This window comes from Numida meleagris, chromosome 6, assembly GCF_002078875.1.
Source record: "Numida meleagris isolate 19003 breed g44 Domestic line chromosome 6, NumMel1.0, whole genome shotgun sequence".
Taxonomy (NCBI): domain Eukaryota; kingdom Metazoa; phylum Chordata; class Aves; order Galliformes; family Numididae; genus Numida; species Numida meleagris.
The window spans coordinates 56,579,938-56,823,730 of record NC_034414.1 but is presented as its reverse complement, the minus strand read 5'-3'; the positions used below and the strand labels follow the sequence as shown (position 1 = coordinate 56,823,730).

The 243,793-nt window shown below is 43.2% G+C and overlaps 6 protein-coding genes, 1 long non-coding RNA gene and 1 other non-coding gene across 26 annotated transcripts; 4 read left to right on the top strand and 4 right to left on the bottom strand.

The window, feature by feature from the left end:
• C6H14orf37 (chromosome 6 C14orf37 homolog) lies at positions 327-52,089 on the bottom strand. 5 transcript variants are annotated; one of them, XM_021403093.1, is made up of 8 exons: positions 46,095-46,183; positions 44,186-45,585; positions 42,427-42,636; positions 40,986-41,204; positions 30,350-30,601; positions 5,947-5,978; positions 2,293-2,427; positions 327-2,085 (listed from the first exon to the last, which is right to left on the bottom strand). In XM_021403093.1, the coding sequence occupies exons 1-8, from the start codon at positions 46,166-46,168 to the stop codon at positions 2,017-2,019; spliced, it is 2,391 nt and encodes a 796-aa protein (XP_021258768.1). In that variant the 5' UTR covers positions 46,169-46,183; the 3' UTR covers positions 327-2,016. The 5 variants fall into 5 exon arrangements, with proteins under 5 accessions (XP_021258768.1, XP_021258769.1, XP_021258770.1 ...); XM_021403094.1 differs by having other exon boundaries at positions 327-2,082; XM_021403095.1 differs by lacking the exons at positions 327-2,085; positions 2,293-2,427; positions 46,095-46,183 and adding exons at positions 4,449-4,697; positions 51,988-52,089.
• On the top strand, positions 60,997-69,459 carry ACTR10 (actin related protein 10 homolog). The gene is made up of 13 exons (XM_021403236.1): positions 60,997-61,262; positions 62,320-62,392; positions 62,817-62,899; positions 63,501-63,609; positions 64,858-64,965; positions 65,311-65,378; positions 65,541-65,620; positions 66,001-66,036; positions 66,672-66,751; positions 66,842-66,915; positions 67,340-67,421; positions 68,080-68,281; positions 68,975-69,459. The coding sequence occupies exons 1-13, from the start codon at positions 61,078-61,080 to the stop codon at positions 69,154-69,156; spliced, it is 1,362 nt and encodes a 453-aa protein (XP_021258911.1). The 5' UTR covers positions 60,997-61,077; the 3' UTR covers positions 69,157-69,459.
• Positions 70,034-70,106, bottom strand: TRNAK-CUU. Its single transcript has one exon. It is a non-coding gene; the product is annotated as a tRNA-Lys (tRNA).
• Positions 70,206-80,923, top strand: PSMA3 (proteasome subunit alpha 3). Its single transcript, XM_021403237.1, has 11 exons — positions 70,206-70,365; positions 70,755-70,837; positions 72,024-72,147; positions 73,097-73,198; positions 73,332-73,405; positions 73,979-74,051; positions 74,828-74,893; positions 77,773-77,819; positions 79,955-80,022; positions 80,162-80,226; positions 80,745-80,923. Exons 1-11 carry the CDS (start codon positions 70,345-70,347, stop codon positions 80,787-80,789), a joined length of 768 nt encoding a protein of 255 aa, XP_021258912.1. The 5' UTR covers positions 70,206-70,344; the 3' UTR covers positions 80,790-80,923.
• LOC110401781 lies at positions 81,064-90,872 on the bottom strand. The gene is made up of 3 exons (XR_002440595.1): positions 90,519-90,872; positions 88,680-89,524; positions 81,064-83,456 (listed from the first exon to the last, which is right to left on the bottom strand). It is a non-coding gene; the product is annotated as an uncharacterized LOC110401781 (long non-coding RNA).
• On the top strand, positions 91,304-136,055 carry ARID4A (AT-rich interaction domain 4A). 7 transcript variants are annotated; one of them, XM_021403230.1, is made up of 25 exons: positions 91,304-91,523; positions 92,061-92,132; positions 93,247-93,357; positions 95,766-95,831; positions 96,711-96,801; positions 106,308-106,387; positions 106,491-106,585; positions 107,199-107,331; positions 108,932-109,011; positions 110,883-110,959; positions 112,524-112,690; positions 119,757-119,829; positions 121,987-122,081; positions 122,234-122,331; positions 123,772-124,000; positions 124,980-125,230; positions 127,221-127,418; positions 128,690-128,774; positions 128,945-129,140; positions 129,350-129,412; positions 130,227-131,357; positions 131,550-131,654; positions 132,368-132,583; positions 133,485-133,631; positions 134,201-136,055. In XM_021403230.1, the coding sequence occupies exons 2-25, from the start codon at positions 92,127-92,129 to the stop codon at positions 134,302-134,304; spliced, it is 3,897 nt and encodes a 1,298-aa protein (XP_021258905.1). In that variant the 5' UTR covers positions 91,304-91,523; positions 92,061-92,126; the 3' UTR covers positions 134,305-136,055. The 7 variants fall into 7 exon arrangements, with proteins under 7 accessions (XP_021258905.1, XP_021258908.1, XP_021258904.1 ...); XM_021403233.1 differs by having other exon boundaries at positions 112,521-112,690; positions 128,945-129,071; XM_021403229.1 differs by having other exon boundaries at positions 112,521-112,690.
• TIMM9 (translocase of inner mitochondrial membrane 9) lies at positions 141,365-148,940 on the bottom strand. Of its 6 annotated transcripts, XM_021403238.1 has the most exons (5): positions 148,807-148,921; positions 147,148-147,267; positions 145,318-145,383; positions 144,914-145,009; positions 141,365-143,001 (listed from the first exon to the last, which is right to left on the bottom strand). In XM_021403238.1, exons 2-5 carry the CDS (start codon positions 147,238-147,240, stop codon positions 142,867-142,869), a joined length of 390 nt encoding a protein of 129 aa, XP_021258913.1. In that variant the 5' UTR covers positions 147,241-147,267; positions 148,807-148,921; the 3' UTR covers positions 141,365-142,866. The 6 variants fall into 6 exon arrangements, with proteins under 6 accessions (XP_021258913.1, XP_021258915.1, XP_021258916.1 ...); XM_021403240.1 differs by lacking the exon at positions 147,148-147,267 and having other exon boundaries at positions 145,318-145,378; positions 148,807-148,940; XM_021403241.1 differs by lacking the exon at positions 147,148-147,267 and having other exon boundaries at positions 148,807-148,932.
• KIAA0586 (KIAA0586 ortholog) lies at positions 148,509-211,626 on the top strand. Of its 4 annotated transcripts, XM_021403226.1 has the most exons (31): positions 148,509-148,645; positions 149,095-149,392; positions 150,162-150,241; positions 151,129-151,207; positions 152,221-152,287; positions 152,988-153,165; positions 153,546-153,779; positions 154,046-154,214; positions 155,474-155,594; positions 156,467-156,611; positions 157,656-157,697; positions 158,395-158,621; positions 159,463-159,535; positions 159,864-160,124; positions 160,562-160,736; positions 166,331-166,519; positions 167,368-167,555; positions 168,492-168,599; positions 169,865-169,945; positions 174,984-175,180; positions 175,384-175,502; positions 176,130-176,314; positions 176,759-176,918; positions 177,488-177,701; positions 178,223-178,464; positions 178,951-179,018; positions 179,774-179,908; positions 181,486-181,666; positions 183,690-183,829; positions 188,512-188,593; positions 211,257-211,626. In XM_021403226.1, exons 2-31 carry the CDS (start codon positions 149,101-149,103, stop codon positions 211,400-211,402), a joined length of 4,578 nt encoding a protein of 1,525 aa, XP_021258901.1. In that variant the 5' UTR covers positions 148,509-148,645; positions 149,095-149,100; the 3' UTR covers positions 211,403-211,626. The 4 variants fall into 4 exon arrangements, with proteins under 4 accessions (XP_021258901.1, XP_021258903.1, XP_021258902.1 ...); XM_021403227.1 differs by lacking the exon at positions 148,509-148,645 and having other exon boundaries at positions 148,946-149,392; positions 183,693-183,829; XM_021403225.1 differs by lacking the exon at positions 148,509-148,645 and having other exon boundaries at positions 148,946-149,392.

Below are 243,793 nucleotides of genomic sequence, written 5' to 3'. Positions count from 1 at the left end.
GAGAGCCTGTCCTAGAGGGACAGAAGAACGGACACTGCCTGGCATGCCAATGGCTTTCCCCCCAACCTGCTTCCCACCACCCAGTGGGATGAGTGTGCAAGGGCCACTCACAGCTCCAGGACTGGAAGACTAGCATGGGTAGCAGCATTTTGAATACAAGTAGTCCTGATGGTCCTTCTCCAAGTGACTCACTGCATGGGAGGGGAAGGCCAGCAGGAAAGTACCTGGGCTCTGAGGAGCACTGCTTCTTTGGAACTGGACGTCCATCTGATGACCTAATGTCCAGAGGACCCTCTGAAAAGAGAACTCAGCTTCAGACTCTTCTGGTGTGCCCTTCTGAATGTTGTTTCTACCACCCAAACCCATTCACACGCCTACGAGACATAAGCTTACCATCAAGTATATCTATCCTCAGCACCCTGACAGCCTTTTCACCGTTACTGAGCATGAAGTCCTGCATGGGTGTCTCCTCATGCACCTCTTCCTCACACCTCCCCGAAGACTCAGTGGGACTTATCTCAGTCTGACCTCATTTCTCCAACCAAGCCTCCTTCAGCGACAGACGCTGCTCTCTGTATGATGGATCATTCCGCACACAACAGTGATTTCCACCTTGGAAACACGGATATTTTGCATAAACAGAAGATCAAAGAGTCATTTCACAACTGGCAAGAGAGAGAAGTAACGCAGCCCTTTGTTATTAGCTATTTTGACTGTCCAAAGCACCATTAGCTTCCCCTGCTCAGTTCAGTGATGTCAGACACTGCCTGTTTCCCTCTGCAATTTGGTGCCAGCAGCACAGGCAGCTTGCCTTCACCCCACAGCACCATTAGGATCCATCTCCACAGCCCTCCACAGCCACCTGTCCTACACCTACACCTCTTCCCCACGGCCAAGAGTTCCCAGCTCAACCAGCTCCCCTCCCCTGGACGTGCCTCCAACTGGGGCTGCTGCTTTCCAGCTGTCCCCCCATCAGCCAGGAGCCTCGTGACACCCTGACAGCTCAGCCACCTCTGGTGCCTTCCTTGCTTTCAGTGGCACGGAGACAAGACCCATCAGCTCTCCCAAAGCTTCTGCCACTCACGGAGCTTTCAGGGGCTGAAAATGCAGCTTGCAGTTGGGGAAGGAGACATGCTTCACCGCCGTGTCGACGTGAACGCAGCCATGTGTTAGAGGCAAAGCAGCCACTGGTGCCTACAAACAGAGGAAAGCTCCCCTGTCTTTCCTTTTACCTACCTGCACACTGAACAAAAGCTAAGGGATCCATGCAAGACTACCCATCGGTACGTGAGTGCTGGTATTTATTGTGCTGTAACGGACGGTGCTGGTTGAAAATGGACTAAAATTTTTGCTGTGAATCAAGTGTTGAGGCCATTCCCACGTGTTTCCAAGAAGCGAGGAGCAGAGCTTGAAGGCAGGGGTTGTAAAAGAAGGGGGGGGGGGAATTGGGGAAAAGAGGATAGAAGTGTGCTTCAAACTGTATCAACAGCACTGTACTCGGGCACTTCTCAGACGATGAGGGATACAGTCCAAGTGGATAATTCATTAATTAAGCAGAGCAGCTAATCTCAGCACTAATGAACTCTAGCTCAGGTAACGTTAACATTTAAAATTAACAAATTGGACAGAAGTCATTCACGGTAAAGATATCCATTCCCAGGTTAGCTGAGAGCTATTGTTAAGATTAGATTACTGCCAGCCAGGACCGAAATAGTACAGCAGGATAATAGGAAAATAATCATCCACACGGATCAGCTCCCGCTGCAGCGAGATGCGCTGTGGATCTGAATGAGGCGCCGGGTGCGAATGTGAAATCTCACTACTGTATCAAAACAAACATCACCGCGCAGTACATGGAGAGCATAGCATGCTGGTTCGACGGGGTGGTACCAAGCACTGCTCGGTGTTTGGGGTGGCTGAGAGCAGCGATGCAGCAGAAAGTCCTTCCTTCTTTTCTCTTCCTCCCCTCCCTCCTTTTACAAGTCACTGGATATCGCAAGGGCACTGCAGTTCAATTCAAAATTCGTCTTCAGAGCTGTCGGCTAGGAGCATTACTCGGTCTTGCATGCTGTTAAATTCCCTCTGCTGGGGGTAAAAAAGAAATGTTAAAGAGCTCCACCTACAAAACTAAAAGGAGCAGCAGCTGGATCCCTCCCCCAGCACTCCAACTGACAGCTCCAACGCGCATCGCCCCGGAGAAACCACCCCCCATCTCCAGATTACAACCACGATGATGAACTGGAAAGTGGTGGGGACAGATCAGGGTTCTCCCCTCCTTGGCAGATGCTCTACCTTTCTTTTATGCCTCTTTGAGCCGTTCCTCCTCCGGCGATTCATAATCTTAATGCTGTAGAGTGCTCCGAGGATGAAGAGGGCTCCAGCTATCCCGACTCCTACGGGAACCAGCATCCCCGACATGTATCCTGCCTGGTGGGAGAGAGACAAGCTGAGCAGCACTCACAGCACCATCCCTTCAGAGTCCTTTTCCACCAGTCCAGGACCGATAGAACCCCACACTTTTCTTACACTTTATTGTATTTGAAACCTTATCACCACCTGCATGGGACGAGGTCTGTTTCCAGGAAGGGCCGCAACGTCTGGGGCTCTGAAAGAGCTGAAATGCAAAACCAGCTGTGTTCACACACCATGGGGTGAAGATGAGGGTAGCCCCGGCCAGCCCACCTGGAACCCCCTTGGCTTCTCCAAATCTGTGAAAGCAATGCTTTTGCTTTGCATGGGAAGGGGCCACTTGGAGCAGGACGATGACTGTGGGGGGCACTCACACCTGCAGCTGGCCTTGTTGCAGAGCAGATGCATAGCAGCTCTAATTCAGTGGTTTTATCCAGTTGTTTGCATTGCCCAAAGCTTTATAATGACGATTTTTAAAAAATGTATAGCGTGAATAATACAGAACCATTTAAAATCCTTCGGAAAATATTCCCAAGTGCTTACTATTTTACTGTTCAAAAGAAAATTGAGATTTAAAGTGCCAAATTGCTACAGCATCCTCACTTAGCTCAGGGGTCTCAGTGGTGCAGGGCAGGCAGGTGCATCTCACATCCTATCAGTGCTGCCTTCATTCTCTGCAGCTTTACCCTTCCCATCTACACATCCAGAACAGATTCTACGCCTGCTGAGGGACAGATGCACAATTCATGCGCTTACCTGGAGAATGAAAACAACTGCTTTCATCTGGGACAGACGCAATGCTAACGAGGACTGTCTGGCTCTCACAACCCCCTCCAGATCCTGCAGGGCGCTTTAAATAGGAACACCTTCATGCCTGGATCCCAGGGCTCAGGGCTGCACCCCGCAGTGCCTCCCAGCAAAACCAGCCCCCGCTTTGTGGGGAGTTCTGGGTGGCACCCGAGCTCCCGAGAAAGGAGGTGAGTGAGAACACGGCAAAAAGCCTGCATCTCCACCAGGCAATTAAGGCGTCTTAATCGGGTGACCTAATTAGTGCAGCGTGGGTAGCTCTATTTCTGGGAACAGCGCTGCTGGCATAGGAGGCGAGGGGAGGTTGGAAATGCCTTCTTAGCTGCTGTCCAGCTGAGTTTCTGCATCAGAAATCATTGGTTTTAATACTATGAACTCTTCAGGAGCATTTCCAACCTGCTCAGCCCATGCCCTTTTACAGCCTTCCCCAACAATAACACCAATGGTTTGTACCCCAAATGCCTGCACTGTGAACCAGCTCCAGGACCTGTTCCCCCAGCCCTCCTGCATCACGTGGCCCAGCTTTTGCATTTGTTTGATATAAAACTCCATTCTACAGGCAGCTCCAAAGCCACTTTCTCACCCATTGCCCACGGGGAAGATGAAATTTCTTTATGGACCCCAGTCCCTCACTGTGACCTTCCTGGCAGAGAGGACGGGGAGGGTCAGGTTGGATATTGAGGAAAGGCTCTGCCCCAGGGGGTGGTGGGCACAGCCCTGAGCTGATGGAGTTCAAGGAGTGTCTGGACAACACTCTCAGACATAGGGTCTGGTTTTTGGGTGGTGCTGTGTGGAGCCAGGGGTTGGACTCGATGATCCTTATGGGTCCCTTCCAACTCAGGATGTCCTACGGTTCTGTGATAGGACTCTGCCAACAGCGCATGGAAAGGGCGGGTATTAGGGCTGGTGCTGACAACAAGGGAAAGGAGGAAACAGGGTGTGCAGCTGTGATTTGTGAGTGGCTTGGTTCATCAGCACTTGGCTGCTGATGAGGAACGGGTTTTGCTGGGCTTTTCTGAGGGAAAATGGCTAAGGAAAACGAGCAAGATGGAAGATCTGCCTTCCCCAGTGCTGCATCCCGCATTGGGGAGATGTCTCTTTTTGGTGCACACTAGCAGATCCCCGGTTATACCAACGCTGCAAAGGATCAGACCCTGCACAGCAGCTCTGCTGGAGACTGGAGCATGCACCCCCCTCGTGGGGACATAAAAAGGTAGCCAACAAGAAACCAAGTGAAATACACGGCTTCAGTGAGAAGGCACACGATGCCCCCTAGCTCGCGTGGTGCTGCTGGGTAGCTCTGGTGTGAGCAGGTGACCCATGTGCATGCTGCATTCCCTCCAGGCACCCAACCAGCTTCGGTGTCTGCTTTTTACCTTTGTCAGGAAAACCATTCTCTGTCCTTGCAACGCTCGATCTGGCTGAATCCCAGGCCAGGATGCTCTGCTATGAGCAAAGTTGATACTAGACATGCCTTGTTCCTATTATGGGCAGAAAACCAACTCAACGAGGGCTGGGCACAAACCCTCCTCAACCCTTTCACTCCTCAGTCCTGGAAAACTGACACCCAGACCCATTCTTTCTTTTCATATTTGGTGCTGCTGAAATTTGGTAGGGATCATGTGGGAGGGCTTTGCTCACTGGGTGACAATCTGCTCAAACTCGGCCCTGTAGGGGGACAAACTTTTTACACAGGCAGACAGTGACGGGAAAAGGGGGAATGGCTTTAAACTAAAAGGGGAGAAATTTAGGTTAGATGTTAGGAAGAAATTCTTTACTCAGAGGGCGGTGAGGCACTGGAACAGGCTGCCCAAAGAAGCTGTGGGTGCCCCATCCATGGAGGTACTCACGGCCACGGATGGGTCCCTGCGCAGCCTGAGCTGGTGGGGGCACCCAGCCCACAGCAGGGGTTGGAATTGGATGGTCTTTAAGGTCCCTTCCAACCCAACCATTCGATGATTCTACGTGTTTTCAGGGGCCAGAGTTATTCATTCCTCGTGTTTTTATCTGTATTGTCCCTGATCCTGTTGAAGAGTTCCTAAGTCCTACTGAGCCACAAAATATTACTGTTTTGAAACACTCCTGTCACTTCATTTCCAGCTTCATTGCTTTACTGTCATCAACAAAGCATCTGGAAGGCTTCGTGATCATTTCAAAATGTTAATATTTGCCACAGGGTAGCAGAGCCTGAAAATTTATCTGTCTGTGGCTGGTACAACTCATTATTCCACATACCACTGCTCCATAATGTCAGGGAGAAAAGATCAGGGTCAGGTATCTTTTCAGTCGCCCTATGTTTACTCCCTCTCCTTCTAGGACGTGGCAGCTCCTCCTGCACATGGGGCAGGAGAGGTCTGGCCCCGAGGTGATGCTGCAGCACACAGCCAGAGCCAAGCTTTGAGCTGAGAGAAAAGGGGTGGGGGAAACTTAGAGGGCAATAAAAAAGTAACTCAGGTAGTTAGAAGAGAAAGTGACCGTCTGGTGCAGAGAAGTCCATCCAACGCTCCTGTCTTTTGTCCTGCTCTTAGCTACCTGTCAGTGGTATGCTGTGGATTTACACCAATCTACACAACAGCAGCAGCTGGTTCACTGTCTCCCAGTGGAAATGCTAAGCTCCTTCCCAGTCGTCTTTGCAGATATAGCGAACTGCACTGGCAAAAGCTTATTTATTCCTGCAAGTAAAAATGTTTCTGCTTTGAAAGTCATTGAGAGAAACACTGAGCCTCATACCTTATCTTTCAGCTTCTCCATCCAGCTTCTCACTGAAAAAGAAGACCAAAAAAAAGTTATAATCACCTTAGTTATATTAATAACAGATAATAATCATAGAATTGAAATAGACACTAATTAACTTGACAAGCTGATAACATTTTTCATTAGATTTCCACTCTTCTCGTTCACGAAGAAGAGAAAATGCAGCAAATCAACAAGAGAAACTCTTTTCGAACTAGCACTTCTCATCCACGCACTGGGATGTCAGACCAGGAGATAGCCTTACAGCATAGGCTGTCTCCTTCACTTGCCTCCTCCACGCAGATCTCTATCCTCTGTTAGGCATAAGCCTGTGCTGACACCGAAGAAGGCATTATTCCATGTCTTCTGCAGCCCTGCTTTTCTGCAAGCAGCCACTGCCTGCTCTGGCTTGCCACCATGTACCATCTGAAGACAGGGAGAGTGCTGGAGGGGCTGAAAATACCAAACCAACGAAATTCGTACTGCCATCACAGACACTTTCATTTCCTAACAGTCCGTAAAAGTCCCATGAAATGGGATACCCAAGAATTAGAAGTCTTTAATGGCATTTGCTTGGGGAGGAAATCTGAAGCTGATAACAAAGAACTGCAGGTGCCTGGCATTGAGTGCACGACTCAGTGACTCCATCACCGGTTCTGCATTTGTCTGCTCTGCATGGAAGACAAAACACTGAGCACTTAAGGCATCACTTGTTGCTTCAATGAATTCCTACTCATAGGAGATAGTCAAGAAATGAGTTAGAGGTATCAGGGTTCAGCAACTGTGCTTTAAGCCCTGGGCAAGGATCTCTTACTCCATGGGGACACAAGTGGAACCTTGGATGCACTCATATCCTTCAGCGGGTTATTACCCCCAGGGTATGTTAGATCCCAAATGGAACACGCTGTTTATGGAGGGAGGCTCTATTTCCAAGCCTGCCTCATATAGGACCTCCCTTCCAAGCTTTAGTTAGCAACATTAGGGCTTGCATGTTGGTATACACGTGTGTCATAAGGGGAGCCATCCTTCTGCAACGACAGCACAGTGGTGAAGGTGCAGCAGTAGGAACATCAGCAGATCATTTTCTAATGCCTCACATACAATACCAAGAAGAACAGTGGTTAGGAAGTAATAAGACTCAGCCCACATGTCAGCACCAGTGAACTAAACACAGAGGGTGGTGACGCACTGGAACAGGTTGCCCAGGCAGGTTGTGGATGCCCCGTCCCTGGAGGCATTCAAGGCCAGGCTGGACGTGGCTCTGGGCAGCCTGGTCTAGTGGTTGGCAACCCTGCACTCAGCAGGGGGGTTGAAACTCGATGATCTTTGAGGTCCTTTTCAACCCAGGCCATTCTATGATTCTATGATTCTATGATAAACTAAAAACGTTAACAAGTTTTAAGGAACCAGAATTCTTCTTAAAACCACAAATAATGCAAACCAAAGGAAACCATCCCAAAAACTCTTGCCGAAGAGCCTTCTGATGACTCTCATTTATTCATGATACTGTTGCATCGTATACCAGGAGGACTGGTGACTGTGAGTCAAGGACACACAATAACAGCCACAGCTTCAACATCACAGTGCGTGCTTGGAAGATCTTGATGGATGTCGTTGGTGCACACGTACAGTGCATCCCCACAGTGCATGCACGGTGCACGGCCACAGCTCCAGCTAAGCACAAAGCCTGTTTTTATATGGCTTCCACAGTAATTACACTGGATCGGTGATCTCGTCAATAGTCAACCCACTTTCTCGCAGCTGAACAACGGTGCCTCTAAAGCAGCAATTAACTCTGGAGTACCTCTGACAGTTCGCATGTAGGAGCTGCTAGTTCCACCGGGGACATGATCTAATAATACTCTGCTTTCAACAAATACAAATTCTGGCTTCGTTCCCCTCTGCTCCACGAAACAACATCAGCATGTCCGATGGGACCCACAGATGCTACGGCACAGATTCACATTTGCTATTTATACAATTGCCTATTATTAAAACCGACCTTGTTTCCAGCAAGGCAGAGCACATGTCAGACACCTTCAGGAATCAGCCTGAGAACAACACGACATGGTTTGTGCCACGCTGAACGGCTCTGTGAGATGCTCTCACATGGCCACAAGCTGCTGGCTGGCTCTTGTGACGAGTCAGCGTGCACCAGTTTGCTTTGTGTGACAAACACTTTCAATGCTACTCATGCACGGAACAATTTTAACATCTCTGAGGAAATGACAAGCCACTGTGTCGTGAAAACCAAGCACTTTCTGTTCTAATTATTCACATATATGTGGATGCTAAATGTGGGGATCAAGTCGGGATTTATATTTACGCTTAACAGCTGCCATCAATTGATTCCAGACTGCAGCCTCTCCTTTGGCATAATTATACATAATGAGTATTCTGAAGTTGGTCTTGGAAGAGGAACACTATGGATGGCAAGTTCTCAGAGAAACAAAAAGCTCTCCAAGAACACCAGGTGACTTGGCAATGAGGCCAAGCAAATAATTGCTGACAAATACTCTATTCCATGTATTTTTCATCCTCTTTTTTTTTTTCCTTCCCTGACCACGCAGTGTCCTGCACAAATGGCATCAGTCTCTGGGTGTAAAGTCACTCCTACAGGTCTGCAGTGCTTGCTCCTCTCCCATGGCTTTTTGAGGATAGCGACCAGCACAGACTCTGCCTCGGATTAATGTTGAGCCCCGAGCTTCACAGGGAGCTGAGTCAGACCACCGTGGAGCACTTCTGAAAATTGCATGTGTAATCTGACATTTCCTCAGTGATTTATATAATGTCTGCATCTCTTCAAATTAATTTTAAACATCATCTAGCTTAAGATTATCAGCACAGGTCAGCCTGGGCAGCACAGGGGATGACAGGCCCCAAACACGGAGCACAGCTGGAACCGGAGTCTGAGCAGCAGGGATGAGTTCAGTTGCAGATGCATGGTGCTATTTTTAGCCCTTTTTACCCCTCAAAAGTGTGCAGGCAGACATTAAGAAGCCACAGGGTCAACACTACGGACGTTGTGCTCATTGGACGAGGTAGGCTGCTGCCTGTGGTGCAGGAACGGCTCTTCCTTATGTCTTCCTTACATCCTTGTTCACTGCAGGGGAATTGGGCTAGACGACCTTTGGGGGTCCCTTCCAACTCAATCAGTTCTATGATTCCTTGGAGGACTCCAGCCCAAAGGCAGAGTCAAGAAGACCCACGAGCAAACCCTTCCAGCTCCTTACGTCTCACATGCCCGTCCAGGGCTTTCTCCCACTGATTTGATCTGTGGTTTCAGAGGACAAAACAGGCAATTTGAGACTACAGATTATTCTTCTCTGAGGTATTTCTGACCATGTTTCCCCACCCCTCAGCTTTCCACTGTGTCCCGCAGCTTTGCATCCCCTATAAGCTTGGATTCAGCCAGCATACACAAAGCTGCTCATTTGCTGCTATTTTTTCAGGGCTCCTTTTGAAAGAGGGAGTGATCAGGTTTAACTTACAACAGAGAATTGAAGAGGAATAGGTTGGGAAGCTGCCCGCGCTCTCCCTTCCCTCAATCCTTACAGGTGGCCTTTGCTTACAGCCTCACTTCTTGCTGCTATTCAGAGGACTGCTCATCTTCAAGTACATTCTTCTCCACTGGCCAGGCCTCTCGAATGAAGTGAGAGCACAACTCTCACTTCAAACCTGCTGCAAAGCACCAGCACAAGTCCTCCAGGCTGCATGCTTTGACAACTGGGAGTAATCCTCACTGCCTAATTATCCACTCCAACACCATGATAAAGTTGCTTAATAATTCTGTTCACTTCTCGTTTTTTCCCTCCCTTCCCAAGATAAGAAAATGCAAAGACATCCTACTGGTGAAGATCACAATCAATAATTCATGCCCTCACCCCATCAGTTCCAGCTCTCCCTTCTTCTCTTGAATGCCCTGCTATTTTATCTTCTCACTTCAGTTTCCACTTTATCAGCTTGTTTTCATCATATTCCTTTTTTTATCATCTAAAGCAATTCTGTTTTTCCATGACAAAACAGCACATTCTCCCTCTGACCTGCACACCTCGCTGTATTTTCACACCCAGCCATCACATCTTCATCCCAGAACGTGTTGATAGTGATCTGGACATCCAGCACCTTCCCTCTTAACAGTTCTCCACCACAAACACAGCAACTACTTTTGAAAGCGTGGCACCCAAGTTTCCATACACACTCCAAAGGGCAGAGGCAAGGCCTGAAGGACGGCATGTCATGCTCCTCCTGCTCAGTCTCTTTGCTGTGCTCCAGAGCACAAAATCATGCACCAACCCCAAGCTGCCCAGATCTTAAAGCCTTAAAAATAAAGAATAGATCGATTGCTTTAAATCAGTCTGGAGACATCGGGCAATCCATTCTACACGTCACAGATTTCATCTCTTTCTCTTGCAGGTAAAACTTGCTTTTAAATGAGAGTAGAGAGAGCAATTTTGCAGAAATGCTCCGTGCTTCGTCTGCTCAGCTCTGACAACTTAATGGCACAAGGCTGCATCAGCTCCTTTTCCTTAGAAAATACAACTGCCAATTTACTTACAAGCACAAATAAATAACAGAGAAAATGGCATTCTGCTGGAAGGCAGCACATTTTTAATTCCAGAAGAAAAACTATTTCTACTTGACAAGAATTCTGATGAATTTCTGCCACAGCCACGGAGAGAAAGGGAGAAGCTGTGGAGAAATAGCCCTGTACACCCAGCAAGCAGAAGCTGAGGTGCACTTCCTAACTCCTGCCTCTACTACAAAGATGCTTTCGACACTGCCACTTCCACGGCACGCAGTCTGCTTTCTCCTGATTTTGCCCTTTTTCAGCCATTTTCCGCCTTGATCTTTGAGGCTGGCAACAGCACTGCCTTTCAGCCTTTGCACTTCCTTGTAAACTCAGTTCTGTGGTGCCTTGCAGTCACTTGCTGGCTTAGATGAGCTCTTAGTCTTTCCCTCAGTGATCCCAGGCAGGCACAAGACATTCAAGCGCAGTGAAGGTATAAAGCTCTCAGCATCCAAAGAGTGCAAGGCGTCAGCAGGATGCTGCTGCGTGCAGGCTGTCACAATACACTGTACAATTAAACATTTATGGGATGGCACGGCGGACAGAACTACACGCGCTCTGGGAGATGAGATGCAAGTGTTGCTTATGGGAATGGCAGTGCCTCTGCCAGCACCCACACTGGGGCAGGTTCTCTCCACTCTGCACAACTCCTGCAGAGACATGCGGACTTACCAGCAGCAAGAACCCACTCTGCTTTAGCTGATCTCACTTGCCATACTTCTGTAGTACTAATTGGATTGCAGTAGGTAAATAAACTACATGCAGAAGCTATCTTAGGTTATTACAGCTGAAAAGTCACCACTCGTGAGTAAAGAAGTGTCCCCCAGTAAAAAAACTATAAGCCACTCTTTTAGCTCTTTCTGGCACCAAGTGCCTTAAAATCATCAGTGGTTTAGTCTGTGCTAAAACTGTCAGATTTAACCCCATAAGCTAGTAGAAAACAAATAAAATGGAAATTCATCTCAAGCTACTTTTTAATGCCCACTTTTCAACAAGCCAATTTTCCACTCCTCAACCCAGCATCATTCTCCATAATCTTGGAAAGACTGCTACCTTTTGGCAAATTAAAACTGGATGCTGTGAAAAGGGGAGCAAAAAAGGCAGAGATAGCCCTGTACATCTTCCCTCTGCTCTACCAGCATCCCAGTGCAGCTGCAGGACAACAGCAGAGCAACAGGCGCTGATATTTGGCCCAGTACCTTCAAAACCTCCAGCTGAGGCCACGTGTTCCTGCCATGTACAGCAAGGAGAGGTTATGGTTTCAAACTAAAAGAGGAGAGATTGAGACTGGATATAAGGAACAAGTTTTTTACAGTAAGGGTGGTGAGAGACTGGCACAGGTTACCCAGAGAGGTGGTGGGTGCTCTGTCCTTGGAGACACCCAAGGTCAGGCTGGATGGGGCTCTGAGCACCTGAAGGAGCTGTGGGTGTCCCTGTTTGTAGAAGAGAAGATGACCTTTTAAGGTCCCTTCCAACTCAAATGATTCTATGATTGCTCTGTGCCGCTTCTCAATCCACCCTTCACTTCACCTTTCTCTAAATGCAAGCCACACAGACTTCCATGTCCCCCTAACACCTTCTTATCTTTCTTAGAAGAGCAACAGTTAAACTGCAAAACTTCCCTCTGTGTCTCAGTTTAAGTCTAATAATCATCAGGCTCTGAAAACGTTCTTGGCTTCGTTGTTTTTTCCTTCTATATGGAGCGAATGTACTTTTCAGAATCATTTTTCCTGGGGACACCATATGAATGATCTGCCTGCAGCAAGCAATACTGAAATGGGGCATTTTCCATTTTTGTATTTAAGACAAATAATTTATTTTTCTTATTTCAAGATCTGGCCTTTATTTTGGCTGGAAAGATGCAGCATTCGTCAAGAAATGACACAAAGATCAATAAAGTGCTAAATGGTTGGAAATAAAAATGATGCAGTTGGCTTTCAAAGGAAAAAAGTAGATATTGAACTGTTTTCAGCAAACTATTATTCTAGTAATTAAACCACAAAGCCCTGAGCATCGATTGGACGCTAGGAATAAAATCTGATTATCTCAAAGACTCATTTTCATGCAAATTCAAAGGAACAACAGCAGACTGAGCATCGTGCACTTAGTCTCCAAAGGAAAATGTATTTGCCCATATTTGGTAACAAAAAAGAAGGCTGATCCCACATTCCTTTTGCATCGATTCTCAGTGCGATGCAATGCCCTTGTGCTGCAACACCAAACGGGCTTATGGCTCCTGACACTGGTTCGATAGCCCTGCAATTGACTTCTTGTAGAACCACAGGAAAATAAATTAATCTCTGTTACTCCTTTTAGTATCCTTACCATGGGAATACTAAGGGTACATACATTAATGTTTTGTTTCTCTGTTTCTGTACAATTCTGCTGCAGGACTGGGATAACAGACCAAACTCAGCCTCCTCCTCAGTGGTGAAACTCCACTAGCTTCAGCAGAATTGCAGCATTTCTGCCAGAAAACGTGCCCTGTCCAGGTATGCTGCCACATGATATGCCTGTAGGGTCCACTGGAGCCTTCAATAACGTCAACAGAACTGTGCGTGCCACCAGGAGAAGCCCAGCACCAGGGAGGAGGTGATAACACTACTGCTACTCATTAGTGTGAGCCTATCCAAATTTCATACCGGGTGCTAATGAAGAGTCCATGAAAAGACACTGCTTTATTTAATTTGCATAATGCCGTACCAACTGTCCACAGAGGTCAACATAAACCTGGCTGAAGACTTGGGCTATATATTAAGCCCCAGCTGGTTAATACCCGTTTCCACTTATGGCAAAAACCACAAGCTCAAGTTCCAGTAAGTGAAGCGTCTTTATCCAGCTGGGGAAGAAGAGAAGAAAAATCCAGTAGTTTCAGTAGGCAAAGGAAGTGAATGCGTTTTCTCAAAAATTCTCCCAGCCCCTGGTGATGTTTGCATCAGGCCTATGGGTATGGCCCCTAGGAAAACTGCAAAGAGAGTAAGTGCAGAGCAATAGAGAGAGGACATGGAAATTGTAGGATCTCACAAGTGTGAGATCTTCCAACTCACACAATTCTATCATTCAATGAAATGAGGTATATGTAGATCTTCCAAGTGTGTTTACACTCACCAGTGATTTATTCTCACTCTCTACAAATGGCCTCCATCACTGGGAGATTTTATTCACTAGAAACCAGAAAAATTCAGGAAATTCTGGCTCTGTTCTGAGGGCAGGTCACTGAGAAGGTCGCAGGAAAGCCAGGTACCCAGGAGGCTGCTGATCAGCCCCAGAGCTCCAGGAGAGCTCGAGCTCAGAAAGGCTTCGTGCCTGGAAGGAAGGCAGACGGGGAGGTAATGACAGACAGTATCAGGCCAAGGTAGCATGAATGATGCCTTCCACTTGCTGCAGTGCATTTTGAATGAACGCCACTATCCTAAATTTTTAGTATGTGAAGTGGGGGGAAGTCCTCTGTGTACATCCCATGAATTCAAGTAAGAGCAGGCTAAACTGGTTGTCCAGAGAAGTTGTGGATGCCGCACCCCTGGGGGTGCCCAAGGCCATGAATGGGGCCAGGGGCAGCCTAAGCTGCTGGGGTCACCCAGCCCATGGCAGGGGGTTGAGGCTGGGGGGATTTAAGGTCCCTTTCAACACAATCCATTCTGTGATTCTGTCATGCTAGGATTCTACAAACTAGAAATTAAGCAACAGGATTTGATGCATCTCTAAGTATTAATACAGCACTGACTACAATGAAAAATGGGGACACAAGCCCCACCCTTGACGATGATAACATCTGCTTTATCACTGAGCAGAACAAGCTTGGAAGCCTAGTGCCAACTGAAAAGCTGGCTCCAGCTAGGTTCTGCTTTGTAGGCAATAAAGGAAAGATGCAGCCCAGAAGCAGCAGTTCAGACTGGGCTCCAGGGCAGTAGGAGCTCTGCTGAGTGCCCAGGGCAAGTTATTTTGTGTGCCTGTAGCTCAGATCCCCAGGTGCAGAACGGGGCTAATGAGAGCAGCCTCTTTGTGAAGCATCCTGCACTGCAGAGGGAGCTGGACACTAGTGCTGGTAGAGCCTCCCCCAGAGCTGCACAATGAGGATAATTACTCAGCTCTTCTATTTCTAAAGAAGCCAAAGCTTTGCATGTATTGATAATGTGTTTGCCATAAATGCAGTAACTATATCCAAAACTCTTCATTAACATGGAAATGCCAAATGACAAATTAGAATCAAGTACCTACAATTAGGCTAAAAACCCACAACAATGTGTTATCCGTTGCAAGAAATCATTTTTCATACCATTTATTGCAAATGAGGTCTCATTACCTAATGATATTCAGCTCTTCCACTACTTTGCAGCTTTATTAACTGCATTCACAACAGCTCCCTAATATAAACAAGCAACGTTACCTTCATTTATTGACTGGGAATCCAGATGTGAGGTATGCAGATCTGGGTATTTACAGCCCAAAGGAGGCAGAAGGAGCCAAAGCCAGTGGAGAAAGCAGGGGCAAACCTCTTTAGGACAGACACAGCCCTTCACCTGAGAAGCAGAATTTCCATTTCAACACCGAGAGGTTCAGACCAGCGCAGAGTTCTGCCAGTCTGACCTGAAGCTCTATTTTAATGTCATAACACAATTATCCAGATGACACTTCCCCTTCAGCTAATAGCAAAGCTTCTTATTGAAAGTTGGGTCACGAGAGGCAATGAGTGTTACAAGTCAGTGGATTTTTCTCAGCAATGATGACTCAGACACATGATGACAATCAAACCAAAATGGTTTCAGTGAGCCTGTGTTGGCTGAGGATGAAGCCAGGCTGGCTGATGAAAACTCTCCTAGGAGGCAGAGCATGACAGTCTGATGATGGGTTATCCAAAAAAGGAGCCACATGAATACCTGGTAGACAAAGGTGGACGAGCCAGCTCCCTTCTTAGCCTTCAGAGGGGGAAATATCTCATCTCAAAACTGAAAACTCTCTGAAAGGCACTGGAGAAGCAATTTTGTTATATGGCCGGACTGGCAACTTCAAGGTATGCACCCTGGTAGGACTGTTTTTGTTCGGTGTTTCAAAACAATGTGAGGCCAAATTCAACTCCTGAAAGATCAGGCCTGGCTCCATAGGGTTGATGGTGGAAAGCCCTACCTCCACATCCTTCTGGCCTTGTGCTCTAACCTGGGTCCTCCTAGATTAATTGCTATGGCTGTTCAAGGGCAGTGCCCATCAATAGTTACGGATGAGGCTCTGCGGACAAACAAACATCCCAAAATCTTGTTGAGGTTTGCTGCCACACAGCACGCACTGTAAAATCATCACCCTCCAGCCAGCTCTGCTCGGTCCTACAAGTGAAAGGGTTAATTTATGCTCAGATCAACTCTTATCTGCATTTTCCAGTTCTTTCACTAGATCAGCTAGCTACCTGCATGCCAGCTCCCTGGTCCCACTCAAGCCTGACTTTTAGAAGAAAAATCTCCCCAGGAGGACAGGGATGCACTGAACAGGCTAGGATGTCCTTGTGCTGTTTACACTAACAGCGTTCTCAGCCTTCAAAATCCCTTAATACAAAATCAGTGAGTTGTCAGAGGATGTTTTGTGGCATTTTTTGTCCCAGTCTTTCTGCTCTGAAATGAACGGGTCTGCTGTTTCTCCAAGCAGATTTAGATAATCTCTAACAATTTACTTACACTGAAAGGGCATTACTCTGATTGGAAATGGTCAGAGACCACCCTCTGATTAGGACAGTGATAAGATGTGGCTGTAAGAAGACATTTTGGAATATGAGCCTCTCTGAATTAGCTCCTGATTTTGCTGCCATCATCTGTTCAAATAACAAAGATACAATCTGACATACAAGAACCTTTATGAAATTATCAGGATAAAGCTTCTGAACCAAATCTGCTGTCAAAGTAGCAGCAAATGTTTACCATCTAAAGGCCGATGGCCACTGCACAGCTTCCAAAGCCCATGAAACAGAACTGAAAGTTTTCTGTTCACTTGACAAATGTTGGGCTAGGTTCCCTACGAAGGCAAACTCTGCAGAAACAGACATACAGACAAAGAAGTTACTCACAAGCCCAAAGGAAGGCATAAGCAGAGGACTATTTCTAAGCTTATTTTTGTTGTGGATTGATTGTACACTGGTTTTAAAGGAGAGCAGATATACTGAAGAACTGAATTCACATATACTGGCATTCCAACAACACATATACCTCATTTCATTGAATGACAGAATTGTGTGAGTTGGAAGGGACCCTTAAAGGCCATCTGGTCCAACTCTCCTGCAGTGAACAGGGACACCTACAGCTCCATCAGGTGCTCAGAGCCCCATTCAGCTTGACCTTGGGTGTCCCCAGGGACGGGACACCCATCACCTTGCTGGGCAACCTGTGCCAGTGCTGCACTATCATTATTGTAAAATTTTTTTTCCTTATATCCACTCTATTGCAGATGACACCAAACTGGGAAGAAGTGTCAATCTGCCTCAGGATAGGAAGACACTTCACAGGGATCTGCGCAGGCTGAGGCCCATGGGATGAAGTTCAACAAGACCAAGAGCCAGGTTCTGCACTTTGGCCACTACAACCCCAGGCAGCACTTAGAGGCTTGGGCAGAGTAGCTGGAAGACTGTGAAGGTTATGGACCTGGGGGTGTTATTCAACAGTCAGCTGAACATGAGCCAGCAGTGTGCCCAGGTGGCCAAGAAGGTCAATGGCATCCTGGCTTGTGTAAGAAATAGTGTTGCTAGCAGGAGCAGTACTCAGCACTGAGGAGGCCGCACCGTGAGTACTGTGTTCAGTTTTGGGGCTCTCACTACAAGAAAGACATTGAGGCCCTGGAACACGTCCAGGGAAGGGCAATGAAGTCTGGAGCACAAGTCTTACGAGGAGCAGCTGAAGGAACTGGGATTGTTCAGTTTGGAAAAGAGAAGGCTCAGGGGAAACCTTATCGCTCTCTACAATGACCTGAAAGGAGGTTGTGGTGAGGTGGGGGTCAGCCTCTTCTCCTGTGTAACTAGCAATAGGACAAGAGGGAATGGCCTCAAGTTGTGCCAGAGGAGGTTCAGGCTGGGTATTAGGAAAAATGTCTTGTCCAAAAGAGTGGTCAGGCACTGGAATGGGCTGCCCAGGAAGGTGGTGGAGTCACCATCCCTGGAGGTGTTCAAGAACCATGGAGATATGGTACTAATGGACATGGTTTAGTGTGAAAATATTGGTGGTAGGCGGATGGTCGGACTATATGACCTTGGAGGTCTTTTCCAACCTTGGTGATTCTGTGATTCTATTTGCTCTTGATGACTACCTCCCCAGCTCACCTTGACACACATATGCCAACACACCAAAGCTCCAAATTTTCCCCTCTTCCATGGCCCCATGCACTGGGCATGTCTCATCTTTCACAAATTGATCAGCAGCTTCACACCCATCAGTTGAGACATGAAGAGGGCTGGGGCTCGAAGTGTTCTTCTCCCAAGACCCATTACTATCTGTAGGGCTCTCACTCCTATTGAGACCCTCAGGTCCTTGTCAAATGATGGGATGTGTCAGGCCCACGCACACCATCATACACAGAGACTCACTTGTAGGGAGATCTTTATCTGAACTCACGGAGGGCAACTCTCACCTCCAGTTTGAGAGGTCTGTAGGATGCAGCATCACCCATGAGGAATGCGGATGCAACAAAGGTCAAAAAAGACAAGATGCAGCAGCAGGAGAAGGCACAACGAACTATTTAAGGACCTTTGCCAGGATTTTTCGTCTCCTGGCATGCAGGTAAATCTCCACATTACATGCTAAAAGTAATCAGCCTGGAGAAAGACACAGACGTTTCATCAGACTTCTAGCAGGGGGCTGGTTGCTTATCTTCCAACAGGTTTCACTAAATCCTGCAAGCCAGTCAGTGAGCAAGCTCTAATCTCAAAGCCAACACTAATAGCCTTCCCTGAGACAGAAATTGTTATCCAACACCAACATTTGAGAAATACACAAAGCCAAAAAAGGTTGGGAACCAGAGTTTTCTTTTGTCTGTTTTGGAAGTATCACAGCTTCTTGGTCAGTGGAGCTCTGGGCCTCAAACAGTTGCATTTTCTATACTTATAACAGCAAATGCTCTGCACTGGGAATTTTCTGGGGAAAGGTTTCTTTTTCCACAGCATGAGCAAAACCTCTTCGGATCACCTAAAATCTGCAATTATTTGAAGGTACAGAAACAGTAAATTCACAGAGCACTTCCAAAATTTACTCCTAAACATGGAAGACAAATTGTTGGCTTGTCCTGTAATGTTGTGAAGTGGTTGATAGATTCAGGCAATTACTGCTCAAACCTGGTTAGAGGTTTGATGGAGGGACCAGGTGAACTGCTGACTTAAACCAGTTCATCACAACATCCCGATTTATAAATCTGTCCACTGACTGAGAAATGCCATTTGTCCACATTTATTTGAACTCCCCCGAGGCATACAGGAGCTAAAGACTCCTTTTCAAAATTATTTTCTACAAGATAACAAGGAGATCTACCAAAGCCAAAGGAACAACAAAGCACAGATTTATGGATGAGCTTTTGGACGACTCATAACTGAGGTAGCTGTGGGAACCCATGTGCATTTTATGTGTACAGAAAATTTTCCATCCCAATATTTGTGAACAGTGAGCAAGACACTGTGAAACAGAGCAGAGCAAGCCTGAAAATGCCACTACTTTCCATGCTACTGGCACCAGCTTTTCTGCATTGAGGACTCGAGATATGATGCTGCCTGTGCTGCAAGGGAAATGAGCTCAGCCCAGGTCTGATAAGAGCTGCAGAGCATACAAAATGAAGCTTCAGCAAGGGACAGGGACGACATCAGCTCACTGATATCTGTTCCCAACTGCACATCTTTGGGCCCTGAGCTAAATTATCAACAGGCTCACACCTCTGATTTCAGTTTAAGTGTTTTATGTGGAGCTCTGTGTACTTGAAAGACACTGCACAATAAGCGCCTTGGAAGGTACCTGTGGTCACTGAGTTACATCTCCCTGCAGCGAGCATAAGCAGTTGGTTTCAGGCATTTCTCTCCTTGGAACACTGCTGAGAAATTCAGGCAAAGTTTGTGTTGAAGGAAGAGCACCAAAAAGTAACTACCCAGGGAAGTGGTGGAGTCACCATCGCTGAAGGTGTCCAAGAACTGTGGAGATGTAGCACTGAGGGACATGGCTTAGGGGGCATGGGTTGGCTGTTAGACTTGATGATCTTGGAGGTCTTTTTCAACCTTTATGATTCTATGATCACATAAGAATGGCTGTGTTGGATCAGCAACTATCAATATTTTTTGTTTATCAGCAAAAATAACACAGGGAGAAAGAAGAGGAATTTATCATTAATTATTCTTATCATTGCAACATCTAAAAGCCCACCTGAGATGACACACTCCTGTAATAAATGCTCTACAAACATGTAAAGAGAGACCATATTTGCCCAAAAGAACCTGAATCAATACACCAACACAGAAGGAGTGAAAACAGCCCACTGATGGATATCACGACTCAGGAACAGAAGGAAGGGATTTGCACAAGGTCACATAACAAAGCAGTAAAACTGGCAGCAACGAAACAGAGGAAACCAGGCTCTGCTTACAGCCAGTCTAGGTCAGACTGAAGGTCTGGCTTGGTTAGTAACTCAGCGTCCAACAGCATCTGCTTTGGGAAAGCTTAGGGATGGGACAGTCACACAGCAATGCTTCCCTCCTTGTAAAGAATCCCATTTATTCTTTTGCTTATTCCTTTCAGTTATTCTTTGGTTATTCTTCCACATACGTTTTTCAGCTCTACACACAGAGCACAGAGTGGCACAGAGTATTTAGGATCAAAATGATGTCTGTCATTTTGCTCTCTTTTCCTCTGTTCCCCCCATCCCACCAGTCCCATGTTCCTACTGTAACATCCTCCATACAGTTCTCCTCTCTGCAGCTGTTGGTATCTTTGGAATGGGATACAAGAGCGGACACTATAACAGATGTCTGAAGCAGATTCAGAATATATGAAGAATTATGAGTTCCACTGTTTTTTTAAACCCTCATATTCATCATCAGAGCCCACACATCAGTGACTACTCAGCGCTTAATAACTAATCATTGCTGCTGTCAATTAGCACTACTGAAAAGCTCTATCCCTGCAGCGGAGGATTCAGACTTGGGGATGCCAGCTCTGGTTTAAGGGATGCTGCTGCAGTGGACATGCAGGTCCATGCTCACAAGGACAGCACTGGGAGACCTCCTAGGAACAGGAACATGCAGCAGTTAGGGGAGAGTGCCCAACAAGCACTGAGGTTTAACGCTCCACTCAACCTTCTACACAACACTCCCTACAAATGAAAAATAGAAAGAGACTTCATTTAACCACTTTTACAGATAAAAGAAATACTAATGCCCAAGAGAAAGGTATTTCCCTCATAGGATTTCACCTGTCAGGTCATATGGGTGGTGTGGGGAGAGGGAGGTGATCAAGACCCTCTGAGATCCTCCACGGGCGTTAGACTTGTCCTTGAGCCAAGGAAAGAGCATCAGAGACCCAGGCATGCAACACTTGAAAACCAGTCTGTGTGAACACCTGAGCAGTCAGAGCAAAGAAAGGGAGATGTGGGAAAGCAGCTTGGGAAAAGAACAATGGAGAAACTTGGTTGAGCTCCTGGCCTCGCTTCACATTAATAAAGCCTCAAGTACAATACATTAAAAGAAATGATAGGTTACTGGGAACAGCTTTGCTGAATCCTTTATTACATCCCAGGCTAGGATGAGGTTGTGATTAGGAGTTACTCAAACACACACACACAAAAAAAGCAAAAGCCTCTAATAATTCCCACCATATCGACCCCTCTCAGTGATTAAAGCTGATACCCAACATTTCTGCAAAACACCAACTGCTTGTGGTTTGAGATAATTATTTTATTGTCAGCCAAAAACCCAACCAATTTACTTATTTCCAATACAGATCTCTAACTCACTCCCAGGCAGGGCAGGATTTATTTGTTTATCAGGAGAGAGCATCCTTTCAGGAAGGAACTTAGATCTCATTTGATCCTCAAGTCATCTCAATTCGAACCAGCACCAGCGGGGAGGCAGGGTTAGCATCAGTCATCTTGGTTTGCACTGCCTAAACAGAGAGAACTTATCTACATTCTCATTAGAGAGGAATATTTTAAAACCATCTTCTCCACAAATTGCCATCACTCTCTGCGGTACTGGCTGCAAAGAGCTCTTTTCCTACAGTTTTCTCCTACTTGCTCTGCAGTTGGAGCCAATATTTTAACCCAAAAGATCAGTGTCTGATGCAAATCCCCAGAAGAGGAGAGGCAATTCAAGGTCAATGAACCTTCACATTCCTTTTTTTTTTTTTTCAGAGGGCTGAAATGCCATGAAAATAGACAGATCTTTTGCACCACAGCCTATACTGCTATTAGAAAATAAATGTGATTTCTGCAGCAGAAGGACAAGGCTCTTCGTACAAGGCAAAGGCCACCTAGGCGAGCACATAAAGCAAAAATTAATAACTCTGACCCAGGGAGAGCTGCTGGCCTGCCCACACTCTTCAATCGAGGTAAGTGACTGCTGAAACCCAATGGGAGAGAGGGCTGAAAACCCTGTCCTCTGTCTAAACGGAGCCAAGATTTCTGACATATATAAAGTGAAGGGTAAAGGGTGAGGCAAAGCACTCTAGAATGTGATACATGCCGCAGCACACTGAAACTGCAGACTTGAGAAAGAACTGGATTACTGCAGATTAAAAAGACAGCCAGGACACCAGGATTCCTGTTACAGGAGGGCTGACAGTTACTGGGATGGACAGACTGTCCCAAAGGAGCTGACAGCATCTGGTGATGCACTTAAAGTGCACACACGGCGCTGGGCTCTGCGGTGCCCATACTGGACCCCATCCCTTAATTAAGGCAAAAAAAAAAAATTACATTGAGTAGCACACTGAGCCATGCTCAATAAGATGAGAAATAACAGCCTCAAGTTGCACCAGGGGAGCTTCAGGTTGGATATTAGGAAACATTTCTTCTCAGAAAGAGTGGTAATGCATTGGCACAGGCTGCCCAGGGAGTGCTGGGTTCACCATCCCTGGAAGTGTTCAAGAACCATGGAGTTGTGGCACTGAGGGACATGGGCAGGGGGCATGGTGGGGATGGGCTGGGTCAGGGGTCTTTGAGGTCTTTTCCAACCTTACTGATTCTATAATTCGAGGTAGGTACATCCCAAGACTGCAGTCAGTAGACGGATGGAGATAAAGAGTTGGAGAAGGTGAAAATGCTCAGCTGCTGGTGGGATCCCACAGGTTTTGTGGGCAGGAAGGAGGAGGGCATAGCCAAACCTGCCCTCTCACACATGAGCAAAACCCTCTACACCTGCCCCCAGCTCCAGAAGGCAGCATTTGAGGGCTAATAACAAATGGGCTTGGCTAATCTTAGTCTGAGATGGGTTTAACCAGAGACCCAAAGGTCACAGCAGGGCTGCTGTTTCAAAGTAATGCATCTGAGGATGTTACAGTGCAGCCACTTCTCAATATATTCCAGCAAAAGTATCAAACTGGAGTTTCCTGCTAGAGGTTTATGTGTAGAAAGGTCCCTGCTGCCTTCCCCTTCCTTCTGACAAACTGCAGGCACACGCTTTTTCATCACAAACAATAGCTTCACTGCACCCATTTCTGACAGCCGTTTGCATTCAGAGCTGGATAGGACCAACCAAGCCTCGTATTTTCTGTTTCACTCCTTGCCATTCCCTTCTCTGGGTCTTTATTTCTGCTGTGAGGACAACATATGAATGTGGCACTGCCAACTTCTCACACTTAACATGCGTGGGCTGCGTTGGCATTCCTGTGCTGGATGTAAAAGCACAGCAGACATTCCCCAAAGCAGCTTGGGACAAAATGCGACAAAAGGAAAAGGCCAACCCTGATGTGAATGATTCTCTTTAGGGAGCTGCTCTGGCACTATAATAGCATGTAATAGCTGTTGAAATAGCATATGTCAAAACAAGGCGGGGAAGAGGAACATTGTTGCTGTGAAGAAGACATTTGGATGCATAATTTCTTTTAGCAAAGCAAACCTGATTGAATACAGTTCTGCTCCAGGATTAAGGTGGGATCACAAGCAAATTCTTAAAGCAGTTAAAAAGAAGTGATTCCAAACAAAGTGCACATTCCTCACGAGGAATAGAAACGTAAAATTCAGCCACCAGACTCATGGTGGGAGCTTTGTTACTGCTTTGGAGAGGGAAGGGGAGCTGGCAAGGAGCATATGAAGGAAGGAAGTCTTAAAGGCACAGGAGCAGGCTATCTCCCTGTGCTGCCAGGTGAGCTGATGGGGAAGGAGACCCGTATGGATGAACAGAGAGATTTCCTGAGGCTCCAGGAGAAAAAGAAGGAAGAAGTGATCTTCCCTGTGGAAGAAGGGATGACTAACTTGGGGAGAGTACAAATAAGTTGTTAGGATGTGCAGGGAGAAAAATTAGAAAGGCAAAGGCCCAGCTCGAACTCAACTTGGCCGTGGGGCCAAGAAAACAAAATACTTTTTGCAAATATATTAACTGTAAGAGGAGAGCTAAGGAGAATCTCCATCCTTTACTGGATGTGATGGGGAACACGACCACTGAATAAGAAAAAGGCTAAGGTTCTTAATGCCTTCTTTACCTGCCTTTAAATATCAGACCTGTTATCCTTGGGGTACTCTGTTCCCTGACCTGGTAGTCTCGGATGGGGAGCAGAATAAACCCCCCATGATTCAGGTGGAAAGTTAGAGACCTACTACTCCACCTGGGCTGCCACAAGTCCATGGGGCCGGATGGGATCTGCCTGAGGGTGCTGAGAGAACTGGCAGAAGTGATAGCCAAGCTGCTTTCCATCATCTATCAGAGTTCCTGGACAACTGGAGGTCCCAGAAGACTGGAGACTTGCCAGTGTGACTCCCATCTACAAGAAGGGTCATAAGGAGGATCCGGGGAACTACAGGCCTGTCAGCCTTGGTGTCAGGGAAGGTTATGGAGCAGACTGACTTGAGGGAGATCATGCAGCATGTGCAGGACAACCTGGGGAACAGGCCTAGTCAGCATGGGTTCATGAAAGTAAGGTCCTGCTTGACCAACCTGATCTCCTTCTACGATCGAGTGACCCGTCTGGTGGATGAGGGAAAGGCTAGTAATGTAGTCTACCTAGACATCAGCAAAGCCTTCGACACTGTCTCCCAGGGTATTCTCCTGGAGAAACTGGCAGCCTGTGGCTTGGACAGGTACACTCTGTGCTGGGTAAGGAGCTGGCTGGGGGGCCGGGCCCAGAGAGTCAATGGAGTTAAATCCAGCTGGCGACCGGTCACGAGTGGTGCTCCCCAGGGGTCGGTGCTGGGGCCTGTCCTTTTCAATATCTTTATGGATGACCTGGACGAAGGCATTGAGTGCACCCTCAGTAAGTTTGCAGATGATACCAAGCTGGCAGGAAGTGTTGATCTGCCTGGGGGTAGGAAGGCCTTACAGAGAGATCTGGACAGGGTGGATACATGGGCTGAGGCCAATGGGATGAGGTTCAACAAGATCAAGTGCTGGGGCCTGCTCTTTGGCCACAACAAAGACTTGGTATAAATTTTAGAAACTGCATATTGAGAATGAAACTGACACACTTCATAACCTCTATGTCTTCAATTTCCCATCTACAGAGATGGTCCAAACTCCACTGTGTACAGAATCTCCAAGGGTAGATGGAAACCAATAAGAAATGCTGTGGAACCAGACACAGGATGCTGTGCTGAGAAGCACAGGCATAGGATGATAAGAAACAGATACGATACAGTGCTGGCACTGGGGCTACCATGGCTGTAAGCAATGTACCAGACTTCAGCTAGAGAAATGTAGATCAGGACAAAACTGATTTAGGGTAAAACAAATATAGTATTTAACATAGATAAAAGCCACCATATACAACAAACTGAGATGTATAAAGCCAGGAAAAGGCACGTGTGGGTGTGGCAACTCTAACTGCATAGTTATTTTTACAGAAAAAGAAATAATTATGTCTAGACTAATAACAATTAGACTGTGAATAATACAATTGCATTAGCAATAAATTCTTGGATTTGAGTATATATGAGATGTGCCTTTGCTTTGCCTATAGAACATGATTTTGAGCACAACGGAGTTTTCTCTGTTAAGATTTCTGGTTCAAATAGAATCACAGAACTGTTTGAGTTGGAAGAGATTTTTAATGGTCATCTGGTGCAACGCTCCTGCAGGGAATAAGGTTGTCTACAGCTAGATGTTACCTCATATTAGTGGTGGCCTATGATAAGCAACCAATGGGCTCCACCAACATTTTAAAGAACCAAAGTCCACCATATCAACCCCTGCATCAACAATTTGAGCCATACATTCAAGAAGTCACAACCTTGTAAAGCCTCAAGAAGCGAAAGCCACAGTTGCTCCAAACAACTCCATACATTTTGAATGCACAAAACAAACCACTGCAAACCCCAGAGCAGCAAAATTAAAGGCTGAGTAAATTTTCCTGGTCCTCCTGCTGCTATCATACTACAGACAGCAGGAGCTCCCAGTTACAGACACTGGGACATGGAAGATAGGCAAACACTGTGGCATTAACAAGCAGCTTGGGAGCATTCCCTTGTTCAACACTAGTTCAAGATAAGTTGCTGTGTCTTACTTTGTAGTCTGTAAAATGATGGGGTGGTGCTGCCACACACAGAGAGAGCATAAACACACTCTTAGGAAGTGGGAAAAGAGTATGGTCACAGCAGCTATCACCAGCACAGAAGTAGAAGGCTTTGATCTCCATGGAGTTGTACAACAAAAGTAATCTATTTTAACATTCATGAGGAATAACTAAAGGAGGACCCAGAAACTGTTCATTAGGTTTGAGATCATCTAAACCAATGGGAGTTCTCATTGTAATGCATAAATACTTCACCCCAAAAGAGGAAGAAGGGAAAAATGATGCATTTTTATTCATTCCCAGAAAGCTCAAGTTTCCTGCCCTTCTGATATTCTCCAGACACAAAGTTTGTGTTCACCTACTATGCACCACCCAGGGACAACTCAAACAAGCAGAGGAAAGTTGAAGTCATCTCCCACAATGCAGAGAGGTCCCAGAGTTCTGCCAAGATGCCCTTTGCATCTAAAGACAAAGCATTATAACACCAGCAGAGATCCCAAAGCATATTCAGATGTTCCTTCTCCAGAACCAGAGCCCATAATCAGAATGTTCTTTGGAGGACCAACTTCCATTGTGATAACATCATCTGCTTTATTTTTGTCTAAATCTTGCTGATTAGAGATTCAGCTGATAGACTGAAAAACTGACAGCCTTGTTACTGAAGCATATAAATTGCTTTTGCTCAGCTGGAGGTAATGTAGGACCATCTGACTTCCCAGAATTGACATTCTAATGATTGTTTCTCTGGCATTTTTTCACTAACCACTACAAAAATCCAAACTGTCTCTTCGCTTTGCCAAGCTGCCCCTGGATCAAGTTACTTGTTCTCCAGGGATTTTCCGTGTGTCAGCCATCAGACCAGGTAAACCCAATAATAACTGAGCTGAGTATAGCTACTCCAGTACTTCTCGCTCTTCTGTACTACGGATGTTAGAGATAAATCTCAAAGTTCTGAAGGCCAGAGGACAGAATATCTCCTCAGGAGAAGGAGATATGTGTGAAGCAATTTTAAAGATGGAAAATGGCAACTGTAAAAGTTTGGTGCTTACCGAACAAAAAAAATAAGGAGAATCAAGAAGAAATAACGTTTAATCTCCATTTAAGAAAATCGTGACAGAATCAAACACAGGGCTGACAAAATTGACTACTGTGGGTATACAGCAATTTATCTCCTAGAGAATGTTTAACAAAGCATCTGCAGTAACTTTGCAGGATCTGCTGCAATCTATCAAGCTGATAATCTGCAAACTGAAGTATACAAAGTCATGACGTTCTAGCTGCAGAACTCACTGCCCTGTCTTCTCTGGTGTGCCCTTATCTTGCACTCTGTTGGGTAGCATCACCTTTCTTCAGGTCTTCCCTTGCTATGCCATATCCCAGGTTAAGCAGAACAACACCCCTCTCTAAATCATATTTTGCTTGTACAGAATAGCAAATTAGTCACTCCTCTGCACTGCTCGCAGATCCCAGGGACGAGCTCTGCACCTCCCTTCCTATTCCCAAAACTCACCGTGAGCTGAGACAGGCAGGAGCACCGTGCCCTGACCCAGCTGAATTCAGACAAACTGCGGATCCATCTCCTCCAGGGCTGTGATGTGGCAAGTACAGCGGTTAAGAAGTTGTCTTAAAATGAAAGTCAAGTTAATTTCAGCTTTAGAAGAAAAGCACTTAAAGGAAATGGAGTTCACAGGGCTAGATTCAGCTGAGAAAGCACTTAGAGAAAGAGGGTTTCAAAGAGTCCATGAACACGTCCAACAGATCCAAAGTTTTACAAGCCCTATACAGATGCTCCAGCAGAACAATGTGGGCAGTTCTTTTGGCCTCTTGTCAGGTTTGGTGAATTTCTTTTATTCTTAACAGACCACCTCCTGCTGACACAAGCTATACATTTTCTCCATCCTTGCTGTTCTCCTTTCAGAGTGCCCCTGATAACACACCACACAAAGCAGCATGTAACAGGGCCAGGTACAGGGCATCTCCCATTCCCCACTCCCAACAAAGGACACTCTGAACACCCTCTTCAGTTCCTTGCTTGACCTCAGGTTTTTGGTATGAGTTCATGCAAGTCCTTGGTTTCCTTTGTGCCTCTGTCTGAAATAGGTAATTTCCCTTTCTCTTAAAGCACATTGTAGAAGGGGAAGAAAACAGTATCAAAGAGCCACTTAGGTCGTCTAGACAGAGAAAGAATAAATGACTCTTCATTTAAGTGTTTACCTGATAGAAAAAGGTGGGTGATGAGTGAATCAGAAGCAAAAAGACTGATCCCATTGTTCCCCCTTTCTTCTCCCCAAAACAGCACAGTACAAAAGTCCCACCTAAATCTTAAAGACAACGTCAACTCAGCCTCTCCCTCCTGACTGCAACAGCTCTAAAATGAAGGCAGTCCAAACCATTTGGATCTGGTGACACACAACCCAGCCAGGCGCTTACAGACAGCACAGAAATTCACACCTGCTCTGTCCTCCAGGTGCCTGGCTCAGCACTTGGCAGCTGACCCCACCTGACAGGCTTCACAGCAGGCTCTTCCAATTTGCGCAAGGGTAAATAAAATATAAGTGAGCTAGAAAAAAAAAAAACATCTCTGGCCATACGATTTATTCCATGTCTGAAATTTTTGGAAAGACAGCCTTTTCAAGAAGAAAGAGAAAAGGAGGTAGAGGATGAAGGCTGCAGGATGAAGTAATACTAAACATCAAGAACAGAGCTGGGTCCTTACGTTCAGAAGAAGCTGTCTGGAACAGATACTGTAAGGAGCATCCTCCAACAAGGTTCTGCTCTAGGGCAAGGAGCCCTCATACCCCTGAGGAGAAATCAGTGCCATCTTCCTCCACTTCCTTCACTGTGCATGGGGATACACCTTGGAGTTTGTCAAACACCGCATTTCTTGACCGCAGCAAAACACTGGCACCCTCAGCCAGGACTGGCTCATCCAAAGGTGAAGCCATCCATCCTGGTACACACAGTTCTGACCCAGGCAAACAGTTATAGTTTTCTGAGTACAAAAAACGTGCATTTTCCTTCAAGGCATGAAAGATCCTGCACCAATGAAACGTGTAGGATAACAGCACAAAGCTACCAAAGCAACTCTTACCATAACCCTATGTTTCCTACGCTCTTCCTCCAAGCATTGTCACATAGCTGTCTAATACAGCTTGTCAAAGCCAACCAGAAAGTCATTAAAGATTTAGAATTACTTCTCTTGCACAGCTCCTGCCCAGCCTGGTGAGTTAACAGGACACATGAAACAGACTTGACATGCAAATCATCCAATACATTTTTCAAGCAAGTTAGTGGGACAGGGAGATATCAGGCCTGATGCAAACTCCATCTGCCCTTGGAGAGCAACCCTCCCGCAGGGCTCTTTAAATACACTCTTTGATTTATTTCAAAGGGAGCTAACAACGCTCAAGCAGGCTGCAAATGGGAATACGTGGGGAGAATTAAACATCCAGGGGAAGCAACAGTTCATATCACTCAACACGTTAGAGAGGTTTGGGGTTTCTGTGTTTGGTGAGCCTCTCAGAACAGCTAGATCACTAAGAGCCATGCACACTTCCTTGTGGATGGGGTCCAACTCTCACTGATTCACCATTCTAGGCAGAATAAACTAACCCAGCCATACAGCACAGGGTCTATATGTATAACAGGAATAAACTGGATAATGCTTTATACAGGCCTTATGGGTTTGTCTTGCTTAATGCTTTCACCACAGGGTCCCAAGACTGGACCACACAACCCTGAAGAAATGTCAGTGGTACTTACAAGAACACCACCAAACTAGCAATGGGCAGATTAGCAACTCCCCAGCTCATTTTGTCCTCACTGGACTTGTATGCCTACACCAACCCACCTCAGGCAAAGGGCACTGAAATTTCCCCAGGAATTTCACCTGAGACAGACAACACTAAGCTCTAGGAATGTCCAGGTCTGGAGTATGCAGAGAGGTTCTCCCCCAAACTAAAATTTCAGGACAGATTGTCTGGGACCCGTTCCAATTTGACCAGTTACCTTTGGGGCCAAGGTTTCCTTGGAAATACAGCTGCTCCACGATTAGCCAAATATGTTGGAGGCCTACTGAGACCTCCCAGCATAACGGGCTGTCCCATACAAGGTGAAGAGCAGAAAACATGTCCTCCGTGAGGGTAAGGGAAGAAGGGGATTATTCACTCACCCAACCCTTGGTTCTGCTGCTCCCACTCAATGGTGTCAGGAACCTGGTAGGACACCCCAGCCAGCTGAGCTGCAGGGTTCTCCAGGCCAGCTATGGGCTCCTGGGACGTCTCGCCTGGAAGCGTGAAGCCCGGCAGCTCTGTGTCACCCTCCATGCTTTCGTCCATAGAATCTATCTCTTTGTCCTCTTCATCTTCCTCCTCCTCCTCTTCTTCTTCCTCCTCCTCTTCATCCTCTTCCTCTTCCTCGGCCTCTGGTCAAGAAGACACAAAAGCAATATCAGGAAAGGTCCCACAAAACAGAAGGTTCATACATCTTTATCAACAAGCTCATAATCCCCCTTCCAAAGGCAAGCTACCCTAACAAAGCCCTGCCTGCTTTCTGACATGAGAGACACCTGGAGGGGTTGATGTGGAAGAGCCCAGCCCTGTCTCAAGTTTCTGCCTCCACCCTATTCCTGACTACAACTCACAGCAGAGAAGAGAGGCTTTGAGAACAGAGCATACACCCAGCAAGGCTTCCTACAGTGTCTCTTCCCAGCTTTTAGTTACAAGGAATCAAGATCTTACTGAGTCAAAAGTTTTGCCCAAGCTACTGGTGGAGCTACCCACTGTCTGGAATAATGACGTGCTTTGAATTTTCAATGGTTAACTTTTCAATGCCAAAAAAATAAAGCACAACATTTTTGTGCTTTGATGATCCAGCCAAAGCGGTGCCATGCAATGGAGCAGCTTCGACAGGAGACCTGAGGGAAGCATGCATCATACCTGCTGTAAGTAAAGAAAGCTGCACCTTAGCAATTGCATGATGCTTCGCTCTTCTCCCTTCTGTTGTGGGATGCAGTAGCACAGCTGCTCCTCAGAATAACTGAAAAACTAACTGGGGAACTTTGGGGAATCTATTCAGTGCTGGGTATCTGTCTTACTGATGGAGCTGGCCTAGGGAAATCAATGCACATTATAAAACCAAGCTGTTCACCATGCTGCTACATGGTGTTACCTTTCTTTCCAATTCAAGGATTTGCTTTAAAACATAGCATGTTTTTTCCAGCTCACCAGACAGGACAATTACACTTGCCTCCTTTCAGTTTTAGCCCTGCATTTCTTACAAATGAGCTGCTATTTGAATTTAATTGCATCATCCTGCTATAGCATGTCTTTCAGTGCCTGGAAAAGAACGTCCTTCAAACAATTATACCATGCAGAGCATTGAATGGAGATTACAGGGATGTAGTTAGCCCCTAACATTCCCTTCATGTTTTAGAAGTATATTCTATCTTATAATGTGCCCATCATATTAAATCAACATAAGAATTTTCTCTACCAAACTCTGTGTTTTCATACAGAATACACAGCCTCTGTACACCTAAGTATGGCACCTGGAGAGTGCTTGCAGGATAAGTTAAAGTAGGTCTTGTGCCTCTGCTGAGAGCAACACAGCTATAAGCAGAAGATTTCCCAAATGGAACAGCAAAGGTGCTAAGCAGCCAGCGCACTGGAGAACATGACCATGAGCACATTCTCCCTGGATGGACTGGGTGAAAAAGCAGGCCAGAGAAAACAGGGACCAGATTTTATCTCTGAAAAACTACCTCGGAACAAGGTTTTTAGAAGGCTCCTGTGATTTTAGCAAGCTAATTGGAGACACCTGCCAGGAGCTGACTTTGAGGAAGCAGATATCCATCTCTGCACTTCCAAGCTCCAGCAGGCAGCCAAGCTGAACACCAGAATTGAAAGTGCCAAGACCGCTTATCACGCCTGAAAATCACCCAGCTCCATCCATCACCCCACAGCCACAGCACGAGGATGAGGATAGCGCAGTCCTTGCAGCACAGCTGCACCAGGGGGAAAAAAGGGCTCATTCACACATCTGAAAACAGCTTTGTAACCCCCTGCCCCAAAATGCCATTAGCTTGCCTTCGTGCAAGGCACAGCACACAGCACCACTTGGTGGTCACGGATAGGAAATTGTGCTTCTAAAGAAACACAGGCCACACGCATTAGATCTCAGGGGCACACCAGGAGGACGGCAGGTACAGGCAGGCTGCTCACAGCACCTGCTGGTCCCAGGGGTTAGGGAAGGATGCATGCTAGGATGAGACACAATGGCCTTAAACTGCACCAGGGGAGGTCTGGGTTGGATATTAGGAAACATTTCTTCTCAGAAGGAGCAGGGGCACAGGCTGCCCAGGGAGGTGTTCAAGAGCCATGCAGCACTCAGGGACTTGGTTGGGAGGAGTTAACTGTTGGACTAGATGATCTTAGAAGGCTTTTCCATCCTCAGTGATTCTGTAATTCTGTGTGTCACACAACCAGATCCCAAAAGCTGCAGGTTCACACCTCAGATCAGAGCCTCAAGGCAAAATTATGCTTCTGCTCCTAAACCAGCTCTGCTTTGCGCCTCAGAGACCTCTGCTGCCGCTCCAAAGAGGAGACTGAAAGGACTGAAAAACTGCAAAGCCCTGCAGTAGTAGAAGGCTTTGGGGTTTTTACACACATCTGCATCCCCTTGTGAATTACTTTGTATAGTATGCTTGCATGTACTCAAGCCTTGGGTAAGGTGCTCCTAATACAGGAAGCAAGGTAATCATACAAAGGAACATATCCCACGTCCAACATGCTATTCTTCAGCAAAGAAATAGGAAGAGTTTTCCTGGTACTTGTGTGACACTATCCAAATCAGGCACTCAGATGTAGAGCAGGCACAGTACTCCTACCACAAGTTCAACTTGCTCTATAGCTCTTCTTTAGTATCTCATTGTTTTCTTAGCATACACCAAATTCTAGATCTGACATGCAGTGTGACCTTAAGAAGGCCAAGGTAGAGTAAATCCTGTCTCCTCCCACCGTGACACCAGGACTGCAGCACCAAAATACCATCCATGACATTCCTATTTTCTCCTGCAGTTAAGGGTGATGTGCAAGCAGACTACAGGAGAGTTACCTCATCTCCATGCATTGAAAAATGCAAAATCTGCCCCTCAGCCAGACTAAATAAGCAGTGTGTTCTGTAACAGGGGCTCAGTTCTGCCTCCATTGACGCAGAGGAAGAAAAATTGAGAATTTTAACACCTCCCTGCTGTGACAGCAATACAATCTAAGCAGCAGGAATCCCCATAAAAATGAGATTCCTGCTTCACCTGTCAACAATTCTGGTTTTGAAGGACCTGACAACCTTGTAACGTGCATTGAAATGTTGAGTTTTTGAGAAGCTAGAAGAAGGCACCAAGAGAAGTATGAGACAAATTTTTTTTGCAAGTTTCCACTTTTATTAACATTTGCCAGAAAGAGCAATGGTTTGGCTTTACCATGGGGCACCTGCACCACTGCTGAAACCCATAGCATAGGAGCTGCTACCTATATCTTTTATTTCGCATTGATGTGTAAAACTGTTTGCGTCCTCCAGAAGACTCATACCATTATTTGCTAGATTTTGTGCACAGGAGAAGTATCTCCCTACTCTATGAGCAACAAGGCTCCCTAGAAGGCAATAGTTCATTTGAACTCACTGTTAAAGACAAAGTATAACGAAAGTCTTTAAAAAAAGGGGCAAGACAAAACATGGAGGTCTCAGTCTCTGTTCTTTGCACCAGACCTAGAGGACAGTGGCGTCTAGATGGTAATGCAAAGCATCCTTATGGTTCACAATAGCCTTAGGCTGTGATAATATCAAGTACTCAGCACTGCAGAGCCTGAATGCCTGTGAGCATCTGATGAGCACCAAAGTTGCAAGCAATCAGGAGCCAATACTAATTGGCTTCGAGTGGTGAGCCCACTATTCCCATGACTTCAAGAAAATGGAGCAGAGTCCCCGCCTGTGCTAGCCCTGAGCAAAGCAGCTCAAGAGCTCAGCTACCTACCACTTCAAGGAGCTACAAGGCAGGCCGAGCCCTATCTGAATACAAGCTAAGAAAGGCAGGAGAGCACTATGGAGCTGCAACGCCCACCTGACTGCGACCCACAGAAATGTTATCCAGCACAACTCTACTTTTCAAGGAGTCTGCGCTGGCCAAAACACACCAGGGAACTCAAGGGATCTTACAGAATCATAGGATCACCAAGGTTGGATAAGACTTCTAAGATTCTTCTTCTCTCTTGTAACTAGTGACAGGACAAGGGGGAATGGCCTCAAGTTGCACCAGGGGAGATTTAGGCCAGACATTAGGAAATACTACTTTTCTGAGAGTGGTCAGGAGCTGGAATGGGCTGCCCAGGGAGGTGGTTGAGTCACCATCCCTGGAGGTGTTCAAGAAACATTTAGATGGTGTGTTGAGAGACATGGTTTAGTGGGGTTATTGGTGGTAGGTGGATGGTTGGACTGGATGATCTTGTAGGTCTTTTCCAACCTAGCTAATTCTATGATTATCCAGTCCAACCACTGACCTAAGACCAATATTTCCCACTAAACCATGTCCCTCAGTACAACATCTACACATTTGTCTACCTTGGCACATGCATGCAACATAAGATAGGAAGCAGAGGAGTGCAATTAAGGACAGGACTGGGGATCAGAGGTGCATGACTACAGAAGAGGAGGAGGCATTAAGTAGTCTCCACCGAAGGTTTTCTTTCAGTGCACTTGTAGTGTGGGAACATTGCTCATGTTCTGCACTGCTTTTGTAATCACAGCTAGCTGTCAAGACAGAAAGACCTTTCTAGGAGAACTCCTATTAATCAATTGCTTTCATGTGATCAGTGATAATGCCACCATCTGATGTATTTAAAACACTGCCAAGAGCTATCACTTGTGACAAAGCCCAGCTCGGAAGAAGATGGCTGGCAGGAGAGTAGAAGGGCTCTGACCCTGCCCAGCTTTCTGGGTTGCACAGGGACACCTAAGATGGAAATAGGAGCTGTCCAAGCTCAGCACTGCACAAACACCTCCTGTGAATGGAGGTATTCAATGCCTGGCCTGCTGCACAGGTGAGAAAACAGCCCACTGGGAAGAGTACATCAGTTGGATGGGTTCTTTTCGCATGAAGCAAGGCACTAACCCTAACCCTGCCCAGCTAAATTTCAAGGTAAGAGGAAATTAAACATTTGTTTTCCTGTGACAGGGAACGCTCCTGCTGCAGCTAAGAGAGCAAACAGGACAGCAGGACTGAACTATGAGGTTTCCTTATGAGCTGCAGAAAGTCTTCAGCATCCACTTGCCAAAAAACAGACTGCAGAAAGCACTCCCCAGCAGAGGGCTCTATAAAGATGGTAACAATTTGGATTTTGATCCTAACCTACCTATCTGAGGGGATTCACACTTGCTTTTTTTCAGTCCTGGCTCATCTCTCATCACAAGGGAGCTGATGCACTTGCAGGAAAAAATATTCCAGCAGGGACCACAGGTCTGCTTCTGTATTAAGATCAGAAACAGTCAGTACCAAGAGCTGCATTTCCAACAGCATTCACTACAAAATTGCTTCCACACTGAGCCAGGCTAGAGAGAGGGTTCAGCAGCAAACAGCTATTTTAAAGTGTTTTTTTTTAAAAAAAAAAAAGAAACCAGAATACTGCAGAATACACAGCACCAGCTGCAACAACTTAACATAGTAGTTCACTGCAGAGCAGCTCTTCCAGTCCTGGGTAGGCAGCTGCTGAACTGGACAGTTTTAAGTAGTGATTTATCAAATGAGGGCATTTAGATCAGTCCAGATTTAACTACCATGACCTGTAAGTTGATAGAGCAGAGGAAAATAAAGGCAGAGTTTACTTCTCTCAACAAAATGGTTTCCTACTGAAGAGGGCTGTGAGCACAGTATCTCCCCCTCACAGTCACAAAAAGAGTTCCCAGATGTGAATCCCACTTTCCCTTGCAAAGAAAGCCATTTGAGGGGGTCTCTTCAGAAGTACATAATTTAATCACTCTACTTGGGAAAAGAGCAACTAACAGACCAAGAGCTGAGACAGTGTCTGATTTAAGCTGTTTTCTAGATAAACCCACAGGTATAACCAGCATGGATACACCACATGACATGGGCTTGGGGTGAATGTTATTACAGCCAATGGTCTCTAGGATAACAAGGTTAATGCCAGTCCTACCCAACACCAGAGGGGGGATGACTGGAAGTCCACTCATCTCTAGTCAAAGCCTCATGCCACTCAAAGCGTGAAGCTCCAGCATTATCCTGACAGAAGCTACAAGCCATCTTGGAGGTTTTGAAAGAGCCAAACCATCCTGCAGTGTTGCCTGCCCTGCTCCCCATGCCCAAAGCTCCATGGAGAAGCCTCACAAGCAACAAAGCCCTACATGTGCTGAGAGACCCCAGGCAGCAGCAGCTCAGGTGAGGTGCTCCTTGCAGAGCACTCAGAAGGAACCTGCTTAGCTGAATTCACCTCGCTAGAGCTGGAGGGTGAGCTAATCCCCAGATTAGGAAACAAAAGCCTCATTAAAAAAAGAACCTTCACCCACATCCTAATTACCTCTCAACAGCATCTGTTGGGGGTTTCTGTCATTTTTGTTCAACTGAGAGATAAACCATGGGAAAACTACAACCTTAAAGTCAGTATTTAAGTGAGTATTTTTTAGATAAGTCAGATACAGCTAGGAATTTCAAGGTGCCTGTCCAGAAGAGTAGAATGGGTCAGACTGAACCAGGCCACCTAACCTGCAGAGTGGTGGCAATCAGGATGAGCTATCTAAGAAAAAAAAGTGTTAATTCTTTAAATACATGGTTCTTTGGTACAAAGGAGAAGTAGGAGTGAAAAATCATCCACCAGAAGGAAGATCAAGGTCAGTCTGTACTGAAGGGACAGCAGCTCTCACTTCAGCAGCAGAAATAAGTGAGAAGCAATAGGGAGTATGCACCAAAACCATTTAATTATTAATTCATTTTGCATGTGCTTTGTCTTAAGTCTTCAGATCTTTGCCAATTCAGCTGATATCCAAAGAGCTGGTAGGGAATTATAGCATCAGGCTAGTTAACCATGCTGGGCTAAGTGCCCTTCTTATTTACAACCCCACAACCTCATTTAAATTTTTAATGGGGTTGCAAAGATTTAATGAAGCAGGTCTTAATCCATACAGTCAGGGTCCAAATAGCAATTGAACTCAAAGCCTTGATTTCCATTTAAAAATAAGTAACACTTCACATCAGAAGAAAGGTTCCTTGTACTGCAACAGCTTAGAAGCAAGGAGAGTTTGAAGAGTCATTATTTAAGAAAAAAAGACTGAAAACCAAAGACCAAGTATGTGCCATTAAAATACCATGAGTATATTTTGTGCTATATGATACGCTCCACTGTTCTGGAGCAGCCTTTAATGTGATCGGTAAAACAGAACAGATTCAAACCTGCAGCCAAGATGCAGTGATCAGGTTCCTACAGCTGCAGGACATGGGATTTGCTAACCCCAAAGGCAGGTCCAGTCTCAGAACTGCTGAGGGACTTTGCAGCCAGACGTGGCATTACACAGGCATGCACCAGCTCACCAGGAACAGTGATTTACTCTGACCTACACAGCAGACACTTCAAGATGGATGATCAAAACATCCTACAACTGATTTTTCCCTATACAAGTCAAAAAAAACATGGAGCTGCCAAAGGGCTATGCTTTGCTTAACCATGTGTTGCAGTACCCATGACAGCAGTCTCCCCACTGCTCAGGGCCTGTTCCCAAGCCTGTAACTAGCTCATTTTCACAGCATCATTAAGGTTGGAAAAGACCTCTAAGATTGTTTAGTTCAATCATCCACCTACCACCAACATTGCCCACTGCCCACATCCCTCCGTGCCACATCTCCACAGTCCACAAACACCTCCAGGGATGGTGACCCCACCGCTCCCTGGGCAGCCTGTGCCAATGCATCACTGCTCTTTGAGAAGAAATGTTTCCTAATAGCCAACCTCAACCTCTCCCGGCACAGCTTAAGGTCATTACCTCATTGTATTTCGTTACTACCAACAGTGCGTGGCTCCATGCAGCGGACACAGCCCTAGCACTCCTTGCATTTTCACACCAGCACTCACCTGTGTTAAAAACTGTTCAATTTATAGTTTGTTTTGAGAACCAAGGTGAAATTCTGTCCTTAGTCAAGAGAGACTGTTATTAGTCAGCCTTGACTTGCAGCTTCTGTATACTTACGTATAGAGACTCATTCAACACAATTATTGGCTGAACCCTAGCCCCTCAATGTGCCATCCCAACCCCAGGATTACTCCTCCACCATAGCAACAAGGACTTCACTAGCTACATGTTGGGAGCTAGCCAGATTCACCAGGAGCACCTCATGTTTGAGAGCTATACAGCTCAGACTATAAGTTGCCTGTTTTCAGAGCTATTTGCCTGCTCCTGCCGTCACACAACAGGTAGAGCATCTCCCACGAGCATCCTCTCCACCCAGCAGCTCATGAAAGCTGACCTGTGACAGCAGCTCAGCCCCAGCAGCAGTGCTCAAAGCAGCCTAGATGACTGAACAGGAACCAGCCCTAGGGCTTACATGCTGTTGTAGAGTAGTTTTGGATGTTTTCTTTTTATAGAGCCAATTCAAGAAGTGTTGGGATGCTTATAGAGTGGTCCTGAACAGATAAGTTGAACCCTTTGGATCCTAGAAGTCCCCCAGAGAAAGCTGCAATGCTGAGCTTTCCAGAGAGATGCTGAAATTTTGGGCACAGGTACAAAATGCAGCATTAAGTCTCACAGACAAGTAAGGCTCATCCTCAGCTGTGTCCTGTCCCCAAATCCTATAATCCCCTTATAGGATTTCTTCAGCTAGGAAGGGCAAGTAGAACCAGTCTCACTGAACAGTCCAAGCAGGAATATACTCATCACTCTGCTAATCTCTCCAGAGCCCACAGAGATGAGGACAACCCCATCTAGAAAGCTATGCAAAGCACCTCATGTTTGTTTGTGCAATTTGATTCTTAAGTTATATCCAAGCCAGGCAGGTGAATATACTGATGCAATTAACTGCAGGCAGTTTGGCAGATGGTCCCCAGAAACAGCACTCTCCACAGCAGGGGTCCATATTTAATGATGAGCCAGGCCCTCAGCAAGGCAAGGCAGTGAGCCCCACTGGGGCTGTACGAGCCAGCCAAGCTCACCCAGCTGCCTGCACTTCTTCCACTGGTCAGCAAGCACCAGGACTCCCCCCAGGGACTTCATTATATCTGCAGCAGCAACGTCTGACCTTGCATCCACCTGCAGTCTGGGCTGGAGCTCTGTAGGAAAGTACTCCTGAGCATATTGCATTTGGTAGCATGCAGATATTTGAGAGCAAGCACTAGGTACTGTAATTTGGGAAGGAATACATCAACTTTCCAACACCACTCCACCCTGAGGTGGAGGTGCCCACTAATTGCTGTTCCAAAAGGAATTAGAAAACAGCTGCAGCTTAAAAACTTCCTCCGTGCTTAACTAGGGCACTAGCATCTCCAGGCAGAAAGCCTATCCTCAAGTGGTGTTTGCCCCACTTTACAGAGTGTGGATTGTGATCCCTAACACCAGGGGAAGTTCTGGCTCACCACATCAAAGTCTAAGTCATTCCAAAGAGTTTTAGACCACAGAAAAGCTGCGCCAGTTGTCAAAATCACACAGCATACCAAGGAGCACCACATCCCTTGGATGACAGGCACCTGCAGAGCCGTGCCTCAGAGCCAAGGAATCCACATCCCCACACTATGAGAGATCCATCAAGGCAAGGAGCATGTGCTGTCACTCCTGGCAGGTTTTAAAGCCAGCAGCAGGCCTGATAAAGAGCAGGAGCTGCAGCATCTTGCACATTGAGGGGAGGGCTCCCTGCCTCTGCTGCCCTGCAAACTAAACAGGAATTCAAGTTATTGCTTCATGCAGAGAAAAGATGCTGATTAGCTGTTGTCTGTGGCACCCCACCTCTGATCAGAAGAAAACTACCATCTGGCATACCACCCCTGGAGGACTGCCAACCTTTGCAGTAAAATATGAAGGTAGGAGAAGGTCAAGATAAAGGGAGGGGAGCAAAACAGGTGGGAAGATTAATCCCTACCAGGTGGTGTCAGCCCAGACACTCAAGTACAAAACTGGGGATGGATGAGCAAGCAGAGTTGAAGTAAAAGAAAGAAGAGGAAAAAGCAAAGCAGTTCTCTACAGGAAAGTTATGGATGAGCCAGAGATCAGCGACTGAGCTGCAGATAGACTCTAGAGAACCTTGTATGAATTTGCATCACTGAGTTTTGGAGAACAACTGAACTGGAAGAGCACCTAATGAGGGGATGCATTCTTGACCTCTCCCAGCACTGCTACAGGAGCTGGAATACAGCACCGCTCATTCCAGCAAGGCGTGAGGAGCTGCACACTGAGGCAGCCATCTCATGCTGAGCCTCCCCATGCACCAAGAGATCTCTGGCTGTCTGAACACGCTCCCATGACTGCTTGCTTGGTAGGGGCTCCCCAGTGGATGCCCAGCAGCAGCCAGTGATGCACAAACCCAGGCTACTGCTGCTCCTTCTCCAAGGGAAAGCCCATCCCTCCACTTGAAATCAGGCATTCTCCACAACACTGCTCACTTCCTGCACCACCTGGAAGGGGACAGGTTTTCCAGCAATTTTATTATCAACAGTAACACATGCATAGCTGTGTGCCAGACAGACCAATTGGGAGCCCACATTATCAAGGTAATTGCTCCCCTCCACAGGAAGCTGCCTCCCCTTTAGGCTTGGGAACAGTGGTACCTTCTGACTCCAGCCGATCCAGCCCATAGGTTACAGCTGTACTAATCTTCCTCACAACTGGAAGAGCTGTCCTCCTGACTGAAGATGTGACTGATGCTGGAGTCACCGGGACCATCGTTTTGCTGGATGGTTCCTCTGTTTGCCCAGACTGTGTAGCCAGCAACCCACCCGGAGATGGAACAGCCTTCTCACCAGTGACCAGGACCATATCTGTGAGATCTGCAAAAAAAAAAAACCAAGAAGTTTGGCACAACAATATAAAAATCACCATCAGAGGTGGCACTGAGGGACATGGGTTGGACTTGGTGATCTTAGTGATCTCTTCCAACCTTGATGATTCTACAATTTAAGAACGAGCTCCTTAATGAAAGCTTAAGCTCAGGAAGAAGCTACCAAACATTTGCAGCCCTTGCTACATTAAGTGATTCGCTGCAATGACAGCTCCTCCTCCATGACAGCCAGCACAAGAGGTCCCCTTAGAACACCACTACATTTTCCTTCCATTGTTTTGAGGACCCCATTGCAAGATTAGAGCACCGAGACACTAGATGAGGTCTAAACTAAGTGACAGATCTAGTTGTGTATTGCAAAGATGAGTTAATTGAATTTATAATTAAATCCCAGAAGCAAATTAATTAGTGGTAATTGCTGGAAGAGCCTTCTCCCCCTACAGAGCAACCTTACTTCAAGGGATACAGCGCAAATTGATTCTTTCCTTTGATGCCCTGCAATGTAAGAACTAGCAGAAGTGCTGCCCAGCAGCAGTTTCACTGCAGCAGTACCTACTACTACAGAAATGACCTCAGAGATCATTTTGTGCTAAGGGGCCCTTTGCTACAGTCCTGTCAAGAAGACAGGCTCCTGTGTGTACTTGCCAAGGTGACATCAAGCCAGCAGCTGGACAAACATGACAGCTTAAAGCTGTTCTCTTTGAGCTACATCAACTCTGGACACAAGACCTAAGAACTCACCATCACTCAATAGATTTGTGCAAGCTTCCAATGGCTTGCTAGATTCTTACAAGAAAACCCCCCTTTACTCCCTACATTCTTCCCCAAATAAGTTTTTTTTTTTTTGCTCCTTTGGACCAAGCATCAGCAATCCAGAAGTAATTTCCCCCCCAAACAGGAACCAGCTTAAATGCTTAAGGCTAAAAGTCAGCTGTGAACAAGGATGGATGTGGGGGTTTTGCTTGGTGGTTTCTTTGGGATAGCTACTTCATTTTTACTTGGGACAAAGATTATGACCTGCTGGCACGTCTTAACATAACTGATCTTCAAGAGCAGAAAGCAGCAGCAGCCCAGGGCCAAAAGGTAAGAAAAAAAGCAAGTTTGACGCTAGATGCTGATGAGATTTCAGTGTACAAGCACTGAAATTGGTGTGATGCACCACTGTGTCTTTGTGGGAGAGAAGTTTTGCAAAGTTTGAAGCAGAACCCTACCTTCCACACCTGGAGTTTTCACCGTGGAGGTGCCTGCAGCTGTCAGCATCTGGGTGGCACCAGGGGCACTCAGCACCTGGGTGTCCTCCCCACTGGTTTCCTGGGGAAGGCTTGCAGCTCCTGTCCCCTGGGCAGGAGCAGGCGGCAGTGTCACAGCTGTGAGAGCAGCAGCAGCCTCCTGGGCAATAGTTGTCACCTCCTGAGTAAGGCCTGCAACGAGAAGCAGCATCAGCACCAACTCACAGGACAGCTGACAGTAGCAGAACAGAAGTTTGAAGGACTGGCCCCATGCATTATTTCCAGAATCGGGGTGCAAGCAGCAGACCTAGCTGGTTTACAGCTTAGAAACAGATGAGGCCCCACGTATAACGTGAAAGAAAGCAGCAGAGTCAATCCTTGCTTGGTTAGCCACCCCCTTATAGACAAGTAGACCTACCACAGCACTGCAAGTCCATGATATGGAAAGGGGGGAAAAAAAGATAAGAGTCAAGCAAGGCTGCCAGCATGGCACTCAGAGCAGTGAGACTCAAGTTGCGTGGAGGAGTTTATTTTTTACTGCACAAGTCTTATTGATAGCTGATGTTTCCCCAACACCTGGGAACAGCAGAAGGTAACCTGCTGAGAAGTCAAGTGGCTATAAATTAATCTAGAAATTAATCAGTCTGGTTTCAGCACCAGCATGCAATTAGCTTTCCATCTCCTACAGCAGAAAGCACATCTTCTGGATGCAGCACAGAGGAAGTTGTCCCTCTGCCCCTATAACCCATGAAACAAGATTAAAGATGCTCAACAATTGTAACATTCCTCACCAGCTTAGGCACACGTCACTGCCCCACAGCAGCCCCAAACATTTGCCCCAGCGCTCTAAACACCACCTAGAAACATTGTCAGTGAGCTGAAGGTGCCATCTGTGCAGGTAAGGCAGCACAAACACTACAGAACAGAGCTTTGGCTGAAAAGTAAGGAGACAATACCAGGAACTTCTGTAACAAAGGACAACATAGATCTCTGCACAGATTTTTTTGTTGTTGTTTTAAATCTGCTCTGACCATCCTTGCATGGGCAAGGAAGATTTCATTCTCACTCTACTGGTACAACTTGCTTAACATCTCCAGTCAAGGGAGAGGCATGCCAGAAGACTATTCAAAGCAGAATTACATCTGATCGAGGCAAGATGTCTACAATCAAGCTATGGCAACCCTCCTCAACTGCTATGGGAGCACCAAAACTGAAGGGCCTGCTTTGGGGGTACACTGCACATGCAAAGCTTTGCTAAGTCATTAAACGTCTTAGCTAGCATCAAGTTCCTGCTGATGAAATTCTAATTCTCTACTGAGACCTTTATATTCACTTACATCATTCATCCCCAGCTGCCACAGCCTCTCCAGTCTCAGCTCACACATTACTAAACCTCCCCTTTCAGCTCAAGGAGAAGGGGCAGCTTAGGGCAGTTGCTTCACATCACTCTGGGCAGGACACGACCCAGAGGACTACACTAGCTTGGGCACAGGGTCGCTGCATATAGGAACACCCAACACCAGGAGTACCTGATGCATGCAAGTTACTCATTTAAGCCATTACCCCCATGCAAAGGTCCACAGCCCTTCCTTCCTAGGGGAGGGATGTCCCCATCTCCACTGCAAGTAGGAATATCACACCTTTCTCCAATTAAACTCTAGAAGAGCAAGTACAGGCTCTAAGGAGCATCTCTCCTAAACCCACACTTAGAGACAAGTGTCTGTGAACAGGCAGGTTTTACCTTCCAGTGAGCTCTCCAGAGTAGAGGAGAGATCAGATGTTATGTCTGTCATCACAGGAGCCTCTGGATGTGAAGGAGGGATGCTCCTCTCTTCTGCTGTGACCATGTTTACGTTTTCCAGAGAGTTCAGACTACCTGTGTCTACATCTGGCAAGTCCCCTGTGAGAGAAACATCACTGCTGGCTGTGGAAGTAACCAGCATATCTTCCCCATGCATCGCTGCAGGGGTTGTGCAGTTGATCTCCTTTGCAAGCCCTGGAGTTGGTGGAGCAGACGCTGGGGATGGCAGCACTCTTGTCACATCATCCTCCTTTTCCTCCATATCTCCCAGTGGGATCACAGATGCTTTTGTTGCCACTTGGTCCTCTCCCACCTCCTCATGCTGCACGCTTCCCCCTTGACTTGTACTCCCCAGCTTGGTGTCATCCCAGTCTAGGGGCACAGAGTCAGTAGGCAGGCTGGAGGCAGTGCTCACTGCAGTGGGCTGCTCTCCTTGCCCCACACCTGTGTCTGCCCCCAGATGGAGGTTGGCCTCAGTGGTCACGAGGGGGTGGTTCACAGTGGTGGCTCCTTGTGAAGCCAGAAGCCTCAGAGCACTGCCTGTGTTGACTTCTGGTGTTCCCACCTCAAAGCTCTCACTTGGGGCCTGTGCACTTGGGATGATGAGGTAGTCACTCGCCCCTTCCAGGCTGGGAGTGCTGGGCTGCCAAGTGGGCACTTGCTCACTGTGGGGCTGGGGGGCAGCTGAGGGGTACGAGCTGCTCTCTGCTATCTCCTCTGTTGCAGCTGTGACAGAAGGGAGGTTTGCCAGGAGGCTGGCAGAGCTCTGCCCCACCTCACAGTCCTCTGTGGTGGCCTTGCTGATGGGTTCCTCCTGGACAGGAGGGCTCAGGGTGGTCACAGCTGTGGTCAGCATGGCCTTAAACTCTTCACTTTCATTCAGTTCTGAGTTGGTGGGACTGAGCTCCTCTTCTGCAGCAGCCACTGCCCCAGGCATGGTGGTGCTGACATCCAGGCTCTGGCTGCCTAGGAAGGTACGGCTTGGGCTTACAGGCTGCGTTTCTCTTTCAGCAGTGAAAACCTCATTTAAGGGCATCCCAGATGGCTTTGCTGACACTCCAGATGGCTCCTCAGAGAGGGTTTGCTCAGAAGGGCCAAGCTTATTTATTAAGTTCGGCATGCTTGTCCTTTCATCTTCCACCCCATTCCCTGCCCATGAGCCATACTGGGTCTTTGTCATGTCCCTCTCCTCCAGCAGTGGAGATGCAAGGCATGGTGGGCTGGAGGATAAGAGCAAGATGCAGCAGGTGACCACACAGATATTAAATCCTACTGATCTACTCATAGCTGAAGAGGTGTGCACAGGAGTCCACAAGGCTGACAAGTCCAGAAAGCAAGACCTAGGGAGGGAAAAAAGAATCCAGATTACACACCCATAACCACAGATTGACCCAGTACCATAAATAACTGGATGACATAGACTCCTCATTTGGGACTTGTCAGTTTTGCACAGATCCCTCCTAACTATCCCAACCAACGGATCCCTGTGCCTCATTCTGTTCCTGCCCTACACAAAGCCTTATGCCAGACAAAAAAACAAATCTCAATCCAGAGATCAATACAGACCTCCCCAAACTCTCACCCCCATGGAGCGCTCCAGGCTACCCAACAGACATCAGACTATCAAATAAAAGTTGGAGATAAAGCTGTTTGTCCTCCAAGTAGAGAAAGGCAGCATGAGACTTGTCATACATGTAGGCCTAAGGCTTCTGGTCAGCTCTGTGCACAGCTGCAGAAGCTAACTATGGAAGGGGCTAGAATTGCAAGGCTGGCCTATCAAGTACAAGTGACCACAGAGCTCCCCTTGATTTGGCCAGTTCTTGCTCAGTTTCATGAGAACTGTTCTTACCTGCAAGATGCAGAAGGATAGTGGATATCAGGAAGGAAAGGCTGGGACTGCCAGAACCATCCCTTGATCTTCATGGGAATAAGCAAAGGTCACCTTTGCTCAGGGACAGCAGGGTGAGTCATCCTTCCCCATCTCGCTGTACTCTTTGCTTGCACATCCAAACAGCAAGTACATAAATATAAATATTTGTACACACAGTGCAGATATCGCTCCTCCACACTCCATCACACAGCCACATGATGCTATGCAAGAAGTAACCTCTGCCACGGGCAGGGAGGGGGGATTTCAGAAATACCCCATTTGTGCTAATGCATCCAACACAAAGGCTCTGTGTCCCGCTGCTCCTATACATTTCTCTCTTCTTTTGGAAGTTATTATACATGTCCAATCAGCTAGATACAACCAGAAAGCTTATCATAATAGGTCACACAGCTCTTTGTGCATTCTGATCAGAAAATGGGCCTCTTACTCCACACAGAAGAGATTTCTCTAGCTGAAGGCCCCCAGGAACGCTAAGCATCCCAGGATCTATAGGTTTAGCTGTAGCCTAGAAGTCCACCTCAGCATTTAGCCGAGACAGGCTGCTGGAGTCAAATGCTGCAGGCTCCAGGTACAAAGTCACTTTGCCCACTCCCCCTACAGCCTTGTTCATCCACAGCTGGAGCTGCTGGAGGCATGGGCCACACACATGCACCAGGTGCTCAGGCTCTAGGCAGAAGCCACCAAGAAGCTGTGCAACAGCACAGACACCTCCCACCACTTCAGCAGCTCCTGTTCCTGGAAGATGGGAGCCCACCCATCCATCTCCTCTATCTTCTTTGCTAAAAAGTAGTAATTAAGAACTGACAGTATTCAGCAACTCTCTTCAGGTTAATCCTCTATGCGCTTTTGTTGTCAAAAAGCATCAGGACTACATGGTACATCAGTAGTGCCCAATAACATGCATCCAGCTCACTGTATGAATATAAATATATTCACATCACATCCCTTTAGAAGTGGTCAGCCAAGATCAGACAATGAAGCATCAAGATTTGTTTTTAATGCTTTTTTTAAATAAATTGAGGGTGCAAATTGGATCAAAATACAGTTTCCCTTAAAGAAGTCAGGAGTCTTTAGGCTATACAAGATATTTTAGCAATAGTTAAGCCTAAACAACTTCAGCTGTGCATGAAAGAGGGCCACAGTATTCATCCTGCAGCCAGACACATTATAAATGTGTTCATACACATCTGTAGGTTTCCAGCTCTAGGTTTCCCAATAGCCTAAGACACTCAAGGAGGTTGTTAACAGGAATACTGAAAATAATCTCTTCCTCAACAAGCTTACTCCACCCTAATAGAACTGGGAACAAGCAAGAGGGAAAGCTGCTCCCTAGCAGGCTGGATCTTAAAGAGCTGTTAATTAGAATGTTCAAAAGAAGTATTAAGAGCCTTTCCTCCTTCTGGTTAGGAGATAACATGGGTAATGCTCTGTATAAGCCTATCACTGCAGTTCCTAGGGAACTTTGAGCAGCCTCACACTGTTCCTCCCAGGCTGAGAAGCTCTGTCGGCCACAGCTCTGCATGGGTAAAGGGCAGAGATAGCAGCAGAAAGTTCTGTGTTCAGGAAATCCACAAGCATCAGATCTCAGCTAACCTAGACCTCTACATTCAATAAGATCTGGAGACAGTGGCACAGAGCACACTGCAGGATAATGGCACAAGTTCACGCTTCAAAGATTAGTCAGAGCTTAAGATCTACTTTAGGAAGAAGCTGGATTACATCGTGTATGAACAGCGGTGACCTGGCTATCTACTTAAACAGAGTTTAACACCTTGCTGTAACGCTTCCACTTAACACAGAAATGATCTGGGGCTTAGCAGCTGGCTGCAGCAGCCTGGTACTCGGACTGCAATGGGCTATACATCTCTCCTCCTGTCTGGCTATTTATATAGTCAGTTTGCTCTACAGCCTTAGCCCAGTGATAAAGCAAGCTGCTCTGACCAAGCACCTCCTCTATGGTAGGATTAAGCCCTTCCCTTTCTAGCTTGCAGCTGGGGGAATAACCCAGTATTTCACTCCGTACCCAGCGCTCACTCAGAATCCTCCAAGCTAGAGCCCTGGAGGACAGCTACGGAGCAGCAGTCAGGCTCTGTGGAAGAGTAATCCTCGCTTTCAATAGGAAGGTGGCAGGAGACAACACCAGACACTTCCCTTGCACATAATAACAAGTCCCAGGAGGCGCAGCTCCTCATCTGCTAGAGCAGCACAACCACAGGCAACCAAGTAGCTTTATCTTTAGCACAGAGAAAAGTGGCCTTTAACACCCAGTGAGCCTAAAAGAAGCACAAGGGGCTGCAAGGCTACAAGAGGTGCCAGAACAGGGCATTTCTGAGGGCTGCCCAGACTAAGAGCCACCTACTACTACAGTAGGCAAGTCACCAAACTGAGAGTGAATGTAAACAGCTCACAGGGTGACTAAGTCTCAGATTCAGCTGGCTCTTTGAGCCAGGCTGCCTCCTTTCTCAGTACAATCATTCTTAACAGCAGCTGTTAAAGTCATTAACCCCCTCCATGAAGTTTCAAGACCTGTTTGTAGAGTCAGCTCAGGCAGAACCCCAGCTGCTACCATCACTCCAACACAGCAGGTTTGAAGGGGACAAGCACTAACCTCACAATCCCTCTGCCACACAGAGAAGACACTTGTGCTCTGAAGCTGAAGTTCCTGCATATATGATACAGTAGAGAGCACAGGAGATTAGCAGGTCAGCTTCAGACAAATCACTGCCTTGCCCTTGCAGAACGCAGCTTTTTGCACCTCCAGTACAAGCTTGATAATGGTAGCTTCGACTGGCTGAATGCTTCTAGATGTTCAGCCCTGCAATTCATCCACCAGTTGGTATGGAAAAGGACAAAAAAAAATGACACAAATCTCTTAATGTCAAGATTTAGCCAAAATGTGCAAGTGAGGCAACTGCCAGCAATCAAGTGCTATGTTACTGGAGTGCTAACACATGCTATCCAAGCCTTATTACTTGTGCTGAATACAAAAGCCAGCAGATAATACACGGAGCTCTGCAGAGCTCCAACTCCTACTTCTGTGCACAAGCAGGGAAGAATGCCTTCATTTCATCTGCTATTGTCCTCACCCAGTTACATCAAGCCAATTGAGGAGCCAGTGCTCTGACAGCATCTCAACCACCTCCAGCAGCTCCTGATGATTTCCCAACGACACAGCCCCACGCTGGCACAGCCGGAGATGGATGAGCAGAACTATGCAAGCACAGCTGCACATCATGCAGAGGGGCACACCTTCCCCTGGCTTTGAGGACAAATTGTTATAAGCAAAGAGAGGAGATTGTTATTCCTTTAGGGCTGGTAGGAAGCCGGCCTTGCACGGCTCCTTAATGCATAATGCATTACCTCCACTTGGAGCATTTGTGTCTCTTCTCAGTGCTCGTGCTACTGCTGGAAGACAGCATGTTTTAGGCATTATTCCCCCACCCATGAAGCAATGCTTGCTTTGTTCAGAAAGGCATTGACCACCTATGTAAATCCCTATTCAGCTTTGCAGTTCGAAGCTGCACTCAGCCCTCTGTGGCTGCCGACCTGTGCCAGGTCCCAGCACTGCGCGAGTGAGAGGTCTGATAGATTTCTGAACAATTAAAAGGACGGGGAGAAAGGGCGTTAAGAACGGGGCCAAAGAGTCTAACAGTTTGCAAACACCAAAAGCATGGCAATGCCATTCTCCAGGTTCACAGGGAACGGAGCAGCAGCATTCGGGTTCCAACCAGAAAGAAACATTCAGAAATGTCAGCGCCCAACACGATGGACAGCAAGCCACAACGGATCACCTGGGAGACCACAAAGCAGATTAACTCAACCTTGTCGGGCCATTTTCATGCAGGGCTCACTTTGCCTTTTGATGAAGGAACGGGATTAGCAGTGGCTTAAGACCCGACTGCACCAGCACGCCTGCTCACCACACACGGACTCACCCCATTGTTGTCCCTACTTGCATTTCCAGGTTAGCTGGGTGTCAGCACGAAGCCCAGCACCGCCACTGCCCATCGCCATGCCGCACCGACAGAGAGCCGTGCCAGGACCGAGGGACTCTCCCAGCAGCCGCCGGCCCCAAAGGCACCGGGACCACATCACAAAAGGGGCAGGGGGGGAGGGTGAGATGGAGCCGGCAGCCCCGAGCCCTCCCCTCCACTCCCCAGCCCCATCGCAGGGCCCAGCCCCAGCGCCCCGCTCGCTGGGAACAAAGAGCCTGAAGGCGGGTGGAAAATCATAATAATCAATTAAAAATGAGCGAACGCCGGGGGAGGTGGGAATAAATAAATAAATAACCTCCTTAGGGAGGAAAGGGATGTTGCCCAGCCGCCCTCGCATCACCCCCACGTACGCGAGCACACAGCCGGCTCCCCGGACCGCTCCCCCCCGGGCTCACCTGCCTCCCTCCGCCCGCAGCTCCGCTCCGCAGCATCCCGGGGCCGCACGGCCGGGGCGGGGCGGCAGAGCGGGAGATACCGCCCCGCTTGGGCGGACGGCTCAGCCCCGCCCGCCCCCGAGCAGCCCTGGGCACTCCGAGCCCCCCCCCCACCCCGGACAGCAGCTATCAGCCGGAGGTGCGGGGAAGCTGAGGGGCTCCGGGGCCACGCAGCCCCCGTGAGTTGCCCCTAAGCAGGCGGGCTCGGTGCGGTAGCAGCCGGCTCTGGGAGGGATCTGTTGCCCCCCCAGTGGGTTTTCGCCCACCTTCAGACAAAGGGTCCGGTGACTGCATGGGAAAAGCAGGCACTTGGTGGTTATAGGGTGCACGCATTGCTGTTAAGCAGAGGGCACAGGTGTACTCCACCAGGAGGAGCATGGTTCATCACGCTGCTTGCATCACATCAGACTTGAGGTCACACACGGCACATGGTTTTCTCCTTATCTGAAGGAAGTTTCAGCTTCCTTCCAGACCACCTGTTCAGACACCATGCAAGCTGGGCTCTGGGCTGATCTTCAGCTCTTAGTCCAAAGCCAGGACCAGAATCTAACCAGAGAGGCTCCCTGTAGAATCCTCAAATCCTTAGAGTTGGAAGGGACCTTTCAAGGTCACCTAGTCCTAATCCCCTGCAATGCACAGGGACACCACAACTCAATCAGGCTGCCCAGGGCCTGATCCAACCTTGCCTTGAAAGTCTCCAGAGAAGAGGCACCAACCATATCTCTGGGCAACTCATGCCAGTACCTCACCACCCTCACTGTAAAAGATATTTTTCCTTATATCCAACCTAAATCTACCTTCTTGGAGCTTGAAGCTATTTCCTCTTGCTCTGTCACCACAGACCCTGCTAAAGAGGCCGTCCCCTTCTTTCCTGTAGCTCCTCTGACTATCGTAGCAGAAGATTCACAGGAGAATCTGGTCAGATTGAACAGGGCTCTGAGCACCTGATGAAGCTGTGAGTGTCCCTGTTCATTACAGGGGAGTGGAACCAGGTGGTCTTTAAGAGTCCCTTCCAACTCAAACAACTCTGTCATCTAAAAGCAAAAGCCTACAGTACTGTTGGCAATTTGCTGTTACAGATTCTCCTCCAGTATTTTCAACTTTAGAGGTCACCTTCCCTTGATGTTCTCTCTACAAGGAGAACATTTTTTAAAATAGCATCTTACACATAGCTTGTTTCAGGGTTGATGTTTTGATGTTGTTTTGTTTTAAACACCTCTTAGGCCTGGAGGAGAGCCAAGTAAGCATTTTTACTCCTCCTTCCTTCTGCCCAAGTGTTTTTTTTTTTTTCCCCCCCATTGAGAAGCCCGCAGCTAACCAAGCAACAGAAAGTCCAAACATTTACACCATCAGCTCCTAGAACACATAAACACGCTATGCCAATATCAAAGAATTACTGTAACTCAGAAGTTCATCACTTACCCTCAGCAAGAAAAAAAATATATATTAATTCTTCTGCCTTCCTCCTTCAACCAAAAGTTGGAGCACCATGAGGCCATAGCTGCTCCCCTAGGGTTTTATGTGCTGTGCTGGTCCATGGCTTATTCAAAGCAGCAGGACAGCAGGTGCAGGTGGTTCTTGTTGAGTAGGGGCAGGTGAGCAGAGTCTTAACGTGCTTCTTTTGTGACTGGGGGGAGAGATTTGGTGGGGAATTACTTGGAGGGAATAACAAAATAATACAGGAGAGGACGAGGAAAGTCAAACTTTTGGCTTTGCTATGATTGTGTTCTACCACGTGAAGCCAACGAGCAAATCCCTCTGTACTTCCACTTATAATGGTCCACAAAACAAGGCTCCGTTTTGCAGATATGCAGTGAGATCCTACCTGCTTGCACCTGCCAAATGCTTGGCTCTCCACATAAAACAAGTGATTAAGGAAAGCTGAGACATTCCTCATGAAGAATTTGTTCTCTGTAGGGATTTTTCAGCGTTTTGGTTTGTTTGTTTTCTCTTTGTTGTGCTACTGAAAATAACATCAGTGGTTTCTTTGTTACTCTCAGTGTTTCGCTTATCTATTCTTACAGTGCTTTCTATTGGATTCCAACCAAGCTGGAACCCACCCAATTCATTTTGGTGGCATTCTGCATCCAATATTTAAACTTTTAAAGGACAGATTTGTCGTAGGTCAGGGCAATCTTGCTAACCGCTGCATGTGTTAGAAATAAAGCATAAGGAATACCTGTATCAGCAGTCAGGCTGGCCATCCCATCAAGGAATCAGAAAGAACTCCAGAGTTAGAATCATTGAATCGTTTCAGTTGGAAGGGACCCTTCAAGGCCACCTGGTTCCATGCCCCTGCAATGAACAGGGACACCCACAGCTCCATCAGGTGCTAAGAACCCCATCCAGACTGACCTTGAGTGTCTGCAGGGATGGGCCACCCATCAAATCCGAGTCTTTCCAATCTGGAGAGAAGGATGCTGTGTGGGACTGTGTCAAAGTCCTTAGGCTGGGTGGAACAAACCATCAGAAATGATCAGAACAGTCCCTTCTGGTTTTGCATCTGTGAATTGTAAAATCTGGGTATCTATTCATGAATCAATATTTCTAGTGCTGCAACATCTTTATAGAAAAAAAAAAACAGATAACGTGGTAATACGTGAAAAGAAAGGATATTTGGTCTCTTTTGTAAGGGAGACAGAGGGAAAGAAAAGGAAGAGGAAAGGGCTGCATTCCTGTGGCTGTGTTAAACACAATTCATCCCCCAATTAGGGACCCAAAACTCCCCTTGGGTCCATCCTCACCCCCTGTTCCATTCCGGCTGAGGGCTCTCCTTCAGCAGTGGGAGTGCTCGGACACAGAGGAGGTTCCATCTCTGGATAAGGGCAGCGAGATCTTACAGCAAACCAAAATCAATGAGGGCTCCCTTTAAAATGCAGCAGAGCGTGTTGTGGCTCAGCCATTGATTCACCACCAGCTGCTCCTGCCCCTGCACACGGACGCCCCTTCCAGGATGCAGTGCTGTCAGCAATGGGCCCACCAGGCTCCAGGCAGAGGCTTCAGCAGCCACGGTTCACCCCTTGCTATGAAGCCTGATTCCAAATGAGAGGTGCTGTTTTCAGCCCCTTCCACTGTTGTTTCTAATCTCTAAAGGTCTCGGGAAAGTTTTTAAAATGTAAAGCACGTGTGGCTGATGCTCTGCTGTGCTCTAAAGCTTGCAAAGCACTTAATGTATTGGAGAGGTTTTCTCTTTCCCCTTTCATTTCTCTGGGTAACTGACTCTAAACTCAGACTGTATCTTCTCAAGGTTAAATATTTCACTGATAATCACTGTAACCAAAATAGCTGTTTTTTTTCCCCCCATCTGATATTGCAAATCCCCCATACGCTGCAAGTTTCTCTACCCCACATAACCTGCCAAAATCACAGGCTTCTGCATTATCAACAAAAAATCTGCAGGCTGAAAACAGATAGAAGGAGGCACGGGGAAGCAGGCAGAATTCAGCTTGGAAATCCCCTGAGAGCACTGTTTTGTTGCTCATTTCTATGGTTTATTAACTGAATCATCGAACCGCCTGAGTTGGAAGCGACCCTTAAAGGCCCTCTGGGCTCACTCCCCTGCAGTGCACAGGGACACCCACAGCTCCATCAGGTGCTCAGAGCCCCATCCAGCCTGACCTTGGGTGTCTGCAGGGACCACCACCTCTCTGAGCAACCTGTGTGTGTGCTTCACCACCATCAGAATACTGCACCTTACAGTGCAGCTCCTGGCATCAGTGGTGAGACAATATCAGGTGCCTTAATTATGTCAGGGCATGCTACAGAAGGTGAAGGCAATTTTAAAATAGTTAACACTAATTTCTCTGCTGAATGACTTTCCCAAATTGAATATTGGGGACATCCAGCATGTAAATCAGTGCACATCTCCCTCAGTATTTTCGCTTTACAATTCACCTTTATGTCAGCTGGTAGCATCTGTTTTAAGGGGACCTACTCCTCCCGTTAAACAGCAGTCACTGGAACGGAGCAGCAATGAGTCTAAATCAGGCTGATGGGAACCTGACAACAGCATCCCCATGTTATAGGCTGGGAAACAAGCGTACGACAAGTTCACTTTAAAGAATCTACGGGATGTTTGTGGTCAGTTGTAAATGGTGGTGATGGGTTGATAGTTGGACTAGATGATCTTAGTGGTCTTTTCCAACATTAATGATTTGATGATTCTATGGAATGTGATCATCACTGGTGAACAGATTTCTTTTTGCCTCCATCTGCAAACCAAAAAATGCAATCTGCAGTCCAGACTGAATCAACAGAATCTCCCTGGATTCTGTTCTTCTTCCTTGCTGCTCACCATTGGCACTAACAGGAAAGCTGTGGAAAGCCAAGCGGTGCCCATGTAATTCATAGCAATTAGTCCCACCAGAAGCCACAGCTTCTGCTTTCCCAGCTCTCACGGTTCTGCAGTGCTCAGAGAGCAGGAAAGCCATAAAAACTTCCATTTGTCACTGTAGTCAGCAGATGTGACTTGGAGCATGTACAGCAATCAGATCTGCTGAGTAGGAAAGTACCATTTTTACACCGTCACTTTTCAGAGGAGTACCACGCTTCTGCTGACTTGCCCAAGGTCGCTGGAATTGGTTGCAGTTGCTCTGGGAATAGAGCCCAGCAGTACCAGTGCTCACGTCCATAACTGAATGTCTGTACAGCCCTCGCTCTTCCTTCATACCCTTTAACAAAATCGATCCGGTTAATACCAAAGTGCAAGGCATATCACAATTTTCCCAGAGATAAAGTGCTGAAGAAGCCATCCCCATGCATACTGGAGTCTCAGCTAAAATGTGAACCATCTGTCAATTCCCTGTAGCACTTGGATATTTCCCCCCCCCGTCCTACATACTCCATTACGAAATTAGGCTGATAATAGAAAAAGCCATTGACACAGCACCCCAAAGCGAGCTAACCCTTAGCAATGTTCCAGCATCAACCTCCCTGCTTCTTGAGGTTCAACAAAGCCAAGTGCAAGGTGCTGCACCTGGGTGGTGGCAGCCCCCGCTATCAGTACAAGCTAGGGGGTGTAAGGATAGAGCACAGCCCTGCTCTGCCTACAGCTGGCCCTAAGGATGCAACTGCTTTTGTGAGGAAAAGGAAAAAGAAAAAAAAAAGTTATGTGACACAGTTAGCTGTATGTAGGGATTAAGGAGGCTTAAAGGTGAGCACACAAAGCGATCCAATGTGGGGACACACAAGACTGTTACTTTCTCTCCAAGAAAAAATGATGCTATGCCATGGAAACATGTATAGGGCTTAGCTGTAATCCTGTGGCCTGCAGGGGCCCAGGTTGGCATTTCTGCACTAAAGGCAACAGCACGTGAGCTGCACGTGGTGCCTTCTTGCTCTCTCCGATCGAGCCCAAAGTGTTGATGCTGGAAGACGTGTTCTGTTCTGTTTTCAGCATTTGTAAGTGCACTGTGGGGATTAATTCAACCAAGAGCTGCCATGTTTCAGGACTTGTGCAGAAAAGCAATTTCCTTTGTGAAAATCTCTCCCTCTTAGCCCTACGAGTCAGCCCTTAGCTGCCACCTCAAGGCACCAGCATCACCTCCCCCATCGCTCCGTGCGGACGGGCACAGTGATGACTGTGACAGTAACTTGTCTGCAGGGTACTCCAAATGATTATTTCTGCCAATGGCTTGAACACCAGTGGAGTCTAATAAAAAGTCATAGAGTCACTGGAGTTAGAAGGGACCCTTAAAGGCCAGCTGGTCCCAGGGAGGCTGCAATGAGCAGGGACACCCTCAGCTCCATCAGGTGCTCAGAGCCCGTCCAGCCTGACCTTGGGTGTCTGCAGGAATGGGGCACCACCAGCTCTCTGGGCAACCTGTGCCAGTGCCTCACTAAATGAAAATGAAAAATGAAGAGGACTGTACTAGCCAAAAGAAGTGTCCAAACAATTTAATATAAATAGGATAACTGATTCCAATAGGCTGCAGTTAATTCCCAGACGTTTCTGTATGTTTATGCAACGGCTTCCTTGCTTGCAGAGGATACCACTGCTTCCACAAATTACAGGAACAGGCTGCATTCTGAGAGCACTGTCTCACTGCATTAGGGAGATCCCGTGCTGTACACCCTCAACCTGCTGCTTAGTAGCTGCCTTCATTGTCCTACCATCTCCTTAGACTGTGAATCATTTTCTTCATTTGTATTGTTATCTTGAGTGTATTTATACTCATATTCTTAGGGGTTAGCATCACCATCTGTTCCTTCAACAGTCACACACTCCGGATGACACGAGTGCTTTTTGCATTCTGCAAGCAGCTTCCGTGATGAAGCCAGCATGGTGTGGATGGAGTTTGTTATGAAACACTGGCACACTTCTGAGCTCTCTGTCTTCTATTATCAATAACTGTTAGGCTCGAGAAAGACCGTCCATTACATTAAGCCACTTCTAAGCTGCAGCTTGCATTTCAGAACACATGTTAACTGTGATTGATTAAGGTAATTTAAGGAAAGATTTCCAACAGACTATAGGGACAGTGATGTGATTAGCAGCAAGCTCTGATCTTTCCTAATCTAGTGATAACACGTTGAAGAGGAAGCAATGGGCTATATCTTTCAAGTAGGGCCTGTGACTTTTGTCTAAGCTGCTTTCTTTTTACGTAAAACATTGAATATAGAACATAAAAGTGTTGTAAGCATATGACATAGTGTAGCAGAAATGCTAAGTCACGGCCTGAAGCAGTGATGGAGCACCTGGTGGGAAGGCAGGGCCAACCCAGGGGAGCTCAGGTGCATACAATGCACCTGAGTGACCAGAAGGGGTGGAGCCAGGATCTACCCCTTCCCAGACCTCATTTAAGGGTTGGCAGTGGAGGCAAGGGTCTCTTGCTGGAGATCCCTTTGTACCTGAGGCATTCTGAAGGTAAGCAGTTTTTTTTTTCTTTATTTCTGTACTTATGGCTGTGGTGAGTGAGCAAATCCTTATTTGCTGTATTGTGGGACCTTGCTGCTCTGCTGACGTTGCTGTGCTTTGTATTGTGTTACATGTAGTAATGCATCATAAACAGGTGAGAACTGGGATTGGAAAATGTCATGAAAACATCATGCTTGTATTTTACGTTAACTGTAGAAACACAGAACCATTAAGGCTAGAAAAGACCTCCTACAACTCCAAGCCCAATGCCACCATGCCCACTGACCACATCCCTCAGTACTACATCTCCACTGTTCTTGAGCAGCTCCAGGGACAGTGATTCCACCACCACCCTGGGCAGCCTGTGCCAGTGCATTACAAATCTTTCTGAAATGAAAAATTTCCTCATATCCATCCACTCACTGTGAACTGGTGAATTCCAGGATCATTTCTCTGACAGGAAGCACAATCAGAGAAAAGCATCTCACATGTAATGCCCAGTTCAGTTAGGTATAATCTTACTTGAGTGTGAGTTCTTAGTGCAGTGGGGTGTTGCTCTAACATAGCCAAGTTGTCATTCTCACAACAGAATGTTACTTAAACATATTTTCAGGCATGTTTGCTTGCATATGCTTAAAGTTCTGCTTTATTTCCGTATTCTGGAAGAGCATAAGATACTAATCATGAAATATAAAAATGGAAAAATACTTAAGAAATTCAACTCCCTCTCAGGGCATTTAATTGCTAAAGGCTTTTGTTTATTTTTCAGTGTGTTGGCATCCTCCTCTGCTGCCTTGGGAATGATTACTCCCACACCAAGAGCCCACTGCTTGCTCGCTGGCCTCTTCTCTGTTCCTGCATTTCACATCGATGCTACAAGCTTGTTCCTTCTCACTTTCCTCTCCAAGAAGCGGCAGCTGATGTAGTGGCTCATATGAGAAGTGTAGGGGTTTATACTGAATTACAGGACAATATTTGTAGGAAAGTTATAAGGGCTATAAGAGGGCTATAAGCGCTTTGTGAGGAGTCTCCCCAGGTTTATTGCTATAGGGGTCCCCTACTTTACACCTTTCCCACACTCCTGCTACACTACCAGGATTCCTCCAAATATAGAACCCTTCCAGGATGCTCCAAGTGCTTCAGCTCCTTAACTTTCCAGTCCTTCTCTGTAGCTCTACATTCTTGACCCTGCTTTGCCACCCAGAGACATCTAGGAATGCCAGAAGGGCTGTGATGGGAGCAAAGAGCAAATAGATACACTGAGCCACTCTTCCAGTGATGGGTAGCACAGGATTTGCTTGCTCAAAAAAGCAGATGAGCGCAGCAGCAGCTTTTGGTGTCTCACCTCACAGTCTTTCAGCGTTGAACTTCACCACACACCTCTGTCTTCACAGAACTTAAATAGAAACTGTGGATGTGGGACAAACAGCACTCCAACAAAGCACATGAAAAACCTAGTGTCTAGGAACTACTAACAGCTGTGTACATAGTTTTGGTTTGGAGCAACAGAGAACATCAGGATAAGCCTTGAGTTAACTGTGACAGCAGCCTACTTTGAAATCTCACTTCATTTAGAGCCCTGACTCACTGCATGTCACATGCATTTCAGTCTTGTTGGCTTGTCTATCTGGCGTGAGCAAATGTCTGCACCCAACCCACCAGTTAATAGCTTTTTTGCTGTTTTGTTTTCCTGAAAATGAAATGGGTCCCATGCACTTCTTTGATACAAACATCCTATGACAGATTTTTTTTTTTGGGTGTGATCGTGCCTGACAATCCTGTGCATGCATAAACATGCCCTAAGAGCTGCTGGTTTTACGAATGTGGTTATTGTGAGGAGAGTAGAATATGGGCAGAGGAAAGGAAGTTGTTGGGTCTGGGATACCCACCCAACAGCGGGTCTCATGACATGGCTCTTACCAACCAGAAACACTAAGACCATCTAAGCCATGCTGAGTATTTTAGACACTTTGAATAACTCTGTGTAAACAGAAGGTGCTGGCTGAGCTTCCTTGCAGCAGTGTGGGCATTTACCTATAAGGCAAAGATTTAAGATGATTTAGAGTAACTTAACACTTCCTAATTTTGATGGTATCAAACCCTCAGCACTGAGTCAAAGTCTTTCCTTGTATGTGGGTGCATACAGGCTTGCACACAGACAAACATTTTTTTGTTTTGTTCCAAAATTAAGTATATCTTGGTTTCTACAAACTTCACAACGTGGTGGCATGGCTCCACAGTTCTAAGAGTCTAACCAGTAATTCCTCCCTTTCAGTGTCTAAAGGGAGGCAATAAGTAAGAAATGGACAGGATTGTTGCACTGGAAGATAAGGATGGGGAACAGAATAGGCCCTGCATAATCCACAATGAGATGGTTTTGGACCTGCTTCAAAAGCTGGATGCTCACAAGTCCATGGGGCCAGATGAATTGCACCCTAGAGTGCTGAGGGAGTTTGGATGTGGTTGCCAAGCTGCTCTCCATTATCCTTCAACAGTCCTGGCTAACAGGGGATGTCTCGGTTGACTGGAGACTGGCAAATGTGATGCCTGTCTTCAAAAAGGGCTGGAAAGATGATCCTGGTAGCTACAGACCTATCAGTCTCACGTCAGTGCCAGGGAAGGTGATGGAATGGATAATCTTGGGATCCATCAGAGATCAATTAAAGGTCAACCAGGGGATCAGGCCCAGTCAGCATGGGTTTGTGAATGGTACCTGCTTGACAAACATGATTTTGTTCTATGACAAGGTGACCTGCTCAGTGGATGAAGGTAAGGCTGTCGATGTGGTCTATCTGGACTTCAGTAAAGCCTTTGACACTGTCCCCCACAAAATCCTCATGGAGAAGCTGGCTGCCTATGGTTTGGATGGGCATAGGCTCTGCTGGGTGAAACACTGGCTGGATGGCTGGGCCCAAGAAGTTGTGGTCAATGGCGTTAAATCTAGTTGGTGGCCTGTCATGAGTGGTGTCCCTCAGGGCTTGGTGCTGGGGCTGCTTCTGTTCCTCATCAAGATCCAACTAAAGATGTTGGGATTGAGTGCACCCTCAGTAAGTTTTCAGATGACACTGAGGGCTGTTTAGCCTGGGGAAGAGGAGGCGAGGGGAGACCTTATTGTTCTCTTTGAATACCTGAAAGGTGATTGCAGTGAGAGCGGGCTGTTGGTCTCTTCTCAGTGGTGACAGGACAAGGGGAAATGGCCTCAAATTCCATCAGGGGAAGTTTAGGTTGGATGTCAGGAAGAACTTCTTTACAGAAAGGGTTGTTAAGCACTGGAATAGGCTCCCTAGAGAGGTGGTGGAGTCACCATCCCTGAATGTGTTTAAAAACCGTCTGGATGTGGTGCTCAGGGACGTGATTTATTGGTGGGTTGTTAGAGTTAGGGTAGCGTGGTTAGGCTGACGTGGGACTTGATCTTGAAGGTCTTATCCAACCTGAGCAATTCTATCATTGACTCTCTAGCAGGGTCTGTTGTGAGCCACCCCTCACGGCGGCCGCCATAGCTGCCCACAGCCAACGCCGGAGCACAACTGAAGGGAAAACCGCTCCGTCCTCCTTCAGACCGCTCCGGCGGGTGCTCGGGACCCTGTGTCTGGGGGTCAGGGCGGGCAGCGGCCGTTGGGGAGGAGCGACGGGGCGGCAAGAAACGATCAGGCGCCATGGGCAGCTCCCCGAGCCGCCAGAAAGAAGGCCCCGCACAGAAGAAGGCCCCGCAGAGGAAGGCTCCGCCTCTGTCGATCCGGGGCTGCTGGGGCCGAGGAGCCGGGATGCCGCTGTACGAGGGCCTCGGCAGCGGCGGGGAGAAGACTGCGGTGGTGCTCGACCTGGGCGAGGCCTTCACCAAGTGAGTGCGGGGTTTGCTCCGGCTCCCTGTGTCGGCAGGCCTCGCTGGAGAACCGCACAGTGCCGCCGGGCGTTGTGTGCTTTCCTGCCCGCTTTCTGTGATGTTTGCCTTGGTTCAGAGTGGATGAATCCCGGGGTTTAGGTCAGAAGCGCGACACCCATCACCCAAACGTTGTGATGCTTTTGGGGTGTTATTCCACGATCTCTGAGGGCCATCCGGTCCAACTCCCCTGCAGTGAGCAGGGACACCACGGCTCCATCGGGTTGCCCAGGGCCTGATCCAGCCTTGCCTTGAAGTCTCCAGGGGCAGAGCATCCACCCCATCACTGGGCAGCCTGTGCCAGTGCCTGTCCTTTGCTGTAGCTGTCCTTTTCAAAGTTCTCCTGAACTTCTGGTCAGTTTCTCAGAAGTTATCAGGGTGACAGGTAGATCCAACTGCATGTGCGCACTGGGACTGGAGAACTCCTTCTAGGACCAGAAATTAAAAGCTTAAATTCTGACCCATGGCTGTTTTCAGAATTATTTTTGAAATGATCTCAGGAAAATGTTTACTGCTGGTCAGCAGTGAAATGACGTGCAGGACCTTCCACATGATAGTCATCAAGGCTGTCTCTTGTTTCTTTTAAATACATCTCCCAGAAAATGAGGATTTAAACAGGGCGTGAATTAATGCTGCCTGGGAGCACTGAGAGCTGCAGTGAAAACAGGGCTGATATGGAAACACAGAAAGTTATTTCTTTGGGAATTTAACAGGCAGTAAGAAAAGTTGGTGGTGGATGATCATCAGCCAAAGATTGTACTTGGTAGGAATACAGAGATGCATCAAAGCTGAGCTTTGCAGTTGAGTCTTTACAGAAGTAAACCTGTTTTGCTTAATGCAGCTGAGAGGGAGTCGATAAAAGGAAATCTTTCTTGTTCCATCTAACTAGATAGAAAAGCTATATGCAGAATATGTCTTTGTAGTTGCAGAAATATTCTGAATTGATTACTCTTTGATTCACAGGCATGTCTGCTAAGTAGTGACTACCAATTATAAGGTTTTCTGTGTTTTCTTGTAGGTGTGGTTTTGCAGGTGAAACAGGACCAAGATGCATTATTCCTAGTGAAATAAAGAAGCCTGATGTTTCTAAGGTAAGCCATTTCACCTTTACAGTGTTTGGTATATTATGGCATAGAGGGAGTTTTCAGCTACATCTGTTCATCATCAGCTTTTCTTCATGGTGTTACAAGAGCTGCTGTTAAATACTGAAGGTAGATATAAGTATGATACTGACATGTATTAGTTGGTATATCAGCCATATGTCTTATTTTTGGGATATTAACTAAGGTATTTCTTTGCCTGTCTAGGCTTTTTTTTGAAGTAGAGAATGGTAGCTTTGGAAAACTGATGTATAATTAGTATGAAAAATATCATGGTTAGGGTGAGTATTTGAGGTGCATAACAGCAAAACAGGCTCTTTATATGTAGCAGATAGTATGTACTTGGATAGATGATCTATTTCTGTATAATTACTGTCTAATATTTGTGCTGACTAGGGATATTTTCTCTTTACAGCCTATCAAAGTTGTTCAGTATAATATTAACACAGAAGAGCTATATTCATATCTGAAGGAATTTATTCATATGTTATATTTCAGGTAAGAAATCCTTGGATGTTAGTCATGCAGGCCCTAGTCATGGTTTGGGAGATGGAGTCTTAAAGTATAGGATGTTTTTATCTCAATAATACTTCTATTGTATTTTTAGTACTGTTAAAGAAAAACTAAGTTGGAGCTGGTAGTTTTCTCCTTACTTCCAGTCTTTAATTTTATGCAGTAAAAAATCATTGCTTGAAATGTTCTGTACTTAACGTCTTCAGATGTGGGTACTTTTTTTGTGTCCTTTATCACTGATTTCTAGTTGAAATCAGGGCATTTGTATCCTTTCTGTTTTGTGCTTATACTGTATGGCACTGGACAAGCCAGTAATGACTACTCTGCTTCCCTACCGTGCATTTCTTTGTATTGGTTTAGTAATGCATGACATTCAGAACAACACACTACGGGCAGAGAGCTCTATAACTTGTCTTCTGCAAGTCGGTTTCCTAACTTTCTATGAGGAAAGTAGGTTTTATTGTTTAAATTTGAGAAAGAGACTTCGAGGTCTCTCAAAACAAATTAAGGTAGCTCTTGGATGACATGCTTAAACTCGCCAGTTCTGTTTTACACATCTTGATTTGTTTCGTTTTTATTTTTTCAGGCATCTGCTGGTGAATCCCAGAGACCGTCGTGTTGTGATCATAGAATCTGTCCTCTGCCCTTCACACTTCAGAGACACGCTCGCACGAGTCCTTTTCAAGCATTTTGAGGTACGTATTTTACATAACTGCTGTACGTGCTGGGCATAGCACTTCAAGGCAGGAATCTTAGTGTCGATATGGACAAAGGAATGAAAATAATGGCAGAAGAGTGAGAGGAGAAAGAAGATTCAAAAATGGAGGTGGTCATCTGGGGAGGTGGGGCTGGGAGATCAGACTGAAGCCTCTTTTCTTACTGGGTAGCTTGTCATAAGGCCACAAAACAGTAGCTTTGAAGAATCTGAAAGGTTTATCTGGCTTGTATGAAAGTACAGATTGCATCAAGCTGTTCCACACTGATCCGATAGTCCCCACTGAGTACTGCCTGAAGCCAGAATTTATACTTAAACACTTCTTGGTGCTCTATCAGCAAATCTCATATTTTTATCAGCGTCAATATCTTTGTCTAGCACTTAATCTAACCTCTGGCTCTACTTGTACTTACCTGAAATAAATTTTTTCTTCTGCTTAATCAGTGTTTGATAGCTTCTGATTTTTCTTAAAGCTAACCCCTGGTTCTACAAGCAAATGTTTTGGAAGGAGATTCTGTAGTTTTTCAATTCAGAACGAAGATTGAAGTTGTTCTATGAAGGGGTGGAACTAGTTTGTCTGCAGTGCTTCTCCACTATGCTTTCCCAACCCCATTTAACAATTAATTTTCACATTCTGTAATTTTTTCTTACTATGGATAAAGTTTTGGATGACCTGAAATTGCTGAGAGATTTGTATGGGTTTTCTTTGTTCCCCAACCACTGATCCCATTCCAGGGAAAAAATGTAATAATGTCACTGGTAAAAGAAAGTCTTCAATAAAGCACTCTCATGCAGAATTGGTTGTCCAAAGTGACTCATGACTTGGAGAGTCATATTGTGGGGAGAGCTTGTAGTATGATAAGAAGCTAGTTAATACTGGAGGGAGGTTAATTCTCTGGCTAATAATTCCATCTCATGCAGTGAATGAGTGACATTTTAATACAGAGTCAATATTCCATAATTAATGCTTTCTATATGAGTCCATTCCCCCATTAATTACATCTGAAGTGCCTTGAAAGTACCATGAACGAGATCAATGTAGATGTCAGTATCCTGTTGCTTTGTTAATTACTACACTACCATAAAAACTAAATTAAAAATGGATTCCTCAAGCTGCAGTTGATTGGATTTTGCTTTTAGGATAACATCCTGTGAATGCATTAGTGCACTGGGTGTTTGTTGTTTTTTTCCTCCCGTTCTGTCAATTCTGTCCTTGGTTTCCTTTTAGGTACCTTCTGTTTTGTTCGCTCCAAGTCATCTAATGTCTCTCCTGACACTTGGGATCAATTCTGCAATGGTGCTAGACTGTGGATATAAAGAAAGCTTGGTGCTGCCCGTATCCTTTACTAATACAATGTGAAAACTTTCAACAGGAAGGCTGTAATGAAAAGCTGCTGTTTCGTAGACAAAGTGTGAAAATATCAGCCAATAAAGCTTTTGTTTAGAAGATATTATAACTTGAGGAATCTCCTCACAGCTGCCATGTCAAGTCTGTGTCCCACTGAAGCTTGAGAAAGGTGTTAGGGGCTGCAAGGTTGATTTGCAACTCCATCGTTTATACAGTAGTAATTCCTTTTGGAGAAAGGTAGAGAGTGCCAGAAAATGTTGAGGAGAAAAAGCGTCTATTTCCAGCAGGCTGGAAACTCATGACAAAAAAGAGAATTTCCTGATCTTCATATAGATTTATGAGGGAATTCCAATTCTGAGCTGCTGGGGTTCTCTTCCTTTGGGAGGAAAGGCAATCCACAAGTAAGTTCACAGTTACACATTCCAGCTTATGGAGATCTGATCTCCTTCAGGCTGTATTTATAAGAATGTAGCTGAAGTGAGTAAACACTGTATGATAAATGTAATACAGAGTTGTCTTGAGTTGATAGCTGTCTTTACCTATCTTAATTTGCTGTGTTTTAGGGAGCTGGAATATCGGCTGTTGGAGCAGTGCACGGTTGATACAGGATTAGCCAAAGGACAAAGCCTTCCATCTGTAATGGGTAAGGTCTGTTTGCTGAAGTGTGAGTGCTGTGAACTTGCAGTGGGGAAAGAGGATATTAATATTAACGGTGAATAAAAATGTATAGTATTCATCACATCTTACGTGGTCTTCTCTCACAATTTCTTTCTCCTTTTTAAAGTACATTCTGTAATAAGCTACTTGTAACTAAGTTTGAATGAAAGCCCAGATGAAAGTTCTGTAGAAAGCTTTCATTCTCTTTTGGGAGGAAACAAACTTTCTGTTCTTTAACTTAAGTCTTTACAAGCTACAGTCAAAGTGAAACCTTAATGTCCTAAATGGAATTCAAAATTAGTTTGGTTGGAATTATTAAATTCTACTTCCAGAGCTTTTGTTCTAAGTGATTTGTTGTTGTTGCAGGCTCCGTTCCAGAGGACATAGTAGAGGATATAAAAGGTAAAACTTTCTGCCATTGGTTTATTAAATTGCATAGTAGAAGAGAGTGTGATAGCACGTGTTCAAGGCAGTCTGTTTAGGAATTCATTTTTATTGCATTACATTTATTGTATTTTGTGCCTACCAGAAGTACGTGCGGTGTTCTTCATCTCTGAAAGCAAACACCAAACCTCATTAAATTCTCATTCAGGTTTAGCCTTTGTGCTGTCAAGAAATAGTTCGTATTTAGGTAGGCTAATGCAATAGGAGTGTTATGCTGTCAACTTCACAAAAAAGGAAATGTGTATAAAGAGATCTCTGTATGTTAATCAGGTGGGCAAGCTGAGCCAAAGAGTTCATTTACACCAGAAAAACTTAAGGTATATATTTGGGCAGAACTCATATGAACTGATAAAAAAGTTAAATAATTGTAGAAAATAGGCCATAGTAGTGTGTATATAGTGCATATATGGAAACTATCCAAACTAGGAAGAAATCCATTGGTCAAATGCCAAATAACTTGAATGCAACCAGTGCTTGCTCAAATGGAAGTTGCTTTTCTAATTCCTGGTGTTGGAAGAAAGTTTTCTGTTTGGTTCTGGTTTTGATACAGTCTCTATAATCTCTGTTCTGCCCCCTGCTTTTCTTTTCTGAAGTTCGCACTTGTTTTGTGAGCGATCTCCAACGTGGACTGAAAATCCAAGCAGCCAAGTTCAACATTGATGGCAGTGCTGAGGTGAGTGGAGAATGAAACTTCCTCTGGTCCTTTCTGAAGTGGACATAACCATTTTGGCCTTGAAAACAACACATATATTTTTATTTCTAGCGTCCTTCACCACCTCCAGATGTGGACTATCCTTTAGATGGCGAAAAGATTCTCCATGTAGTTGGCTCCATCAGGTGAGGAGTGCTGTAGTGAAGTGTTTGTCTTGAGGAGGATGTCTTTTCAAGAGCACATAGGTTTTCATAAAACTGAATTGCAGTGAAGCAGTTGCATTTTTGTCTCTTAACCGAAGCCTTTGTGCCAGGCACAGTGCAAACGCATGCTAAAAGATTTCTGCTTCCCTGGAGAGCTCGTAGTTGAAGATGAGAGCCAAGGGGTCAGGATGATGGGGTCAACACAAATGGAGAATGAGTAAATGGTGGTGAGACAGCTTTAGTGGAGTGAGTGAGGCTTTGGCACCTCCTGGTATATGCACTGTGTGACAGAAGAAGCTGGGATGTTATGCTGTCAGCAAGAAGTTTGTGGTTGTTTCTAGCCCTGCTGTTAGCTCATAGCGTAGCACTGCTTTTCGCTAATACTCATCTCCTGTCTTTTCAACAGAGACTCAGTTGTGGAAATACTGTTTGAACAGGATAATGAAGAGACATCTGTAGCCACTTTGATCTTAGATTCCCTCATTCAGGTATCTTCATAATATAAACAATAACTTGCACACCTCTAGCCTCAGAGAATCTGCTCTTACAAATGGCTCTTGCAGTGACATCCCCGTGACTCCAGGTTGCAGTCAGCACAATGTGACTCCTCAGGTTGTGCCCCATGGTGAATTACTGTGGGATTGCCAGTCACTGTGTGTCATTCCCTCTGTGACTGGTTTTGTGTTCTCTGGTACACTGCAATTTCTTTGGGATGGTTTTTGGCCCTTTCTGACCTTTTCTGCCTCTGAGACTTCTGTAACATCTTTCTCCCACATGCAGCTGAAAGGAATTCAAGCTCATGTTTCGCAGCTTTCCTGCTCTGAAAGCTTTGGTGTTTCTTCTCCCTGAACTGATGGGAATTCATGGTACTGATACCCTGGTTGTCTTTAGTCTTGGCCAGACTCAGCTAAAGGGATTTCCAGTGACTCACAGCATGCTCCTGTCAGCCTCAGCTGGGTGGTTCCTTAAACCTGGTCTTCTTGTGAAGTCCAGGTGGAAAAGGATGTAGATATTTTCTCATTCTTTGCTGAAACAAGTGGTTGAGTGCCTAGAAAGACTAACTGAATATCTGAGAGACCTTTGGAAGCATGCATGTGCAACTTGTATTGAAGTAATTTTTTTCTTTTCAATTCCCTTTCTTGTTAGTGTCCCATAGACACCAGGAAGCAGTTGGCAGAGAACTTAGTGGTTATGGGTGGCACTGCCATGTTGCCAGGATTCCTACACAGACTCATGGCTGAAATCAGGTACCTGGTAGAAAAACCGAAGTACAAAGAAGTCCTTGCCACTAAAACCTTCAAAATTCACACTCCACCCGCCAAACCCAACTACGTGGCCTGGCTGGGAGGTAAGAGTGAAAGCAGACTTTGAAGCACGGGTACAAAGTGGAAAAACAAACCTCCCAAGGGGGATTTGTAATGAATAAGTAGCAGTCAAACTTAGATGAACTATTGGAAGCAAACTACATCTGACCTCTGTGGAATCATTAAGCCCTCGTGGAAGAAGTCCACTGCCTTAGAGGCGTTCTTGGTGCAGAATGCAGCCACAGGTTTTGGGAACTTGAAACAGGTGACTTGCAATTTGAAATAGCAGGGTGGGAGCAAGTGCAGTGCGTGGCTCCTGCCATGTGGTGGCACCAGTGAAGGAATTCGGGGGAGCAGAGACCTGCTGTGTGCACAGCAACCTGCTTGTTTAAAGAACAAGTTGAATTAGTGCCTGGGGAGCTGCAAGTAGGGGGAGGCTGGAGGCTGTTAACTTCATGAGCATCAGGTTCCCTGATGTTTGCTCTCAGTGGTGCTGCTGGTCAAGCTGCTGTGGTCTGAATCTCCTTGCAGCTTGGGAGATGATCTTATGGCTGTTGTGTTGCACCTTTCCGTGGGAGAGGAGCTTTCAGCCACGTGGTGATTTTCTTGTTCAGTTACTTTCACGGGGCACAAAAGGGAGCAGCTTGGGGCAGACGGGGCTACTTAAAATGGAACTAACTAGATCCTTTCGTTCCTTTTTTAATGCAAAACTGTATATTTTTTTTTCAATAACATAGGAGCCATTTTTGGAGCACTTCAGGACATCCTTGGGAGCCGATCTGTGTCCAGAGAATATTACAGCCAGACAGGGCGCATCCCTGACTGGTGCTGTCTCAGTAATCCTCCACTGGAGATGATGTTTGATGTTGGAAAAGCACCCCCACCGCTGATGAAGAGGGCTTTTTCTACTGAGAAATAAGCACCTAAATGCTACACGAGGATTCTCCTCATCTGTTTCAAGTACATATGTATATGAGTAGGATTTTTTTTAATATTAAGTAATTTGTGTGTAATGCCATTAAATATGACCGCTCTGTATGTTTTGGGGGTGTACAGTGGTACTAACACTATGTTTAAAACCATGTTCATTTATTGTTTAAAAATTAATTCTGTTAACTACTATGCTACACTGTCACCTTCTGGAGAAATGTGTGTGGTCACGAGTTGTAGCTTCCCGAGTTCCTGCTATTTATCTGTGCAGTAAATGACATCGTTAAGGTGATTTGTCTTAAGATGCTTTGATTTAAGGTATTCTGAGAAGAATGAAGGACTGGCTGCTTTGGGAAACATCTGTGGAAGTTTTCACCACTTCATTGTCCTGCAGCAGTATGTATTAAATGAAAAGGCACTACGAGGTTCAGTGCTTAGGAGGAATGTATGCTTTGATATTGACACTGGTTGGGAACTTCGGGTAGTTGGGCTTTAAGCAATTGTTTCTTAGTCCCCAGGGTGCAGGCTGCTGTATGCAGACTCCTGACTTGTCCCCTCTCTGTGCTGCACTGGCAGCCTTGGTAAGGAGCAGGTATTTCATGGCAAGGAGTGGGGATCCAGCTGTGGGGCTGGTAGGGGTGTTCAGGGCCAGGCTGTGCTTGTGTTGCTGTGCACTGTCAGTCACAGCAGTGCTGGTGGTCGGAGTGTTGGAATCGTCCCTGCTGTGATTGCTGGAACAATGCTGCCGCCGAGTCCTGGAGCGTCTGCCGGGGCAAAAGCAGCTCCTGGAGGTTGCGGGACCTGAGCCACCGGGTACCCGGCTCCTCCTCATTGAAGCTCTTTCACGGAGAGCAAAAAAAGCTTCCCGCCCAACGTGGGGCTCGAACCCACGACCCTGGGATTAAGAGTCCCATGCTCTACCGACTGAGCTAGCCGGGCGCTTGTGGAGCGCTTCCCAGCACGTGCTCTTCACCACATGACGAGCGCGTGCGTATCGAAGTGGCCGTTGCCAGCGCCCCGCCCACCGCTACGGCAGGGCCTAGAAACCGAAACCCACCTCCGGGGAACGCTGGTTGGCCGGCGCGGCGGCCAATGGGGTCGTGCGTTGTTGGGCGATCGGGAGCGCGAGCGAGGCCGGCGCGGGAGGGGGGCTCTGTCCGACTGAGGCGGCGCCGCCATGAGCTCCATCGGCACCGGGGTGAGTGCGGGCCGCGCGGCGGGCAAGGGGCGGCTCCGGGCGCTCGGGGAGCGGCGGCGGCGGCCTGCTAGCTCCCTTCGGCAGGGCCGGAGCGGGGCCTCGGCCGCTGCTGAGTCACTGCGGCCCGTTAGGCCGAGCGCACCGGGCGGGCCGCTGCGAGGTTGGGGGCGGCCGCGGGGCCGTACGTGCTCGGAGCGGCTCTGCGCCTTTGGGTTCCGTGCGGGTGCTTGGGCGGGAGCTGACGGAGCGCCGCTGCCTTTGGGCCGCATCGAGCTCCGCGCTCAGCTGCTGGGGGCTGAGCCCGCACGCGCAGACCTACTCTGAAAATAACGGGGTATGGTGTAGCTTTTCGTTTGTTTGCGTGCTGAGCAATACTTTTTTTCCTTCAGTATGACCTGTCGGCGTCGACGTTTTCTCCAGATGGCAGAGTGTTTCAAGTTGAATACGCGATGAAGGCCGTGGAGAACAGCAGGTAGGACACACGTCTGAGTCCCTCTTTGTCAGAGGGCCTTTTTCAGAGCAGCTGGTGGCTTTGCAGATGGAACTCATTTTAGCAGTGAAGCTGCGGGCAGTGGTGTCCTTTCCCTCATTTTGGGAGGCTTCACATAGAGAGTGAGAGCCGTGTGATAGCTTTGCCTGTTTTGCAGCTTGGTAGAAATGGGTGTGTTGTGGAGAATGCAAAGCAAGGCTGGAAACTTAGCCCGGTGTGATAAAGCAATAAATCTTAGGTTGTGGGGCAAGACCTGGCTGCAGAGCTCGTTAGTGTGTGTAAGATGCTTCCTGCTGAGGGAGTGGAGCTGTCAGAGTATCTAAAAACTCAGTGCCTCAATTCACATCCACAAAATGAAGTGCTGATGTGCTCAGAGCCCAGTTAGTGTATGGTAACTTCTGTGCGTTCATTGGGAACCTGAGGGTGTCGGAGTTCTGCTGGAGCTGCTTCAGCTTCCCTGAGAGCATCATTTTTCCTTCAAGTATATGTGAGGCACAGGTGTAGAACAAACAGCCCAGCTGTGCTCTGGTAACTGCAGGGTGACTGATGAGCCAGGTAAGGACTGGATCACCCCTGCTGTGTCTGATCGTGGCCACGCGCTGGCAAATACGGATCAGTGAGACTGTCTGGTGTCATGGTTCTTGTCATGCCTGGTTATTTGTGACTGATGATGCATGTCTGGAGGGTTAGAGAAAAGCTGTCACGTTTCCTGGACTAATAATGAATCTACCAGAAGATAAAGTTAAGAAATCTGTGCTTCTCACATTGGTATTGGTCAGGGTGGTGGAGGGGCAGTGGCTCTGCAGTCGCTACAGACAGTGCTTCCACTGCATGTATTCTGTCCTCAGTTCTTTGGGTAAGGCCTCATCAGCTTCTTTCACTTTTGAAAGCATGTTTATTTGCTTACTCTGTGCCCCCCTTTGTTTTCTTCAGGCACAAATTGGAGAGTTCTAACAGACCTACTTCTGTTGAAATCATGTCACTGTATCATTCGGTCTAGTGGTTGGCAACCCTGCCCACACGGGGCTGGAGCTCGATGATCTTCAAGCTCCCTTCCAATCTAAGCTGCTCTATGATTCTATCTATTTTACTAATGCATTTACTAATGCTTTGTTACTCGTCTTTACAGTTCTGTGTAAGAGAAACTTCCCTTTATCTTGTCTTTCAGTACAGCAATTGGGATAAGATGCAAAGATGGTGTTGTCTTTGGAGTAGAAAAACTGGTTCTGTCCAAGCTGTATGAAGAGGGTTCCAATAAACGTCTCTTCAACGTTGACCGACATGTTGGAATGGTGAGGTGCTGTTTAATTTTTCATGATTTGAAGGGGACTTCCAACTCAAAAATAGAAATGTGCAGGTCTCAAAATCAATAATAAGAGATTGTGGAAGTTACGTTAGGCTTTCTGCATACATAAAAATGCCAGTGGATTTTTTTGGACTTTTTCTGCAGCTCTTGATTGCACGCACATAGAATTCCACACACAGAATTCCAAATTTAAAACAGAAGATAAGCACTTATTGTAAGGCTGTTTAAAATGTCTTGGAAGTTGTTCAGAGTTGCTTGGTTATTAATTTTCCTAGAGGAAAATTCAACACTGTATTGATATCTAATCATATTGACATTTGGAGCTCTTGGAACGAGTGCAGAGGAGGGCGACCAAGATGATCAGAGGGCTGGAGCACCTCTCCTATGAGGAAAGGTTGAGAGAACTGGGCTTGTTTAGCTTGGAGAAGAGAAGGCTCCGGGGAGACCTCATTGTGGCCTTCCAGTACTTGAAGGGAGCGTATGAACAGGAGGGGGAATGATTGTTTGTGAGGGTTGATAGCGATAGGACAAGGGGGAATGGTTTTAAGCTGAGACAGGGGAGATGTAGGTTAGATATTAAGAGGAAGTTTTTCACTCAGAGGGTGGTGACGCACTGGAACAGGTTGCCCAGGGAGGTTGTGGATGCCCCGTCCCTGGAGGTATTCAAGGCCAGGCTGGACGTGGCTCTGGGCAGCCTGGTCCAGTGGTTGGTGACCCTGCACTTGGCAGGGGGGTTGAACCTTGATGATCTTTGAGGTCCTTTTCAACCCAAGCCATTCTATGATTCTGTGATTCTATGACATGTTGTAAGCTTGCTAGCAGGTAAGTTGATGGAACTCATTTGTAAAGACCTTAATAAGTCGTGCAATTAGACTATCATTCATAAGCTTTGTATGAGCAGCGATTGGGCTAGCTGATGGCAATTCTCCTTTCAGGCAGTAGCAGGACTGCTGGCAGATGCTCGTTCGTTGGCAGACATAGCTAGAGAAGAGGCTTCGAACTTTCGGACTAACTATGGCTACGATATTCCACTGAAGGTAAGAAATTGGTGCAGTTCACTTGGAGTTTCTGGCTTTCTTAATCTTGACGCTGGTCGTTAAATGTTATTACTTGAGGTCTACTTATTTCTGCAAATAAATGCCTCCAGTTGTTTTTTCTTTTCCCACTCAGCATCTTGCAGACAGAGTGGCTATGTATGTGCATGCATACACACTATACAGCGCCGTCAGACCTTTTGGTTGCAGGTAGGTCTTTCCAACATATGCTTATTTGTAAGGACCTTTTGTCTCTGCAATGCTGGAGCTATTCATGTTTTCTAAAGTCACTTTTCAACTTTGGTTCTGGTAACCTAGAAGTTATCTTAGGGAGAGATTCCCTTGTCCTTTTTTTGTCTGTGTGTGGAAAAATTGAAGTGAAAAAACCTATATTTGGCTAAGAGTAAACCAGGCTGTGCATAGATTGCCTGCCTGCCCCTCAGTTTTGAAGCTGAGCTGATGTTGAATCTGAATCAGTCTTGAAAGTGGAACTTTTCTCTGTGATCATCCCCTAAAGAACAGGTAATAACTGCCACGTGGCTGTAGTACTGAAGGACTAATAAACTGAGATCTGCTGTCTGGTTATAGATCAAGTAAAATGTTCCTTGTAAACTGTAGATAGGTGTTACGGTAACACCCAGCCCTTCAGACAAACTGCTCATAGAATGTAGCAGGATAGCAGGGGTTATGCACCAAGAGTGTAGGAGTCCTGATTTGATTTAGTTGCCATTGTTCTGGGTGGGTTGGTAGAACAACTGTTTGATTTCACTTTTTCTCAACCAGTTTCATGTTGGGGTCCTACGATAAGGATGACGGTGCACAACTCTACATGATTGATCCATCAGGAGTTTCATACGTGAGTCCTCTAGAAATATTTCTGTCTTGAAGTTCCTCTTTTAAAGGTTCCTGGTTTGGAAAAGAGTAACATGTTGTGTATTTCTTACAAGTAGCGTTGTTTCCATGAAACTAGTTCTTAAAGCTTGCCTCTCATTAATGTGGGAGTTCATTCCACCTGGTTATATCCAGAGGAAAAAAATCCCATATGTTGCCACAGGGAGGTGCTGCAGTGATACTCCATTCACAGCATACTTAGGTGCACAGGTTCAGATAAGAAGGCTGCTAACAGCAGTTCAAACCAAAGTAGATATTTTTCTTAGTGCTAACACAACCAACTCTTCAGCTTTGTTATGCATGGTGTGATACAAGCACACTCTTCTGCTGTTATTTTTGTTCAGTATGTGTAATACCTCTACTGTTGGACAGTGCTGAGGTTTATGTGCTCACACTTCAAAGTATTTCTGTGGTAGGTGGGGCTTTTGTGTTGTTTTTTCCTTTGTATGTTTGTTTCTTACGGAACTTCTCTAATTCTAGTTTGTCTTTAATTATAGTAAGATCTTTTGCAACAAATTGAGCAGATATGTTTCTGCCTAGAGGAACTACTGAGCACTTTTCTCTCAAGGGTGGTAGTACTTAATCTACTAATTTGGGAATCTCATCTGAGAGAGAACAGTACCAGTGTTTTCTGCCTTGTTACAGGAGTGAAGGAGTTGTTATATGCTGTGTAATAGTAAGAATTGTAGAGGACTTAATATTTCATTAAACTTGTACTTTTTTGTTTCTTTTTTTTTTTAGGGTTATTGGGGGTGTGCCATCGGTAAAGCCAGGCAGGCTGCAAAAACTGAGATTGAAAAACTTCAGGTAGGATGTTTCAGTTCTGCTGTGTTGCTCTCAGGACAGATATTTCTACATTATAATATTACCTTTTTGGGTGCCTTAAATACATAAAATACAAGAGAAGCAGGAGAAGTATTTCCTCATACACTGCCTTAGCCTCTATAGCAGCAGTATTTCTGACATCTTTACCCTGGGCTATGGGTAGTCCATAGCAAGCACGCATTTTTCAAAGGGGAAGCACAAACATACGCTCCTATGCATACCAGCAAACAAAGGAATTGAATGATTACAGAAGTGTAACAAAGCTTTTATTTATTTTTTTTTAGTTGTGAATTAAAACCGTAGGTCAGCGTTGTATGGGGTGGTGGAATGTGTTTCATTTCTAAAGGTTTTAGCTGATCCTTTTCTTTAAGAAGTTGCAAAAAAAAAAAAAGCTGGTTTTGTTACAGACAGCGAGTGGAACTGCAAAATACTAAATGACCGCTGGAATATTGTCTCTGGAAATGTTAATTGAGAAAAGTGAAATTCTCCCCAGGTACAACAGTGTTTCCTAGGGGGCTGGTGTTGATGTTGCCCCTTTTTTCTTCTGTTTTTCAAAAGCCTGCTAAGGTAGCCTGTTGTTGAGTGTAATACACTCTCCAAAAACATTTTACGTGTCTGATAAATAGGACTTCAGTGCTGTGAATACTTGGAAGAATGCAACTGTATGGCACACTCAGTGAAATCCAAAAGAGCAGTTTCTGTTTGGCGTTTCTTTCTTGTACAATGCTATAATGAATCTGATACATTACAAGAAAGTTCTGTGAATGCACACTGAAGTTGTTCAGTAGCCTTCTGAATGAGCATGTAGATAGTTGGCTGTGCAGAACTAGTCCACGGAGAGGAGCCTACTGATACATAAGTGTGCCTTAAGCCAATTTAGAATTAGGCTAGAATCCTGAAAGATTTCTGTCCTTGTGTGTTGTAATACCTGGAACACTTGGAACTGGAGACAGTTACCATGGGATAACCCCTACACCTGGCCTGGGTCACTGTATTATTATTTTATACTCTGCTTGCTCCTTACTTACAGCTTTCACCTCCAAATGTGCACCACAGCTGTGCACTGAAGAGCTTAGTTCATCTGGTAGACTCCTAAGAATAATCCATTGGTGGTGGTTAAGCATCACAACTGAAAAATTATGGGAAAAGTTAAACTAATTTAAGACTCAGTTAATTCAAGTCTTGAATCTGGTCAGCTGCTTGAACACCAAATTAAGAGTAGGAATCCTGCAAGATCATCTGATCTTGATACTGGAATCTTGGCATCTGAGAAGTTGTCATTTGAGTTATCATATGTGCAAATTTGCATAAAGATACTATGTTGGGTAATACCTAATTTACCAAAAATATTTTCTCTGCAGTTCTGGGACTTCCAAAAAACTTTTTTTACTGCTTAATTTTTTTGTAGAGGTAGTAAGTATTTGTATTCCTTGAAGCTTATAGCAGGGCCTGTAAATTTAAGTAGATGAGAACAGGGGTGTGCCATACAGCACAGCTGCACTGATTTCTGTAATGGCTTGGCTGCAGAATGCCCTCAGCAGGATCTTGTCAGAGCAGCATGAAGCAAGCATGGTCTTGCATGCTGATGCTTCCTGTTAACTGTAGACTGAACAGGTTCCCAGGGCAGAGCTGATTTTGTTCACGTGAATTTCTGATCAAATGGCAAAACTGAAATGGGAAGAAGACAGAAGTGCAAAAGCTTTTGTGGGGTGACATGGCCTACAGAAGTCTGTTCCTATGATTCTGTCCTGTGAAAGGTGACTGTAAGTGGAAAGTAAGAGGCAGGAATATTGTCATAACCTTGAAACCTGTCTGACAGGTACTGCACACAGATACTGTATGTGGGAGGGGATGCAGTATGTGAAATACTGCAAGTGGAGTATGCTGCATTGATCACACCTGTTGCATCTCATGCAAACGTTTGGTATCTTCTGTTGTGGGAGAATCTGCACTCGTGTGGAGCGTACTCGAATCTTTTCATCTCTTCTGCAGTGCTTCTCACGTTATTTTCAGATGCTCTTTAACACTTTTTGATATATAGACATAACTGTAATAAACTCCTGTGATAAACCATTACAGTATTTCCTATTATCTGCAAAATTAACTAGGATGGGAAAAGAAGAATGATAAAAGGATAAATACACTTCCAAGTTCTGTCAAGCATGTTTACAAAACAGTAGCAGACCTTTGGGGTTTCCTGTTTCACTACTAACTTCATATGCATGAATCCACGTAGCATTTGTTTGCGTGACACAAATGATACATGTAAATAGAAGTCAGTGCTGTGTTAGGGATTGAGTCACAAACGTAAGGGCTGGGACAATGCGTTCCAAGAAGTTTCCTAAACAGACAGACACAAATGTGATGGCACATCTACCTAAGCAGGCATGTTGCATTTTTCTCTGGCCCATTGCTTACTTGGGCGTGTGCCTTACACCCCTAGGAAGTGCTGTGAGACTCAGCATCAACAAAGAACTGTTGTCCTTCACAGGCTTCCCAAAACTAACTTCTGTAATACGGCTTTGAAAACTGGTTGAGAATCTGACAGATGGCAAACTACATACAGCCAATGAGCTCTGCTCTGAGCTTGGTGTAAGATAATTGGAAAAGAAAGAAGAACACTTTGAACTTAAATCTTTTTATGCTAGGGTAAGTCAGTGAAATGTACAATATATTAGACTGTACTTTTTGACTGGCCTCATGAGTAACGACAGGTTTGTTTTTGTGAGTGAGAAACGCATTGTAGAGAATAAATTCCATCCCACACTCAAGCTCGTTAGGCACGTCACAGTCACTTGTTTTCTGGCCTCGTGGAAATGCAAAACAGGATGTTGTCTAAGCTGTATGTTTTTTGTCTCCAGATGAAGGAAATGACTTGCCGTGACGTTGTCAAAGAGGTTGCGAAAATGTAAGTCTGCAACTTGTTTCTCCAACTCAGCAATAACGCGCTCCGGTGAGCTTGGGATGGCTTCAAACTGAAACTGCGTTCCCTTTACATTAGGTACCAGGTTTCACTTCTGTAGCTGAGTGCTCATGCTGACTCTAGTATGTTTTTCTATTAGTATTTTTCTTGTGAGATGGGACCTGCTACTCAGTTCTGAGAAGTGACCAGAGATGCGAAAAAATAAGCGTTATAATCTTAAACTACACCTGTAACACAGAGCAGTTACAGCTGTAGTGTTTAATGCTTAACCTGTCTGAATATAGTCACTGCTTTTCAAGTATAGAAAGCTGGTGATAGATGGGGAAACTCTTCAACACTGATTGTGAAGTAAGGGATACACGCTTTGTTATCAGACTGAACGATGACTGAATGCTTCAGACATTAAGCACCAAGCCAGAAATGAAGCTGAGATTTGACCAAGCCTTCCTCTTTGCTTAAAAGACTCAAGCACTTGAAGAGTTGTGCCTCATTTTCTTCCTGTTTTCATTTAAATAATTGGGTTGATACCCCATGAAAATATGGGAAGTACTGAATTTACTAACCTAAGTGGATAGTTTTACTGTTGCAATTTCAGATGACACATCACTGACCTATCACCTGAACTCTGAGTATAGTGTGCTTACTGGGCAAAGCCATGTCATTCAGTAAATCATGTACTAGAAAGGGGGGGGAAGAAGATACTAGGAAGACCTCTGCTAAGGTGCAGCATAAATTGGCCAGCAGTAATCTTGAAAGTACTTGGAGAATTAACATCTTTTCAAGTAAATACAAGTATCCTTTCAGCTATCTACAGTACTTAATGCTTTCAGGGATACTTCTGTGCTTGTCACAAATCTAATAATATGCAGCTGCAAAAATAATTTCTAGCCTTTTATGGCTGTTACTTAGAGGTTATAAGGAAGAAATAAATGTTTCCATCAATGGTGTTGCAGCGTGTGAGCTTAGTTATGAGTCTGTGTCAGAGGCTATCATGTTAGCTGCTAAAGGAAAGAATGTGTGGGCTCTCTGTTCTTGAAACCCAACAAGGACCTCAAAACAATTCTGAAACTGCACAAATGAGGCACAAGCCTTCCAATGCTTAGAAACCTTCTGTTCTTCAATTCTGTCTCAGCTCGAAAATAAGCAGTAATTCTAGGTAGTTTTGTGGGTTTTTTCCCCAATCTTAAGCCTAGCCCTAGTGGCATTTTGCAAGATACCAAACATTTTAATAGTTTCTTAATCCTAAAACAATTGCCAGAGTCCAAAGTAATACTGTTACAAGCTCTTGAAGAAATTGTATTGTTGCTGAGAAGTTTCTAACCAGCATAGCACCTAACAAAGCCCTGTAGATGGACTTAATCATCATTAAGTCTAGTCTAACAGTGACAGAAGGGTTTCAGAAGGTACACGTACAGTATTTCTTTGGACACCAGTGCAACTTTTTTCTCCTAGGTGTTTCACAATACCAGAAAAAAAGCACTTGCTTTTTCAGTGATGGTATCCTTCCTGTCTCCAGCCTTCCTATGTTGGCTAGAAATGGCTGGTGTATTTCAGCTTTTGTCTTTTTGAAGGAATACTACCCTCTCAAGGAAGGCTGTAAGTGGTTGTAGGCATGGCAGTCAGGATGGAGAGCTCTATGCGCAGGTTGCAAATCAGAAGATATTATGGTGTTCAGATTTACTCTCAAGTATAAGCTAAAATAAGATTTACAGAGGAAATACAGGCTGTTCCTGCCTTACTATGACTAATTCAGCAGAAGCAGGCAATGATGTCATAGCCTTAGTTCTACAGTACTGCAATCTTTAATAACATTTATTGTAAAAGTGATGTTCTGTGTAGGGTTACTCAGCATCTCACCTAGATGGGTAACCTGCATCTTATCTGTAATCATGTAATGTACTGTTTTAGTAATGCTTAACTCCAGAATGTTCTCTGATGTAGTTTTTTTCTCTTGAAATGGGAAGGGCACAAGGGAGAGACTGTAGAGAAAGCAGAGGGGAAAGCTGCTATTACATATAAGAAATGGTATTTCAACAGAGGAATAAATCTGTGAAAGGAAGGAAGTATATTTTGCCTGTCAACAAATCTGTACTAACTTCTACTCTCTCCATTCTTTCCAGAATCTACATCGTTCATGATGAAGTAAAGGATAAAGCTTTCGAGTTGGAACTCAGCTGGGTTGGAGAAAGTAATGCATTTCTAAACTTCTATAAGCAGTATAGAAAGCTTCTCATTTTCTGTATTAAAGAGAAAGTGCAGAAGCAATGTTCTACTTATCACACAGCGCTGGATGAATTCTGCCTAATATGTACTCTTCTTATTTGCAGTAACCAATGGAAAACATGAAATTGTTCCCAAAGACATAAGGGAAGAAGCAGAAAAATATGCCAAGGTAAGGTCTGACATTACACTGGTGTCATTTCAGTGCTCTTTCTGACAAGTCTGGAATAGTATGAATGAACTAAGGAGTAGGATTATAGCATTGTGAGGACTAGAAAAGGTAAAGCTGGACAAGTCACTTATGTATAAGCTGATATCCTGAGGAGAGAATTGTGAAGATCTCTCCATGTAATCCAGAGATAGTTCTTTCTTCTAAAAACAGTGCATGGCCACAGGCTTGCCCACCTCCTTTCTCCTTCAGAAGTAAATGTATTAACTCTTCAGTAGATATATAAGTGAATAGGAAAGTAAGTCATGTAAACTAAAATGTTTTGTAAAAGTAGCCATCTGGAGAAAGCTAGTCCTCCAGCATTTGACAGCTTTATATTGCTTTAAAAGCAGTAGTGGTGCCCAGTATTAAATTCTTAAGTAGAAACCAGGCCGGCTGAATACTAGCCTTGGTATGTGTAGAGAGAATTGTAAAACAACAGCAAAACTCCCTTTTTTAATTAAACTTTTTTTTCTAAATAGGAATCTTTGAAAGAGGAGGATGAATCAGATGACGAAAATATGTAACACATTGTTACTTCAAGACAAGTTTGACTTAGTACAGGTTTGTTTATAATGCATTAGCCATGGGATGCTCCTATGTACTTGCTGGAGGAAACTAAGTGACCAACTTGCACTAATAAATTTTCCATTTTACTGTCTGTTAGCTTTTATTTCAAAATCAAGAATGCATCTCTATTCTAAACTGAACTACATATCAAAACAGTCATTAAGATGGAAAGATGTGATCAGGCTTGTGTAGCTGCTGCTCACTACAGCAGAACTTCTGAACCAGGCTAGACACAGGAAAACCAGCTGTTTGGAATCTGACATGTCTCTTGTTTACAATTGTTCCTGGATTAACCAACCAGGGTCCTCGTTTTTAGTTGTCACAGCAGCAGTTTCCAATTCTTGGCAGAAGAGATAACATATCAAGCTGTAAGTGAGCTCATTATCAGTTTAGGTGATGTATGCAGCTGACAACTTCAGCCAGCCTCCAGGAAAACACTTTAATTGGAAGTATTAAGCCCAGAATAGGACCAATTTAAAATAATTCCAAGTAGTCCTTGTGTTACTGTTTACTTTCTGGTGTTTTTTTCCAGTTATATAGCTTAACAGATCTCAGCTTTACATTTATTCACAGCTTCTCCACTGTAGTTCCCTAAATCAGTTCCAAATCCATTGCTGATCTTCCTAGGAGCTAAAAATAATCTTTCATGCTTTCTCTTCCTTGTTCTTAGGAAAACAAACCAGATTTAGCTTAGTCACTTAGAGTCTTGAAACACAAAGTACCACACTCTTCTGTTTACCATTCCCAAATGGAGATCTTGTACACATAACTAAAATTCTAATGGTCATCTTTAGTCTGAAATGCATGCTTTCCTAACAAATCATATATAGTACTGAAGCATATTAGTAGTGACCAGCCCTTTTAAAACTCCTTTTTGTTTGAATAGTTTGTTTAATTTTAAAAAAGCACCCATGGTTCTGCAGTCGCTTTTCTAATGGGGTTATAGGATACAGGTTGTTTCTTTTGTGTGGCAAGGTGAAGGACATGGAGATAGATGGGTCTGTGTCAATGCTTAATGACTGTCTCAGGCTTAAGTCTGGGCTGGAGTCAAGCAAGCTACATGGAACCCTTTCCTCTCCAGCTAAGCACAGCTGTCATACTATGTTACAACTCTCTCTCAGGCCTCCCTCAAGTAAGATTAATCATGATTGATGAACAGCTTCCTTGACTGTTGTCTCCTGAGGCAACAGTATAGTTGTTGCACAGTCAGGCTTCAGTTATGTTGCATTCAGTCTGAATTTACTACTGAAGCTTATTGCTGATTCAGCTCTTCTGAGTCAGTGAAAGCCAGTCAGTAAACTAATTGGCAGCCTAAAGCATTTGCTGAGGACTCATCTTCCACTTGCTTTAATGCGACAACATGACTCCTTGATTCTAAACCTGAAACCTTGCTGACAAACTGCTAAATGAAAATAGCGAGCTATCCTTGTAAGTGGCTACACCTTTCTAATCCCTTCAGAGCCATTCAAAACTAGGTAGTGGAAATGTAACAGTCTTACAAGTCATGTTACTGGGTCTAGCTGTATTTATAGATACTTCCTTACCCTTCAGGCTTAAACAGTATCTAGGAGTCAGGCTTAAGCTCAGAGATCAACAGCTGACCAGGTACCTAGAAGAAAGATTGGAAAGCTTCCAGTCTCCTGTGGCTGTACACCCAGGGCATGTCTGAGAAAGTACATATGCTCAGCCTCTGCGGAGTGGAAGGCCTGTAAGAACTGCTACCCAAGGCAGCAGCCACATGCTCCCACCTTTTAACATGCCAGGTGACTAGGGCAGCCAAATTAGTGCCTCTGATTAAAACAGATGCAGGCTCAATGTGATAAACTCAGACCTAGCAGTAGCAGCCTGTAACAGCAGCCTCTGAAGGCTCCTAGAACCAGACTTCAGTAGAACCAGCAATGCCTTCCTACAGAAATAGAGCTTGGATCCCCTTCTCTGAAGAAGGGAGCTTGCTTGGCCTGGAAATGGTTCCTTTTGAGTTTATCATAGAAATGCAGAAGTATATTGCATGGCTAATAAACATCCCCAGTAAGGCAGAAAATCTCTGAATCATTGATTGCAGCAAGAGGTGATTCTTAACATTCATTTTTATGATTTCTGCCAAGAGTACTGGGAAGTTTTAGTTTTGAAGATGCCAGAAAGGCATAATAAGCCCACACCACGGCAGCATTTCTTGCTTTGGGCTTAACAAGTAACCTACTTAGGCTGGGCTCTGGCCATTTATGGGAATACATAATAGAACAGAAAGTCACATACCCACTTGGAATGCACAACTGCAGTTCTTGCCATGCTGGAACACAACTTCAAAGCATTAAAGGCAAATACCATTGCTTGAGACCCAAAGTACATGCTCTAATGGAACACAGAAGAAAGCTGGTCCATACAATTGTTTATCTCTGAGCTTAAAGTCATCCTTCCACCACAGAAAGGATTAGAAATACACAGATCCAACAACAAATAAGGGTAGAATGGACATTAAAATCCTTCCTGTCCCAAGGATCACTCACCCACTGATAGTTATTCAGCAGCTGATGAATCACTGCTCTGATGTGATGTACAACTAGGTATGTTGCATTCCCCGTTGCAATTAGTTAGTCACTAAGTCCACATACAGAGGCGTTGTTCTAGAAAATTAAGAAGGGGACTAAGGTAAACTTCAGGTGACAAATCTAAAAATACTCCAATATCTAGTTTACATTTATCCCTATGACTGCACCAAGACTGGTTTTTGAACACTGCAAGTTCTAAAAGCTATCTCATTTAAACTGCATCCTCAGAGTAATCTATGTCCATGGACTACGCTGCTTTTACAGTATTTTGGATAACATCTCCATTCAAAGTTACAGTACCACTGATTAAATTATTTTAAGTCTGAGCTGATTGAGTATCACAGAAGTAACCCATGTGTAAAGTTTCTGGTGTGACAGATAAACAGGAGGACAGCTCCCCAGTAAATGCTACTAATCCGTAGCTGGTGCTGACTCAGAAAGGAAGCAGTTCAAACAATTCCAAGCAGATCTGAGCTATGCCAGGCATCAGGTCATTTATCACTTCTCATAACCAAAAATAGCTCAATGGCCTAAGTTTAAAAGTCCCCCTTCCCTGCAAGTTTCACTGCCCATGTGGGTGCAATAACATGTGAGATGCTATTTGGCTATATAGCCCAGGTCACCTCTAAGGAAGGGGCTAGGATATAACTACAAGTGATAGCACTTTTCCTTAAGACTTAACAATAGAAGGGTACAGAAAACAGGGAAATGCTTAAGATACATTGCTGAATTAGCAGCAAGAAGGCAAGATAATCATAACCCTAGAGTGCAGAATTTCAGGACTCTGAAGAGAAAGACAGAATTCTGAGTCTGTACCACCACCAAAAACAATGAAGACACTGTTCCTTCCCCTTCCTCTTCCTTCTGTTGCACACCTAAGAGGATGACTAGTTCTTACTCCACGCACCAGTTTTTCAAGTTATGTGCACTAAGGAAGTTACCTTTACCTAAGAATTGTCAGCTATTTTGAGACATTTACTGCCTCTAACTTTCTTATTAGATGAGCTTGCCATCTCTTACTTCCAGTTACACAGAGTTGCAGGAAACAGGCTGCAGAAGAGGTAAGGCTGTAGCCTTACTGTCTGGCTAGTAAATACATGACAGCATTTGAGAACACAGGATCTACAACCAAACTCAAACTAAGTCTCATTTCCAGATGCTCTTTCATCTTCAGCCTACTGCTATTAAAGGACTCCGAAGCAGTTGTTTAAAAATGGTTCTTAGGGTTGCTGTGCAAACCAAAAATGGACAACTAGAATAAAGCAGACAGCAGCCTTGCATAGTTTGTAGTTCAAACACATGCATGTAATCAGATACAGGAAAAAATTAAATCCCCTGTAGTTTCTCTTCATGGTAGTATAAGAACTACCCACAAAAAAAGTACCATTTTAGTTGACCTGGTAAGGCCAAATAAAAAGTTTAAATAAAATATGGAGTGGTTTACTTCTGCATAAAAGCAGACCACATGTTATGACATGTACAGGCTGCAAGTCCAAAAAACACTAAGATCCCTATTTCAGCAACAGATGTTGCTAACAGTAGGATAAATCACAGTAGGTTAAATCACATTGAATTCACGCAGCAGCCAATACGTTCCAAACACAGGTACCAGAAAAGCAGCAATGCCTGAATTAAAACGAGAAAAATGTTGAAAGTAAAACACGTCCTGTTTGCAGGGTTTTTAGAAAAGCAGGAATCTGCTACTTTCATTATTTGGGGCAAGACTGAGATACGTTAACAGGTTTCGGCAAACACTAGATGGCTTTAACAGCATGCTTCCATAAAGCACAATTTGAGCTCTCATTCTGTGTGTTTCCACACTCTGCAATGAGTGCCACTTCTGGAAGCTGTTTTTCCCCAGATCCATTCCTGTATGTGCCAGGAATGAAGAAATCTGAAATGCTGTCTCAGGAAGTGGAATCAAACTATAGCTCAGTGTGTTTCTAGTAGGAAAGTCAGTTTAACAAGCAGCTCCTTTCCCCAGCCAAATGAGAGTAGAAATGATGCTCTCATACCAGTTTGTCACTCCATTTTGCTGCCTGCAAGGAAGAAACCATTGCCCCCTAATAAAAGCTACCGTTCGTTGATTCAGAATAGTTAAAACTTGCTAAGAAGACACATATTTTGTTCTGGAAGTCAATAGAACACAGCTTGTAACAGTGGCTCTGTTTGCAGTGCAGCTGTACTCGTGGGGGGACGCTGTGCAGAAGAACTGCAGCTCCTGACAGGGAAGAAACCCAATCCCTGAGGATACAAACCTCCTGTGGGAGGTGCAGTCTTGCAACTAATTCACAGCTTGGATGTGCTAACACAGTGCAGGCTGGTCAGCTACTTCACAAGTGGGCAGGGAATTAGCTACCTGCTGTGCTACCTGTAATAACAGTCCTCAAAAATACAGAAATAAAAAGTAAGTGTTAAAAGAAGGCTTAAAAGTAAGAAAGAGTCAGGATGTAGTCACCGACTAAGCTGTAAATTCTTGCTACCAGCAGCTGTTTAATAGCTAATAACATTTAAATGAGAAGACTGAGAGCATTAATGCCTTCAGAAAACAATTGATACTGACGAACTGCAGTCTTGTTGGCTGAGGCCGAAAAGTAAATTAACTGTAAGTGATTGAAGTAATTTAGACAAGTAAAGGCCCTAGAGAATGAACGTAACTGCTGCCCTCACAAGTTTCCTTTTCCTGAACATCCACGCTTGCATTGGTTGTTTTGCTTCCTTGTGCTAGGCTGCATGCTAATAGTGGCATGCACATTGCTTTCAGCAAAGACTGTGTCTCTGCCCCCATTCAGCTGGGTGATGCTGCTCTACAACCTGCAGCTTCACCAATCCATGATATTAGTTAACAGCTTATCAGCACTGATAAGCTTGCAAGTGACAGCTGTGCTGGTGGGCAACCCACGTCCAAGGACTCAGCATCAGTACTAGAGAAAGAAAACACTGTTCTAAAAGTAGAGAAATACGCGTCTTCGTAAAAATCTCAAGTGAGCAAGCCAGTTATCTGTGTCTGAAAAAGCCTGTGTATATGAAAACATGGCTCTAATCATTATTGCCTTTCATACTTTTTAAACATAGCTACTTCTGCAGAAGGAAGTATTATAAGGGAAAAAAGGCCTTTCAAGATACCAGCAGCAGGAAGCATAAGCAAAGACTCTAGAGGCTGCCCACAATAAATCACTCAGGACATTAGTTTAAAAACATAACAGAAAACCCCCTACCCTGAATCTTCTAACACAAGTATTGAGGAAATAATCCAATGGAAGTTGTTTTTTCAAAAACCAACTCATTTTAGTTCTCCAATTGCCATGAGTGAACATCTTAGGAACAGCATTAGACACCCATTCAGTCTCCATTTACACCCGACCTGGTATCACAGAAGGTTTCCTGCAGGAAACATCTCATCTCACCTTGAAAGGTCAAAACTTCCACTGTTAAACTGCTTACTGCACTCATAAAATCCTCACCTCAGAAGTCAGGAAGAGAAGAGCTGCATACAGAAGTGCTTTGGTAGACAGTTAAATTTTTAAAGCTTGGTGCTAAGCCTACAGTGCTGCAAGGACTAACACACTAGCACAGCTCATATGTGCATATGCAGAGGAGACATTCCCAGCACTAACTAGTGTCTTTGTGTCTGCTGCAAAACGTGTGTAAAGCCTGAACTGGAAGGCTGCACTGCTCATGAGTAACAGGTAGATGCAATCTTCCTCCTTTACTGCTGGCACTTACAGACCAACTGGTATTCTGAAAAATGGACATAAAGATATTATCCTTCAGCAGTCATGTGAGACAGTGTTACATCCAGAGCTGTAACTGAATTCATTTAATTTCAAGTATTAGTTGGAGTTTTGAACGACCCTCTGATCACTTCATTCTGGACAACAGAAGTCGGAGTCTTTCACCACACACTGCAAATACTCATCTTCTACTTCTGTACTACTGCACTACTGCTTTCCAGCAGCACAATGAGGGCAAAGGAATCTGCACCCACTGCCCTAGCATAGTTCTAACAGCCTCGCTGTTGTCATCAGGGGGAATTTGTAGTCATTACAAGCAATACAAGAAATTAAATGGATCTGTAATTAGACCCTTTGCTAGGCAGACTTTTATCTTCAGATACTTTAACAGCACTTGACAAAGTATGCAAAAACTGGCTTTAAAATCCAATGTTTGGTAAACTCTAGCAATGGGCACCCTTCAGCAGTTGCTCTCCTAACAGAAAATTCCACAGCAGAAAAAATAAAAACAAGTCTCTTTGAATACAACTCTTAGGCCCAACCATGAGAGTACCATATCCATCTTAGAAAAGAGAATGTTTTATGTCTGGAATTAAAAGATGGCATGGCAAATACCAAAACACTTCCCCTGGGCTAACACAGGCTAGGATGAGAGCAGCAGTCCTATCGGCTGAGAACTAAAACCTCCTCTCTCATACTAAGCTGCTAATAACAGATCAGTTGGTGCAGTGCTAGTTTCTGCACATCTCAAAGCACATAGAATTGTAGTTAAGAACTGCAGTTGCAAGCATGAAGCCTGGACATGATCTGTTCATTAAGGAGGGGACTGCTCCTCCCTGGCATTCTCTGAAACCAGTGGCAAGAGCCGTTCTGACAAGTTAAACACACATCAGCATTTCACTCGTGTTACTGGAAGAAGCAACTACAGAGTGAGCACTCCTGTCAGGTGCAGAGCTAACAGGAAACTTGGTTCTCCTCATGCAAAGCACTACATAATAAATATTTTTGTGATTATTCATATCCATGCATTACTGCACTGCAGCAAAACATACCCAAACCTGGCTTACAAAGCTACCAGTAAAATTCAGAGAATAAAATGCATTAAATTCAGGTGTCTTAAGGGCTGCTACACTTTTCCCAGCAACGCTCCAGGAAGTGGCAGAAGCAGCATGCAAAGTTACGTTTCAATAGCATCCATTTTTCTGACCACAAGGACAGGAATATTATGACAGTTCTGGGGAAAGGAAGCACTAAGCAGGGATGGTTTTTGTTTCTTTTTAAATACAAACTTTTTTATAGCTATCTCAATTTATAAAAGAAAACACAAAGGAAGTTATTGCTGAGAGTTAGCAGTAAAGCACTGACTAGGAAGAAGGTTTAGCCTTTCATTTTTATAATCTTGCTATTACTGACTGAACTTTCTGTGGCAAACATCACATTTCTTGGGTTTTGTTGCTGTTTTTTTCCTTTATACTGGAGTACTAAGTACTTCACAACCACCTGACACACTCCTAAGAGCAGATTACAACAGGTGAGATAGTAAAGTTCCATGGCGAGCACACACCTGACATTCATTTGTACAGAAACAGCAGTTCCATGCAGACAGATTCTGAACCACGAAGCAGATGTTTGCTCAGCAACCACTGGAAAAATATTGCATATTTAGTCACAGAATAGAAACAGCAAGGGGAAGAATTTCTGAAAAGGAAGAAGTAAACACTAGAAACAGGAAATAAAACGCTTGACGTCTCCTGAACATCTGAAATCTTACGAAGTAACACAATATTTTATTACATACAAAGAAGCTTCACGCTAGAAGAAGAATCCTTATTTTTAGCATTTCAGGAATGTTCATCTCATAACTTAATAGTGAAGGTTAGTTTTGAAAAGATGACAAAGCGGTTCATGACAGAGTGGCTCACAACAGGAAGTTCTGCTACTCATTTTTTCCACTCATGACAAACCCTTCCCTGTAAGAGGTCACGTTCTGAAGGAAGAAGCACAACTGCAAGGATCCGATATAGACAAGCTAGATTGAATTCTCAGAAATATTTAACACTGACACGCAAAATTTCACTCTCACAGTGCAACCTTGAGTTCTGAAGTTCACGTTTCAATGAAAAGTTATTTTAATCCAAAATTAGAAGTAGTCCCTGGCTTGCCAAGAGTACAGCTTTTTCATTCCATTATAGCAGACATCATGCCCATGTTTACGCTGCTTGGCGTGCTGCTGAGCTTGACATTCTTAGGTAGTTTAAATGCCATAAAAGAACAAGTCACCCCTCCTGCTGACTTACTATGCAGAAAAAAAAAAAGAAATCCTTTTGCTCATAGTAGTTAGATGAGTGATGCGCCAAGAACTTCCTGTGCCAAGAACAGCTACACCCAGATGGACAAGAGTTTTTTCTGCTAGAAATCAGAAACAAGACTGATTAGTTTTGTCAGAAACTCTTATTTATTGAGTGGTAGTCTATTTAATACAGAGATACAAACTGTGCCTCCAAAATCCCACCGCCTCACTCATGATTCAACTACTACATCCTAGAGAAGGATCGTAACTTGTCATTCAAAGCAAGCTTTTTGATGTTTAACTAAGCACAAGGTTAAGTTTAATGTGTTCTGAACAATAATTTCTTCTTCAGTTCATCCGCTGCGCCAACTGCAACTACAACACAGAACTGAGGTTACATCAGCATTCAAACAAGCCCCTCAGGCCTTTATGTATCTCATACACATCTTTATATTTACAAAAGAGATCCAAATGCCAGAAGGCTACAGCTGTGCTTTTTGTCCTGCACTACATTTCCAAACGTGTTAGAAACGTCTGGTAATCAGTAGTAAGCATGCTTGGCATGCATTAGCCTTTACTACAGCTTATCTAGGCTCAATAGATTACCTCAATAATTACCTCAATAAAATTCCTAGAGCTGTCTCTTCGCACATCACTTCTTAAAACATCAAATTTAATAAAAAATAAACAGGCATGAAGTTAGGTTTAACTTATAAACTAAGGTAACCACTCATTTCTTTCAAAAACTTCAGAACTACATCGATAGGTCCTTTCAATGCAAGGATAAATAAAGATACATTTTGTAGCTGAAAATGAGCTACTGAAATCACATTTTCATCACTTGGGAGAAAGAATAACGGCACTACACAAAGCTTAAACACAGACTAAGCTTTACATACGAAGCCAAAATGCGAAAACGCAGTTGAAGCCCCAAGAAGGCTTTATCACAGCATCAGCGCCACCAAACAGCACAGCTCCGGAGGGCGCCCACCGCGGGCACGGAACGGCCGGGGCCTCTCCGCCTCTCGGCGGGTTCCCTCACCACCGGCCCCGGCCCTCTCCAGGCTGTCTGACTCCCGGCAGCACCGTGGGAAGGCGGCCCCGCACCCCTACCTGAAGCCCAACGAGCCGCCTCAGCGCCTTCCCGGCCCGAGCGGTTCCGCCGAGCGCCGCCAGAGGGACCCTCCGTGAGCGCTTCACTTCCGGGCCCGGCCGGGCGCGCTCCGCCATCGCGGCCGAGCGGGAGAGGGAGCGACCGTCACCGCCATCACTCGAGGGGCTGCGAAGACGAAACAACGCGCTACCTCTTCGGAGCACTAGAAAGGGCTCGCCGCCCAGGCCTACCGCCTCCACGAGGGCCCGCTGCCGAGGCACGGCCCCGCGGCTCACCACCTTCCCCTCCCCCCCCACAAGAGAGGAACCGACCACTCCCGCCGCCTCCCTGCCGCGGCCTAAAATGGGAAAGCGCCTCACACAAAATGGCGCCGGGAGGCTGACCGCCGCGCATGCGCGTCGCGCGCCCCGGCCCGCCGCCGCCGCAGGACGCCATCTCCGCTCGTCCCCCCCAGTCGCACTTCCCCTCGTCCCCGCCCCTCCGCGTTTCTAAGAGACGGCGAGCGCCAATCGCATCGCGCCGTTGCTCTTCCTGACCCCCGAGCTTGGCCAATCGACGCGTCCACAGCTACATCCGGATCCAGCTCTCACCAATCAGAGGTACGGGAGCGCTGACTTCACTTCAACCGCCGCCAATCGACGGGCGCTGCAGCGAAAAGCCAATCAAAAGTCTCCGTGGCTCTACCTGCGTCTATGTCTGACCAATAGCTTCCGCCTGGCTGTTGGCGACCAATGGGGGTGCTGTCCGCGGCGCCCAATCCGGGCGGGGCAGAGCCCCCGGGGCGTCACGAGGGGGCCAATGAGAGTTCGAGCAGGACCGATTCTGCTCAACAGCTTGTTATTGGGCTCGTCGCTGGCGATCCGCTGTGAGTCCGGGCTGAGAGGAGGGGGCGGAGCGGGGCCGCGCTCAGCGCCGCCGCTCGCGGGGCTGTCGTCGTCGCGGAGGGGACTGCGGCGCCGAGCCGAGCCGAGCCGGGCGCTGCCCACTTCGCTCTGACTTTCCAGGTAGGAGGCAGCGAAGGCGGCTCAGCAGCCGCAACTCCGCCGCCGTCCCGGGGGAGCGCCCGGCCCCGTGAGGGAGGGCCTGGGGCTGAGGGGAGCGGGACGCTCTCCGCCTCTCCCTTCCCCCAACCGTGAAGGGGGCAGCGGGGACAGGGACTCCGAACTCCGCCTCCGAGCCCCTCAGCGCCCGCCCCCGTTCCCCTCAGCCTCGGGTGAGCGGGGTGGGGGGGGTGCCGCGTCCCGTTCCCTTCAGCCCCAGCCGCGGGTCCGGCGGACGAGGGGGGCGGGGAGGAGCGGCTCGGCGGGCCGCGGAAAGTTGCGAGGGCCGGGGAGGGGCGGGGAAGGCGGGAGGCAGGCCGGGCCCCGCCGCCCCTCCGTCAGGAGTTGCCGTCTCGGGGCCCTCCCCGCCCCGCAGCCGCCGCCGGGAGCGGGAGCAATGGCGACGTGACGCGCACCGAGCGGCCCGGGACGGGCGGAGGCTCCCGCCCGCCGCCCTCTGACGGACAGAGACCCTCAGCCGCTCCCGCTCTTGTGTTGCAGCGCTTCCCTGCCTGGCTGCGGCGAGGACAAGGCTCGGAGCTGGAATCCTTCACATAACCGGTAAAAATGAAGGTAGGAACTCTCTCTCTCTCTCCGCTTCCTCTCCTGGAGGTAATTTCATTTTTCACCGCTGCTCTAACTGCAGTTGTCTGGAAATGCTGTGTCTGAGTTGCTGTCCTCGGAGTGCTGCCTTTAAATGCTTCCTGTATCAGCAGCTGCTATTGCAAGTTTGCAAAACCACAGCTTTTGTCCCTCCTGTGCTGCTGCTGGGTTTTTTTTGCCAGTACAAAGGCTCAGCGGCTGCGGGGTAGTGCACAAAAGAGAGAAAAAACTTTTCTTGCCTTCAATTAAACAGCAGCAGAACAGTTCCTTAATGTTGTGCGCTGATTTCCTGTCTCGATGGACGTTTTGGCGTGCTCGTTCTGTCCTTGTTTACCACTTCTTCCACGCCCAATAAAGCGAGGTTTTAAGTAATAAAGTCCAGATTAAAGAAAACACGAGGAGAAACATTTCTTCCTCTTAACAAGCGTAAGGCAGTTCAGCTTTCGTAAAGGATTTCAAGAACAAAATAATAGCGACTGCTCAGAAGACGAGAGTAAATCTCTCTAGAGGTCTCCGTTTAGTCAGCAGGAGAAAAAGTCCTATATATAGAATGGTATAGACGTAATTGTAGGTATTGGTGTGATGGCAGTCTCAAATGCTTTGAATAACCTGCCTCACCGAATTGCTTTCAACAGGAAAAAGTGCAGTTGTCTTTTATGCTGCTGTTCTGCAGTTGAAATATTTCCCTTCTTTCGTTCTTTTGAATTAATTGTCATTTTTATCGATTATTATTACCCTTTTTGTATTGAGATGCTTTAAATATGAGTTCAACGCCCCCAGAGGTATGCCAAGCTTACCGCTAAAGGTAAGAAGATGTTTTTTGTTGGTCCTTTGCATTGAGAGAGCAGTTAGGCTGACAGAATCGGGGATCAGCATCACTCTGTGAAACAAAACTTCCTGTAACTCGTTTCTTAGCTCTTTTTGTTCTTTTTTTTTTTTTTAAAGAGCAATCTGCAATTCTGAATACAGACGTTGTTTGTCACTCGGTGATCAATAAGTTCAGGTGAAAAATGAAATGTACAGTATTATGGCTGTAAAAATAAGTACGAACTAAACTTTGTTCCTATTTTTTGCTCCTTAACAGGCAGCGGATGAGCCTGCCTACCTGACAGTGGGAACGGATGTCAGTGCCAAGTACCGTGGTGCCTTCTGCGAGGCAAAGATTAAGACAGTGAAAAGGCTTGTGAAAGTCAAGGTAGTATGCTGTGGTTTTTGCTGGCTTTGTTAAAGCACTGTGTTGAAAGAGCTGTCAGAGAAGATCAAAATCCTGAAGATTAGGGAATGTTCATTACTTTGCTGTTTGAATTTTAAGAGTGTTTGAATGTTTGTGCAGTTATGATTTTCATGTGTTGTTTTTTTTTTTTCCAAATTTTTGTGTAGGAGGATGCTGAAGCAGGACTGGGCTTAAACATTACCTGTTTGTGCTACTTACTTCCTGATCACAGTTGTCTCCTGTTTGTGAATGCATCAGTTTCACAGCAATCAGTTTTGATGATTGTAATAGAGGCTTATGGCTTTACATGAGTAATAAGGAATAAGAGCAAACTCTTCAGAAGCAAAAATTCCCTTTTATTCCAGCTGACATTTTCAGTTTTACTTGAGAGGCGACGCCATAATAAATCAACGTAAGAACAAAAAAGATGGCAAAAGAAGCTTTTTAGATCCGGTTTTCAAAATGTCCAGGGCATTATTTGTTAGTTTTCAGCACCTTGCTGCTGCTTCCAAAGCGGCATGTTTAACTGTAGCTCAGTTCCTGGGCAAGCGTTGTACTGGCACTTAATATTCATTTATGTTTACAGGTCTTGTGCCAAAACAAACAAAAAAGAAGGTCATTATTTTGGTGTTGCAGTTCTATTGTTAATGCTAATGTGGGGAAACAAGAGTCAGATCTAGTTAAATAAAAGTTAAGAGTGCAAAGTAAATATAGAGCTTGCTCTTGCGCTTTGTTCCCTTAAGTTCTTTCCACTTTGTACTTTCTAGACGACTGTCCAGGATATATAAATAAGACACTAGTGACCCCCAAAACCTTACTACATAGAGATGAAAGCTTCTTTTTATAACTGTGCATCTCAGTTTTCATGTGGTTTAATGCTTAGATCAAGGACGACAAGCTGTCAACCTCTTCAGTTACATAGGTAGAGCACGTCACTTATATCAGAGTTCTTGTCATGATTTAAGAAACCAAACAATTCAGATCTTTCAGTCTTTTCTCCTATTCTTAGTGAGTACTTCTAGAAATCTGTGCTGTTCTTTGAAATCTGTGTGAATGAATGGCTTTCTAGAAAGCAGCGTGCTGCCCTTCCTGGTCAGACATCCTTGGTTTTCCTTTCTGTGTCTTCAGTCTGAGTATCTGAATATTTAGGCTGTTTGTAGATGTGAGTTTCTTTTTCTCTATCGAATGATATGCTTTATTACTCCACGATAAGACTTGTAGATATACAAGGCTGCTCTGACTTGGTGGAAATTCCTGTTACTGCATCTGAATGTAAAATAACAATTGAAGTTGTAGCAATAAGCCTGATATTTTAATGAAGAGTGTGTGGACACATACCGGCATACTTCCTAAGTCCAGAGGATCCATCAGTGTTTTCCTGAGTAGCAGGACTACTTGTATTCATCTCCATACCAATACAGAATTGTAAATAAAAACCAAGTTGAAGTGTGTTATTTTGAATTCATATTACTGCAGACTGCATTTTAGCATGCTGCTAGTTTTTATAAGTGCAGCTGCAATGTAGACTATGTTTAAACGGTAAAGGGAGGGGAGCACAAAAACTGGACATCTTTATTGGTAGAAAGGATGTTCCTTGAATTTTTGATTCCTGGAAAGAGGTAGGAATTTTGGAATTTTTGGTTAGAACACTCTGGGTGCTTAGGTATGTCTTTTTGGTTTAGAAAATGGCAGCGCAGCAGTTAATCCTGTTAACATCTAAATATTCATCTTTTATGTTTCTAAGCTGAGTCTGTGCAAACTCAGGGATTCAAATTGCACAGGCTTATGTTCATTCTGTGTCATCATTCTTACTCTCTCAAACATAGGATTTTAAAGGGAAAAGTGTTTTACTTCCTCTTTTTAACTGATCCTTATTTTAATCACGCTTTTAGTGGTTCACATCTTTACCATAGAAACTTTCTCTTGCTCATGGTAGTAGCCGTGGTGGTATTGCTTCAGTGATTTCTAGATAAGTTTTTAATATAGAGAGCCTTGTATTTTGATTGCAGTTCAGTACTCATTGTGTTGTTAATGAAGTGCTATGGGTAGAGAAAAAGCACTTTAATCCTCTGATCTGCAGGCCTAGTTCCAGGTGTACCCTGGGTTGCATCGATATCTAAATTTGCATCAAAACCTTAAGTTCTTCTCCTTGGAATACCTGATGTTTTATTTGCCCTCTTTAATTATAGTGTTTCAGGCTGGGTGTTCATTGTGATACTTGGGGCTTCCTGTGAATAAAACCATCCACACCAAGGGTTTTGCATTCAGTAGTGTTTGCCTATGTTTGATGGAGAAAACTTTTATTTTCCAAATTACTGTTACTATTCTTAGACTTTTAATATGCCATTACAAATAAGGAATGCATAAACAAGTTTATGAATATCTTTCAGGTGGTCCTGAAGGGGGATAACTCAACTCAGTTAGTTCAAGATGATCAAGTGAAAGGACCTCTAAGAGTATGTATATTGCATGTCTTTTATTTCTTAATTGCACAGTAAATCAACAGGAGGAGGCCTGTTGCTTTTGGTCGGATTGATTCTGAATAGTTAGTCTTAACTCTTGTGATTTTTGGAGGCTCTTCATGTTTCTCCATGTAGCATCCTTCATATGCCAGCAGTATTGCACGTGCTATTTTTGAAGCTTCTTGTAAATAACGGAGATCCTGATTCCGAGAAGGTAAATTCTAGCCTGTTAAGCAATAATAAACATGATTGTTCTGAAAGTGTTTTTAAAGTAGTTGATGTATTTTATATAAAAATACATGTTGATTTGTGGTTTTACAATAGCTGAAAGTTGTCTGCTGGAACAGCTGCATTATAGAACACTGACTGCAAATAGATCTTTTTAGAGATCATCTTTTTCATCTTTTTCTTTTCAGTGTAGCTCCTGCAAGAGCACTATTGCATGTTACTTAAAGTCTGATCTAGCTGATGGTAACAACAGTGAATAAAAATGTTTAGAAGTGTTTTAAAGTGTAAGAAACAGTGATTGTACACACATCAATAATGAAATAACAGTTCCTTTGATTGAATAGTTGAATATTTATTTCTAATTAGCCTTCAATTATTTCTTGTTAGGGGATAAGTCGTGCTGAAATTAGATGTTCCAAGATCCTTACTGCTTTATTGTCTAACTAGAGTTCAGCTTCCGTACTTGAGAACCTTTGTTCTTACCGGCTGTGTAACTACATTTCACAAAGTAGCATTTAGCTAAAATGAATCTTAAACAATCAAAATAAAAACCTAGCTTACTAGAAGAATTAATGCTTACGTGAGTTCTGTCTCCCTTATTTGAGTTCTGGATTATGTGTAACCTTGAGATACTCCTTTTTGCAGGTTGGTGCCATGGTTGAAACCAAAATGCCCGATGGATCCTTTCAAGAAGCTGTTATCAGCAAGTTAACAGATGCTAGTTGGTATACTGTAGGTAAGTAGCCACGTGGTGTTGTTGACAGTCTCTAATCTTTGAATAATACGTTTCTAATTATAGATAATAATGTAAGTAATTATATTCTGTTTTGTAAGAGCTGAGATTTTGAAGGGGACATTAAGTCTTCCAGATCTTGTTTCCTTTTCCATTAAAAATAGAATAATAATTATTTGATGTCGAAGGAGGCTGTAGCAAAGGGCTCAGCACTCGAGTTTTATTTGGCACAACGTCCATATGCTGATGGTGGTTTCACTCAATGGAATTCAAAATGGGTTTTGCAGATCTTAAGACATAAACTTCAGAATAGCACTTCTGGCTGAATATTTGGGACACGTATTGGCTGACTGACTTGCAAGTGTTCTTCCACTGTATGCAGTCTCATAAAAACAGCAGTAGATCCAGTAGATTCTGTACATTTGGATTCCTCTGTTTTGTGTAGAGTTGAGGGTCGTGTTTTGCATGAAGCAACAGAAGAAAGGAACTTCTTTTCTAATTTTGAAAGGAATTGCCATTACACCTAAAAAGAAAAGAGGGGACGTTTTTTTTGTAACTTAATTTTAACTGTTGCCTTAAATCTTTTTTTCAAATAATGATTCTATTTAAAGTAAAATAGAAAACAAATTTGCATCTTCTGCAGGAGGCCAAGTTTTTTAATTACTGACACAAACCTCAGAATGCACAATCATCAACGTTTCAGTGTTGAATAGGGATTCACTGCAAGATAAACTTCATTATTTTGAATAAATAGAATTGCTCATTCTGATCTAGATTTTTCTGAAGTAGTTTTTGCACTAGGATGGCCAGCAACATTCAGGTGATACTATGTAAGCAAACAAAAACAACCATGGTAACTGGATCAAATAGCTTTGCAAGTATCCAGCTTGGAGGAAACCCTCTATTCCTAATTGTACTGTATATTCTACCATTCTACTCCACTGCTTTTGAGATTGGTACTTCTAAATTTAAGTCATTTGTTTCTTCTTAATATCTTTATATGCAGACAGTTCAGGTTTTACTTCATGTTCTTCAATACCCTGCTGAAGAGTCCCATATGGCATGGGATATCAATTACTTTTATTTTAGTTTTGTGTTGTTTGTTTGTTTGTTTAAGATAGATGATATTTTCATTAATCCAACTTTTCCATTGCAGTAGGTGAGATTATTTAGTCTTTGGTGGGATCAGGATAAGACTGTCAATGGAAATAGCTTGGAAGGGTTTATCACTGAATGTTTATTATTATTGCATGCTATAAATATAAGCTGGTTGACTTTCCAGTTGACAGTACTTGCTGCTCTTTGCATTTTTTTTTTTAATTGTCATATATCATTAGCAAGTATCAGGAAAAGCTTATTTACTGTGCAGGTGACTGAGCACTGGCACAGGCTGCCCAGAGGCTGTGGGTTTTCTTCTTTGGAGATGTTCAGAAGCCTCCTGGGCACCCTGCTCTGGGTGCCTGGAGCAGGGCTTAGACCAGGTGACTTCCAGAGCTCCTTTCCAACCTGAACTATTTTGTGATTCTGTGATCTTTGTTTTTTTTTCCTTTCAAGTAAATATGTAGCTCTGTAATTCTAGATTAATCTGTACAGTTGTAGCGTTCAGGTGGAAAAGGCAGGCCTGTTTCTGAGAGCAGAAGACACTCAGTCTGCTTGGCCTTACGTTACGATGTAACATACTTGATGAAGATCTATTACCTTTTTTCCTTTTTTCCCCCCCCCCTCGAAGTATCTAGGCAGATAGAATAGAAGAAAATAAGGTCGTATGTTTTTCATATGCAAATTTATTAAGGCTGCTAGGATTTTGTAAAACTTTGGGAGCTGCTGGGAGTGAGAGGGGATTTAAGTAATTCCATGGTAAGTTAGTGTGCAATATGGCACATGCAGTGTATGTACCTATACCTATGAAAATACAATTGTAACACACTGGAATTGCATCTAGATCTTATTAAAATTTTCATGAGTATTACGTGGCATCATGTTTGTTGACACTGAAAGCAGAGGTAGTATTGACCAAGGTAAGCAGATTGAGAAATTTGTATCTTCGTAACTTGGCTGTTTTGACTTTTGTAATTGTGGAAATGCTCCAGCTTGAGTACAGAAACATTGGAGTGTGAGAAGTAAGCCTTATTTTTTTAGCCTGCTTCTCCCGTCGTAACTTTGTGGAAAGCTCTGGATAAGTATGGAGTGTATGTTTAAGTTGCTGTCAAGTAAACGAGTTGAATTGGTTCCCCTTTAATAGGTGGTGTCCCTGCTCCTTGGCAGTCTTATTGACTGATTCAGTCAAAGCTAAAAAGTTGAAAGGGAAGTGGATTAAACAGCTTTTCCAGTTCTAAAATGTTTTCCTGAACCGTGCTCAGGCTTGAGTTGGAAAGTGCAAGAGAAAGCTTGCTTTTACTATGTGCTTCTCCTGTACCATTTATTTTCTGCTTTATGTATCATCTCTTTCTCTGTGATTTAAAAGTATGACTGGTAAGGGTAGAGAAATCAGTAGTATACGCTGGTTAGTAAATAAATAATTTGCTTTTGTCACCGGCTTAACAGAGCCACAAAGTCTGTTTTAACAGTAGTAGTTCTGTCTGTTAGTGGTGTTCATCTGCCCAATTTGAGTAAGGATCTCTTTTTTTATGGTAGCTGCTATGGAATCAGTATTCCACCTGTTACTACATACAGTAATGGTGTTATTGTAGCCATTTAGTCATGCTGAAATTTTCAACTGGAGGATTTGAAGTGCCTTCAGAAATCACCTGTCTGAGAGCATGAGTAGGTGAAGAGGCAAAGCAGTTTGGAGTGAAAATTCAACCAAGTCTGGAAAACTCAGTTGCACGACTCAGCCCTCTCTGCTCAATTGAATCTAAAGGGAGATGACAGGACTAGCAGTGTAAGTTCTTTGGGTAACAAATGACCCAGTTGGGTTTTTAGCCATTTAAAACATAATTATTTTAAATGAACTTACTTGCAGTTTTTTCAAGTGCTGCATTGATGCTTTTGAAGTGCTGGATATATTGCTAAGTGGTAATTACCTAACATTAGAACAGTCTGTCAGATCTGTTTTCAGCTGATCCACGTTTGAATTGCTGCTTACTTAGCGTACATCCACCTGATTCTCTGGTAATTTGTAAAGCAGGTCACACATAACACTGCACATAGTTATATTTCCCTTCTGCAATCTTCTCGGGAATTTTACGACCATCACCAGAATTTCACAAAACAGAGATCCTTGTGTATAAGTTCATTAAGGAAACACTTCTCCCTAACTTCTTTTCAGAGCTGAAAGCAATATAATGTCTATGTAAAAGTACAAAACAGTATTTCAGTTCTTCAGTCTGAAGAGTTGCTGTTAAATCAGTCTTCTTTCTTGCCTCATCAGAGCAAGTATCATCTTCCTTTTGATAAGGCCAATAACCTGCATGTGCTTTAGATCACTTGTTAAAGACGTGCAATTTAACCACTGCTACAGCTTTAAATGAAAGTAAAACCAGACCAGGTGCATTGAGCCTCGTGTCTTCTCTTTTGAAAGATAAAAGCATGGAGAAGTTCTTCTAAAGAAAGAGAAAACATATAGCTAACTTGAGTCATTTTACCTCTGGAACATAAGGAAAATCCAGAGATTAAAAGCACTGATGAGCACTTGTGGGTTCCAGTGGACCTTGCTGTCACAGTAGTGCTTTTTATACTATTTGGAGTGAAAAGGAGCATGGTTTTTTATTTCTTTGAGAACTATGGCTTTCAGGCTTTTATGTAAGATACCTTCTTTTTCTTTTAAAATTGTCTTGAAATGGCAGAATATTTTAGTATAAATAGTAATTAATTTTGCTCATTCTTTTCAATGCCGCGTGAATCTTCAAAGCCAACAGTTTCCCTTTTTGGCTCTGGTGCGGTGTTGTACATCAGCATGGCCCATCTGGTTGTGCTGTGGGCCAGACACCACTTGGGAGACCTTTGTGAGCCCCATGCCCTTGCTTGGGCTGCCCTGCAGATTCACATGGGGTAAATTCTCTCTTGTGCTGGCAGTTTGCAGGGAATGCTTTTATCTGAGTGCATGTGCTGTAGGGGGGATTTGATAGCTGACTGCTCATCCGTATGCAGGTGAAGTTTGGGGTGGTCTGGGTTGTTGTGGAAGTGAGGTGTAGTCTTGGCCCCAGGTTGTGTCACTTGGGGGTATCACATTTAGGAAATGATGAGTAGTGCATGTGTATGTTGTGTGGGTTCTGAAAATGTTTATCATAAAATGAACCAGTAGCGATGCCCTAGGACTTGCAGGAACAGGATTGCTAACAGGAGCTATTTCTAGCGATATTTTTATACCGTATAATACTTTCCTCTTCTGATGTTGTGTGGGGATATCACTGCTTACAGGAAAAAATCACTTGGTCCTATCTCCAGCATGCCTTATTCCTGTCTGAGGGGTGATAGAAGCTATCAGTCACTTGGTTTCATCCATTCCAGAGGCTTGCCACTTTGTCTTTTTATAATATCACCAGCACGCTTTTTGTCGTACGTGCAAGGCTGGAGTCATGTTTGTGTGGCTGGTTGGACCAGTTCTTCTTCCCAGCATCCTGTTGAGTTGTACAGCCCAGAAGCATCACTTCATCTGCAGGCTATGCGTGCGTCACCCAGGAATCCTAAAGGACAAGTGTGGCAGGGGAACTGTCCAGTCACCTGCACTTCACTGGTGCTGCAGCCCTCCCTGACCCACCGTCAGTTTCTTTTTCACTCCAAAATGTTGCTAGCTTTGATTTCGAAGAAATCCCAGATTGAACAGAATCATTCCATGGGGCATATGTCATGAATTAAGCGTGTCTGTGGCACACACAAAACTGTGCCATAGCTGTGTTGGATGCTTTGAGCAGCACAGCATTGTGTGCTCAGGCAGCTGCAGGTAGAGGAGCACGTGTGGGTGGGGAAGTATACCAACTGAGCCTTGCTACAAGTGGTGGCATGGAGCCTTTGCTTGTAAACAATCTTTGTTACAGTGTGGACAGTACCTTATAAAAAAGTTATTGTATATAAATAATACTGTAGAGGAAGTAGTTTTGCTAAATGCATGGAGGTAGGTTGGTTGGTATTTTTTTTTAGTCTATGTAACAATAGTAAGATGACTAACATCTCAGAAAAAGAGGCTTTCAGGCAGTAGATTTTTATAAGATGATAGCCTTATATAGGAGGAGTCTCAACGTTTATTCTTTTGTCCTTTCAGTGATGCTTCATATATACTTGAGCTGAGGAATAGTTCATCTAGAATTTTTTTTTTTTTTTTCCTAAAATAACAACACAACTGATCACTGAGTTGTGTGGTCTCTGGAGTAGCACAGTACCTTGCAGCATCTTGTTATAAAGATGAGTCAGTGATCAGTGCGATCCTTATCTGCAAGGTTATTCAACAAGTGCTGCCTGAATCCTGGTACTTTCTATGTTGTTTCCACAGTTGAAAAACAAAAAGCTTTCACGCATTCATAGATGCATTCATCTATGATAGCTCACAAATTACACCTTAGGCAACTAGTGAAATAGTGATGCAGTTTTTACTTGTTGGCACATTCTTTCATTGTCTTGGTAGGCTTAGAATACTTTGAATAGGAAGGGGAACGGAATAAAAATGTTTGCTTGCTGTGCAGTATTGAATCTCTTCTCTTTTGGGCAAGGACAGTAACGTAACTTGTTGGATTTGAAGTTAGCAAGCAGATGGGTTGCTTTCCGTATGCACTTGTCTATTACAAAACTGCCTTGTTCTGGTAAGACTCACTGCTCTGTGTTCAAGTATTGTAGCTATTCCGAGGATGTTATCACTGCTCTCTCGCTTTGTTCTCCTTTTTTCTTTCTCTTTTTTTTTTTTTTTTTTAATCATGGTGATATATATAAATAAGATGTTGAACTGATCTGCTGTAGCTTGGGGTGAGTTTTTTGCAAACACTATTTGTATTAGTTGGCTTTTTAATATTTCTTTTATAAGCAAATGAGAATGGATGTAGGGATAGCGTTTTTGTGAGGACAGGGTTAGGATGAATGTTATTTTTGTTAATAGCTTATAGAGACATGCACAGGCCTGCTGCAGCCAGGGAATGGAGGATAACTGCTAATCCACAGTGGGTGAAAAGCTACACTGGTTAATACCTATTTGAGGTACTCCATTTTTAAGAGAGAATTTTGAGATTTTTTTTTTTTTTCTAGCTTACTGGAATCATTGTGTTGATTCCCAATGGAGAATTTTGTTTTTCTGTCATAGCTTTGGCTTGCCTACGCTTCCATAAACAGAAGTGCATCCACTTCTGTTTGTTAACCTGTTACTATTGACAAGGCTGGGATGCAGTGAAAGTCAGAAATTTTCCACTTTGTTTCCACAGTTTAACAATGCTGTATATGGAACATATTGAGCTCCATATAGGGCATTCTTGGGAATCGAATGAGAACAAACAGAATAGGGACTGTTCCTCCAGGCTGTGCTGCTTAGTCATCTTTCTTCTCCTTCTGTCAGTGTTCCTGGTTAAATAACACGCCTTGGAAGAAAGGCCTCTGGCCAGCTTTTCCTCCTGTCATTCCCACTTTGTCAGATTGACTCTTAAGTAGTAGAGTTAGTTTCCTGGCTAGGAGGTATCGCTCTTTTTCCAGAAGTATTTGCTGAAGCACTCAGCTGGGACGTGCTGTTGCCCCGAAGAGTACGTGCCCACTTCAGGATTAGGCAACAGCGACACGTAAAGGGCTTCTGCTGCTTTGGAGAGACAGGATTGTCAGTTCCTCTTCTGTGATAAATATTGGGACACTGTGAATGCATCTTTCGATGGCTGAATTCTGTGTGTCTGGAGAGAGCTCTCCCTGTCTTCCATCCCCGTTTCCTTCCCTCCATCACATAACTGATTCTGTTCAGCAGCTTTCCTTAAGGAATACAGCCTGTAAGAATTTCTGCTGCCGGAGAATTTGGAGGTGTAAGAATGACTTGTTTGGGAAACAATAAAACAATTCACATAAGTTGTTCAACAGTTTTTGTCTCCTTGTTAGTACTAAGCATTTTAACTAAACAGTTTTACTTCTGAATATAGATGAAAAAGGAATGAATATGCAATTTTAATTTAAGAGCGTATTGTGTTCTTCTGCCACGATTGCTGTCATACTATCAAGGTAGTGCACAGGCAAAACTCTGCTATCTGACCTCCTGCTTGCATTTCTTAAATCGTTAACATATGATAGTGTATGTTGAAAAGACATTCTCTTAAAGGCCTAAGGACCTGCGTTAAAAAGTTGTGCACGGGGTGGAGCTAAATAGGAGCAGTACGTTTTGTGAAGTAGGTTTTTCAGAAGAGGGCAACAGAGATGAAAACACGAGGCCTACTTAGTTTTAAAAAGGTGTATATCTGTAGAGGTGCTAACAGTATCGATGCATGTTCCTGTTTAAGTCAGATTCCTTCCAAGAGGAGGAGTTGTTTTGTCTGTGGAAGTGAGATATAAACTCATGAAGATGGTACTTCTGGAAGTAGGGATAAAGTAGAGTGATAGTGCTTTCTCTTTACTGCCAAGAATCGGGTTCTATTTGCTGTTTCCAGTAAAGTTACCTATTGCTAATCATCAGCCTTCTGTTCCCTAAAAGAATATTTGTGAAATGTGAATAATTTTACTTCAGTTCTGAATGTGTTTAGGGAAGCATAACAATGATGATCTGCTCTTAAACCTCTTCAGAGCAATGAGAAATTGCAAGCGCTTGTCGGGTCCCTAAGAATATACCACTGAAATATTACTATCAAAGTACGTACATGAATAACACATGCAGATTGGGTAGTGAAACTCAAAGATCAAAGGGCTGGAACGTATATAAAAATGTAAACATCTGACACCGCTGAGGAGGAGACCTCATACTTCAGTGCAAAGTGTGTCAGTGGTGGCTGCCTTCAGCTGTAAGCCAAGCCAGAGGATTTTGAGAGCAGCATATTGACACTGAGATTGACAGGCCTTCGTGGTATTCCTATTTTAAAGGTTTTGGAAAGGTTGTTGATGAAGATGGCTAATTAGGCGTCTGTCTCTCTGCTGTTCTTAAAATGTTAGTGTTCAGGAGGGGAAAAAAGTGGTTTGCTTCGTGTGTATTACGTAATGACATAAGCCATTAAGATAATTCAGAATTGGAACATACCGCAGCACTATCTCTGCTCTGAAATTCTAAGAATCTCAGTGCTTATCTTATCAAGCTTAACTAAGTTTGTATTCATACATTATTATGTAGCTGTTATGGCAGTATTATTCCAGTCTAAGGTTTTAATCTAAGATTGAGAATGTGACCATTCTATTCAGTTGATAAATGAAATAAATGCTTTTCTTGCTGTAACTAAACTGTATTTTTGCTAACAAATCGTAAATTACATGCTAGCTCATGGTTTTTTTTAATAAAAGTATGCCAAAATTACCACATTGATAAACACAACACGCTTAAAACTTTTTTTTTTTTAAAGTTAATTACTGAACAAAGCGTGTTTCAAGTAGTTTAAACATAGAATAGTATTCTGACCTTTGACCCATACAAATAAACTTCTATTTTCCTGGACTGTCAGACTGCAACCACCTGGTCTCTGCTCTTTGAAAAGAGCCTGTTCTTATGGCACAGGCAGTGGGATCTGAACTAGAACCTGGGAAACCAGGATTGCCAAAATATTGTGTGTTCCTTAAAATACAAGCTATTTCTGTGACATACTTTAGTTAACAGGTATATCGTTGCTGACTACAAATTGTAGGTACCAAACCGTTTAAAATAAAATTCAGCAAGTGGGGAAGCTAGTAACATTTCTTTCTTTATCTGAAAGGAAATCTTGGTGAAAATGTTTTATTTAAACTGACTGAAGAGTAGATGTTTCTCAGGCAAAAATCACAGTGAACTCAGAATGTCCTAGACTTCTTCAGCTGCATATTGGAAACTGATGGATCTTGCTTCTGATTTACCCTTAAAATCTTTATTTATCTATTGACTCTTCTTTCTGAATTGGTTAGACCTACCAAGGCAAGTTTACAGTACTCACAGGCTGTTGGTAGCACAGTATTGATGGTGTAGAAGAAACCATGACAGTAGTTCTTCTTTCCAGTGATTTGTCTTTTTGGGGAGTTGTGTGCAGCAGGAGAAAGAATTAATAGGCAGAACGAGTGAGGACGAAATAGATAGTTTAAAAACAACAACAACAACAAAGAAAGAACACTGTTAGATAATAGTAAGTGGTATACAGCCAGTAGCTGTGGTTTGAAGAAGTGCAATGTATTGATAAGATGGATGTCTAAATTAGACTAAAGCTGTGGCCTCCAAAAGCCTTACTGGGTGCTGACGTGAATTTGAGTGAAACTGTTACCTCTCCTTGGGCTCAATCTTGAATATTTCCCTTCCTTCTGTTTGTGAACCAAACAAATGTTGAAGTGAAGCTCTTTGAAATCGTGTTTTAGAGAATATTCTAAATTGCATGGTGAACGCTAGACTTAGTTTGTCAGTTTGGGAATGAGATCTGATCGTTTTCTGATAACGTGTTCTCTTGCTTTCATTCTAGTTTTCGATGATGGTGATGAACGGACCTTGAGACGAACTTCATTATGCTTGAAGGGAGAAAGGCACTTTGCAGAAAGTGAGGTAAGACGATGGACATACATTGAAAACTAGGTAGTAGGAGGTTAATTTTTTCTTTTCATATAAGGAACTGCAAATCAATTTTGTTTCCTCTTTGTTCACGTAGACACTCGATCAACTGCCACTAACCAATCCAGAGCACTTTGGAACTCCAGTTATTGGGAAGAAATCTAATAGAGGAAGGAGATCTTCTCTTCCTGTGTGAGTTTTGTTAGTGCTCTGTTCCTTTCCTTTCCTTTAGTGTCCTTTGCTAAAATTGTAGTCCAGTTAAAGCTGTAGCTGTGGTTCATCGTGTGAGCTGCATTCACAGGTTATGGACTAAGAAGTTCAGTTCATGCAGACGTGTTCATATTTTAGCAGTAATATGAAATTGATGTTTTACTGTTGTTTTTGTCCCTTGTGGTAGCCTTAAGAATGTTCACGCTTCTTTCACATAATACAAACTCATATCAGGAAATGTAGGATTTTTAAGCTTCTTTACAAAGTAGGAAAAAAAGGCACTTTTAAATTTTAAGGGTAGAGATTCTTTCCCTTTGTTTCATGTCAATGCACAATCAAATGCTGATTCATGTCTCCAATTCCAACGTGATGCTGTGGTAAAATGCTACTGCTTGGAAAGAATTTCTGTAAGAATCCTTTAAGTCGGTGCATTTATTATTTAGGAGTATTTCCAGCAATTTCAGTTCTTAAAATTATAATTTTATTTCTGAGTCCTTGCAGAAAAGCAAGAAAGATCTGGCTGTAAGGTATTTTTTGCTTTCAAATATTAACCTCAAGTGAAAACTTTAAAATACTGTATGTTTTAATAATTCAGAACTGAAGATGAAAAGGAAGAAGAAAGTAGTGAAGAAGAGGATGAAGATAAAAGGCGTCTCAATGATGAACTGCTTGGCAAAGTTGTGAGTGTGACATGCAATTCTGAGAAGGCAGACTGGTATCCAGCTTTGGTAAGTTGTTTAAAATATTGAAATCTTTAATTTCACACTACTATTTGTTTGATTTTTTGACAAGAATATAATCCAGTTTGTTGTGTTGTTCCTGTAACAGTTTTCTTGAATAGGACAGCTTGCACACTTCTGCAGGAAAGTTGTGAATGCAGTCAGGCCAGCTGTGCTGCCCAGATTCTCTATAAATCCAAATATTCTACAGTGTCTCTGAACAGCAGGAAAACAACAGTGAATATCTGTGTATAATTTACAGTTTAATGGCTCTTAAGTCAGTCAAAACTGTAGGAAAACTTATTGGTATGTAATGAATTTTTTTTTTGCTTAGGCTTTCAGGTTTATGAAATATTAGTTCCTATCGTGCTTAGATCTACATGAAATGACCAGTTCATCTAGCAGTAGACTGGCTGCTATTTTCATTTGACTACATTGATTGATTCTGTTTGTTGCCTTTTCTGACAATAAATACTGAATAAATTCAAGTGCCTAGGCTTGCACTGTTAAGGTAGACACTCTGTAAGCTCCAAAAAGTTTTATAGATACCCATCAAAAGTTACTTTCTTGAGTATGCTTTTCTAATAATGTTAGACGATCTGAATATGTATCTTCTGTCACTCCATAGAAATACGATTGTTTTGGAAAAAAAAAAAAAGATTATTTGGAGCAATGAACAGATAGTGAACAAAATCTGTCTAAGTTTTGCAGATTTCATTTAATGTAGGGTGCATAGCTGGCTCTGAATGAGCCAGCTGTACCTCAGTGTGAAATGTGATATTGCTATGTGTCTTCTGATCGCTGTTATGTCGCTTTGTGAAGGGCAGATTTTAACTTCACGTGGTTCCAGGTAGGGGATTACCTGCCTTAGTGGCAGTGTTCCTGCTGTGTTCTCTGTCAGCTGGGAACCAGTCATGTCTTTCTGTGGTTCTGCCTCGTCTGAATGGGGTGGTACACCTGCTGAATTGTGGTAGATAAACTCCTGGATCTATCTGCATTCAGTGTGTTTTTGTCCACGTGTATGGTCTAGAACAAAATGTAAACTTGTTTGTGGTAATACAAATACTGCAAATGAATTTATATCACCTTTTAAGACTTCTAGAGATAATACTGCTGTGCAAGAATGCACTGGAATCTATACTGGCTTATGTTAAATACACCTGAAAAAATTAGAAAACAAACTAGTTAGGTCTCAGATTGAATGCCTGAGATCAGAATTTGATGTAAAATAGTAGATCTGTAACTTCTTATTTCGTTTTGAATAGTTGCTGCAAGCAGTTCTTGTATGAACAGCAGAAAAAAAACTGAGTGTGTGAATAGGATTCTGCAATGTCAGCTCTGTAGAGGAGTAGTTTGAGTTTACAAGTGAAATAGTAAACTTTTCCAGCTTGTGCATGACAAGTAGAGTAAATAGCTTGAGATAAACTGCTTCTTGAAATTTGTTATTTTTGGCCCTGGTTACATCAATTGGAGTATGTTTCTTTTCTCAGAACTGAAAATTATGCTAGAAGAAACAAGGAAACAGCTATTTTCCTGCTGTCATTCCTTTCAAGATAAGCTGTTTCATTTTCTTTTTGGCTTAAAAGAAGTGTTTTATTTGAAACTTCAGGTTGTATCTCCCAGCTGTAACGATGACGTCACAGTGAAAAAGGACCAGTGTTTAGTCCGATCCTTTGCTGATTCCAAATTGTAAGTAATAGCTTCCTTTTATTAGACTTACTACTTTTCCATTCTCTTCCTCTAGAAGATATTGCTTCTGGAGATGTTGACAGTTGTTTCCACAAGTGGAGGGTTCAACTTTGTGTGTTGTCGCTTGTATACAGTTGCTGTTCCCTTGTAAGGAAGAGTGCAAACAAATGATTCAAAGGCTTGCATTTCTGTACATTCTGAGGAGCATGCATAGTTAGTGCTTAATTCCAATGTAAGGGAATTGAAATATATCTATATTTTAACCTGTGTCATTCGTAGTTCAATTCCAACTAATTTCTTCTTTGCGCTCCCCCCGCTTCCCCCTTTGCGTTGTATTTGTACTATGGACTGGTACAGGATTTGGTGTCTTGAGAGAGGAAAAAGAAGTTAGCACCTTCAAAAACCAAGCAACCAGATGTTAACTTGTGATTCCTGTTCTGTAAAGTGTGTTTCACTTTAAAGAAATATCCTTAATGTCTTAACTATTACGACTTTTATGAGCATCTATTGAAGTATTTTCAGTACCTGATTGACCCATTACCTCGTGTACCCAGATGTCCATTGCTGTTTAAATGGCAAAGTTAAAAAAGTGTTTAATGTACGTTTAAAAATTTTTAAGTGGGTTTAAATTAACTGTTTAATTAAAGTATTTATAGAGTCTCAATCAAGAGTTCTGGGAAAAGAAAGGAAGGTCCTTTTAACCTTTTTCTTTCCTGCCCTCCTTCCCCCTTGAAAAAACTGTTAGTGGGCAAGTGGGTGGGGGATAGAGAGAGAGAGATGTGTGTTGCTTAAGGAAAAGTATATTCAAAAGAATAGCAAGTCTGTTTTTCAAAGCTGGTTCCCCTTGTCTTCATTCTCATGTGCTTCTAGTGCACCTATCTCAGCATATTGTAACCAGAAACATCCTTGGTGAAGGCCACCTGTCACTCTTCTTCCTCCCTTTCTTCCAAAGTGCACGAGTTGTGGTTTTTAATAGCCATGGTGTTGACTAGGGCATGAGTATTTGGCTTCTGAAACATACTTCAGGTTACTGAAGGCTGAATTCAGTTTTCCTTCTTAATGTAGGCGCATCATCGGCCTTCTAGATTAGTTTGGCTCTTTAAATACTGAAGGTAGAATGCTGTTGGAAAAGCATGCAGCCTTGCTCTGTTTTACTCTTTTTTTTCCCCATAGTATTATGGCTTTAACTTCAGAAAATGGCGGCCTCCAATTCCTGAGGTTTTACTCCAGTTTTTCTGAATATAATGAAAGAAGAAAAAAAAATCTTACTGTAATAACTCACTTGTAAGGCTTTCCTTGCAGGTTGGTTAGCATTTCTGTTGTAGTAATTCAGTAACTGAGTAGCTTTTATCACTTTAGAACAGAGCAATTTCCATATATTTTGCTGTGAGAGTGGTTTCTCAACAGTGTATCAGTGCAGCTCTGTGAGTTTTGCTTTCACTGTTGTTCTGTGCTAGTAGAAATGTGTTTTGAAAATAGAACGCTTGTTTCCTTTCGACTCGATTGCTATTCTGGGTAGCAGCTATTGATTGGTGTCCCTTATATTTAGAAAATGTTTTTGGCCTTTATAGAGTGTCTTAACTTTGCAAATGTGTGCAGGCTAAACGTTTGACATGCAGAAACTTTACACGTTTTTCTTAATTATAAGGATTCTTTTAGTGTCTGAATTTCAGACACGAATATTGGAAACTTATTCTGGTTCTAAATCTTGTATTAAGGCCCACAATAACAAACACCTTACACTTTTAGTTATTGGAAAGGAGCTTGAAAGTGAGTAATAAATACTAGAATTTTTAGAAATGTCTGTTTGTATGAGTCGAATAGCTGCTTTACTGTCTTATAAAAATAAAAGAACTTTCTTCTTTTTTTAGTTACTCAGTAGCAAGAAAAGACATTAAGGAACTAGATGCTTTAAACTTACCAAAATCGGAGTCCTCCCCTAAAAAAGGTAAATTTGAGTAAAATCTAGGTGTTTTGAAAATGTACTCTCATACTATAGTAATATTAACCATTGCAAATTAACAACTGCATATTGATTTGAAGTGAATGCTCCTGGCTGTCTATTCTGCAAACAGTTTTAAATGTGATAAATTAGAGAAGCTTTGGATACAACTGCCTTATTAATAACATAGCAACTAATAGAAGCGTTGCTTATTTGGTTTTGTTTCCTTCTTTCATTCCACTCCAGATTTATGCAAATTGAAAAGAGTATTTTGAAGGTGCAGTATTTGAAATGTCATTGAACAATGGCGTATAGAGTTACCTCTCCTAAAGCCAATGTTTTACGCCATGGTTCAACACTTTTTGTCTTTAAATGAAAAGTACCCAGACATGAAAGCGTAACCTTTAATAGAATAGCTTATGTCAATAGCCTGAAATTAACGTTTGATTGAAGAGTATAATTACAGAGGTTGATTTTCTGAATGGATGGATGACGTGACTACAGTATTCATGTTTTTTCTTGAGCTTGTGAAAGGCCAGTTTCTTACCTTAATGTAAATAATTCTTAAACCTTTAGTCCTGCTCATCCCAGTCAAAACACGTCATTTTTAACGGAGAAGTTTTAAAACATTTATTTAAAATATATGAGGAAAACCACCACCAAGAGTTCCTTCGTTCTGAGTAAAGGTGTGGAGCAGCTTCTTTACAAGTAAGGTTTCAACGTAATATAAATAAGACAGCTTGAGGTGGTTTTCATTTAAGATTTCCCATATACTTTCTTCTTAGTAGTTATTTCAGAGTACAGGAACTCTATCAGCAGCTTATTAGGTTCTGGTGCTTTTTTATCTCTAGCAATGTTGTGAACGGTTCATTGCAGTACGTCCCTCTTCTGGGTATTCTTCCCATTCCTCTTTATTGAAGGAAAAGAATTCGAGCTATTCCCGTTGTACAAGTGTGACTTCTCCCCATACCATTGGTCCCTTATTCATTAGGGTAATTTTTTTCTGTTCCAGACATGAATGGACCATCTTAGGCAGCTTTCTTTAACAAAATATTGTTGTTGTTTGTTTTCCTTTTTTACAATCTAAACTTTAAGACGTGAAGAGCTTTTGAGAAGAACAAAGAAATTCATGGTACCTGAACTATGATGCTTCAGGGCTTTTGTTTTTGTTTTTCATTGGTTTTACTGCAGTATTTGTCACTTTCATACAGAAAGAAACAAAACAGCTTCGCAGTTGCATGGAAGATGTGGATAAGTATTGGTCTTTGATACGGTGTAAATAAGTAGATGTAGCTCTTGGTAGTGTTCATGAGGACACATCTAGGAAATACAAATGGATGCTCTCAAATCTGAGCTCCTTGAGTTTCTGATGCTTGATTTTTAAGGTCAGTCTTTAAATATACAGTATATAGACTAGGTGTTTAAAGCTGAATTATCTACTTCATCACTTACTATCATTTTTGGTTTAAGTTCGCTTTGTTGGTTTACAAGAGTATGAAAAGGAAATTGAAAATGCTTTCTGATTATGAATACTTGGGATGAGGTAAAACCAGGGCCCTTTCTTCAGCAGGGCTTCAGGAAGCAAGCACATTTCTCAGCACAAAAGTTGTTCCTCGGAACTGGAAAATGGACATAAGTGAAATTATGGAGTCCTCTAGCAGTGATGAAGAAGATGGAGCTGCTGCAGAAACGGATGAAGAGGAAATAAAAAGAGAAGAGAAAAACGAAGAAGTAACGGTAAGTCTGGGCACTTCCAGTTACTCTTCAACGATAATGGAATAATGTGCAGATCTGAAGGTATTCTGATTCATGAAGTTCTGCTCTGACTTGACTTACGTCAGCGTGTTTTCAGACCTGTGCACCCTCCCTTTGCTGCTAGTCAGAAATAAAGAATCCAAGGTGGAAAAGAGCGACAGAAAGAGTCTGGGTGAAAGAGAGAAATGCACAAATGGATGCTGAGCCGAATCGTAGCAATCCAATATTGTATAAAAATAGCTTTGCACTTTTCTTTTGAACTTCCTGTGTAGTTCGTATAAGAAAGTAGCTTGTTTCTGAAAGTACTAGTTTGATGAAAAGGCAAATTAAACTACTAAAGCAGAATTACAAGGCTGACAAAGTATGAGCTAATGCACAGTGCTTGTGAGAGCTATTTGCTGCCTAAGACACTAAGAGCAGTGCAGTGCTTACCTTTGCATGTGAGTCACAACGTTGGTTTTTTTTCTGAACACTAACAGTACAAGGCAGGAATGGAACCAAGTGGATGGAGTTCAATAATTGAAATTCATGGTAAAATTTCAGCATTATTTGGAGTGGTTCTTTTTCCCCAAAGCAAGCCAATTTCTTGTCATCAGAAACGTGCTTCTACTTTTCCCTTTTCTATCTGCTACCTGTTTTTTACCGTTGATGCTAAATTAGCAATAAAGTCGGAGGAGGGGATTGGTGGTGGGATTTGTTTGTTTTTTTTTTTTTTTCCTTTGTTTTTCGCCGTTTTCACGATAAAGCTTGGCGGCGTTTGGTTCTTTATGCAGAAAAATCAAGTGAAGCTGCTCTCCTAAGGAAGGTCAAACATCGTTTCCCTTTCGCTTCCCCTGTAGCGTGCGGTTTTGTCACACCAAAAAACAGAATGGCTGTTCATACTTGGAGGCTGCCTACGGTGTTGCCACAGCAACGTTCTGTTGGCGTGGAGTGAGCATGCTCCAAAAGAGAGGAAGATTTAGCAGAGGCTTGGCAGCCTGCCAGGGGGAGGCTTGCCAGATGCTTTGAAATGGGCTGTCTCTTTCTTTGCCTTTCATGTAATGTCTGATTTTTTTTTTTTTTTTTTTTTTTTTTTTTATGTGGAAGAGAATGTAAGTAATGCTGTATAACTGCGGATGCCGCGCGGTGAGAGGGAAAGAAAAACAAATATTTGGAAGTCAGGCTGAAATGTGCCCAGGCACTGGGCACGTTAGACAGAAAGGAAATAAAACCATTTAACATTTGAAAGAATGCAGCTCATAGGTAAGGACTCTGTGTTTTAATCTGTAATGTTAGCATGTTTGTTGAGAATGTGAATCTGAGGTGGATTTCTAGATTTCTGGTCTAGGAACTGCCTGGTGGAGCATGCAACCAGGCTGGAGCTTTCCACGTAAAAAGGACAATAAGAAGCTATTTTGGGGTGTTAATTTTATGGCTTAGTAACTGTTCTGGAAAACAGAATGGATGTCTGTATGAAAATAGTGCTTTGATTAGATAAATGTAAGGCCAAATGTGTGTGGAATATGAAATCCTTTGGGATTTTTCCTCTGTTTGCAGTGAAAAGGACTGAATAGGCCACATTTTGCAGGGTGTGAACTGTTGCAGTTTGTATTAGTCTGCTTGCATTAATGTTGCCTATAATTGCTGAATATCGGCACTGAAAATTAAGGATGGATCTACTACTTTTCTAGTGTCCTTTTTTAATGGCATTTTTCATGGCTTTTGCAGAAAAGTGCAGTGTGTTTTAAACAAAGAAGGGGGAGGGAGAGCTTGGTGGTTTAAAAAAAAAAAAAGGAAGGAGGAAAAAAAAACCCACTCCTATAAAAGAAATAGGGCTATTTTTAAGGAATAATCCAAATATAAAGAAGTGAAGCAAAGGATTACAGACAAGCAGATGTGTTGGTATGAAAAGCTGTGGAATCCATTAATTCCAGGTGACAAGTGGAGATATAAAAATAAGGTGAGCATCTTCATGCTGAAGCTATGTAGCAGAGGAAAGGTAGTAATCTTGATTGTCAGAGCAGAATTGTCATTCTGGCCCATTAAATCCAATTCCTGATTCAAGTGGTAGAATGTATAATTTGTTTTAATTGTGGATCAAGCTAGCTACTGCACTTAGCGTTTAGAGAATTTGTTATAATTTCCTTTTTTTTCCCCTTTAGAAGGGCAGTAATACCAGTTGCAGAGAGAACTGACGAGTAAATGATGCTGCCTTGCCATTATTTCACTGCAAATGTTGAATTGCTCAGATTTTGCATTGATATTTTGTAGAGTCTCTTATTTAATTGTCAAGGTCAAAATAGCTCCTGTCCATCCTCTGCCAGAATGCCTTCGTCGGACCTTTTTGTTTTGGGACTGCAGGTTGTTATATTGCTGGAAATGGGACAGGGGTTTACAAAATGAGCCTTTTTCCTCCGCCCCCCTCAGTCCCATCTTCTGAAATGCAGAGTAGCTTTGCTGCCACGGCTCGGCCTGCTGCTGACCTGCTGTGATAGGCCTTCCTTAAATCAATCAGATGGCCTCAGACCTACTTAATATGTAATGAAAGTGTCGAGTCAGTCAGAAGAGTCTAATTCTGAGGGTGGAAGGGATCCTGTTTTTCTGAAGTAGGATCTTTTATGATGGTAATGGAGCAGAGACCTGCCGTAGCTAGTGATGATAGACCCTACTATTTATCCAGTAGCTGGGTTAAAATCTGTAACTTTGTTTTGACACAGGCTGTCTTTTTAATTATGCTGCCTTTCATCAAATATTTATAGTACAATTAGAATTACTATTTTGGGGGTTTTCATGGTTGTTCCGTGACGTCTTTCATACTCTGAGGAATGGGAGCAGTGTGGGGGTGGTGAGATGCTAATCCTCCTCACTGCTAACAGGCTTGTGTGGTCCTGAGTTGATTCTAAAGGAGGAAAATGTGGAAATTGCTTGTCATTGACTTTAACGAGGATTGCATTGGGTTGAGTTGCTCGGCATGTTCACCTGGTTGCCTGGTTTTGGCAATAGTTGCAATGGGTAATGCAACTTGGGATTACTTCTGATTTACAGCGTGAGGCCTGAATAACAGAACAGATGTTGCTTGTGTCACAAAAGATGAGAAGAATCAGGAGGTGCTGTTGGAAAAAAAAAATGCTTTTTCAAATGAAATTAAAATCACTCTATTGGTTTGATTCCAGATGAGAATCTGGATATTTCTCTTAGTTTTTATCTAATTTTCAACGTGGCCTAATGAGATGGCCATGATTTAAGAGTGTGCCTGGCAGTCAAAGAATACAGTGCAGTTAGAAGGAAAGAAAATAGAATCTAAAGTCCAGTATCTCCACAGAGAAATAGAAGCTTTTGTTGTGTTACCTAATTTTTATTAAAAACCTTATTATGTATCCTGCTGTATTCATTTGTACTTCAGTTGTTCTGCGAGGGGAGAAATCATCCTTGTTTGCTTCTCAGGATGAAATAGCCAAATATCTGCCATTTAACAAGGGAGCATATAGGCAGTGTTTGGTCCTTTTGGCCTCCCTGTAGATCTTTCTGATTCCGAAAGAATTAAGATTTCAACATGCAGTCATTTGAAACGTATTTTCAGAACATGTTCTTAATAGGTGCATTAACTTAAGATCCCAGTAGGAGCAAGGAATTTGCTTTTAGTTTGAATTTTGCAAGTTTAGAAGGGTTTCTATGCTACCTGTAGAGTTGGCTTTAGTACCATATTTGGAAGACCCCAAGCTGACCCTTTATTGACCCTTTATTCTGCCACATTTATTTTTCTCCCTAAGCAAACATGCAAAACATGGTCGGAAAAAAAACCCAAACTAATTAAGATTAAAATACTTCCATTCTGCTTCAAAGTAGGTCTTCTTTCTCATGTATTCTTTTCTCTTAAGTGACTTAGAGCAGGTAAAGCGTTACCTGAATCGTCCATTTCTGCTGCAGCCTTTGTTTAGGGATGGTTGGGTTCCTGGTTCTTCTGGTAGAGATGAGCTTTTTAAGGCTCCTCATCTTCATGTGTTGCAAAGTTGTTAAGCTGTTGCAATAGGTTTAATTCTTTTCATTTCCTTCATTAGCATTCAAATTCAGCGTCAAAAAGCAAACATTCAAGGGACGAAAACAGATTTCCATGAATTCTGACAACTTGTCCTGATTGTACACTCTTCTGAACTCTGGGTCCTGCGCGCATTGCTCTTCCTCTTAGCTTGCATTTCTTTCACGTAAGATTTAATCGTATTGTTAGTCTGTTAGTGACATAACGATCTGCCCCTGGTACCTTGGCTTGGTGTTGACTGAGTGCACGATGTGCGTGCCTGCTAGCAGTCCTCCTTCCTCTGTGCTCCCGCTCAGCTGTCCCAGGTTAGCATCCATGGAAGCTTCGACATTGTTCTGTAGGGTAAACGATGAGTCAGGAGAACCAGGCTGTGTTCTTTCTAACAGCTGTGGCAAAGATAGAGGGGAAAACGCATGGTAAATAAAGAGGCTGGGAAGCAAGTGAAGCAAAACCATTTAGAAGTTCTCTGTGAGTTCACTAGTTTTGTTCTGCTTCTTTTTGAGAGTAACAACCACCTAATAATTTGTACAAAATAAGTGAGAGTACTGTTGGTATTATTTGAAAGGTAACATGGAATGGAATTGGGAGACCCATCATACAGAAATCCCGTGTTCATTGCTGCTTTCAGTTTTCACTGTTTATAATATTCTCCAAATGATGTGACCCGCTCGTTAGAAAGGATGGACAAAATCTCAAACACATCCAGATCTGACTTTTCAGTGACAATGCAAAAAAGGCTTTCTGGAGCTTGCTTTCTTTATTTTGAAAATGAAATTCGTTGTCTCTCCCTGAAATAAAACAAATTTTGTCACGTTGCATCTACTTCTGGGTGCTGGATGAGCAAAAAAAAAAAAAAAAAAGGTCCTAGCACTAAGAAATCTCATATTGTTTTACTTCTCATTTGAACTTACCTTTGGTACTGTCTCTTTTTGCAACGTCTGTTTAGGGAAAATGAAATGGAGAGAGAGAAATCTCTTAAGAGAGCTCTTTTTTGAAGAGTTGTCACTATAAAGTTACTTCTGCCCAATCTAGAAAATGGGCAGAAGTGTCTGGATACAGAAGTGAGTTTTTGGAGGGTATCAGTGTTGCCTCATTGCTGGCTGGAGGGATATTCTGGGAACTGTAGCTCTCCATTTGCTCACTGGTGGTGACGGCAGGTTGTGGCATCAGCATCTCCTGTGTCATATTGAGGTCACTTCTCAGAAGGAGTTGGTGCCTTCCCTGGTGTGGGTGCCAGGCACGACGCAGCCCCTCCATGCTGAGGGGTGCCAGGCTGGCTCACACACAGTCTGCAGGGAGAAGCGGGTACGATGCTCAAGATCTCACGTAGGTGAATGAGTATGGCAGTCAGGTTTCCTGTCCCCATTCTGTAAGCATGTGAAAGCTTTCATCTTCCCTTCTTGCTTTTCTTCAGGTGAAAATGCTGGGTGTCAGTGAAACGGTTAACGTTCTGTCTGCAAGAGTGCTATTTCTAACCTACATTCTACTGCTCTGACCTACAGTTCTGGTTTGGCATTCTGCCTTTGTAAAATAAGTGGTTGGAGTGCAGCTATTCAGAAATATTCCTGAATGCTTAGTGTTATTCAGGTAGGTTGGGTTGGTGTAGTGAGAGTCGTATTGCCTCTCATCAGTAAACATTACAGTAGGTGTTAGAAATTTCTCGATCGTGAAGTTCGTGATTTAGCTTGTTAAGAGAGGGAAAAAAAAGCTGTGGTTTCTATAGCAATAATGCATTTGCTAACCTGAAAGGACGTAATTCTATAGCTAACCGTTCCTCTTTATATAATCCCTATAATATGCAACGAGAGGAAACGTTGTGATTTCTCATTTAATTTCCTCCAATTATTTCCAAAGAAAAAAACAGCGTAATAAGAAACAGACACCAGCTCTGTCTGATTGTAGGTGATCCCTGTCGGGCTTTGAAGCATAGGATTCACCGAAGCAGACAGGGCTGAAATTCATACTGATGCTTGGCAGGTTGCTTTCTGGTTAACAAGGCAGTAGCATACACATTTACGTTTCACTGCGTGTCTTCCTGCCTTGGAGCTTGAAGTTGGTAGAACACAGAGAAAGCTGAAATTGAAATTACTCTTCTGCTTTCCTTCTGGAACCGCGTGTGACTTTTCTGTTGTTTTTAATAATGTAATGGTAAGATTTTTTGACACGTACTGTACGTCTTTCTCTCAAGGCAGCTGCTGACTTGCTTGTACAAACTGCCTTACCAGCAGTCCTGTGATTGCCAGGCTGGCAGGAAGAATGTGGCACGCATAAAGCGTTGCAGGGAAAAGATTTTGTTGGGCTCTGCTAGAATCTCAGAGTTCTATGAAGTTTATGTGGATATGTAGAAGTGGATTTCTCTCTTGCCTTTTCCCCAGCCCTCCCCCAGATTCACTTTATTGTCATGGTTAAAAGAAGAAAAGCATTATTACACAATATAGACTTCTTACCATAATGTTCAGAAGTGTTTATCTTTTTAAGGATTTAACTTTTGAAGGTAAGATTAAGGAACTTACAGTAGAAAAGTGTGGAAAATACGTGTTTAGGGAACTGTGGAAGTGGCTGTAAAAGCGTTTCCAAATGTGAGCTGAAACCAAGCATTGGTGCTTAATCACAAAAGGAATTATGTCTTGAGCATCAAAAATAGGCAGAGTGGGGAAAGCATTGTTCACCAGCCTTGGCTGTAGTCGAGGTGAGAAAGATTAGTTAAAAAAAAAAAAAAACAATATCAATGTTCCTGTGAACTGCTTTGGTCCTGTAAATAACAGACTTTTTCTGTATTAGAATGATACATTAAATAATTAAGATTTTCATTTTGAGGATCACGCCTAATGCTCTTTTGCATTTTCTTTTTCTCCTCTTGAGGTACCCATTCTAACACCCCAAGGAAAGTTTGTCTTCTGGATGTTTCACCAGCTTAGGGGTGTGGGGCCAAGCAGAAAGTGATTTGGGTTTAGTTTTTGCCGTTAAGCTTCTGTACAAATTAAGTGTCATTTGCATACTTTGTTTTCATTGTGACCGCATTTGTTTTTGCAGCCCGAGGAAGAGCTTGATCCTGAAGAGAGGGACAACTTCCTCCAGCAGCTCTATAAGTTTATGGAAGACAGAGGTAACGCCGAATGAATTTTCTTTAATCTTCAGTCCACTTTTCTAATGGCTTTTAAATGTGTAGTGGATGTTATTATGAGCGTATTCTCACATCAGTGAACAAGGATAACAGTCTGGGCAAGGGAAAACACTTCTACTCGTATTCACGTGGCAGATCTGCTTCAAGTACTTTGAAGCACAGTGCACAAAGAAAACTTAAATCCTCCCTGAGGTGTTTTGGTTTTGTTTTGCTTTTCTAAACCCCTTTTTGTGTGTGTGTGTGTTAGCAGTCACTGTTAAATAAGCTCTTGGTTGATTTCTGGTAACAGCCATGGCTGGGAACTCTGCTGCTGTTAGTCTCAGGCTGGAACCTGAGGAGGCTATTCATGGATGGTGGAATTCAACCAGCAGATAATGAGAGATGTGCCATCTTCAGCCCCTTGTCTTAATTATGCACAGATGTGGTAGTGATGCTCGCCCAAAGAAACAACATTCTGCTTTGTCCAATAGCTAGAACAGGAAAATGGCATTTTTAAAATGATTTTCCTCACAGAATTAGGTGAGACTGTAATGCATTGGAACAGTTAATGTCCTGGGGTAAGACATGCATTGGAAAGGCTTGTGCAGCTTTAGGTAGTCAGCAGGTACATGCTGCTCTCTTCAGAGTACTGTTGCATAAGCCATTCACATTTGCAGTTGTGATGAGACTGATGCTGTACGTGGTGTCAGAATATTTCTCCCTTATTTCCTTTTAATGTAAAAAAAATAAAAATAAAAATTGGGCTTTATAGTGAAAATACATCATAAATCAGCTTACTTTTTGTTAAAGATGCTCTGCATTGCTATTAATGAGGTGTGTTTTAGACCGGTGAGTCACAAATAAACGTTCCAAGTCTGTTCAGTATTGCCAGTGCTTATCACAGGCTCAGCAACTGATCATGTGTTGTGGCACAGTGTGCTGCAGAACAGCCAGTATCATTTTGAGCCCGTCTGTGCAGAACCAGTGTTCCTACAGGTAACCTGCCTTGGAAGAGTAAGAGGTTCTTAGGGAAAAATAAAAATTAATAATTAAAAAAAGCGTTGCTGGAGTAATCCAAGTGTTTCCACTTTTCTGTTTGCCTGGTTCTTCCCCCTTCTCTGTTTTCTTCCTTCCCCATTCCCATAAGCACTCTTACAAACCTACTGTGAACCAAAAGGAGAGATGACATCAGTGACTTGCAGAGGAGAAACAGGAAAGTGTGCACTTAATTTGGAGAGCCAGTCCAGAAACTGTTCCTTAATCCAATATGTTGATTGAGCAATATACAGGACTTTTCAGGACTAAATCTTTCTCCCTTCCATTTTACTTTTTTTTTTTCCTTTAACCTGTGCCCTTACAGCAGTATTTCTATTCTTGCCAGATTTGTTCTGTATTCTCTCACTATGAATGCTTTCGTTCATATAATCGTGATAGTGTTCCCAGAGCCCTGTGGAGTTATTTCCAGGTTTCCAAATGCGATTGCATGAAAATAAAGGGAGATGACAAGCAGCATGGAAGTGGGATGGTACTCCTCCATGCTGGGAGGGATGCTGTACATGTGCAGCCACTTGCCTGAAGCTACTTTTGGTTTCTCCTTTCGTAATTAATTATTGTTCTTTGTATCATTGCCCCTCATCTGATTCAGATTCTTTCTTTTTCCCAGAGCGGTCCCAAATATTCACATCCTATTTGGAATTTGTGTTGTTTCACACTCTGTCTGTGTGTCTTTCTGCAATGCAGCATTTCTGCCTCTTGCCCATTCCTTTTGGACCACAGTGCTTTGAGTTAGTCTCTTCCCATGTTGCTGTATTCCAGCATTCATCAGGCACTCTGTACAGCTTGCTGCTGTTCTGGCTGCCCCCCACCTCCAAAGAGGAACAGTGGGATGCAGCCAATTGGATAGGGATTATTGCACAAATCATAGTTATCAGGCAGCTGCTGCCAGCATGCTAATAAACCACCCAGAAATTTGTGATGTATTCAGAAGAGGGTGAAGCCTTGATTGTTGGTGGCAGACTACTGACTTGTGACACATCTTCCAGCTATTACATAGAGGTGTTAAAATGTAAAAGAGTTTTAGTAATCAAGTGTGTGCTAAACGAATGGAGGAAGCAGTTTGCCGTTCTGTGCGATAATTGTTTCTATTTTTGTTTTACTTAGGTACTCCTATCAATAAACCACCTGTTCTGGGCTACAAGGACCTTAATCTCTTCAAACTTTTTAGACTGGTATATCAGCAGGGTGGGTGTGACAATGTAAGTGTCGGGTGTTCCCTAACCTATATGTCTCATCGTTCTTAAAGGTTGTGACTTGTGTCTGTGTTAAGTGTCATTCCTTGATGTTCTTGGTTAACAAAACGTGGAAGCTTACATCTTGCTTTTTTCTTTTTTTTTTCCCCCCCCCAAAGATTGAGAGTGGTGCTGTATGGAAGCAAATTTATATGGACCTTGGCATTCCTATTTTGAACTCGGCTGCTTCGTACAATGTAAAAACTGCTTATAGAAAGTAAGTTCTGTTGTGTAACGATGAAAATATTGCTTTTTTTTGTTGCTCCGAGTAGCATGTAGAATATTCAAGCAATTTTTGATAGTTTTATGGAACAGTAGTTGACATTCTTCAGTTAATTAGCAATTTTGAGCATTTTCCAGTGCCAAGGATTAAAATGCTGGAGGAAAAGAGGAGTGCTCAGGGCTGCATTAGAATTCTGCTCGATTTTTTTAATCAAGAAACATTCATTTTCAGCATGTGACGATGCCGTTTCAGCATACAACAACAAAAGTTATTAAAAAATACTTTGGCAAATTCAGCTTTGCAATTTATGGTTATTAATCTCAGTTGCATGCCGTTGAAGTCATTGCTGCATGCAATGAGCAGATTTTTTTAATATCAGTTTCTTAAACTTCCTCACAAATGTGGATAGAGAAGGATATCAAACTACATATTTAAATGCCATCTTTGTTTGGATTCTGTAAAGTAATAGCTTTAGAACATAATTAATGTATATTGCTTGGTAGATGTGACAGCGTTGTGTAGTAGAACTACTACTGTAATTAAAAATGTGTGAAGCTTTATTCTAACACCTGGTTTTGAGTCGTGTTTTTACTTCTGAAATGGAAACCTGTTCGGATTTACATTTTTCAGGCTCATTTTCTAAATAAAGATTGTTTTTATTATTTATTCTCCTGAAAGTTTGAACAAGAAACAATTGGGCTTTTTGAGTAAAAGGGAAGAATGAGGTTCTCTTGACTCGAACCTAAGGAAATTTGGCTGATTGAATAGGGATGAATGACTAATGACTCAACTCATGTTAATGTTGATGAAGATGACAATGTTCAGACTGTCTTCAGTGGCATTTGAACTGGGCTCATACTTAAGGTCTGTATTTTACAGAGAAGAGTATGTATCATTAAAAAAGTAAATATGTGCTAGGTTGCTGTTAATGTGAAAATAATTGTTGTACGGACACATGATAGCGTGTTGTGATTTGCGTATTTATTCTTTGAGGGATGTGCTAGTTCACGTTTCCCTGGCCTATAACTGGATCAGAGTGTGCACACAGGCAGTTAACAGAGAACAAGCTGCTGCATGGCAATTTGTTACCGTGTGGTAACTTGTTTATATGCCCATATTCTAATACCAGGCTGATCTTTGCTGTCACTCTGTGTTTGCAAAACTCTGTATGCGTTCTTAGGCTTCACTGTCGTGAGTTCTTATTTGAAGAGGGATGAAGTTAAATTTGTGGGAAGCACCCGTGTACATGTGCAGAGTTGTCTTTTTCACTGCTTGACTTTGTGTTCAGAGTTGTTTTATTACAAAAGCTGCTCTTTCATATTTTTCCTGAAGTTAACTGTTCTTCCCTATGACCAGGAAAATAGTTTTTTTGCACTTCGGTAGACAAAAATAAAAGGTGAAATGTAAATGAAGCTCTTCCTTTGTTCCTTGTAGGTATCTTTATGGTTTTGAAGAGTACTGCCGTTCTGCAAACATTCAGTTTAGGACCATTCATCACAATGAACCAAAAGTGGTAGAAGTCATACAGAAACACGAGGAACCAATGGAGGAGAGTGTGAAAGAGGAGCCAAAAATGCCTCCAACAGAAGTTAAAAAAGAAGCAGAAGAAAATTATTCCAGCAGCGAGAGTGAAAAAGAAGAAATAGAACTAAGATCCCCAAGGGTAGGTAGTTCAGACTGATTTCTATTTAGTACTTAAACCCTTTGTATATTGAACAGTTTACATAATGAGTTTTCCCTTGTGCAGCAACTGTATGTTTGAATTAGCACTCTAATAGGACAGTATTCAGTGAACAAGAGTTGAGCTGTTAATTACGTCTTGATTATTTCTTCACTTGCTAAACCTTCCATAGGATTTGCTAAGGCAGCGTTGGTTGTCGCTTGTGTTTCTATTTGGGGATGGCTTGAGATCTACTGAGAGCTGTGTGATTCAGCAGGATAGTCCTGGCTGTGGGTGAGAATTTCCATGTGCACGTGGAACCTGGAGCTTTGTGGCAAGAAGCAGGCATATCAGGGGACTGCTAAAGCTTTAAGAATCAAAGGAAGACCCATTTCTTACCACAAAAAGAGTTGATTCTTACCACGGTATCTCTTCATAATGTACTTAAATGTTCTGGTCGCTGTGCAGTGTCCCTATCAAAGGCACTTTTAGTAGTAAAAGGGTAAACTTGTGCTAGACTTCCAAGAATCAGTCAGAGAAAGTCTTAAACAGCAGTTGTCACATTGCTGAAAATACCTTTTAAATGCAGTATTTCTAAAGCTGACAGATGAATTCTGTGAAATCAACAGGTAGCTGTTGGGAGTGAAGGTGCTAAAAGGAAGGTGCCTTGTGTCAGTCCTATACAGGCACTCGAACAGTATTGCTGTTGTTGTGAGCGACAACAGACCATAAATGTGTCCTGAAATTCTCCCAGAGGTGAATCACAACCTCATCTTCTTTATTCCAAATCGAGCAAAATTATTTTGCTTTGTTTTTTCCTTTTTAATAACAAAACCTCTTAAGCTAATATATTAAGATTTTAGAATATTTTGCTTTGGGGTGTTATCTCCAGCCTTTCTTCCATACAGGAGTAGTGTATTTGGAGACCCTGTAGCAAGAACAAGTGACAATAGATGTTAACCAGATTTTATTTCTGTTCTAGGGACGAAGACGGCTTGCCCGTGATGTAACCCCTGCAAAAAAAGATAACGAAGATGATAAAACACAAGACAAATTAAAAGACAACAACAAGGAAAATAAAGATATAGAGGAAACACTCGAGAATGCGGAAAAGAAAGAAAATGAATCTCTGCTAGGGAGAAAAAGTACACCAAAGCAAAAAGAGAAAAAGATTAAAAAGCAGGAGGAGTCCGATAAAGAGTCAGATGAAGATGAAGAGAGGCAGAGGGAGAGGTAAGCATTAATTTGTATCATCTTCTTAGCAGTGTATCTGTGTCAGTATAGAGCATGTTCCAAGCAAGAGTATCCATGGAATTTGGAGATCTGACTGGTTTCTAAAGTGTGAAAATCAGAAGCCTCATTCGCTCAGCTGGAAAGGAAAAGGAAAATGCTATTTCGGGCTTGTAGAGTTTATTATACCCTCAGGAATTACCTCTTTCTGGTAGATGGTAGGCAGTATTTTTCACTTCCATCGTCTTGAAGGTCCTGCCAAGGTCTTGTTTTATCACACTAGTAGATAGACAACAAGTAGAACAGGCTGCTGTATGGATGGTGAGCAACGGGGAGTTAAAATATAAAACAGCCTCTCTTCTCTGGTGTTAGTGATGGCTGGTGAAGATACTACTCATTTGTTTTCATTGTTACTTAAATGTATCATTGGTTGGCAGGAGAAGTTCAGCTAAGAAAGCAAAGGAGAAGAGAAGAGGGGTTTTGAATGAAACCTGAAGATAGGTTGCAAAGTATTGGATGGAGAGATGTCCAAAGACAAAGCCGGACTGACTTAATAGTGGAAGAGGGGTGAGGAAAAAGTAGATAGAAGGAGCAATCTTCCAAGGGAAAATGCTGTCCAGAGACAAAGTTGGGCAAGTTGAAGTGGATTTGGTCAGAAGCAAGCTATGACCAGGTGTCTTACGTTATTATCAGAATAGACCTCTCCACTAACCTTGGCTGTGGTTAAGGGCAGTATCTTAATTGTTTAAGCTGGCCTTCCTGCCTTGTTTTTCTCATCCATGTGGCTGAATTGTGTGGGACACAGCTGATACTGAATGAAGCCTGGTGGGGCTATTTCATCTTTTCTTTTAAAGAGGTTTGATGAGCGGCAGCAATGCACAGTTATTTTAAAGAAAGTGTCACTGTGCAGCCCAAAGAGAAATCTTTCAGCAGACCATAGCATGTAAGAATTCTTCAAAAGGAGGTGTAGCGTGGGTGTGTGGCAGGTTGCAGAGTTCTGTCAAGTGACTAGGACATCAGAGATGGTTTGCTTTTAAGTGATGCAGGTGGTGCTCATCATCTTCGTTTTTATTCTGTTTGCCACAGCAGGATAGTTCATCTTTCGGTGAAGGCTAGCAAATACATTTCATTAAAAGTCTTTCGGGATTTCCTCTACTGCTGACTCTTTTTGTAGTTTAACATTCCTCTAAGTTGACCCTAACAACCGATTATGATTGTTGGGACTGTGTTTAGATATTGTGTGTCAAGGTTGGATATTGCTAATAATGGTTTTAAAATAAGACAGGGGAGATTTAGGTTAGATATTAGAAGGAAGTTTTTCACAGAGAGGGTGGTGATGCACTGGAACAGGCTGCCCAAGGAGGTTGTGGATGCCCCGTCCCTGGAGGCATTCAAGGCCAGGCTGGATGTGGCTCTGAGCAGCCTGGTCCAGTGGTTGGAGACCCTGCACTCAGCAGGGGGGTTGAAACTTGATGATCTTTGAGGTCCTTTTCAACCCAGGCCATTCTATGATAATAAGATGTAGGTATAGCTGGAAGAGCTATGTAGGCACTTATGATCTCGATTAAAGCTGTGGTAATCAGTATTTGTTCCAGTGAATGGTGTTTATATCTGCGAGAGGATCCCTGCCCTCCAAACTTCCATATGCTGTTAGGAAATTTTAGGCTATTAAGCAATGTGTGGAAGAAAGATAGTATTTTTTGAAGTAGCATGTCGAAAGCAATTATATTGTAAAAATTGAAGTTAGTTTTTCCTGTCTTAGGTAGAAGCCAAACAATGAGTTGGTATTTTCCTCTTTCTGAGTTATCTGAATCTTCATCAACAATTCTAAGCCTGCGAAGTTGTGCTCAGGCTAGCTTCAGAGACAGGGCAGGATGTAGAAAATGAACATTTTTGTTGCAGTCTTCTTTCTTTGGAAGCAGCTTGGCTGTGCTAGTTAAATGTTAAAACTTTGTCGCTAATTAGTGGATATTTAAAATACATTTTACTGCAGGGAGGAGATTGAGAACAAAGGAGAATCGGAAGGTGAAGAGGATGAGGAAGATACAGAACCTTGCCTGACTGGAACCAAAGTAAAAGTAAAATATGGACGTGGAAAGACTCAGAAAATTTATGAAGCCAGTATTAAAAGCACTGAGACTGATGACGGAGAGGTTTTATATTTAGTGCATTACTATGGTTGGAATGTAAGGTGAGGAGAACGCGTCGTCTTTCGTGTCTTGATTTCTAAAATGATCATTACTTCCAAAAGAGATTTTGTTTCTAAGAAAAAAAGAGATAGTCAGTGGCTTGGCTGGAATTGAATTATCAACATGGTAATGTTATCTGACTGTTACATTTTTCAGTGGTAGTAATTTTGTTCATGGTACGATGCTGTAGTATCGAAATCTCAGGATACACTCGTATGTTTCCAGCTTCCCATCCTGCTTACAGTGAGTAATCCTCTCCTCCCAGAAGCATCCCTGTAATTTACAGTGTCAGCTGGTGTTAGCAGCATCAGACTTCTGTGTAAAAGAATCATTGGTAATGGTGAAGACGTCTGCAGTTAGATAAGATACACAAGCACTGAGATTTTGGCAACAGAATTCATTCTTGGGTTCAGTGTTCTCTGTGATTATACAGAATGGTTGTTACATGCAGTGAGGTTAGGAGAGAGCCCAGCAGCAAAGAACTACAGGAAAAAAAAAGATCAAATACTTCTCTTGGCAGCCATGCTTGATATTCAGTACAGCTGTAGAAATGGATGGGTTTTCTTGTTTTTTGGAAAATGGCGATTACCTAAGCAAAAAATATCACAGAAGTGATTTTTTTTTTAATAGAATTTCTCTAGTATATAACTTTAAATGTGCCAAGTCTGTGAATTTCTATGTAAATTAAGCAAATTTCTTTTTGAGGCAGCGTAAAGTTTGTTTGTGAGGTTGGTATCCCCCAGATAGTTGTGTCCCTTTTATGTTACGAACAACTCAGGACGTTTGGAGGAGCACTAGAAGTATATTTGTGCAGAATCTCTTCCTCATTGTTGCTATAACCTAAAAACTTCCCTGTATTGAAATCCTACTGTTAAGGCATGACGTTGTGAAAACTGACTTTTGTGTGTCACATAAAATGAGTCAGAAATTGCGTAGCTGTCTGAGTTTCTGACTTGTAGTGCTTCGCTAGAAGGACGTGGGGAAGTTTGCCCCTCCATTCCTCTGTCCTTCCATTCCCCACAGTTATTTTTATAATGATCTTAGTACGTTTTTAATGGAAATTCAGAAACTATTACTAGATTTTTTTTGAAACCTAACTTAAAACTTTTTTAGCAATGTAGTGGATCTTTCTAATGCCAGATACTCCATACATTTGTAAATCGATGCTCTGCTTTGCTACCTCCACTTGATAAATACTGTCTGTAATTCAGCCTTTTAAACATCGTATTGCAAGCAACCTTTTTATACGTAACGTGTTGTGACTTGCTTTTAGATATGATGAATGGGTGAAAGCTGATCGGATTATCTGGCCTGTGGACAAAGGAGGACCAAAGAGAAAACAGAAGAAAAAAACAAAAGTAAATAGATTATTTCAATAAGTGTCTCGTAGTACCACGTTTATGACTATCAGTGTCCCTTGTTTAAAAAAAAAATAGATGATTTGGTCCATGCTCCAGCTTTCTAATAAATGCCCAGGGAAAAAGGAGAAAAAGGTATACATTAATAAAATGTTAATTTTCTCCCTCAGAATAAAGAAGACAGTGAAAAGGATGAGAAGAAAGATGAGGAGAAACAAAAATCGAAGCGTGGGCGACCTCCTCTGAAATCTACTCTTCCATCAAACACATCTTTATCCAAAACACCTAATAGTGAAGGTAAATCAGGAGCCAGAAGTGCACGGAACAACTTGTCAGATTCCTCACCTTTGCCAAATGGAACAGAAGGTACATCTGATGCACTCTTGTTCTGGCATGGAAGTGCATGTAAACAGTGATGTAATGCAGTGCATTAACATGACAACTTCAGTGAACAGAGTGCTTTCAGAAGCTCTAAAGTCCTGCTTAAGCAGTCAGTGTGCAAGCAATGTGACAAACACACATTTTTGGTGCAGATTTGACTCTGTAAAAATTAATATTTTCAATTTTGATTTTAGCAACACCTCGCAGGCAGACAAGACGTAGCTCAGGAATGTTTGATTCTGATAAAGGATCAAACGGTGAGTGATCGCAGTCCTGTGTATGTTTTTGAGGGTTTTTTAGTACCTTTTTGGAAAAGAGGTTTGATTTTTTTATTATTATTATTTTAATTTTTTTTTTTTTAATCTGCCTGTGAATTTTATTGAGGAAGTAGGTGAATTGAAACTGCTGGAAAAACACAGTTTGCTCGCAGGAGAGCCATGGCATGGAAGTGACAGTGCAAGTCATCCCATATTCTTTAGCCAGAGCCTTTCAGTCTTAATCCTGAAGAGACCTAGTGGAATAATAATAGTATTTATAATGGAAATTAAGTCCTCAGCCTCAGTACTACATCATCCAGTAAAGAAGTTAATTATATCCAAATGACGGTGATATTTTTGGTAGTTCTAAGCCTCTACAAATGAGAACTGAAGTGAAATCGCCATCTCATTTTAGTACGGGTCCCCGAATAATCTTCTGGTAACATAATAATGCTGAAGTTTTATGTGGTGTGTGATTCATACAATAATTTAGTGATGTCCACATGGGAATCTGTAAAATTACTTTTGCTACTAGAAACTGTGGTACGGCTGTACTGGATAATTTGGGAAATAGTACTACCATCACTACTATTGTTGAGCAGGGGGTTGGGGTTGCAATAAGAACTGTAGTAAGTGTATTTCTTGATGTGGATTTTTTGTTGTTTGGGAGCGTTTATTGTAAATTGATTTTAATTGCGTAGATTACTGGAAGAGAGTTGGCGTGTAGTTGAAAAAAACTGATAGTTCTGTAATGAATGACCTAGGGTGCTGTTCCCTTCTATTTCTTTATTTCTTTATTTTAAAACTTTTGCAGACTCTGGTTCATCTGACAGTGAGGCAGACGAGTCATCTGAGAAGAATTTGAACGAAGAATTTTCTCCAGAAACTTCAGAACTGGAAAGAAATGAAAAACTAAATGATGAGAAGCTAGATGAGGAAAGCCCAAAGATTCCTCACGCACTGAGGGAAAATGACAGGACTCAAGTGCAGCCATTAGAAATCCTGAAACTGGAAGTCGAAGAGAGTGAACAAATCGTTCAGATTTTTGGAAACAAAACAGAGCAAGTGGAAGAAATCAAGAGGGAAGCTGAAAAATCACCTAAAGGAAAAGGGAGGAGGAGCAAGACAAAAGATCTCTGCTTGGAGAATGCAAAGGTTTCTCCGGGAAGTCAAGAAGAGGTGGCTAATGAATCTCTTACAGAAAATGAAAGGTTAGACATGTCTTCCTTGGACTGTAAAGAGATTTCCAGCACTACTGAAACAGAAACGGAACCTTCCACAAAAGATAAGAAGCTTCTGAAAAGGAAAATTTTGGAGCAGGCTTCTCCTGAGAAAAGAAGTCGACGAGAGAGTGAGATGGAAGTCCCAAATATTGTATCTGAAGAGAGGACCAATGAATGTACTGGGGCAGAGGAATGTAGAGGACCGAACGCCGAAGAGTCACATAGAACTGAAAATGAAGAGATGCCATCCCTCGTGGCAGAGTCAGTTCAGCACGGTCAAGAGCTGAGGAGCGAGAGCTTTGAGTGTCCGTCTGAAGAGAATGGGAACGTTCCCTTGAAAGATGAGGATGATGCAATGCCTCAGATCGGTCCGGAAACTTTGCTCTGTCACGAGGTAGACTTAGATGACTTGGATGAAAAGGAGAAGAGCAGTAGTGAAGATACAATATCAGAAAAGCCAGACCCTACTGCTTCAAACTCCAATCCGTCTGCCTTACCCGCTGCTGTCCAGTCGAGCTTCTCAGTGGCCTCACCCCTTACACTTAGTCAGGACGAGTCCCGCAGTATCAAGAGTGAAAGCGACATGACCATTGAAGTGGACAGTGTGGCAGAAGAATCTCAAGAAGGGCTCTGTGAGAGCGAGTCTGCGAATGGATTTGAAGCCAGCACCACGTCCAGCAATTGTAGTATAGCAGTGCAAGAAAGAGACGCGGGAGAGAAGGGTGAGCATTGCCTGGGAGAAGTCAGTCTCCATTGTAGTGTTTTCTGGTCATCTTTAAGTCTTGGTATTACGTTGCTAAAGCAACATTTGCTTTGCCTTCTAGCTTTAAATGTCTTCCTTGCTTATAAAAAAGAGCTGGCCAATAGCAGAAATGCTTGAGATGCTTTTTGTTTTTCCCCCCTACCTCATGTAGGTCAAAAAAGATCCAGTGACAGCAATAGTGGAACACTGGCAAAAAAACAGAAGCGTACTCCAAAGCGAACAAGTGCTGCAGCCAAAAATGAAAAGAATGGAACAGGTACGTTCCTGGGGGAGATGAGGGGGAGGTTATGCTGTCATATAAACATGCATAGGGCCCACTGTTCTCACTGTGACACGTTATTTCTGTTAGCTAGAACTTGTGTTCCCATAGCTCCATTTTGGTGATTAGATCAAAACTGAAGAGGCTGAATTGAATGAGTCAATACATTTAAGCGCTGCAAGAGCATTGTTAAAGTTTTAAAATATCAAACTAAAACAGTAATTATCTGACACCGAATATTCAGACGTATTTAACTGGTTATGTAGAATATTGTAATTACTGTGGGAATCCAAAATATTTGCATATTCTATAGCTTACAATTTTCTGTTTCTCATTAAAGCTTTTATGCTATTAGTCATGTTTTGGAAATGTTCTTTCAGGTCCTTAAAGTGATTTAGTAAACATACAAAGCAGTGTAGAATACCTACACAATTGTGTGCTACCTACTTGTATTAATATAGTTTTAATATATATTGAAATATATTATTCTGTAGTAAAACAGTGCGTTTTAATGTCTGCTTTCTATGACAACCCCAAAATATGTGATAAAGTTACCTAGTGAATCTGATGCAATTTTTCCAGTGTGCATTTTGGAATTTTCTGAGTGAGCAGCAGCTGTTCTTTCTTAATCAGTTTAACCAAACTATAGCTACAGTTTTAAAAAGTTGATCATTTTGATTTGAAGTTCAAATACGTTTCTCTTACTGCAGGACAAAGCAGTGACAGTGAAGACCTTCCTGTCCTGGACAGTTCCAGTAAATGTACTCCTGTAAAACACATAAACTCATCAAAACCACAGAAGATTTCTCGATCACCTGCAAGAGTGATTTCACCTCACATCAAAGATGGAGAAAAGGATAAACACAGGGAGAAACACCACCACCAGAATTCTTCACCTAGAGTATACAAATGGAGTTTTCAACTCAGTAAGATTGTTTTGTTTTGTTTTTTTTTTTTTAAATATCAACCAAAATTGTGAAAGACAAACTTTATTTTAGAAAAGCTTTACCAAAGCCTTCAGAATTAATCCTAAAGTTTCATAGCTATGGTCACTACTGTTTCATTTAGAGTAATAATAAATGGAAAATTATCTGATTTTTTTTTTCTTTTCATCTAATCATGACTGTTATTTATTTTATTCCTGCCCCCCTCCCGTGTTTCTCTGTTCACTTGATCCCAGATAATTTTTGGCCATCTTTCAGTACATTTGGCATTATGAAGCCACTGTGCACTGGAATCTCAATTCTCCCATGCTCCTCAAGAAAGCGAATGTAACCAAAAACCCAGGGCTTTGGTGGAGTGGTCGAAGTATTTAAGTACAGAGCAGGAATTGAGACAATCAAGGTTGTGATTGAAGAGGTGGTGATTAGAAGATTGGATGCTAAGCAATTATTTGCTGTGTTTTATCTTGGTTTTTCTTTTTCATTATAAATACAGCTTAAAACTAAAATTGATCAGGAGAGTTTTTTGAGTGTTAGATACCTCCCTCCTCTCCCTGATGTGTTCTTGTTTAAAGAAGGATGAAGAGTGCATCTGGGAGGAATAATGGAGTGTCTACAGTGTAACCTTTCCTCACAAGCAGCATGATTCTTACTTACGTTATCTGCCTGCTTTAAGTGGCTTGGATTGGAGGGAATTTGCAAGAAAATGCATTCTCTGAGAAAAATGTGTGAATTTTGGTATTCTAAATTAGGCATATGCCTTCTTGGTGTAGTGCTAAAGAAGCATGTTACCTTTTGTGCTCTGTCTTGTATACTTGAAGAGTTGCTTTCATTTCTTTAAGATCACCTTGATGAAGCTGTTCTCCCTTTTCTTCCTACTTTTAAGATGAACTGGACAACATGAGCAGCACTGAAAGGATCTCCTTCTTACAAGAAAAGCTACAGGAAATCCGAAAGTACTACATGTCTCTGAAGTCAGAAGTAGCCACCATAGACAGGAGAAGAAAGCGGTTAAAAAAGAAAGACAGAGAAGGTAACGTGCAGATTTGCTTTATGGACTTAGATGATCTCCACAGGTCCCCTTCAGCCCCCATTGCTCTGTGTGATTCTGTGTATACTTCCTCTGAGATTTTCAGCATTTTTCTTGAAAATAGAGAATCTGAAGCAATTAAAATTTGACAGTACTGGGGGAGAAAAAGTGACAGGAGAAAAAGTGCCTATCTGTTTATTCTGTTCCTGTATATACATGTTTAGAAAGAGCATCTTGGACTTTCCAGAATGTGAACCTAGCAAAAACGTTTACTAAGTGTATTATAACTGTCCATGGGAAATTTGGACGTTGTAGGGAAATCATGGTGAGAGTTTTGAGGCAGCATAGTGACTCGTCTAACGGATCGTTGCCATAGGTCTGTGATGCAGGGATGGTAAGGTTACTACATCCAGTGTATGTGAATATAACAGTGGAAAGAGTTGTCAAAAAGTTCACATCTGTTTCTGTGATATGCCAAATCTCTGGGGTCTTTTTAATACCCATTAACTATAGGCACCTTCATTCTCACATGTACTTCGGTCGTCTGATGCTGACGTGTTCTCTGTATTCAGTGTCTCATACAGGAGCATCCATGTCATCTGCTTCATCAGACACTGGAATGAGTCCGTCGTCGTCCTCTCCTCCACAAAACGTGCTTGCTGTAGAATGCAGGTGATACATGCTTCTCTGCCTTGCCAGCAGCTTGCTGCCATGGACTTCAATCCTGACATTCAGCCACAGAAAGCACTCAACTGGTTTGACATTGCCAAGTATATCCTGTACACACTTCCACTGCTGGACTGTATCTGTTCTCCCCTCCTACCCTCTCTTTTGTTGTTGTTGTTGTTTTGTTCTGTTTTTAAGTTACTGCTCGGAGGAATTGAGCTCCTTGAAGGTTTGTAGGCACAACGTGACATGCTCGTCAACGTGTTTGTTTTTTGTTTCGTTTTTGTTAACGCAGAGCAAGGGCACTTATCAAATTTGAAAAGTGATGTCCAATGAAGCATTCAGGTGTTCTCGGGTAATCTTAGAAAAGCAAGTGCACCAGGTAGAGACATCAGAGTATTATCCAAATGAACTGAGCAACTGCTGCACTTTCACCGAGCGGTGTGCGAACTCTCGGTGAGTAGTTCCTCTTTGTGGAAGCACTTGCTATGCAGAACTGCCAAAGTACGTGTTCAGCAACGTGCCCAGTTTTAAAGGTGTAAATGGGACAAAATAAATTGTGAAAGGAAGTGTAGTTGACTGAAAACTACAGTTGTAATAAGTCTTCCACTTTTTATAGGATTTTTGAGCACACAATTATGCAAATATTTTAATGTTTATTAATGTTTACAGTGGAATTGTGAATAGGTTTTCAGTGGACTATCTTATCCCTTGACAAAAATATTTTGTCTTTTTTCTATGTAATTTCAGAGTTTTTATTTTGTTACAAAAAGACGAAAAATGAATATATAACAACAATGAAGTTATTTAACAAGATTTCTAAAGCTGAAATTTTTGTGTAAAATAAGGTATCTTGCAACTTGTTAAATATATTTATTCAGACATTGGATGTTGTATTTTTATGTATTTTTTAAAATATTAATAAAATTGGAAAAAAAAAAAAAAAATCCAACAACCAACCAACCAAACTAGGTTAGTTCACTCTTTCCATAAAACAAACCTATCAGTTGTGGCTCTCACAGGAGGATTTACCCGTGCCTGCATTGGAACGGGCCCGGCGTCGTGTCCTCCCCCCACGCAGGTCTGTAAGCGGGCATCTGGATTCAGCTATGGCTTTGGTTGGAAACTTTGGCAGTCCTACTCACATCGTTTGGAGGAACAGGATTTACTGGGTTGCCCTTCGGATACTTTTGTCACGAGTTCTTATGTTTGCTATGCTGCCGAATGAATTTCTATCTCCCAAAGTTGAGATGCAACGATAACGTAAAGCAACTGTGTATGCTTTGCCTGTGGATTGTCCCACAGGCGGATACAGTTTGTAAATAACTCTTCCAAAACCATGTATTTAAAGCAGTTTGCATATACATTATGTATAAAAGTGATTTTTTATCGATTTTTTTATTCATGTTTGTACATTGGAAGGGGTCCTTAGCCCCTTTTTCTGTGTTTAATATGCTGTAGACTAATAACATAGACGCTCTAGACTGTATATCGGGGTATTCTGGTTCACACAGCAGCAAGTCAGAACGGAACACTAGCGATGGAGTAGCATTACTAAAATCAATGTTTCTTGAAATCTCATTTTACAACATTTGTCAACTTGTGATTCCAATTCCTTCCATTTTTGCAGAAAATTAAAGAAAAAGTACTCTTGTAAATGGCACTTTTTCTGTCTTTTCTTAAGCAAAGCAGAACTATTTCAATGTAAGGTAAATATGGAGCTCACCGGACAGCATTAATAAAGGCCATGTTTTAAACATAGGCTTTATATCCTATTTTTCTTTAAATGATTGTTCTTGTAAATGCCTGGGCTTACCTGAATAGGAAGATCAATCTCCATAGATTGTTGCAAAGACTTTTTTTCCGAGCTAACTTTTACTGTTTCTCTTACAGTAGCTGTGAATATAAAGCAATACTCGCTCCCAAGGAAATCACGTGGGTCACAGTTCCTCAGATTATCCTCCACGACTGCTATTAGCAGAAGTAATTTTTTCTATTCAGATAAGATCAGTTCCTGTTTTACACAGGCCTCTGACCTCTGCTTCCAAACTGCTTGCTGTCTCCAACAGGCGTGCGCACGCTCGGCGTGCCTAAGCGATGGATGAGCTCTCAGCGTCTGTATTCTGGCACAGAGGTTCTCTTACAGCTTCTCCTCATCTCTTAGGAATGTTTACCTGCTTTCCTCACCCCGGTGCTCCTCAGAGCCCTGGAACAGCAGTGAACGTGGCTGTCCCGGCAGAGAACCACACAGCCAGGAAAGGTGGAGGACTTTCTGCCCAGCCTGGAGCGCGTTGCTGCCTTCCTGCTTCTCTCCTTCCGGCAAGAAGTGCAGCAGGTAGCCGAGATTACTCACTGGATGTTCCAAGGAATGTTTTTAAATGCCACGTGAAACTATAGTGAAAAGAGCAGTATACAATATGGGACTATGCTGCTCTAAAATTGAAATCGACAAGAAACCCTCGAAGGTCTTTTATTGCTAACTTCATAATCCCCTCGTTTCTGTGCTGTTGCCATAAAGCAAACTCCAGAGTGCCTTTCAGTGCCTTCCATTATGAATGTATTGAATTGGGATTGGTTTTTAAGAGTGATTAGAAATGATGTTTGCAGGAGCAATGAAAACCAAAGCACCCTCGTGGCAGACCTCCCTGTTCTCCTGCCTCCTCATCTCCTGCAGGTTGTGTCAAGATGATAAGCACGATTTCAGGCTTAGTCGGCAGGTAAAATAAATTGCAGAGGTTGATGAGATCAAGCACTGCTAAAACTTCAAAGGAGCCAGGCTCTAGGAAGATTCAGACCCTCCCCTGCCACCTACAGTTGATAGGAAGAGCTTCAGGTTGTATTAACAGGTAATCTGAAAATTAGAAAGCAACGTAACGTCTGCGTGCAAGGACATGGGGTAAGAAAATGTTTGTATCCTTCCTTCTTTGAAGTTGAGTTGCTTTTCATGCAAGTGCATATCAGCTGTGTGCGTACTGATGGCTTTTTATTTTCTCTAAGGTGTAAATTAAGCAACACGTGGTTTAATCTACTTGTTTCTGATTCCTCCTCGTGTCTGAGAAAGCTCTTAAGCGGTGCTTCTCCTGTCTTTCAAAGGCACTGGAACAGTAATAAACCATTATTTCAACAGAAGTTAAACAGAATTACAGTGCTAATTAAAAGCACGAGAGCAGGTAAGTTGCATCTTCCTGAAGCAATGTGTTTGACGTTCACAGGGGAGCAGCACAGACCTTGAAGCTGTAGGATGGCAGAGAGGAATGTGCCATCAGTTCTTCACTGTGCCGTATTCTGTGCAAGTTCCACTCCGATTCTAAATTTATTTTAATACATAGCAACAGATTAATCTAGGCAGCAGGTTTTGAAGGGGGTTCAATGGCGTGATGGCTCCGAGAATTGCACGGGGGGGTTGGTGGGGAGGGAAGGAGGATCCATGGATTCTGAGCTCACATCTCTGCTCCCGAGAGCACCTCCTTTCTGCAAACGCCTTTGTCAGCCGGGTGGAATATCACGCTGAAATGTCAGTGTCAAATTCTTCTCATAAAATGTTCTTTTCCCCGTTAAGAAACGTTCCCGGCTATCCGAGGTGGTCAAATGGGTTTCTGGGCAGCGTTTACCGGAATTCTTTTCCAGCAGAAAGGCTGAGAAATGCGCTTCTGCTCTTTTTTAAGAGCACGTTTGGTTTGATCACTTGAAACAAAGCTGACAGGTGAGCTGGAAGAGTGATTTACAAGCAGCAGCAAAAAAGGAGCGTGTTAACAGAAGTACGTGGAGCTGTTTATTTCACGGCGCCCTTGCATTTTGCAGATACCTTGCATTAAAACCTCAGTTATTTTTAGTTCTCTCTACTTGGGATTTTATTGTTTGCTGCGCTGTGCAGGATGAAGGCTACCTCTGGAGATGTAAGGAACGTGACAGAGCAGCAGAACCAATGGGGCTGCTGCCAGAGCCTGACTCTGTAACACCAGGGCTTAAGAAGAAAGGCTTTTGATAATTAGCTCGCACTCTTACCAAGCTGTCGCCCTCAAATTTTGAGAAAATCTGTCATTCTCCCATGTTGCCTTCCTCCAGGTAGGGTGATTGCTGAAGATGCCCCCAGGAGAGTTTAAAATCATTCGCCTTCATTAGCGACCACCAGATAACTATTATTTCTTACAGTATTTGGTTGGTTTGGGTTTGGGTCGGTGTTTCTGGAGGGGGAGAGGGGAATCCATGAGTTCCACAAGGATTTAACCTCATCCGTTGGTTTGGAGGAGTATATGAACTCGATTTTTTTCTTTTTAAAACATTACTGGTCTGAAAATGTACTTAGGGTAACAGGGTTTGGTGGTGGATTTTCTCTGATGACGAGTACCCACTGCGTTGTCATTTAAAGAAAACAAAGAGACACTGAGCCATGAAGCACTTCACTGTACCTCACCCTTTCTGGCTTCCCTGGCTTCCTGGCTCTGAATTCTCAGCACTATGCATGCTGTTACTCCTGCAGCTTCCAGCATTCCGAGTAACCCCACGTTCTGTTTTGGAGCAGGGCTTTGCTGGCTGGTGCTGCTGTAGGCCTGCAGCTCCCTGCAGTTTGTACTGTCTGTACCATTACGTTGCTGTTTGGCCTACACTGGCAGCCTGCAAACGTGAAGATGTGTCTTGGTTTTATGGCATTTGGCTTTAATTTAGCATTACAGCTCACTCGTTACGACAAAAAACACGGAAGTCTTGAGAACCTTGCTTACTTTCTCTGCAAAACATGGTTTGCCAGCACAGAAAATCAGCACTAGAGCCCCATTCCACCTGTGTAAGCCTGCAGGACATTCAGCAGCAGTGCTCGCACTGAGCCGTGCTCTGGCCGGACGCAGTTACTGCATGTTGTTGGCTCCCTCTCTATTTCCCAGGTTTTCAGAGTGGCCCAGCAATATTTCCATGCAGCCCCGTCAGTTTCTTCAGCTGTTTCTAAACCACTCCGTTGCTAATCCCTCATCTGGGTACAGCTTGACCCAATTTGCCACCATCCTGCCAGCTCTGCCGGTTACGTAAGGAGGAGCAAGACACGGCCTTCGTATGAAATACATCTTTACACCACGCAGGGGTGATTTATCTTTTTCACAAGCTGCTGCTTTACATGTGTGCACAATCTTTAAGCCATTGTTCGCCACGCTGCTCACTCTTTAACCCTTTCCCCTTTCAGTTTATCACCCGGTGGCTGTGCTTGGTCCCAGCTCCCCCCGCTGCCTGCTCCACCCTGAAACGAGGCCTCAGGTAACTGGCACCTCCCCACGGCTCCTGAAGGCAAGAAAAAGCTGTAAGAATTTTATTGTTGTTATTATTTTCCTCACGCGTTGCCTGCAGCACCTTTATCCCACCTGGCACGGGGAGGCCCTGCAGGGCACAGAGGCTCTGTTCTCTGAGGACATAAGCGGGCCCCGCTGTGGAAACAGGGCAGGATGGTTGGCCAGCACCCCACCCCTCACTGATAAGATGGTTTGGAGTGCACCTTGGGGCCGAGGCTTGAAATCAGTCACCAGTGGCTCCTGATGTTGCTGGAGCCCCAGCGCACACACAAACTCAACACAAGCTTGGGCAGTAGTAAGGGCAGGATCTGGCAAATACAGAACTGGATTTCTGCGTTGGTTATTTGAATTCTGGCTAACCTCCCCTTCACACTGCATAAACAAATGCCAGCAGGGAAGTATGCTGCCTCCGTAAGTGTTTACAGAGTTAGCCCGGCTCCCTCAGCACCTCTCTGCTTTCCACCCGCAGGCAGTTCCAGCTTTCTGAGTTCAGGTATTAAAGAGTGCAGAGGATTTGTCTCCTTGGGCTGAAGCCACAGCCACGCTCATCTCCTGGCATTGGGCATTCAGCCACCCCTTTTCCTTGTCCTGTGCCTCCCAGCTATGAGCCCAAGCACTCAGCAAGATTTACAGAAATTAGGACCGTGCTCTTATCCGTGAGAGAATTAAAGAAACCCCTGTTATAATCTATTAAATCTGATGGCACCGTCAGTGCTACTGCTGCCCAGGGCATTCTGCAGCAAGGCTTTGATTTGAGCTTTCCTGTTGGTACTGTGTGCTGACCAGTAGCTGCCTTGTAGCCTTCTGGTTCAGACACCCATCTGAAGAGGAAGGATCTCTGTTCTGGGCTCTGCTGCAGAGTGTGTCACCTCTAACACACGGCCAATCACACACCCTGCCCCACCAACCCAGCTCTAGGCAAGCTACACACATACCACACTGAAAGATGGGGGGAGATGGCAACTTTTTTTTTCCCTGGATAACAGTGGGTTAAGGTGGCTTTAAAACTGGAGTCCAAGGAAACTGGGGAACCTGAAAGTAATTTATTAACTAAGTCTCTCCAATACTTGCCTAAAATTTAGTACAATAAATCCATTTTAACATATATTCACACATCTTCTTAACCCCCGAGACCCAAAACATGAGGGGAAAAAATGGTTTTCTATTGCACTTCAGCCTCAGGGAGCTTGGTCCAGAAGACATGAATGTCCTCCACTCCCATCACCTAAACCCTTACAGTTGCTCTTCTGAGTAACTGCTCTCTTTGCACACCTAAGATGCAATGGAAAAACAAGAGCATTTCAATTACACGTTACCTTTAAACATTAACAAAAATCCTGTTTTAAATAAAGCCTTAAATATCTGATACGGATACATTACTTCCGAGGGCCAAGAACATTTGTGGTCCAACTGCAGAAAACAATCTGGATGTTACGAGTGCGTTATTCCTCTGGAAAAGAACAGGACATTGCAGACTTGTTGCCTTATTTGGGCTCTTTTTTAGCCTCTGCTATTTTAGAATTAGCTCTTAACCATCTCCAAGGTAACGAGGCATGGGGGTACGCAGGAAAAAAAGCAGTGATGTGGATACTACAAAACACGTCAACAAGACTGTAGGAACGTATTTGGTTCTTCCACCTTTGAAATCCATAGAAACAGATCTCTGTGGGGAGCTGGGGCAGCTTTACACAGCAGCAAGCAGAGCGGTGCCCAGTGGAAGCGGCTGCAGTCAGTAATCCACGCCCTGGGTAGCTGACTTCAGAGTAAAGAAAGCAAACAAACAAGAAAAACAAATCTCAAGACAGGATTTGTTTTTTAAAATCACTGATGGAAATCAAAAAGCTACAGAGAAGCCAACAACAAAAAAGCATGTGGGCTGGCCTCCTGCCATTCCTGTTCCTTATTGCTGCTTTTCTAACAGCTATTTCATGCCAGCTGCCAGGTTCTGTTTCAGTCTTCACTGCTTGATATTTCAAAATCTGCGTGCTAATCCTGACATCCAGTTCCATTTGTTACTGTATTTTATTAGTAAGTAAGAACTAAAATCGTGCATGTTAGCTATCAGGGCATCACAGTGGTTACCGATGAAAGCACGCTGCGCTATTCTCTATTCTGTGTTCCAGAATACAGCTATTGGATAATGAAATAGCACAGAGCTGTCATTCTGCTGCACTCGCAGTCTGATTGTGGGATCTCAGCGAGCAAGACCCTTTCCAAAGAAGCAGTGTGTTTTTCTGAGCCAAAACCACATCACGGGAACTGGTTCCTCAGACTTTGCTCTGCGCTCATTCAGCAGCAAACAAAAAGGCATCGCCCTGTGCGTATCTATCTCGTACTGAATGGTGTGAATGCCACCAGAAAGGAGAAGCCTGCCAGCGAGCTCAGTGCTTGGAGTGCATCATGCTTACAGCCAGCAGCAAAGCCAGTCTTGGAACACCGCTGCGTCCCCCAGAGGGGAACAAGGAGGGCAGAGAAGTTGCCTTTGGCAAAGGTGTTGCTAAGGACACATTACTGTCGCTTGTGGATGATCTGGTGAAGCACGAGGCAAGCAGAACCTAGGGATAAGCTGGCAGGCACCCCTGCCTACCTGAACTCATTAGTTACAGCAGCTGACTGCTGTTGACTGTAACTCTTGGCTTGATGCTCTAATAGGCAGCAGCCAGCACTCCAGGACAGACAGAATGATCCTAAGGCTCTAGGAGAGTGGCTGGCAATGAAAGAAAAGTTCTTCCCGAGTTGAGAGACGTAACACGTTCACAAATCCCTACCTGCTAAAACAAGCTCATCAGTTGAGTTATCTATCAGTCAGCAATGAATGAATGAGATTCCGTAGGAGGATGACGAGGAAGAAAACTGCAAACAAAACGTGGCTCTCATACAGCATCCTAAATTAGCTTTGGAAAAAGCATACATACAAGTGTATGGTTCCATTTATTTTACTTGAATTAAATTAAAAAAGCGTATTTCCCTATTACACTTTTTTTTTTTTTTGCCTCTGAATCAGTCCTAGCAGAAGAATAATCCCCCTGAAATTTAAATATAGCAGTCTGTGGGCCCTGAAAAAAAACTGTGTTAGTATTATTTCACTGCAGAGTGAAAAGGAGCTCAGAAGGAGACTCTGCTGTCAGTCACCACTCACTGACTCTTGTGTTACCCTCCATGCTTTCCAGTTTCCAAACAGCATCTAGAACAATCTTCAGAGTTGCTGGACATGCATCTTGACAGTAGAAAATCCACAATGTGTTCTTGCCCAGTGAACACTGGCGCTGCTTGTGAAGTCTGAACACAGTGCTCGTCTAACGAGGCTGGCTAAGCAGTCCTGCTTTAGCTGCCAGGGCTTCATTCTGCTGAATGTGATACTCCTGAAATCTCATGGAGATCCTCTGTGTCATTTTCAAATATTTCTGTAGGCAGTGTTCTGAGCAAGTTATCTAGAGGAAGAGGAAAACAGATGGCTTCAAAGAGTGATGGAAACACCTTCCCAAACAGAGCCCCACGTGCAATCCTATATAGGTATGTAAGATTAGACGACTACATCTCACGCTCTGGGTTTAGCTTGAAGTTCAGGACCTAACTGTTCACAGTCTCTCTGTGCAGTAGAAAGTGGGAAGCTCAGTTTTTGAGGAATGCTTGAAATGTCTTTTAATTTCATTCTCATAAAAAAAAAGTCCTCATGGAAAACATCTTAAGAGCCAGGAGATACTAACGTTTCATCCTTGGACTGCTCTTGTGAAATGGAAGTACACAAAGGATTTCATTTTGCAGTAAATACTAAACCTAAAGGAGGATTTTTGGTTGTTTCCCCCCCCCCTGCTCTTTTTCTGAATCCTGGTTTGCAAACACCAATTTTTGACAGCCAAATCTGCTCCGCCGTGCGTTAGCTCAGGTTAATCTTTTTTTGACCTTGTTCCTATTAGCTCTAGCAGTCATCTTGTACCAGCCTGGCTCACCTTCACAGAACGGGCTCTGAAGTGCTACCAGACAGCTGGCTGGACAGGGGCAGAAACACCGAGGCCTATCCCACAGCTGCTGTCATTTTTTTTATATTGAGGGCATTTTATTTTTGTTCTATTTACAGTTCTACCAGTCGGATATTCCGGTTCCAAACCTTTCAATCGCTGTAAAAGTCATCACACTTAGATACAAAAGACGACCGCTTTGCATGACTACCAGAAACCCAGAAATTGCTTTGATTCTCCTCAGTACAAAGGGATGTGGAAAGCAGAGGCTGGAAGAGAGGAAGACAAAGAACCTGCAACTCTACGCTCTCTCCATTCCACTTTCTCTCCCTGACCTGGCATCAGTTACAGTAAAACCTGTTAAGCAGGAGCTAAGTCCGACTAGGAAACAAATCCTGCTGAAGCACCCCAAGCCACATCTCCCAGGGGGCGTGGTATTTGTGATCTGGTGCCTGGGGAAGTCTAGACTTGCAGTGGAGGGTGCTGTTATGGAAAGAGGCCAGCAGCTGCTTTTACAAATGTCCAGTCTCCAAGGAGATCCGTGAAGGTGTTTGTCTTAATTATTTAAGAAACTACAGCTTTAAATGGGAAATCAGGATCAGAGCAGCCCAGTCATCCATCTAGAGCAGTATTCCCTATCCGTGGGGGCCACAGCCAGATGTTTGCAGGAAAAGCATCATGTACAGTTCAAGCAGTTAAAAATGAGCTGGTGAAGCAACAAGAACTTACTCAGAGCAATTCTGACCACCTGCAATCAAGAACATTTCCAACAAAGCAAATGCAGAGAACATCTTGGGAACGAGGAGTCTGCCTCAGGAAGCTAGGAGAGCTTGGTTTAGTGCAGCAAAACAAAAGCTGAAAGGAGAGATGATTTTTGCCTGCACTGAGGGGCAGGTGTTAAACTCTAAGGAGGCAGAAAATGCTCAAACACAATGGTTGGTTTGAATCTTTGTGTGTGGTTTAGTTGTGGGTTTTTGGTTTTTTTTTTTTGCCTGGTAGCAGGAGAGCTAGAGTTAAGTAAAATTATTAGACTTTTAACCAACATAATTATAAGATTCTGAACGGCCACCCAAGAAGCGACGAAAGGCAAAGAACACGTAACTCATCCAGAGCCATTTCTTTTTGTAAATGAGTACATGATGGAGCTCCCTGCAATGCAGGCAACTGGATTAAACAGCCAGAGCTCTGGGGAGCTACATTTCACTAGCACACCTCCCTTCTCTCTTGAAAGCTGCATGCCAGAACACTTTCACTCCTCCAAAGGCCACTAACTAGCTTCTCAGCCAGCTGAAAGATCCACGCTTTCTAAATTGCTTCTGAGATTTGAGTATTAAACAGAAATTCTACCAAAGGGGAATTAAAAGCATAGGAAACGTTTACATACCTCTTCTGGTTTAACTTCTCTGGTAGTGAAATCCCTTATACAATCCATGAAGCAGTTTTCTGTAATTTTATTATACGTTCCCAGGAACTCCTTGAACTGCAGTAAAAATTGAAAACACGGTGAGCATTACAAAAAAGCCACGAGCAGTTTGGTGACGCTGACATTCAAAGGACAGCTCACCAGGAAAACTTACTGCCCATCAACAGCTTCAGCACAAAATGCTGTTAGTGCTCAAAGAAGTCCAGCACTGTATGGAATACGTGTAAGTGCTGCTTGCTACAGAATCTCATCCCAGAGGACAACGTAGAGAGCCTTCCCTCCCACTCCATGCCCTGCACCTTTTCCTCTATGTGACAAAGTAACATAAAACCTTCCAATGCACCTCTTATGAACACAGCACTTACCTGCTTGATCTGGTCAGTTTCTGATATTTGCCCAGCCATATTCTGTCTGTGATTCCGACACCTGTTCTGAAGATAAAAGTTGAGTTCTACACAAAAAGCATCCATACAGACCACAACGTTTTTGAAGAGAACAAAGTTTTACATGTTCCCTAAGTGCACTTAAAAGCAACGTTGCCAGCAAACTTTCAAGCCATCCACTTCGAGGAAAGTTATCTGACATGCATTCAGCTAAACAATATCCAAGACAGTTCCAGACACTAAGTTCTTTCCAGGTCTAGCTGCTAACTGCTGCCCTTTAAACACTTTGTAAGCATTTGGAACAGTTAAAATGACAAGATGGGAGGGTGGGGAAAGGTGTGGAATTGTTATAATGGCTTTCAAATACATAAAGTAAAACTGGAGTGGGGGAGAAGCAAGCAATATCATTATCTAGCCCTCTAATTCAGTGACTTTAGATGTCATTTGGGAAAAAAAATTATAAAACAGTACCAACTCTGAATGAACCAGCAAGGATCAGAGAAACGGATGAATGGCTTCTATGCAGCTGCAGTCTCACTAAACACTTAAACCAGAGCAAATGTTCTGGTCACTGAATACAGCAAATCAAACGCAAGAAATCGTAATGGAATGAGGGCAGCCTTAAAGAAAGAAAAACAGACAACTGAAAAGGGAAGAATGAGCAGCCAGGGATCCAAGAATTTAAGCAAGCATCCTTAAGGATGGCTCGCATTCCTCATCCAACACCATAAACATGTTAAGGCTTGAAAGTAAACCTCTAGGCAGCCTTCAAGAACAGTGAAAGCATGTCTTCCTTCCCCATACCCGACATGTTAGCCAAGGCCTATCACCGATGGTAATGTAAGTTAATGGTACACCTTGAAGAGAAGATGATCCTTCAGTTATTCACAGTAACTAGCAGAAGAAAAATGAGTGCCAAAGTAAAATCACGTGGTGAAAAAAGCTCGTTCAGCCCCTAGCAAGAGCAACTCCCATGTATTCTTACATTATGCTTGGTCAAATTTTGACTTAGACACCCATGTTTTAGAAAGCTTCAACTATTCCAGTCTCTCAGCAGGAGCAGGGGGGAAGGGAGAGGGTAAGGAAGCCTTCTGAACGGGAACAAAGAGACAGGGTCATTTCTAAAAGAGAAAGAAATGAAGCGACTGAAATAGCACTGTGGAGCTCCTGCAAGTAAGCAGCCTCCCTCCTCCCTCAGGAGGGGAATAATGGGAATATCTGCCTCTTCCAGTTACACTTATCGCTACGTAGCAAGTATGCAGCCATAGAATTCAGGGATTGCAGATAAGGAGCACGTGTGGTTCTCGGATTTAAGATATCCATCCCTGGGCCCAAGAATTCCTCCCGAGTCGACCGATTACACAGGTTCTCTTTTAGAAATATGGTTCCTGAGAAGAAGCAAAGCATTGCTGAGGCTGACAGAACCGCGCTTGTTTTAAGAGACGCAGACGCAACTGTCATCTGGGAGAACAACTGCTGAAAACGGATGGCAGCTCTACCCTCCCATTCCTCCGTCTGTTACAAGAGAAAAAAAACAACAGTGAGAATGCTGTCAATCCACTTTAAGTTGATTATTAAACCGGCAGCTCAAGCCCACAGAGAACAGAAGAGACTTTTGTCCTCTCCCAAGCGCAGGAAGTTAAAAGCTTCAAGCCCTCCCGGTGCCTTTTCCTCACACTCGGTATTGCTTCACTGGGTTTTTGCTGGTAACAAACCTGAAATTTTGCTCTTCTGTCACTCGCCTGGCAAGCTGAAAATTACACTCACTGAGCTGCAGCTCCACAAAGCGCTTGGGAAACAGCTCTGACTTACAGCAACCATCTTCTTGGACACACTTGAAGCACCAGTCCCCATCTGGGGACGCACATCTGGGTTATTCTTAAAGGACGTTATTAAGTGCACCATTTCAAGATCACCTGTTCTTTGTCCTCCCTGCGAAACAAGCGATGGAAGAGCCCATCAGGGAACCTGGATGGACACAACACATGGCTTCCTGCACAGCAGCTCCAGCTTTACGCCCACAACGCCTGTGTTATTGTAAAATTAACAATTAAGGATAACTTGAGGGTTGCTGTTTTTTCCTCCCCTCTCACATTTAGGTGTAAGGGTCTTGCTGTCCTCTTCCCAAAGATGATCAAGGCCTTATTTAGCCCATTCAAGCCTGTTCACTGTCAAAGACACACCCCAGCTCTCAGCCCTGTTGCAGAATCTGAAAGATGCTTCTCATTATTTCCTCCTGTTACTGCCACTCTCAGTGCCACAGAAACTGGAAACCACAAGGTAGTCGCAGCCTTTCTTTAGACAGATAAAGTGACTTCATGTTGTACATACGGAAACACGACTTCCTCAGCTGTACGGACAGAGGGCTGAAGAATCATAGAATGGCTTGGGTTGGAAGGGATCTCAAAGACAATCTCATTCCAGCACGCTCACCACGGGCAGGGTTACCAGCCACTACACGGGCACCAGCTCGGGCTGCACAAGGCCCCATCCACGGCCTCAGGCACCTCCAGGGATGGGGCACCCACAGCTCTGGGCAGCAGTGCCAGGGCCTCACCGCCCTCTGATAAATTTCCCTGACATCTAATCTGAATCTCTCCTCTTTTAGTTTAAAACCACTCCCCCTGGTTCTGTTGCTATCAGACCACGTCAAAAAGTTGGTTTCCCTCCTGCTCATAAGCTCTCTTTAAGTACTGTAAGGCCTCAATGAGGTCTCCTCACAGCTTTCTCTTCTCCAGGCTGAACAAGCCCAGCTCCCTCAGCCTGTCTCCATAGGAGAGGTGCTCCAGCCCTCCATGCATCCTAACTTCTAAGTGCTAATAACCACAAGTTGCGTTCCAATACTTATTACAGTACACCTCAAAAGCCTTCCTCCATTCACCAGACGGGAGCTCCTACAGGGGAAACACTGCGAGGAAGCGCGTTTTTATTTCACTGATGTAATCAACGTTCACGCCCGTTACCTAATTTCGAGTCAACAGCATCCTTTCCCACGGAAACTCGGCAAGCTCCGTTTCGCTCTTTCTGCCCAGCCTCCTTGCTCGGGGGAGGGCAGCGCTAGGGACGCTCTCACTCATTCCCTCGTGCTCCCCAGCGGCGGCGCAGCACTGCCCCCTGGCGGCGGCGTTGGGCAGCGCAGGAGGCAGCGAAGCGCCCCGGGAACGCGCCCTTAACGGAGCCTCACAGAACTGCCCGCACGGGAGGGCCATCCCAAGAGGCATCAAGCGCTTCTCCACGCCCGGCCTCCTGTTTCAGTCACGCTAGGCCCGCCTGATGCCTGCGTCCCCGCGCGGCCCGCACTCCCGCTGTGGTAAAACTCCTCGCTCTTCTCCCACATCTCTCAGCTCTCCCCTTCAAGGGCACCTTGGGCTCTCTGCCCGCGCAGCCCGAGGACGCGGCCCTTCCCCGCCGCTGAGGAACGCGGCCCCCTCAGAGCTCCCGCCGCTTCCCGCCGCCCGCGCACGCACTCACCGCACCGCCACGAGCCCGGGCCGCGCGGGGGGGAAGGGGAGAGTCGGCTAGCGGCCCGCCGATTCGCCGCAAAGCCTCGCCCGCAGCGCGGGGCGAATCAGCGAACGCGGGCTCGCCAATAGCTTTACCTCGCGAGCCGCGGGGCGGCGCGACCGGAAGTGCGTCAGAGGGGCGCGCCTGGCGGGGAACGGGAGCTGTTGCCATGGCGGCAACCACAGCCAGCCCGGCCTCAGCCGGCCCTTAGGGTTTGCGTTTACAACACCGCCGATAACCTCTCTCCGCTATAAGGTCTTCATGGAAGAAGGGAGCAGCTCCAGCACCAGCCAGGACTCGCTGGCCAGCCTGACGGCCGGCGATGTGCTCGTTCGCTCCACCAGCGTCCACGGGGTGAAAGCCGCTGCGGGGGGCGGCTGCAGGAATAACGTTGCCGTTTGTGTAACGAAGCTCCGCGAGGCGGTTCCTCCCCGCCAGACTGCAGCTGCGGCCTTGGGTCCAGGGGAAACACCGTGCGGGCCTCTGGCCTTGTCATCAAGCAGTGCTTTGTGCGTTGGGGTCACCGATGTCACGGCCCGCAGCGCCGCTCCAGGTATTATCTGTTACCTGTTATTTATTTCTTGTCTACCGTGCACATTCAGGTTAGGTTTAAGGTAGGGTCGCTGGGTACTGTTTTCAGTTACAGAGCGTTGTAATTTTGGAAGTCCTGTCTGTGCTCTAATGCTATCTACACCAGCATTTTTACAGCACTTTTCTAACGGTTGTGTTTGTTTTCTCAAACTTGTGTAGTTACAGCCGCTGGCCGGGGCAGAGCTCCACTAGCAGGCTCCCACTCCTTGCTCTACATTCCTAGTGCTTAAAAATCGTAGAATCACAGAACATCCTGAGCTGGAAGGAATCCACAAGGATCATCGAGTCTGACTCTCAGCTCTACACAGCACCACCCAAACCCAACCCAATGTCTGAGAGCAGTGTCCCAATGCTCCCTGAGCTCCAGCAGCTCGGGGCCATGCCCACTGCCCTCTGGGGCAGAGCCTTTCCCTAACCACTCCCCCCTGACCCTCCCCTGATGCAGCTCCACGCCTTTCCCTCAAACCCTGTTGCCGTCACCAGAGAGAGAAGGTGTAGTTACCAAATCAGAAAAATCATAAACATCTGCATGAAAACTATCTGTGGTAGCATTAAGTAAACGATTTCAGATTTAAAAGCTTCAGGTAGGTGACAGCAGCCGTTTGTGTTATGAAAGTCGTTGTAATTAGAACTGTATCAGGCAGAGAAAAGACTGAGATTTGGGTTAATCAAGGGACAATGAAAAAACATTCAAGATCATTTTAACCACAGTAAAATTGGTTTTATTTTAGGAGTCCAGAGTACTGAGGGACAGCCAGAACATCTGCTTTTAGGGGAAGATACTGTGGAGGCCAAGTTTGTATCACAAATGGTAAGAAAGTCACTGTTGCTTCCCACAACCCTGAACTAAGAGATCAGCATTTTCCTCAAAAAGTTGCAGCTTCTATAGAAGCCCAGCAGATCTTGAGCTCCGCTTCTGCACAATAAGTACCTAGTTGTTGCTAATGTGATACTTGTGCTGAAATGTTTGGAGGGGATTTATTTACAGTACTGCTGCCTGTTTCATAGTTAATACCTGGGTACGTTTTTAAATTTTATTGCAACTCCTCCTTTGAAAAAGCTGTTACACGTTTCACAATATTCATTAGAAAAACCTAAAACTTCATGTTTTTTTTTCTTATTCACCTCATAGGTATTGAAATGGACATTGGTTTACATGAGACTATTTAATACTTGTGACTAAAAGGTTTATTTTCCTTTGATCTGTTTGTGTCTTCCACACAGTGGAGACCTGCCAATCATAGAATCATAGAATGGCCTGGGTTGAAAAGGACCTCAAAGATCATTGAGTTTCAACCCCCCTGCTGAGTACAGGCTTGGGGCGTTCCCCAACAGTCTCCAACCACTGGACCAGGCTGCTCAGAGCCATGTCCAGCCTGGCCTTGAATGCCTCCAGGGACAGGGCATCCACAACCTCCCTGGGCAACCTGCCTATAGGGCATCCATTCTCTGATGAGAATTATGTTTTTTAGTTTCTGTCCCTAGAATGTCATGTAAATTATTGAGTGCAAAGTCCTTATGGCTCTGTGGTAGTGGGAAGCTTTAACATATTTTGTTCAATGTGTTCAGTGACTATGTGTTACTGCACTAGGGAGTTGCTTACACTTGTGTATTCAGCAATTCTGTCTCCTTGTAAAATTTTGGCTACCGATACTGCAGGCTTTGATGTATGCTTTTCTGCTCTTCTTGTTTTTGAAGGATTATCCTAAAGAAGCTGCAGTTTATCCTAAAGAAGCAGATCATTCACTGCTACCAGGAGACAGCAGAAGACCTAAAGGTAAGATGAATTGGTGTACTGCTACAGCTCTTTTTTTCATAAGACTGATTAGAGGGAAAGCAAGCTTTACTTTTTTCATATATATTCTTCAATATAGAAATTTCTGAGTGCAAGTGTTCCAAATAAAAAATAAATATAATTGTAGTGTATATTTTTAAACATTGCCAATTTTACTTTTTGTCTTTTTGTCCTTACTTTGGGTTGTGTTGCCCTTGTGATGATCTGGGCGGGACTTCCACTAGCGCACCAGGAACTTCGAGATTCATTTTGCTAATTGAACTAATTCACATTTCTGAGTAAAGGTTTTCTATGTATCTGTTTATTTATTTATTTTGAGGACCTTGTTTGTGTGTGTTTTCCTGTTGTATATTTTTAACTTATAACAGTCTAGGAGATCACACTGTAGATGCTTTTTCCTGTAGCTGACTCTCCAGTCAGTTTCAGTCAGATTTGTGAGAAAAGCATTTTCTTTTAAGAGAAAATACACTTCTGAAGGTTTTTTTGGGTATCCTTGGCTGGATAGGGCAAGGAAACAGAAATCACTCCCTTCAGTTAAGGCAGGAAGCATTATTTTAGCTTCCTCTTCTATGACTCAGAGAGGCAGCAGCTGTCTGGGCTTATCAGCATCTGTGTTCTAGCTGGCTAAATAGCAGCAGTGGAACAATGAACCCACCACATCTTGGATCAGTTTCACAGAATTGTTACATAGTTGTTTTTTCAATTTCATTTATTTCAAGTTGAAATTTTCAGGGTTCTGTTGAATACATTGTCTGAGCTCAAGTTGCCATTTATATGACAATCTTTTTCAAATTTTATTAAGGTAGGGTGATGTCACTGTCATTTGCAGCACATACCAAAGTGGTTTTATTGATACCAACATTCAATACTACGTAAGATTGTGTTAAATGAAGCCTAGTGTCTACCTGTTGATTCAATAACTCTTTGTCTACTTCTACAATGGGTGCTTTGTATTAGTTAACCTGACAAAATATGGTTTATGTCCCTCCACCCAGATTATGTTTTAATTTCTCGGTATCCAACTGGCCAGAAAGAGGCTTTGAGAGCAGTATTAAAGCAAAAGTAAGTTTGTGTTGCTGTGCTGTTCTTTTTTTATGTTAATAGTAGGTTCTTCCTCAGTTTCTTGCAATACAGTAAGGATAAAGTTTTGTTCTCTGTTAGTATTCTTTTCCTGTCTATGAGGGTATTTTCAGTTTAATTTGACCTTCAGAGCTCACCGAAATACCTTGCTTATTTTCCATATTTTTGCCATGTCTTTAAACAATCTGAATCAATAATTTAATGATAACAAGAGTTAGGTGAGCCAAACACAGAGGCTGTTTTTAAAGACCAGTGTGGATACATGCTGTTCATCTGTAGGCTGGAAATATTCAAGATCAAAAATTACATAGTAGAGCTTAGTGACTAGTATGCTGAACTTTGCAAAATGCGACCTGTTAAACATATTCTTTGCTGAGGTCATGGAAATACCACATGGAAAAACCTTTTTATATTGAAAGTGTAACATAGAATCGTAGAATGCCTTGGGTTGGAAGGGACCTCAAGGATCATCTAGTTCCAACCCCCCTCCTGTGGGTATAACCCTGAGAAACCTCTAGTGTCACACCAAAATATGGGAATAATAGTATTTTGTGGGCATCAAAAGCTTGAAGGAGTAATACTTACATAAATGGTGATTCCAGTGCTAAATGTGGGAAAAGATTTGTCTGGAGTGGATTTTAAGCAAACCATGCTATTTACAGGACCTTGTTTATTTTTACAGAACTCGAAGTGCTCCTATATTTAAGGAGGTGAAGGTACAGCTCTTAGGAAATGCCTCCACAGAAAGAAAGGAAAGTGTTGGTCAGGATCCCAGATCAACGCACAGGGAAGCTGATTCTGCAACAACCATTGCAGCAGCAACTGCTGCTGCCATTGCTACCGCAGCTCCGCTTCTTAAAGTGAGTCAGTAGCTTGTGGCAATGGTAGTTCTTTGCCACTTTAAAACAGCAGATCTTCTAAGCAAACTTGAAGTGATTAGTGCTAGAACCAAAGCAAACTGAAGATCTGCTTGCTGTTTTCTGTGCTCGCGACCAGCACAGCAGAGAGAACTGCTTAGGATTTGACTAACTGGGATGTGGCTGCGTATGCAATGGAGACCGTTCGATTTATTTCTCCGAAGAATTTCATGGTATTGCTAAGCCACAAACATTAAAGCTAACTGATACTTTTGTTTGTCTTTTGGGAAGCAAATCGCTCCGTGACGGTGGGGAGTGTGTTATGTTCTCTTCATGCTTGCACCTCTTTTGCAGTAAGGTTTCTTCTTTTTCTTTTCCCTTAGGTACAAAATGATTTGCAAGCAGAAGTTAACTCAGTTTCAGCGTTGCTTCATAAGCTACAGGAGACTGATAGGCAACTGCAGCGTGTTGCTGAACAGCAGACAAATACAAAGACTCAACATGAGAAGCCCCACTGTCACGAAAGAGTCAGTGAGCTTGAAAAACAAATGAATGCTTTTATGCTGCAACGGATTCACCATTTGGAAAAGCTACAGGAGCATCAAATGAACATGCAGGTATCTGTGTGAAAAGGCAAAAGCTTTTGCTTGATCATTTCTTCTATATCCCAGTGTTAATGTCATAACCATTTGCTTTTTAAAACTCAACTTGTATCTTAGTTTTGGAAAGAAAGAATTATCCCCACTGTTACGTCTTTTTTTCCTTCCTCTTGAGAATCGTGTCAAGATCTGATTCATATGACTACAGGGCAAGTATTCATGTTTAGAGTTTTACTTAGGAAATGAATGGAAGTATCAGAAATCCATTGTAATTTCTCTCTTAGTCTCATTTCATTAGCTCTGCCGTCAACATGGGTGGCTTGCAGCAAACTTGCGTGCCTTCTTCTGGTCTCGTGACAAAACAAGCTGAGAAGGCAGAACAGCAGTTGCTTAACAATGGAATATCATCATCTCAGAAGATTTTTTTTCCTACCAGTGGTCCACCTGCCCCAGGTGAAGAAAACTTATTCACATCTCTTTTTTCAGTGTTAGTTTTGCATTGATTTTGATTCATTAGTATTGGATTGTGTACCACGTGAGCAATGAGAAGGAAATATTTCTTCTGTAAAATTGATTTTTACTGTGTAACGTACATTAGTTAAAACTAAAGTGAGAGTTTGGCACTTACTAACTGCATAGTCTGCACCAAATTAATTCCATCTGGGGAGGCACAGATCTATGGGGAAGCTTGTACTGAGCTAGCTCAAACTATATTCATTTATTTTTGACCCTTCTATAAAAGCATTTCCTTTGTGTTTAATTTTTTAATCTAGTTGTGTCATGTTTGGCATTTTTGTGAAAATTTCATAATGTTGGCATGCATTTTTTTCTCCAGATTTGTTTTCCTTTGAAGAAAATTCTTAATATTTAAATAAATGTGTATATATATATTTTGCCTCCCTCTGAAGCATATTCAAGTCAATTTCAGAGTCATGGCATTCATACCCAAAATTCTCATTTAATGACACCAGTTCCACGGAGATGTGCTCCAGAACCTGTATCAAAAAATGGGAAAATGTCAAGGAAAGAAAATCCTGTAATAGAAAAGGAAAGTATTCCCAAATCCACATATGAAGGGAGGAGGATTAAGATAGCCCTGTCCTCCACTGGCAGGACCAGTATGGTCTGGGGTTTATTTTGTGTGTTCCCCCCTCCTCTGAGCTGTTGGTTTGATGGCACGTACATACCCATGCTCAGGATATTTGAAAATATGCCTGGGCTAGTTCATGGTTGGAGACTGTTGGAAACAAGTCAGCTACTCTTAACCAGCTAAAGACTTCATGACAGTGCTGTGCTGTCCTGTAGCCTCTAGGCCTCTTAGCATCTTCATCTGAGTGCTGCTTCTGCCTCTTCAAAGTTGTCTCCCATTCTCTTTGTGCTCTGGGTCAAGGAATAAATGAAACCAGATGAAGAAAGAGCAAATCTGTAACATTATGGACAAAATATTTCTCAGTGACTCAATTGCTTGCCGTGGTTTCATTCATCTGTTGTCTGACTTTGCTAATGTAAAGAAGTCACAGCAAGATAGGTCAGGGTGAATGTTTTTATGAGTTGTCATATCTGAAGTAAATCTATTTTTATTTTCTAAATGTGTTATTTTTTGCTATCCTTGGTAAGAAAGATGGACTAGAGAAATACCTGGAAAGGAAAAGGAAGTATGAAATCTATTGAATGAACTTAATGGTACTTGTGGCTTTTTTTTCCTGCCTTAGGTGATAGGAGACATCTTGAGCATATTCTGAATCCTCAAGTAGCTCCATGGAAGCAAATGGAGTCTTCTGAGAAGACAACATTAAACAATGATAAAATGAGCTGGCTTTCTGAGATAGAAAGGTAAACAAATGCAACTATCCAAAACTGAGGTCATGTTTGTATTGTTGTTGTTTGTTAATTTTTATGAGATTGAGAAAGACTTATTAGATAGTGGTGGTGTGACAGAGTCGCTGGCTTGGTTCTTGACTCTGATAAAGCAACGTTTGAAGTAAAACAGCAGAGCACAAGTATTTGTATGAAGCTTCTGTGTTTTGTCATACTACACACTGAAGGCAGATGAAAGCTGGCTGGCAGGGCAATTTGTAGCACCATTCTCAGAGGTCAGTGGGTATCACCTGGAGTGCTTCTCTGTCTTCTAAATGTATTTCCTCTACTGAAGTGGCTTAGGGAGTAGCATCAGAAAGCCAGCTGTGCAGGCACTGTCTTAAAATGGAATTCTCTTGGCAGTGAGACTCCAGGCTGTCTGCTTGTGGGAACTATACGAGAACGCTTCCTTAGGAAGGAGCAGCATCAGTTTCTAAGCTTTAGATTAAGTTAGGAAATTTTCTAGGCAATGCAGTTTGAAACGTGGGCAATAATTTGACATTATTGCACTAATATGTGAGAAACAGCTACAGAAATAGTCTTATTTATGAAAATATGGATTGCTTTAAACTGAAAGGATTTTAACTTCAAAATGCTGCCGCACTAGATTGCAACAGTGAAACTGCATTTAAAATTCCAAATACAAGGATGCAGCTGAAAGTGCTGAGTGATAAACAGAGAAAACTCAGTAAGCTGTCTGTAACCTCAGGTGAAAAGCAAATTCTATTTTGCATTAAGGCTTGATATTCCTGAATCTGAAATCCATGCTCAGCGTGGAAGTCAGCGACTCCTTTTTGGGCCACGCAAGTAGCTGTGAAACTTATAATAGAGGGTATTTCTCCCATCAGGCCTACTGCTTTGCAAACAGACTCATGCCCTGCTTTTGAAAACTCCTTCCAAAATTGCAATTCAGTTGAGAAAACGGTGAAAAAAGCCGATGATTTACTTCAAGTTCTTGGCCAGTTGAGGAAAGAGATGCACGACATGCTACAGGTAAAGTTCGTATTGTCAGAATGACTAGAGTTTCAATAAGAGGAATAAAAAAATGCTGAGAACTTACAGGTCTTATCAGTAAAAACGTTTCCCTTGCTTCTACCTTTGTAAGAAGAACACTGATAGTTTACCATGATTTGAAATATTGAAGGGTTTTTTTTAGTGTGTATATGGAAGGGATTTGACTAGCCTGATGAGGCTCTTACTGTCCTTCTACCATAGATGAAACAGTAATAAATAAGAATGTTTTGTTTATTTTAAGGTATTCTGATATTCTGGGGGCTTGTTTTTCTGCTGACTCTGTTCCTGTGATATTAGAACTATAGAGCTCTAATAGAGCTGGCGAAACATTTCCTCTTGGGAAAGAAAGATGTTCTACTTAGTTACATTCAACCTCAGGGATGTTTTAAGGTACTTCCTTTCCCATCAGTAAGTAATACTTCATAGATTTTTTGTAACATACTAGTGGATAGTGCATTTATGTTTTCTTATTAGTAAGAGAACAGATGTCATGTGCTGCATTTACACTACAAATATTTGCATACAACTGTTGCTAAAAGCTGATGTTGAATAACGTACCCTACCTAGTACAGGCAAAATGGAAGGAGATGGAGAGAAGGAATAATGGGTAAGGAGCTGACATGAATGGTCTCAAGCATCTTCCTTCTTAAAGAAAAGAAAGCTCAGTAGGAAGATAAAGATGAAAGATAAGATAGGTATAAGATAAAGAAAATTCAACAAATGTGGAGTTAACTAGGTACTTCACTAAAGACTTTTCATCGTTGCATGAGAGCTTTGAAGAGGGAGAGAGTAAATGCTTGGGATGAATGACCACTAGTTCACCACAACCAACCAAAAGGTCTGAAGAGACTGAGATGAGTGGAGATGGAACAGAAGGTGGTGCTCTAACATAAAGTGCACGATGAGGTTTAACAGTTCACAAAGAATTCATCGTCTCTATTTAAATTCATCACGTATCCACTCTAGATTTTACCTTGACAGATATGTCTTTAAGTTTCAACAGCTTTTCTTCCCTATTTTTAGGAAGCAAACTCATGGAAATCAGACATTAATGATCTCATTAAGGTATACTTTGAAATTCATTTATTATTTTTACATAGTGAAGTATGGAAATGTTTTGAATTTGTTTACAATGAGATAACACTCTGGTAACTACTGCATATCAGTTTGGTTGTTTGGAAAAAGTTGTTATTATGTACAGATTATGTTACTCAAAGTAAAATAGAACTTGTTCATTGGCTTGTCTTACTCAGTCTTGAGGGTATAATGCAAAAGTCAGACAGAACAAATCCTTCTCAGACAAGCATGGTGCAGAATACTGGTATAATTTCCATTCCATGCTCTGTGAGATTGGCAAGTCTCAATCATTTTAAGATTGAACGTGAATGTGAATTTTTTTTTACATTTTTCTCATGAGTTTCAACTAAGTAAAAAGCCAATAGTTGCTTCATTGTTTCTTCTGAAAAGTAAAAAGCAGCAAAAGGGAGAGAATCATGGTGGTGTTGACATGTGGTGGATTGCTGTTATAGTTAAAACTTATGTATATTGTCTGGCATTTCTTGGAGCCACAATGTCAAATGAGCACATATATAGTGAGGATTTGGGGTTTTGCTATGTGTTTAATTATGCTTCAGTACTGTTACATGGGTACATGAAGGTTTACGTGCAGATCTATGCAAGTGCCACCTCTTCACACGCTTAGTTTGTAGAAAACTAGATTATAATCTCTGGTTAAAATCCAGTGGTTTTGTTTCAATTGTAGTCAAAACCAGGTACCACTGCATCTGATCTTCCTGAACCTAATCAGCTCATTAAACCATCCATCCTTCAACATGTTAAAGCACCGAAATCTATCCTGAGTGAGGCCAAAAGGGTTTTGAGAGAAGTTCAAAGCAGAAAAAAAGTTCTTGAAGAAAACTTGGAAGCCATTCTTCGTGCAAAGGATGGAGATGCCATGTCTGCTTTCATAAACGCCTTGACTACAAACAGGTTAGGCCCTATTCCCCAGTGTTCGTGTGACTATTCTTTCTATGTGCTCACCTTTATTTTTTAAACCTTTCTTACAATTCTTTTAAATCCCGTACATTGAAGAACTAGCGCAGTTCCCTGAAAACAACCATTTAGTGATTCTTCTTAGAAATCATAATGAGATTCTCTTGAGCTACTGAAGCGTTCTGCTGTCAGTAGCAGGGTGCACTGAGCTTTCTGTAGACAAATGGGCAGTAACAGAAATACTACACAGCAATGTCATCATTCAGATCTGAAGAGGCTTTGTAAATGTGAGAGGATTAGTCATTGCACAGCAGATTCTTTGGTTTTTGAATTTCTGCTGGGTTAATCAGTTGCATTAAATCTACCTACTTCAGTAGTTTTCCTATGAAAATATTCTCAAGCTTGCGTTTTCCTGAGAATGGGAATTCTTTTCAAGCAAAGATTTTTCAGGCATGATAGCTGCTATCATTGTACTTTGGAGGAAGTGATAATCTTTGTCGTCTGCTTCTTATCTTTTGAGTTGGAATATTTTTCTGTAGCCCCATTTCTTCAACTTTTGATTAAAATATGACAGGGTATGCGACTGCCACTTACTCAGAGATGTTTGCAATACCGTTAGTACGTATCAGCAGGAAAGTTTTTGCATGTGGCATGATGGAAGGACAGATTTAGGTTTGGGAAACTCGAGTAAAGTGTGCTCAGTGTCTTTTGGAGACTGAAGATGTGCATAATCTGTGTTCTGGGTTTCTGTTTCCATAGCGTTCCATAGAAAAGGTCCCTACTTTCCCAGGAATGAACCAGTGCAATTTCAGACCTAAAACAGTTCCTTCTGTTTCAGAGATGCATTGGAGGAGATTCGTATCAGAAAGGCCGTGGATGAGCGGATTAAGGCAATTAGTGCAGAAATCCAGGTATGGCTGGAGAAAAAATGAGGTCAGGTTTTTTTGCACTGTGTTTTTCCAGCTCGCGTTGTTCTTTTCTGTTGATAATTAAGCATGATTCACCCACAACCTGAAAACATGAGAAAACTGCTTTATTATTACTAGCTTGTAGTTTGCTATAGAAAAATACTTACATCTATTCCAAAGCTTTCGTTGCTTAATGAAAATCACTTGGTCACAGTTGCTGGCTAACATAAAAAGCACAGACCATTTCTTAGAACTTCAAAGTTATCCACAGACTCTTCTGATAGCCTTGAAGATAAAATCTCCTTTCACTATGTTTGTGTTTTATCTTTAGGCTGAAATGGCAAGAAATGATATGGAACAAGTGAAATATGATCAAAAGGTCCCATGGATCAAGAGAGCCCAGAACATCAAGGCAATGAAGAACAGTAAAGGAATTAAAGCAAAAACTCAGAAAGCCCAAGGATGCTCAACAAAGAAGCCTTTATCTGCAGCTAAGTCACTGCAGAATCAAGCAGAAGATAACATAAGCAAACAGAGCTTTAGAACTTATTTTTCTTCTGAAAGTTTGCAAAGGAATAAAGAAGGGACAGATGTGAGTTCATAAATATGTGGTTTCTTCTTGGTAGTGCAATGCAATCTGTGCTCTAGGTTGTGGGATTTGTGTGAAAAATTGTACACGAGGCTAATAATTTCGCATGAAAATGATTGCCCTGTCCTGGGGACTTTTCTTTGAGAGTTGTATTTATTTTTATGTGCTGTAGAAGCTTAAGTCTAAGCAAGTATAGCAATGTAGAATTCATTGTCATGTTACAAGTTTGACTTACCCAGCCCCTGCTGTTTCATCCACCTGTTGGTAAGTGTCTCATACGTACTCTACGTGCAGAAGTTTTCATGTGTGTGCAACATATAACGCTTTTTGCAAAACTTTTTTTCCCCTAGACTTCTATAATTCTTCTGTTGTGTTCACATTTTCATACATGAAGAGCTTGAAGAGCTCTAAATTTCTTTTTTTCTTTTTTCTGGTGATAGGGGCCTGTGAATGGATGTGCAATGCTACAAAATGAAGAGTATCTAAGCCAAGTTTATGGGAAACCAATTTACCAGGGCCATCGTAGCACTCTCAAAAAAGCACCTTATCTGAGATTCAACTCTCCCTCTCCTAAATCTAAACTTCAAAGACCCAAAGTGATAGAGTATGTTAGAGGTAAGTCATTCCTGGACGTGAACAACGTGTTCCTTTCCGGTTTTCTTATTAGGAATCCCTTGTGTTCCTTGTGTTCCCCTGCTCTTCTATTTAGGGCTGAAGCAACTGCAGGAGGGTTAAAAGATGCTTCTTTCAAAACTAAAAAAACATCAGCAGGTTTTCCAATTTCTTTTTTGTTTCTCACTTATTTTAAGTTGTCGAGTTCGTACCTATTTCTAAACTTAATAAACACAGCAGTATATATTTCTTGTTGTTCAAGTCTTGGAGTTAAAAGATGGAATTGCTGGAAGTAATTGCATAAGCACCTGTAGGTTGAGTGTGTTGAAAAACTAATCCAGGTTTTGATGAAGGTTACTTGTGTCAGGTTTACCCAGTTGTGCCATTTAGTAGATTCATTTATTTCAAATCTACTGAGATGTGAACAACTAAGGAAGCCTGATATTTCTTTTCCTACCTCTAATACGTGAGTTGAAAAATGAAAATTGCAAGATGATGATGATATCTATTAACTTGGAAGCATTGGAAGATATGTTAGTCGTTGGTTCAGTTCCCTAAAAGCAGATGGCTCTTTGTTACTCAAGTTTAAATGCAGAGTGGAACAACTTTTTTTTGTTACTAATTTGCTAAGGTTACGTGCTTGATATAGGTTATTAATTAACTGATAATACGTTCTATTCCTCAGTTTTGTGAGCAAAGTGTTAAGACCAGTAGTTCCTAATTTTTAAAATAAGAGTGCAGGAAGTGAAATTATATCTGGCATAGGTAAGTGTAGATAAGCTTTTATCGTGAGTTAGTAAAAAGGAATGGGTGCTCTAGTAAAATTCATTCATTCACTGAATATCATATAAATGAATATAGGATTCATTAAGGAAGTAATTATGAGGTACAAAGACAGATCTTAATTAAATTTGATTATTTTCTCTGGCTCAAAGTAAATTAAATTTGTAACACAAGTTCTAAATCAGTCCACTCCATCAGTGAAGATAATTATTTAAAAACATTTTCTAAAGGATGAGTAAAGAAAAACAAAGTAAAGAAGAATACAGCTGCGTGAAATAAGCAGTGTTTGTGTGTGGCACTGCCATGATGCTTATGAAAGCAAGTCAAGATTAAAGCACACGTTGGTAACTATGGAAATTATACTGGAAAGCAAATGATGCTGAACGGCACAGTCTTTATCTCATTTCTGTTTTAAAACCCAGTACATTAAGAACAGAGCAATTCAGTGTGTGCCTAAGTGAACATGCTGGAAAGCATGGGATTGTATTTGAAGTGGGTTTGGAGAAGAACATGTGCTCCTATTTTGATCAGTGTTGGGGCCTCTTGCTCTAAGTCTTCTCACAATCGCTACAGCCTTGGAATGCTCTCAGTATTTTGGTGAGTCTTTCACAAATCATGAATGGTTTATTTGGGTTTTTGCTGTTTTAACTGGATTTGTTTTGTTTCCTGTTTACCTTCTCAAAACTTACTGATTCTTAATGCAGAAATTAAAATTTTCATCAGTAATAGATCTGCTAGAGCAACTAATACATAGTGCTAAGGGCAGTTTTAGAGGTCATTACTGTTGTTACCCTTAACTAAAAAAGCTTGTTATGAAGGATAACATTTAATCAAAGCTACTTCCAAAGTCGTTGCACTGTTATTTTCACTATGATTGAAGTAGTTTGGGGACTGCTCCTTCCCATATCTGCACAGGAAAGAGTGTACTCAAGATAGCATTTTCCTTTATTGAAGTTGTTTTATAAATTTTGAGGAGGTAAAAAAAAAAAACTGGAAAATCCAAGCAAAGAAAGCAGTAGTAGAGTAAAGAAGGAAGGAAAAAAAGCAACAAGGGCTTTTAGTCTCACTACAGCAGAGCGCAAGCAAGTTGATTGATAAAGGATAACGATCGAGGAGAAGAATGTGTTTGAATTTAAGAGGCATTGAAAGTGATGGTAGGCACAATCAAGATAATAGGATGAGCATCAGTGGAAGAAGAGTGCAGTAGTTATTAGCTGCCTTCCTTCTTCACTCCTTGGGCTTGTGCTCATGCGGGAAATGTGCAATTGATGCACTCTTAACTGTCACACTTAAAAACTGTGTTCTTATAACTGTCAAAATATTATATTCTGTATGAACTAGAGGAGATTACTACAATGAAAGCAGCCACTTAACAAAACCATGGTTTTAGGCCATAAAAGTAGATGGTGTAAAACACTGTATATATGTCTTCGAAGATCAGCACTACTATTTTTTTGAAATTATGACTTACAGCCGGAGTTGCAAATCCTCGGAACAGCACAAGAATTTGGTGTTAAGCACAGAGCTGTCTTTATGTGAGTCTGGCACTCTGCTTATGACTGCTCTCGAGCCCAGTCGTGATCCATTCTTACTGGCAGAACGTATTTCCAATTCTCAAAACTCCCCTGCAAATGTGATGCGTAGTCCTGGTAAAGATCAAAAACACTTTTGGAAACTTAATTTATTTTCAAGTCATGAAAACCTGATTAAAACTGCTGTCTTGTTGCTTGTAGTTTTGATTTGACCTCTTTTTTTTAATTTATTTTCTGTTTTAAAATGCTAGGATACTTGTTTGAAGGATCAGTATGACCCATGACTTCTTTTGACTCTGCTGGTAGTGCTGCACACCCATTATTTAGTTTTTCAGATTTTTTGAGTAAAAGGTGTGTTAGGTAGCACTTAATGTAGCTATAAGTATGATACAGTCACCTCAAAGATTTGAGAATAGACCCTTCTTTAAATATCTCTTAATTAGCAGTTCTGCTTTAGCTGAGCTCTAAATTACAGTTCGTTGTCTAGATTTATAGAACTCTTCTCTCTTGGAGAAGGTTACACGCTTTCCAGGGAGGCCAATTTTGTAATTTCAGAAACAAGACCTTGCAAAGGGGTGGGAAAAGTATGTTGTCCCCGTGTCCCTCCTCTCCCTTCCTGCGTAGATCTAACTGTACTCAGAAGCAGATCACTGGATATTTTGATGCTAACACTTTTCTACCATTACCACGTTTTAATTTAGTGAAATGTAAAGGTACAAATTGCAGGAAGAGGTAATAAGCTTCTCCTGTGCTTTAGCTTCTTTTCTGTTAGGGTGAATAGTAAATGAAAAAGAAAACTGTGTACTGGATCCATGCTATTTATGGTCTTCCAGAACTCTCGAGTGTGACAAATACAGTTTAAAAGCTATTTGCTTGAAAACAGAATGAACTCTGGATAGCCTTTACCCAAATGGATTCTCCTCCAAGTCATTAAGTCATACTAAAACAGCAGAGCAGCATGTGTGTTTGCAAAAATAAAGCCAGCGTAAAAATCATTCCTCTATTTCACATCAGACTGCAGTAACAGAAAGTTACATTTTTGTTTATATCTTGACAGCAATTAAAATAAGACACCCTTCTATTCTTGTCTAAGGGAAGAAAGGAAGATGGATTTTTTTTTTTTCTTTTTTGCATGTTGCTTATGTTAGCATTCCTATGCTAACATAAACCTGTTTTCTGATTTTTTTTGTGGCTTTAGACTGAGGTCAGCCTTTGTTTTGATAGTGGCATGACTTGTCTTTCACTCTTCCATGACAGTTGGTCAAGTTGCTTAATTAGTGTGCTTTCCTATGTCTTGCCAATAAAATGGAAAAGTAATTATTCTGTATTCTGCACGAGTCTCGTGATGACAAAATTATTGAATGTTTTTGTGGGCTGCTATTCTGAATGATGCAGTTATAGCAGGAAAGCGTAACCAATAGAACTAGAAACAGATTCCTACTCCTCCACAGTAGGAGTGTCAATAAAATGAAACAAAGTTGAGTAAACACTTTGAAGTATGAGGTTCTTAAAAAATAAAAATACCTTGCATGTATTAGGCCTGGCTTGTTCTTTCCTTCATGCAGTTGCACCTCCAGATTCCCTTACAGGCCTTGATGTACCGGATGATAAAGGCTTTAAAATTATTGCTAACAGTTGGCCTTGAGTTTGATTGGCTGAAAAATAGAGACTTATTAAATGACTCTTTTTTTTTTTTTTTTTGTCAGAGCAGTCCACCGAGCTTGTTTTAAATTAATGTTAGAATAAGGATGTTTATTTAAGACTGCAATGGCCGTCTGGAGAGTCTCCTTTCAGTCATTTTATAACTTTCTCAACCATTTTCTTTGCAAATAAACTGTAGTGACTAATGCTTGGTTTCTTCTGGGAAATTGGGGGAAAAAAAAATCCAGCTATTCACACTTTTATGAGCAAGAGAGCATTTCTCAAGAAAAAGTTGTTTTCTTGCATAATTTGAACTAATAAATATATGTAAAATGCCAGGGTTTTTAAAACAAAGTATAATTAAACGTCCAGTTTCTGCCCAGTGCAAATAAACTTTTCAGGGAGAAATGAAAAGTTGAAAGCAATTAAAATGAGGTGCTGTGTGTACACAGTACTTCATCATTCTTGCTGTGAGAACCTTGTTTTTACAAGTTGGCAGTATTACAGATATGTTGCCAATTTCTGCTTTTACTCAAAAGTTCAAGGCCAGGGGAGGCTGTTAGATTATGTAGTATGACCTCTTCTAAATCACAAGCCACTGAACTGCATCTATTTATGTTACCGAGTCCTGTAATTTGTCTTTGAGTAAAGAACAATATTTCTGGCTGACCTATGCTTTGAGGAAAGCTATGTGCTCATCATTTAAAGACATGAGAAATTCTGCCCTTAGCTACTTCTTCCCGTCGTTAGGTACCTTATGGTTCAAGAGTAAATGGGACACTTTAGATTTTGTATCTGATTTATAACGAGCATTTGGCTTCAGTTTACAGCTACTTCAGTTTCCAAGTGATTTCCCTAACAAAATTAAATCTTTTAATATTCAACCTATTTCAGTATCTATGGAGATGCAGAATTAGAACTGAACGTTACATTGTCGTATATGGAAGTCTTGTCTTGCTCTACCTTACTGCTGTCTTGTTGAGGCTTCTGCTTATCCACTTGACCACAGCATTGTATTGTGATTTCTCATTGCTTTGCTTATCCAACATGACAATAAATCCTTTCTCAGAGATGCTTCTTTCTGATCTGCATTTTCTAATGGAAGAGTAATGACTTGCTATTTTCGTTTTTAGGCTTACAACCCATAATTTGTTAGTACTAAAATGCCACTTCGTAAGGGGGCTGGCTTACTTCCACGTCTGCATTGTTAAAAGTCACATTATCAATCTTTATTATCCCCTAATTTTATAATCATTGACTCCCATTATTCAATTAATTAGGAAGCTATTAAATATAAACAGAGCTAAAAAGAGTGTTTGATGCCACGTGTGAATGGGCCATTTATACATGAAGGGTGATGACTATAAACAGAGGTCTAAGATTAAATTTTACATACATATTTACATAATATAGATCTAGATGCTCAAAAATCATAATTTTAACTCCTTCCTTGCTGTCCGTACTGAGACATCTAACTTGCTGCTCTTAGAATTCTGCCCTTCCAGTCTCCCAACCTCATTCCATTCATCCCACAGCAAAAATTAGAACTGTCTCGGTTCAAAGGCTTGATTTCGTAGTGTGTGATGTGACCGAGTTTGTGCGTGCATTGAAGGTGTGCAACTTAACTGGCTCTCATTTCAGGCACCAAGGTAAAGTCAGCAGGAACACAGACTTGTTCTCACGCACAGAAGGCAGTAATCAGCTCCAAGAAACAGCAACCTTTGTATGCACTTGCTCAAGAAAACCGGTATTTTTTTAATCCGAACAGAGATGTGCCTGCTGGCTGCGGACCCCTTGAAGGTCACCTAATTCCTATGGCTATTCCACTAGGTAGGAGCAAATAACCTCTAGAGGGGATGTAGGTTGATACCTGCTGCTCTGTGGAAACGCAGCTTCAGTCTTGTCAAGTCGGTGATTTGCCCTGGTCCTGAACCTTTCCGGTTCTCCTCATCCTTCATGCTGGATATCTGGCTGAGCAATTATTGGTATAGCTGGATATGCCTTCTTTGGTGTGCTTGCCATTTCTAGGGCTCTTGTTCTGGCTTTGTTTGGTATCTGTGTAAGTAGGAACTGAATCAGCAGTTCCTTGGGCCTTGGATTCAACGTTTACAGTGACTTCAGACTATCAACAGTTTCAGCAGGATTGTGCCGAACACACTAATTCGTTTTCACGGTTTCTGTGTTTCTGGGCTTTCAACAGAACATCCACATGAACCTTATTTTGGGAAGGGTTAGCATTTAAAGATAATAACTATTAAGTAAAAAAAAAAACAAGAAGGTCTCGAATCAACGTTTAAGGGATGTTATACTAAGTGTAATAGTAATTTGAATGGAGTTAAAAAGATGTCAAGGGGAAGGAGCGCGGCATGTCGTTATTGAGTGGCAAAGACAATGTAGTTATGCTCGTTTTCAGCAGTAGGTGTCACCCTAGTCAAGTAAACTGAGTAATTTCCAAAAAACGGATCTGGTAAATTTACGGATTTTTGCTGGGAAGGTTTACTTGTTCAAGCACAGTGCTTTAGTCAGTGGTATTAGAATAAAATACAGTCTTGGTCTGTAATTGTAATTAGTCTGTTTCGTGTAAAAACACAGACGCCCAGAATTCCATCTATTAATTTACTGCCTTGCTTTTTTTGAAGGTCGATATATATCTGTAATTGTTTTAAAACTTTCTTCAGGTCAGACCCAAATTAATGACATCTCAGTGCAGCCTGCGGGAGCAGTTATGTGCAAACCACACCCTGTCACAGTCACAACATCTCTTCCCCAAGTGCCACCAAAGCCTCCAGCTGAAGTAAAAAAGCCAAACATAGCTGTAGTAGAGATGAGATCAGAGAAGAAGGATCCCCCTCAGCTGTCTGTGCAGGTATGTATCAAGAGTGATGATTTCTTGTTTATTTTAATGAATGCATTAACTATAGATGGTGCCATCCGCTCATAACTTACTTTGATATCAGCAGCTGTTTTTCTGCAAACATTAGAAACATTTAGAATGGAGGGACCAGGAAAGCATCCCAACTTAACAATTATTTAATCCAAACAGAGCAATTATTTTTTTCTGTAGGTCAGCTATGTAAGGTGTTTGTAAAACAGTCCTATGCCATACAGTGTTTCACTTTTTTTTTTTTCATGAGACTTTTGAGCCAGAAGAAACTTGGGGTAAAAAAAAGTATTAATCTAGATGTCAGTTTCTTGAGGTGAATGATTTGGCCTTTTAGATTTCTCTTTCAAGCACGATATTCAACCCAAGAATTTCACTCCTTATTAATCAATCGTTGAAGTCCTTGCCTAGCCTTTTCTTATTTTCATATGAGTCTGTTGTCAAAGAAGTTAATGTTTCTTACTTATTCAGTATCTTGGATTCAAATTGTCAAGAATATACACACTCCTACATGCACCTTTCAAATATGAATGATTCATGGATCTTGAAGTTAAATACAGGTTGAGTTTGTACTTTGTTCCCTTCCATATCACTGGATTCTACCCACATAGCTTTCACCTTACCAGATATATGACAACATGAAGCCAATAATCAGCCTTACACGGTGGCTTGTAGGCCAACTGAAATGAATTGCATGTCAAACACTCGTGTGCTACATAAATAGTTACGGGCCTGTTCACCTTTCATCACATGCAAGACAAAGTTCAGGGAATTAGAGAACAGGAGAAATCAAGTAGCAGAAGAAAAAAAAGGATAATATTTCATGACTGAGTAGCAGCTGGAAGATAGAATATAAACAGTTCAACAACAGCAGCTGAGCTAATACATAGATTTTCAGACTGGTTATTTGTTCTTTCCTAGGTGTTACCAAATGTCGATATTGACAGTATTTCAAGTGGCAGTGTGAGTGTAAACCATGTACTCCCAGAACCCGAACCTGCACTTTGTCCTGCTGATGCTGTGATACAGGTATTGATTGGTCTAAATGTGCGTGAATTCAGTTTTATAAAAAAGGGAAGACAGTCGGTTTTGTTAAATTACTGCCACATTACCTCATTATTTTGTTTTAGTTAGAGAAATTAGACAGCTCCAGGAGAAATGGTGTAGTTACTTTGAACAATTTACTGTGAGGGATTTATTTAAGAGTATGAAAAATGACATCAAGACACTACTTCCAAGATTAAATAATCACCACAGTGAAAAATTATGCCGCGTTAAGTGCTGTAATCCCTTATTGGCCCATGAAATGTCTGCCCTGTACTGGCTTCAGTATTTTGTCATGAAGACTGAGGATGTTCTTAATTCCCCTATCTGTTCTTTGACCATATTATAGACACTAGTGACACGCACATGTAGCCTGTCATTGGTAGCCTGCTGTGTGTAGATAGGTGACACAAGATAGCTAAGCCATGGAGTTGGTCCCCTCTCTTCTCCTTCCATGTACCTTTTCAGAAGTGTTGTTTTTTTTAATATAATCTAAGCAGTAATGAAAGCTTTTGTACAAATAAAATGTTTCCTGCTGTGTACTGCAAGATAAGTTTGTAAAGTAGGTCACCTGTTTTCAGGGTGGCATGTTGTTTTCCAGTGGACTTCTGTCCTGCGCATTGCACAGTTTGGACAGCATGGACTGAATAGGGCACAGAGATGCAGTGATTATTTTTGTTTGGTTATTGTACCTTCTGTTTCCCCTGTATCTTAGCTGCCATTCTGGCTTTGGTCTGGCAGTGGTCAAGAGAATCAATGAATAAGACAGAGACCAGTGACTCAAATAGCAACCATTATTTATAAGTAATGTCTTTAAGTAACTGTGTAGAAATTGCACATTAGTAAATTGCTTAAATACTTTCAGACTCTTGTGTACTGTTGTTTTTTTTGGTGTTTTTTGTTTTTGTTTTTTTTTTTTTTTTGCAATAGTTTGTCTTACTGATATATTTTTTTAATAGGAGTTATAAGTATTGCCCTGGAACTCTTGACAATGAGATACTCCATTAGATTCAGTAACAGCAAGTTTTAACTGTTGATATACAATGAGGAGTTTTAATAAGCTCTTTTTGTGCCAAGCAGAGAAATTTCCCCTCACTTTCAGGATAGGTAAATCTCTTGTCTTGGATTCAGGCTGTTGACAAGAGTGATGATATGACTGCATCCTTGGCATGGAGTTTTTCTGCTGATGCGTTTTTTTCCGCACCTCCAACATGAGAGATCTAATAATGACCATGTGTCTTTACAAATAGGCTCCAGAAGATCTACAAAGCGAGGAAGAAGACATAAAGTTTCCAGGAACTAATTTCATTGATGTTACTGATGTCACGCAGGTAATTATATGTCATTTCCTTAATGTTTTTGTGTTTGATTTCTATTACTCTGTCACAGTGGGAAAGGAAATGTAGAAAATTTGTTTACTTTATGAGCAACTTTTTAAAAAAAAACACACTGTAATATCAAACTGTTCAAAGTACTAAAGCAGTGTTACAAATTACTGTGCATTAGCAAAGGACCTTTGAAAAATTACAGTAACAAATTAAAATTAGGTTTTATTTGGATATATTACAATCCAGTAGAAATAAAAGTAGTTCTCTTAGCACTTACAGCTTAAAATTGTGAAATCTAAACGTAATGCGTATGGGAGACTCTTGTTTATGAGGTCCTAAAATGCTTCAGTTACTTTAGAAATTATTTTAACTTAAAAAGAAGAATAAAAAAAAAAGACAACATGTACTACTTACCTAATGGAGCCCGCTCAGAGGTGACAAGATGTGCTGGATGATGTGTCTTGTTTGTGCAGCTGTGCCTGTTTAACAGCATTGATGTTTCTTCAATTTAATGGCATGGGTTTATTGGAGATGCTCTCTTACCATGTAATCTCTTTAGGTAGCAGGCACTTTGCTGATCTTGCCTGTCAGTTAGAGTAGGGGCTGGCAAACACCCCCAGTTCAACTTTGGTGAACCAGGCTGTATTTCACTTCTCCAGATGAAGAGCACGAGCAGAAACTCAATGGTAGCTGGGAAGGGCTGCCTCTGAAGGAAGCAAGGTGCTGCCACCTGCGTGCTGTGTAGTATCTTGCCTCTATGGAGATGGCAGCTTCTACCTCCTGCTGCATTTAAGAATCAGTAAAAGTTAGGAGCACAAAAATGCTGTAATTTGCTAGTATTCTCCTGAAATGTTTTTTCCTCAAGATCTCCCCCAGCTGTTTTGTGTGGCATTTTTTTGTGATGGTTTTCTTTTTTTTTTTTTTTTAAGGTGTGATTTACCTAATAAAAGTGGGGAAATGGTTTATTTATTATTTTGGTTCCCAAACTACCTGATGTTATTGGTGGGGAGGAATTAAATCTATTTGGAAAGCTTTATTCTCTTTGCAGAGAAAAGCTTTATCTTATAAAAATAAGTAGGAAAGCTATTTAAGAAATCAGTTGATAAACTAACAAAAGAAGTCCCACGACATAACATTTTTGACACGAGTAACAGTTCTTCATCTTTTCTCATTTTTCTTCTGGATTGCTTTTATCATTTATTTTTGCCAGTGAAATATATTTTAACCACAATACCAAAAAACGTTCCAAGTGAAACATATGTTTGGCCTCTGACTATGCAGACAATGTTCTTAAAAATGTGCAAGGCAAACAAAATGTAGAAGCATAAAATCAGCCTCTGGAGTGGCAGGAATACTGAAAACATCAAAAGAAAGACTCTGTTATAACAGTAACTTTGCTTCAGATGCATGAAAGAATATGCATAAAATGCTATACAGGAAAATAACTTAGTGTTGCCTGCCCCCCACACCCTCCTTTTTTATGGAAACTTAATGCTATTAAACTGAAGAGGGTAAGTATTTTTGTGAAATAGCTGCTGCTTTTTTTTTTTTTTTTTCCTCCCCTGATGGATGTTGCACAAAAGCTTCAGGACCTTGGCTCTGACATTTCCTTTTCTCAGGATTTGCTTTACCTTTCCAGCCAGAAGGTAAACATTCAGGAGCTGAAATGCTGCCTGTTAGGGGCTGGCAAACTTGGCAGGCTGAGAGAAGCAGAGCTGCCACAGCTGCCTGTTCCCAGGTGCAGCCAGTAGGGAGGCTGAGCATGTGGTTGCCAATAGGTGCAGGCACAAACAGAGGTATGCAGTGTGTGTGTATGTGGCTGCAAGTATCAGCATCCAGCACCAGTAGGCTGATCGTTTTCCACTCTCTGGCAGCTCAGAATGGAAATCTGCAGTGTACGAGTATTTGTGAGTCTGTATGTACAGATAGAGGTGTCTGTGTACATGTGTATGTATACGTAACAACTTGTAACATGCAAGCCTTGCCACAGGCAGGGGTGATGGACACATGTTGTTCTGCCATCTGTGTCTAAAGACCCAAAGTTCTGTCTTCCAAAGCAGTTGTGTTAGGTCCTCTTATTTCACAACAAGAAAATTCACCTATGGAATAAATCAGAAAAGGTTGTTACAGCTTTGATTTACACGCTTCTTTATTTTTGATCAGTGGCTTTAGCTGCATGAGTTCATCGGACTGTCTGACAGATGAGATTTGATAATGCCACCCCTCTCATGAACCCTGTCTTACTCTGGAGTGAGAATCATGCTCGGTTAACACGAGCCCCAAATGGACTCTCAGTTTTATTGAATCTTGTCTCCAGTTCCTGAGCAGCCACATCCAGCAACGCCTTCAACAGATTTGCAAGTCTCTAAGATCAGGCAGGCTTCTTGCTTTTTCTAAACCTGCCTAAGTTCCAAGGTGGAGACTTGTTTCTAAACATTTTTGCTTCCATTTTGAATAGTGCCCCGAAATGTATGACATGCAGAGATCAGAGTAAACACATTTGCCCCAACTGTTTTTTTTTTTTGATGGGTGCTTTCTGAGACTGTGTAACTGTGATTCTTTTACACGTATGATTCTTCAGGCACAACTACACAGGTGGCACCTGCAATACAATCTGCCCTTGTTGTGAGAGCTGCAGAAATCCACAACTAAGTTTTGGATCTCTTTAATAAGAGGCTATGCGTTACCTAATCATTCAGAAGAAAGTTAATCATCTGGTTGTAATTTGGGAAGTGGAAGATGAGCTTGACAGTTTGTCAGAAAGTGCTGTGATTAATATTCCAATCGTATCTGAACGACTTCCTAATTTATGCCATATTTTGATGGGGCGTTGTGATAAATATTTTTTAACGGTTTCCAGGAAGTTAAAGTGCAGACCTGAGTGCAGATTATTCAGGATCAGTCTACAGAGTGATATATGTGCAAGTTCAATCTGTTTAATTAAACACTGTATATTCTCTTTTTTTTTTTTAAGTTCAGGAGAGAAAATATATCACTCCAAAATGAGTATAACTGTCTTTTGGATTTGTGCACTCTTAACTGTAACACGTTTTGTGCATGTAATTTAGAAATGCAGGAAAACTCTGCAAGCTTGTCAGAAGTTACTAATTATATGCAGGATTTATTGTATGCACTTGGTTTATTTAATCCAGATGTTTGCATCTTGCATACTTTCAGAAAAAGATTTTATTAAATAGGCAACATCAAAGAAAATGTATGGAGTAATGCAGTCAGAAGAAAATGCATAATGACACACTGGGTAAAGACATCTTTATGTTTGCTGTCAGAATGAATTATGGTTATGAATACCTCGATCCTAGCAGAACGCGCTGCTTATCAGCTTGGAAGTCATCCGGTGCCATTTTGAGTTTCACTTCACCATCTTATTTCTGAACGAATGCAGAAAATTGTGGGATCTTTCTTTGTGCTTCCCCAAATACACGTATTCTCTTTTGCCTGCTTTGTAGGGTACAGCTTCTCTTCGGAAAAACATATTTCCATTTAAAGCTGCAGAAGCTCTCCAGTAGCTTTCTGTTGTAATATGCATCATGGATCTATCCGACTTCTCAGTTTCATAGTATATTCAGTAGAATAGAAGCATTTCATTGCTGGGATGAGGAAGGAAAGAGGAAAGTTACTATCTTTTTTCTTCTTCTCTCCTTTCTGTCATTCACAGAAATATAAATTTGTTTTTTTTGGGGGGGAAGTTAAAAATAAATTAATAAAAAAGCAAAATAACCTTTTTCTCCTTTCACTGTGTTGGAGATCATTCTTACTCAATGTAGATTTACATTGAGCTACCTTTTTTTATGCAACATCATGTGGTTCTCACCAGTAATTTAGGGCTCAGCTCTTCATCTTTTTTCAGTATGTCCAATTTCCTTAGAGTTATGTTACTTCTGAGATGGTTTTAATTTTGAGGGAAGGATGCAGGTTCTCGTCAATCAGGAAGCATTTGCTACAATATGGTGGGTTGGTGCTTTTTGGGACTTACAGAGTCATAGAATCATTAAGGTTGGAAAAGACCTCTAAGATCATCAGTCCAACCTTCAACCCATCACCAAAATACCCACTAAACCACATCCCTCAGTGCCACATCTCCTTCGTTCTTGAGCACCTCCAGGGACAGTGACCCCACCACTCCCTGGGCAGCCTGTGCCAGTGCATCCCCACTCTTTCTGTGAAGAAATGTTTCCTAAAATCCAACCTGAACCTTCCCTGGTGCAACTTAAGGCCATGACCTCTCGTCCTAAATGCTGTCCAAGCGTGCAGGAGGAAAAAGGAGGGTGACATCTTCAGAAACAAACATTGTAAAGCACACGGAGTAACTTACAGAACTTCCAGAAATAGTGCATTAAGATTCAATTCAAAGTGTCTCTCAGGGTATCTTTTACAAAACTGACTGTCCAAAAATGGCTTCCAACTTTTCAGCAAAGTTAGCTGAAGTGTAAATGTACATGTAACATCTGTGTAAATTATTAACATTATTATTAACATCTGGGCTTCGGTTATGGCAACCTTATTAGAGTTTGGACTGACACTCATCTTACACGCTTCTGGGAATGTGTATTTCAACCAGCTTGCTTTTTAAAATAAAATTTTAATTTTTAAAAGGAAAGGAACAAAAAACAAAAGCAAAAAAAAAAATCCACTGAACCAGCAAATGAATGTGAAAAGTTTCTTAAACTTTTTTTTTTTTTTTTAAAGATGTATTTCTTGAGTATATATTTAAGGAAACCAGAGTTATGTCACAAGTAAATGTCTCATGTAGTAGAATTACCATTGGCTCCCTGCCCTGTGCAAGTAATATAAGTCAAGTTATGTTTTACCCAGCCATTCTTCTACCCTTATTCCTCTGCAAATTTATGGTTTGCTAGGTTTAGAATTGTGTCAGTTAGCTACCACATAATAAGAAATGAAAATGTGGCTTCTGTGCCCTGATGTGACGTAGCCATTTCTAGAATTAAAACATCTATCAGTTACCTCAGTTGCATTGTTTTCCAAAAATGCACTATAACTTAATTTACCAATTATTTATTAGGATCAGGAAGAGGAGAGGGATGAAATTCCAGAATTTACTGAGCCTCTTCTAGAGATTAATGGACACTTTAAAGTTGCTGTACCAACATACAATGGTCCTTCATTTCCTCCAGTGGCTTCTGCTCCTCAGCAGTCTTCTGATGTTTTGGATGAATTGATTGAAAGGAGAGAAACTGTAGAAAACAGACTGATAAATTGGTGAGTTGAGATGTAACAAAATATCAGGAGAATGTACATGAAACAAGGAATGAATCTGAAGACCTTTCCTCTCTTCATCTCCCCTCTCCTCCCTTCTGCTCTTTTCCTTTGAACTTCCGTACATTTTGTGTCAAGAATGATCCTTTGTACACTTCTAGGTGTCTTGATGCTTACTGATAGCTGCACACATTCTCTTTTGCTAGGGTGGAACAAGAAATAATGGCAAAAATTATCAGCCAGATGTACCCAGTTCAGAGAGAAACTGTACCCACTGTTAGCACATCAGAGGGAGAAGACAGTGAGACTGTAGCCTCTGACATTGGTAAGTAGATGATGCTGTTTTCAGCAGATAGGTTGTTTCAAATATTGCCTAATTTTAACAAGTTGTGTAGAAAGCTGTTGGCTGTGCCTAAGAGCATATAATGCTGAACCAGTGAAACTATAACACGCTAAAGTGCATGCTTTAATTTATGCTGAGACTGAGCAGACATTACAAGATCGTTGAAATAAATAATAAAAAAAAGACAAAGAATGCATTAAAGGCACCATTGTGCAAATCAAATTTTGTTATTGGCCATCTAAATGAAATTTTGGATGCACGTGGCATTTTGCTAAGGTTGTAATGGTTATTTGCTTATCTTTTGTTAATAGATATGTAAAAAAATGAATTCCCTTATAAATCTGTGAGAATGGGAGAGAAATACATTTCTCCTGTGATGTCACTGAACTTCACTGTCCTCTTTTGTGATCTGGAATTGCTTATCTGTGTTCTTTCATAGGATCATTTATTCTTTGTATATATACATATTCTTGGGATATAAACTACAAAAATCACTTTCTGCAAAGGAATGTGAAGATGTTCATTGAGGGTAAAATGCACAGCTGCAGTGCAGTACATGTGTTTAAGAACCGAGGCCTGGATACGTGCTTTGTGTTCCTTCATTTTCAGTTGAAGCTGCAGGTGGGGGAGGATTTCAGCTCTTTATTGATGCTGGTGTACCAGTGGACTCAGAAATGATTAGTCATCTAGTCAACGAAGTGCTCAGCGAGACAATTGCAACCATGCTGGGTAACAGGCAGGCTCAGGAAGCAGTTCCTGCTGCAAATGTTCTTCCAAGTACAACAGCTGGGATGGTAAGAGTCTGTTTTATTTAAGCTTTCGTAATGAAGCTCTAAGGGATGATTTCTTGGTAGCATGGTGGTTCAAATATGTGCAAGGCAAAGATGTCAGAAAAAGACTGAAGAATTGAATGTACACGGTCTTCATTTTTTTACTATTCTTTATTATACCCCAACAAGAAACAAGATAAAACCTATCTCACGTGATTTTCTTAATAGTTTCTTTGTGCTCTAGGCAGCATGCTATATTTATCCATGTATTTATTTATTTCAAGGCTGAGCACGGAGCTCGTTTCTAAGGGAAAGAACTGAATTTTGTGTCATCCAAAGATGGCTTTTGTTGTGGGTTTTTTTTCCTGTTTTGCAATAACCCCTCTCTTCCCCGCCTCTCAGCCCTAACTCTGGAAGATAGAAGTTTTGCATCGAGATAAGAACTGTGGTTACAATTCTTTTCCTCAGGAGTCTCTTGTGCCTACTCCGTTGCCAACACCTCAGGCCACACCACCACAAACACCACCTTCAGAAAAAGAATTGCCTCCAGTCAAAACTCCGGTGTCTTCTCCATCTATCACAGAACTGAGCGGGGATGCTCGTGAACAAGAAAAAATAAAAGGAGCAGGTAGTGAAAATAATAATTGAACTTTAGAGGGAACAAATATGCTTTCATCTGCTGTCTTTAATTTTCTTCTTCAAAGACGTGTTATCTCAGGATAAGCATTCTTGAGGCTATGATTCAAGTGAGGACTCATGTAATACAAGAGTTATGAGCTAATTTGTATAAAAAAGCAAACATCTATCTGCTAACTTCTGTTTTCTTAATGCACGTTGCTACGGTCTGTGTGATTTCCATCCCTCCTTGCTCTTCCACTTTTCACATCAGAAAAGTAACTGTCTTTTGCTCTTTCCTGTGTTCCTAGTGTTAACTGAACCAAATTTACACTCCCCAGGTAAAGCAGCATCGTTTTTAAAATGCAGAGTAGTCTCCCTTACTGAATGAAGTAAGGAATTGAGATTTTATTCTAGCTCCTTCACATGCCAAAAATGTCCTTAAAAGAGACCAGTCTTCACCTAGTCTTATCATGACTACCAGAAAGGTATCACAAACATTACAAGTGCTTACTGGGAACTGAGTAGCTGCCTGTCTTCCTGTTTTCTTATCTGATCTGAAATTTGCCTTCACACCTGCAGGATCTGATATTCCAGCTGCTGTTAGTCATGTTGGCACACCTGTGATTACCCCTATTAGTACACCTCCTAAAATGATCACACCAAGCCCTCCTGCCTCTGAAGCTGCAACAATGGGAAATCCAGCACCTCCAAACCCATGGGATGATGCAGAACTCCCTCTGGAAGAGGAGAAACCCAGTCCTTTAGCTGAAGGATCATTCAATCCCAAAGCTGTGTGAGTTTAACAGGCTATGTGGTTTTCTCAATTCTTTATAAATAAATATGTCCCCAGGAAGTCAGTAGAGAGATCTGCTTCAAGTACATGCCTGGAGGTACTGAAATAAATCAGGATTCTTTTTTTCTGAATTCAGAAAAAATGACATATTTTGAGGGAAAGTGTGAAATACGGACATTCCTCAGAATTACTATGTCCTTATTTGTTGTCACACCAAACGTGAAACTGATAGTGTAACTGACTGTAGTGACAGTGAAATATTGTATTATTAGCATTTTATTTTTTCTTTGTCTCAGTGAGAATACGTGTGGTCATTTTTATTAACAGCTAGAAATTCATTAATGTGATTTAGGTATGTCATTAATGTTACTTAGGTATGTTGATTCTTGGACTAATCAGTAAAATGCTGTACTTTCACTTGAAAAATTACTTGTAAATTCATTTCAGCATTGATTTAAGACTTTAGTTTATACTTTTCAATGCATTTTGGTGTATTCACAGAGCATCTTCTTACATTTTAGGGAGATGTCAGTGGCTAACGATGAGGAACCAGAGGTCTTGATTTTACCATCTTGGCAGTCATCACCAAGGCCCTTTCAGGCACTTCCTTGTGAACCACAGGTCCCATCAGCTGCACCTACAGACAGTTCTGAGCAGTCCACACAGGAAAGCAGTCTTACCCCCACAGAAACAGAAACTGCAGACAGACCCATCTCAGAAGGGGAGGTTCTCTTCAGCTGTGGCCAGCTGCTGGCTGCAAGAGGTAACTAATGAAACAAACCTGTGGAAATTAGAGTTTGGATATTTTCTTTTTCCCTTATGGAATTCCCTTCCAGTCAACTGAAATTACATTTCATACTCTGTCAGACAAAACCGTGAGCCTGACCTTTAAATTTCACTTCATGCTTATGGATTTATTTAATAGACATCCCTGCTCTTTTTCTAGTCATGAAATGAATCTACTTAATAATAATTAAAAAAAAAATCTGCTATTCAGTCATAAAATCAGCTTGGAAAATAATTTGGACCGTCTTGCACAAGTCCAGTGTGGTCCTAAGTTTTTATTGAAAGTGTAAGAGTGATTTCCTGGAAGCTGGGTATCTGTTTCATGCTACACATCCAGTAGTGGGAATTTCCAAATTTACTGCAGCACGGTGTTGCAATTATTGAAGAACGTGGCCCCAGCTTTCATGCAATTGGTATGCTTGTTAGTATTTGTAACTTAAAATATTTTTTTTAACCTTAACAGAAGGAGGACTGTCTTTTCCAAACCTCACTGAAAGCTTAACGAGTACTTTACGGGATGCCAATGAAATGGTAAGGAAATGTTTAGCAAGGAAGCTGATTTGGAGTGATAATCTGCCTTGAGCAGAATGGTAAATTGGATGTCTTCAAGCGTTTTCACTTATAGCGTTTTAAAATTTACATTTTTTAAACTGTATTCTACAAATATGCTTGGAATTTTGAAGCTCCTAAGAAAAAAGCACATTGTACAAGCTAATTTATATCAAAAATAAATTAAAACTAAAATACAGTTTATATACCTCCTGCCAGTAGGTGAGAGATAGCTAATATGCATTTTCACTTCTTTTTTAACTTTAAGACATCTTAAACAGAGTAGAACATTGCCATGCTCTAAGCTGTTTTAGCTTTGAGCTATCTCTTAATTGCTTGTGTGCTTAGTTTATTAAAGTAGGTTAATTGAGACTGGAATTAGTTAAAGCTGCTTAAAGCATCAGTAGTGGTTTTTTTTCTGACATGGAAGCTTCTGAAGTCAAGGTATTCTCCACTTCCTTGACTGTTCTCTGGACTTGAAAACTGGCATGCTTCTCAAAGTATGCCAGTCATATGCATCAAGTTTTTTCAGAGACTGTGCATGTCTATGAGTAAAAAAAGGAGAAAGCAGTGTGTCAATTATTTTCGGACAAAAGTTCTGAACATGGAGACTGTGATAACTTCCTTTGTAAAAGAAAAGAAGCTTAATTGGGAACTTGAGTAACAATGATGCAGATTCACAAAATCCAAAATAGTTTTGGATCATGTATTATGTGGATTTTGTTCCTTTGTTTTAGGATTATGATCCTCCCAGTGAAGGGCAGGTGGTGAGAAGCAGCCATAAAGGCTATCACAGGGATCCTGTACTGGCTCTTTTAGCCAAATTAAATCAAGCACCTGTTGCTGTACAAGAGGGATGGTTCCATTTGGAGGTAACTTACTGTCCTTCTCCTTGCAGCAAGCATGTGAGTTTTGAAGGGATACTTGCATCCTCAAAAGTAAATATAATTTCAAGCTTACAAAATCTCAAGCTTATCCTTACTGTTGGCTACAGAACAAGTTCATACACTTTGATCCTTGCTGGAAGTGATCCCACTTCACTTCAGTCTCTGTTTTCATGTAAAACTTCTAAAACCACTGAAGGTTACTTGTCTTTATAAGCTAGCTGTGCAGTTTCCACACATACCTAATTAGCAAGGTGCGTATTTGACAGTTTCAGTGCATCAGATTTGTCCTTTTGAACATCAGGGAATTCTTCTGTCACTTCAGCAATGTAGCTGGAATGTTTAGCATTACAGGTTCATTGCTCGTACCTGCCTAAAACATGCAAGTGGCTGCCATGAAGAATGTCAGCAAATGTTTTCATGCACTTTTGCACACGTTGTTGATACTGATCTTGTAACAAAACCTCAACATATTCATATTTGCTTGGCAGAAAAAGCGGACTAACAGAAAAAGATAACTGCATCGCAAAGAGCAGAAGTCATTTGTTGTAACACATCTAGGCATTTTCTATATGGAAAATAGTACTTTGGATTGAGTCTCTATTCTGACTGTCCTAGCTGAAGGAATGTTTAAAGGAAGTGAACTTTGAATGTGGCAACATAGCTGATGAACACCTTCGTTTAGGACAGATCTTTCTTTTTTATTTTAGTGATGCATATGCAGTGTCTTCCCTCTATCTTGGTCAGTTTAGTCTAAATAATTCCTAACTTCACTCACCTCTGGAACTGTTCCTCTGTCTGTCTTTTTTTTGTTCAATGAACTCTGGGGATGAACTTAAAGAATGCTTTTCTACAGTGTCAGCTCTGAGTCTGACTAATTGCAATGACATTTTCTCATCAGCTCTGCCAATTAAAAATGCACCTCTAATTTGCGTGCTGGCTTTCCCATAGTTACAGGCTGCTCAGTCTGTCCACACAAGAAGCTAAGAAATTTCTTTGCAGATTCTGGCAAGCAGGGTGCAAGCATACATACCTCCCTGTGTATTAGAGAAGAATTTTCTCGTTGCTGTTGCAAGTATTGCCTTAAAATGAGTCTGTGCATGTGTGTGTATGTATATTCAGCCTGTTTGTTCCACTGCATATAAGCTAACTGTTTTTTCTCTGCAGTCGTGCAAGTCAGAAACCAGAGAACCGCCTGTATTTTACATGCCATCCAAACCTATTTAAAAATTAAACTTTTTATCTAACATGCAATAGCTTTTAGGTGCTTCCAGTGTTGTGAGATCTGACAGTTAACTATGGACATATCTGTAATGTTGAAGACTTCTGTGCCAAAATGTAGCTGAGGTTCTTGTCATGCTGGGACACAGCTAACAAAATAAGCCACGTTCTTTGCCTGTGGTTATTTTCAGTTGAGTAGTGATCAATGTAAATCTTGTTTTCAGATCCAATCAGATGATAGTTTTAGCTGTATTTCTTCATTGCTAGTTGAGACTTGAGTTTGTGTGCTTTAAGGGTGAATGCAGATTTTAAACCTGCTCTTCTGATGTTCCTGTTCTGTGTAGGATTCTGACAGTAGTGCTGGGGAGCTCAGTGAAGGTCAAAGACCTCGGCTGACCAGAGCAGCAGAGAGAATCCTAATGGGACACCCAGTAGATATGGACCATGCAACTGCTCGAAATTCTGAGGACAGACTGTGCCAGGGTTCCCGTTCTCCATCACCAGGGCAGCTTACCCAGACTGCAGGTACAATTTGACTGTTATTTATTCTCTGAGGTATTTACTTGGATTCTGAGGTCTGAAAATTTCTGTAATAGCGTCTGAAGTAATTCTAGAGAGCGTGCTCAAAATACAGTATTAAAAACTTAACAGCAATTGCTGTGGGGAGTGGACTAGCATTTTCATTCAGAGAATTGGATTGGTTTAAATACAGATGTCTTCATTCTTCTCAATCTGTACTAGTCTTCAATTTGAAAGAAATATCACGCTATGTATTTACTTGCCTATGAAAAAGGTTGACTAGCAAAATACCTATTTTATTCTCTGAAGTCAAATTCAGATCTCAAAAGCACTTAATTTGAGCATTCTTGAAGTTGCTTTCCATAGGGTAGGTATTAACACTGGCAGGTCAAGCGATTTTTCTCTGTCCTGTTACATAACACTCCTCCTCACTGCTTTTATCACACCATCAGGCTGATATTGCAGTGTCTCATAACCTGTAATATATTTTAAATGTGTAGTGTTTCTATTACAGTATAGAAATCCTTTTTTTCCCAGATGGGTGACTGAAGCAGACGTAGTGGATTGTTCAAGGCAGCATGGAGATACTTTGCTGTGATAAAGCAGGGAAATTAATTCATTTATTTTCAGTTGAAACTAGTGCTAATAAGCAGTGGTTCATCCTTCCTCTCCTTTATCTTTCTATCCCAGATTCTGCACTGTTATCTGAAAATACCTGAAAACAGTTGTTTTTCTTCTCCTTTAATTTCCACATCTGTGAATTTGACAAGAGAAGTGTATCTCACATTATTAACCCTTAACCAGTAGGAAATTGATTGAAATTGAATGTGTTGAGCACGTGGCAAAAATGATCTCAGAGCAGTAAGAGTATTTGTGTAGCACTGAATGGATTCACATTTTATCTGTTTATACAGAGAATTAGGCTAGCCGTTAGCTGATATTTGGGGCCAGCTACATCACTGTCAGCCTTGAAACTATATCCTGGAATGTTATACACTGCCAAACTTTTACTTGAAAGTAGCTTGCTGAGTGCTCTTTGGACATTTACTACACAGGACTCCCTGGAAAAAGACGAGGTGACGCTACCATCCCTTTCTCCAAGTCGCCTGTTTAATACTGGGTAGAGTACAGTCATCATTGAGAGCACTGTGATGTGGCAATACATCTGTGATCAAAATCAGCCTGCTGTGATTCTCTGATGGTGCTTAGGATTGTATGGATAGCTGGCAGATGCCAACAGACTCCTGACAATTGGGGATATTTCTTTCTTCTCTGGTTTGTTCTTAGCTCCATCTGGTATAACATGTTTATATTACTCAACATGTTTTTGTGTTTTTTTAGTAGCTATGTAATTTAGTTCAGCATGCCCATTGTCTATCCTGTAAAATTGTGTTTAAAGTCAATGCTGCACAAGAAATAATCAGTTCTTAATGGGGGAAGGGAAAGATCTGTGATTATTTCCACTGTTCTTCCAAATCTTTTACATCTGCCCTCTGGTTTGTAAGATTCCACGTCCTTCAGTCTAACACAAGTCATGACTAAGTCTTAGATCTCGACAGCCATAACAATTACAATGAGAGTCCAACATTTCATTTCAGAATTACTTCATTTTATCCCTAAACATAATTGTTATTACCAGTGGGTATAAAAGTTCATGTTTTTCACTGGTGTCTCTGTACACGTAACCTTTAAGTGGATTTCTCTGTCAGAATGAATCACTTGCTGATACATCTTGCAGGAATGCTGGGGATTGTGTGTGTGTGTGTGGTTATCTTCAATTTTATGACTTTTTTTATTATGGTAACTTAATGTCAAAAAAAATGGTAATGGATTATACAGCAAATTATCAATTGAAGGTAGAGTAGTATATACAGGTTTCTTTTCATTCACAAAGAACAGTGAAACATTTTCACAAAGACACCTTTACACTCTCTTCCCCATACGTGTGGTAAAGTTCATTGAGCATATCATGGTTATGGCCATGTTAGAACTCTAACTTTTTTTTTTTCTCTTTATTTTTCTCCCTCAGCAGAAGTTCTTGGAGATGCTGATACAAGTCACGGTCCAATGCTTGTGGCTGAACTGGAATCACAACCCATTTCAAATCCTGTTCTGCAAGCAACCCAACCAAGCTGCAGAGTGACATCTCTCTCGAAGGGTCCCTCTCAGGTAAACTCAAGGAATCTTTTCTATCACTGGTCAGAAAGTGCAAAATGGAGCCTAGGAAAATAAATTTTCGTGTTTAATGTGAAGACTGTCACAGAACTGATGTGTTTCAAGTGACACATTCAGCTGAGAAGCTGAAGTCAAAAGTACACGTGTGTAATAAAAAATGATTCTGTGGTTTTTACTGCGTCAGAATCCAACAATTTGCTTTCTGTTAGGCTCAGACCTTTTCCTTGCCTCCTCTGTGCTTCTCAAGTCTCACAGGACCTAATAGTGTACAAACTCAGTTAAGATGGGGTATTCCAATGGCACATGACTTCAAATACAGAAAAATAATGTGGGAAATACACAGGAAAGGAAGTAACAGTAGAGGTTTGGTCCCTCTCATTGTAAACCATTGACAGCTTTTCAGGAGCTTTGGCTGTGATAGCAGGGGGAGCATTGGAAAGGCAGTAATGATTATGTGCTTTACAATACTGGAAGGTAGAGAAAGATTCTTCTGATCTCTGCTCGAGACCTATAGAGTTAATCCTTCGCTACTTATTAATATGAGCTGTTACCTAGAGATGATGGTTTTCTTGCTAACTAGATGTAAATCTAAATAGCACGTGGCAAAAGCCAAAAACAATGTGGCAGATTGCTCTTTAATATAGTAAGCTTCAAAGTGTGCTTAAAAGTAATAATATACTTATTATGGTTGGTATGTTTATGGATGCATTCTGTCCATCCCTGATATTCTATACTTAAAGCAGCCAAAAGTATCTTACATTTACCACTCCCTGGTTTTATATTTTTGAGTCTTGTTCTGTATTGTGCCGTTGGTTTCTAAGCAATTCTTAAATATGTCATCTGATGTGATATGCTGCATCTTCGAAGAGGATTTGACATGGTATATGATCTTCACTTTGAGATCGTATTATTTTTTTTCTTTTTGAATAAGTATTCACAGGCAAGACTAGATTGTGTTAAGGAGCAATGTCTGCTGGAGTGCAGTTTGTATCCTTGTTATCCCTTCGCTAGCCAAAAATAACAGGCAGAGAGTGTAAGGCGTATGCTTCCTTCTTTTTAGTACCAGATAAGGGTGCCAGTGATATCTACTTCTCATGCACTGAAGAATTAGCTGATATGATGGATTTTTGTTTTCCTGGCTACAGTCAAATGGTAAAGTACCATGTGTAAGAAGACCCATAGAATCATAGAATTAGCTAGGTTGGAAAAGACCTACAAGATCATCCAGCCCAACCATCCACCTACCACCAATAACCCCACGAAACCATGACTCTGAACACTATATCTGTTTCTAGAACACGTTGCTTAGTCTCATCTATGCAAGAAATGTAAGGTGATCTGACCTAGACTCTTTCATAGAGAGAGAATGTACTTACATTTGTATATTATCTCATCTTTAGAAACTTCGTTTTGCATCTGAACCCTTAGGGTGTTGTGGTTTGTCTTGTCTGCTGGCATATAAAACTCACCCTCCCTCCAAACCAAGCAAACAAATCCACAGAGCTTGTGTGTGTGGTTTTGTTTGTCTTGTTGTTCTCTCCCAAATAAAATATTCTCTTCCTAGATGTGAGGGTTCCTGATATAAGGCTTTAACTCACATTTTCTCATGGGCTATATTTTTAACTTTTCTGTGATGTGGGCACCTAGAATTGATAACCTGAGTAAACATCTGCCCTGCACGGAGCAAAACCATGCTCTGTGAGAACTTCCACTAGATTTGTGCATCCTTCTCTATACTAGGTAGTATAAAAGCTTGTTTCAATATCACCTATATACCATGTGTCAGTGATGAACCTCTTGCCTGGTTTCTCTTAGGGATGACTTCTGATCTATGACTGGATCTGCTTTGCCACCTGCCTGTAAGAAATAGGTTTGTTTTTCATCTCTAGGCAGCAGTTTGCTTTCTTTGAAATAAAACTGTATTAACTATGTATGAAGCAAGAAGACTGATCCGTTTAGGAACAAAACTAGGTTTTTCATAATGTTTCCTTAGAGGTTTGAGAAAATACGTATTTCAGGTGGCATCCAGCTGGGCCTCGAGTTCTGTGGAGCTTTGTTCTGATTTTAACTTGGAACGTTCCTCCTCTATGTTAGGATTTATTATGGCAAAGCTTGGGCTGTTTTTGTAATCTGTCTGAATAGGATCTTCATTTCAGAAAGGTTGTGGGCAGCAGCATAGAGCTGCCATACTCTAACCACTTCTTTGCTACCTGTCACAGGTGTCTGGGTCAGATTCTGACCAACAGAAAGAGCATTTTATTTTCATGTGGGACAGCAGTGCCTTTCAGTCATGAAGAGTGAAATCTATGTGGTCACTCCAAAATAAATGGTTTAAGTCACACAGGAATTTTCTTATCTTCCCCAATTCCTTGGCTGCTTCTCCATTTCTGGTGCTGGACTTTTGTGAGATTTATATGTGCTTTTAGCCACTGTTAAACAGGATGTCAGACTAAATGCATCTTCAGTTTGACCCCTTCTGGCCATTCCTTTGTAACATTACAGGAATTAACTGCTGTTTGCGGCCACTTTACCCCTACACTCTTACTCTAAGAAGCAACAGAATGACTAAGATGAAAATGGGCTCCTCCTGTTCTAGATAAATCATTTTGTGCTCATGGGATGGATGTGAGCATTGAAAATAATATTTGTGTGGCTAAACATTTCAAAAATGATGAATCTAAATCATTCAAAGTCCCCAGTTTGTTGTTAGAAAGTAAATTGCAAAATACTTTCATGATGTTTTTATATAAGTAGAGATGTTTTTTGTACAAGCTACGTGTTTTGAGTGGGCTTATCACTTTGGTATTCTCATTAGCTTTCGTTTTTAGTAATTCAGAATAAATAGGTTTTTTTACATTCCAGGCATTCATAATTGTAGGTTATAGATCTATTATCTCTCAACTTCTACTTGCACCTCGGTTCAATTTAAAAGTTTTTTTTAAAACAAAACAAACATTAAACCAAAACAAACCCACTTCAAATGGACACTTGTGAGTGTATTTCAATATATACATCTGATGTTCTGTGACATTGGTGGCCTTCAATTACATTTCCATGAGACTTTAAGCTAGACCTTCCTGCTTTCAGAAAATCATGTTTTCTTCCCATGTCTGCCTTAAACTGTGAGCAGAGGAGGTCATGGTCTGTAGAGGTGCCTGAGTTCATGCCAAACTGAACTGCACACAGTGCCTTGAGGAGGTGCTAGCTTGATCTCAGGCACACATATATTCATTTTTATTAACTTCAGCTCACCCCTGTGCTGGTGGGGTCGCATTTGTGCTTGTTGCAGAGATGATGTGCTATCCACCATGTAGGATTCTCCAAGTTTTGTTCACTGGGGAATGTAAACGTGTTCATACAGCCAGTGAGGAACAGAGTGTGACCGAAGGCTTTTTCTTTTTGTTCCTCCTGATTTCTGCAACACTGACTTAGATGGTCATTAAGTACATGACAGCCAATATCGTTACTGCTGATATTCCCCTTATCATGGGAGATGGGTTTTGGCTGAAAGAAGTGGAAAGCCTTGATCACATGGTTGACATCATGCTTATTGTTTGCCAGACAGATATTTTCTTATTTTGATCTGTGTTTTTGGCTGACTCTCTCACTTGTTGTGGCTTATACTGTGGAAGGTTTCTCTTATAGAACTGAAGTATACTTTCCTTTTCTTCCTTTTTAGCTTTTGGGGAGCAAAATATCATTAGTAGTTGATCATCAGGTCTTCAAGATAATACCCATGCCATTGCTTTTCGGAAGTCAAACAGCAATTCTGTCCTATCCAAAGGATCTAAATGCTCAATCCAATATGCAGAAACTTACGATCTTTCTCATGTTCATCCTTCTTTAAGAATCTTCATTTAAAAACTCGTATTCATCTATAATATCAACAGAATAACGGATGAAATCTATTTTGACTGTCCTAAAGAATGCTTAAGTCTTCCAAGCCTCTGTGCACCATTCTAAGTCTCACAGCCTCATACAAGTCTCTGCAAAGAAAATGAACTCTATCCCAGCCAAAATCAGGGCAACTTTTTTTGCACTTTTCATGTTTCCTGTGTATGTGTAATGGAATGTTTTTGGGACACAATTTCTGTTCCATACACATAAGGACCAATTGTATTTGAGCAGTGTGATTTTTCCTTCTTGGCATACGCAGTGTTTGTTGCAGTTTTCCCACAGGCATTGTTGCAGACATACATCCTCAAAAGAATGTAAGGAAGACAGTGAAATAATTTTAAAAACATTGTCAGAGAAGTATATTTTATACTTGACATGTGTTTTGCAGCCAGGCACTGAAATCTTTAGTTTTCTTTTCCCTTTCAACTTTCCCTTTTTATCCAGTAGGTTAATACCCATAGAGAAGTCTTGGGTATGGAAGAAAGCCAGAGAAATCCCAAGTTCTTTCTGCCACATTCTTTGAGTAGGAGTTAAAGGACTCTCCTATGTCTGCAGGTCTGAATGGCACCTTGCCATCATCTTTCCGGAGAAGTTAGAGTTGCAGTCGGCTAATTCAGATCTGAATCCTTTTGAAGCTGAAAGGAAGTAGAACAAGTGCATAACCTCTAATGAATCTTTCAAAACCGGTTTGGATGCTCCTTGAAGCTCTGCATAATTTTACTGGGCTTTTAAATAAAAAACTTGGTTTTCTAATATGATTTTTATCGTCTGTTATGTAGGAAGAAAGCCAAGGAGATGCACGAGTTGTGCGACCCCGAGTTGTTCATGTGAGGAGGAGATCTGAAGAGCTGCAAGAAGAAGGTAAATTGTCTGTAAGGAAACATTGTTCTTTCAGTCAGGCACATCGCTTTTAAATGTTGTTGTATACTCATGAGTAGTGAAGATCTGATGTTTTAAACGTTGTTTTTATTGCTATGAAATTCCCAAATTTCTAAGTGTTTCTATACGGTGTATGCAAATCCGTATTCACAGTTTTGGTAATTGCTGGGTGCTCTGAAAAGTTTGGAAAGGCATCTGTCTATATATGTCATCAGAATCCTTGACATTAAGCATTTATTTAAACTTTTATTTGTCAAGAGCTTTACAATGTGCATATTATGTCGTCAACTGAATCGTTAATTGCTGTTCAACAAACAAAGTACTCATAATGCAGTGATAGATGGCAGTAGTTCACGTGTGTGAGAAAGTGCAGGGGTACTAGAGGCAAACTGAAAGAGAGTGCAAAGCGTTAGGGTCATGCAAATGTGGAAAAAAATAGAAATCTTCAGCGTTAAAATGGCCTGATCTAAAATGGGTTTCAAGGCAGTGTGTAACAGATAGTGACTGTTTTCTGAGGGATGCTATAATCTGTGCATAACCCTTCTATTTCTAGAGATTATTTGTCAGTGTTTGTTAAAAGTATTAATGACATTACATGAGAACGTTTCTCGCTTGCTGCAGTTCAAGGCAGTGTTGGAATAACATGAACTGTACATACTACTGCAATACTTAATTATTTTAGCAGATGATAAGTTTGTGGAGGAGGTAAATTGAGATGTAGCAATTTTAATCTTAAGTGCTAAGAGCAGGAATCTAAAAACCTGCAGGTCTGCTGCATGTGCAATTATAATTACTCCACCCTAGTATAGACAAATTCTTCCTGCAAGCCCTTGTAACATCATTGAACTTCTTCCATTTAGTTTTTCTAAAACATCCAATAGAAGTATAATTCTGATGGAATTGTTATGCTTCAACTATTTATAAGTGAGAAGAAAACCCCTCAGCCAATGTGAAGGTCGTGGGACTTGGAACCTAATTTCAAAACTGTGGATTACATATAAAGAAGAAGGGTATGGGTAATGTAAAACTGAGCTTCTATGCACAATAAGTGGGAAAGCTTCCAGAACTGCAGTGGCACGCCTTAGTGCATGTATGTGGGACATTTATAAGCATATGATTTTAAGCTAGTGGGTAAATAAATATTTTATTGACTAGATAAAAGGGTTAACCTCTATTCTTTTTCTTTCCTATTGATGGAAAGTGTTAGAAAGACTTTTTCTAATAGGAAGAACTGTACTTTTCCTCAGCCTCTCAGAAATTCAGAATTGTTTGAGGGAAGTGAATTTCCAATAAATCTCTAAATTGCAGAGAAGGAAATGGTGTAGCACATCTGCCTTCCTGGATGGACTCCTTTCCCAGCTTCAAAAGCAGTTTTCCTTGCTAGTGGTTACAGTTACATCTTCCTTTTTTTTTTTTTTCTTCCCCACCACTTCCTATTAAGCATCAGAGAGGAGGAGGAGGAAAGGGTTGGGTGCTTTTCCTAAAGGCTGTACTTCATGCCTTTACACCTCAGCTTTGGCTCAAAGCCCTAACAAGGCAGCACTTCTGGTCTGTATCTTTGAGTAGAGCGCTGGAGACAGCTGGAAATGGAGTAAAATATCTTTATCACATCTGTTACATCACATACTTTCTGAAATACTTATCTTTAAAAAGTAATAAAGAAAATCACCCGTGCTATAATAATAGAAAGTACTTGGACCAAGTCCAAGTATAGCTGTCAGATGAAAGCATTTAACCACAGGATGGCAGTAGTCAATTTTCTTTGCAAGGAACACACCAAAGAAGTTGATTTATATACAAGGATAATTTAAATCTCGTTTGTAATATACATATGTAATGAGCCAATAAAAATCTAGAGGATTTGCAAATGGAAACAACTGTCTGTCAGTTTTAAGCGCAGAAGGTCTTGCCTGTGTAATCTTTACCACATTGAACTTAATCAGTCAAAACGTTGAGGGGAAAATTAATAAGAATCATTTGAAAGAAAAAAGAAAACTTGCAACTTGATAAGTATACATGGCTTTAAGTAAATACAACATCTTAAAATTAAGCACATCTGTTACTGTAAGATCAAAGCCCCCTGTTTGTTACGCTTCATGTCAAACAGTTGCCTTTACTGAGATAGCAAGGGACAGGGAGTATTTGCTTGCAAACGGAGAAGCATTCCAGGGGCAGAATCATTTGGGTCTTTTTTAAAGTTTAAAGGATAAGTGGTCGTGTCAGTATTAGAGTTTAGAAAATCCAGAGCCCTGAGATGAAGTGTGAATTCAGAGTGTGACGAGAAAGGAGAATTTGTTGCGGACTTGAAATTTGTTTTATGTCACTGATAAATACGTGACAAGATCTGATTTATCTTCTGCGTGTGGTCACAAGTACATGCACAATAGAACTTTCTTTTGTTGTTCAAGAATGTTCTGTGGTCTACGGCGAACATGTGTTTTTACTGAAAGAAAGTTGATTGATGTCCCTTAATGAAAGTTGAAGTTCAGTAGGACTGTTACAGTATCATGCCTGAAAGGGTAATGTCTCCTGAAAGTTACAATTGAAAATAAAGCCAGAATGTATTATTAATTGAAATGCGTGCCTTCTCTAGACATAGTGGAGACAGTGGTTTGAAAACATATATTTGTAGCGTATAATATACATGCATATGTATTTCTGGCTTTATAATAACCTTTAATCTTTATACCAGTCTTTCATATATCTTCATAAATTTAATATGATAATAATTGTCGTGGTTAGTAAATGCACGTATTTCCAGAATACAAGCGTTTTTCGGGTTTGCATTAACATAATTGAGAATTTTTAAATTAAAACGAAAGAACAGGTGGCAATGCTTGGCTGCAGAGCATTTTTAAACTTTAATTTGAGCAGCTTATAAATAAGAGGTAGATGTTTCTTAATTTTTCTACAGCATAGGCACAAAATGCGATCGAGAGAGCATAGCTTCATGATAATAATTTGTTTTTATCTCCAGCTAGTGAATTATATTCAGGCAGCCATAAGTACATGGGAAAGTAATATTGGAAGACGAAGCAATTGGCTTTGTTGCCACAGAGGGATTGCACAACTGCTGTGGGAGGAGATGGTCTGTGCAAGAAAGGATTAAGAGGGCAAGAAGTCATTAAACAATTGATATAAAAACAAAGAAACAAAACAACAAACAAACGTCCACACTCCCTGCTCAGCTCTAAAAATGGGCTTCTAATTCCTTCACGCTGCCATTGTGCTGCACTGAGAATTGTCACATTGAAAATACAGGTATAACTAAATAGCCCATTGTCTCTCTTCTTCAGCCAGAAATTATTTAGAGTTAGGTTTGGGGTTATTTTTTCTTAAAACTACTGTGGCGTGAGGCAAATGTCCAACAGATGCTTCAATAGGAAGGAAGAAGATGAGCATAAGGCCAAAGGTCTTTATTTTTTTTCTTGGAACTGGAACTGTTTTGGTCAAGCTCTTAACAACTGTTCTACTGAAAGTTTACTTTCCCTTTAATACCCTGATGTTTCTTTTTTTGGACTGAAAATCTCTCAAGATTTTCTGCTAACGACTGTCCAAACCACCCTGAAAATAGCAGCTAATGAAGCAACACAGAGCTGTTCTTTCATGCTGTAGGCAGAGTACCACCACAACCCAAGAAGTAGGGGTAGTTTGCATAGCCTACATTGTTCCTTGAATTTGACTAATTTCTGAGATAAAATCCTGGAAATTACAGTTATGAAACCAATTAGGTATAATTATGGCATTTGACAAGCTAATGTTTGTTCTGTAGAGTTTTCTGTGATTTTTTTTTTTTCTGTACTTCTTCTGAACCCTTTGTTTCTAGACTACTTTGACTCTTGTTTTTCCTATACAATTACCTCCCCATGATATCGGGTGGCTCATTGCCATAATTCAGTTAATATATTTTACATTCAGGCAAGTCAAGAAATGCAAAGCTGTGTTTCCCGTGGAAACTCTGCCTTTTCTGTGAGTAACCATTGGCTTTTAGGTAATCCACGTGGCTTAGAACACCAGTTCTCAGACAGGATTCATTTGCTTTTTCTGCATATGTGACCACAGTGGTTACACGATGCCCGTGCGTTACAAAACATGCATCTCCATAGTAAGAAAGCATTCAGCATAACATCCCCACATGAGATCCTCAGCAGCCACACTTTAGAGTTCCTACTTTGAACTGCTGTAAGTAGGTATGTGGCTGTGTTACAGGATGGTGAGGACAGTAACTTTGAGTGGCTTTGCTTCTGTAAATGTTACCGAGCTGTTAATTGCCATTTATATCTATGTTGGCTTTTTTTTCCCCGCTGAGCTCCCTCAATTATTTTTCAAGCAAAAGGCACTTATTAATTAATACAAATTATCAGAAGAGAAATAGAAAATTAAATATATATATATCGTTTATACTTAAAGAAAATGACCAAGCAAGCTTCTGTTGCCTCGCATTGTGAGGGTTTGTTACTGGCTGACATGCTGAAGAAGAAGATGCTCTCCTCTGAAGTTATTTCCCCACAACACATTACTTTTCCCTTCTCTGTTCGATGTACATGCATTAGATTTTTGGTCACTTTGGGATTTTCTTCAGCTTCTAAGAGGCTGAAAGTTACTTCTGAGAGTTCTCCTCTTACTGCATTCCTCCTTAAAAAGCACAGAGGTGCCAGGTCATTCCTTCTGACCTTGTGCTGAGGCTTTTCAGTCTTTGGTGCTTGTGCAGATGATGCCTTACATCCGTCAAGAACTCTGCACAGCTTTATGTAGGTTCAAGTTCAGATTTGCTTATTTCTCCCTTTTGAACAGATATTTATGTTTGAAGTACACATGTTTTGTCGAGGTTTGGGATGTGTTCCTGTAACCACGTCCCTCCTTTGGTCTGTACACAGCAGAAGGGATATTCTCCAAAATTCCAGCACCAGGTGGGGCTTTTCTGGCAAAAGGGAAAGAAAAACTTATTCGAACTGACGTCATCACTTCCTCTGGAGTCTGTGAAATACTTGGATTTTTACTTGTCTTTTTTTCAGCTTTACTGGTGCTCAAGTTAAATATTCGGGATTCTCATCTGACTCTCTCCTTAAGCTTAGATTTCAAAAGATTGCAGGTGATCCCATCCTGCGGTAACCCTACAAGTACATTTTATGTATCGTGAACTGAAAGTTTAGGGCGTTAGCAAAATGAAGTAAGTGGGGTGTTTCATTTGTACATGGGGTCGTGGTGTGCTGGTAATAACGGACAGGGCCCTTTTTCGTACGCAGAAGCTGGAAATCCATGGAACTGCTGCATCAAGCATCCAGTGCACCTTCTGGATTTTGTTTGTCCTTCTTGCCTCAAAGTATCACGTGGTACCCAGTGTGGTACCTGCGGAATGTGCTGTCTCTATCAATAACAAGCTTTGTTATTTGTTTGTGGGTTTTTTGTACCTTCTACCTTCAGTGACCAGGCAGATTCTAGGCAGAATTCTCTGTTAAGTGAAGAGTACCTCTTGGTGCTGCATATCCACTCCTACGCATTTCTGTCTGAGGGCCTAAAATTTCTATTTCCATTCTGGCTTTTTACCTTTGATTTTTTTTTTTTTTTTTTTACCAGCTCCACTTTCCAGTTGTACAAATCCACCTATTGTAAGCCAGCCTAGGAGCAAAGAGGGATTTCATAGAAGTAGGTTACAGCAGCTTTGCTAATTTCCCCGATGCTCATCCAGCTAGGAGCTGAGCACCTAAGCTAGAATGTGGCACTCCTTCTTTTGTGCACGATTCTCATGTGGTGGTGAATCTGTTGGAGTTGCCGTGCACGGCAGGCCAGGTATGCTCTTGACAGCAAGTATCAGATACAGTCTGAGATCTCCTGGCCACTAACACGCTCCTCACCAGGCTATCCAAGTTGTTGTGCCAAAGCAGTCTTTCTCACAGCCTCTGGAGGATTTGTAAACACGCTGGGATCTGACTGAAGCAGCTTTGTATTGTGTATTATGATTTGTGTGCACTTTTACAAACTTACAGTAATTGCTGTTGCCTTCATTGTAAAGAGAAAAAAAAAATAAATACAGTAAACCCCCTAAATGGGCACTGATCCCACTGGCACTGATCTTGAGTAACTCTGAATAAAAGCAGATGGTAGCAAGCCGACTGGGCTGACCTGCTTTCCCCTTTCATACAAACATTGCTTATATAAATGGGGGACACACACACAAAAATTAATGGGCTTGGGCAAGCCACCTAAGGACAGAGACTCCCCACGTACTTAATGCTTACATCAGCCTGAGGGCTGTTTCCAGTTAGCTCTTCTCTGGAGGGAGAAGTTTCTCACAAATTAGTGGTTCCACAGCTCTGTGCCATGGTTTAATAAGAAGGAGCTGATGTGCATCTAGAAAGTAAGCACCCTGAGCTGTTGTGTGGCCTGTGTGTTGCAATGGGTCATGGAAGATAATGAGAATAGTCTCTCCTGAACTTGCTGCTCAGTTGATTACAGAGCATGAAGTCCCTTAAGACACCACCTTCTACTGTCTTTCTGTTGCAGAGAAGCATTAGATTTGCATGGTCTTGTACTGTTTTAATTCACGTGCCTGTTCTTCAGCCGTAATGACAAATTTAAATTGAGATCTCTAGCGCTTCTAAAGATGTGCCTCAGTATGTCACTATAACAAAATACCTTATGAGGAATAACATTAAAAATGAAGAGGGGAGATTGAGGTTAGATGTTAGGCAGAAATCCTTTACTCAGAGGATTATGAGGTCCTAGCCCTGCTGCCCAGAGCTGTGGGTGCCCCATCCCTGGAGGTGCCCAAGGCCATGGATGGGGCCCTGCCCAGCTTGAGCTGGTGGGGGCAACCAGCCCACGGCAGGGGGTTAGAACTGGGCGATCTTTAAGGTCCCTTCCAACCCAAGGCATTCTGTGATTCTATGAACAGTGCTGTCTTTTATTCAGAAGAGCATTTGCTTGAGGTTGCCATGTATGCAAGAGCATCTGCGAGAGATCACAGCCTGCAAAGGTAACGTGCTGAACAAGGTGATTGCACCCTCAGTCCCTGCAGTTTGCAGCCTGGTACATCAGCGCCAGCTCTCTCAGCTGGACCCACTGCTGGCTCCAAGTGGCTTCAGTTGGCAGGTACCCTACAGCATCTGTAAGGACTGCCTTCCTGGATTGGGTAGGCATTTAAGACAGTCATCTGAGAACGCCTCTTATCTCACATTTCTTTTTCAGTGTGAAAATTGTATTTCTTTTATAAAAAGTTTTGGTATCAGACCGGGAAGTCTTTGAGGCCAGTGACAAATTGCATGGATACCGTACGGTGACAGATGAAGACAAGGAGTGTTACAAACACATATTTCAACTTGAAGAAACATTTACAGCATGGCGATAGGAGAAATGTAGGCTTTCTGTCCCCAGCGCACACTGGGGTTGTTTTATTTTGCTGATTGGCAGGGAAAGCAGATGTTGCCCTTTATAATTTAGTAGCTTGTGCATGTCTGAGGGCAAAGCAGCAGAAGGAACAGCTTCTGCCATCCCAGTTGCTCTGGCTGTGCTGATCTCTGGCAGAGGCAGCTGGGCACCCTTCAGCTTTACCTGTTCTTGGAGGGCTGTCATTTTAGCTTTTTAAGCGCTGCGTAAAAATCCAAGGGAGCCAGCTGTGTGTGTAATGCATGGGTAGAAGAGAAATTACCAGGGCGACAGTGTATGTGCCATGTGGATTTAGCTTAATGTGAGCGATGAATAATCCAGTCTTTGCTTGCAAACCTCTTTTATAAAGGGGAAAGGAGATTTACAAATGCTGTCATTCTCAGCCATTAAACTTGTTTCGTTTTCTTTCTTAATGCTTTGTAAATTTTTGCACTGCTAACAGAGCAGAGGCGTAGCTGTGAAGTTGTTCATAATAAAACCTACCGAGCCAATAATATGGATGTTTAGATGATTGGTATCCACAATCAAATTGTAGCATTGTTATTATTTTTTTTTTTAATTTTATTGCTTGTTATATTGTGAGAGTGCGTGACTTACCAGCAGTTCTGATGCTCAGGAGCAGTGCAGTTAGCTGGGTATTTTATTTACTTGTTTTTCTGAATCCTCTAGGAGTGAGCAGACCTCCTGCTTTATGCATTGAACAACAGCCAAGTTTTTCTGGTACCTTCTTCTCGCTGCAGCAATACAAAGGCTGCCTCTAATCAAATACTGTTAAATGCTACAGATCCTCCTCTCTGAAATACCTGTTGCAAATACGCTTCTGGTGGCTGCGTTTGCAAGGAGCAGTGATAAATAATGGAGGTGGGTTCTATTTTGTCTGTGGACTCCTGTGCTCTGGTTTTCATCAGGCATGCTGTCACTCAGGGGAAGAAAACAGAAGTACACCTAGAAGAATTTCATTTAGATTGAGAACCTTTGCATCTCTTGTTCGTTTAGAGACCGCTTTACTTCTCTGATCTAACACTTTTGTTGTGCTTTTAGTGCAGGGAGAACTGTTTTTAAGGCCAGTTCTAAACAACTTAAGTGAAAGCCGCTGTGTGTGGCAGAAAATACACAGCAGTTCACGGAGAAGCACTGATTTCCCAGCACCTTGGCTGCAGGGAAGTTACTGTTCCTCTTTGTGTATAGCACAACTTCGACTCTCTGTTAATGCTTTCTGTTCTAGGGTCACATAGGTCCATATCTTCAGTGCAAAATAATAATCAGCCATACACAAGCAATGGAAATGTGCATCTCGCAGGCCACCCAGAGTCTGGTAGAATTACATTTATGTTTTGGGTCAAAATGACGCGTTCAAAGCAGGTTAGACTTAATATGGTTTGACCTGCTGACCTCCATCCTGCTTGTTACAGTAAAGTAATAATCTCAGGGTTGTGCATCGTGGCCTCATTTTATACATTATACCTATCACAAGACTTAGGCAGGGCTGTGTTTGTTTTAAAGGCAATAAAAGAGCTGCAGTTTCTGTCCCTTGTCAGGCCACTGGATCTTCAATAGAAATAGAAGGCCTGGAATTTGCTGGCGCTTGCTCCATTGCTGTTATTTAGTTCGTTCTTGTAATCGTAAAACCATAATTGCAGATCTTGAGAAAATTATTTTATTTACTTAACAGCTGCCATTGTGCGCTGTTATGTAAATCACAATTAATAAATGGGAAATATTTACTAGCTTGTGTTAATCGTGTATTTACACTGTAGCTTCTTTAAAGCGCGTGTTGCTCGTTTCAGTAATTGGAAGCGATCCTGGAGGCATGCGAGCAGCGAGATTACACAGGGAATGCTTGTTTCTGGAGAGGGAGCTTCCTTCCTGAGTAAAAAAAAAAAAAAGAAAAGAAGGGGAAAGAGTTTCCTGTTGAGAGTCCTCACTTAATGGAAAGGCATCCGTGCTCCCCTGCCCCAGCTGCCTTTACATGCAGCCTTTGTGGAGGCGGTCTCTGCCGACCGCTGTCGAAACCCATTTTTACCAAACTCATTTTTACAAGAGCTGTAGAAGCACTGGGGTCTGCCTGCACAGGCAGATGTGGGATTTGAAGAGATTTTTGCTCCTCTCCCATCTGCTTTTAAATGCAGGGCTAAGACAGGCAGTATCTCTGTGGGTAGAGTCTGATAAAGGCTGTTCTGTTCCTGAGGTTCGTAATCTAGCGACAGCCTAACGAAGAGACTCCGAGCAAAGTTGCAGCTCAATGTAAAAAATGTGTTCTGACCTCGATATATACGATGTGAAAAATGAATAATAGCAGCACTGCAGGCAAAATCTTCTCTGCTACGATGTGACAACCCACCCCTTCATTGGAGGTTTCAAGAATTTGGCTGCGCTCTTGGAAATAAGCCTCACGATTCTGCTGGAGAGATGTTTTAGCTCAGACAGAGCACAGCACACAACGGCTTTGTTAAAGCGCTGGCTCTGTGCTTATGGCAGGAAGCTGAAGCAAAAATGTACTTTTCTACCTACGATCTGCGCTGGCTGCTTTGAATACAGCCAAAGCAGCATTTTAGTCCATGCTCACAGGCATGAGCGGCCTGGCAGCTAAAAGACAGAAGCAGTTAAGACAACAGTTAGACCCTGACTTGGTATTTCATTAGTTCAGCAACTCTTTTTCTTTTTTTAGGACAAACCCTCTAGCTCTGTCTGCCCAGTGCTGGGCTGTTAAATGAGAGCCATCCATTCAGCTCTTTAGCTCTTTGCAAGCCTGCGCGGAAAGTGAAGCACTTGCAAAGAAGAGTAGACTCCATGCATACCCATCATTGGTTGGTGGTTGGACTTGGTGATCGTGAAAGCCTTTTCCAACCCAGATGATTCTGTTGGTCAGAGCGGTATCTTTAAGAGAAGTTTACATCGTGCCTGCTTGGCGCTCTGTCAGCTAGCAATTGAGCAGTCTGCAGCAGTAGCAAAGCTTGGGGGATGCGTGCTGGGGCTGACAGGCCCCAGGATGATGTGATTTCAGAAGGCATCCGGGACGTCTGTGTGTCACTGCGATTTGTAGGCACACTGAGCTGGGTATCCCAGGTGCTGTCCTGCAGTGTGTGCCATCCAACTTTCCGCGCTCACGCACAGAGCACCGCGGTGCAGGGCTCACCAGAGAGAATATTCTGGAGCGTACGCAAAGGAAGCTCAGCTGTTTTCAGTCTGAGAGTGAAATTGCAGAAGGCCCTGAGTGGTCTGACTTATTGTGCAATCTCTGTAAGTAATTTGTAATCAAAATACCTTTGCACATGTCACTTTTACATTTCCTGTAATAAAACAGCAAGAGCAATTAAGATTTTGGACCATAATCTTCTACGAGCATGCTTCTAAAAGGGGCTGGGCTGGGGAGTTTTCCAGTTATGACTGAAATAACTAATTTTAAGATTTCTGATTACTTCAGAAAAAAGTTTAATAACAGCGATTTTAACAGACTTCCAACCGTAGCCTGACAAACAAAGCCGTTATGTGGTAACATAATTGATCTGATGTTTACTTCTGAGAAAGTAAAATAAATAAAACCGCAGAACTCTTCACAGAACTGGGAGACAGCTGTAGTCCAGTAACCCAGCCCATGACCTACTGGGCTTCAACTGCTTCAAGTCAGAACGAATCGGTAGAAATGCAGCCGTATGCATGCAAATGTTTCAGAGCGAGCGTGTCTGATAACACACCGCGTGCTGTGCATCTGCAGTGCTGTTCTGACACAGCTCTGAAAGTTGTCTGTGGTCTTGGCATTCTTCGGGAAACGTTAGATTAATGCAGCCTGCTTTGCCGTGTAATTTTGGGGGGGGGTTAAGTAGGTGCGCGAAGGCTGGTGCTGCATAAATGAATTACACGGAAGACTTTGGAGGAAGAGGGTGCTTGTAAACTAGACTGAAATTAATGAATATAAGAATTAGAAATCAAAACTTTATGTTTAGTCTGAGGAGAAACAATTCCTTAAACCATAACCACATGGCTGTTTCTTGTTTGCATCAACTCGGGTTGACTGTTATTGTCTTCTGTTAATTCTCTGGGGCAGTGGCCTGACTTTGTTGAATGAGCCAATTGTTTTCCTTTGTGTTGCCCATCAAGTAAGTCCCCATCTGGTTTGTATCAGACTGTTTTCACAGCCAACAACTGCTGCCTTTTCTATATCCTGACACTTAAGGGCCCCATGCTATCAAAGCATTGCTGTGATAGCCTGTCTGGCTGGGCCTATACAGCTGTGCCTTGCAGCTTGAAACTATTACCCAAGTAATGGTAACTTAGAACTTGAACTGGCTCTTATTCCCATTGGTGTCGTGTGTACAGTGAACAGAATACACTTTTTGTTGAACTCGGTCCTCAACAAGAATTCTTAAAAGCTCCTACTTGAGTTTATGTGATCAGTTAGTTTTTATTTTCCAGCAGCTTCCTGTATCTAGAGGTAGTTAGGTGTTCTTCTAAAACATTAATGACTACAAGACAAGCGATATTTATTTAAGGCGCTGTTGTTAGTACTTACTTTTATGGTACATTAAAGCTCAATAAGTGAAAATTAAACAAGCAAATGATTCTTAATGGGGACTTTTCTTATCAGATTGAGAATATATTTCCAGCAGTGGACAGGAAGCTTTCTGAGTGTGATAAATGTGGGCTGTGCGAATCACGCTACACCTTGGCTACGACCGCTCGCTTTCAAAGTAGCTCTCTGAAAATACAGAGCAGCGAGTCTGCATGAACTTGTTTATTTCCCTCCTGAAGGAACAAGGATTGGACAACTCGCTCTAACCTGGGCAGTAAAACTGTATTACAGCTCGTGTTACAGAACCACCAAGAGGCCCCAGGCGTGACCCAGGCCCCTTAAAGCTGCCAGCTTTCCTCATCGTAGGAGACAGTCCTGTTCTGAGAGGCCTTGCAGCACGTGCATTCTCTCCCGTAAAGACGGTTAAAAGCAGCCTCACTGCATCAAATAACAGCGCCATTCAGCTGCGATGATCTTTAAGCATTTGTTCTTTTCTGCTCTTGCATAGGCTGTAGTGTGGCATAACTCTTAGCGGCAAAATAATCATGAGTTCCCAAATGAACGTATCTATTGAATTTTTAACTATATTCTGGAGTCAGTTCTTTCATGATGGTCTGTATTTAAGAGAGGGAAACAAAGGGGGACAGAAGGAAAAAAGATAATGGATAATGCACTTAAAGTCTTTGCTCCTTCTGTGAGCGTGTGCAGAAACAGCAAGAAAGCAGATTGATGTATCTGAGTAAGTGTTCCTAAACTTGGGAGTGCAGAGGTATGTATAGAATATATACATAATGTGAGTAAATTTACTTCGAGTGAGTTACTAGGGAGCCACTAAATTCCATAAGGTGCTTTTTAAAGTCTAATTATTGAAATACTCTCGGTTTATAACAGTAAATCGTAATTACTTACGGACCAGAATGACTCATACATGATTTTATTCAGCATTAAGGTTTTGTATAGACTCGCACACACCTGTGGTGCCTATGTAGGTCAATTAGATCCTAATTCTTCACCTGCAAGTTTTGTAGGTCCCGGACTTCAGCTGCTGCCTTTGCAGAACTGTGTGTTCAGTGCAAGCTCACCTCAACTTGGGGACTGCAGAGCTTGTTAGATAGCAACTGTTTGCCTTTGTGCTTTTTGTAGTGTTGCACACTGGGTGCGATTGAGACAGAGTAGGACTGTTGTAAATAACTGTGTTTATGTCTTCGTCAGTTCTATAGCGGGTTTGCAAAAGGTGCTTTCTTAAGGAGATCTCTATAATTGCTGTTTGTACAAACCATAACCAGCTGAACTCAGGAGCTGCAGAGTGTGCAGCCCCACAGATCTGCTCCATTCACCTGCCTGAGTCGCGACACGTCGGCACGCAGCACTCACACTGCTGCAAGGAGCTGCTCCCACGCATGCCTGCTTGAGTTCTTCTTGCATTCCTTTCCAGTGCAGATTTCCCCGTACTGTGGCCAGGAATATTTGAACCCAGACAAGTGATAAATGAATTTTATTCAGACAGCTTATGCGTTCTATTAATCATGTGGCCCAAAGCAATGAAGAGAGCTGTTGGTGAACTGAGTGCAAGCCAATTTTGGCACCGACACTTTCGGCTGGGAAGAATGACTGTCAAAGAGCTGCAGTGCTTTCTAAAGCAAGTTGGCACTGGGTGCTACAAAGAATTACTGCCATCAGTAAATGCTTCCACTTTTGTATATGTGTGTAGTTTCAGAAGTAAAGAACATCTGCCCAAATGAGAATCTGATGTTAGTGGAGCTTACATCTCAGGCTGGAGTAGCTTCTGAGCTCTCGATCGAGCTGTAGGTGTCCCTGCTCGTAGCAGAGAGTTCATCCAGATGGCCTTTAAGGGTCCCTTCCAACTCAAACTACTCTGTGATTCTAAGTGGTTATGTTTGTGTCCCAGTAGGCACTACCTGGCTGCTGCTTGAAGACCGCAGAGCAGCTCCAGGGTTGCTAGCAATTCGTTGGTTTCATTGGTGCTGGTGGGGAGCTGTCGGTCACTACGTCTTCCAGAAGCACAGTGTTACTGGGAGCAGCCTGCAGTGCTTTCTTTGCTTTTTACAGCAGTTGGCAGAGGTGGATGCGTGTCAGTAAAATAAGCAGCAGTGTGCATACGAGAGAGTTAGGAAGGGGATGTAGTGTGCTGAACTGGTAGAATAGCTGCAGAGCAACATGTTTCTGCAGTTCATTGACTCTACTGATTTAAAGCTATTTGTGAGTTCTTTTACAGAGTATTGCAAAGGAATCTTGTTTTATTCTTTCCCGTGTAACAGGCTTTGGTTTTTGTTTTGTTTTCCAAGGAGGAATGCTTATCGTTACGCACAAAGTTTAAACATTCTGGACGTGTACAAATGTTAAAATAACACAAGAGAATTAAAAAAGGTATATTTGCTATCAGACATTTCCAACTCTCTGGTCCACGGCATTTGATTGTAGACAGCGCTACTTGTTATTATGCTGGGTGCTCATTACAAGGGAAGGTTTGGCTGCCCTTTGGCAGAATAGGGTCTGAACGTTAACTTGCAGGTCTTGCAAGTTAACTTAATAGGTCTTGCACGTTAACTCTCTCCCAGCACATCTTCCAGTAAAGACATTTAATGTTTTCCTTATTTCAATGTAATGCTTACTTATGTAGAATACCTTGGTATTCTTTCCGACCTATTAGAAAAATCATTTGCCAATTAAAATTTCCTGGAATTGCTTATTCCTCATACATTTTTCAGAGTTAATTGATACGTTAAGATCTTCAATGGCCACCTTCTGCTGTTTAACATAAGCCTTGGAAGGAGATCTTTCTAACAAGTTTGTGGGCATGCATGCTAGAAATGTGCGTGTAGAGCTGCAAAATGCAACTGCATGGGGCTGGATTTGTTCTATCTTGTTTTGCTTTGGGAAAAAAAGAATTCATAATCTTTTTAAAGAATGCAGTTACAAAAATTGAGTAATTGTGCTGTAGCTATAGGCTTTTTAATATGCCAAATTTGTGTAGTGTTGGTACAGTAATGGGAGTCTTGGCAAACTGTTTCCATATGGAGAATCCCATGACCTTTGAAAGTGAAAAATCATCACAACAAATGCATAAGGTCCTGTGAATATTTAAGTTTGCAAAATAGAGGATTACAGCTAGGTGACAGTGATCATCCAGAAAAAACACTTGTCATTTGAGCAGTTTTTTATTCTGAGTATGCCTTTTATAGATTTTTGTTGAAAGAATGCAAGTAGTGACTTTAGTATAGATGACGAGTGACTTCCACTGAGAAGGTTCTGCCCTGCAGCACTACTGGAGGGGCTGTGTGGTACAGAAGGTTTTCTCTTTTTTTCTTGATGTCCATCCAGAGCCTTCATTCTGACCTGATTGCTGCCATGGCTGGAGGGAATGTAACCTGCTGGCCAGGAAATCCTCTTGTCTGGTTTACAGAGAGCGCATCAAGGATGCTTGTCACATTTTTAAGCGATAGAAAGTAGCTCTTGGCTTCTCACACATGCACTGCAATTTGTGGTTTACATTCCGAACAATGGTTTTTAAAAGTCTCCTAGCTGATCTTAATAGATCAGTTGAGTTAATAGAGTTGGATAGCATGCAGTGTTTAGTAAGCATGTGCAGTACGAACATCACTGCAGAGCCATCGTACTTCAGTGCATGGGCCACGTTGACCCAAACAAAAATTCTGAGGCAGGAAAGGATAACCCAATAGGTCTTCCAGCTGGTGTGCTAACTTATAAAGAATGTCACTCACTTCTGGAATTCCCTCACTGGGACACCCATCTTCATTTCACCACAACTGGGAAGATGCTCATTTTCAAACCCACTGCAACCCTGATTTGCTGTGAAGCATTACTGAATTTGTTTGTTCAACTCTAACAGTGTGTGTAAGTTATTGTCTAATTATTTTGAAACAAAACCGAGTCATGTAACTTTTATGAAGGTGCTTTGATTTTTTGACGTGCCACTGCCCATGTAGGCTTTAAAACTATTATGTCTAGCACCATGGTATGATGTAGATAAGCTGAAGGCAGTATTACTGCAATTAATATGTGAAGATATGACGTCTCAGAGGAGCCAAGCTTACTGCTAGGTTGTACTGAATGACTGTGCATCCTGGGGGAGGTCTGCATAACTTCATTGTAGAATTTATTGTGAATTCCTGCTATTGGTTGTATGACTCCATTTTCTTATAGAATCATAGAATGGTTTGGGTTGGAAGGGACCTGTAAGATCATCTAGTTCCAACCCCCTGCTACAGGCAGGGGCACCTCCCTCTAGAGCAGGTTGCTCACAGCCCCATCCAGCCTGGCCTTTAATGCTTCAGGGAGGGGGCATCCACAACCTCTCTGGGCAACCTGTTCCAGTGTCTCACCACCCTCACAGTAAAGAATTTCTTCCTAATATCTAGTCTAGATCTACTCTTTTCCAGTTTAAAGCCATTTCCCCTCGTCCTGATGCTACATGCCCTTATTAAAAGTTCCTCCCCAGTGAAAAGTTCCTCCTTCTTGAGCTTTGTTTTGCTTCAGCAGCTGGCATGAAAATGTCTTTTGGACCACCAAACATGAAGGTGTGAATAACGGAGCTGTATATGCTGGATTTATATCTCCGTTCTTTAAAATTACCTTCCCATCCACCTGCCTGTTAGATTTTGCAGAAAATGAAAAAAAAAGATTAATATATGGTTTTTAATTATCACTTGTCAGGTTTTTCCAATTCCACCAGCTGTTTACCTGGGTTCTCTTGTGGATTGAGAGATTGCTCCCCCCAAGCCTTGCACAAGATGCATGTTTTCATGGTGTCTTTCCAGACATTCTGTACCAGTAATGGGCCTCCTCCTTCTGCTGTTTGTTCATTGTCTTCTGAATAAAACCCACTGCTTGCAGGTCTACTGCAGATGACCCCTCCTCTCCCTGTTCTGCAAGAAAATGGTTGCAATCAAGAAACAAGCAATGCATACAAGTTACAAAATGACTATTCATTTCCACATCCAAAAAAATCACAGGCTTCAGCAAGGAAAATTGGAGCTGACATTTAGTATTTCTTCTTCGTATTAATAATTACTGTAGTTATATGGAAAGATCATAGCGCATCTTCTGGAAGCGAGTTGCTGGGAAACAACAGCAAGAGTTACAACCAGGGAACTTCGTTGTTGAGCAGTGAGATATTCTACAGCACAAAATATGTCAGATCGAAGGGAGGAGAGCAGATTTTAGTCACCAAAAGGAAATATTTATTTAGTAAACTCTGCAATCTCATTCCTAGATGTTTTTGGAGCTGCTTTCTGTCTGCCCTTCCCTACCGGTCTCCAACAACTCCGTTAGGATTTTGAACAATCTGGTTCTAGTTTATTTTATGTATTTCTACTTTTTGTTCTGTTTAGTGTTACTATTGGTGGGAATATAACATGTTTTGGAAAACCGCTGAACCTTGAACTCAGGCTTGAGAGGAGGAAAAATCATTTTCAAATATTCTGCTGTGTAAAATGTATTAGCTGCTTAGCCTGTGCCCCACCCTCCTTTACTGACTCAGGATCTGATTTATTTTCTTTTCACAAATGTTTATAACTGGGATATACATTGGAGTTTAAACAAACAAACAAAAAAGAGAAAAGAGTGTGTGTGTATGCATGTTTATTTTCTGTGTGTATGTACACACAATTTCCGTCAGTACACTACACCATGTGAAGATGGAATTTGCCAAGTTTAGGTCAAACCTTCAGCTGAACTCATAGTATAGAGTTTTCTGTCTCCTCTGGTGGCTGTAGCCCACTTATTTGATTTTATGAGTTGGCTGAAGCCTTCGAGAATGAAACTGTTTTTTCAGCTCAAGCAGTAGACTCATGCTTTTAGATCCAGACATTTTTTGGCTCAAATCCTGCAGATATCAGTCCATTTCTGTAGAATATCTGATGTGTTTTAATTGCAGATCTATCCATTTCATGTAACTCAGCCCTGGAAATTTGGCCTCAGTTTGCCTAGAGTATTTTCTGTTTGTCATGAAAGCATTTAAGTTATGGATGATGTGTTTTTGAGCTAGAGAACGAAACTGCTTGCATTTGCAGAGCATCTTGTTCTCTTGCTTTTGTGTTTCTAACCCTGTGGAAGCCAGAGATCTGACCTGCCTTCCAGAGTCCTATGGTAGGCAATGCATTTATACAATGAGATCAGAGTCATACGTACTTAAACACTTTTGCTTCATTTCTGGCTAAGCTGAGGAAGGACATCTTCTCCATAATAGCATAAATCCACGTATGAATTCAAGGTGGAAGTGGGTCAGGGCTAGAAGAGTGGAGGAGCTATGGTTTCTAATGAATGGAGAATCATTGTGTCCAAAGGAGTGGGTTACTTGAGAAACCACTGATGGTTGTGCTCCCTTCTGTGTTCTTTGCCATCTTGATGCCATCTGACCAGTTCCTTACCATACCAACTTTCAGCTGTGTAAGCCATTAAATTCCAGAAACATTGAGTTATGTATTCAATATACAGGGTGTAGCTTGACACGAAACTTCACTGGAAATACTGATTCTTATAATATAATTAGCAACACGACTGACGTAGCAGTGTATGTTCTCTTTTCAGTTTAGCCTTCAGAACTGCTTACATCAAAATATGGCTGTTTCTTATTGATATATATCAACCCATTAAGTCTGGAGTAATCTTGATTTTGCAGAAAATTCTGCTTCTTTTGTTGCTATGCTTGGTAACTGTACAACTTAGTATGAAAAATGTGTGGATGTTTTCTTTTCTTTTTGGTATCCAACGAGAAATGGATCAGACACACACTGACACAAATACATATCTCACATCTTTAGTGACAGGTAAGAGGAGCAGATGAGGTGTTTCTACTGGTAGTGGCTCAGTTATCTTTGGGCCTATAGGTAGTCTTCTGCATATTAGTCGTTACTGTAAAGGTTCCTTGCTGATGGTCTTTGCGACTATATCCCAGGTCCGGAACTTTTGTAGGGAAAAAGCAAAATGGGGGAAGGACAGAGAAAAAACTATTAAGGCACTTTCATTGGAGGTTTTCAGATGCCGAGTTACAGATTTGCAGGTGCTGTGCTATCCCCAGTGCTCTGAACACTTGAGATAATGCCATCTGGAGGAAGTTATTTGTTGGGACGGGACAGCATTTTAAACTTTGAAGTCAGTAATAAACAAAGTGAAGCAGCTGGAACCTGGCAGGAGAAGAAACAAGCCATTCATATCGACCCATGCTATTAAAGGAATGGGAGTTCTGCAGTGGAGTTGCTTTTTCTTATGCTTGGAAAGTTATTCTTGCTCTAGAAGTTAGCTGCTTCAGTTTGTGCATCGGAGAGAGAGTAGAGGGAGGGTTCCGGAGGGCGATGGTTGTTTATGAATTTCAGGAAGTAATATGCAGGTAATTAGAGTAATTATGGTTCCGGTTTTATACTGAAACAATAACCTGGGTCCCAATCCTCCCTATTTATTGTCTGTGAAGATAACTCCTCTTATTGATAAGATTAGGGTCTGATTTACTTCCTGTTAAATTAAAAATGGAAACTTCATTTAATGCATGGACACCGCCCTTAAGGAGTTAAAGCACATGGTTTTTATTTGGCTTAAAAGTCAGACTTGTTTAGTCTTTTTATTTTGCCAAATATAAAAATTTAAAAAGAAAGATTTAAACATTTTTCTTTGTTCTTATTGTTGCCATATGGTATGAGTAACAAAACCTCCCTTCAGTGTGTTTAATTCCTTTTCCATTTGGCATACATTCACGATACACTTGTATATAGCATACTCTCTGTGTGACGGTATGTCTTAGAGAAAAACTCCCTTCACAGGTCACTGGATGGTTGACACACCATTAATTTTTATGTTTCTGTTAAACAAAGATCTGGAAATTTAGTACTGTACACGGATTTGTTATAGATTGCCAAGCACAGGAAAGATCCCTAATCGTAGATCTGACATTTTCCGTCAGTGGGTCATCAAGATGTTTTCAGTCACTGTTGAGTTTCTACCAGTCAGAGTCCCTTACACACTTAGGAAGGGTGTCAGTTTTCACAGTTTATACGAAAGTATTCTTTTAGATGGTGACAATGAATTCGGAGAAGTGGAGGTCACCTGGGATCACTCATTCCATTTATTGGATTTTAACAAGGAAAAGTTTTATAAATACATCTAAGTACATCATTACAACATTGTTTTGAGTACTTCCAGCACTTCTAAAGAGAAAAAGCTGTGAAGATCACCAATCGTCCTGCCCTGCCCTGCTTTGTAAATAGAGGAATTTTCCATATTTATTTTATAGTGTATCAGTAGGTTATAAGCACCATTGCTATTTGCATATTTGTGACTGTGAAGAGTTCAGTGTGTAAGAGGAAACCATCTTAGGGCTGGTTATGAGCTGTTCTCTGATGGGGGGAAGAAATAAAATGGAGTATCATGTTGTTAAGGACCTGGACAAGGACTGTCCAAGCTCTGTCACCGATGTACAGCAAAAGCTCAGTACAGACATCAGAAAATATGTATGCTTAAAAGCTTGTATGTTTACATAGAAGCAGGCATTTAAGCCTGTGTGCTTGTATTTGTGTATTTATCCACACAGACATCTCTGTATGTGTGCACAGCACATGCCAGAGGTCAGGTTAAGCGAGAGGTGATAATGATAAAGCACATGTGGTAACGTAACAGTTGCATCTTTGGGCCCACAAAGTTTTAGGACTAGCAGCTTTCTGTCTTGGAAAGTTACAGCCATGGAGCAGAGTTTATTGAGTAGCTGAAATAGGATATCCATCATATTTTATAGTTACAGTGCTGAAAATCTAGGTTGTGTATTTTCTTCATGTATCTAACGAAGTCAAAGACTTCAGATTTCTTTATTTACAGAGAAGTGTTTGCTTTGGGTATTTTTTAAACTTTTCTTTAGGGATATTTGGATAACTCAGGACCTGCTGATTTCTCCGCTGAGCAAGCAGATGGAATTATTCTGTTGATTTCTCTGTCCTTTTAGCATTTTACATCTGTCATAAAATTGAACTGTAGCATGTCTGTAAAATATATTAAGAGTACGCGTTAAGAAGAATGTAGACTGATATCATAGGGTCTTTCAGCACCCCGGAGTCAAATGCTTGCAAAGTTACTACAGAGCTTTTGGGATAAGGGAATATTCTTTTTTTTTTTCCTTTTTTTTTTTTTTTTAAACAAACCTGAAAACAGCTGTTGAAACAATGACCTCATGGAATATGACATGGCTGTGGAAATTATTAACAAAGTCAAGCTTTGAAAGCATCAAACTACATGTAGAATTGAAGAGTTGCTTTGGTGTCTTGGATGATTTACAGGACTTCCTTGGGCATTACACATTCACGTCTTTACTGTGTGTCAGCTTCACGTCTAACCAAATAAACGCTTTGCTTTTCTTCTGTTCCCCTTCTGAATAACCTATTTTTGTCATGCGAACGTGGTTACAGACTAAGCTCATGGAAGTACTTCTGGGAAAACAAAACCCGTGTGTTGCTTGCACATCCTTGTGGTGTGACTGTAACGTGCTTTGGATTCACGTTCAGAAGATGTTGAATTTCTCATGCCATCGTACTGCTCGTGCGTTAGATTGGCTTGGGCCCATGCCAACACAAACCTTGGCATCTGCGCTGTGCTGAGGAAGGGAGTGAAGAAGGCTGTCCAGAAAGTGAGGACAGTGGTCAAATTACAGCCATTGCTTCTTGCAGAGCGCGTGGCCTGCTTTGGCAGGCAGGTGACGTTGGTTCCCAGGGGTTGCCCGCATGCTCTTGAGCCGTTGCTGCCATCCCGAGGTGCGGGAGGCTCAGCTGGCACGGGCTGCTCCATGAACTGGCTTTACCATCTCTGGCTTCATTTGTGTTTGACTTCCTAGGCTGTTGGCAGCTGCTCCAGCATGAAAAGCACCCAATGAAATTTTATTTTAGCAGCGGGTTTTTGTTATTTTAATTAGTCGTTTGGAGCGTGCTTCGCTACAAGGCAGATGAAAGCAGATTACCACTACAGTGACATAGTAGATAATTAAGTGGGGTGAAAGGAAGCCTGGCTTTCTTTTTTCATTGAGAAAATAGCGTTTTAATTACCTAGCCTGTGATAGAGGAAGGGAGAATTGTTATAGGTCATTGGAATAAGAACAAACTCCAAAAGAGCCTTTGCTGTTGAGCACAGACTCATGTATGTTTGTTTTGCTTGTAGCTGCTGCGTTTAAAATAAATATCCCAAGGACAAATGCAATCTCAAAACACTCTTTCTGGTTCTGTGAACGCTATACCACTCATCCAATGCTATTTTTCCTGTCCTCCTTCACACTGTTTCTGTAGCCTGATTCATGCCTTGCTCCTTCAGCTCCTCGAACTGATGCATCTTGTCTCCTTCCTGGGGCTAAATGCAGTAACTCCTGCCCATCACCCTTCCCCCTACCTCTGGTACCTGCCTGCAGGTTGTTTTCTCTCCCTCCAGTGCTTCCCACATGGGGACTGAGCACTGCTGTGACTTTTCACAGCATGTATACATGCGTAGGTAGGTGTATGTAAATCCAGGCCATCCTGTGTATGCACAGATATTCATCCCTTTGTTGTCTTATCAAGAAAACTGATGGCTAGATCAGCACACTCTGAAACGCCTCAGAACTGTGGACAGTGAGAGTGGCTGTATCTTTGTATTTGCACGAGGTGATGCGATATGGAGAAGAATTCAGTACAGTTAAGTTGTATATGCTGTAAGCTGCAAATAACGCGGTTTTGTTCTGCTTTTTTTTTTTTCTTTTTTTTCTAGGAGAAGGTGTTGTCCCACATTTACATTCACACGTTTCTGCAGAGAAGATGTCAGTGAAGCTGCCTTCCGTGAACAGAGATAACCAGACACAAAGTATAAGTAGCATTCATGGGGATTCAGATTCTTCAGGGGCAGATACATTTTAAAGCGTATGGCTTTTTATGACAGTCAGTATCCGAAGGTTTTGTCTTTGGTACATTTGTCGGCCTAGTGTGATAGTCTGGATATTTCATCCAAATGCTGGTCTTTCAGAACTGCTTGTTTTCTACTGTTTTTCTAACAATTTTGCTATGATTGTAAATTTAGGCAATTATTCTGTTTGTGAATATAACAAATGTTTTTAAGCAAATAAAATGCTGTTCTTTTGGAATCACTGCGTTTGAGTCAACAAAGATGAAGGTCTTTTAAATATTTATTGTATGCACGGATGAACGTGAAAAGGATCAGTATTAAAATCCGTGGCAAAGGTCTCTCTCAATAGTGGAAAAAACCAGTTGGCTCAATACAGTGTCAGAACAGTTGAAATGGGGAGACAGAGGAAAACGTACATGAAACCAAAGTCTTTGTGTCACAACTGTGTTTCTAGATATCTTCAGAACTTGTCTCTCAAGAGCTGTGAAAAAAAGACTTCTTTTTGGTTGACTTGTACCTCGTTGTGATACCAGAGCATATAACTTCATCTGCACAGCTTCAGTGCATCACTTAATGGGAGACACTTTGTTGTTGCAGATACTCATAACCGTGAACAGTTTCCATTACTCTTATTTTATGGAGCCTGCACTGATTTCATCTCTCTGTAACAGAGATAGATTAAAGTTCCTGTTGGCTCTATTTTGATCTCATTGACACGAGGTTCGGTTGATTTGCTGCAAAACCTGCAAAGGGAAATGGAAAAAGAGAGAGCTTCAGCCATTCAAGGTCAGCAATATCCAGATGATTCAATTTTAAGGGAAGTCTTTTGAGCACATTATAGAGTTGTGTTCTTGTCTGTCTTGACAGACACATAGCTAGCAGATTTGGTTTGGGGGTAAAAGCGTGTCAGGCTTCATGTAACATCTCTTTAAAAAATGAAAAGATACCAGTGTGACAGCATCACTGGGAGCTGGTTTTCACCATACAGTGTCATGAATCATAGAATCATTAAACGTTGGAAAAGACCTCCAAGATCATCTAGTCCAACTGTTAACCCATCACCACCATGCCCACTAAGTTGAGTTGCGCTGGAACTGCCTATGGGGTATGGAAATGCAGCGGGGATGGCAAGGGCTCCTTAACCCAGCTTTCCTACAAGAGAAAATCCTTGATGAAACTATGTTCCAAGTACCCTGCCAAGCTGCTAGGTTTTTGAGAACCTTAATACATAATTTAGGTTCCCTTTGTTGCAGCGTAAATAGGAAATGAGCCGCACTGCTCCTGTGCCCAGAGCTGTCAGCCTGGACCAGAACTAACTGCGTTTTTGCCTGACAAAGTACAGTTATAGAATCGAGAACGCACAGACAAACCAGGGGTGAGATGGAAGACAGCAGATGGATCCACAGGTGAGGAGAGCGCACGAGAAAGCGGTGAGACAGCCCTGGCCAGGGGGAGAGACTGTTGTCTCATACCAGGATAATAACTGTGTCAGGTTTTACTGTCTGCAGTGCTGAGCATCGCACGTGCTTTTCTAATTCTCTTCTTTTTCTTCTTCTTGGGAACAAATGCATTTAAACCAGAGGTATTGTCATTGACTGAATGGTGTAGAAATGAGCTGTGTTTTTAGGTGAGTATGCCAGAAAATGGCCGGTGAAGGTCTATTTCAACTGGTTTTGAGAATTCCATCCAGAGTTATGTACTCACCCACCTCAGCATGACTGATGAGCATCTCTGGGAGCCCCTATGTGCCTGGCGGCGTGATTTGGGTGGTGCTGGTGGGATGGCACTGTGGCAGTGGGATGTGCTAATTGTTCACCCACCGCAAGCTCCATTTACCACTCAAAGTGAACTGTGAGAGGTGGAGAAAGCGCAAAGTATTTGCTTTTCTTTCCCCCAAACTTACCCAAAACAACGTATCCTGCCAAATAAACATAAGGGGACCTCTGTAAATCTGGCACCCGTGCATAGATCGTATTACAAGGGACTATTTATAATCCTAGGAACAAACTAAAGGCTGTGTGGGGGTTGGGGGTTTTGCTTTGTTTCTAATCAGACTCTCATTTTTTTCCTTTGAAATGGGAAAATAAAATGCATCTTCTAGAAATTTATCTATTTCTTACTTTTGGATTCAGTCTTGTATTTCAGATCCCTGTAAATAGTTTTCCGGAGTTTGAAATGGTAAGCACATGTTCTGAGAACACAGCCAAGCCGTGATAAGGAATTCATCTGTCTGCCTCTTCAAGTTCCATTTTGTTTCTGCAGTTTTTATGATTGAAAATGCACATTTCTCATGGGCACTCACAGAACTGAAACAGCATGATTTGCAAGCTCGCTAAATGGATTTCTTCCAAGCAAGTCATTGGGGTATGTCATCAAAGCTTACCAGCATCAAATAGAATTCCATCCAGGAAAAGTATTAAAAACCCACCTCTACACAGCTATATTTTTCAGCTAATTCTCAGCAGCGGAGGGGTGGGGGGAGGAGGTTGTTATTGGATTTCAGGATTGTAGCGTGGAAACCAAAACCCTGGCTTTATATTTTGGTTCAGCTGAATTCCTGGTGAAGCTCACTGGAGTCTAACGTTAGGAAAGCACTGGGACTGGGGTGTTTGTTCACAGATGATCTCACATAATATGAAAGTGTAAAACTGAAATGTCAGAAGTGCTTCTACTTGCTGAAGTCATTTTCAGGCTTTGGTAAAAATCTGGCAGTCTGGAGGTGAGGTGCTCAGAATCCAATTTCTTTCTCCTGCTCCAAGAGAGATGCTGTGTGATTAGAGTGGCAGCAATAAGGAGAACGGGTGGATCTGCAGGGACAGCATGGGCAGAGAGCCCTGCTCCCAGTCCATAAGCTGGTGGCTGGTTTGTCTGATGCCAGCATTGCCTTTCCCTTTTCAGCTGATCTATCTTGGTTTTCAGTGTAGGAAGCAGAGCATTTCATGCATGCAACTAATCTTATCTGAACTGGGGGAAACTGGATAAAGTGAAGCTTTTATTACTGCTGTTCACCTTCAGAGCTCGGAGGTGGAAGTTGTCAAAATTAGCTGCTGAAAGCGTGCTGCTAACCTTGCAAGGTGCTTTACAGATTGATACAGGATAACGTTTCTGTCCTACCTTGGTAAAGATGTATGTGCCAGCATTCTCCCTGAGAATTAAGTACTCAGATGTTTGAAATTACACACGTGCAAAAAATTGCTGGATCCCACTCTGAAATGTATCCGTTTCAGAGCTGGAGCCCTGCAGCTATTTAACAGCTCCCTGTTAACACTAGACATGAATAGACAGAAGGGCAAGAAGGTTGCATGCTACTGTATTGAAATTACATGAGAAGTTCATCCTCTCTGTAGAGATCTAACAGTTTTATAGGTGGGACTTTGTAAGCTTGTGATTTTTATACTGGTCAGCAGGTATGTTTCTATGAATTTCTCCTTTTTTCTCTCTTTCTTCTGCTGCACTCCTGATTTAAGCATATATTTTTCATAGGTTGTCTCCAAAATATTCCTTGTTATGATCACATGTCAACACCTTTCCCACCTTCCAGGACTTGGACCAGATTTTGTCTCTTTGGTCCCAAAAGTGTGACCGTATCATTAACCCAAATCTTGATGCTGTGGTGTCTTTGAGCCACACCACTGCGTTTCAGCATTCTCTTGTTTCTATCAAGATCAGTGGCAACATCATTTTCAAAATGAGGAGATAATACTAAGCCAGAAGAATTCTGGCCACTTTGCTATGACTTCTTCAGATGGACAGGGCTCTAGTCTGCCTCTCCAGGCTTGTCCTTCTTTTGCCTTCTCATTACAGAAGCAATTACCTCATATTTCATAGAATCATGGAATGGTTTCGGTTGGAAGGGACCTTTAAGATCACCTAGTTCCAACCCCCTGCTATAGGCAGGGACACCTCCCAGGGCAGGGAAACATCATTCCAGTTGGTCTTCACCCCCACGATCCATAGGTGTTCAGGCTGACAGTCCTGCACCAAAGCTGTTGAGAAGGAATACACGAGGCCCCTGAAACCACTTGAACTAAAAGCCAGAGAGCTTCTTGCCTTTGTAGTCTTTTGCAAGTCTGGGGCGGTTTTCAAAAAATAGTTGGGTAAAGAGAAATGCAAAAATCAGTCATCTGAAGAACTGAGTGAGTGCGGAACAAAGATGTTTCACACTGCCTTGAACCGGCCGCAGGCAGTGCCCCCTGTGCAGGGATGTGCTGCTGTTTTATCTGTGGGCTTATTCCCTGCTCTGCCATCTCAGCGCGTGGATTTCTTACTGGCAGCTGAAAGACGTTCCCTTGATTGACACCTGTTCCTTCATATCTATATCTATATCTATATATATACATTTGTACTTACCCTGCAGCCTTTATCACTTGGATAGCCCACTGTCTGATCACCCTATGAAGATCTTGCCACTGCGACCATGACTTACAGCTTATTTTTAATGGGTTCCAGGAGATGCTAGTTGCAGTGAGGGGGGATTTGGCAGTCTGAGTGGCAGCCTGTCATTTTTTTCCCCCCCTTATTTTTATTCTGACAGCTTTGGGAATTGTGCCCTTGGAGAAGGGCACCCAGCACCCTGCATCTGTCACATAAACGCTGTCTTCCCTTCCGTGCTGCAAAGCCACACTCCTTCTCCACTGCGTTTCCTTAATCAGCACCTGTGGCACCGAGGCACGATAAGACGTGGTACTTGCTGTGAGACCCAGCACCTGCCTGTATTGCCCTTAGTGCTGTTAGTGCCTGTTGTTTGATGCAGCTTTCAGTGGTACAGTGCCAGGTACTGTCCAGGAAGGGATTCCTCTGGCCCACAGATTTTGCACCTCAGGGCTGAGGAGGATTTCCAGTTCTGTGCCTCTCTTCGTGCCACTCTGTGAGCAGCTGATTTTCTTCTATTTCCTCAGTATTATTTCTCCCAGAGAGAGAGGATCGATTAACTACAGCCGTCTTTGCAATCACACCCTCTTTTAGTAAGCACTCATGCTGTTACCTCCCCTCATTTTGTGAGCGTGGTTTTCAGGACTCCTCTGTCCCAGTTTGTTCAGTTTCTTGTAGACTTTTTGGGGACAGTGCTGGCTGGTTGCTGCAAGTCAGGAAAGCCAGGAAAGCCAGGAGGCCACAGAGGGGTGCGACAGGAATCTCACCACGAGGAGTCTGTACAGGAAACAGTGCTGACAAAAGGGTGACAACCCCTCTTTCATGCTCGTAGCAGCAGATCTGCATCTTCTTGTTGCACCGTTTGACGGGTAAAGGCCCCTTAGGGAAGAGCTGTTTTTTCTCTGCTCTTGGTCGGTAAATAACAGGAAGGGACTGCTCATCCCCGCATACCTGGCCCTCGTTGTTGTTATCTTAATTGCTCCATTCTCACAATGCACACTCAATCTTTTCAGAAAATCAGAGCCTTAAACTTCATTCCTAGAACTTGAGGAAATCTCCCTGCCGTTTCCCAGCATTGCTCATCTTGGAGAACAAACGCTATCTCTCCCTGCCCGATGTAGCCTGAATTTCCTCAGGGATTATCTAAACAGCGCCACGTGATCCATTGCTCTCAACCACTCTACAAATGGGAAAGCATAAATCATGTGTCCCTGCAAATAAACACAACTGGCAAGATGTTATTTTTCTCCGTCTGAAGTAACACCGGCTCTTTAATCTGCCGCCTCCTGCAAGCATGTCTGCTCAGAGAAAGTACAATCACTACAGTGTATACACAGTGTTCTTCTGCCACTTTTCCTTGCGAGCTCTAATGGGAGCTCTGTGCCAGAAGCATTTAAAATAATGCAGCCAAATGAATACCTCTTACTGTTCTCGCTTCTCTTCTTCGTCTTGGCTTTGAGAGGAAAGAGCATTCCTGCTTGTAAGGAAATGAACAGCCCAGCTAAGAAAGGGAAAATCCGAACCGTGAAATCCTGATGCAGCTTAATTGTCAGACCTGTGACTTTCTTATGAGCACCATTTTTTTTTTGGGGGGGAATAGTGTTGGGACATCATTAAATCTGAAAATATTCTTTGTAAACTGAGGAAAGGGTAAGTCCTTGCCTTAACAGAAACAACTCCGAGCTGAGCACTTAGAAACACTTCAAAAACTGGAGATGTTTTTACAGTTAAACCTCGTCTGGAATTCATTTAAAATAATCATGTTTACATGGAGGTGAATTAGTGCACCGAGTTCTGCCAATGCCTCACTGCAGCTAAGGGTGCGCAGCCAAGAACTGTACCACTGCTGATTCTGTCCCTGCCTGCTGCACTGCAGGACCCCTGGGTACAAAGCCCAGGGTTGGATGGGGGGGGTGGAAGCTGAGATTGCTTTAATCAGTGATGAACCTCGTGGGGATAATCCAGGGGGAGTAAGTGCTGGGGATGTGCTTTGCCTTTCATTACAAACCAACTGGTTTTGTGTCTGCACGAGGCAGCCTGTACAGAGTTCCCACTGCTGTGAGTGCTGAGCGTGGGTTCAGTGTGCCAGGCAGTGGGGATGTCCACACCTCTGCTCGCCCTCGGCACCTCACGTGGCTTTTGGAAAGGGGAGTAGCAGGGCTGAACCCACCCCAGGGTCACTTTGCAGCCTGCAATCCTCCAAGCAAGCAGACCTCGTCTTCTACCCTCTCTTTGAGGAACACTGGGTGCTGTGTGTTTGGAGTTTGCAGTGACCTGCATGGGTCACTGTGGATGTCTGACCATTCCATTCCTGCCCTTCAGCTCCTGTTTTAGGGCCTCTCTGCTTGAGATAAGACGTCCTTATGAAACAAGTTATACATCAGATACCCAGGAATGTCTCTGCATGTCTGTGCTGTGCGGTCCTTCCAGGAGCCGAAGAAAGCATTTCTCTTGATGAAACACTGAGTGCCAGGACCTCTTCCCAGCTGAGGTCTGTGAGCAATTGCAGACAGCAAAGCCTTTCAGTTTTGCTTTGATGGACAAAAATGCAGTTGCCTTGAGTGTCAGCTGATAGGAAAAGGAGCCTTATTTCAGTCATCCTCCACTGTCATTTTCATGGTGGTTGCAAGTCCCCTCCTGACCTTCAGCTTGCTCCCTACCTCCATCTGCAGATACTGCGATGTCACCGGAGGTGTTCTTCCTGCCCGGGCTCTCAGCCTGGTCCTGGCAGTCTGTGCCCACAGTGGGGACACGTGGACCCCGCTGGGGACTCGGATGTCACCGCCTGCTCACTGCTGTGCCTGTCCACTGCCCACTGTGCCTCGTGTGTGTGCCCCGAAGAAACACAGCTTTCAAATGCATGCTAAAAAAGGCAATGTAGGGTAAAAGGGAAGAGTTATAAATTATACCAAAGCTAGAAGGAAGACAGGGGCAAGCACGGAATGAGTGTTGGCAGCAGAATGGCTGTGCATTTGGTCTGGATCTGCGTGACCACAGGAGGTGATTTCCCCCTCTACATTGTGTCCCTGAGCCCCTGCCTGTACTACGCTCTGCTCTGGGCCTCCGGCACAAGGAGAACACAGAGCTGTTGGAGTGAGTCCAGAGCAGGCTCAGAGGGCTGGAACACTTCTACTGTGGAGTCAGGCTGGCGGTGTCCAGTTTGGAGAAGAGGAGGCTCTGGGAAGACATCCTTGTGTGCTTCCAGTATCTAAAGGGGCTGCAGGAAAGCTGGGGAGGGACTCTACATCAGGGAGTGCTGTGACAAAGCAAGGGGCAATGGCTTTAAACTGAAAGAGAATCCTAGAATCACAGAACACCTCGACTTGGAGGGGACTCACATGGATCTTTCCCTAACCCCCCGAGCCTCCATGCCATTCCTCAGAGAGCAGAGCTCAGTGCTGCCCGCCGGGCCCTGTGAGGAGCTGCAGGCCGCCATGAGGCCTCCCCTCAGCCTCTGCTCTGGGCCCAAGAAACTCCTCGCACACTTACCCTCAAACCCTTCCCCATCCTCGTAGCACTCCTTTGGCCACCCTCTGACAGCTTTCTGTCCTTCTGATCATACAGTGCCCAACCTGCACCCAGTGCTCGAGGTGAGGTTAGAAGACCGCCTCCTGTTCCATGATACATTTGGTGTGTTGACAGCAGTCTCTGGTCCTAACACTACAGATGCCACTGCTCTAAGCACTAATCCATTTGCTTTGAATTCCTACGAATTTGTGTAATTTGCCAGCTGTGGGACTGGGGAAGCCCTGTGCCGGTGCTGGCAGCTTTGCCTGGAGATTTGCTTCTTCAGATAACAAATCTCGGGACCGGCAGCTGAACCAGCGCACGCTGCCATTTTAATGAACTGTAAACTCAGAGCATCTTAGCACACTTGGAAAAAAAAAACATAAATCAGAGGTCACTTCTGATTTCTTTCTTTTTTTACTCTTGTTTCAAGAACATGCAAGCGGCCAACCATTACAGGTTTCCTTCGGCTAATCGTTTCAAAATGGGCCATGTCACCGCCAGGCCCTGTGCTGCAGAATGAGCCCTGACATCTGTTCCGTGGAGAAGCACCTCCCCGAGCAGAGATAAGCCCCTTCCAGCAGGATGTGAGGGAACCCTGCAAACCTGAGAAAACTGCTGTCACAGCGGCCGTGAAACCCAAACCGCTTGGATCTGTGGGCTGGGGATGTCACTGCTAAACGGGCTGGGAGAAAGAGCGGGGTTTCTGTGCAGCACGATCGGGAAGTGTGACCCTCTTGCCAAACCATTGCTTTGAATGCAAATTTCAAATGGGATAATGAGCTGGAAATTCAGCTCATTTTCAGCAAATGTGTGACAGTTCTTACAGATTATTTTTTCTTGCTGCGGGCATCCACTGGTGGCCACCACCAGAAGCACAATAGGAAGCTCAGTGGATGTAGCACAGCTCTGACACTTCTCCAATCTGTTATTTTTATAGCTATTTCTGTGTCATGTTAGGTATCTTTGGCAGGGAAAAGGCTTCTGTTCCCCTCCCCCCCCTTGTTTTTCCAATATTTATTTGGTGTAGTAGGGATTTTTTGCTGTGATACTTAGTTTTTCCGTGGCAAACGAAACATCTGAAGAGAACAGTGCTCAGAAACTGAGTAGTTAAAGGAGTGCAAAGCTGAGATCTTGCGGCAAGGATTTAAGAAGACAAAAGCTGCTGCAGACATTTCTGACACTATCCAAGAACCTGATCAAATGCTGCTTTCCCCCGACCTTGTTCCTGGGAGTGTTTGAGTTGTTGGGGCTTCTGCTGCTGATCGTAAAACTGACATGGTGTCTGCACAAAATGGAAAATTTTCATGTGCAAAGATTCTGAGCAACTTGAAAGAAGCTCTGAAGGGGGCAGGGCCTGAGACAAGCTCAGAAATATGAAAGTATTTTAGATTACTGTGCCCAAGCCTCAAATTTACAAGATATTTAAAACACATGTGTACATTTAGGCATATGAATACTTGCACTGACTCAATGAGATCCTTCACTAGGGTAAATGCAGGCATAAGTTCACATGTCTCACTGAATAAGAAATGTAGAAATAATTCGTGTACTTTCTCCTTGGGTCACAAATAGTCACAGTGCAAACTTAGAGCAGATCCAGCTGAGTACATAGAGCAGATGATGCAAAAACTGTGATAAATCCTACACCAGGTCTTAAATCTCGCTGGATGCTAACGCAGTAACTGCTTCTCCTTAGAATCACAGAACCATTAAGGTTGGAAAAGACCACCAAGATCCCCAAGCCCAGCCCACCCTCACCATGCCCACTGACTGTGTCCCTCAGTGCCATACCTCCACGGTTCTTGAGCACTTATAGGGCCAGTGACTCCACCACTCCCTGTGCCAGTGCATCACCACTCTTTCAGAGAAGAAATGTTTGCTAATACCTACCCTGAATCCTTCAGACAGGCTGAAGCATGCAGGATTTGGGCTGGTGCATGTGGAGCATTTGCCCTCATCTCACTTCACTCCCAAATATTCTCACTTTTGAGGGTGATGAGTGCACCGACAGCAGCATTTGGGGAATTTGATGCCTATTCTTCACTGCAATGTGGTTAAATCGTCAGAACTATGATTACTGTTACTGGTGAGGACTGGCCACAATTCCTCAATATCGGTATGTATTAGAATCCAAATGAATTTATTTATTATTTTCTGGGCTTGATGTTCCCCTCACAAGCAGGTTTCTCGTGAGCTGCTGGAGGAAAGCGAGCAGGGAGCCCTGGTGCAGGCAGCAGCAGCAGAGGCAGTTCCCAGCACCTTGTTTTCCCAATGAGGGTTTCAGAAGAGCCGTGGCTCCAGCACTGCATCACACCTGGACACCCGCTGTTCCCAGAGCTCCTGCTAACCAGGCAGGCCAGGGGCTGCTCATGCAGCCGTATTGATCCGCTCATGTGTCCAGCAGGGCTCACTGGGCTGAGTTGGCTGCTTTGTCAATACCCACATTAATCTCCCTGCAGGCTCCACTCCAGCCACTTTGCAGCTCTGCTGAGGGCACGAACATATTTCTTATTTTCCTGCTGAATTCACAGAGCTGCGGGTGCCCACTCACTTCCCTGGCTGCAGCCACAGTGTTGCTGCATTTAAGTGGGAACTGAAGTCTGAATTACTTTCTCTTGCTTTACTGATGGGCTCAGTGCTGGAGTTGATGTTTACTGCTTTTGTGCTAGCCCTCGATGTCCCTGTCGTGTTCTCACAAGACACTGAGACATCGCGTTCTCGGTGTGAACCAGCAACTCAGGAAAGGGCAAGTTGAACCAAGCAGATTTCCTGCCTTTGGGGGCATGGGAAGCATAGGGCTGTTGTGTAAATCATATAGTGTTAATTTCTGACCAACCCCCCTGCAATGAACAGGGACACCCACAGCTCCATCAGGTGCTCAGAGTCTCTCCAGCCCGCCCTTATTGAAAACAACTTCTTCCTTATATCCCATCTAAATCTCCCCTCTTTTGGTTTGAAACCATTTCCCCCTGTCCTGTCACAACAGACCCTGCTGAAGAGTCTATCCCCCCACTTTAGATACTGAAAGTGTTCACCCCACAGTCCTGAGGGCAAAGTCGTGCTGCCTTCTGTTGGCAGGAGCTGCAGTGGAGAGCTCTGATGCTCTGTGATGCTCTGCAGCAGCACATCAGCTGTGATGGGACATGGTGACAAGGTGGTCCTGGGTCAGGGAATGTTGCTAATGGCTTTGAAGCCATTTAGTTTTGAAGGGTTTAATGAAAGTCTTGAGACCTTCACTCCAGCACTGTCTTGGTGGCATAGAATCAATACTGGATTTTCAAAATGCTTTTGGGAGGATACATGGGAGGGCTGCTATTAGTTGAAAAATACCATTTTCAACGTGGCACAGTGCCTTAAGCTTTTTGTAAGCTGAATTCACTCACCAGCATTGAAAACTTCCTCTGCTGGACTCCGGTGTGCCACCCTCATACAGCAGCTCCTTGCAGCCCTGCTCCCAGGCAGGTCACCATGCTGAACCAGGCTCTGCTGAGAAAAGAGAGAAGAATAATGAAGTCAATCAAGAAAATTAAGAAAGGGGAAAAAGAAAAAAAAAAAAAAAAGATCGATCCACAGATTGATCAAGCTGGGGATGTGGAGGCATGAACTGCTTTGCCCATGGCCATGCCCCCTCCCACTTCACCCCACCATGGCTCCTTCCCACCTGGATGGTCCTGCTCTCGCAGCTCCTTCTTGCTGCTCCCGTGTTTCCTTGCAGCCCCTTGTGCTTCTCGGGTTTTGGGAACCTTTTGTAAAGGCCCTGCACAGCCACAGCAGGAGAGCAATGGTTTGGTAAGGGCTACAAAGCAGCTCTGCCAGCCAGGGAGCCGGCATGGAAAAATCCAGTTGCAGATTTCCTTCAGCCCCCTAAGCCCTTCCTCCCTTCCCTCCCACAAGTGCTCCCATAAATCTTACCTCCCTATCACAGAGCCCCTGCCTTTCCTCCACCAGCACAGAAACAGAAAGAGCATCCTTAAAACAGGACACTGTGGTGGGGCAGGGAGAGGCAGCACCCAGCTCTTGGCTCAGAGACCCCTCGCAGGGGGGCTTGAACTACAATATTTGTTTGAAACTTGTGCTTTCCTTGCAATAGAGGCATTATTGCTTAACAAAAGAAAGAAAGGAAAAAAAAGAAATATTTCTCCAGGAGGGTTCACTTTCAAACCAGGACCAGGCAGGCCACGTCTGTATCAGCAAGGGACCTCATCCTGCTATGTGAACTACTATGGCATTATTCACTTCCTTTCATAACTATTCATTATCTTCCCTGTTTTTAGGGCACTTTCTCCCCGTGCTATGGGCATCCTCAGGCCCACTGGTACCACTGACACCACTGAAATTACATCCTGGGTGCAGAGGGAGCTTTGGCAGCCACCTGCATGGGGTTCACTTTATCGCAGTGCAGAGGGAAATGCCGTGTGCTGCCGGGCTGCCTGCTTCCCCCATCTGATCTATTATTAACGATGCTCCTGCCACTGAGCTCATTAAGAAACGCATTCCCCAGCTCCTTCTCGCCTGGCCCTGCCTCCTTTAAAATTGAACCTTTTAATTTGAATGAATCTTTCATTCGGCTCTGTCTCCTTTCATGCCCTCCCTATAAAGAGCTATTCCCCCGGTTCCTTAGGACAAGGAGTTATTTGATCAGATTGAAATGGGGATGTGTAGCCGTGGCATTGATCTGATTTTTGTTGATGTGGCTGCAGGATTTTATTGCCTGCTCGTAGCGGGGATGCATAGTCATAAAAGAGCAGGAGGGAAGTCTTGGGGTTTCTGGGTCTGCTCCGCTCATCTCCGATGCTTTTAGCACATGGGAAGTGCTCACTGCTGCATTGGTTTTGTTGGTTTCTCTGGGGGATGCTTCATTTTCAGCTGTGCCTTTTTTGTGCTAGAGCTCTCCATGCAACAGGATGCTGGGAGGAAGGGAGTGGGTTTAGAAAAGACAGCGGACCCATGGGGACTTCTTTTGAGGGGTGGGGTTAATTGGTATTTGTAGGTCCTGATCCTATTTCTGTGAATTAAACAGCCAAGGGATTTAAGACTTTTTCTTCTGGAGGAATGAACGGAGCAGGTGAATGGAATGAAATCAAAGCATGGCGGTGGCTCTGTGGCTGTGGGTTTTGGTTATGGATGGCACCAGCTGGTGACCTCTATGGTAGCACATGGCCAGGATGCTTCTGCAAGGACACGTGGCTGGGATACCAAAATCCCTCTCCTGCCCATGCCCCAGCCCCTTCCTGCAAACACTTTCTCACCAAGGTACAGAGTGTCATAGACTCATATAGAATCATAGAATGGGTTGGGTTGGAAGGGATTTTAAAGCCCATCCATCCCACTCCCTGCCATGGGCTGGGTGCCCCCACCAGCTCGGGCTGCACAGGGCTCCATCCATGGCCTCAGGCACCTCCAGGGATGAGGCACCCACAGCTCTGGGCAGCAGGGGCCAGGGCCTCACTGCCCTGATGTCAAAAACTTCTTCCTTATATAGTAAGGGGTCTCAGCTTCACATTTCTGTCCATTCAGGCACTAAGCTGCACTGAAACCCCCTTTAATGGAATCAGCTCGTACCATGGTAAGATAAACCACTACACCAGCATCAGTGCGGTGCAGCTGAGCAAGGGGACAGACAACAGTGGCTGCACCCCATGTCTTGCAGAAAGGCTCCTGGATGCTTCCTGCTCCCACATGAGCTTTGAGAGCCACAAATGAGCTGTTGGGCTTTGCCTTACATTCCTCCTACCCTCCAGGAATAACGTTAGCCCCAGCTGTCTGAGCCCTGGTTTTTGCACCTGGCCCACCTGGGAGGATGAGGGACATGGATCATGCTGCCCTGGGAGGTTTAAATTACCCTTAACCCTTGGGTGTGCCTTTGTGCATGAATCCTCATCTGGCCAAAAGCTTCTTTTCGATTCAGGGTGGACGGCACAGGGAGAAAAATACAGCTTTTGTGCTGCTGGATCCGAATTGCCACTGATATTTAGGACCCCAGAGCTCTAAATGCAGACAGAGAGACTTGGTTGGCCTGTGCCTGGGGTACCCGGAGTGCTGGCACCCCAAATGTGCACGCAGTGGGGTGGATGCTGGGTCTGGGCATGGAGAGATGGAGCTGCTTGTTGCTAATGGGAGATGCTAGTTGTGCAGATAAACCACAGCTTGCGGCTGATATAGCAGAAATTGGACCAGCAACATCACTCCCAGCCTGGTTTTCTATCTCCTTCCCCCTCCCCCTTCAAATGTTTTATGGATTATGCAGCTCCTGCCAAAGGGTTTAAGTCTGAAACTGTACCATAGCTCGGCACGTAAAGATGTTGAATGAACGATTTAAAACTCTGAGTCATTAAAACTGTCCAGGAGAACGTAATGGATGTTATTTACTAGCTCAGCCGAAATCTAGCCTTTCCTTCTCCTGCTTTCTATACTTTCCTTTTAAAAACAGCAGCCAAAATTGTCTGGAAAGCGTTCCTTGCAAGAGACAAACTGGATCAGTAAGTGGAAATGTCAGTTTTTAAGAATCTCTGCTGCTGCTTTGAAGTAACTTCACTTTTTGTTTGATTGCCCTGCCTCAAAAGCTTTATCTGCTGGGCTATCTCTTACAAAAGGCAACCTAGTGCCTGCAACCAGGATTAAAATACAAGGAAAAACCAACCAAATCGTGCTCTTTTGATGGTTGCTTTTCGGAGGGCTGCCCAGGTGGGCTGGCTCCTGGGCTGCGCTCTCCAGGCAGCGCCGCTGGTTCGAGCTCCTGCCATACCACAGAGGTGGGATAGGGCCCCTGCTTTCATTTCTGTTTGTGCTGCCGAGCTTCGCCTTGGAAATGGAAATCCGACTTGAAAAGAGACTACTTGCGATTAGAGGCTGTGAAAAAAAAAATCATCTAATGAGTTGCTGCTTTTAATTCCACATCTGAAAGGCAATCTATTACTGTCTTTTATCACTTCTGTCTCCTATTAGAGAAGCAATCTCGTGCTGGGACTCTTTCAACACCCAGGCAGTTAATATACATTATAATTATTGCCTAATGTATGAATAGCCTGGTGCGCCCGGGTTCTCTGCTCGTTTTTCCTTGGCTCCCGGAAAGCTCGTGCACTACGTAAGCAGGGCTGGAGCAGGGATCTTGTAAGATTGATGAGGGTTTTTGTTTTAAATTATTTTTTTCACAGTGAGCTCTCACCTCAGAGGCTCTGTTTGAGAGTACACACAGAGCAAGGGACTGCTCCTGCCTGGGAGAAGCTGTGGAGACATGGGCAGAGGAAGGAAAGGATGGAGAGAAGTCACAAGGATGGCACCAGGGACATCCTCAGCTGTGAGCTCGGGGGCCTGGGTTTGTAGGGGATATCTCTCTGCTGTTAGAAAGAAATAAGAATATATATATATGTAATGAAATTTTAGAAAGGAAAACTCCCCAAATTTCACTTCAATCTAAGTAAAAATGCTTTGCTTTGTCCCTGAATGATGAATCTGTGCTCATTTCCAGGTTACTTAGGCAGATCTAAAGCAAGAGGCAGAAAGAAACAGGCGAGTTCTTTCCAAGCCACATGCTCTGCGTGCAGATCAAAGCAAAACCTCCCCCCTCCTTCACGGGGGGTTGATTTGACCTGGTGCTCCAGCTGCGAGCTGCTGTCGAGAGGTGCTCAGGACCGGCGCGGGGCTGCGTTTGGTGCTCTGACTGATGGGCAACACGGCTGCGAAACCCCAGCCCCGCTGTGACCCAGCGCATGGGTTTTGGACAGGGCAGAAGCTCACAGCAGGTGGTGGGCATCCTCGGTTCCTTGCTCCATCCTGGGGACTGTGTGCTGTCTGCGTGCTGCTGCCAGGTCCCTGCCATGGGCACGGAGCTGGGGCTTGTGCTCCCCACCAGCGACACCAGCATGCTGGACCAGTATACTGACCAGTATATCCCAGTTGCCCTGCTGCGTTCAGCCTGCCCCACTGGGCGACATCTCTGCAAACCATCCGTAACCCAAACAGCTTTATCACTTCGGCTTTTGTTGAACCCTTTTGACTGAACCCTTCCCCAAGGCTATTTGAGGTTCTGTGCATTCTGCTGCTCCTTTTTCCCCAGGACAATTTCCTTGAGTACCATCCACCCCCAAGGACAATGTCATCCCCAAACCTGGTCACTCAACTGCCCTACAAACCACCATCACTGCACGACAGAGAGCTGGGCTCCTCCTTCAGCAGTCTACACCAACCGCAGCAGAAGTCCAACTAGAGTGGCCCAAACCCATGGGATAACTCATCTACCTCTTCCTAAAATTGCTCGTAGAGCACAGTTAATCATTTATAAGCCTTAACTCTTACAGCCATGCGGACCCAAGGAAGGAAGGGCATTAAGATTCCACTTGATGCTCACCAGGCCTGACTAATAAAATAATGTCCAACAAGGACATCAATTAGCCACCGATTCGCTAACGCTTTGCGAGGCTAATGACAGCTGGAGCGAGGAATTTGAAACCCGAGTCATTTCTCCAGCCTGCACCAGGGTGCCAGGGATAAAAGGTTAGTCATGTGTACCAAATGCAGCGTGAGCTCCTCCATTATTTATGTGTGTCAAACAGACAAGGAGCGTTTCAATGCCTGCAGACGCTCTATGGTAATTTGTATTATATAAACAGATATAATCTGGTCATTAATACACATAATTCTGAGGGAGCTGACAGTAATGAATCTGGAGTATATTATTGCATTGACTCATTCCCTTCCTAAATAATAGTCCGTATTAATAAGAACTGCTGTAGCCGGCAGCACCCAGGAGTTTCATGGTAGACTCAGGATGAGTGGCTTTGCTCTTTGCTTCTTGTCCTAAGGTTTTCAGCCAGGCCATCCTATAAACTAATGGGATTTCAGATCCTCTCTCATCAGGCCAAGTCTGTGCTGTTTCCTGGCTCGGGACTGCTCGTGTTGCATCAATCACAGCTTGGCACTGCACGCCCTACATCTCTGGCTCTGGTGAGCTGGGTTGGGCTCAGCGGCTTTCCTGTTCTCTCCCACCTCTCAGGAGAATGTTTTTGTTCACTGCTAATAATTGAGGGTTTATTTCTGTGGTGGTGCAACAGGCGTTTTCTGGGAAAGTGGAGGTGGGTGTGTATGGACATTGCTTGGAGACTTGTCTTGCCACAAGTACGTCAGATCAGTGCTGTAGTTTTGCTTCCCTTGTGAGGCACTGGAAGTTGAAGGTACCGGTTGGCACATGCCCCCACATGCGTACCATGGATGAGCAGGGCAGCTCAGCTATTGACCCTTGAGCCAAGAGTGGCCAGTGGGATATGTTTATTTGGGGCAATTTCCATGCAGCTGCAGTGGAAACAGGGACAGCGTATGGGGTCAGCAGTGGGATGGCCACCAGAACACAGCAGTCTGTCCACCCTTAAAATGGGATCTGGCTACCCACATGGGTGCAGGCCAGCCTCAGTCAGGAAGACGGACAACAGAGGGGTGGAAGAGAGTCCAGCCACATGCTCACTGAGCTCTCCTGGGCTCACGCTTCCTCTGGATCTGTCTCCATCAGTAAAAGGTTTAGGTGGCTAACTCTGCCTTTCCGGGCAGCTCTGAGGATGTTTCTGGAGCTCCCAGGAGGGCTGGAGCTCTATTAAAGAGTAGGGAAGAGGCTGAGGATTACAGAGTTTCTAAACCAGCTTTGCAATAGTCAATCTTGGTTAACAAACCCGGATGAGGTGGGCCTGGGAGTGTCCAGCTGGAAAGGCGAGCACCTGATCCCACAGCAAGCCCAAGGCCAGGATCCATAGGGGTGTTCTGGCCAGTTCCTGTCCCACCCAGCGCCTGGACGTGCTCACTGCTCTGAGGGGCTGTGGCTCTCCCATCTCATAGCCAGCAGCAGCACAAGCTCATCATCAGATTTCATCTGCAACATCCCACTGCTTCATGAGGGCTACTCCCAGCTCGTTATCCCTTCTTACCCAACAAACTTCTTGGCTGTGTCTCCGCATGAGAGGAGATCTCAGTGTCGCTCGCTTCAACAGAGCAGCAATGGGGAATTTTAATGGGGAAAAAGCCCAGTATGGGCAATACTGCTTAGCTGCAGGTTGGACAAACCCATTTATTTAAAAATAACTAGCTTCTGTCTAATGATCACCTCAGCTACCACAGGAGTGAAAAATATGTCATCAGCCCCATATGATGTCTCCATGCCATCTGGCCGCTCTCAAAAGATGCATTCTGGAAATGGTGCCTTCTCTGCAGGGCTGCTTTGCCCCCATGCACAGAAAATAAGAAGTTCCCCTGTAATTAAAAAATAAAAATGAAAAAAAAATTTAAAAAAGCTGCAATTGCCCCAATTCTTTTCGCTGTCTCCTGCCTCTTATGCCCTTTTGTTTCCCATACGGATGACCTATAGTTCCATCCTTCTGATTTGTATTCACTGCTCTTAGCTCCCCTTTCCCTGCTTGGCTCCAAAAGGATCCTTGCATTCTCTGCTTGGTGAAGAAGGGCTTGCTGATGGAACCAGTGTGATAGTCTTTCTCAGTTGTGGGATTGTAGCTTTCAGTGAGTATAGAGAAATGTCCTTAAAACACTGCCTAATTTTCATTTTTGTGGTTTTTCTTCTTGTTGTTTTTTTTTTTTTCTTTTTCCTTTTCTTTTTGAATTCCTTCTCTGATGTGATTTGGCTCGTGAGCACTTTCAGGTTTGTAACAGCAGCCTGGGAGAGCAGCAAGGCAATTTCTTCCTGGGTTTGATTTTATTCCGTCCGCACATAACAAATGTTTTCAAGTGGCAATCACTTCCTACATAAGCTACTGTGTGTTTTTAGTCCTGTGATCAAATTCTCTGTATCTGACAAGAAAAAAAAAGGTCTACCATGCAATTCCCCCTGTTGGATGTGAGAGTTCTTTTGAGATAGGGAACAATCACCATCATCTTTACAAACACGGAGGCAGTTTCAGCACTGGAGGCAGCTTTCCTGCAGAATTTGCTGCCTGTGAAGTCTCCTCGTGACAACCTGGCCCCTTTCCCCCCTGCCTTTGGCAGGCACTCTGCAGACATTCGGCTGGTTGGATTTTGTGCTCCGCTGCCGATACCGATTGGTCTATTTTGTGCTCTCTGTTTCAGACGACGGAGCCGTCAATTTTCAGATTAATTTACTACCGAGTCCAATGACCTGGATGCTCACAATCCTGTTTCTATCTCTCCCCTTTCTTTTTCCCACTTCAGCCTTCCCAGAAGCCCTGCTTGTAACACTCCAGTCATCTTCCCACCAGGTTTCCACCGTTCCAGCTATGCCGAATTTATCCCTGCACAAAAGCGATTCCCTCTATTTATCAGCCAGGACCTACCTTCGGTGGAGAAGGGGATGAAAGAGTTTCTCTCCATTTCCTTCAGAGCTTTGATTAATTTTGTTCTCAGCACCTTCATTATGTGCTAAATGAGTTTCCATTTGTTCCCTCTTTGCACCTTTCCCTTTTGTTGTTTGTCTAACACCTCCCCGCCCCAGGCAGCCTGTCCTTCCCTCAGCAAACCAGTTTCCAATTTGGGAAGGAAGCATCCAAAATCCTCCAAACCCTCTCTTGGAGTGTCTTGCAAATGACACTCATCTTGCCACTTCAATGGTCAGCTTTCCCAACAAAGATCTTCCGTTTTTCGTCACTTACAGGAGAAGAGGAATCTTAGAGCTCTTTGGGGCACTTTTTTTCATCATCCTTCCAAGTGACATGGCCTAGAAAACAAGATAAGCTGTGATTTAGGGGCACTGGTGTCTATTTCAGTGATGCGCCTGCCCAGAGCCACCACAAGGTAGATGTGGCTTTCTTTTTGAATGGGTCCGACCCCTTGGAAAGCTGGGTTCAGCTTGGTAAAATAGCAGAGAATGAACAAAGGGAAGAAAAGAAAATATAAAATAAAAGGGAAGACCTGCCAGAGCCCAGTGGGTGCCCCAGCAGCCCCCTTACAGCATCCTGCTGGGGCCGGTCTGTTTGCTGGCAAGCCAGATTTACTTAATTTCAGTTAATTTGCGAAAGGCAATTAATTGGCACTGGATTTATCCCGTTGATTTTGACTCCCGTTCAGAAAAACGCTTCCTCTCCCTCCCAGACCACAAGCATCTGCGAGCATCCTATTCATCACCAAACACTCCAGCAGATGCAAAGCATCCCTTGGAAACCGCTGTGAGAGCTGCACACACGCTTAGGTGTTCCGCAGAACCGGGGCCTCTCTACACGAGAAGAGGCCATTAGTTTTGGCTCATTAGCTAAACCGAGATGACTATTAAATCCCACTCCTCCCGCCACTTTCTGTAAAATAAACTTAGAAATGAGCCATCTTTGCAGCTGTGACTGGTAATAAATCCAATTAATTTCCATGTCTTTAGTGTTAATATATGCATTAGATGTGTCAGCTCTGCCTTCTTGTTGCCTTCACGGAAAGGCTTGTCTCAGAGATTTCCTTTTAATTAAGTAGGAATTTGCTCCTTTCCGGGTGTATTCCTTCAGGAAGCCACACGCTGAGATGCAGCATCTCCAGTCCCAGGGAATGTGTTCCTATTTGAAAAAATTAAACTACCTATGGCAGCGCGTATCACAACAAACTCCTACTTCCCCTGCTAACTGAAGGGTTAAGGGCAAACCTCTGCTTTGTCCCACGAAAGTGTGAGCAAACAAAGCAGAACCCAAACACACAGATGCGCTTCTCTTTGAAATCTGCATAGTAATTAGTGTTTACAGTCCTTCCCCTTCATTGATGGCTCCAACACAAAGGGTACAGTAAACAGCTGGGTGGGATTCATGGTCAGATCCATTAGTGGAATCACCTATTTCAGTGATGGGCAAGTCTCCTGCTGGTTGAGACTGGATAACAAGCTCTCTACAACTCCCTGAAAGGACGCTGTGGTGAGATGGGGTTGTCTTCTTCTCCTTGGTAACAGAGACAGGATGAGAGGGAATGGCCTCACGTTGTGTCAGGGCAGGTTCAGCTTGGATATTAGGACGCATCTCTTCTCCAAAAGAGCGGTGATGCACTGGCACAGCTGCCCAGGGAGTGGTGGGGTCACCGTCCCTGGAGGTGTTTGAGAGCTGTGGGGATGTGGCACTGAAGGACATGGTCAGTGGGCATGGTGGGGGTGGGCTGGGGCTGGGCTTGGAGATCTTGGAGGTCTTTTCCAACCTCAGTGGTTCTATGATTCTATGAACACCACATGGGTCACCACTCTGTAGCAAAGTCTTTTAGGAAGAGTTGTTGGCAGTTCTTTGTGATTGCCAGGAGATCAGAGACCCAGTGCTGATGAAGGGGCAAATTGCACGTGCTCCAGCAAAGCCTTTCCATATTTGCTAGCCCTTGTGCTCTGAGAATTGCTCGCAGTCATGTTGGAGCTGTCTGTCCACGTGCATAGCTGGAGTTTGAGACTGCTGCTCCTTAAGCTTGAAGCTGGAAATTGAGTCCTGTTCATAAAGAACTTTTAACTGTAGCATACCCAAGAGAAAATCAGCCCAGAAGCCAAATTTACAAGCACAGCTGGAACCTCCTTTCCTCCTCCTGCTGCCCCACAGCTAACCTTTCTTCTCCACCCTTACAAACCACGCAAGCTCCCAGCTCCACTTTCTGAGATTCCCCAGAGCGCTGTGGGTGCTTTTCTTTCGGCTCGTCTCTTGTGTTACACCCAGGAGTGGCTCTTTCTCCTCTCAGAGGTTATCTGTGCTCCAGGCCTGCTCCCCGTGGATGGAATCGTGAGGTCTCTGATGACGAACAGCAGGTCTTTGTTTGCCCCCGGCGCACTGGGCTGTAAATCCTTGGAGGGTGGCCAGGGAAACCAAGAGCTTGCTGCCCTCATCAATCAGCCAGGCGTTGTGGGCTCTCTGTGCCCTGCACGTTTCCAATGGCCTCTGTAGCTGCAGGGTGGATAATAAGCCAGCAGATGTATAAGGAGGTGGGAGGGCATGATGTTTTAGGTCAAGTTAGGGAACAAAGTTCCCTGGATGAGCTGCTTGGAAAAGACAAGGCAGCAGGATAGTCCTGCTCAGCATCCAGATGTGCCTGTACTCACCCAGCCACATGAGATCAACCTCTTGCCTCATTATGGCAGTGCAATGTTTGTCTCTTGAGATGCAGTGGGGTTATTCAGAAACAGGACATCGCCTGTTGGCAAAGGCTGGAAGTCAGCTGGTGGGCTGGTGGCATTGCCTCTGCCACCAGAGAGGTGACAGCCCCATGTCCAGGCTAAGCCCAGCCCAACAGATTTGGGATGGTCTCCAAGAGTGCTGTAAGGGTTTGCTGTCAGTTTTCATTTTCCTTCAAGTTTTCCAAGTCTGATTCTTTCCCTGGAGGAATCCATGTTTGTCTGCGTCATGAAGTGGTGCAAAGGAGCCTGCTCTGGTGGCACTTGTGCCAGGTGGTGACAAGTGAGACTCATGTGCAAGTGCCAGCTCTGTCCTCATGGCTGTGATGTAGCTGGGGAGGATAACTTGTCTCCTCGCCTCTGCTTCCTGCCGGTAAAATCATAGAATCATAGAAGCACAAAATCATAGAATGACTTAGTTTGGAAGGGTCCTTAAAGGTCATTGAACTCCAACCTCTGCCATGGGCTGGTTGTCCCCCCCCAGCTCAGGCTGCCCAGGGCTCCATCCATGGCCTTGGGTACCTCCAGCAACGGGGCACCCACAGCTCTGGGCAGCAGTGCCAGGGCCTCACCACCCTCTGAGTAAAGAGTTTCCTCCTAACATCTAACCTAAATCTCTCCTCTCTTAATTGAAAGTCATTCCCCTTGCCCTATCACTATCAGACTGTGTAAAAAGTCAGTCCTCCTCCTGCTTATAAGCTCCCGTCAAGTACTGGAAGGCCGCAATGAGATCTCCCCAGCATTCTCTTGTTCAGGCTGAACAAGCCCAAGTCCCTCAAAATTTCTTCATAGGAGAGATGCTCCAGCCCTTTGATCATCATCTTTATGGCTGCAGTCTCTATCTACTCTAATGCAGGATATTCCCAGAGCACATGCTTTAGTTCAGAGCGGGCACAGCACAAAGCCAGTTAACAGGGCAGGTTTAAGGCAGGGCCTTGTCCTTCCTGATACTGCCTGCAAGGCTGTTCTCATACCAGTCTCTCCTCATTACTGTTCTCACACCGAGCCTTGGTTCCAGCCTCCCCTTGAATCTAGCTTGCCTGGGAAGCACGAGTGAGCCCAAGTGAGCGTGTCCCTAGTCTGACTTTCCTGATGTTCCCATGACCAGGAAAGCTCTGAGCCCTTTGTTCCTCAAAGTGGCAGCCTCTTATTGCCCTTGGCTGGATGCTCCTTCCTCCTCTTACCCTTCTGGCGACCACTTAATAACCAGATCCTCCAGTGATGCTCTTCGTGGCAGGTCCACAGTGCAGCTCGTCGAGCTCTTTCTTTTCTTTTTAACCATGTTTGCTTCCTTCCTCCTCCAGGCAATGGGCGATGTCTCTGGGAAGGCTCATGTCCTCCTGCTGCCCCAGATGGCTGAGTACCGCATCCCTGCTCCCCCAGACAACTGGCAGTCTATTTGTTTTCAGCCTCCCTGCAATGAATCTGGCCCTTCATTCTGCAGCTTTATCCTGCCCTGCCAGCAGCCCTTTGCCAAAGCGAAAACAAGGAGCCGAGCTCCGAGTGCCGAGATGCGACTGGCACTGGGTGGAATGGGAAGCACGCTTGGATTTGGCCACGTGGCCAGATGGTTTTATTTGTGTTTCTTTGTTTGTTTGCTCCTTTTCCCATCGCTGTTTCACTCTGGAGGATGTAAGCTTTTGTTAGAAGCCAAACAACACGCCAAAACAAAACAAAAAAAAAAAAAAAAAGGAAGCAGTTGAGGAAGCAGTGACATTTGGAAATGTGCTCAAAGCAATGTGGTGACGCTTGCTTCAGCCTACTGAAAGCTTGAAACAACAGCTGGGAGGCTCTGACTGCTGGGCTGGGTGCTTCTCTTGGCTGCATCCCCTGGGCGTGCAGCGCACCTTGTTCCCAGTGGGCTCTCCCTCTGCAACTGCTGCATAAATGCTGGATGGAGTTTTAATAATAACCAAAGTCAGAGGATTTCACGCGATTCTGGGAGCTGGGCTGCAGAGCTGTGCTGTGGTGGGGTTAAGAAAGAGCAGCCAAAGTGGGGGAGCCCCGCAAATCATCCACTGAGCACCTGCACAGTGCACACTGACGCTCAGGTCTGCATCTCAGTTAGGTGGAGCAGGGAAAAGTGTCATCAATCTCAACATTCTAAACCTCACACACTAAGTAAAAGAGTTTAACAGCTCCCTGCCTGCAGTTCTTTAAGGAACACGACCATCAGCGAGGTGCAAGCTGAAAAATTCAGATCCCAATCCAAAGCATGAATGTGCCAGCGTTCGGGTGTGTAGGTCTGGAGCTGCAGTCTGACTCACTTGCAAATAGGGGCCCTTTGCAAAACAGGGCTCAAGGTTCGAATTCCTGTCCTCCCTCCAAAATTACAAAAAAGGGTTGAAGAAATTCTGGGAACTCAGTGTTTTGGTTCTGGGCCATCTAAGAAGGGTGAAGTATGTGCTTAAGACCTTTGTTGAATAGGAAGAGACTTGAGCGTGTGCTTAATGTTATTAAGTGCTTAGCTGTTTTTGTTGAATCAGGGCCCCTGGCTTTTAAAGTCAATACGAACCCCTTAGGCTGCATCTGAAAGGGTTTGGAAAAGAAGTGGCATCCAGATACTGCTGGATGTTTGTCTGCTCAGCTCCGCATTCCTGCTTTGAAGGTTTGTTCCTCTAGATCTGCTCCCATTGCTATTCCAAGCCATCCAAATGACTTGTCCCTGGCCGCCAGGTGATTATGCAAGAGAGCCCAGGGTGTTACAGATACTCAATGCTAGAGAAGTTCAGCTGCCTGCAGTTTGTGTCGGTGACCTCAGGGCAGCGTGGTAATTGTGGGATGCTGATGTGTGATGCTGCTTTGCTGGCCCAGCTGAGGAAGATCCTTTTCTGATGGCCACCTTCTGCCTCTGAGAGCCTTGGGGAATGGCCCCTGCATCCAATTTATTCAAGAGGAATCACAGAATCATAGAATGGCCTGGGTTGAAAAGGACCTCAAGAATCATCGAGTCTCCAGTAGTGAGACTCGAGACTCACTCACTAAGCTGGCTCCCCATGGGTGTTGGGGTTGGGAGTGACCACCCAAGCACACCTGGCTGGCCTATTACCAAGTGCGGGGAATGCAGAGCAGATGGAGGCAGTGAACTTTTCAGCTGACACAGATGCTGCTGGAAAGGAGATGCCCCCAAAACTATGCAGCAATAGGGTGAACGTGAACCTTTTTTAGTGACCCAAGGAAGGGAAGCAGTGAGCAGTGCCTGAAAGCAATGAGTGTAGGAGGGAGTGGGGAGAAAGCAACTTCTGGTGCTTTACTACTAGATGAGTGGCTGAGAGCAGGGTGGAAATGGATGGAAAACTTATGCACAGATGAAAGGCTTGAAATTAAATACATTATGCATGAGGCTAGCAGTTGGAATCTGAGAGCCACTTGGAGGTAATCATTGGAAAAGCGGGAATGGTTCCGGACAACAATTTCAGCCTATAGCAGAGGCACCAAAACAGTTCCCAGAAAGGAGAGTTCCTTTTAAACTGAAGCTGAAGTTAGAATGGCAGGATGGGAGCTGTGTTCTATGGACATACCAGACCCAGCACTCCCTGTGCTCGGTGCTCTTACAAGCACAGGGGGCAGGCGGGTTGATGCTGGCTGTGATGGTGGAGGGGATGGCAGGGCTGTCCCACCACTGCTGGTGCCATTTGAGAGAAGGGCTTGATTTGCAGTGCTTGGAATGAAATAATTTCCCTGTGCTGCCTTGCTATTGCCAGCTCTCTTCCTAAAAATTGTTCCCGTCTGCGCATCTGATGCTCATACAGCAGATGATACTGCACAGAAGTGGCATGTCCTGAGTCAACAGTTCAGCTGCAAGATTCAGGTTAAAGTTTTGGGCCAATAACTTCAGGAAATTGAAATGTCATTCTTTTCTCCTGCACATTTGCAGATACCCGCGTCGATAGAAATGTGCTCTTCCAGAGCCCATCCTTCATTAGAGAAGATTAAAAACGATATTTCCTCTTCAGCCAACACCGAGAACAGGATTAATACTCAACAGAAAAAAACGGAACAATGGAAACAGCAGGGATTCAGCTTGTGCAGCAGGTCAGTTTGCGCCTGATCCAGAGCTGCCTTCGGTGTGCAGCATTTCAGGATTACCCCAAGGATGGGAGGCTGACAGCAGCTCCCTCCCAAGCGCTGGCTGTTCCGATTCAGATCACGCCGTGTACATGTGGCAGGCTCTGGGGCTGCACACCTGACCTTCCAAGTTTTATGGGCCTCGCTGATGCAAAGCCAGCGACACCTCCCTTCCTCTGGGCACGTGACTGCAGCAGCAGCGAGAGGGCTGTGGTTGTTCTCCCCAGGAAAGGGGATTGGTTTAGGGAAAGAGATTTATGGTTTCTTTTTTTTTGTTTGTTTTTAAGTGGTTTCTTGACCTGTTGTTGTTGTACACGAAATGAGACTCGCTCCTGTTAACCCACGGAGCCTGGAAAATCAGTAAGGAGACAATGTGTGGAGATGAAGCTGAGAATTTCAGGCCAAGTTTTTCAATTCAAGAAGTTCTTCTAATTCAAGTTCAAGGAACGTTTAGGCATTGTGCGGAGGGACATAGTTTAGTGGGGTTATACTGGTGGTAGGTGGGTGGTTGGACTGGATGATCTTGTTGGTCTTTTCCAACCTTGGTGATTCTATGATTCTAATGCAAAGTTCCTGGAGGCAAAGAAGGGAAAGGTGAGAAGTGGGAATGGAGTGATGTACTCAAGGCTGCCTAGCAAGATACTACCCATCTCCCTTCACACCTGTGGCATGGTTTAGTGGGCGTGGTGCTGATGGGTTGATGGTTGGAATAGATGATTTTAGTGATCTTTTTAACATTAGCAATTCTGTGATTCTATGAATTATAGAATCACACGGAGATGCTACACCTAAGCTCCTCTAACATTGAGGTCTGCTGAGCTTAGTTGATTTATTTAGCCCACCTCAGCCTATTCATATGTGAAAGGAGATTAAAAGTGGTGGCCAGACCATAAAGCGTGCTGCTTGGTGCGAGATATAAGCAGGCTGTCTCTGGTTCATGCTCAAGTGCCATTGTGTACTGAAAGGGGAGCAGATATGAAGGGGCTTTTGTTCAAGTGGGCATCAGCTGAGGCTGAATGAACTCCTTTAAAGGCAGGGAAAGCATGAGCTGCACCAGCTTGTCTGGGCCAAAACATTTGGGCCATGCTGCTATCACTGTTGCTGTAGCTTCACCACTTCCAGCATTAGGGGGCTAGGTGAGCCCCTTTAGAGACCTCTCCTGCCCTGCTGTGCTTCTGCCCTGATGTGGGCTGAGAAGAGAAGGCAGATTGGTTTTGCTGGGAGAGTGAAGGTGCTTAGCAATGTGAAGTAGTCAAGGAGGGCCCAGCAGTGCTGGTGGTCCCTTGCTTGGCCACCATGGGTAGGTTCCTCAAGGCTAGGTCAGAGCTACTGGTGATGTTACGGTGTCTGTGAGGCACAGCTCAGTTATGGTGGAACTCCCATTCCTGCTAAGCAAAGATATGTGGCTTAATGCAGGGAGAGGAGAAGAGAAGGCAGGCAGCAGCAAGGCTGGGTCTGGCTTTTGAGTGGACTTGCTTTACCTGGCTGCCACTGCAGCCTACATTAACATGGGATATAAGGAGTACAAGTTCATGCTTGCAGTGCTGTCATCCCTTGAAGAGTCTTCACCAACCCTGACAAATCTTTGTTTAATCTTTTGTCCAAGACGCTCTGTGATGGAGAAACTTTCTCTTCCTCAGGTTGTTCCTTCTGTTGGGAAGTTTTCCCAGGCTCTCTAAACCCTAAACTGTAATTTAAGCCCATCGTTCTCTTCTTCCACTTCTGGTGGCTGATTATTCACAGTTTAACAGATATCCCTGCACAAAGGTCATGCTAGTGAGGGCTGTTGCCAGCGAGATGTGCTGGGATGAACATTGGCAGCATGGGAAGAAGGCACTGAACTAGCAGATGCCTGTGTCACCAAAGGGTAGGCATTTTCAAATGTGTATCCGAAACCCAAGCCAGGAGAGGAAAGAGAATAAAAGCACAAAAAGATCAAAAAAAAATGTTGTGAAGGATGAGTCGAAAGTAATTGTAGCAGAACTCAACAGATATCATCTGTTTGGTGATGAGAGAGAAAGGGGAAAAAAAAAAAGTGAGAGAGAACATTTCAGTGGAATGGTTGAGCTCTGACTTTATCTGCTCGTAAGCCCAGGGAGAGAAGGCAGCCCCACTGCTTAGTGCTGGGACATGATGTACGAGGTGCTTTGCTAAAACGCTGCTAAGCTTTCTTTATACTGAACAGCAAGGGGGTGGCTTCAAGCTCTGCTTCTTGTCAGTTGTGAATGTTGTGAGTGATCTTGTGACTCCACTTTTCTCCTCGCCATGCTGTCCTTACCAGTCTCTCTCTTATTCATAAAAAAAAAAAGGAGGAAAAAAAAAAAGGTAAGAATTGAGCTGACGTTGCCTCTCTTTCCAGCCTTCCCATCTAATTTTCTTGCACGTTTTCCCTAACCTAGGGACCAGAGGCATTGCTGGAGCAGCATGTGGCACCTCGCTGGGCTCGTGGCTTGCCAGGATCTGCACTGCTTGGGCTCCTCTGCTAAGCACAAGCACATAATTTAACATCTTGAGAAGCACCAAGGCACTTGAGGCAGCAATGGGTGGTTCAAAGTGAGCCCTCTTCCTGGCTAACCAGATGGGCTGCTGCCTGTGAAAAGGAAACAAACGTCTTTGTGAGGCTCTCAGTCTGACAGGAGTGTCTGGAGAGGCTCTAATGTCGCCTCCCCACAAGCAGCTGTCTTCTGCATCCTCTTCCTTGGCCTCCTGGGGGACTTCTTGCTTTGCAAACAGTCTGTCCTTCCTTCCACATTCCCTCTGGATGGAGCTATTTGCTGAAGGGTTTCCGGCTCCTTTTCCTTCACTCACAGAGCTCTGCCTTCTCAGACACAGCAGTGCAACTGTTCACACTGGAATAGCTGGGTTTTAAAGAAAGAGGAAAAAGAGGCTATTTTTTTAACCCATGCCAGAGTAATGATCTGTTTTCCAGCCATGGTCCCTGTGCAGCTGGTGGGATGATCAGCAGCAGGTAAATAGCGATAGGACAAGACGTAACGGCCTTAAGTTGCACCGGGGGGGGTTCAGATTGGATATGAGGAAATGTTTCTTCTCAGAAGTGGTGATGCATTGGCACAGGCTGCCCAGGGAGTGGCGGGGTCACTGTCTCTGGAGGTGCAGAAGAAAAAGGTAGATGTGGCACTGAGGGACATGGTCTAGAGAGGTCACAGGCATGGGCTGATGGCTAGACTTGATGATCTTAGTGGTCTTTCCAATCTTAGTGACTCTGTGATTCTAAGTGTAGGGATGCCTAACACATTGCAGTGAATGGGATGGCATCATTGTCCCCCGGCTTCCAGCACTTGTTCTCTCTCTTACTTCACATCAGAGAGTCAAATTGTGGTGCCTCCATGGGAAGTGCCTGTCCCTTCACCTGATGCATGGGCGGTGGCACTGGCGAGAGGAAAAGCCAAGTTGTGCCTTCTCATGGGATCCCAAAGTCAGGTCAGGTTTGAGTAAGGAGGAACTGGACCTGAGGGACCTGCTCAAGGTGTTGATGTTTCCTGAAGTCACAGATCTTGCCATAACAATACAAAGATGGTCACGTTTTGACAGTCTGGAATAGTGTTATCATCTGAATATTTTAACTTTTGTGTTAAAGATCCCAATTCATGCTTAAGAAATTTGGCCTGTGCATCTTGTTGACAGCGTGACAATGTGTCAGTGCTGTACCAATGCACGGAAAGGAATACAGGATGAAGAAGCCTGGAAAGAGCAGAACAAATGCATCACAGGCATGCTGCAGTTACCCATCACCCAGAGAAACTGGTTTTGTTTGACAAAAAAAAAAAAAAAAAATGGAAACACTGCCAGGACATTTTGCTTTAGTTTAGGTTATTTGCTAGAATTGTTTGTGGTTAGGAACGAGCGCGAGGTTCACTTGTAATAATAATGTAACCATGGCAATATGTAACACAAGCTGATGTCAGTCTGATTTGTTGATAAGATTTATGTCCTAATATATTATCCAATGCAATTAAGAAATGATTAGAAAATTAACATTAGAATAGATTAAAATAAAGTATTAGAGGTCTCGTGGCAGCTGTGGGTCTTAAACACAGTCCCCAAGTGGTTGTTCCTGGATAATGTATCACCCTGCCCCAGACGTGCTGTGTTACAGCAAGGAAAGCAATTGCCTTCATTTTACAAACAGGGAATTGTAATGTTCCTCTTAATTTCTGCAATTTCCTGCACTCGCTTCAGCATGGCCAGTCAGAAATTAACCTAGGAACAGTAACAAGTGGTATCTGCTCTCATTTCATCTCAAATGTACTGATCGATCAGGAGTGGTGGAGGATGGAAAGACAACCATGTGCATCGGGGTGTAGGCTTTGCTTGCTACCTCAAGCAATCAGCAGTGAGATGGGCGTCTGGAACCCTTGCCCCTTTGGTGCTCAGTTTGCTTTGTTGGCAAAATGCAGTGACGACAGCTCTAGCAAAACTCTGAGCTGAACCTAAGTGTTTTAGACTCAGTGCCCATCAAGCGACTACTGCTTTCTCAGGACTCCTGTCATAGGACCAGTGGCAGCCGTCTGCTGTTTCTCATCTTGTAAGCCTTGTGGGGCAGAGCCATTTCTTTATGCGCAGTGTTGCTCCCACCAGCAGTGTAATCATAACAGGTGAGCCAGGATAATCAAAGAAGATGAGCCATTTCATAACCGCCTCTGCACCAGGCAGAATTACATCTCTCAACACATCCTAGCAACACAGTTCCTCTCTCATATTCCCTCTTTCCTTGCAAATAACTCACTGACTTCATTCTTGCAGTTTCCACGTACAAGTGTAAGATGGAGAGTCTGGGAGGCCCTAGCACTGCTGCCCAGAGCTGGGGGTGCCCCATCCCTGGACATGCCCAAGGTCGTGGATGGGGCCCTCCACATCTCCGTGGTTCTGGACCACCTCCAGGGATGGTGACCCCACCACTCCTTGGGCAGCTGTGCCAGTGTACTGCCACTCTTTCGGAGAAGAAATGTGTCCTAATATCCAACCTGAACCTCCCCTGGCACAACTTGAGGCCATTCCCTCTCATCCTAAAGTTGCTTTCTGCACAGTATCTCCCTAAGCAAATTGAAGGGCCTGTATTCCACACTCATTCTTCCTTCTGCTTTCAAATTCTGCCTCTCTGGGTTCTCTGTCTGCTCCTCTCCATGACCCATGCTCTGCTGAGCTTCACCCTAGTTCTCGCAAAGTCTTCTGTGGCTCTTCCATCACTCCCAGTGTCTTAGATCACATCCTTTCTTTCTGGTGTCCTCATCATTTTGATGTTTCTTGCTGGCTGCTCATCATACACCTCTTGCGCTGCTGTCGATCTCCCTAAGTCCCACCGCTTCTCTGATACTTTATTATTCCTCTGTCCATGCGGTGAAACCTGAGCATCTCTGCTCCAGGTTGCCCTTCCCTTCCTCTTTGGTGCTCCCAGCCAAGCAGTGAGTTTGGTGCAGTAGAGCCAAGCTGCAGTCTCCTCTCCACATGATGCATGCAGCTGACAGGTTTGGCAGTTCTCACATCGCTTTTCCTTCTTGCAACTGATACACTGTGAAGGATGAACATGGAAATGTAAGCAGGGAGAACAGGAGACTGGCAGCATCCTGTCCTCTTCAGAGGGGAAGAGGTGCTTTGGGAGGGAGGAATCGGACAGAAATCTGTGATAAGTGGCAAAATAAATAAATCCGAGCATTAAGGCAGCAGCTAGCCAGCGCTGCAGTTCTTATTTGAAGCTATGTCTACCTTGCACGGTGCACAATAGCACAGAAAGAGCTGAAATAGCTCTGCATAAATATTGCATGAAGCCTTATGCACAAACGTATACGAAGCTCAGAGCTACCTGCAAAATCTGGCTGAAAAGCATGAAGGGAAATGTGGGCACTCTGTGGTCCCCTATCTGGAGAGCTGCTGGTACCGGCTTGGGGAGTTAACTGGCATTGCAACACAGCTTTCAGCATAAACATGCTCAGAGGGTGCTGCGTGCCAAGCTCCACGCAGGAGATGAAGCCATGGAGCAGGTTTTTAGGTCAGCAGAGGTGCCCTATACATTGTGGGGCTGGCACTGAGTCTGCTTCTGGGCTGTCTGTGGGCAAGGAGAGGTAGAATAAATAGAGGGGCAGTGGTCCAGTGTAGGGCTTGGTGTTTTTGTTTCCAGTTTTGCTCAGCAACCTCACTCAATCTTTTGCCCTGGGGGTATCCCTTGTCCTTTCAGTGTTTGTCTGTTCTCTCCCAGGCTGCAATTGCATGGTCTCTTGAATCTGCTAGGAGTGATACTGCTCCCCAAAGCCTCGCTTCCCTGCTTCTGCTGCCACATGCAGCTCCACCTACATCAGCAGCAGGACAGGATCTACCCAACCGCATTGCTGTGCTGAGGACCTGTTGTCCATGCTGCGTGTTATTTCAGGGGCGTTTCTCTGGG

Bases quoted from the DNA above. Each gene is read 5' to 3' on its own strand.
- ACTR10 (XM_021403236.1), top strand. From the start codon at position 61,078: ATGGGCAGCTCCCCGAGCCGCCAGAAAGAAGGCCCCGCACAGAAGAAG. The intron at 62,393-62,816 runs GTAAGCCATTTC...TTCTCTTTACAG, and splicing joins AGAAGCCTGATGTTTCTAAG to CCTATCAAAGTTGTTCAGTA. The intron at 68,282-68,974 runs GTAAGAGTGAAA...TCAATAACATAG, and splicing joins CTACGTGGCCTGGCTGGGAG to GAGCCATTTTTGGAGCACTT.
- TIMM9 (XM_021403238.1), bottom strand. From the start codon at position 147,240: ATGGTGCACTTAATAACGTCCTTTAAGAATAACCCAGATGTGCGTCCC. The intron at 145,384-147,147 runs GTAAGTCAGAGC...TTTTATCTTCAG, and splicing joins TGTCCAAGAAGATGGTTGCT to AACAGGTGTCGGAATCACAG. The intron at 143,002-144,913 runs GTATGTAAACGT...CTCTTCCTCTAG, and splicing joins GAGAAGTTAAACCAGAAGAG to ATAACTTGCTCAGAACACTG.
- KIAA0586 (XM_021403226.1), top strand. From the start codon at position 149,101: ATGGAAGAAGGGAGCAGCTCCAGCACCAGCCAGGACTCGCTGGCCAGC. The intron at 149,393-150,161 runs GTATTATCTGTT...GTTTTATTTTAG, and splicing joins GGCCCGCAGCGCCGCTCCAG to GAGTCCAGAGTACTGAGGGA. The intron at 157,698-158,394 runs GTATACTTTGAA...TTTCAATTGTAG, and splicing joins ACATTAATGATCTCATTAAG to TCAAAACCAGGTACCACTGC.
- C6H14orf37 (XM_021403092.1), bottom strand. From the start codon at position 46,168: ATGAAGATCAAGGGATGGTTCTGGCAGTCCCAGCCTTTCCTTCCTGAT. The intron at 41,205-42,426 runs GTAGGGTTCTGC...TTTTTTTTGCAG, and splicing joins GAAAACTCCAGGTGTGGAAG to ATCTCACAGATATGGTCCTG. The intron at 30,602-40,985 runs GTACCACTGTTC...CTTCTTGACCAG, and splicing joins GGATCGGCTGGAGTCAGAAG to AGGCCGAGGAAGAGGAAGAG.
- ARID4A (XM_021403229.1), top strand. The intron at 110,960-112,520 runs GTAAATTTGAGT...CCCTTTCTTCAG, and splicing joins GGAGTCCTCCCCTAAAAAAG to CAGGGCTTCAGGAAGCAAGC. The intron at 112,691-119,756 runs GTAAGTCTGGGC...TTGTTTTTGCAG, and splicing joins AGAAAAACGAAGAAGTAACG to CCCGAGGAAGAGCTTGATCC.
- PSMA3 (XM_021403237.1), top strand. From the start codon at position 70,345: ATGAGCTCCATCGGCACCGGG. The intron at 73,406-73,978 runs GTAGGTCTTTCC...TTTCTCAACCAG, and splicing joins GTCAGACCTTTTGGTTGCAG to TTTCATGTTGGGGTCCTACG. The intron at 74,894-77,772 runs GTAGGATGTTTC...TTTTGTCTCCAG, and splicing joins CTGAGATTGAAAAACTTCAG to ATGAAGGAAATGACTTGCCG.